Here is a 272,008-nt window from a genome sequence, read left to right on the forward strand (position 1 = left end):
CTTGGGACGTAATTGGAGCCGTTTTTCATTGAATCCAATGAAGAACAGCTAGCTCCAATTTACGTCCGTAATGGACGCCCCGCAAAACGCGAGTACGAGAAATTACGTCTGAAATTCAGGAGCTGTTTTCTCCTGAAAACAGCTCCGTAATTTCAGACGTAAATGCAGTTATCGTGTGCACATACCCTTATTCTGTATATATGGACACTGCACAGTACCACTCCTCTTGGCCTGTATGCTGGGAGTAATTCTCAGGTTTCTGATCTATTGCTTTATAAATTGATATTACGCACCAGTGTTGCCAACTGTCTGTAATCTCCTGAACTATTTAGAAATAAAAAATTTGCACTGTAAGGGGAGATTCACACGAACGTTGCGTTTTTGCGCGCGCAAACAACGCAGCGTTTTGCGAGCGCAAAAACCATTTGACAGCTGCGTGTGTCATGCGTGTCTGATGCGCGGCTGCGTGATTTTCGCGCAGCCGGCATCCTAGAGATGAGGCTTGTCAACGCCCGTCACTGTCCAAGGTGCTGAAAGAGCTAAATCTTTCAGCACCCTCGACAGTGAATGCCGAACACAACAGCGAAAAACCTGTAAAAAAAAAGATAAAGTTCCTACTTACCGAGAACTTCCCGGCCGTTGCCTTGGTGACGCGTCCTTGGTGACGCGTCCTTGGTGACGCGCCTCTCTTGACATCGGGCCCCACCTCCCTGGATGACGCAGCAGTCCAAGTGACCGCTGCAGCCTGTGATTGGCTGCAGCCTGTGCTTGGCCTGTGATTGGCTGGAGCTGTCACTTGAACTGAAGTGTCATCCCGGGAGGTCGGACTGCAGGAAGGAGACAGGAGTAATCGGTAAGTTAGAACTTCGGTTTTTTTTACAGGTTAATGTATTTTGGGATCGCAAGTCACTGTCCATGGTGCTGAAACAGTTTAACTCTTTCAGCACCATGGACAGTGACTATCTCCTGACGTCGCGTACCGATAATTTTTTTGCCGGGATCGGCCAAAACGACTTTGGCCGAACCCGGTGAAGTTCGGTACGCTTGTCCGGCTTCGCTAATCGCAAAGACACTCCGTTTGGATGTTCGGAAACAGAAAAGCACGTGGTGCTTTTCGGTTTTCATTCATCCTTTTCACTGCTGTTGCGCGAATCACGCTCGTCCCTCGGAAGTGCTTCCGTGTGGTGCGCGTGATTTTCACGCACCCATTGACTTCAATGGGTGCGTGATGCGCGAAATACGCAGAGTTATTGAACCTGTCGCGCTTTTTGCGCAGCAGACAAACGCTGCGCAAAAAGCACGGACTGTCTGTACTGCCCCATAGACTTGTATTGGTCCATGCGTGCCGCGTGAAAACCACGCGGCCCGCACGGACCGAATACACGCTCGTGTGAATCCCCCCTAAGGGTATGTTCACACGCTTAGCAAAAATCGTCTGAAAATACAGAGCTGTTTTCAAGGGAAAACAGCTCCTGATTTTAAGGGTATGTGCACACGATATCGACCATTACGCCTGAAATTTTCAGGAAAAAACAGCTCCGTAATTGCAGACGTAGTTGCTTGTCCTCGCATTTTGCGAGGCGTCATTGATGGCCCTAATTTAGAGCTGTTCATTGAATTCAATGAAAAACTGCTCAAATTACGTCCAAAGAAGTCTCCTGCACTTCTTTGACGAGGCAGTCATTTTACGCGTCGTCGTTTGACAGCTGTCAAACGACGACGCGTAAATTACAGGTCGTCGGCACAGTACGTCGGCAAACCCATTCAAATGAATGGGCAGATGTTTGCCGACGTATTGGAGCCGTATTTTCAGGCGTAAGTCGAGGCATAATACGCCTCGTTTACGCCTGAAAATAGGCCGTGTGAACCCAGCCTTAGACTTTTTTTTAAGCTACTTTTTCGTGCCGTTTTTTACGGCCGTTTTTGGAGCTGTTTCCTATAGAGTCAATGAAAAACGGCTCCAAAAACGTCCCATGAAGTGACCAGCCGCGTCATTCTGGAAGGTTGGACTGGAGGAAGAAGAGGGACTCGTCACCAAGACAACGACCGGGTAAGTATGAACTGATTTTTATTTTATTTTTAATTAGCAGCCTCTTTTCTTTATCAATGATTGATAGAGACAAGTGGCTGTCGATTAGTGTAATATTTCTGTTATGTTTTACTGCCCGCCCGGCGGTTACTAGGCAACGGCTCCATCACACACGGACGGCACACGGATGCCTTCCGTGTGCCTTCAGTTTTTTTGACGGCCCCATTGACTTGCATGTGCCTCACGGTCACGGAATCCCGGACCAAAGTAGGATATGCTCTACTTTGGATCGGAACGGAGCAACGGACCGTCAAAAAAACTGAAGTGTGCATGGCCCCATTGAAATGAATGGGTTCAGGGTGCTATCAGTGACAAAAACGGATAGCACCCTGAAGGAAATAACTGAAGTGGGCATGGGGCCTTAAGCAAATGCAAAAACCGCGTCAAATGAATGGCATATTTTATTCTGCCTCCCATTGATTTCAATGGAGGTTTACAGGCGCAGACCACTCCCAAGACAGGGCATGACATTTTTTTTCTTGCGGTCAAAAAATCAATGGAGGGAGATTTGGGCAGTTTTTTGGCGCTGATTCTGATGCGGCTTCGCATCAAAATCAGACCCAAAAACCGTGTTGTAAACTGGGCCTTAGAGCACCCAACATGCTACTACTTGCGATACTCTGAGGGATCTATTATAAAAATCTACTTTTAAAGGCAACATATACACTACCGTTCAAAAGTTTGGGGTCACGCAGACAATTTTGTGTTTTCCATGAAAACTCGCACTTATATTTATCAAATGAGTTGCAAAATGACTAGAAAATATAGTCAAGACATTGACAAGGTTAGAAATAATGATTTTTATTTGAAATAATAATTTTCTCCTTGAAAGTGGCTTGATGGGCACTTCTTGCGTACCATACGGTCCAGCTGCTCCCACAACAGCTCTATGGGGTTGAGATCTGGTGACTGCGCTGGCCACTCCATTACAGATAGAATACCAGCTGCCTGCTTCTTCCCTAAATAGTTCTTGCATAATTTGGAGGTGTGCTTTGGGTCATTGTCCTGTTTTAGGATGAAATTGGCTCCAATCAAGCGCTGTCCACAGGGTATGGCATGGCATTGCAAAATGAAGTGATAGCCTTCCTTATTCAAAATCCCTTTTACCTTGTACAAATCTCCCACTTTACCAGCACCAAAGCAAGCCCAGACCATCACATTACCTCCACCGTGCTTGACAGATGGCGTCAGGCACTCTTCCAGCATCTTTTCAGTTGTTCTGCGTCTCACAAATGTTCTTCAGTGTGATCCAAACACCTCAAACTTCGATTCGTCTGTCCATAACACTTTTTTCCAATCTTCCTCTGTCCAATGTCTGTGTGCTTTTGCCCATATTAATCTTTTCCTTTTATTAGCCAGTCTCAGATATGGCTTTTTCTTTGCCACTCTGCCCTGAAGGCCAGCATCCTGGAGTCGCCTCTTTACTGTAGACGTTGACACTGGCGTTTTGCGGGTACTATTTAATGAAGCTGCCAGTTGAGGACCTGTGAGGCGTCTATTTCTCAAACTAGAGACTCTAATGTACTTGTCTTGTTGCTCAGTTGTGCAGCGGGGCCTCCCACTTCTCTTTCTACTCTGGTTAGAGCCTGTTTGTGCTGTCCTCTGAAGGGAGTAGTACACACCGTTGTAGGAAATCTTCAGTTTCTTGGCAATTTCTCGCATGGAATAGCCTTCATTTCTAAGAACAAGAATAGACTGTCGAGTTTCACATGAAAGCTCTCTTTTTCTAGCCATTTGGAGAGTTTAATCGAACCCACAAATGTAATGCTCGAGATTCTCAACTAGCTCAAGGGAAGGTCAGTTTTATAGCTCCTCTAAGCAGCAAAACTGTTTATAGCAGTGCTAACATAATTGCACAAGGGTTTTCAAGTGTTTTCTAATCATCCATTAGCCTTCTAACACAGTTAGCAAACACAATGTACCATTAGAACACTGGAGTGATGGTTGCTGGAAATGGGCCTCTATACACCTATGTAGATATTGCATTAAAAACCAGACATTTGCAGCTAGATTAGTCATTTAGCACATTAACAATGTAAATTTAATGTTATCTTCATTGAAAAAACGGTGCTTTTCTTTCAAAAATAAGGACATTTCTAAGTGACCCTAAACTTTTGAACGATAGTGTATCTACTCTTTAAATTAGGGCACGTGTACAATTATCTGTCAGAACAGAACTAGCAGGTACAAATTCACCAACTAAATAGCCCTGTCAGCTGCCAACCAAGGCAGTCATTAGGTTTAGAAGTATTCCTGCTCTTCATGTGCAAAGACGAATGTCATGTCAGCTCTGCAGAATGGCCGAGGCACGGGGAGTAGCATATTTGAAAAAATTCAGTCTATCTAGTAAATATCTGTAACAGGTGGTTACATAGTCCATAAGGGGAGTGTGGAGCGGGCTTGCGGGCTAAGCCTGCTCCGCACTCAGTGAGTATGTTACGGCCAACACTTCACTGAAACGGTCCTTTAGCCAGTTAGATACCACGGTCAATAGTAACCTCTAAGCCATTAGAAAGAGAAGGGAATCGACCGCGATAGCCGGATTCCGATAGTTCTCATGACAGCTTAATAAAGGCCTCGAGGTGTGCCATCTTTCTGCTCCTATTAAGCCCTGCCAGAGGCATAAAGGGGGGAATTTATCAGCATTTTATCCCACCCTCGCCACTTTTGGAAAAAGATGGTGTGGCTTGACAAATTTATTATAATTTAAGCCAGACAACTGTTGTGAATTATAGCAGAAGTCTACGCCAGCACTTAGTTGAGTGCTGCGTCGCATATAAGGCCCTGACGCTGTAATTCCACAATTGTCCACGGCCACGTACAAGACGCGACACATTTATAACAATAATAACAAAGTTCACAGACACAAGAGGGAGAGAAGAGAGCATGGACTAAGCAATTATGGGGGAACATACAGAGGCAGATAGACCGGGAAATGGGGACAACTTAAGATGCTTAGGCTATGTTCACACGGGGTATTTTGCCGAGTTTTTTGACGCGGAAACCGCGTCGCAAAACTCGGCAGAAACGGCCCGAGAACGCCTCCCATTGATTTCAATGGGAGGCGTCGGCGTCTTTTTCCCGCGAGCAGTAGAAACTGCCTCGCGGGAAAAAGAAGCGACATGCCCTATCTTCGGGCGCTTCCGCCTCCGACCTCCCATTGACTTCAATGGGAGGCAGGAGAAAGCGTATATCTCGCTGTTTTATGCCCGCGGCGCTCAATGGCCGCGGGCGAAAAACGGCGCGATAATTGCCGCGAAAATCGGCGTGCAGGGAGAGGAATATCTGCCTCAAAGTTCCTCGGAATTTTGAGGCAGATATTCCTCCCCCAAAATACTCCGTGTGAACATAGCCTTACTCTGACCACACACAAGTTGAAACATAACAATGCATGTATGTAGAATTTATAGGGGCTGTACCACCCCATTACATACTATTTAGTGTTAGCATCAGGATGACCCTATTCTAATGGGTCCTTCTTACAGTTCTTATCGGGAACATTGAGTCATTGATTGCTGGGTTAGAACCTGGTCTGTGATAACTGGTTCCTGTGGCAACTATTAGTTTATTTTGCTCAGTTCACACAGATGCACAAATATTTATTGGGAACGTAAGTGAATGTCCTTCGTGAATAGTAAAATCTAAAGTAGTATTGCAAATTGTTTTCAGTAAATATCCATTCCTGATAAAGTGTACTGTATATAGAACAAGAATTAACTGTATAATACCTTTCATTCCAGGTCCTCGAGGCAGTCAGAGTAAGCCGCAGGAAGAGTGCACTGGCACTACGTTGGGAAGCAGGGATATATGCCAACCGTGAAGAGGACGAATAAGAACTTTTTCATGGAAAACATAAGAAACCAAAAATGAATCATTTAACCATATATTTATTGAAAATAAGCAGCCTCTGCAATCCATATAGAGATGATGAAGACCACATTTATAAGAGAGACTAGTAAATGCTTGAACTGATGGGCACTGGCAGCAATGTAAGGTTTGGACTCTCAGGAAATGGAGATGATCAATCACTGGCATTAGGAAAAAGCTGACCCCACACATATGGGCTGAGCAAGGATGATGCGCCAAGCCAGACATACAATGCAATTGCTTCCCTTATACATGCCGCTTTGAATTGCTTTTTCAAATGATATACCCTCCCCCTTACCACAGCATGTCGGGAGCGCAACTACCCTAATAAAGAATTGCCCCTTTTGTGGGTCTGCTCTGCAAATTCATGTACATACAGGGTAGAAGAAACCATTTATGTTCAGCTTAGTCACAATGTATTATTTATCTGTGACTCTTAGGTGAAGTTACTTGGCAAATGAAACAAAAAACCTTAAACAATATAAATATATATATATTTCTGCAGAAATGCTACAATCAAATTACTCCATAATGACGACTTTTGTTTAGTTATTTAATGCCAAGCTAACCTAAAGATATAATGGTGGACAAAATAACTCGCAGGAATATACAAAAGCACAACATTATCACAAACTGTGTGTATGTTCACATTTGTGGCTCTCAGGGAGGAAAGGGTTATTCTTTTTTTATTATTTAAACAAGTATATCTTTTAGCGCAGACACACGTCTTCCCCCTGCCCCCTTCACATATGAATGAATATATATATAGTATTTTTCTCACACTACATTTAATAGACTGGTGTGTCTGCCCTACAACATACACGGGCAGAGTTGCACATTTTCACGTGAAAATTACTAACCCAAAAAGAAGACTACACAATTTTAGCCAAACTTTTTATTGACTTACACAGCAAAGTATTTTTATTTAGTAACACATTTCATTGAGTATTTTTTTCAAACACTTTGTAAAGTTTGCCTACTTGAGCCGGTGATATTGAGGATATTATTTGTGATAAATGTGTTTTATTGAAAAACTACAAAATGGTTCCAGGCACATTTGAAACATTCATGAGCTACAATATTAATTTCATGTATCTATTATTAAAACCAAACAAACAGCTGCTTGAGGATGAACTTTTTCTGGTATCAGTGCAATCCTAATAGTGATCATATATAGACATGTTAAAGGTGGTTACTTTATCAATCTTTCCATTCCAATGTTCATGTCATAACTATGACATCACCGACTGCATTAGTGTGCTTTAGTAAAAGATCTTTGTAGAAAATAAGAAAACATAGAATCCAATCATACCAATTCCTCCTGAATCTTAATATATTTTGAGCAAACAGTGGCATCACAGCAGTGAAGGGGGCCTCATAGTGAAGATCAAAATGGGTACCCCCATTAGGGTGCCAGGATTTCCTATGCAGCACAGAAGGGCCTTGTCCTCTTTGTCCATTCATACACTTTCTATGTCCCTTGAGCCAGTTTCCCACCCCTTTTAACTCAAATTGCATTTCCTTTAAAGAGTAAAGTCTTGCACCGGTTCTCACAACCCAGTAGTAAAGGGAATTAAACCAACCAGAGCTGTTCCTCTTCTACCCAATGACCCTATAGCAGCCACATAGTCTGCCTCTATGATATGTACGCCCTTGTGAGAAAACCACCTAGGGCATAATGTCTGGTTCGTGGCTTCTCGTGCAGTTTCCCAGAGAGATGAAGTAAATGTAATTCCCGTGTTTGATTTTAGACATTTGTATTACACATTTGTGATATCCTTTATTATTGCAGTCTTGTAGCAGTGGTAATTGGGATGGATATAGCAAACTGGTTTTATAGACTATTTTATAGAATTCACAGTTGGGGACATTGATCAATAATAGGTGATGGTGTTAAAGAGGCTCTGTCACCAGATTATAAGTGCTCTGTCTACTACATAATGTGATTGGCGCTGTAATGTAGATGACAACAGTGGTTTTTATTTTGAGAAACAATCATTTTTGAGCAAGTTATGAGCAATTTTAGATTTATGCTAATTAGTTTATTAATAGACAACTTGGCGTGTTTTTACTTTTTACCAACTGGGCGTTGTACAGAGGAGTGTATTGCGCTGACCAATCAGTGACCAATCAGCATCATACACTTCTCATTGTTCCAGCCCAGCTTCTTTCACTGCACAATCACACTGTAACAATAGGCTGGAACAATGAGAAGTGTATGACGCTGATTGGTCACTGATTGGTCAGCGTCATACACTCCTCTGTACAACACCCAGTTGGTAAAAAGTAAAACACGCCCAGTTGTCTAATAAGAAACTAATTAGCATAAATCTAAAATTGTTCATAACTTGCTCAAAAATTATCATTTCTAAAAATAAAAACCACTGTTGTTATCTACATTACAGCGCCGATCACATTATGTAGGATATAGTGCGATCTTCTTAAGTATGTCCAGGGAATGATCAGGGAAATTGTAAGAGAATCTAATTCCATTAATGGGCTATAGACTATATATGGCCTTCATCCCATCTGTGTATTTAGATGGCTTCTGCTTACAGCAGAAACTATTTGTTTTAAATGGGTTCTTCGCTTTGGAATATCACGATTTGTAAGAAGGGTCACTTAAAAGTAAGCAGATCACAGATTGCCCCCCCCCCCCAACTTGTACCCCCAGCGATCAGCTGTAATCTGTGGGGAAACCTGGCAGCAAGTGTTCAATTTCCCTGAAGCACCACCACAGGGGAAACTAAATGGTCGCTAACTTTTCAACTAACTTTCAATAAATGAATAGTATAAGCGAATATAAGAACATTTGTAATATATCTTGTTAGAGAAAAATGCCTCTTTCTTTACCTATCAGGCTGCTTTCCTCTTAACTGTTTACTCACTCCTCAAGATAAGATAGATTATTAGCTCATTAAAGGATCAGGATACAGATGCCCAAAGAAGTCTGTAGAGAGCGAAGGAGGGAGGAGGAGAGCAGGAGTAGAGTGAGAGAAACAGAGAAGCTGCTGCTGCTACTCATAGTGTTTTATCTGACCCCAGTGCTAGATTCACAGCTTCACTGCTCATTACTGTTGCATGATGTCCTCGATGTTGATGCAGCTTTTATATATATATATATATATATATATATATATGTGTGTGTGTGTGATAGAGATAGGAGGGCAGGATTCGCCTCTTCTCTGTGTGCAGCGTATAGAAGACATGATAGCGGTTAAGTTGAACCCACTAGCTCAGAGAAAACTGAGAATTAGAAATAGAGCCTGCAGAGGGGAGATCGGCTTAAAATAATTGCCATATACAAGTCATGTAATGGCCAGAAATACTGTAGCGTTATTCTTTATGTACACACATATGACAGCTTATTCTAAAACGTTACCTGAAACGACAGGTACCCTTTAAGCAATACACAGTGCTCATTCAAACCAATAGGTTCTGTGTCTAATGCAGGACAGCACGCTCTCAACTCTGGTTAAGAGATAAGGATCCAGTACAGGGAACCCCCATCTATTAATTCAGAAGTCCCTAATGGGGTACATAAAAATGCATTTTCTAAAGTAGACAACGCTCTTTAAGATTACGGAATTGCATATAAGTTAAAATTGAAAGCTTTTGTTCACTTTTACAGAGATTTCCTGCATGGCTAAGGATGTCCAGGATTGGAAAAAAGTGTCTTCTTTTTCTCCAGAGACAGCGCCACTCTTGTCTATGGGCGGTGTCGGATATTGTAGCTCTTACCCATTCAAGCCAATCGAGCTTAGCTGCAATACATCACACAGCACTTGGACAAGAGCGGTGCTTTTTCTGAAAAAAAGAGTAAACCTATTTAAGTTATTTTATAACATGAGTGCATTTTATGCAAGAACATTTAACTATTACAAATGTTTAACAAAATTGATCCCCATTAGGAGGCCACAGTAGGCTTGTGTATATAAGGCTTCGTTCACATTTGCATCAGGACTCCGTTCTGGCGTTCCCTCAGAGCTTTCTGTCGGAACTGAGCCCTGACTGAAACAAAAGGAAACCATAGGTTTTCGTTTGCATCACCATTGATTTCAATGGTGACGGATTCGGTGCAGATGATTTCCGTTTGTCTCCATTGTGCAAGGGTTTCGTCGTTTTGACAGAAGCAATACCGTAGTCGACTGCGCTATTCATTAAGTTAAAACTACAGAACCCTTAAACAACGGAGATAAACGGAAACCATTTGATGGAAAGCTCCGAGGGAACTCCAGAACTGAGCCCTGACGCAGATGTGAACGAAGCCTAAGCGGTAGGGTTGAGAGACAGTTGCACATTTTTTTAGCACTATCTAATGGCTATTGGATAGCTAGTTTATGGAATGGACTCAAAGTGGCATATCTATGGGTTAGTGTGAAATTACATTCTGAATGGATGTTATTAGCATTGGGCATCTACTATTCCAAAAAATACCTATCAGACTTAGTTTACCCACAAAAATGTAAAGGAGCACTATCAAATGCTTAATGATGATAGTAGCTTGTTGATCGAATATGAGGAAATGTTTTGATGAAATAAAACCATATGATGTCTTTGCAATGAGAGGGTTATTATGTCCGTGTAAGCTGCGGCAGGGCATTACTACTTGAGTAGGTATTATGATAGTGGTCAGTAGAATTTGGACATGTGATAATTTCCCTATCATGTAGTCAGTAGGAAAGAAATATGCAAGTGCCATGAATTATTATATAGCATCTGTTACCTGCACGGTCTGTGCATATTATTCGAGGAGATGGTTCAGTGTTTATCATATGCTGCCAATCATTTCTTTAGAAACCAGTGACATCACTGGTGCGTTTAGTGACCACACAGGATGGACTATTGCGTATATTTAAAATGTCTGCCTTTGCTGTGTGTAGGGGATATACTTTTGAAAAAAGTTTTCATGTAATTCAGTATTTTGGGATTATCTAACAAATGTATCTGTATTTGCACAAGCCTCACATTCAAAGATATAGTGTTTAGAAATGATCATATTTATCTTGTGTTATATAACATAGCTATTTAGATATTATTTGTTATACCGTTACTTAAAACAATATGGTAGATATTTTTTTGTGTAAAAGCTGTTTCCTCTGCAGCTGCATATGCATATTTATGTATGTAAAAATGAAGTACCAACAATGAATACATTACTATATATATATATATATATATATATATATATATATATATATATATATGTAATGCTCGTATAAGTGGCATTGCTTCATCAATGCCCAAGGCTGAAGTTTTGCTGACTTTGGACTAACTAGGCAGAACCCTTAATAAATGAGTAATCTAACTTCTATGTGCTAAATATTTAAGCCCAGAGAAAATGCATTGTATTTATTTGATCTATCTGCATTACAAGTTCTTAATATGCTATACATATTGGAGTGTTTGTAATGTACCGTAAGCGTGTTCATTGGCCATAGACAGGATGTAAGGTGCTCAGCTTCCCCATAAACATGCATCTTTGACTCCAGTATACGGAGTGTAATTGTTAGGAAGGTCTTACAAGCATTGTTTACCATTTCCTGAATTGTTACATTGCAAGAAATAAAGGATATTTTTACTTTGAACACTATTTTATATTTTTTTGTAAAGATATAATTTACTTAAAAAGTTGAGTAACTTTGTAATTGCATTGCAGTGCTTATCTTCATTGGATGATGATTTATGGTTTGTATTATAGACCAGAGACGTATTGACAATTCTGCTGGTTGTTATTGGAAACAGTCAACAAGCTTGTTGAGAGAGTAATTTCAAACAGCTTAACTGAACTCCAGTAATGAAGTGGACAGTTAGTTTCCTACCTCAGATTATTGTACAGTGCCAATGACATTTCTCAGAATGCAAATCTCTAGAGCAAATTCTGTGCAAACATTAACCAAGCAAGGAATGCTGGCAGATTTCAGTTTGCAGAATTATGAATTCAGCCCTGGGCTATGAATCAGGCGATAACTCAGAATCAGTACAAGACAAGTAATACAATGTATTTCCAATGTTGCTCAAATTTTATTTTTATTATATCGACATACAAAAACGCTAAAATGGTGTTCAAAGGTGTACATGCTTGCTGAATTAAAGCGTATACTAGAATACATGTGCAGTTACACACGCGAACACATACACACACACACACACACACATATATATATATATATAGAAAGTCCACCGTCCAGCAGCACCAGCTTAAAATATGGATGGGTGCGCACCTTGGGAACCCGATCAAAATTCTAAATCTTCCAATATATGTCCAAAAGTAGGCAGCACTCCAAGTCAAAGTGTAAAAATATTGCTTTTAATAACCCTCGTGCATTATTAAAGTATTAAAAGCAATATTTTCTCACTTTGACTTGGAGTGCTGCCTACTTTTGGACATTATATATATATATATATATATATACACACACACATATATCTATATTATAGAAGTATTTATAACAAAGTACAAATGCACAATAACCCAAGCTACAGTATTAAACATCATTTATCACAGGCTTTCTACTGCAAGTGTGAACTTCTTTACTTTGTTAGTAAATGTTTGTTTATTATTCTGATACCTAAGTACTATACTATGTAATGCACAGGAAATATGTACTGTAACCTATATGATCACAATGTATTTCCTGTTACAACTTGGATGCACATATATTAACCACTGTGGGTATATCATTCTTTTAATTTAATAAATTTGAGAAATAGAAACATAGAAAATATAAAATGAACCACTTCTGCAGAATAAATACTTACTGGCCCGGCCACACATTTTGGCTTGCAGCATTATATTTTAGAATAAAAATGGGCATATTTTTTGAAAATTTGCCTTTGGATTGCAAATGATATATATTATAGAACAATTTGCAGCAAGCTGCTGATACTCCTTGTATCTCTATTTTTTTTACAGCGTTATATAAAAATGAAATGGTGGCTGTGTTTTAATGGCAGACATGGCAATCATATTGTATTTGGCTTTCTATATGTATGTTAACCACTTACTCCTTATCCCGCTTATGTTTATAGTGTTTGTGAAGCATATAAGTATATAATTATTTTCTCATTAAAACTCAAACTGGAGTTTTGTTGTTTTACTGAATGTTTCATGTGCATTACTTAAAAAATGCGTGAAAGACCAATTGAAGCAAAATCTAAATAAATAATAATTTTGTTTCAACAGAAAGGTAGATAATATATGTCAATGTAAGGCAGGCAATGAGAATCAGCATGTGTACTAGAGATCACTAAGGCCTCATTCACACGGCAGGGTTTCCCGGCCGGGTGCCGGCCGTTCATAAATCGGCCGGCACCCGGCTGCATTAGGAATGATAGTGTAATGGCAGGAAGGAGGTGAAGGGAAAGTGAGCCCTAATCTACCCACCGCCCTGTCCCTGCCTACTTGCAACGACCCGCCCTAGGCGACGAGGTACAACTGGGCGGCGGTCCCTACGCTGGCTAAGTGCACAGGAAGACAAACAGGGAACACGCAAGGGAAGGGGCAGTAGCCACGGAACGCCACGAGGAAACGGGGCGGCGAACGAACAGTCAGGACCAGGACGAAGTGAGTACACCCGAGCGGGCACGGAGACAGAAGCAAGCCAGGGGCAAAGCAAAGCAGGTCAAGCAGAACTGCAGCAAGGCAGAAGCACGGCAGAAGCAGGCTGGAGCAAGCAGCAGTGGGGCCAGGAATCCAAAAGAAGCACTGAGGGAGAGCACAGGGCAGGTAATAAAGGGCAGGGGGCGGAGCTAACTCCGACAGACCAGGCCGCGATAGGCTCTCCCACTCCTGAGCCTGCCACCCTGGTTGGTGGGAGATGGTGTCAGTCGAACAGGTCTGGCCTCAGGTGTGGATTGATTAATCCCAGGAGTATAGCTAGATGAAGTACCTGGCAGATCCCTAACAGTACTCCCCCTTTTATGAGGGGCCACCGGACCCTTACTAAGGGGACCCGGTTTAGTGGGGAAGAGGAGGTGGAACCTCCTGATCAATACCCCAGCGTGAACATCACGGGCAGGTACCCAAGTCCTCTCCTCCGGCCCGTATCCTCTCCAATGGACCAGGTACTGGAGGGAGCCCTGGACCATCCTACTGTCCATAATCTTGGCCACCTCGAATTCCACCCCCTCAGGGGTGAGAACGGGAACAGGAGGTATCCTCGAGGGGGACCAGGACGGGGAGCAGCGTTTAAGGAGGGAGGCATGGAAGACGTCATGTATGCGAAAGGATGGGGGGAGCTCCAGACGGAAGGATACAGGGTTGAGGACTTCAATGATCTTATAAGGTCCAATAAATCGGGGAGCAAACTTCCTGGACGGGACCTTAAGGCGCAAGTTCCTGGACGACAACCAGACCAAATCCCCGACGACAAACCGGGGGTTAGCAGAACGTCTACTATCCGCCTGAATCTTTTGTGCGCTCTGGGATGCCTCTAGGTTCTTCTGAACCTGGGCCCAGACAGTGCACAGTTTCCGATGAGCCCTAATCTACCCACCGCCCTGTCCCTGCCTACTTGCAACGACCCGCCCTAGGCGACGAGGTACAACTGGGCGGCGGTCCCTACGCTGGCTAAGTGCACAGGAAGACAAACAGGGAACACGCAAGGGAAGGGGCAGTAGCCACGGAACGCCACGAGGAAACGGGGCGGCGAACGAACAGTCAGGACCAGGACGAAGTGAGTACACCCGAGCGGGCACGGAGACAGAAGCAAGCCAGGGGCAAAGCAAAGCAGGTCAAGCAGAACTGCAGCAAGGCAGAAGCACGGCAGAAGCAGGCTGGAGCAAGCAGCAGTGGGGCCAGGAATCCAAAAGAAGCACTGAGGGAGAGCACAGGGCAGGTAATAAAGGGCAGGGGGCGGAGCTAACTCCGACAGACCAGGCCGCGATAGGCTCTCCCACTCCTGAGCCTGCCACCCTGGTTGGTGGGAGATGGTGTCAGTCGATATGTAATGGCAGGAAGGAGGTGAAGGGAAAGTGAGCCCTAATCTACCCACCGCCCTGTCCCTGCCTACTTGCAACGACCCGCCCTAGGCGACGAGGTACAACTGGGCGGCGGTCCCTACGCTGGCTAAGTGCACAGGAAGACAAACAGGGAACACGCAAGGGAAGGGGCAGTAGCCACGGAACGCCACGAGGAAACGGGGCGGCGAACGAACAGTCAGGACCAGGACGAAGTGAGTACACCCGAGCGGGCACGGAGACAGAAGCAAGCCAGGGGCAAAGCAAAGCAGGTCAAGCAGAACTGCAGCAAGGCAGAAGCACGGCAGAAGCAGGCTGGAGCAAGCAGCAGTGGGGCCAGGAATCCAAAAGAAGCACTGAGGGAGAGCACAGGGCAGGTAATAAAGGGCAGGGGGCGGAGCTAACTCCGACAGACCAGGCCGCGATAGGCTCTCCCACTCCTGAGCCTGCCACCCTGGTTGGTGGGAGATGGTGTCAGTCGAACAGGTCTGGCCTCAGGTGTGGATTGATTAATCCCAGGAGTATAGCTAGATGAAGTACCTGGCAGATCCCTAACAGTACTCCCCCTTTTATGAGGGGCCACCGGACCCTTACTAAGGGGACCCGGTTTAGTGGGGAAGAGGAGGTGGAACCTCCTGATCAATACCCCAGCGTGAACATCACGGGCAGGTACCCAAGTCCTCTCCTCCGGCCCGTATCCTCTCCAATGGACCAGGTACTGGAGGGAGCCCTGGACCATCCTACTGTCCATAATCTTGGCCACCTCGAATTCCACCCCCTCAGGGGTGAGAACGGGAACAGGAGGTATCCTCGAGGGGGACCAGGACGGGGAGCAGCGTTTAAGGAGGGAGGCATGGAAGACGTCATGTATGCGAAAGGATGGGGGGAGCTCCAGACGGAAGGATACAGGGTTGAGGACTTCAATGATCTTATAAGGTCCAATAAATCGGGGAGCAAACTTCCTGGACGGGACCTTAAGGCGCAAGTTCCTGGACGACAACCAGACCAAATCCCCGACGACAAACCGGGGGTTAGCAGAACGTCTACTATCCGCCTGAATCTTTTGTGCGCTCTGGGATGCCTCTAGGTTCTTCTGAACCTGGGCCCAGACAGTGCACAGTTTCCGATGAGCCCTAATCTACCCACCGCCCTGTCCCTGCCTACTTGCAACGACCCGCCCTAGGCGACGAGGTACAACTGGGCGGCGGTCCCTACGCTGGCTAAGTGCACAGGAAGACAAACAGGGAACACGCAAGGGAAGGGGCAGTAGCCACGGAACGCCACGAGGAAACGGGGCGGCGAACGAACAGTCAGGACCAGGACGAAGTGAGTACACCCGAGCGGGCACGGAGACAGAAGCAAGCCAGGGGCAAAGCAAAGCAGGTCAAGCAGAACTGCAGCAAGGCAGAAGCACGGCAGAAGCAGGCTGGAGCAAGCAGCAGTGGGGCCAGGAATCCAAAAGAAGCACTGAGGGAGAGCACAGGGCAGGTAATAAAGGGCAGGGGGCGGAGCTAACTCCGACAGACCAGGCCGCGATAGGCTCTCCCACTCCTGAGCCTGCCACCCTGGTTGGTGGGAGATGGTGTCAGTCGATATGTAATGGCAGGAAGGAGGTGAAGGGAAAGTGAGCCCTAATCTACCCACCGCCCTGTCCCTGCCTACTTGCAACGACCCGCCCTAGGCGACGAGGTACAACTGGGCGGCGGTCCCTACGCTGGCTAAGTGCACAGGAAGACAAACAGGGAACACGCAAGGGAAGGGGCAGTAGCCACGGAACGCCACGAGGAAACGGGGCGGCGAACGAACAGTCAGGACCAGGACGAAGTGAGTACACCCGAGCGGGCACGGAGACAGAAGCAAGCCAGGGGCAAAGCAAAGCAGGTCAAGCAGAACTGCAGCAAGGCAGAAGCACGGCAGAAGCAGGCTGGAGCAAGCAGCAGTGGGGCCAGGAATCCAAAAGAAGCACTGAGGGAGAGCACAGGGCAGGTAATAAAGGGCAGGGGGCGGAGCTAACTCCGACAGACCAGGCCGCGATAGGCTCTCCCACTCCTGAGCCTGCCACCCTGGTTGGTGGGAGATGGTGTCAGTCGAACAGGTCTGGCCTCAGGTGTGGATTGATTAATCCCAGGAGTATAGCTAGATGAAGTACCTGGCAGATCCCTAACAGATAGACCCCTAATGGGGCTATTCACACGACCGATTTTTTGACGGCCGGAAAATCCGGCCGTCAAAAAATAGGACATGCTCTATCTTTGCCCGGGCACCCGGCCGCCCGGCTCCCATACAAGTCTATGGGGACGGGTATTACACGGCCATCACCGGAATGTGTTCCGAGTGATGGCCGGGTTTCCCGGCGCTTGCGCTCTATCTCCTCCTCCTCACAGCGCAGAGTGCATGTGAGGAGGAGGAGTTGATGCCATTCTGACGAATGGCATCGCTGTACACTGTGTTGCAGGGCCGGGGTGTACAGCAGGTGGAAGGGAGCGCTGCGCTGGCTCCCTTCCCCTGCTTGTTAAAAGCGCCCTGGCCCGGCGACACCTTCGATGGCGCCGCTAGTAGCAGCAGCTGCTGCGGCTGCTACTACTGTAGCGACGCCACTATAGCAGAGCAGGGAGGTATCTCCCCGCTCTGCTATGTGCTAGCCGCACTTTAGCTCCTTGAAGGAGCGGAATCCCCGTGTTTTCGGGGATTCCGCTCCTGGACAGAGCGCTTGATGTCTCTGTCCATATCTGGGCAGTGACATCAGGGGAAACTCCTGAAGCGGAATCCCCGAACACATGGGGATTCCCCTTCAGGAGCTGCCGCTGATGTCACTGTCCGGATCTGCCCGGCCCGGCACGGATGCATAACTTTATGCAAACCGGCCGGGCAAAATGGCCGATTTTACCGGCCGACACTCGGGCTCGGGAACGACCCGGTCGTGTGAATCCCGCCTAACAGTCGTCGGTTTACTAAATAGGTTTTATTTGCATTTAAACAAATGTCAATATTGTTGTATGTAGGGTGGAACAAAAATTTGTAGGGACTCACAGTAATGCGTAGAATGGGTCCCTGTAATATTTAGAGTTGTCATTGGATTGGACTGTACCTATATAAGCATCGACATGACTTGAGTTCAATGGTAAGTGGTACATTCAACATCTAATCTGTCAACAGTACAATCATCAGCTGGTCCATGGTGATCAGTCAACATCTAATCTGTCAACAATACAGTCATTAACTGGTCCATGGTGATCAGTCAACATCAATCTGTCAACAGTACAGCCATCAAATGGTTCAGTCAACATCTCAATCTGTCAACAGTAGTCATCAACCGGTCCTAGGTGATTAGAGATTATCTAATCTGTCAACAGTACAGTTATTAACTAGTCCATGGAGTTTAGTCAGCATCTAATCTGTCAACAGTACAGTCATCAACTGGTCCATGGTGATCAGTCAACATCTAATCTGTCAACAGTTCAGTCATCAACTGGTCCTTGGTGATCAGCCAACATCTAATCTGTCAACAATATAGTCATCAATTGGTGCATGGTAATCAGTCAACATCTAATCTGTCAACAGTACAGTCACCAATTGGCTCATGCTGATCTAATCTGTCAACAGTACAGTCATCAACTGGTCCATGGTGATCAGTCAACATCTAATCTGTCAACAGTTCAGTCATCAACTGGTCCATAGTGATCAGTCAGCATCTAATCTGTCAACAGTACAGCCATCAACTGGTCCTTGATGCTCAGTCAACATCTAATCTGTCAAAAGTACAGTGATCAACTGGTCCACGGTGATCAGTCAACATCTAATCCGTCAACAGCACAGTTATCAACTGGTCCATGTTGATCTGTCAACGTGTAATATGTCAACAATACAGTCATCAACTGGTCCATGGTGATCAGTCAACATCTAATCTGTCAACAGTACAGTCATCAACTCGCCCATGGTGATCAGTTAACATCTAATCTGTCAACAGTACAGTCATCAACTGAACATTGGTGATCAGTAAACATCTAATCTGTCAACAGAACAGTCGTCAACTGGTCATTGGTAATTAGTCATCCCTGGTGATCTTGTGCCCCTTTAATTCCTGGTGGTCTAATATTAAATTGTCAGCATGCTTACTGACCATGCTTTCTGTGAAATGCTTATGACATAATGACTCGGTCATAATACGGCATTGTATGGCATAATCCATTGTATGGATCTGTAATACAGCACCCATAGAAATCTATAGAATATTCATATGGAATCCTTGAGAAATAAAAATCGTAGCATGTTCCATCTCATGCTGCATTGTGGAGGTATCCTCCCCTAGAATCATTGCTACAGATGAACCATACAGAAGCACTTGGAGTACCTACAGCAGCCTTTAGAGGTCTTCTCAGTGTATACTTCTATACAGCGAGTCTCATTAGCAAGTATCGATAGCTATCACCGGGGCTGAATTTTTTTTATCTATCACATTGTCATAGAGTAACTGACAGGTACTGGAATCCAATCATCTTATTTACAGACACCTTTATCAGAGTAAAAAGATAAACCACACATATACATTTACTAGTATATGTAAAATATCATGGGATTAAAACAAATGGACCAGTCTTGAGGCCACTGGAGTAACAGCTCCCCAGACCTGCAATATACATATGGTAACGTAAAAAAAACTTTTTGCCCCTCCTAGATTTCTCCTATAATTGCTTGTGTATTACAACTATGGTTTCTGATTCTTAGAGAAAACATTACATATAAAAAAAAGGCACCTTGGTAAACCCATAACAGTATTTTAAATTGTTACATACAGTTACTGCATCCACCTACCTATAATTCCAGGTTGTTTTTTCAATTTATTTTTTATTATACTACATAACAGAAAAAAATTGTATAAAAATTAACATTATATTCCAACAAAGTGTTATATAGTACAAACATTATCCCCATAGGGATTTATTGACATTCAATACCCGAGATCCCAGTGAAACAACTCAGAATAGCCGGTTCATGGGGCAAACTGTCATGTGAACTCAGTATTCCGAGATCACACCAATGACAACACTAAACTGGCCAATTACTTAATATGAAAGATAGTTTATTTAATAATTGTAAGTAAAGAGCCTCCTGAGCAATGCCATTCTGCCGTCCACAGGCCCTCTCAGGGATAATAGACTCAACTGGAGAGACTGTAATAGATCAACAACAACGATCCCAATAAAACCCTAAAAACTATCCCTTGGGAAGGGGGAGAGAGAAGAGAGAAAAACAAAAAACACCTTACTTAATCAGCTACTCACACAAATTATCCAGCCCTAGGGTCTTTTTCTGTTCGGGGGATAATTCCACTATCCATCCATCCCATAGTTTATAGAAAAAGTTTTCCCCTTCCTCCTTATTTGATGTTAGATAATATGTTCTTTCAAAGAGAATAACTATTCACATTATGGTGCCAATTCTACTTCCCGTGTGAAATCATTTGAAATCCATTTATAAATGACAACCAACCTTGCCAGAAACAAAATCTTTCTAATTTATTTAATACAACCACAATCTTTCAGGAGGTCAGAAATGCCAAAAATAAATAACTTCGGCTCCTCCGATCAGTTTGGAAATAGGTACTGCCACCCCACTCCAATATCCATGTAATTTGGGACATCGCCAGAACAAGTGGATGAGATCCACTTGTTGTATTCTGAATTTCTGACAGTAAGGGTATGTTCACACGAGGTCATTACGTCCGTAATTGACGGACGTATTTCGGCCGCAAGTACCGGACCGAACACAGTGCAGGGAGCCGGGCTCCTAGCATCATAGTTATGTACGACGCTAGGAGTCCCTGCCTCTCCGTGGAACTACTGTCCCGTACTGAAAACATGATTACAGTACGGGACCGTTGTCCGGCAGCGAGGCAGGGACTCCTAGCGTCGTACATAACTATGATGCTAGGAGCCCGGCTCCCTGCACTGTGTTCGGTCCGGTACTTGCGGCCGAAATACGTCCGTCAATTACGGACGTCATGACCTCGTGTGAACATACCCTTATCGTTATTCCTTAATCCCATGACCTTTAAAAGTTTCAGTGGATAATAAAGTCCATGATTAATCATAAAACAAATAAATCGGTGATCATGCTTTAGTGAAACTTCCCCAATATGTTTATAAACTGACTCCCAGTCAATTCCAAGATCCTTCCCCCATTTTCTTGTCATTTTTTAATATTATTTCCTTCATCCACTAGTAGGAATTTTTTATATAGTGAGGACAAAGTCCTTTCTTATTTTTTAACCACTCTAAAGAAAGAAAAGGTGTAAGAACAAAACTTGATTTATATTTAATAGCCAAAAAGGCATGTTTTATTTGAAAATATCTAAACAGGCCGTGATAGAGGTCCTTATACAGTCTCTGCCGTTCAGTAAAAGTTTTTAATTGTGCATTATTAAGTAAATGTGATATCCTTGTAATGTGGTGCTTTTTCCAAAACAGGGAGCCTGGGAGGCTGTAAAATTCACCAATATTCAGTAAAGTATTTATCTTTTCAATGCGCTTAACAGCATCCGAGACCCGCTGCTGGTTTTCATAGATCGGGCCCAGTCCCAAATCAGGAGATGTCAAAACCCCAGCTTCTAAAATTTCAAATACATTAGACCATTTATCCCCTAGTGTTTTTAACAAAAGTCTATTAGCACCAAGGCACTCCCAGTCCCGAAACTGTTGGAACTGAGAAGCCAAGAAGTACTTCCTCCAGTCAGGAAGGGCACAGCCCCTTTTATTTACAGGGTAGGTAAGGCCAGAGTTTTTAATGGAATTTTTTTTTCCGTTCCAAATTAAATAATTAGAAATGGCTTCAAGAGTTATAAAACAAAAATTCCGGCAACCAAATCTGACAATTGGAGAAAAAATTGAAAACCTATAATTCCAGGTTTTCAGAATAAGCCGTCCTATTTTACTTTGCATACACTTTTGATTTATCCTAACTGGTTGCACGACCTTTAGCAACAATAAGTGTAACCAATCCTTCTTATAATTTATAATCAGTCTTGTTTCGGCTCCTGCCACAGAATCTCTATTGGTTTCAAATCAAGAATATTACTAGGCCAATCCAAAACTTTAATTTGAAAATTATAATTTGACCTCTGTTTACGGGAAGATGAGCATACATGCTCCTTAGAATTTTCTTGTACAGTGAAAAATTAATTATTCCCTTGTAAGGCAGGGGTGTGAGTCGTGAAATAAAATAGTCTCAGACAAGCCCAGATAGATGCAACTAAATAAGTCATTTCTACAGTACCAACCTGTGTAGGAGGTACATAATGGAGTCAAATAACTTCTCACACAGGGGAGAGGTACAGTTCTTGAACGTTACATAAACCGGCACAATTTATGGACAACTATTATACAAGGGTAGTAGATGTAAATTATCTTCCCTGTAATACAGGGGTATATTAAACTATGGGAATTTTAGATGAAGCCGTTTATCAGGCTGAAGGGATCTTTCCAGTCCCAGTCTTTTCACAGCCTGTCTCTGTAGCCTTAACTCCGCTTGCAGCACCACCAGCCTCCTGCGTCACTTCTTTAGATGCCATACTACTGTCTACAGGCACCAACTACTCCGTAATACCAATTTTTCCCCCTTGGTGGGAAAAGATTAAATATTTATTTCCCCACCTAGCTCTGTCCTGTGTGAGCAACATGACATCCCTACGCCTGTTCCGTTTTCACGTTGCTTGTAGCCTAGTACATTTGTTACTCCCCATTCTAGGAATGTCACCCGGGGTTATATCTACCTGTTATCATCCCTGACCGGCACGTGGCTAAATAATAGTCAATTAAAAAAGAGCCATCGTATCTTACAATCATCATTCACACATAATACAGCAGTTCAATAGTTAACTCAGTGGTTCACTATATACATACAATATAACACATTAGGGCTCAGTCTCTGGTGGTTAAGTACAAGGTGGCCACACAAGATTCAGCAATCTCAGTGTCAGTGTCCACTTGCTCGTAGTTTTCCACTAATCCATATTGTGACAACATATTGTCGAACGCTGACTTGCATGGTCCTCAATAACATAGGCCTCCTGCACCACTGCAGTCTCTTTGAAGTCTCAGGGTGAGTTTTCTGATATTCGATCATTATGGCTATAACCCATTAGGTATAGCGGCATCATGGGTGGACACTACAAGGGGCATTGTATAATGTTTTATTGGTTAGAGTTACTTTTTTGTATTTATCTTTCTGCCATAAATTCATGAGTCTACTCTTATTATCACATACCTTGGGTACATTACTTATATGCCATACACTCTTGGAAAAAAGAGTGTTCTTATATGGTCACATCTGGGCATCTTGTAGGTCTTTATAGAATACATTGATTCTCTGACATTGACTTAGTATGTATATTATGCATGGTTGTCATTATACACTTTTCATGCAATGTTTTTGACCTATATAATGTATTTGATGGTCTCTTGGAGCTGTGATATGTGATTTTCAGTACAAAGGGCTTTGTCATCCTATGCCTATTTCTCCCCTCTTTTTACTGACTGTATGTCATGCCCATGGCTGCGGGCCGTCAGACTCACTCACCTCCTGACGGCCGCAGCCATGGGTCTGTGAGTGCTGGCCGCCATTTCCTCCTCAGGAGACGTCAGCGCTCACTTCCGCTTCTCTTGGCCGTGTCCCGTAGGGTACCTGAGTTAAAGTGCCAAATTAACCCATGAGCACCCTGGACTATAAGAGGGGCCCAGCCCCTTCCTGCCTTGCCTGAGCTTTGTTGTCGTTACCCTAATCTGTCTATGCAAATGGTCTCCTAAGTGTTTTCCAGTTCCAAGTGTTTCCCGTTCCTGTAACCTGTGCTATCCTGGTCAAGTACCGTATTGAGTTGGAGTGGTGCTGCGCTGAGTACCACGCCTGTCCTGCTTCACCTCGCCTGGTGCCTAAGTCCCAGCCGAGCCTGTCTTGCTACTGTCTGAACTACCACAGGTACACATATACGAACGATAGACTGTGACCTGTTTCCTGTTGGCCAGCTGCCATACCATCAAGGCGGTACGGCCCAGTGGGTCCACGTACACCAACGTGACAGTAAGTTCAGGCCATGGACCCCGCTGGTTGATCCAAGACCAGATAACGTCACAAGAGATGCGGGCGGATATGCTAGACCTCTGGTCTCGATAGGACCAACTCCTCTAGGCATTGAACATTATTGCACATCAGCTGGAGGTGCAAATTGCCGTTCCTCCTACTACACCTGGCAGTAGAGATCCTCCGGCTACACCTCCTAGCAGTGCTGATCTCTGATTTTCTTTGCCGCTACCTCACCGCTATGATGGAGACGCGAAGACCTGCCGTGGATTTTTGAACCAGTGCCAGATCCACTTTAGCCTGTATGCAAGGGCATTTTCGACTGATGGTGCAAGGATCCCTTTCATCGTCTCTCTACTCACTGGCAGGGCCCTAGCATGGGCAAACCCTATCTGTGAGAGACAAGGACCTGAGACCCGTGACTTCCAGGGGTTCCTACGGACATTTTGCACGGTGTTTGAGCAGCCTGGATGATTCTCGTCTGCAGCTGCCTCCTTGCTGAAGCTACGCCAGGGAGACACTTCCGTGGGCGAATACGTCATCCCTTCCGCACCCTGGTGGGAGAATTGTTGTGGCCTTGGTGGCTACATACTGGCAGGGACTTTCTCCTGAGATTAAGGACGAGCTTGCCGCCTGAGATCTACCGTCTACCCTGGATGACCTCATCCTTCTGGCCGCCCGGATTGATATAAGGATCCGAGAATGGTTCCAAGAAGCTCGTCGGGAGGCAAGACTCCCTAGCCCCGTTCCTACTTTGCAACAACCTGCTGTCCAGTTTAAGTTGTCTACCCAGGAGAGACTACGCAGACGCACCTCGGGACTCTGTCTATATTGCGGCCTCGGAGGCGATCTTGTGCGTCTGTGCCCCCAAAAGCCCCACAGCCTAGGGTTGGTGGGAGAGACAACCCTGGGTGAAGAAGGACTGTTGTCTAAATTGTCCATTCCCGTGACCATAGTGTCCGGCGAAAAAACGCAACGGGTCTCTGCTTATCTGGACTCTGGATCCGCTGCTAATTTCATTCGAAGAGACCTGGTTGATCTTCTCCAATTGCCCACAACTCCTCTGGATAGGCCTTTGATGGTTGCATCTGTGAATGGACTACCTCTGCCAGACCTGGTTGTAGTTGTGTCCAAGCCGCTGAGGCTCCAAGTGCGAGCCCTCCATTCCGAGCTCATCTCATTCTTTGTCCTGGCTAAAGCCGTCAACCCTGTGCTGCTGTGCCTGCCCTGGCTCCGACTACATGCCCCAGTCCTGGACTGGAATTCTGGAGAGGTTCTCCAGTGGGGTTCCGAGTGTCTCAACCGCTGCCTGGTACAGATTCGTTCGGCTCAGCCTCCTCTGCCTCAGTCCTTGGCAGGATTGCCTTGTCATTATTCCACGTTCTCAGATGTCTTCAGCAAGAAGGAGGCGTAGACGCTGCCCCCACACTGGGCATATGACTGTCCTATCGAGCTGATTCCTGGTGCATCCATTCCCCGTGGTAGGGTATATCCTCTCTCCTTGCCAGAGACTCAATCCATGTCCACCTATGTTAAGGAGAACTTAGAGAGGGGCTTCATACGGAAGTCTTCTTCCCCAGCAGGAGCCGGGTTTTTCTTTGTCAAGAAAAAGGATGGTTCTCTGCGTCCTTGCATCGACTACCGGGGGTCTCAACCAGATCACGGTAAAAAATCGATATCCGTTGCCATTGATTTCTGAACTGTATACGAGGAGCCAAGAATTTTTCAAGCTAGACCTACGTGGGGCTTACAACCTAATCCGGATTCGCCGGGGTGCTGAATGGAAGACGGCATTTAACACCCGTGACGGACACTATGAATATCTAGTAATGCCCTTCGGCCTGTGTAATGCTCCCGTGGTCTTCCAAGAGTTCGTTAATGACATCTTCCGTGACCTCCTCTATGTTTGTGTTGTGGTCTATCTTGATGACATCTTGATTTTTTTCTCCAGATCCTATGACTCATCAGAGACATGTCCGTCAAGTTTTGCTGCGGTTAAGGGAGAATCGCCTGTACGCCAAGTTGGAGAAGTTCGTGTTTGAAAAAATGCTCTACCCTTCCTGGGCTACATAATCTCAGATCAGGGCCTCAAGATGGATCCTGAGAAGGTAAAGGCTGTCTTGGAATGGCCACGCCCTCAAGGCTTGAGGCCCATGGGATTCGCTAATTTCTACAGACAGTTAATTCCAAACTTCTCCTCACTGACATCTCCTATCTCTACCCTCACCAATAAGGGTATGAATGCCAAGGTGTGGACTCCTTAAATCCGCATTTAATAGCCTGAAGAGTGCCTTCACGTCAGCCTCTATCCTCCATCATCCAGATGTGTCTCGACAGTTCTCGTTGGAGTTGGACGCCTCCTCTGTCGGTGCTGGCCCACTCATTTTCTAGAGAGGTTCTAAGGGAAAGACTATGGTATGTGGCTATTACTCTAGACTCTTCTCTTCCGCAGAACGCAACTACTCGATTGGGAATCGGGAGTTACTGGCCATCAAATTGGCTCTGGAGGAGTGGAGACATCTACTAGAGGGCTCAGTTCATCCCATCTTGATATTCACAAACCACAAGAACATCACCTATCTCCAAACGGCCCAACGACTGAATTACCCGACAAGCGAGGTGGTCGCTGTTCTTTGCCCGGTTCCCGTTTGAGCTCCACTACCGTCCGGCCGACAAGAATGTGAGGGCCGATGCCTTGTCCAGGTCGTTCAAGACAGAAGACACCATGGAGTCTCCACAAAATATCATTGATCCATGCTGCATCCTCCCTGTCAACCCTCTGAAAGTTAGAACCATATTCCCTGGGGAGGAATTTTGTGCGTCTGGCAGACAGAAAAAGAATCCTCCGCTGGGGATACAGTTCCAAACTGGCAGGTAGGTAATGCGGGTGCCCGTAAGACCCAAGACCTGATTGCTCGTCAGTTCTGGTGGCCCATGCTGCCCAAAGACATCACAGACTTTGTCTCCTCCTGCACGGTGTGCGCAGCAAATAAAGTTGCCCACTCCAAACCGGCTGGCCTGCTCCAGCCGCTGCCTGTGCCCGATGCCCCCTGGCAACATATTGCTATGGACTTTGTCACGGACCTGCCTCCCTCTGCTGGATGCAGTACAGTCTGGGTGGTGGTTGACCGAATCTTCCGTCTGCACGGCTTGCCTCTGCATATTGTGTCGGATCGGGCGGTTCAGTTCACATTAAAGTTCTGGAGAGCCCTCTGCGGACTCCTCGGTGTTTAGTTGGACTTTTCCTCAGCCTACCATCCCCAGTCCAATGGTCAAGTCGAGACAATAAATCAGATTATGGAGAACTATCTGTGACACTTTATCTCCAGGCAGCATGATGACTGGGTGCAGCTGCTTCCTTGGGCTGAGTTCTCCTACAACAACCACACTAGCAAGTCCACCGCCTCCAGACAATTCTTCATTGTCTACGGACAACACCCACAAATACCTCTCCCTGTTTCCACTATGTCCCAGGTGCCTGCAGCTGACTCTGTATTCAGGGACTTTCTACAAATCTGGCAGCAGACCCGATCTTCTATTCTGCTGGCGGTCGACCGCATTAAAAGAAAGGCAGACACAAGAAGACTAGAGCCTCCCCTGTTTCTTCCAGGCACTAAGTTCTGGCTGTCCTCTAAGAATATCCGGCTGAGGGTGCCATCGTACAAGTTTGCTCCCAGGTTCCTCGGACCTTTCCAGATATTGCAACAAATCAACCCTGTCTCCTACAAACTTCGGCTGCCTCCTACCTTCAAGATCCCCAACTCTTTCCATGTCTCCCTTCTGAAACCTGTGGTCTTGAACCGCTACTCCAAGATTCCTAGTCCTGCAGTGGCTCCCAGCGGTTCATCAGATATTTTTGGGGTTAAGGAGATCCTGGACACTAAGAGAGTGGGTGGAGGAACCTTTTATTTGGTAGATTGGAGGGGGTTTGGTCCTGAAGAGAGGTCCTGGGAGCCAGAGGAGAACCTCAGTGCTCCTACCCTTCTGAAGAAGTTTCTCTCTCGCTCTGGTCCCAAGAGGGGGGATACTGTCATGCCCATGGCCGCGGGCCATCAGGCTCACTCACTTCCTGACGGCCGCAGCCATGGGTCTGTGAGCGCTGGCCCCCATCTCCTCCTCAGGAAACGCCCGCTCTTAAAGGGTCAGCGCACGCACCTGAGTTAAAGTTACAAATTAGCACATGAGCACCCTGGACTATAAGAGGGGCCCAGCCCCTTCCTGCCTTGCCTGAGCTTTGTTGTCGTTACCCTAGTCTGTCTATGCAAATGGTCTCCTAAGTGTTTTCCAGTTCCTAGTGTTTCCTGTTCCTGCTACCTGTAACCTGTATCCCGTGTTATCCTCGTCAAGTGCTGTATTGAGTTGGAGTCGTGCTGCGCTGAGTATCACGCCTGTCCTGCTTCACCACGCCTGGTGCGTGCCTGCTGCCTATGTCCCAGCCGAGCAAGTCTTGCTACTATCTGAGCTACCACAGGTACACCTTTACGAACTATAGACTGTGACCTGTGTCCTGTTGGCCAGCTGCCATACTGTCAAGGTGGTACGGCCCCGTGGGTCCACGTACCCAATGTGACACTGTACTACACCGCGTTCCAAATTATTATGCAAATGTTATTTTTTGCTGATTTTCCTAAATAGTCGATGCAAATGACAGTCAGTATAATCTTCAAGCCATCAACCGTTGGAGTATAATGCAAATTTTATTGAACAAATCTAATGATAACAGATTTTTTTTTAGAAGTAAAAAAACTCAAAATGCACTGTTTCAAATTATTATGCACAACAGAAATAAAAACATTTTAAAGGTTGTAAAGAGAACTAAAATGGTAATTTGTTGAATTTGCAGCATCAGGAGGTCATATTTACAGAAATCACAAGCTCTTTCAATCAAAAAAGGCCAAGGGACATGTTAACATAGGACCCCTTCATTGATATCACCTTCACAATTCTTGCATCCATTGAATTTGTGAGTATTTGGACAGTTTCTGCTTGAATATCTTTGCAGGATGTCAGAATAACCTCCCAGAGCTTCTGTTTTGATGTGAACTGCCTCCCACCCTCATAGATATTTTGCTTTAGGATGCTCCAAAGGTTCTCAGTAGGGTTGAGGTCAGGGGAACATGGGGGCCACACCATGAGTTTCTCTCCTTTTATGCCCATAGCAGCCAATGACACAGAGGTATTCTTTGCAGCATGAGATGGTGCATTGTCATGCATGAAGATAATTTTGCTACGGAAGGCACGGTTCTTCTTTTTGTACCACGGAAGAAAGTGGTCAGTCATAAACTCTACGTACTTTGCAGAGGTCATTTTCACACCGTCAGGGACCCTAAAGGGGCCTACCAGCTCTCTCCCCATGATTCCAGCCCAAAATATGACTCTTCCACCTCCTTGCTGACGTCGCAGCCTTGTTGGGACATGGTGGCCATTCACCAACCATCCACTGCTCAATCCATCTGGACCATCCAGGGTTGCCCGGCACTGATCAGTAAACAACACGGTTTGAAAATTAGTCTTCATGTATTTCTGAGCCCACTGCAACCATTTCTGCTTGTGAGCATTGTTTAGGGGTGGCCGAATAATAGCTTTATGCACACTTGCAAACCTCTGGAGGATCCTACACCTTGAGGTTCGCGGGACTCCAGAGGCACCAGCGGCTTCAAATACCTGTTTGCTGCTTTGCAATGGCATTCTCTCTCCTAATCCTATTAATTTGTCTGGCAGAAACCTTTCTCATTATGCCTTTATCTGAACGAACCCATCTGTGCTCTGAATCAGCCACAAATCTTTTCAAAGTACGATGATCACGCCTAAGTTTTCTTGAAATATCCAATGTTTTCATACCTTGTCCAAGGTATTGCACTATTTCACGCTTTTCGGCAGCAGAGAGATCCTTTTTCTTTCCCATATTGCTTGAAACCTGTGGCCTGCTTAATAATGTGGAACGTCCTTCTTAAGTAGTTTTCCTTTAATTGGGCACACCTGGCAAACTAATTATCACAGGTGTCTGAGATTGATTACAATGATCCAAAGAGCCCTAAGACACAATACCATCCATGAGTTTAATTGAAAAACTAATGATTAAATGTTTATGACACTTAAATCCAATGTGCATAATAATTTGGAACACGGTGTATTGTAACTAATTGTTTGACATTTGATGGGTTAATAAATTGTAGATTTACAACAATATGATTTGGGCATAAGTATTCTTTTGTAGGTTACATAGTATGTGAAAGAGTCCATTAACCCTTTTGATGAGGTTAGTTTTTTAGGTTTGTATACCATACTCCTGTCTATAGACAGCACCACAGCTACCTAGTAGTACCCACCCTTTCACCTTGGTGTGAAAAGAATAAATATATTCTTCCCCACTAAGCTCTGCCCTGCATGAGCAACATGGCGTCTCTACACCTGTTGCGTTCTCAGACAGCTTGTGGCCCCCCTACACGTGTAACTGCCCATTCATAGGCATGGTACTTGGGGCTATATGTACCTGTCACTATCCAAGACTGGCACGTGGCTAAATACTAATTAATTTTAAAAAAACGGAACATTGTATCTTACATTCACCTTAGTAATGTCTAAGTCTTAGTCATGTGTATTATTTTTGTCATTCGAGCAAAAATACGATTTGTCACCACTGAGCCCTCTGATTGGCTGTAGAGGTCAGATGCTGCCTTTATATAAATAATCACCGGGAAGGCCACTGAAACGTCAGCGCTGGATTGCCGAAGAAAAGGATAGGTGAGGACTTCATTTTTTTTTTTCATTTAGTTCAGGACCAGGAAAATTGTAATTATGGAGCATGTGTCAAGAAACATTCCTGCTGAAGCAAATATCTATCTTTGTAACCTACTCAAACAAGTAAAGAGATAAAATCAATAACCATTGTTACTGCTATCTGGCAGTATGTTTATGGTATGACATTATGGAAAGCAAACAAAAAAAAAATCCCTAAAATCTGAGATATACGTCTTTATGTCCTGAAGAAATCTTCATTGAATGAGCATCTAAATTCCAAAAGACATTTTAGCAAATAGATATGAAAATCTAGCTGATAGATGAAAATACAATTTTATATAACTAAGAATGCCTCCAAACTTTGCCTAATGAGAGGATTCTTTTTGATGTTTGCTCTCACTGCTATAAAATAAAGTTCCACTAGTAGTGTAATAAAATCGTCTTTATTTAACATTGCTCGTTTTCTCATATAGCCAAATCTTCATGGAGCACGGGGCACAGTATAATGCCCCCATAGCTGCCCGACATACAGAATAATGCCCATATAGTGCCCCCACACAATATAATGCCCCTATAGTTCCCCCCACAGTATAATGCCCCTATAGCTGCCCCCACACAGTATAATGCCCCTATATGCCACCACACAGGATAATGCCCCTAAAGCTGCCCCCCCCATAGTATAATGCCCCTATAGTTCCCCACACACAGTATAATGGCTCTATAGCTGCCCCAACACAGGATAATGCCCTCATAGCTGCCCACCATATCCAGTACAAAGACCCCACAGTCAGTATAATGTGCCCACAGCCAGTACAATCCTCCAACAGCCAGTATAATGCCCCCATAGTGCCTAATAAAAAAAATACTCACCTAACCCCATTCCCACGATGAGTGGAGGAGAACCCTCTGCTCCTCTGGTCTGTGCAGTTTGATGACGTCACAGGCGTGATGACGTCACTGCATTGCGCCTGTCCCAGATTAATTTGAATTCGGGAAAAAGTCAGCCGACCCGGGTCCCCACTATCTCAGTGGGCCCGGAGCCACTGCGCCCCCCCCCCCCACGCTAGCTACGCCTCTGATTTCTCCTAATCGGCACCAGAGGCTACAATTGATTCTGCAGCAGCATCGGCGTTTGCAGGTAAGTCGATGTAGCTACTTACCTGCAAACGCTGATGCTGCTGCAGAATCAACTGTAGCCTCTGGTGCCGATGTGTCCTCGCTCGTTCGACACGATGCAGGACCTGGGGCAGGAAGTGAGTGACGTCACAGCGTGATCTCTCGAGAACACGCTGTGTCTGTGCACTGCCAGAAGCTGGGTGTTAACGAAGCGAAGTGGATAATGCTGATTCGTCAGCATCATACACTCCCATTCACAACGCCCAGCTAGTAAAAGAAGTAAAAACGCCCCGATGTATGCACATAATACACGCCCAGTTGTACTTTTACTTTAAACACGCCCAGTTGTACTTTAGAAAGCCTCATTTGCTTAAATATAAAAATGGTCATAACTTGGCCAAAAATGCTCGTTTTAAAAAAAACAAAAAACGTTACTCTTATCTACATTGCAGCGCCGATCTGCTGCAATAGGAGATAGGGGTTGCAAAATCTGGTGACAGAGCCTCTTTAAGCAAAAATACCCTGTGAAACATTTAGGAATTGCAACCATTTTTCTACACAGCCTCCTCATTTCAGGGGCTCAAAAGTAATTGGACAAATTAACATTACCATAAATAAAATGTTTTTTTTAAATACTTTGTAGAGAATCCTTTGCAGGCAATGACTGCCTGAAGTTTGGAACGATGGACATCAACAAACGCTGGGCTTCCACCTTTGTAATGCTTTGCCAGGCCTTTACTGCAGCGGTCTTCAGTTGTTGCTTGTTTGTGGGTCTTTCTGCCTTAAGTTTTGTCTTAAGCAAGTGAAATGTATGCTTGATCGGGTTAAGATCTGGTGATTGAATTGGCCATTGCAGAATATCCCACTTCATTACCTTAAAAAACGCCTGGGTTGCTTTCACAGTATGTTTTGGGTCATTGTCCATCTGTAATGTGAAGCGACGTCCAATCAACCTTGCTTCATTTGGTTGAACCTGAGCAGAAAGTATATCCCTGAACACTTCAGAATTCATCTGGCTGCTTCATTCTTCAGTCACATCATTAATAAACACTAGTGACCCAGTGCCTTTGCCAGCCATGCATGCCCATGCCATCACACTGCCTCTACTATGTTTTACAGAGGATGTGGTGATCATGAGCCATTCCAAGCCTTTTCCATACTTTCTTCTGCCCATCATTCTGGTACAAGTTGATCTTAGTTTCATCTGTCCAAAAAATGTTGTTCCAGAAGTGGGCTGGCTTCTTTACATGTTGTTTGGCAAAGTCTTATCTGGCCTTTCTATTTTTGAGGCTGATTAATGGTTTGTACCTTGTGGTGAACCCTCTGTATTTGCTCTCATGAAGTCTTCTCTTTATGGTAGACTTAGATACTGATACACCTACTTCCAGGAGAGTGTTTTTCACTTGGGTAGATGTTGTGAAGAAGTTTTTCTTCACCATGGAAAGAATTCAGCGATCACCAGTGCGCTCTTTTTTTTTCAAGAATGTACCAAACTGTTGATTTGGCCACTCCTAACATTTCTGCTATCTCTATGATGGATTTCTTCATTTTTTTTCATCCTAACAATGGTCTGTTTCACTTGCATTGAGAGCTCCTTTGACCTCATGTTGTGGGTTCACAGCAACAGGTTCCAAATGGAAATGCCACACCTGGAATCAACTCCAGACCTTTTACCTGCTTAATTGATGATGGATTAACTAGGGAATAGCCCATGCAGCCCAATAAATAGCTTTTGAGATAATTGTCCAATTACCTTTGGTCCCTTGAAAAAGAGGCAAAATGGTGTAATTCCTAAACCCTTCCTCAAATTAGGATGTGAATACCCTCAAACTAAAGCTGAGAGTCTGCACTTTAATCCCATATTGATTATATAACTGTATATTCAATATGGTTTGGTAAACAGCTAAAATGCCAAAACTTGTGTCACTGTCCAAATAATTCTGGACCTAACTGTATATCAAGAACAGGGGTCCGCCAAACTCTGTCCCATGTGGTGAGACTGCCTCTGGCCAATGCATCCAGGCAGGGAGTTAATGAAAAGTTGGCCATGCGCACATAGCTGGTACCCACATCTATCAGACATTTATGGCATATCACTTGGATATGTCATATATGTCTAAGATGGAAATAACCTTTTGGGTAAGTTCACACGTAGCGTAAATACTGCGGATTTTCCGCAACGGATTTAGTTGTGGAACATCCACAGCATAATACAGTAGCAGCAAAGTGGATGAGATTTAAACAAATCTCATCTTTTTTTTTTTATTTACAAAAACTGCTACCAGCAGACAAATTCCTCTTGCTCCAACTGACATAAATAACTAAATAAATGGACTAACTTTATTGTGCTTATATTTAAGCAAAAGGACTAACTACACTTATAGGTTAAAAATAGTAACATCTCCTCCGTTAGAAAGGTATCAATAGGCAGTGCAGACGAGACCATGTGTGTATTGTAGTCAGTGTTGCTCGGCGGCTGCAGAACGCCGAGTCAAAACGAACAATATAAGCATAGGCCAACGGAGGTACAGAAACATGTCGGGGGGGCTCTGACACTTACAATTTTAATCTAATATGTACCTCCGTCGGCCTCTGCTTATATTGTTTGTTTGACTCGGCGTTCTGCAGCCGCCGAGCAACACTGACTACAATACACACATGGTCTTGTCTGCACTGCCTATTGATACCTTTCTAACGGAGGAGATGTTACTATTTTTAACCTATAAGTGTAGTTAGTCCTTTTGCTTAAATATAAGCACAATAAAGTTAGTCCATTTATTTAGTTATTTATGTCAGTTGGAGCAAGAGGAATTTGTCTGCTGGTAGCAGTTTTTGTAAATATATTGTTCCTAATTCCAACCAACTGTCAGGGTCGTTTTCCTTTCTATATGAAACAAATCTCATCCACACACTGCACAGATGATGAGTCAGAAATTGACCTACGGTGCGTTTTTTTTATTCGCATCATTTAAATAGTATTTGCGGAATTGCTGTTTTTTGTTGTTGCGGGTTTTGGCCATTGAATTCAATAGGGGGGTAAAACCCGCGACAAATAGCAGATGTTGCAATTTTTGCGGCAGAAAAGCGTATACTTACCCAGAATTCTGTGCCCTGGCCGAAATTCTGGGATGACGTTTCATCCCATCTTATCACTGCAGCCAATCACAGGCTGCAGCGGTCACATGGGATAAAATGTCATCCCAGGAGGCCGGCGCCTGCAGGACGGCAGAGGGACGCGTTGCCAAGTATGAAACTTTTTTTTTATGTGCAGTTTTCCGCAGTGGACATTCTGGCTGAAAAACTGCACCACAATTTGGTGCGGTTTTTCGGGTGGAATCCCTGCAGTGCCTAGGACAGATATGCTGTGTGCTTTTACACAGCGTATCCGCTCTGTTTGAACATAGCCTTTAAAGAGGCTCTGTCACCAGATTTTGCAGCCCCTATCTGCTATTGCAGCAGATAGGCGCTGCAATGTAGATTACAGTAACGTTTTTATTTTTAAAAAACGAGCATTTTTGGCCAAGTTATGACCATTTTTGTAGTTATGCAAATGAGGCTTGCAAAAGTACAACTGGGCGTGTTGAAAAGTAAAAGTCCAACTGGGCGTGTATTATGTGCGTACATCGGGGCGTTTTTAATACTTTTACTAGCTGGCCGTTCTAATGAGAAGTATCATCCACTTCTCTTCACAACGCCCAGCTTCTGGCAGTGCAGACACAGCCGTGTTCTCGAGAGATCACGCTGTGTCGTCACTCACAGGTCCTGCATCGTGTCAGACGAGCGGGGACACATCGGCACCAGAGGCTACAGATGATTCTGCAGCAGCATCGGCGTTTGCAGGTAAGTAGCTACATCGACTTATGAAGAGAAGTGGATGATACTTCTCGTCAGAACGGCCAGCTAGTAAAAGTATTAAAAACGCCCCGATGTACACACACAATACACGCCCACTTGGACTTTTACTTTTAAACACACCCACTTGGACTTTTGCAAGCCTCATTTGCATAACTACAAAAATGGTCATAACTTGGCCAAAAATGCTCGTTTTTTAAAAATAAAAACGTTACTGTAATCTACATTGCAGCGCCTATCTGCTGCAATAGCAGATAGGGGCTGCAAAATCTGGTGACAGAGCCTCTTTAAGTCAATCATTAACAAATAGCAAATCTGTAAATCTGCATAGAGTAGACCATGAGTATGATGCATCACATGAATGTATTATATCGATATATACCAGACCATAACAAACATTTCTTCCTCTGCAGTCATAGTCCCCTAGACCAGTGCTGACAGTAAAGTTATATTCTTGTCAGTATGCCTATTAGGCTAGGTTCACCCTGCGTATAGGAATGACAATCTAAGGAAATGTTTTGTGTACAGCTGTATTAAAAAGCGCAGTCATATGCGCTTTTTCCCCCTTTTGCAACACAGTTGAGGCACCAACGTATACCAGCCAGACATATGCCAAAAGGACACCCTTTTGGCATACATCTGACTAATAGAAGTCTATAGGCAAATAAGATTTCCCTACATATACAACATTTTAAAATTCCTCTACATGTACACCAAGCGTAATGCCCAAACGCTGTGTAAACCTAGCCTTTATCCTCCTATCTTATTACTATTTGCATGTCATATTTATTTCCAGAACTCCTTGTACACTTTACAAACTGTGGCCATAGTGGACATATGTATACAATAATATATAATGTAATTTAACACTGTTGTATTATGAGTGAAGAATGAGGGTTAATCTGTTATTTTGTTCCGTGAACAGTTTCCTCAATTTCGAAGCCTGTCGTTCCTGTATTGCTTAAACTGCCTTCATCTGAACAGCGCAAACAAAGCTCAGTTCCGCCTACATTACATGAAGAGTTCAGGGGATATGAGGAAGTATGTGCTGTTCGCTTGTCACTGTTATTCTGTGCCACACACTTGGAATATTCATGTTTTACGAAACTATCTACAAGTTTGTTTTTACTTAGTAACTGAGATTACAACCTACTCTAGAAAATATCTTCTGAGACATCAGCATAGCACCTATTCAGGATTTGGATTTGTGAGAAGTTTTCCACACTGATCATCCAGGAAGTCACTTAAAGACTATTTTTGTGCATTGCCTAAAAGGCTGATACTATTGCGTCCAACTATGGCACAGGTGAGGACCTGGATTGAGCCAGTAGTAGCTGCGGCTCAGGTAGCCAGCTCCTTCTATGATACGGCACTGCTTTTTGTGGTAAAAAATTACTATAACCAATCGACTGCATCTCTAAATACCTCTGATACCGACATACTACAGAAATCCTTGTCAAACTTCTACATCATTCACAACCTTATCTTGGGATTAGCACCTTTGTTCTCTGCATATATTTTGGCTAAAATTGGTGACAGGCAGAGAAGGAAGGTCACTATATGTGTGCCATTATTTGGGTACTTGATATCCCGCAGCCTTTTGTTGCCTGTCATCTTTTTGGACTGGCCGATTGAAGTGATGTTTGGATCTGCTGCTTTGAATGGTTTAACAGGATGGTTCACAACCTACTGGGCTGGTGTTATGGCCCTGGCTTCTGAAGGTTCGTCTGAGAAGGCACGCTCTCTCAAGCTCATCGTCATTGAGTTGGTGTATGGAATAGCTGGTTTTATTGGTAGTTTGTCTTCTGGACATATTTTTGTGAGCGTACACATTACAAGCCACCAAGGTACAACCCTAGTTATTTGCAGCATTTTGCTTTATGTCTTCTGTTTAGTGTATGCTATTTTTGTATTAAAAGTGCCCCAGCATGAAAACTCAGAACTTGTAGATCATGGACATGGAGCTGTCTCAAACCATGCATCCACTGCAGAAGCTACTGAAAGTTCAAAACTTCTGGGAGAAAGAGATGAAGAATCACCATTGAGTTCCACATCTGGGATACCATCACGAGGCTTTATCGCTCTTCTTTTTGCTAGTGCCATATTGTACAATATTGCTGTTGACGGATCTGTCGATGTGCTTTCTTTATTTTTGCTAAACAAACCACTTAACTTCAGCCCTGAGTACATTGGTTATGGTAATGCGGCTGGCTACATGGTATTTATCACCAGCTTTTTAGCAGTGTTCATTTTATCCAGGTGGTTTAATGATGTCACTCTGATTCTTATTGGCATAGTATCCTTCTCTACTGGAATATTCATCATGGCATTTGTGCGATGGGCATTCTTGTATTTTATAGGTAAGTAAAAGATGTAATAGTAGTTAGCCCCACTTTTGGGGCTCTACAATTATTATATGAGGGGATTGCATAAACGTTAACTTATACAGTATAATACTGTTATCAGAAATGTTCCCTCTAAAAATAGGAGTGATAGAAAAATAATAATAATAAAACAGAGTGTGTTGGCATGGTAATTCAAATATATCACAACCGGTAAGTAATTCTACATATCAATGTACCTTCTCTGGGTATATAATATAAATCCTGGTTGTAGGTGCTACCTGTTTAAGCTTCAGGGTAGCCTTCATCTCAGAGGCCAAATAACTATTTACCACAGATTGGTAATAAGGGCCATACTGTTGGGATAGGAATTACTAATTAAAGGTTCTGAATGCCAGTCTCTGATAAACAACATTTGAACAGGGCTGGCATTATGTTGGATGGTACCGTGCCGTACTTTTTATCGACACCCCTTCTTATGGTGTACCATAAATTGCCCAAATAACATTAAATAATACTGCCCAATCAACATAACAAAGGGAATGAAGCTGTATCATGAGCAGCTGTCTTTCCATAATTTTGGGCAACAAGTATTGGATCAGTAGTGCAAGTTCTGTTTGCCCGGGACATCAGGGCTAATGGTATTTCCCTTCAGTAATCACAAGTCCGAAAAGGCCCTGCCTTTGTCCATAGTGGATGATTTGTAATTCAATCTAATTTTGAGGAGAAAGTCCTGAGTTCGACCCAGTAATTTATGTGAAAGGTGATGTAACTATGAAGTTATCACTTAAATGCAAGCATGGAAAACAGAAGTTTGTTCTGCATGATCCAGTTATGATACCCTATGTAAAAATATGTAAAAATAGTAATAATAATTAATACGTCAATAGAGTAGTTCATAGGTTTAGTAGAAAATAAAGAGTAAAATGATAACGCACATCAGGAGTGTACCTAGAGGGGGCATGTGCCTCAAGTGCTGAGTGCCAGGGGCACCAACAAGCATTTACCTTCGCATTGAGTGTATGGTGCCAAGAAGCGGCAGCCACATGCAACTGAAACCACGCCATCGTGCGGTAGCCAACGGCTGCACTATTGTGCCAGTAACACCCAGCAAAATCCTTTGCCCATTGGCCACTGCAAGGGATCTGGGCTTCGGCCACGTGTGGCCGCCGCTATGTGGGAACGTACAATTAGATTAGGGCTTTGGAAACAAACCAAATCTTTTCCCTAGGTGAAGGGAAACCTAGTTACTACTCCAAGGCACATTATTATACAGTGAAGGAAATAAGTATTTGATCCCTTGCTGATTTTGTAAGTTTGCCCACTGTCAAAGACATGAACAGTCTAGAATTTTTAGGCTAGGTTAACTTTACCAGTGAGAGATAGATTATATATTAAAAAAATAAAAATAAAATCACATAGTCAAAATTATATATATTTATTTGCATTGTGCAGAGAGAAATAAGTATTTGATCCCTTTGGCAAACAAGACTTAATACTTGGTGGCAAAACCCTTGTTGGCAAGCACAGCAGTCAGACGTTTTTTGTAGTTTATGATGAGGTTTGCACACATGTTAGATGGAATTTTGGCCAACTCCTCTTTGCAGATCATCTGTAAATCATTAAGATTTCGAGGCTGTCGCTTGGCAACTCGGATCTTCAGCTCCCTCCATAAGTTTTCGATGGGATTAAGGTCTGGAGACCGGCTAGGCCACTCCATAACCTTAATGTGGTTCTTTTTGAGCCACTCCTTTGTTGCCTTGGCTGTATGTTTCGGGTCATTGTCGTGCTGGAAGACCCAGCCACGAGCCATTTTTAATGTCCTGGTGGAGGGAAGGAGGTTGTCACTTAGGATTTGACGGTACATGGCTCCATCCATTCTCCCATTGATGCGGTGAAGTAGTCCTGTGCCCTTAGCAGAGAAACACCCCCAAAACATAATGTTTCCACCTCCATGCTTGACAGTGGGGATGGTGTTCTTTGGGTCATAGGCAGCATTTCTCTTCCTCCAAACACGGCGAGTTGAGTTAATGCCAAAGAGCTCCATTTTAGTCTCATCTGACCACAGCACGTTCTCCCAATCACTCTCAGAATCATCCAGATGTTAATTTGCAAACTTCAGACGGGCCTGTGCATGTGCCTTCTTGAGCAGGGGGACCTTGCGGGCACTGCAGGGTTTTAATCCATTACGGCATAATGTGTTACCAATGGTTTTCTTGGTGACTGTGGTCCCAGCTGCCTTGAGATCATTAACAAGTTCCCCCCGTGTAGTTTTCGGCTGAGCTCTCACCTTCCTCAGGATCAAGGATACCCCACGAGGTGAGATTTTGCATGAAGCCCCAGATCGATGTCGATTGACAGTCATTTTGTATGTCTTCCATTTTCTTACTATTGCACCAACAGTTGTCTCCTTCTCACCCAGCGTCTTACTTATGGTTTTGTAGCCCATTCCAGCCTTGTGCAGGTCTATGATCTTGTCCCTGACATCCTTAGAAAGTTCTTTGGTCTTGCCCATGTTGTAGAGGTTAGAGTCAGACTGATTAATTGAGTCTGTGGACAGGAGTCTTTTATACAGGTGACCATTTAAGACAGCTGTCTTTAATGCAGGCACCAAGTTGATTTGGAGCGTGTAACTGGTCTGGAGGAGGCTGAACTCTTAATGGTTGGTAGGGGATCAAATACTTATTTCTCTGTGCACAATGCAAATAAATATATATAATTTTGACTATGTGATTTTCTGTTTTTTTTAAATATAATCTATCTCTCACTGGTAAATTTAACCTAGCCTAAAAATTCTGGACTGTTCATGACTTTGACAGTGGGCAAACTTACAAAATCAGCAAGGGATCAAATACTTATTTCCTTCACTGTATCTATGAACCAGTTCAGAGCCCTTGTCTTCTGGTTAAGTGCTTTCCAAATATAAAAAAGTGAATTATATTGACCATTTTTATTTTTAATTGTTTTGTAGCTCGTGGAGTAATGATGTTTTCTCTAATACCACTTCCAACTATAAGATCTGTCTTGTCCAAACATATACCAGGGTCATCTTATGGTAAGTGGAAAATTCACAAGGCTTCTAGAAAACGAAAAAAAAAAAAAGGACAAACCTGAAATGTAGTCTAATCACAATCATATTGCTTTGTATGTCCATCTGCTTGCCTAATTTAATGTCCACATTTCTATGCAACTATATGGCAAGGTTATTCTGGATTGAAGATACTTCTTATAAAAGTTGTCATTCTTGGCACTGAATATTAGAGTCATCACCTTTTCTTTGAATACAGAACCTAAGTTCTATTCCGCTAATTGTTATCTGATATGTGATTTTGTGGAGATCTACCATAAGAAATGTATACCGGCCCTTTAAAGTACATAGATCATAAAACATCAATAAGTTAGCTTACTGTGATATATTTGCTCTAGAGCATTATTTCAGGTCCACTGAACTATTAGCCTAAAAGGAGCAAACAAATATTGTGCTATTTGAATAATAGAACCTAACACATAATACAGTTATGTGTCTGCTATCAATAAGAAGAGGGCTGCATCTGCCTCATCCCACCACCCCCACCAATAATTCTAATGACGTAATTTTCTTATTTCTGTCATGGACACCATGTCAGGGGCGTAGCTAGGGGGGGGCAGGCGGGGCACGTGCCCCGGGCGCAGTTCAGAGGGGGGCGCCAGCGCCCCCTCCTCCTGCACTATAATTGTACCTGTGTCGCAAGGACACAGGTACAATTAGAAGCAATGAATGACCGGGTACGTTCCGTGCCCGGCCATTCAGCGCCTTTCCATGAATTAAGCGACTGGTACCTTTTGTACCAGTGACGCTTCCGTCCATGAAAGGCGCTGACTGACTGACAGGGAAAGTCATCCTGCCCAGCCAATCAGCGCCTTTCATAGACGCTGTGTTCAACCCCCTGGAGACCTGCGCAGAAGAGCGCAGGGTCTCCATGGCTGCCGGACGGCGTGGGAGTGGGAATAAGGTGAGTTTGACATTTTTTATTTTTTTTTTTAAATTGTAATAGAAGTGTGTGGCTGTATCTGCGGGGGGACTATATCTACGGGGGGGAGCTTTATCTACAGGGGGACTATATCTACAGGGGGACTATATCTACAGGGCTGGGCTATATGCAGGGGGACTATATCTACAGGGGGGCTATATACTGGAGTGGGCTGTCTATAGAGAACCATATACAGGGGTGGGCTATATAGTATATAGCCCCCTGTAGATATAGCCCACCCCTGTATATGGTGCTCTATAGATAGCCCACACCAGGATATAGTCCACCCCTGTAGATATAGCCCACACCAGGAGATAGTCCACCCCTGTAGATATAGCCCCCCTGTAGATATAGCCGCCCTGTATATAGCCCACCCCTGTATATAGCCCCCCTCTGTAGATATAGCCCCACTGTGTATAGCCCACCCCTGTAGATATAGCCCCCCTGTATATAGCCCCCCTCTGTAGATATAGCCCCCCTGTGTATAGCCCAGCCCTGTGTATAGCCCAGCCCTGTGTATAGCCCAGCCCTGTGTATAGCCCAGCCCTGTAGATATGGTCCCCCTGTAAATATGGTCCCCCTGTAGATATGGTCCCCCTGTAGATATGGTCCCCCTGTAGATATGGTCCCCCTGTAGATATGGCCCACCCCTGTATATAGTCCCCCTGTAGATATAGCCCACCCCTGTATATAGTATCCCATAAATAGCTCCCCTATAGTGCTCCACAGAAAGCCCACCCCTGTATATAGCCCCCTTGTACATCTAGTCCACCCCTGTATATAGTGCTCCACAGATAGCCCACCCTTGTATATAGTATATACAGGGGTGGGCTATCTGTGGAGCACTATATACAGGGGTGGACTATCTAGTGGAGCACTATATACAGGGGGGCTATATACAGGGGTAGGCTATCTGTGGAGCACTATATACAGGGGTGGACTATCTAGTGGAGCACTATATACAGGGGTGGACTATCTAGTGGAGCACTATATACAGGGGTGGACTATCTAGTGGAGCACTATATACAGGCGTGGACTATATGTACAAGGGGGGGCTATATACAGGGGTGGGCTATCTGTGAAACACTATATACAGGGGTGGACTATATGTGGAGCACTATATACAGGGGTGGGCTATATCTACAGGGGGCTACATACATGGTTGGGCTATCTGTAGAGCTCTATATACAGGGGTGGGCTATATCTACAGGGGGCTATATACAGGGGTGGGCTATCTGTAGAGCACTATAGGGGGTTATTTGTGGGACACTATATACAGGGGTGGTCTATATGGGGGCACTATCTACAGGGGGCTCTATGGCAGACACTATGTACAGGGGGCACAGTGTGTGTGTGGGTGTGTGACACGGTGTATGGTGCTATTATAATTAGAGGTGCAGTGTATGGCGCTATTATATTTAGGGGCGTAGTGTGTGGTATAATGATAACTTTATATTTATTTATAGGTGCAGAAATGTTGGTAAAGTGAGAAGCTGAAGACATCTGAGCGGCAAACTGCAGAAATGGGCTGTGACCGGGTGAAGTCGTCATAGAGGTCTGGACCGGATGGAGAGAAAGAACTAGAATCTGAGACGTCACCGGTGAGTCACTTAATGTAAATGTTCACTCTGCCTCTAATCAGTAATGTAGTCATTGTATGATCTGCAGCGAGATGATTATGATAGGATTTATTTTTTGTGAAAATACATCTCCCAGCATATCCTTATCATTGTTCGGGCCATGCTGGGAGCTGTAGTTTTACGCCGTACACACCTATACGGCAGGGGTTGCACTAAATTGAGCTGTATTTGTGCTGGTGTTGTATATATGTAGTGAGCTTGCTTCTGGGGCTGTATATACATGTACTGAGCTTGGTTCTGGTGTTGTGTATAGAACCATATTGCTTGTGAAATGTACAAATAATTTTATGCTCGCGTTACATAAAAAGAAATGACACGTCGATTGGTAGAGAAAACAAACACGGCGAGGGGGAAGGAGATGTCGGGAAAGAGGTTGGGGGGGGGTGCCAAACTGAATCTTTGCCCCGGGTGCTGGAGAACCTAGCTACGCCTCTGACCATGTGTTGATTCAAATCACCATCCACATCAATGCTCACAGTCACACACATGCACATATTTGCTACTATTCAAGGCGGGTAGGGAGTACACATTGATGTAGATGGTAATATGAATCCACATTAGGTTTCCAGAATCTCTAGTAATTTTTGTAATGTATTATGCCACTTTTTTTTTTTCTATGTTATATCTACTGCTGTGTTTTATTTCAGGTAAAGTATTTGTTGTTCTCCAGTTATCATTAGCCATTTCAGGGGTGTTGACATCAGTTATATTCAATAAGATTTACCAAGCCACTCTGGAAACATTCAACGGAACCTGTTTTATTCTATCCGGGATCATAGCAATTGTCAGTCTCATTCCTATCAGGTATGTGATGTATGGTTAAAAATAGTTCCCCCACACAAAATACTCTTATCTCCAGTATATAGCTGGTTCTGGTAAGCCCCTAATATTTTTCCATGCACATTTGTCAAATTATCTTTAGTGATATCTTAAGATGAAGTTGTAAATGTTGTGTTCCTGAACTGGTACTGTATGTGTGTACATTGCAGGTTTATACAATCAGGAGCATAAGGCCGGGTTCACATGTAGCGTAAATACTGTGGATTTTCCGCTACGGATTTCATTGTGGGAAATCCGCAGCGTGTTACAATAGAAGCAAAGTGGATGAGATTTGAACAATTCTCATCCACACTCTGCGTAAAAGAAACAGCCGAAAAAACTTTCATAAATTGACGTGCAGTACGTTTTTTTTAATCCGCAGCATGTAATTTTATGTTGCGGAATCACTGGTTTTCTGTTGTGGGTTTTCCCCATTAAATTTAATGGGAAGGTAAATCTCGCAACAAATAGCAGATGTTGCGATTTTCGTGGCAGAAAAGCTGCGATTCCACCGCAAATATTGCAACTCAGAAAAAAAAGTCATCCTAATCACAAGCTGCAGCGGTCACATGGGATGAAATGTCATCCCAGGAGGTTAGGCTGCAGGACGTCAGAAGGATGCGTCTCCATGGCTACGGGTAAATATATGTATATATTTTTTTTATGTGCTGTTTTCCGCAGCGGACATTTCAGCCGAAAAACTGCACCACAATTTGGTGCGGTTTTACGGCCGGAATTCCCTGAGGTTGGATACGCTGTGTACTTTTACGCAGCGTATCCACCCTGTGTGAACATACCCTAATAAGTTCCTGTAATTTTAATAAACTTAGGCTAGAAAGTACCTGTCTCCCAAATACCTATAATCCTAAATGCAATATAACATGTAATGAAGTTATAAAAAAAATACCTTCCTCTGTCGATGGTCTGTGATACTTGAAACTGATCAATCATTTACAGCCAGAAAGAAGTGGACTTCGAAGATAAAGGCTGAGTGCACGCATAGGGGACATCGCGTCCTGGCTGGAGGTGATGTCTATTCACTCTCAAGACACTTCAGTAAAGTTAATGTGCGTGTATGTGACAGCACAGCATGATCTCATGACATCACGCTGTGCTGAGTACAAATGCACATGAATGGAGAGAAGTGTATGACGCTGATTGGTCAGCGTCGTACACTTCACTTTACAACTCCCACTTGGTCAAAAGTTAAAAAACGCCCAGTAGGGCATTAAGAAGCTAATAAGCATAAATCTGTTATTGCTCATAACTTGCTCAAAAATTGTAATTTTTCAAAATAAAAACCACTGTTGTTACCTACATTACAGTGCCGATCAGATTATGTAGGAGATAGGGCACTTATAATGTGGTGACAGACCCTCTTTAAGTGGTTAGACAGAAGATGTGGGCTCTCTCTTTCCTCCAATAGAGCCCCCACGCGACAAAATCGCAGGGTGCCGACCGGTTGCAATGGCAACCGGAGGACTATTGAAGTCCTCCAGGTCTACCTTCTGTGCTCTACTATTAATCCTTGCATAAGTATTGTAGTGTATTGCATTGGCAAACTAAAGATCACATGGTAAAGTCTCATAGAGGGACTAAGAAAAGAGTAAAAATAATGTTTCTGAAAATATATTTTACGCAGCCAATTGTCTGCTAGTTTAAGCAGAAATACTGCAGAAATTTCCTGCAGCAATTCCGTTATGTGTGGACAAGCCCTTTATTGGAACATTCTGGCAGTTCTCTGGGCTCTGTGAGTATTTGAAGGTATTGCTTTTGTGAAAACAAAAATGACAATTTATACCACGTTTCAAATTCTTCCCTGAAAGCATGTCTTGAAAGTTAACAATTATGCATTTTCACAGCAAAAGCACACAAGGAGGACTTGTTTAGATGGAATACTTCTTTAGGCGAGACATAAACGTAGAAAACAAGGAAAACTACTTTGTTATTACTGTGCCCCATGTACGACAATTAGTTTAAATGAAAATGAAGTTGCCACAATCAAATCACTGCTTTCATTTTCTAATCTAAAGTAGATTAATGACACCTGGATGCTACCCATTTGCCACCTGTTCAGAAATGCCTACAAGGAAATTTATCACATTTGCATATTTTTGGACATAAGCCCCAACCCAGTTGCAGACCATGCCTCCATAATGACAGCCGAAATATATCCATTAGGGTCAGTTCACAGGTTGCATAAATACTGCAACAGAATTTGTTGTGGCAAATACCGTAGCAGCAAAGTGGATAAGATAAAACAAAACTCATCCACACACTGCAAAAATGCTGTGCGGAAAAAACGCTCAGAAATTTACTTGCAGTGCAGAATTTTATTCCTCAGCATGTCAATTGTATTTGGGTAAACGCTGCTTATTTGTTGTGGGTTTAAAATGGTGATTATGCCGCAAAAAACGCAACTCAGAAAAAAATATATCTAATACTTACCAAGAAGTCTGTGCTTCTTCCGCCAGGCCGGCCTCCTGGGATGACGTTTAATCCCTTGTGACCGCTGCAGCCAATCACAAGCTGTAGCGGCAGTCACAAGGGATGCAACGTCATCCCAAGAGGCCGGCCTGGATGACGTCAGAGGGCCGGCCTCCCTGGGATGACACGTAATCCCATCTGACCGCCACTGCGGCCAATGACTGGCTGCAGGGGTCTCCCGGGATAAAATATCATCCCAGGAGATCGGCCTGCTAGCAGGCCGGCTAAGTGCTGCAGTTTTCCACAGCGTTTTTTTTCCCGGAATTCCCTGCGGCGCATAGGACGGATACGCTGCATGCTATTACGCAGCATATCAGCCCCATGTGAACTCAGCCTTATGGCTTATTCAGAAAACCATTTTTTCACATCCACGTTGCCCCCATGCGGGTCCCGATGTCACGGATCCCCAAATCGAGGGATCCGTGAAAACCGAAGAAAATAGGACATTTTTTTATTTTTCAACGGGCCCTTCACACGGTCCGGTGAAACAGCCATGTAAACGGCCCCATTGAAATACATGCGTCCGTGTGACGCCCATTGTTTTAATGGCCGTCACACGGATGTATTCAACGTTCATCTGAATAAGCCCTTAGTGTTGCAGAAAATCTGCAGTGTATTCTGTGTGTGGGAAACACACAGAATACACTGCAGATTTTCTGCAACACTAAGGGGAGATTCACACGAACGTTGCGTTTTTGCGCGCGCAAACAACGCAGCGTTTTGCGAGCGCAAAAACCATTTGACAGCTGTGTGTGTCATGCGTGTCTGATGCGCGGCTGCGTGATTTTCGCGCAGCCGGCATCATAGAGATGAGGCTTGTCAACGCCCGTCACTGTCCAAGGTGCTGAAAGAGCTAAATCTTTCAGCACCCTCGACAGTGAATGCCGAACACAACAGCGAAAAACCTGTAAAAAAAAAAGATAAAGTTCCTACTTACCGAGAACTTCCCGGCCGTTGCCTTGGTGACGCGTCCTTGGTGACGCGTCCTTGGTGACGCGCCTCTCTTGACATCGGGCCCCACCTCCCTGGATGACGCAGCAGTCCAAGTGACCGCTGCAGCCTGTGATTGGCTGCAGCCTGTGCTTGGCCTGTGATTGGCTGGAGCTGTCACTTGAACTGAAGTGTCATCCCGGGAGGTCGGACTGCAGGAAGGAGACAGGAGTAATCGGTAAGTTAGAACTTCGTTTTTTTTTTACAGGTTAATGTATTTTGGGATCGCAAGTCACTGTCCATGGTGCTGAAACAGTTTAACTCTTTCAGCACCATGGACAGTGACTATCTCCTGACGTCGCGTACCGATAATTTTTTTGCCGGGATCGGCCAAAACGAGTTTGGCCGAACCCGGTGAAGTTCGGTACGCTTGTCCGGCTTCGCTCATCGCAAAGACACTCCGTTTGGATGTTCGGAAACAGAAAAGCACGTGGTGCTTTTCGGTTTTCATTCATCCTTTTCACTGCTGTTGCGCGAATCACGCTCGTCCCACGGAAGTGCTTCCGTGTGGTGCGCGTGATTTTCACGCACCCATTGACTTCAATGGGTGCGTGATGCGCGAAATACGCAGAGTTATTGAACCTGTCGCGCTTTTTGCGCAGCAGACAAACGCTGCGCAAAAAGCACGGACTGTCTGTACTGCCCCATAGACTTGTATTGGTCCATGCGTGCCGCGTGAAAACCACGCGGCCCGCACGGACCGAATACACGCTCGTGTGAATCCCCCCTAAGGGTATGTTCACATGGCAGCCTCCGTTACGGCTGAAATTACAGAGCTGTTTTCAGGAGAAAACAGCTCCGGAATTTCAGACGTAATGGCACGTGCAGGCGTTTTTCGCTGCGTCCATTACGGACGTAATTGGAGCTGTTTTTCCATGGAGTCAATGGAAAACGGCTCCAATTACGTCTCAAGAAGTGACAGGCACTTCTTTGACGCGGGCGTCTTTTTTACACGCCGTCTTTTGACAGCGGCGCATAAAAAAAATGACCGTCGGCACAGAGCATCGTAAAACCCATTCAAATGAATGGGCAGATGTGTGCCGACGCTTTGGAGCCATATTTTCGGACGTAATTCGAGGTTAAAACGCCCGAATTACGTCCGTAAATAGGGTGTGTGAACCCAACCTAAATCTGTAGCGGAATATAAAAATAAATGCTGGTAAATCCATCACAGAAATCCGAACCAAATAGTGCGTTTTTGCTGAGCATATTGCTGCGGAAACGGTTGCGGTTTTTCCACAGCGGTTTTATCTGCGCATTTAGTGTTAACCATTGATTATAGCAAAGTATATGTGCACCTGTGGATTTCCAGCGGTTTTTACGGCATTTCCGCTAAATGCTGTACAAACCGCAACAACACAAATCTGTTGTGGAATTTCTGCTCCCCATTCAAGTTTATGGGTCAAACACGCAGCATCTCCGCACAGAACACGCAGCAGAAATTGCATGCTGCTGAATTGAAAGTCGCACCGCAGGACACTTTCCCCGCTACTTTTCTGTGGGTTTTTTTTCCGCAGCGTAGGCATGAGATTTTATAAATCTCATTCACTTTGCTGCTATTGTAAAGACTGCACAATTTCCGCACAGAATTCCGTTGCGGAAATACCGCAGTGTTTACTTTAAGTGGGAACCTGGCCTTAGAGTCCCTAAATGCCCTCATACAGTAAATGGTTAATGTCAAAGTGCCCTCTTCTACAGTGTCAGCCAGCATGATTATATAAAAAAACATACATACACGCTTTGCTCCAGTGTCTTTGCTCTCCATCAACAATACACCCACGCCTCACTTTTTTTCTTTGTCTCCTGCCGCGTATTTCTATTACCAGAGATCAGCGATGGACAGGTTTTTTTAATCCAGTAGACTTGTCAGTAACTGACTGTTCCTATCAATCAAACATCTGCCTTTTTGGAAGACTTAGGCTCTGTTCACATTTGCGCTAGGTTTTCAGTTATTCTGTTCCGTCATAAAAACAGAATAACAAGTAAACTGGAAGACCCGGATCCATAACATGACGGACACCCACGGTGCATGTCAGCAAACATTGAGTTCAATGGGTTCTATTGGTTTTCTGCCATGGGGATCCTCATTTTTCCAGACAAAATGCTGCATCAAAAACGACGGAATCTGCTACAGGCGCTCCTAACTGAGCCTCTTAAACAGATGTGAACAGAGCCTTAGTTGCCCTGCCTGGAGTCCTATAGGCCTACCCTTTTTTGGCATACTCCTGGACAATCCAGTAAGAAAGGTTGGTAAATATACATCTGATACTTTTCCTGTGAACATAAAATATGCTTTTCTATTTAAATCTGTTTCCTATTCAGAGGTCTATTGTGATATGTACATGACATTTTTTCCCCTCTTTACATTGTTGTAAAGTGAAAATGTAATGTCAAATGTCTATATTCTTACAACATGTATGTAATTATGTCTTCCCTTTTCTTTTAGTGTCTCTGCATATAAATATTCAATGCTCCATGCCACCAGGAGAGAGTGACCAGTGACCAGGATACAGTACTTAGAAATGTATAAATAATATAAACTTTTATATACATAAATTTGGACATGAAGCATAATGTGTTAAATTAAACTTGGAAATGGAGACATAAAAGGAATATTTGTATGTTTTTATGCAAGCCGAATTATTTATCAACAGGATAAAAGAATATTTTAACCCCTTAGTGACCAGCCTATTTTAGTCCTAAGGGTATGTTCACACGCAGTGTTTTCAGACGTAATTCAGGCGTTTTACGCCTCAAATTACGCCTGAAAAAACGGCTGCATTGCGCCTACAAACATCTGCCCATTGCTTTCAATGGGTTTTACGATGTTCTGTTCCCACGAGGTGTTATTTTATGCATCGCTGTCAAAATACAGCGCGTAAAAAGACGCCCGCGTCAAATAAGTGCATGTCACTTCTTGGGACGTGTTTGGAGCCATTTTTCATTGACTCCGTTGAAAAACAGCTCCAATAACGTCCATAAAATACGCCGCGAAAAACGCGAGTAGTTGCAAAAACGTCTGAATATCAAGAGCTGTTTAAGCCTGAAAACAGCTCTGTATTTTCAGACTTATTTTGATAAGCCGTGTGAACATACCGTTAATGACGAAGCTATTTTTTACGGTTTTCCATCGTCTCATTCAAATAACTTTTTTATTTTTGCGTCGACATAGCTGTATGAGGTCTTGTTTGCGGGACAAGTTGTATGTTTTAACAGCACAATTTTGGGGTACATAGAATTTATTGATTAACTTTTATTAACTTTTTTGGGGGGGGAATAGAAAAAAACAGCAATTTCGCCACACTTTTTTTGCGTCCTAAACTTACGCCGTTTACTGTGTGGTATAAATAACACAATAAATGTATTCAGCGGGTTGTTATGATTGCAACGATACCACATTTATATAAATTTTGTATATTTTACTACTTTAAGGCCTCATTGTAATCACGGCCCGCGGTTGCGGGCACGGCCGGCTGCCGACGGCCACGGGCCGGGGGCCACATTTTCGGGCCGTGCTCTCATACAAAGTAAGTAGGACATGCTCCCGGCACCGTTCTACGGAAAGGTGTCCACGGCCAATAGAAGCGGTCGGGTCCGTAATTGCGGACCGTATTACAGTCCGCAATTACGGAGATTTTTTACGGTCATGTACATGGGGCCTTACACAGTAAAAACTTTTTTTTCAAAATTATTTGTTTTTGTGTCTCCATATTTCAAGAGCCATAACTTTTTAATTTTTCTGCCGATGCGGTTGTATGAGGGCTTTTTGTTTAACGGGAAGACTTGTAGTTTTTATTGGTACCATTTTGGAGTAGATGCGACTTTTTGATCACTTTTTATCAAATTTTTTTAAGGCAGGATTCACAGAAAACAGCAATTTTTGCATTGTTTTTTTTTTTATTTTATATGGCGTTCACTGTGCGGGTTAAATAATGTAATAACTTTATAGTTGGGGTCGTTACGGATGTGGCGATACCAAATATGTGTACTTTTTTGTTTTTTTAACAATAAAGCATTTTGTAAGGGGAAAAAGTGGGTTTTCCATTTTTTTCTGACTTTAACTTTTTTACTAGTCCCACTAGGGGACTTCACCATGCATTCGTCCAATCGCTTTGTCGTGGAAATCCATCGCTCAAAATATATTAGACTGAAATTTATACGAGTCCAAACAGACTCTCAAGGCCAGACCCCATTAGTCAGTATCCTAATTAGGATATTTCACCGATATATATATCGAGAGAGGAGAAGAAAACACACAGACACTGCTGATATGTTCAAAAATACTCCTCTGAAGGATTTATTACCAGACTCAAACTGTTAAACTGAAATTCAGAAGGGGTGTAGGCTTGAGGGTAACCAATCAGAGACAATGTGACAATATTTGCTATTCAGTAAAAAGCATACAATAAAATACATCCCAGATACATCATTATAATTCTTCACACATCAGGTTTGCAGGTGTCTTATCTCTCTTGGACAGAATATTCTCGTGGAGATGGGGGAGACCTTCCCTCACGCATATTTGCCACCCTCCCATCTCCCTCCCTGTTCTTTCTCTACAAACTTCGCATGGGAACCAAGGTCAAAGATAAAACATACGAAATCAACATTACTTGTATTAAAGGAACAATTACTTTCCTATTCACTACAAAAGAACCAAGATGGGAACTCCAGACAAAATGGCTGCTGCACTAAACTAAATCATTTAAACATTATTATAATCACTTTCACATAATACATATCTTAGTAATTCGGCATCCTGCTTGATAATTCACAATGTAATTTCATACAGAGAATATAAGCAAATAAACCATCCTTCACAGCTTTTATAATACACTGCAATACTTCTGTTTTGCAGTGTATTAGTGCCTGTTCGTGTAAAACGGACAGCCATCTGCTAGGCAATGCATCTGGCATGGCCTAGCAGGCATAACTAGTGGAAGACCTGGGGGTCTTTATTAGGCCCCTCAGCTACCATAGAAGACACTGACACCATGCGATCTTACTCAGTGTGACGGTGGGGTGAGAGAGGGAGCTCCCTCTCTCCAAAACCACTTAGATGCGGCGCTCACTATTGAGCGACGCATCTGAGGGGTTAGAAGAGCGAGATCGATACTGATATCGATCTCGCCCGTTGGAGGAAGGCTGCTCCCTGCTCTCAGCTACCTCTGGTAGCTGAGAACAGGGTGATTAAATGACTCCATGCTCTATTTATTTATCCCGGTACAGCGCCATAAAAAGGCTATTGCATCGGAATAAAACCCGTTAGTGGCAGCTGTAAAACCACTAATGGGTGGTCACTAATGGGTTCAACTACAGATATGCAGGTCTCATAGCATTACCCAGGGTTTCTAAGGAAAATGTTTCCTCCTAAAAGAACAATTAATTTTTGAATATTTTGTGTCATAAAAAAGCCCATTTGATAAAAAATTAAGTCATTCATTAAACATTAACATAATTATACCAGATTTATAAGTACTAATATAATACCTGTCAGAGAGCGCTTCCAATTCTCATCCAGTGTCATCAAAGTTCATACAATAATGCCAGTGCATTTGCAAAAATCTCAGCCTTACAGTATCTATAATAGTAACAGCCATAGTTTATATGCAATAATGACAAAAGTAATACATGTACAATTGCAGAAAATCATAGTACATATATAACATTACAGTTATACAGTTGTATAGCATATATAATAACCAGGGGCGTAACTAGAAAAGGCAGGGCCCTAGAGCAAACTTTTAATGGGCCCTTTCTCGAGCATGAACATTAACCAGTTCCATGTAAAAGTTAAAGAGGACTTGTCACTAGGTCATATAAGTTGAACTGGCTCCCTCTATGGTCATTTGCTGTAGTTAGCGAACAGGGCCTGAACTACCCTCAAGCTGCCTCGTGCTGATTGGTCAGCATCAGAGGCAGGGAAGCTAACTCCACCGCGTTGGCAAACTACAGCAAATTATCATAGAGGGAGCCAACATAACAGTGGGCCATATCTCTGGAACAGCGGGTCCAGGAAAAAAAACAACAAAAAATGCTATAATCAATCAGACAGCGCTAATTAGGTCATTTAACCATTTCAAATTATATGACCTAGTGCAGGTCCTCTTTAAGACTTTCTTTGCATTTAATTATCATACCTCAGACCACACAGAAAAAATAAGACCCAGAAGATCAAGGGCACAAGCATAGTATGCCCTTTACAGTGATAATGCCCCCTTAATGCCCACTAACAGTAATAATGCCCCCTTAGTGTCCCACACAGTAGGTGTTGCCCACTTACTGCCCCCTTCACAGTAATGATACCCCGTTAGTTTCTATTTGCACCCTTGGTGCCAACACATAGAAATGATGCCCCCTTACTGCTTATTCACAATAATGGCGCCCCCTTAGTGCCTTCTCACACAGAAAAAGTGTCCCTTAAAATAATAAAAGTATTACTCACATAGCGCCATTGCCATGACAAACTGAGCAGCTCATTTTCAGGCCTCTTCCGGCCTATTAAGTTGATGGCTCAGTGCGGGTAGGCGCAACGATGTCACTGCATCGCACCAGCCTGTAAAGATGTAAGGGATCATCGACTGCTTCACCATTGTATTCAATTGCATCTGCGTACTGAGTACGCGCCTACAACTGAAAGTAGTGACGGGCACGGCACCACGGCTGCTACAATGGTATGCCATTGGTAGAAACCTACTAAATTTTCCCATTATAATACCATGTGCCATATAAGTGCCATAGTGCCATTAAAATTGTACTAGACATAGTGACAACATAATACCAGTCAAACTGCCCATGCAGTAGTATCAGCTACGTTGTCCATACAATAATACTAGCTGTAATATATATATATATATATATATATATATATATATATATACTGTACAATAGTGCCAGCCATCGTGATTATAAAGTTGTAATAGTAATAATGTCCAGTGACAACCTAGGAACAAAGATTTCAAATTATTTACTCACAGTTGACATCTTCTCACCTTCACCTGCCAGGATTGTAGATTTCCTCCAATTCAACAAACCTTTCAGTTTGCATTACAGAATACACCCTGTTGCTCCCCTTCACGTTCCTGTGCCCCAGTTATTGTACACAGCAAGGCTAAGGCTGGATTCACACGAGCGTGGCGTTTTTGCGCACGCAAAAACCACTTACCAGCTCCGTGTGGCAGCAGCAAATGATGCGCGGCTGCGTGCTTTTCGTGCAGCCGCCATCATTATGACACTCCATTTGGATGTTTGTAAACAGAAAAGCACGTGGTGCTTTTCTGTTTACATTCATCCTTTTGACAACTGTTGCGCGAATCACGCAGTTTGCACGGAAGTGCTTCCGTGCGGCATGCATGGTTTTCACGCACCCATAGACTTCAATGGGTGCGTGATTCACGCAAAACGCCGTAAGAACGGACATGTCGTGACTTTTTTTCAGCGGACTCACGCTTAGTAAAAATCATGTACATGTCCGCACGGCCCCATAGACTAATATAGGCCCGTGCGACGCGCGTGAAAATCACGCGCGTTGCACGGACGTAATTCCTGTTTGTCTGAATGAAGCCTTAGACTCGTACCAACCACTAGCATTTTTTCTACTTTAATATGTCTTAACCATATGTCATAATTCCCTCAAGCGGGAAAACCCTTATAAGGTATAATCATGTTTAAATATTTTATTTTTAAATTAATATCTGATTTAGGATCGGTTAGCACTAACAAGATGTATGGTATTTAATGTGAGTAAAGACTACACACATTTTGTATTAGTTATAAATTCTGCTTTCCATAAAAGACCATATGGAATTGATTTCCCCATAAAATATTTTTTCATATTTTTCATATTGATTAAATTTGTGCCTATTAAGCCACATGTGCAACAGTGAGGTTGATCACTGATAATAAGGGCATTAACCCCTTAACTACCAGGCCTATTGTGGCATTAGGACCTGCAGGAATTTTTTCGTTATTGAGTCACCACATTCTGAGAACCATAACTGTTTTATTTTTCCATCGACATAGCCAATGAGGACTTGTTTTTGGCTAGATGAGTTGATTATTCAATGTCACCATATTGGGGTACATATAGCTTATTGATAAACGTAAATTAACTCTGTTATCTCCAATCCATTGCAGCGGAAGCCAACTGTCATTTAATGTCGGGTTCCCGCTGTGATCGCTCGTCGACACCTTCTGTGCCTGCGCATTCACCATGACATAACTGTACATCCTGGTGGCCTACTATAAGTTCCGTTTCTGACTACATACATACAGAGCCAGCAGCAGCAGTGTAGTAATATCCAGTATTAAAGAGGCTCTGTCACCAGATTTTGCAACCCCTATCTGCTATTGCAGCAGATAGGCGCTGCAATGTAGATTACAGTAAAGTTTGTATTTTTAAAAAACGAGCATTTTTGGCCAAGTTATGACCATTTTTGTAGTTATGCAAATGAGGCTTGCAAAAGTCCAAGTGGGTGTGTTTAAAAGTAAAAGTCCAAGTGGGCGTGTATTATGTGCATACATCGGGGCGTTTTTAATACTTTCACTAGCTGGGCGCTCTGAAGAGAAGTAACATCCTCTTCTCTTCAGAACGCCCAGCTTCTGACAGTGCAGATCTGTGACGTCACTCACAGGTCCTGCATCGTGACGGCCACATCGGCACCAGAGGCTACAGTTGATTCTGCAGCAGCATCAGCGTTTGCAGGTAAGTCGATCTAAAAACGTTACTGTAATCTACATTGCAGCGCCGATCTGCTGCAATAGCAGATAGGGGTTGCAAAATCTGATGACAGAGCCTCTTTAAGTACGATAGTAGCACAAATATCCTCTGTGTTATCTGAGAAAGGAGGATACAGATGCTTGTAAAGGGTTAGTCTGAGCCTCTCACTACATCCACACAGCGCCAGCAGCAGTCAGACACTGAAGAGAAAACTCTGACAGGATTTACCTCTACTGTTTCTTCTAGCTGCCTCCTCCATAATACACAGGAATCCATCTTACATTCCCAAAAAATTCCCAAAAAATCTTAATTTGTGCACAAAAAATTGAGACTTTTGATCCATTGCCACTCACTTTAGCAAAAAGTGAAAGGGGGGGCTTGGTAAAAGAGGCCAACAGCCGCCCGTTAAATTTACAGTACTGTGATTTACACCAGAAATTGGCATAAATTATAGCGCACATTAACTTCCTGCATGGACTATCCTAAAGGGAAGCTGTCATCTGCATTTTCACCACTAAACCCATAGCAGACTCAGGTAGGGTATGAAATATGCTTCTTAGCTTTTCCTCTTTTATGTTAAAAATCACCCTTTTACCTAGAAAAAAATCTTTAAAACGTCATTAGAACCATGGTTCAAGGTGCTAAAGAGCCAAAGACAGGGCCATCTCAAGACACCCCCCTCCAGCCTCTCAGCCTGATTCCTCCTCAGATAACAGGCAGTGTGTGACTCTTCTCATCTAATTTGCATATGACTTTGAAGAAGAATTTTTTTATAGGTAAAAGAGCGATTTTATAACATAAAAGAGGAAAAGCTAAGAAGGATATTTCATACCCTACCTGATGGTGCTGTGGGTTTAGTGGTGAAAATGCTGCTGACAGGTTCCCTTAATAAATGTGTTGTTTCAGTAAGCAGATTTATCCAAACTGTAAGGCTGACGGCCGCCTGCATTTTCGAGCCATACAGTATCATATTTAACCCCTCAGATGCGGCGCTCAATAGCGCCGCATCTAAATGGTTTTAGAAGGAGGGAGCTCCCTCTCTCACCCCCCTCACTGGCACCCTGCGTGCATCGCGGGGTGCCGTTGGTTTCTATGGAAGCCTGGGGGCCTAACAAAGGCCCCAGGTCTGCCTTTAGTGTTTGCCTGTTAGGCCATGCCAGAGGCATGGCCTAACAGATGCCTGTCAGTTTTTGCACTGACAGGCAACAATACACTGCAATACAGAAGTATTGCAGTGTATTATAAAAGTGAAAAAAACTGTGAAGTCCTCTAGTGGGACTAAAAAAAAAAGTTAAATAAAGTTTGAAATAAATAAAAGTTCCAAGTAAAATAAAATTAAAAATCCACGTTTTCCCCTTGCAAAATACTCTATTATGAAAAAAAGTAAAAAGTTACACATATTTGGTATCGCGCGTCCGTAACGAACTCAACTATAAAATGATTACATTATTTAACCCGCACGGTGAACACCGCAAAAAAAACTAAAATAGAAAACAATGCCAGAATTGCGTTTTTCTGTTCATCCTACCTTCAAGAAAATTTGATATAAAGTGATCAAAAAGTCGCATCTACTCCAATATGGTTCCAATAAAAACTACAAGTCATCCCGCAAAAAAAAAGCCCTCATACAACTGCATCGGTGGAAAAATAAAAAAGTTATGGCTCTTAAAATAAGATGACACAAAAACAAATAGTTTTGAAATAAAAGTGTTTTACTGTAAAAGTAGGAAAACATAAAAAAAACTATATAAATTTGATAACGCTGCAATCGTAACGACCCACCGAATAAATTTATTATGTTATTTATACCAAATGGTAAACGGCGTAAAATTAAGACACAAAAAAGAATGGCAAAATTTCTGGGTTTTTTCTAGTACCCCAATAAAAGAGTTAATTAAAAGCTAATCCATATATTTTATATACTCCAAAAAGGTGCTATTAAAAAATACAACTTCTCCCGCAAAAAAAAGTCCTTATACAGCTGTGTCGATGGAAAAATAAAAAAGTTATAGCTCTTTGAATGCGACAATATAAAAACTTTGGTTGGTCATTAAGGTTTAAGGGTATGTTCACACGCTAGCTTCCTTTTACGTCTGAAAAGACAGACTGTTTTCAGGAGAAAACAGCTGCGTCGTTTGAGACGTAAAAGCTCCTCCTCGCATTTTGCGAGGCGTCTTTGACGCCCGTAATCTTGAGCTGTTCTTCATTGACTTCAATGAAAAACGGCTCAAATTACGTTTCAAAGAAGTGTCCTGCACTTCTTTGACGAGGCAGTCATTTTACGCGTCGTCGTTTGACAGCTGTCAAACGACGACGCGTAAATTACTGGTCATCGGCACAGTACGTCGGCAAACCCATTCAAATGAATGGGCAGATGTTTGCCGACGTATTGTAGCCGTATTTTCAGGCATAAATCGAGGCATAATACGCCTCGTTTACGCCTGAAAATAGGTAGTGTGAACCCAGCCTAACTGGTTCCCGACCGCTGGCTGTATTTCTACGGCCAGCGGTCAGGGTCCTTAAAACACGAGCCATAGACTTTTTACGACTCGGGTTTTAACTTGCTGCCCGCGCGATCGGGCAGCTGAATGTCGGGTCTCCGGCTGTCAGTGACTGCCGAGGACCCTGAGGAGAGGATAGAAGCAGCTTTCGCTGCTTCAGTCTTCTCCAATGTCTTTTTACACAGCGCTCAATGAGCGCTGTGTATAGGAATAGAGGCACTCGTTTTCCCCCCTGTAATGCACAATAGCCTGGAACAAAAATGACTTTCTCCTGACAAAACTACATTTTAACTTTTAACCCCTTGACGCACTTCATGATTGCACTGCATTAAGGCACCATAAAGTACATTTACGTCATGGTGCTTTTCTGTCACCATGTCAAAAGACATGGTGACAGAACATTGACATCGGCTGTCACAGACAGCCTATAGCCACTGTGACTCGTCGGGGGAACAATCACGGCACGGCGACGCCAGTGATCACTGTGATTGGTCAGTCAGTAGTGACTGTAACGTCTATAGCCGCGGACCGTCGTCCCGACTTACCCACTGACGGTTGCGGCCATGGACGAGAGAGTTCCCAGCGGCATATTCCTCCTGGGAGACGCTGGCACTCACTTCCTGGTTTGGACACTGTCTCCCGCAGGGTGCGCGCACCCGCACGTGCTCGGCCTTAAAGGGACAGTATGCGCAAATTTGCAGAATAGCTGCAATTAGCCCACAATGCCTTTGGACTATAAAAGGGGCTGTGCCCTCTCAATCATTGTCTGAGCGTTGTTGTGTTACCCTAGTTTGTCCTTGCAAATGGTCTCCTAGTGTTTTCCAGTTCCCAGTATTTCCCGTTCCTGCCGCCTGTACCCTGTATCCCGTGCTACCGTGCCTCTGTGCCTTCTAGAGTTGGAGTCGTGTTGTGTTCTCCCCTGCATCTACGTGTTGCACCCCGCCGGGTGTCTGTCTACTGCCGGAGCCTTATCTTAGCCTGAAACCACCACTACTGTCTACATTGCCTCAGGTACCCTTTCAGAACTATAGACATTGCATATATACCTGTTTGGCCAGCTGCTATCCCACTATGCAGTACTTCCCAGTCAGGGGCGTAACTAGGAAAGACTGGGCCTCATAGCAAACTTTTGACTGGGGCCCCGCTCCCCTGGGTGTCACACAACACCCCCCCCCTTGTAGATAGTGCATTTTTTACAGCCCCCCCTGTAGATAACGGCATACAGCGCCCCCCATGTAGATAACGCCATACAGCCCCCCCTGTAGATAACGCCATACAGCCCCCCCTGTAGACTGTATGGCGTTATCTACAGGGGGGACTGTATGGCGTTATCTACAGGGGGGACTGTGTGGCGTTATCTACAGGGGGACTGTGTGGCGTTATCTACAGGGGGGACTGTGTGGCGTTATCTACAGGGGGGACTGTGTGGCGTTATCTACAGGGGGGACTGTGTGGCGTTATCTACGCCATACAGCCCCCACTGTAGAGAACACCATACAGCCCCCCCTGTAGGGAACGCCATACAGCCCCCCTGCAGGGAACGCCATACAGCGCCCCCCCCTGCAAGGAACGCCATACAGCGCCCCCCCTGTAGGGAACGCCATACAGCGCCCCCCCCCCTGTAGGGAACGCCATACAGCGCCGCCCCCCTGTAGGGAACGCCATACAGCGCCCCCCCAGTAGGGAACGCCATACAGCGCCCCCACTGTAGGGAACGCCATCCGGCCCCCCCCCCCCGACCTATAGTGTGTCCTACAAATAACATGCATCCCCTATCCACAGGATAGGGGATACATGTGTGATCGCTGGCATTGATAGGGAGAACGGGGGACTGAAAGTCCCCTGAAGTTCTCCATGACTAACCTCTGACTTCCGGCGTCTGTGTCGGCAGCTCAATAAAAATGAAAGGAGCGCTGGTCACGCATGCGCACAAGCGCGACCGGCGCTCCATTCATTTCTACGGAGCTGCAGACACAGACCCCGGAAGTCCAAGGTTTGTGATGGAGAACTTCAGGGGACTTTCAGTCCCCCGTTCTCCCTATCGCTGCCAGCGATCACACATGTATCCCCTGTCCTGTGGATAGGGGATACATGTCTTTTGTTTAATAGCAGAGCGTGGAGATACCTCCCTGCTCTGCCGTAGTATTCAGTGGCGTCCCGCTGTAGCAGCCATGGCGGCTGCTAGCGGAGCCTCCGGCCATGAAGGGGGCCGTGCCGGCGGGCGACACGGGCCCCCTCATGCCGCGGGCCCCGTAGCAGTCGCTACGGCTGCTACGGCAGTAGTTACGCCACTGGTCCCAGTGGGTCCACACCCCACGCCGTGACAGTGACTGACCAATCACAGTATTGCAGCATGGTTACCGGGCTAAAAGAGCCGGTTATGGCTTCCGGCCGCAGATGAAAGATGGCGGCGGGCTCAGAAGCTGAGCCTGCGCCATCTGCCGAAGGGTGTCAGCTGTATGTTACAGCTGACATCCTGCTGTAATGGCAGGGAATGGAGCTAGCTCCGCTTCCTGCCATTAACACCTTAGATGCCGCGATCAAAAGCGATCACGGCATCTTAGTGGTTTCCAGGAGATCAGCATCGATGCGATATGGTCGCACGGATGCCGATCGTTGCTATGGGAACCGGAAGCCAACAGTGGCTTCCAGGTCTGCCACGTACGGAAGCCTATTAGGCCCCGCCTGGAGGCGGAGCCTAATTGGCTTGCTGTCCGTGAATAGCTGACAGCTCTAATGCATTGCATTACGTCGGTAGTGCAATGTATTAGAAAAAGATGAGAGGTGCAAGTCTTCAAGTTCCCTAGTAGGACAAAAAAAAAGTTTTAAAAAAAGTTCAGCTACAGTGTAAAAATGTAAGTTCTAATTTCTAAAGTTAAAAGCTGCCTTTTTTCCTATAATAAGTCTTTTTTATTATAGGAAAAAAAATTAAACCGTTAAAAAAGTACACATATTTGGTATCACCGCGTTCATAACAACCCAAACTATAAAACTATAATGTTATTTTTCCAGCACATTGAACACCGCAAAAAATAAAAAACAATGCCAGAATCGCTATTTTTTTGGTCACCATCCCTTCTAAAGCATAGAATAAAAAGTCATAAGAAAGTGGCATGTACCCCAAAATAGTACCAATAAAAAATACAACTCATCTTGCAAAAAACAAGTCCTGACACAGCCTTGTCAACGCAAAAATAAAAAAGTTATGGCTTTCAGAATATGGTGACACAAAAAAGAAATTATTTTTCAAAGAAGGGATTTTTTGTGCAAACACTGTAAAACATAAAAAAAAATTTATACATATGGTATCGCCGTAATCATACCGACCCACAGAGTAAAGTAAAATGGTCATTTATAGCCCACGGTGAAGACTGTAAAAAAAAAAAAAAAAACATTGTCAGAATTGATGGTCACCTTGCTTGCCAAAAAATGGAATAAGATAAATAAAAATTCGAAATCGTACTAATGAAAACTACAGATTGTCCCGCAACAAATAAGCCCTCACACAGCTCAGGTGAGGAAAAAATAAAAAAGTTCTGGCTCTCAGAATATAGCAATGCAAAATGTGCAGAGTGTTCCAAAAGCAGGTAAGATTGGGCGCCATTTATCGGTGCGACACTGGCCACACATCTATGAATTATTTATTTATCGCATTATTATACCCTCTTATTATGCCCTGATGTACTCCGCACAGATTACATATGCCCCCACAGTATAAACTGAAATACCAGCAAAACCCCAAACAGAACAACTGCCAAGCAAAATCTGTGCTCCAAAAGCCTTAACACCAGTTTACATCCACATATATGGCATCGCCATACCCAGGAGAACTGGATTAACAGTTTATGAGATATTTGTCTTCAGTGGCACAAACTGGGCACTAAAATGGCATATCAGCGGAAAATTGCAATTTTCACTTTGCACCATCCGCTGGGTACTAATTTCTAATGTAGAATAACCCGTGGGGTCAAAATGCTCACTACACCCCTTAAAATGCCCTAAGGGTGTAGTTTCCAATATGGGGGTCACTACTTGGAGGTTTGTTTTACTATTTGACTTCAGGGCCCTGCAATTGTGGGCCAATGCTGTGAAAATCACCAAAATAGACCTCAAATGCGAATGGTGGTCTTCACTTCTGAGCCCTGTCATATGTCCAGGCAAATGACAAATGCCTTGAGGGGTGCCGTTTCCAAAATGCAGGTGCGTAACTAGGGGGGGGGGGTAGACGGGGCATGTGCCCTGGGCGCAACTAAGAGAGAAGGTAGGAGGTGCGCCGGGCCGGGCGCAAAGGGCCGCACATACCATGTGTCAGGTTGAGCTGCTGACTTCAGGCGGCAGCTTTCAGCATTGTGTGGGGGCAGCAAACGAGAGGCCACCATACAGACGCTGGAAATATTAGATCAGTGTTCATCACCAGTGGCGGATTAAGTAGACCATGGGCCCTGGGCTGTTACCCAAACTTGGGCCCCCCTTCCTCACCGCCGCCCTGCCGCACCATAACTATTTTTAACACTACTTTTTTGGGCAAGCATTAACAGTGTTACGATTCCCCTTGTCACAGGGCTGTGTCCCTACATACTGACAGTATCAAACTGTGCAGGGACACATCCTCCTGACAAGGGGAATTGTCTATCAGTCCTGGACTGCAGAAAGACTTTTTGTGAAATACAAGGATTTCCTATAATAAACATGTCAGGAGAGGTGACAGATTCTCTATAAATCTAGTGACTCACAGGTGATGACGTAGTTTTTTTCCTCTTCTCCATCCAGTCCAGACTTCATGACGACTTTTCCCGGCCATGACCCATTTCTGCAGAATTTGCCACTCGGATGTCTTTGGCTCCTCACTTTTCCAACATTTCCACACCTATAAACAAAGATAATATTATCATGGTGCCACACACTGTGCCCCTAAATATAATAGCACCAAACACTGCGCCCCTGAATAAAATAGTACAAACACTGTGCCCCTAAATATTATAGCACCATAGACTGCGCCCCTGAATATAATTGTGTCAAACACTGTAGATAGCACCACACACAGCCCCCTGTAAATAGCGCTACACAGTCCTCCCCCTCTGTAAATAGCGTCACATAGCCCTCCCCCTCTTGTATATAGTGCTACACAGCAATCCCCCTTAGATATAGTGATACACAGCGCTCCCTTCTATATAGTGCTATACAACAATCCCTCCTTGTATATTGTGCTACACAGCGTCTCCCCCCTTGGACCTGCAGCTCTTGTAATTGCTATGTATAATGTCCCCCGTAGCTGCCCCCACAGTATATTGCCACCCATAGCTGCCCCCACAGTATAATGCCCTTCATAGCTGCCTCTACACAGTATAATGCCCCATAGATGTGACACAGTATAATGCCCCCATAGCTGCGACACAGTATAATGCCCCCATAGCTGCGACACAGTATAATGCCTCCATAGCTGCGACACAGTATAATGCCTCCATAGCTGCGACACAGTATATTGCCTCCATAGCTGCGACACAGTATAATGCCTCCATAGCTGCGACACAGTATAATGCCCCATAGCTGCGACACAGTATAATGCCTCCATAGCTGCGACACAGTATAATGCCTCCATAGCTGCGACACAGTATAATGCCCCTATAGCTGTGACACAGTATAATGCCCCTATAGCTGTGACACAGTATAATGCCCCTATAGCTGCGACACAGTATAATGCCCCATAGCTGACACAGTATAATGCCCCATAGCTGACACAGCATAATGCCCCATAGCTGACACAGTATAATGCCCCATAGAGGTGACACAGTATAATGCCCCATAGCTGACACAGTATAATGCCCCATAGCTGACACAGTATAATGCCCCATAGCTGACACAGTATAATGCCCCATAGCTGACACAGCATAATGCCCCATAGCTGACACAGCATAATGCCCCATAGCTGACACAGCATAATGCCCCATAGCTGACACAGTATAATGCCCCATAGCTGACACAGTATAATGCCCCATAGCTGACACAGTATAATGCCCCATAGCTGACACAGCATAATGACCCATAGCTGACACAGCATAATGCCCCATAGCTGACACAGCATAATGCCCCATAGCTGACATAGTATAATGCCCCATAGCTGACATAGTATAATGCCCCATAGCTGACATAGTATAATGCCCCATAGCTGACACAGTATAATGCCCCCATAGCTGACACAGTATAATACCCCCATAGCTGACACAGTATAATGCCCCCGTAGCTGACACAGTATAATGCCCCCATAGCTGACACAGTATAATGCCCCATAGCTGACACAGTATAATGCCTCCATAGCTGACACAGTATAATACCCCCATAGCTGACACAGTATAATGCCCCATAGCTGACACAGTATAATGCCCCATAGAGGTGACACAGTATAATGCCCCATAGCTGACACAGCATAATGCCCCATAGATGACACAGCATAATGCCCCATATGTGCGTACCTAATAAAAAAGAAAACATAATTACTTACCTATCCCAGTTCCCACGACGGTGGGGGATGCGATGCTTCTCCTCCTCTACACTGTGCTGTGAGTGACTCCGTGCAGACATGACGTCACTACATCGCGCCTGCCTGCACCGAGCCGCTCACGACAGAGTGAATGCTGGAGCGAGGCTCCAGCATTCAACCCAACTGAATCTGCGTCCTGCGGATGCAGATTCAGTTGGAAGCGGGCAGCGATGGGCCCCCTGGCAGCCTCGGGCCCCGATGGGCCCCCTGGCAGCCTCGGGCCCCGGGCGACCGCCCGAAACGCCCATATTATAATCCGCCATTGTTCATCACGCAGGACTTGTTTCTCCACCCTGCATGTCCCTTCTCTGCTCCAGCTGTTCTATCATTAGCTGTCAGCAGTCAGGGACAAGCAGAGGGAGGGGGAGGAAGTCTGCAGAGACAGGACAGGCAGAAAGCAGGTCAGGGAAGTTTACATTAGGCTCTCCTCCTGTCAAATCGGACCTAAGCAGTGATAACAGCTAGAAGCTAATAACAGAGCCTGGTGTGCACTCTTCCTGACCTCCTCTAGGGGCAGTACTGTATCTGCGGGCTCTCTTCCCCTCCTCCTCCTGACTACTGAACTCCAGGCAACCATCACTGCTGACCTATCACTGCTGACCTATGAAGAGGCTCCAAGTTCTTGACCAGACTGTCTGCATGTGAAAAGTCCAGCTACCTACAAAAGGTAAGTGTATATGTGTGTGTATTCTGTCTGTATATATGTGTATGTCTGTATCTATCTATCTATCTATCTATCTATCTATCTATCTATCTATCTATCGCATGTCTATCTATCTCATGTCTATCTTCTAAATCTGCAACAAATGTCAAGTCCCCAAAAAATAACCCAGTATTTTTTCATAGTTTAAAAGACTTTAAATAAAAAAGACTATACTCACCTCCCGTGACGCTCTTGTGGCAACACATCCCTGGTCCCCTGATGGTCTCTGTTCAGCAGCCAATCACAGAATGACAGCTGTACAGAGACCATCCAGAGGACCAGGGAGGCGAGTATAGTCTTTTTTCTTTTTTTATCTTAGCTGGTTTCCACAGCACGATTTGGTGCAGATTTTCTGGCAGATTTCCCTGCGAATTCTGAGTTGCATTTGCTGCAGAATTTTCTGCAGCAAATATTATCCACGTGTACACAATGGACACAAAAGTTACAAATCCTCCACTAGTATACAGGTTTATGCCACCCAAAAACAGATGTAAACCCCCCCCCCCAAAAAAAAAACAACCCAACAACAAACCATATACCTCAGCACAGTGTGAAACTGCAAAGGAGTCTTTGCCTATATTATACTGCATGGAGGCATCTGTGTGGGCATTACACTGTATGGGGGCATCTATGTGGGCTTTATACTGTATGGGTGCATCTATGGGGGCATTATACTGTATGGTGACAGCTATGGGGGCATTATACTTTGTGGTGGCAGCTATGGGGGTATTCTACTGTGTGGGGTTAGCTAGAGGGCATTATACGGTGTTGCTATGCGCACCGCATCAGTTTTCCCTCTTTGTGATACTTGAAAGTTGGGAGGTATGGTGGAATCCCCAGTCAAACCATTGCCGACGCTCTTCCTGGGGATTCCGCTCCTGGAGTAGCCACTGGTGCCGCTATCCAAATATATCGACAGTGACGTCAGTGGCTCCCCTAGGAAGCCCCAATGGTGCAATGTACAGGGAGGGGGGAGTAGCGCTATATAGAGGAGGGTGGGTGTGGCACTATCTACAAGGGGTGGGTGTGGCACTATCTACAAGAAGGGGAGTGTGGCACTATCTACAGGGGGGCTGCGTGGCACTATCTACAGGGGTGTGTATGGTGCTATTTATAAGGGGCTGTATGTGGCACTATCTACAGGGGCTGTGTGTGGCACTATCTACAGGGGGGTGTGACACTATCTACAAAGGGGGTGTTTCGCACTATCTACAAGGGGGAGGTGTGGCACTATCTACAGGGGGCTGTGTAGCACTATCTACAAGGGGAGGTGTGGCACTATCTACAGGGGTCTGTGTGGCACTATCTATAAGGGGGGTGTATGGCACTATCTACAAGAGGAGACTGTTCATTATTTCACCATATATATTCTCATTAGCCTGTTATACAATCTGTATAGTCCGGCAATGACATCTTTATGTATTTTCTTTTAATTTATTGTTATGTTAACATTTTTATATAACTATATCGCTTATAAAATGTACAAATGGTTATTATGCTCGAGTTACATTTAAAAAAAATATGAAAAAAAAAATTACATGTCATTGATTGGCAGAGAAAGCAAACCTGGCGAGGGGGAAGGTAATGTCGGGAAAGTGGTTTGGGGAGGGGGCAAACTGAATCTTTGCCCCGAGTGGAGGAGAACCTAGCAACGCCTCTGCAAAATGGGGTCACTTCTTGGGGCTTCCGATGTACTCTGGTACCTCAGGGGTTTTGCATATGCGACATGGTGGCCAAAAACCAATACAGCAAAATCTGCATGCCAAATAGCGCTTCTGCCATTCTGAGCCCTGTCGTGTGTCCAAACAGCAGTTTATGACCACATGTGGAGTATTGCCGTAATCGGGAGAAATTGCTTTAGAAATGTTGGGGTGCTTTTTCTCCAGTATTCCTTGTGAAAATGAAGACATTCTACAATTTAGTGGAACAAAATGTAGATTTTCATTTTCAAGGCCTAATTCCAATAAATTCTGCAAAAGACCTGTGGGTCTAAATGCTCACTATACCCCTAGATAGATTCCTTGAGGAGTGTAGTTTTCCAAATGGGGTCACTTTTGGCGGTACTCATTCACTGAATACAGGATGTTATTTTACAATGGTATTCAAGCCGGTGGTCTAATGTTATATTAATACAGACTGACTGACTTTGGACGTTATACTACATAAAAAGTCCACGCCGGATTATCAAATGCGTGCTAGAAATAAGTCTGTACTGATTCCCACCTTATGTCAGTCTGACAATGCATACAACTGGTGTTTATTTTTTGTTTTTTTAACCCCTTAATGACCAGCCTATTTTAGACCTTAATGACCAAGCCATTTTTTACGTTTTTCCATCGTCGCATTCCAAGAGCTATAACCTTTTTATTTTTGCGTCGACATAGCTGTATAAGGTCTTGTTTTTTGCGGGACAAGTTGTACTTTTTAATAGCACCATTTTGGGGGACATATTATTTATTGATTAACTTTTATAAACTTTTTTTTTGGGGGGAATAGAAAAAAAGCTGAAATTTTGCCACTCTTTTTCGCGTCTTAAATCAACGGTGTTTACCGTGTGATATAAATAACACAATAACTTTATTCAGCGGGTTGTTACGATTGCAATGATACCAAATTTGTATAGTTTTTGTATGTTTTACTACTTTTACACAGTAAAAACGCTTTTTTTTCAAAATTATTTGTTTTTGTGTCTCCATATTTGAAGAGCCGTAACGTTTTTATTTTTTCGCCGATGCGGTTGTATGAGGACTTTTTTTTTGCGGGAAGACTTGTAGTTTTTATTGGTACCATTTTTGAGTAGATGCGACTTTTTGATCACTTTTTATCACATTTTTTTAAAGTCAGGATTCACAGAAAACAGCAATTTTTCCATAGTATTTTATTACATTTTTTACGGCGTTCAACGTGCGGGTTAAATAATGTAATACATTTATAGTCGGGGTCGTTACGGACGCGGCGATACCAAATATGTGTAACTTTTTTACTTTATTTAGTTTTTTTAATAGTAAAGCATTTTGTAAGGGGAAAAGCTGGGTTTTTCATTTTTTTTCAAATTTTTTTTAAATTAACTTTATGAAACTTTTTTTTTACTTTTAAACTAGTCCCATTAGGGGACTTTAATATGCGATTCTCTGATCGCTATTGTAATACACTGCAATACTTTTGTATTGCAGTGTATTACTGCCTGTCCGTTTAAAACGGACAGGCATCTGCTAGGTCATGACTCCGGCATGATCTAGCAGGCATTCGCTCCAGGCAGACCTGGGGGCCTTTATTAGGCCCCCGGCTGCCATTAGAGACACAGACACTCGGCGATCGTATCGCCGGCTGTCGGTGGGAGAGAGAGGTAGCTCACTCTCTCTCTCCAAAACCACTCAGATGCGGTGCTCGCTATTGCGCACCGCATCTGAAGGGTTAAACGGGTGAGATCGATACTAATATCGATCTCACCCGGCAGAGCAGGGACGCTCCCAGCCCTCAGCTGCCTCTAGCAGCTCCCTGCTCTGTTTACTTTATCCTGATGCAGTGCTGTAAAAAGGCATATGCATCAGAATAAAGCCCGTTAGTGGCCGCCGTTAAAAGTCGTATTGGCGGTCACTAACGGGTTAAGGACCCTTACACATAATATTACAAGCTGGCAATGTGTGCTAAAAGTGTATCAATGATTATTCGAAACAACATTCAAAGTTTTCCCTATTGCACTGGATTCTCCATTATCAGTACACAACCATTGAAGCCCTTGTGGTACTACAGGATATTACTCACAAAAATCCATTTTTTCTGTCACCTACAGACAGTCAGTACCTCGCAGCCATTAGCCATCTCAGAGCAAATGGGTAACAGGATAACTATTAATCCTTAACGATGTTACACAACAACTAAATAACAAATAACACACTACAACAGAGGAGAACAAGTTTTTTTTTCTCACTGTCCAAACTACAATCCTTTAATTTCAAAAACTCCACATGTGAGTTACAACTTCTCTCAACCATGCGCTACGTCACCGCATTCCAAAGGGGGAGGTCATCGCTTCTCACAACTTTTTCTGGTTAACAATGTAATTGGCGGCAAAAATTCTCTCATGTCTTTCATATCAACAGTTCAAGATTACGTACACACCTGCAATCTTTCATCACACAAAAAGTTTCAACATACCTTTTTGGATCCATCCTTTCATGCCATTACTGGATAAAGTGCCCCGTCCAGAAGATGTGACATCATGACAGCTAAATTCCGAGACTTACGCAATACATGTGTGAATGGTGTAAGAATAAGCTCCTTACCTACCGCGTTTTTTTGTAATTCAAAGATGTAAAGCCAGACCTCTCTAGCGACAGCTACCAGACGAGCAATCTCCCGGGTTGTTTCGGCACCGTTACGGTCGTGAAAGTCAATGGCTCAAAATATATTAGACTAAAATTTAGACAAGTGTTCCAACAGACACTCACACCAGGAACTTTATCTAGCATCCTAATCAGGAGATTTCATACCGATATATATCGAGAGGAGAAAAAAAAAAAACACACAGACGCTGCTGGTATGCTCAAAATATTCCTCTGGGGGTTTATTGCCAAACTCAATTACAATTATATCATTCAAAAGGGGTGTATGCTTGAGGTTAACCAATCAGAGGCCATGTGACAATATTTCTTATTCAGCCAATAGCAGACCATAAGAATATTTCAAGTACATAATTATAATTCTTCATTAAAATGCTGACCTCGGGTAACACCTGGAGACATTACGTGGTGCTTTTCTGTTCTCAATCATAGTTTTTACTGCTGTTGCGCGAATCACGAGCGTTACACGGAAGCACTTCAATGGGTGCGTGATGCGCGAGAAACTCACAAATATAGGACATGTCGTGAGTTTTACGCAGCGGACACATGCTGCGTAAAAATCACTGACTGTCTGCACAGCCCCATTGACTAACATAGGTCCGTGCAAGGCGCGTGAAAATCACGTGCATTGCACGGACGTATATCACGTTAGTCTGAATAAGCCCTTATGCTGTGATCAATGCGTTTAAGGATAAGGCGGCATCTACGGATGCCATCATTGCCAAGTTGAATGATGAGCTTGCTGCTAGGTCACAATTGGTTGCCAGTATGCAAAATCTCATAAAAGATTTCTGAAAAATGTTACCGGCCTTGTCTTTTTCAAGGCCTGATTCTGCTGTAAGTTTGCCCTCTACAGGGCAAAAAGGGGGGAGTAGAAAGAGTGATGGATCAGATGTCCCAAATCGTGATCACATCGAGAAACCTGAAGGTAACACGGTTACTAAAGTGTTACGCAAATGTAAGCGTACAATAATCAGAAGTGCGTCCCTAGCCATGCAGAACTTTAAGAGATCATGCACTGTTGACTGCCTTAAGTCCAGCAGAGCATGTACTGTTAAATATTTTGCATGTGCCGGCTCAGGCCATATTGCTAGGTACTGCAAGGCTTTGGGTACTAAGCAATGTGGTCCTGTTAAATGTTTTAAATGTGGTGAGATGGGACATATTGCTATAAACTGCCATGGTATAAGCAACCGTGGAAAGCCTAGTAATGAAACAATAGAAAATGGCCACATTACATCAAATGGTGGATTTAGGAAAGGACAAAATGGCTACATGAGAATCTCCTCCACACATTTGCTAAACCATGTGTTCAAAGATCTGAATAACGAACCACAACTGGTTTGGAATTCAGCTGTGAATTTTAAGTAGGCCATAATTTACATGTTCAAAGTTAGGTGTTATCTCTCTGATGTCTGTATTGTGTGTTTATGGTCTGTTGTGTTTGTTCCCTGTTCTTTTGTTGTCGTGTTTTCTTTTGTGGTTCCTTCACATATTCTATTGTGGTGTATTCCTGGTTATCAGTACTTTTGTAGTTATACTATATGGGTGTTGCCCGTATGCATAATACATAAGAAAGTCACTCCAGGAAAACAACTGGAGAATCAGCCAATGAATAGTGATGTATTTGCTTGTTCTGTGAACTAATATTAGATATAGAGGTGCGGACAGGTAACATAAGTTCACTTGTAGTGTTATGTTATACTGCGCACCTAGACCTTGACATTCAGGATGGTAACGCATTTACATCTATAATCGTAAAATGTTTTAATTGCTCTCTATTTGGAATAATAACGTTGGAATTGTTATTTAACACAATTTCATCTGAGGCCTTCTGCGAGTGCAATTAAAAACAGCGAATAAAAGTATGGCTGATTCTTTTGTGTTTAACTGGAGTGGTCCTTTAGGAAAGGTTGACAGGGGGAGGGAACCCTGGCATTACACCCATATCTTGATTTTAAGATAATGGGTTTGGTAAGATGGGAATATAGTTCCACAAACGTGAGAATTGTGAAGATCCACAAAATGGTACTTCATCTACAGCTCTCCTCAGATATCCTAACCTATAAGGGCATCCATCCATATCTGTCTGTACAGATGGATGTTGAAAGGAGGAGGATGCGATCTTTTGCCAAGGTAGTTAGGACCGGGTGCTTAGACACCAGTGTTGAGATACCAATAGGAACTGTGAGATGAAGGTCAACCCAATACCCTCTTCAAGCTTAAGATACATGGGTGAAGGGTATTGGAGTTGGTACCGAGTGCAATATGTTTACCACACCATCTGTGCGTCTAATTGCACCGGAAGAGGAATACTCCAAGGAGCATTGTACTTTTTTGTATTATTACAGGTATCGATGTAGCAGAACAGAAGAACTCCAGTCACCCCTGAGTAGAGGCTCGATATCCGCCCTGATGCTCCTATAAGACTGCAGATGATCCTAAGTTCAGTGAGGAAGAGGATATCGTGGAGAAGCTTAAAGAGTCTGAGAATCGAGCCTCCATCCCATTCTGTTTGGGTACAACACCAAAGCAATTTTGTACTTCAACCTGCTCATCCACCCTGTGATAGTACCGATGGGTGAAAGGACTTGCCGACCAAGTAAACTAGGTCAGGCGTAAAAGAATGAACTTGGACTAAGGACATAATACCACTACTGTCCTGCAACCCGTAATTGTCGAGTTTATTATATATATATATATATATATATATATTTGTGTAATGTAATATGAATCAATGTGTCGTATAAAAACTAGATATGTGTCCGTAACATAGGCATGCTCAGTGAGAACGTGCCCGTCCCACAGCGAGTGAGTGTGTACGTGTAGGCGGGCATATAGTTACAGCCTGTAGTCACCCCATTTACATGTGTACCTTGCACGTGTTTATGGAGGAGTAGTTATAGATGCTGTTTGAGCATGAATCTCTATATGTACATATACCTATGGCTTGGGGGGAATATTTTTGTATGTTTGATTATTTTACATTTTGTGTGTATGATTGGGTAGTGTGTAGGAACCCTTAGGGACAGGTAAGGTACACACACACCCTTGTAGGTAATTGCTACCTCAACCTTAGAACTGGTATGGTCCATACGATGATGGATTGAATGTTAGAGGGGAAATGGAAGGCGATGTTCCGTCCCACAATTCCGTCCCACAATTAGATTCCTAGGTACCAAGACATCACCTCCTCCTCAGGGATGTTAACCTGCCATGATAGAGACATGGCTATCGTCCCACAAAGATTGTTTTGTCTTCAATCAAGATACTGAAAAGATTTGGAAAGATAACTGATTGCGTACAAAGGTTGTCGAAAAGTGGACTAAGCCATTCCAAGGCTGACCGTGTAAGGGCACAAGTACCCTTACACGGGTTGGCATGCTAAAATGGGATCGGCCGCTAAAAAGACCTGCTGACGCCTCTAAAGTGGAAAAGATTCATAAGAAAGATCAAGATCCAAGAAAGAAGAAGATCAAGGACTTTGAGTTTGGTTATAGACTTTGCGTTTATATGGACCTTTGAGTTTGAGGACTGGCAGGAAGGTGTCCTTGAGGCGATAAGTGATGTCCGGAGTACCTTTATCCAAAATTACACTTCATTCCATCTACGACCATTACCAGTAACAGGGTTGAGGGGGTAGTATATAACAAACACTTCCACAAATGTCATTGTTGTGTTCCCGACAACAGGGGGAATGTAAAGGGAAGTGTCCCCTTTCAATGGAGATGGAAGGGGGGGGTATGTGTACTGTATTATATATATACACTACCGTTCAAAAGTTTGGGGTCACCCAGACAATGTTGTGTTTTCCATGAAAACTCACACTTATATTTATCAAATGTGTTGCAAAATGACTAGAAAATATAGTCAAGACATTGACAAGGTTAGAAATAATGATTTTTATTTGAAATAATAATTTTCTCCTTCAAACTTTGCTTTAGTCAAAGAATGCTCCATTTGCAGCAATTACAGCATTGCAGACCTTTGGCATTCTAGCTGTTAATTTGCTGAGGTAATCGGGAGAAATTTCACCCCATGCTTCCAGAAGCCCCTCCCACAAGTTGGATTGGCTTGATGGGCAGTTCTTGCGTACCATAAGGTCAAGCTGCTCCCACAACAGCTCTATGGGGTGGAGATCTGGTGACTGCGCTGACCACTCCATTACAGATAGAATACCAGCTGCCTGCTTCTTCGCTAAATAGTTCTTGCATAATTTGGAGGTGTGCTTTGGGTCATTGTCCTGTTGTAGGATGAAATTGGCTCCAATCAAGCGCTGTCCACAGGGTATGGCATGGCGTTGCAAAATGCAGTGATAGCCTTCCTTATTCAAAATCCCTTTTACCTTGTACAAATCTCCCACTTTACCAGCACCAAAGCAACCGCAGACCATCACATTACCTCCACCATGCTTGACAGATGGCGTCAGGCACTCTTCCAGCATCTTTTCAGTTGTTCTGCGTCTCATAAATGTTCTTCTGTGTGATCCAAACACCTCAAACTTCGATTCGTCTGTCCATAACACTTTTTTCCAATCTTCCGCTGTCCAATGTCTGTGTGCTTTTGCCCATATTAATATTTTCCTTTTATTAGCCAGTCTTAGATATGGCTTTTTCTTTGCCACTCTGCCCTGAAGGCCAGCATCCCGGAGTCGCCTCTTCACTGTAGACGTTGACACTGGCGTTTTGCGGGTACTATTTAATGAAGCTGCCAGTTGAGGACCTGTGAGGCGTCTATGTCTCAAACTAGAGACTCTAATGTATTTGTCTTGTTGCTCAGTTGTGGAGCGGGGCCTCCCACTTCTCTTTCTACTCTGGTTAGAGCCTGTTTGTGCTGTTTGTGCTGTCCTCTGAAGGGATTAGTACACACAGTTGTAGGAAATCTTCAGTTTCTTGGCAATTTCTCGCATGGCATAGCCTTCATTTCTAAGAACAAGAATAGACTGTCGAGTTTCACATGAAAGCTCTCTTTTTCTAGCCATTTGGAGAGTTTCATCGAACTCACAAATGTAATGCTCCAGATTCTCAACTAGCTCAAAGGAAGGTCAGATTTATAGCTCCTCTAAACAGCACAACTGTTTACAGCGGTGCTAACATAATTGCACAAGGGTTTTCAAGTGTTTTCTAATCATCCATTAGCCTTCTAACACAGTTAGCAAACACAATGTACCATTAGAACACTGGAGTGATGGTTGCTGGGAATGGGCCTCTATACACCTATGTAGATATTGCATTAAAAACCAGACGTTTGCAGCTAGAATAGTCATTTACCACATTAACAATGTATAGAGTGTATTTCTTATTCATTTAATGTTATCTTCATTGAAAAAAACTGTGCTTTTCTTTCAAAAATAATGAAATTTCTAAGTGACCCTAAACTTTTGAACGGTAGTGTATATTATATATATATATATAAATATATGTGTGTGTATACATAATATGTATATCTTGATGTCCCAGAAGCCAGGTCTGTAGAATCACAGACTTGGTCGTATTAGCAGAGGGTGAGATGCAAAATAAGCCTGTCTCATTAATATGCATGGGGCCAGAGAGGTAATTGGGGATGTATCTTGTGATATACTCATGTACCACAGGACATCCCCACTGATTAACTTACCTCCCTTCCCCCTCGAGATTCTAGGGAGGAAGCAGGAAGTACCAACTGCTTCCATCCCCCTCACCAGGTAATGAGATTCCATGAGGTAGCCATAAGCCCATGCCCTCCCCCCCTTGCATGAGCATGTGATGTCACACAGATGTGCACAGGAGAGTTTAAAAGGACAAATGGTCCCACACTTTGCTCTCTTGTTTCCTGCTCCACTAACGGACTCCCCTTCCCTCCTGGTCTCCTCTTCCCTCGTGGTATCCTGCTCATCGCTCCACCGACGTCCTCCACTCCACGATCCCCTGGACAACGAGCTCTAAGTATCTGCTCACCCTATACAACGAGCTAATACCTCCCCAGTAACCCTTGCACATTCCCATACCCCTGGCTCCCTAAGTTACCTACACATTCCCATACCCCTGGTTCCCTAAGTTTCATGCTACCCCCTCATTCACATACCCATACCCCAGTTAGCCCTTGCAGTCCGTTAGCCCTTGCAGTCCCTGTTAGCCCTTGCAGTCCCTGTTAGCCCTTACAGTTCCTGTTAGCCCTTGCAGCCCTAAGTCAGTAACCTTTGTTTACCTGCATATCCCCTGCTATCCCTTTTACCCTTAGTGTACAGGGATAGTTATTGCTAGGAAGGAGTGGGACAGAAATAGTGAGCATGTATTGCATTATAACCGTATTCTATGTATGTTTAGGTAAGTGGGTGGCGGTATAGATTAGGATTGTGATACCGTGTTTATACTGTACTACGTATAGTGTGAGTATACTCAGTATATATTAACTTGTTATGTGTATTGGGGTATACTGATACTATACTGTGATCACAAAAATTCCTCTTGAGGACCCTTTATTGCTTCCAATTTAGCCCTGATGTACACCACCAAATTTAATTAAACAAATGGAAAGGGAAGGGAAAGAAATGGGAACAAGAAGGGCAAGAAGATCAACTGATCTATTATATTGAATTATTAAAATTCAGTAAAATTACCGGCTTAGGTATAATATTCCAAAAAGGGATGGGGTGAACGGTCCCTCATTAAAGTACACCCCATATAATAGATAAACCCATTCAACCTATATATGATAAGATGGTAGAATGGGGATGAAGGGAAAATGATGCATGCATCAGTATCAGATAGCTAGAGTGGAGTGCACAGAGGGGCACAGAGTAATTTTACTTAATTTTAACCCCTTCAGGATCCAGCCTGTTTTGGCCTTCAGGACCCAGCCAATTTTTTCAAATCTGACATGTGTTACTTTATGTTGTAATAACGTTGGAATGCTTTTACCTATCCAAGCGATTCTGAGATTGTTTTCTCGTGACATGTTGTACTTTATGTTAGTGAAAAAATTTTGTCGATAATTTTGGTATTTATTTCTGAAAAACACCACAATTTAGAAAAAATTTGCAAAAATTAAAATTTTTCTAAATTTAAACGTATCTGCTTGTAAAACAGATAGTAATACCACACAAAATAGTTACTAGTTAACATTTCCCATATGTCTACTTTATGTTTGCATCGTTTTTTGAACGTCCTTTTATTTTTCTAGGACGTTACAAGGCTTAGAACTTTAGCAGCAATTTCTCATATTTTAAAGAAAATTTCAAAAGGCTATTTTTTCAGGGACCAGTTCAGTTCTGAGGTGGCTTTGAGGGCCTTATATATTAGAAAATCCCCAGAAGTCACCCCATTTTGAAAACTGCACCCCTCAAGGTATTCGAATCAGCATTCACAAAGTGTTTTAACCCTTTAGGCGTTTCACAGGAATTAAAGCAAAGTAGAGGTGAAATTTACAATTTTTTTTATTTTTTGCCGAAATTCATTTCTAATACATTTTATTTTGTAACACAGAAAGTTTTACCAGAGAAATGCAACTCAATATTTATTGCCCATATTCTGCAGTTTTTAGAAATATCCCACATGTGGCCCTAGTGTGATAATGGACTGTAGCACTGGCCTCAGAAGCAAAGAAGAACCCAGTGGATTTTGGGCCTCCTTTTTTTTAGAATATATTTTAGGCACCTTGTCAGGTTTGAAGAGGTCTTGTGCTGCCAAAACAGTGGAAACACCCCGAAAGTTACCCCATTTTGGAAACTACACCCCTCAAGGAATTTATCTAGGTGTATAGTTAGCATTTTGACCACACAGGTTTTTTGCTAAATATATTGGAATTAGTCTGTAAAAATGAAAATCTACTTTTTCTCTGAAAAAACATAGAAATTTGTAATATTTACGAGGAATAATGAAGAAAAATACCCCAACATTTGTAAACCAATGTCTTCTGATTACGGCAATATCCAATATGTGGTAATAAACTGCTGATTGGACCCATAGCAAGGCTCAGAAGGGAAGGAGCGCCATTTGGATTTTGGAGCACGGATTTTGCTGGATTCGTTTTCGGTGCCATGTCGCGTTTGCAACGCCCTGGAGAGACCAAAACAGGGGAAACCCCCCAAAAGTGACCCCATTTTTGAAACAACACCTCTCAAGGAATTTATCTAGGGGTATAATTAGCATTTTGACCACACAGGTTTTTTGCAGAATTTAGTGGAATTAGGCAGTGAAAATGAAAATCAACTTTTTTTCTGAAAAAGCATAGAAATGTAAAATTTTTACAAGGAATAAAGGAAAAAAGAACCACAACATTTGTAAAGCATTTTCTCCTGATTACAGCAATACCCCATATGTGGTAATAAACTGCTGATTGGACCCATGGCAGCACTCAGAAAGGAAGTAGTGCCATTTGGATTTTGGAGCACGGATTTTGCTGGATTGTTTTTCGGTGCCGCCTTTGCAACGCCCTGGAGGGACCAAAACAGTGGAAGCCCCCCAAGTTACCCCATTTTGGAAACACCCCTCAAGGAATTTTTCTAGGGGTATAGTGAGCATTTAGACTCCACGGGTCTTTTGCAGAATTTATTAGAATTAGGCGGAGAAAATGAATATCACAATTTTTTTCCACTAAAATGTTGAATTTTCTCATTTTCACAAGGGATAAAGGAGAAATAAACAACCAATTTTTGTAAAGCTATTTCTCCCGAGTACGGAAATACCCCACATGTGGTCATACATTTTTTTTCATCGGAAATGAATTAACCCTTTCAGGACTGATACATTTTTTGCTTTCTTATTTTCGTTTTTCACTACCCGCCTTCCAAGAGGCATAACTTTTTTCTTTTTCCGTCAGTAGAGTGATGTGCGAGCTTATTTCTTGCGGGACCAATTGTAGTTTCTATTGACACCATTTAAAGTGCCATAAAAAGTACTGGGAAACTGAAAAAAAATAGGAAAATATAGGAATATAGGAAAAAAATCTGATTCCATTTTTTGGGTTTTTTTTTTTTACAGCTTTCGCCGTGCGGTAAAAACGAAAACGACAGTGATTTTGGCGGTTTCAATTATTTAAGTCTTTTACGGTGTTCACCGTGCGAGTTAAATAATGGTATATTGTAATAGTTCGGCTTTTTACGGACGTAGCGATATCAATTCTGTTTATTTTTTTACATTACTTTTGAAGAAAAATGGGAAAAGGTTTTTTTTTTAACTTTAAACTTTTTTCTTTCTCACTACTAATAACTTAAATTCTTCTACACATTTTATTAGTCCCCTTAGGGGACTTGTACCAGTGATCATTGGATCCGCGGGTACAATATGCTGCGATACTAATGTATTGCAGTATATTGTTATTTTTACAGACTCTTGTAACAGCGCGATCTCTGTTCCTGTCCGTTAGTCCCGGGTGTCAGCTGTAATACACAGCTGACACCCGCAGCGTATGGAGTGGGCTCAGCACGTGAGCCCGCTCCATACATCACCCCCGCACTATGACGTGCTATTAAGTCATAGTGCTCAAAGGGGTTAATGCACAGCGGGTGGTGTGAATATTGCAATTTTACACTGATATGCCATTTTAGTGCATAATATGTCGTGCCCAGTTTGTGCCCCTGAAGACAAATACCTCATAAAGCGTTAAGCGGGTTCTCCCGGGTATGGCGATGCCCTATATGTGGGCACAAACTGCATTTTGGGCACGCTGCAGGGCTCAGAAGGGAGGGACGCCATTTTGCTTTTGGAGCGCAGATTTTGCTTGGTAGTTTTACTGTTTTGGGTTTCGCTGGTATTTCAGTTTATAATGTGGGGGCATATGTAATCTGTGCTGGGTACATCTGGGCATAATAAGAGGGTATAATAATGCGGTAAATAAATAATAATTCATAGATGTGTGGTCAGTGTCGCACTGATAAATGGTGTCTGATGTTACCCGCTTTTAGAAAACACATTTTGCATCGCCATATTCCTGGGAGCCAGAACGTCTTTATTTTTTCACCACCGGAGCAGCTTGAGGGCTTATTTGTTGCGGGACAATCTGTACTTTTCATTGGTACCATTTTTGGGTACATGCGATTTTTTTTGATCACTTTTTATTACATTTTTTTGCAAGCCGGGTGACCAAAAACAAGCAATTCTGACAATGTTTTTTAGTTTATTTTTTGCGGCGTTCACCGTGCACTATAAATGACCATTATATTTTATTCTGCGGGCCGGTACGATTACGGCAATACCATATGTATATAGGGTTTTTTTATGTTTTGCAGCGTTTGCACAATAAAATCACTTTTTATAAAATAAATTATTTTTTGTCGCCATATTCTGAGAGCCGTAACTTTTTTATTTTTCAGTCAAAAAAGCTGTGTAAGAGCTTGTTTTTTGCGGGACGGGTTGTAGTTTTTATCGGTATTATTTTCGGGTACATGCGAGTTTTTTGTTCACTTTTTATTCTCTATTTTGGGAGGGGTGGTGACCAAAAAATAGCGATTCTGGTGTCGTTTTTTTATTGATTTTTTTTGGGTTGTTCATCGTGCGGGAAAAATAACATTATAGTTTTATAGGTGGGGTCATTACGAACGCGGTGATACCAGATATGTGTACTTTTTTTAACGTGTTCATTTTTTTCCTATAATGAAAGACTTATTATAGGAAAAAAATGTTTGTTTATATAACTTATAACTTTTATTTTGACACTTTTTTTAAAACACTTTTATTACTTTTTTTTACTTTTTTCACTTGTCCCACTAGGGGACACTTAGACTTGCAGCTTTGTTCGCTGCTGGAGTACATTACACTACACACGTAGTGTAATGTACTCTAACTGTCATTGTGACGTGACAGTCACAATACAGGAAGCCTCGGAGGACCGGCAGGAGGCTGCTCCTCCGAGGCTTCCATACATGGCAACCCGGAGGTCATTGTCTGACCTCCGATTGCCGTGACAAGCATCGGTAGCCCCCACAATCACTTCGTGGGGGCTGCCAATGTGCTTCAGACCACTTAAATGCGGCGACGGCAATCCGTCGCCGCATTTATGGGGTTAATTGCCGAAATCAGCGGCGATGGTCCGCTAACCGGCAAGGCTGGAGTGTCAGCTGTCGGGGACAGCTGACCTCCCGGTTCCATTAGGACAGTGTGCGCCGGGAACTACTCCGCAATAGTACGTCTGGATGCGGGAGCTAACCCCTCTGCAGGACGTACTATTGCGGAGCAGCGCGTGAAGAGGTTAATAATTCAATATAATAGATCAGTTGATCTTCTTGCTTCTTGCTTGTTTTATACTGTGATCAGTTACTGTGTTCTGTGCTTGGTGTATTTTATTTGTAAGTGTGATTATTGTTAGTAATAAATATAACCCTTTATTTACTACACAATTGTATTTACTGAGTCTTATTCCCATGAGTAGCAGCAAAGCAAATAGATTAACGTTAATATAAGGAAAAGGTAGGGGAACTAGGCATAACCCTAGTGACCCTGTTTCTAAAAGGAGGTAGTAATAGTGGGCGACACAAGAAAGTGAAACCCGCTAGTACACCAGCCCTTTAACAATACATAATTTAGTAATCCGGCCTGCTTGATAATTCATAATGTAATTTAATACAGAGAATATAAGCAAATAGACCATCCTTCACAGAGGACATGTTTCAGTAGAGTAGTGTGCGAGTTTACTTGTAGTCTATCTTTATTTTTAAGCCAGGGTCACCAGTTTTATAGTTTTGTTGTGGCACTCCAGTCCAGTTAGAGAATTAGAACTGAGGCAGTGGGAGAGTTTAAAGTCTAGGCCTAATTCACATGACCGTGTGTGCCGTCCTGTCCGCTATCTATGGAAAGATAAGACATGTCCTATCTTTCCACGGATTGGGGAGTCGGGTCCGGCGCTGTATCCTATCTTAATTCACTGTATCCGGATGAAAGACGGGTGCGGCCGCATCCAGCTTCCGGCATCACCCGGCATGGGAATCCCCGGCTAGAGCATTGCCGACACTCTGGCCGGGGAGCAGGAACGGAATGTAGTGCCACTCTTGCACCCCTGTAAATAGCGCCACCCCCCTGTATATAGCGCTACCTCCCCCTGTAGATAACGCCACTGTAGCTCCCACTAGGAGCGGAATCCCCGGCCAGAGCTTTGACGACAATGTGGCAGGGGATTCCGCTTCAGGAGGAGCCCCTGACGTCACTGTCCATAAATATCAGGGACTATTTCTCGAGCAGAATCCCCTGTCAGAGCGTCGGCAAAACTATAGCCAGAGATTCCGCTCCTAGTGGGAGCTACAGTGGCACTATCTACAGGCGGTGGCGCTATCTACAGGGGGGTTATGGGTGGTACTATATTCCGTTCCTGCTCCCTGGACAGAGCGTCGGCAATGCTCTGGCCGGGGATTCCCATGCCAGGTGATGCCGGAAGGTGGATACGGCACCACCCGGCGTTCATCCGGCTACAGTGAATTAAGATAGGATACAGGGCCGGACCTCCCTGGTAGCCGGACCCAAAAATGCTGCAGGTAACATTTTTGGATCTGGCTCCTGCACAGGTCCACCACCGTATGGCGCCACAACTTGTGCCAGAACAGATCCCATAGAAAGTTATCTACAGGGGGCATGGGCGACACTACCTACAGGGGGCTGTGCGGCATTATCTACAAGGGGCACCGTGGCATTATCTACAGATGCCACTGAGGCATTATCTACATGCCGGTGTGTGGCACTATATACAGATAGCAGGGTGGCACTATCTACAGAGGGTACAGTGGCTTTATCTACAGGGGGAACCATAGCATTATCTACAGAAAGCACTGCTGCATTATCTACAGTGTGTGTGGCATTATCTACAGAGGGCACTATGGTATTATCTGCACATGAAATTCATACATTTTTAAAATGGACAGTGAAAAACAGATACAAAAAAGGTCATAATCGGTAGTCAAAAACAGAAAAACATGAACATGGAATGGATACAAAACAGATGCAAAACGGCTGTCAAAAATGGACCGAGATGGATGTTTTTAACGGCCAACGCCGGGACCCTGTTGTGTGAATAGAAACAACAGCAATCCCAGTGCAGTGTGGGGTGGGTAGAACATGCGGGTGGGATTAGGTAGCTGTAAAGGCGCCAAAAACTGGCACCTATCTGAAGTTAGGGCTAGTGTTTGGCATCTTTGCAGGTTCACAAGGCTGCTTCAAAGATCTGAGCTGAGGTGAGTGGACAGCCTTCTGGGCTCTCCCTCTTGGCCCCGGCCTCAGCGCTGCACTGAATATGTCACATGTGACAGTACAATCTTTTTCCTTTCCACGGCACCGCTCTACAATGGAGTGCTGACCATTTCTTGGATTACAGTAATTACAATGTGTGTGTCAGACTTGAGTGTAGCGCCAAGGCCGGAGCAGAGAAGAAGAGCCCTGACATGCCAGGATCATGTCAGAATTTTTATGAAATGACAAGTACGCAACATGTATCTAATCTATCATGTATCTAATCTATCACAAACTATGCACCACTTTGATAAAATTGGCACATTTTCAGACCCTAGACCACCTTTTTGGTGGACCATTGTGGTAAAAACTGATGGTAAAAACTGATGACAACTAATGACAACCAATAACAACTGATGGTTTTGTAGTTAAAAATTGTGAAAAAGCCTCATGACAACTGATACATTTTTGTATCAGATTTGTATCAGTTTTAGTCACAGACAAAAAAACTGATGCTGATGCAACTGATATATGTGAACGCAGGCGTACATCTCTGAACAGGTGGAAAAATGAGCTGAAATAACTGCTTTTGTTGCTGTGCACTTTTCATTGGTGACACAGCCTCAGAACTGGAAACTGGGGAAAGAGACCGTGGTATTGTTTGGGGTCTGGATTGCCAACTGATGCAAGGATGGTGACTATGCTTTGATTTCCTTTTTCTACGTCACGGGAGGTCTGATGCAACACATCTAAGGGACTACTTGTGGTAAGGAGAAAATCTGCATCCTGGCACAATACACTACCAGGACCTGTAACAGTGGCATTCCCCATTTGTCGGCTAACAGCTAAGTACGAAAATAAAGGTGGCTGATGAAAGCTGTCATGCCTAGCTACAAGGAATTCTCTACCAAAGTGTCCTGGTTGATCACATTTCCAGCTTCGCTGGGAACTATCCTTCAGGTTCCTTGCTACTCAGGGTCGTGACATCCTCGGATGATGACTTACCTGCCATTTTGTCATCTCTACCCGCAGCTCCCTCAAGGATTGCCTAAAACATTTGATTAAATACTTGAAGGCAGTTCTGTTTGTGTCAGTTACAACATGGGGAGTGTTATTGTGACTGCTCGCCAACTGGACAGATACATATATTTTATTTTTCCCTTTGCAATTCCAAAGCTTCCTCAACTATGTCTATTAGGGTAGCTGATAGAGGCTACACGAAAGTAGAACCAAGTGCCTGTTTGATGAATGATTATGGAACCCGGCTACAAAATTATCCTAAAGCAGCCTGTTAGCAGCACAACCCTTCTGGTCTTTCTGGTCTAGTTCCGTAGACTCTGTAATCCAGATGAGAACGGCTGGAGACTCTCACCCTCCTTCTGAGCACGAGTATAAAACATTTTGCACAGGTCAGTTGCTGTGGCAATGTCCCCATACAAGGCCTCTAGTCTGTGTATGATGACTACTAGGGTTGACTGTTTCTTGGTGAACATCCCCTTCTACGGAGTTCAAGGCCAGGTCTGCCTTATATGCCTTTGGGACCTGACACAACAATGCCACACTTTGTAGATTTACAACCCATTCTGTGAGCAGCATATTTTTACCGTCAAACTTGTGAACATTGGCCATTGCTGCCCCATAAGCATGATATAGGTGTGTTGAGTACTAATTTGGTTGTCCATGTTTGTGCCTGTGTCTTATCCTGACAACTACTCTAAATGTAACTCTCCTTCTGCTTGTGCCTCTGCGAGTCACTGTGGGGCCACCCACTATCATGGTAGAATATGTCGTGATGGGTCCTTGCAATGGCTAGCCACTACCTTTTTCCCAGATCCACTCAGAGGACACTGGTGGCAAGATAAGTGACCTACTTGTAGGTCCCACAAAAAATCTGACTGAGACCCTACAGTATACCGCCCCTTAATTCCAAGTTTGACTAAGACTCTACAGTATACTGCCCCTTAATACCAACCGGAAGGACACTTTTCCTATGCAGGCGCAGAACAATCTGTCCCTATATCTTAGGCCTCATTTATACGAGCGTGTGCGTTTTGCGCATGCAAAAAAATGCAGCATTTTGCGTGCGCAAAAGGCACTTGACAGCTCCGTGTGTCTTCAGTGTATGATGCGCGGCTGCGTGATTTTCGCGCAGCCGCCATCATAGAGATGAGGCTAGTCGACGTCAGTCACTGTCCAGGGTGCTGAAAGAGTTAACTGATTGGCAGTAACTCTTTCAGCACCCTCGACAGTGAATTCCGATCACAATATACAGCAACCTGTGAATAAAAAAAAGACGTTCATACTTACCAAAAACTTCCTGCTTCCTCCAGTCCGGTCTCCCGGCCGTTGCCTTGGTGACGCGTCCCTCTCTTGACATCCGGCCCCACCTCCCTGGATGACGCGGCAGTCCATGTGACCGCTGCAGCCTGTGATTGGCTGCAGCCTGTGCTTGGCCTGTGATTGGCTGCAGCTGTGGCTTGGACTGAATTGTCATCCCGGGAGGTCAGACTGAGGGAAGAAGCCGGGAGTTATCGGTAAGTCAGAACTTCTTTTTTTTTTTTACACGTTCATGTATATTGTGATCGGAAGTCACTGTCCAGGGTGCTGAACCAGTTTAACTCTTTCAGCACCCTGGACAGTGACTGTCTCCTGATGTCGCGTACCGGAAAATGTTTTGCCGGGTTCGGTCAAAACTAGTTCGGCCGAACCCGGTGAAGTTCGGTTCGCTCATCTCTAAGACACTCCGTTTGGATGTTTGTAAACAGAAAAGCACGTGGTGCTTTTCTGTTTACATTCAGACTTTGACAGCTCTTGCGCGAATCACGCAGTTCGCACGGAAGTGCTTCCGTGCGACCTTCGTGGTTTTCACGCACCCTTTGACTTCAATGGGTGCGTGATGCGCGAAAAACGCAGAAATTTAGAACATGCCGTGAGTTTTTTTCAGCGCACTCACGCTGAGCAAAACTCACGGACTGTCTGCATGCCCCCATAGACTTGTATAGGTCTGTGCGACCCGCGTGAAAAGCACGCGCGTTGCACGGACGTATATCACGTTCGTGTAAATGAGGCCTTATAGTCAAGAACTTAGGGATTCCCACACACTATAGTAAGCCACAAATCAATAATACTTCCAGGGAGAAGCCAATTTTCTCACTGTGTTACCAGGTGCACCTTATCATTAAAAATGACGCTTCACCAACTGCAACTGGCTCCAGAGGCACCGCATTCCTATAATTCCTCCCCTTTCAGTCCACCAGCACCACTAATGTTAAATGCAGACAAGACACACACAGAGGGGACAGACAGGGGAAACAGATGAGGGGCATACAAACCATATTACTATAGGCAGCAGGCCCACAAGGGAACATTTATATTCATATACGGCATATCCCCTTACAAAGGGCCTGAAAGAGACAGTGACCTGCGAAAGGAAATAGTTTGCCAAAAGTGTTTGTTTAACTTTTTTTATCTAACATTTAAGAGAGTTTCACTTTTAGTCTTGTTTCCATTATGCTTGTCCTTCCTTATATATACCACTGTTTGAACAGTTGTGTTCAGTAAAATATCTTATTCAACAGTTATTTGGTCTGTGATTGTGTTTCTTTTAAAGGGGAAACCGCTCAAGAAATCCCACCTTACAGACTGTAACCAGTTAATTATATGCACCGGAGAGAAAGACAGACAGATGTGCTAAAGTTGTCTTTTTATATTTCAATATATGACTGCCTGATCATAATAACTTTGATCTCTGTGAATATATAACTTCTTTACATGAGTCTCTGCAAATGCTCGGAAAAAAAAATCTTCCGTGTGCATACCAGAAGGGGAAGGGATTTTCCTTTGCTGTGTTTTGTTTTTTTATGAAACCAGAAGTGGGAAAGAAAAACAGAGTAATTTCCGTCAGTTCCAAACAACATTTGCAAACCATGAGAAGAACATCTCTGAGCTGCATATTCTTTGCTATATCCAGTGGCCTAAGTAGATGGAGTAAGTACCCGGATTTATTGCTCATATCCTGATAATTGTCTCTGATGATTATGTGAGACGTGGCAGATATATAAATGTGTGTATAGACCACAACCATAAATTTCTTTGAAGCGATGTTACGTTAAGTTAAGTTCAGTAAATTAACTCTTTCCTGACTGGTTTCGTATAGCCAATATAACTTTGTACCAAAATATTCTTGAAAATTTTATGGATTAAAAGGGTATTACAGTTTCAGGAAATAAAGTTTACGGCTTGTATGATAAAAAGGTATACAACTTCACAATATACTTTCTTAATACATTTTTTACTCTTTTTAACGATTTCTGCTTGTAGTCACTTAATGAGAACCTTTATTGTTTACTTCCAAGGGATAAATATCTGGTTACAGTACAATTAGCAGAACTTTGTCTTGGAACAAGTCGTGCACTTGTGATCATCACATGACCAGGTAAGATTCTCATCCTCGGGAAGTAAACAATGAAGGTTTCTATTGGATGACTGCAAGCACAGACCTTGAACACTGTGAGGTATGGATGAAGAAAGTATATTGGAAAATTGTATAACTTTTCATTATGCAAAGAATAACCTTAATTTGCTGAAACTGGACAACCCTTTTAATAGCAGACTTTATGTTCACCAATCTTGAATGTTTCTTAGTTACAATATTTGTTTTCTTCAAGGATTTAACGCTCTTCTAAAACTACAGAGATGTCTAGGATGTGGATTGAGCCAGTAGTTGCAGGAGCTCAGATCGCCACCTCATTCTATGACACCGCACTACTTATGGTGGTAAGAAATCATTACAACTCATCAATCAACAGCCAAGAGTCTCCCACCAATTCTAGTAAGGAAGACATGTTACAGAAAGCCATCTCAAACTTCTACATCATTTACAATGTCATCATGGGATTAACACCTCTATTGTCTGCATATGTCCTAGCAAAAATTGGAGACAAGACAAGCAGAAAGGTCACAATATGTGTGCCATTGCTCGGCTACCTCATATCAAGAATGTTTTTGTTATTTGTCATCATCTGGGAATGGCCAGTCGAAGTGATGTTTGGCTCCGCAGCACTGAATGGTTTAACTGGCTGGTTCACAACCTATTGGGCTGGTGTTATGGCTTGGGCTTCCTTATGCTCTTCTGAAAGAAGACGATCTCGTCAACTTATTATTATTGAAATGGTGTATGGGTTAGCGGGATTTGCAGGCAGTTTGGTATCAGGACATTTATTTGTGTTTTTACATATAACAAGCCGTCAAGGAGTGATCCTTATGTGTTGTAGCATCGGTTGCTATGCATTTTGTGTCATATACTGCATTTTTGTTTTGAAGACACCAGAAGAACATTATAATTCAGAGATCGCCAGTCTTTTAAAAGAATCTAGAAACACGACAATACAAGCACATGCAACAGAAAATTCAGTACTTGGAGTGCCATCTAAACTCATCCTTATTACAATGTTTGTCAGTGCTATCCTGTTCAATGTTGCTTACACAGCAAGTGACGATGTAGTCAATGTGTTTGTACTAAAGAAGCCACTGAATTGGGGTCCTGTAGATATTGGCTATGGTAATGCTGCAGCCTACATGACCTTCATCACCAGCTTCCTAGGAGTTTTAATTTTTTCCAGATTTACAGGTGATCTGGGATTGATTGTCATTGGAATAATTTCATTTGGTTCTGGACTTCTGATAATGGCTTTTGTGCGCTCAACAAATATGTATTACATTGGTAAGTATATGTTTTATATAATTAGTAGTGCATGAATTTACAAAACGCAGCTAGATTTCCATACCTTTTTAGTTTTCATTTTTTTAAGCCACAGTAATAACACATATAGACTGAACTGTATACTGGGTAATGTAATAATCACATTTCACCTGCTATTTTGTAAGTAAAAGTATTTCTAGATAGCAAGACCTTAATAATGTACCGTGGACAATTCTTGCTCTATATATACTAACACACTGATTAATAGGGTATATGGAATGGGGTTGTCCTCAGAGACAAATTATAGGAAGGGCACATGGAGCATGTGCCATGGGTTCTCCACCATTTCAGGGATCAAGGGAACCCCCAACATCTACTCTCTCATATGGTCGTTCTGTGATCCTATCCAGCAAAGAGACACCCACGCTGGATCAGCATTATTTAAAACTCCCATAGGCTTAAGTAGAGAGGTTCCCATCCATTCACGGGCAGCTCAGGAGGGGATCGGAGTCCCAGAGGAAGAATGGGGGAACCCATTAACCTTAACTTTGGACACTTGGACATTTTTAAACACCAGATGGGTTTTGACTCATTGCTTGTTAAAGCATTATGAATTTATATGCTACACTATTCTTCTAAAATATTTTTGGTATAACGATCATTTCAAACATATTTTTCAGCTCGAACAGTGATGATCTTCTCAGTAATCCCTACACCAACCATCAGATCAATGATATCTAAGCAAATTCAAGGATCCTCATATGGTGAGATTTTACACATTTTCAATGAATGCTAAACAAAAGGAAAAATTATGGTTACAATGGAGCAAATAGGTATGGTATAATGAAAAAAGGAAACATCGTGTGCTGTGCAATAATTTTTTTCCCTGTGAATTGTTTTTATTTTTATTTAGCTCCTATGCTATTAGGGTATGTTCACACGCACTAATTACGGACGTAATTCGGGCGTTTTTGCCCCGAATTACGTCCGAAAATAGCGCCTCAATAGCGCTGACAAACATCTGCCCATTGAAAGCAATGGGCAGACGTTTGTCTGTTCACACGAGGCGTAATTTACGCGCCGCTGTCAAATGACGGCGCGTAAATAGACGCCCGCGTCAAAGAAGTGGCCTGTCACTTCTTTGGCCGTAATTGGAGCCGTTATTCATTGACTCCAATGAATAGCAGCGCCAATTACGTCCGTAATGGACGCGGCGTTCAAGCGTCTGCACATGCCGTTACGGCTGAAATTACGGGGATGTTTTCAGGCTGAAACATCCCCGTAATTTCAGCCGTTACGGAAGCCCTCGTGTGAACATACCCTTATTATGTAGAGCTGTTCATAGATTATTTGATAATAGTTAGCTGAGAATTGATACGGTTCAAAAATGACAGTTTCATTAAGTCTATTCTATTTATGTACTACAGTTTACACTTAGCTACAAATAGACATTGGGGCCATACTACTTGTTCTCAACTTTACGTCTTGTCATAGGTTAAAGACCCTTTTACATAGGCCATTGATTGGGTGATTGAGTGTTAGTACGAATTGTCGTTCCCAATCATTGCCCTGTGTATAGGGCAGCGATCTGCCGACAAATTAGCAAATGCTTGTTTGTCGGTTGATTGGATATTTTATGCAGACTAATAAATGGTTGCAAAAATCTTTTGCTATCTCTTTTTAGGTACAGTGTTTGTTGCACTACAGTTGGCGATAGAAATTGTAGCAGTGAGCTCTTCTGCAGGATTCAACAAGCTGTATCAAGCCACATTAGATTGGTACAGTGGATTCTGTTTTCTTGTGTTTAGTGCCCTGGCATTCATCAGCATTATTCCCGTTGGGTACGTAGATTACATTAAATCATACATAACTATGTATAACTATAAACATAACTATAGAGCCATTATACCTGAATGACATCTGATTATTTAATACATCTTATATTTAAAAATGTAAGGGTACAGGGTACATAGGCAATTATATTTATGACTACAACAGAAATATGAAATATAGTTTTATATATATATATATATATATATATATATATATATATATATATATATATATGTGAGCAAGCTTTAAAGGAAACCTGGCAGCTCTTCTGCCATGGTTTTTCTTTTTTAGCACATACTTGCATTCCCCTTCATGTAATACTTCTGGAGCATGTTTTTATAGAAATCTTTTCTGGTCATTTGATGGACACTCTTTACCAGACAGAGCTGTGATAACTCTACTGTAACCTGTGTGTCCGCCACATGACCAGGATAGATTTTTCTATTAAATGACGACAAGCATAGATCTTGAAAACCATGAGCATTTGTTACAAAACGTGATTTATTTATAGTTTTTAATTGCCATACATTTGCTTTTTTAGTATTGCGGCATGCCATGATTGGTCCAGAAGAGATCAACAGAATGTTGCAGCGATTTCAGACCCACAATAAGGTTTTTGATAAATACTGAAACATCCCTCATCTTTATCTATACCAACAGCCTAAAGACTACGCACAACTAGAGAAATGCTGTCATCCACTATGTACAACTAGAGAAATGCTGTCATCCACTATGAACAACTAAAGCAATGTTGTCACCCACTAGACATTAGAGTCAGTAAAGGTTCTGTGTGCACAGGCATTGTAGTCTCCCATGGTCTTAGGCCTCATTCACATTTGTGTGTGTTGGCCTCATATGCTTTCCATATGGATTATGTGTAGAATAGAGAACCAAGGTTAAACGGTGTTCACATCTCTGATATTCTGCATGGACATTTCCTGAATGCATTGCTTATTTTTTTAATACACTGCATATTCTATCGAATGCCAGTTAATGTTTTGTATTTTCTTACAGAAGCATGTTTTCAGTGCCTCTAGAAGGCAATAAGTTGCGTTATGCGACACCCGTAAAGAACAGTACTCACTGCAATATGGTGAGAAATACAATTCCGTATTGCACACCGAAATTGATGCTGGTGTAAATGAGGCTGATACTGTAGCAATATGCTCCATTATTTGAGGGTTTAAGCTTTAGTGGCTCTAAGAAGAAAAAAAAAAGACAGAATTAAAATTTCTATACCTCCGTATGACAATAGAAGCAGACGGAGGCACAATGACACCCCAAAGACACAAATGGCTATGTACAACTTGAAGATTTTATGGAGCCGTAATATAGTCATGTGCATAAGTCAGAGATGTAGATACAGGGAGTGCAGAGGTAGCAGTTGTCCCTGGCGCCTGACGAGGCCCAAAAGCCATTCTGCCACATGAGAAGACACCAATATCATAAATGGCACATGGTAAGTGAGAGGGCTCTATTAGATTTTGTATTGGTACCCAGAAGCATCAAGTTACACCTCGTCCCTACATAAGAAGTAGGTAATCTGACAATAGTTCAGCTCATAGATTGCTTTGTCGAGTTTTCCATCTGTTAGGCCGGATTCACACGAGCGTGTTTGGTCCGTGATACACGGACCGTATGCTGGCAGTATTTCCTGGACCGAACACACTGCAGGGAGCCGGGCTCGTAGCGTCATAGTTATCTATGACGCTAGGTGTCACTGCCTCGCTGCAGGAAAACTGTCCCGTACTGAAAACATGATTACAGTACGGGATAGTTTTTCCACAGCGAGGCAGGGACTCCTAGCGTCATAGATAACTATGATGCTAGGGGCCCAGCTACCTGAAGTGCGTACGGTCCGGGAAATACTGCCAGTATACGGTCTGTATGTCACGAACCAAACACGCTCGTGTGAATCCGGCCTTAGTTTCGGGAAGAATATTAAAAATAAATTGTATAAATTCTTTTCTTTTTCTTGCTGTGGTCCTGGTATTAATATCTTGAGACTATATGAAAGGTCCAGATTAATTGGCAATGCCTTTGAATTTTCAATTTTTTCTTGTATTTCACTGAGGTACTGTACATGATGGATACTTTTGTATTATTCAAAAAAATTACAAACAACACAAAATTTTACTTATTTTCTTTATTCAAAAGTATAAACCTTTTTTTATTCGGTCCTTGAGATGCTTGACTGTATGTATAGTGCATTTAGAAAGTATTCAGACACCGTCACTTTTCCCACATTTTCTTAGATTGCAGCCTTATTCTAAAATATATAATACTCATCAATCTACTTACAATATCCCATAAAGACAGAAAAATCAGGTTTGTAGAATTTTTTACAATAATTGAAAATAAACGAATGAAAAAATGTATTTACATTTACATAAGTATTTAGACTCTGCTATGAATCTCAAAATTAAGCTCAGCTGCATCTTGTTTCTGTTGATCATGCTTGAGATGACCACTTGTGGTAAATTCAATTAATGGGACATGATTTAGAAAGGCACACACCGGTCCATATAATGTCCCACAGTTTACAGTGCAATTCAGATCAAAAACAAAGCCAGAAAGTCAATGAAATTTTCTGTGTCACGGCACAGATCTCGGGAGGGGTGTAAAAAAAATTGCTGTAGCATTGAATGTCCCGCCATCATTCATAAAGGAAGAAGTTCAGAACCACCAAGACTCTTTATAGAACGGACTGGCCAGCCAAAATGAGCAATCGAGGGAGGAAGTGCCTTGGTCACTCTGACAGAGCTCCAGAGTTTCAATGTGGAGAAAGGATAACCTTCGAGAAGGAAAACCATCTATGCAGCAAACAGGCCTATATGAAAGAGTCCAGACAGAAGACATTCCTTAGTGAAAGACACATGACAGCCATCAAGAAACTATAAAGTTGAGGGTCTGAATGCTTGTAAATGTAAGGTTGTTTCGTTAGTATGGGGTAAAATATTATCCATTTTAGAATAAGGTTGTATTGTAACAAAGTGTGGAAAAAGTGTAGGGGTCTGAATACTTTCTGAATGCACTGTATAATTCATGATAGAGACACACTCTAAACACAAAGTAGGTAAGGAATTTAAAGTTGTTCTACTTCAATGCAACGTTCAACTGAAAAATCCTTCTCTTCAGAGAAAAAGTTTATCTTCAATGACTTTGTTGAAAAAGCAAACATTACGATACAATCTTGTATGTGAATTCTGTATAAAGCTGGGTTCTGACATTGTATATTTGTTGTGGAATTTCGGATCCGGAATCTACACCAAAATTCTGTAACAAAAGTACATTGCAATGTAACTGAACAAGATCTTAACAAATCCAATTTACATACAGCATAAAAAATCTTTAGCATATTTTAGGCATGATGTAAAATTTGAAAATCCACAGCATGCCCCATCTGTTGGGGATTTTTAAAGGTATACCAAGGTACAGTATGGCCCCATAGACTTAAATGAGTGCCTTATTACGGCTCTGTACATTTCAGAGCTTGTACAAAACCATAATACAGCTGTGTGCATGTGGCCTTATAGGTGTTGTAGCTAATTCTTTTTTATACACAGCTTCAGATCACCTGCATAGGCAGAATTAAATGATATGATATTTGATACCTGCATCCACCACTAGGGGACCTTATAATATTCATATTTAGCATTGAGTATAATTGGAGCTGTATTCGTAATGAGTACAAATCCACATTCGTGAAACCGATTTATACAGCGAATAAAATAACGCAATAATTTGTATCCAGTAAGCTCCCACTAGAGGCAGCTGCACACAGACAGAATTGTATCATTTAACTCTATGGTGGTTTGAAAGTATGCATGGGATAAGGAGCTCAATAACATGTAAATGGTACCGAGCTACTGTGCAATGCATAGACACACATATACACAAGCCGCTGTGCCAGTGTAAACGATGAAGGGACGGTTCGTACCGCTGTTCGGTGAAGTCACAGGGGTCAGACCCTCACCCTCAAATATTGATGGCCGGTCCTAGCAGTAGGCCATCAAAATTAAGTTCTTGGAAGACGCCATTAATATACTAAGAAGGGAAACTGTATAATTCCTTATTATATTAATGATCGTCTTACTAAATTGAGGGTGTAGTGGATTACTATTTGGATATTTTGACAGAGAGATCCCATATGACTTGTAGTTCAAGATTTGATATTATCTATGTAAATGCGAGTGCAATAACCAAAATATATTTTTTACAGACTTCTAATTAAAATACTACATCATATAGTGGGGCCTGCTTTCATTGTTCTAAACGCTTTAACCCCTTTTCAACATTTGGCATAACTATACGTTATGGCCGGGATGGGGGGAGTATGGAACGTGCTCAAGGGCTGAGTCTGCTCCATACTCAGCGGATGAAGGCTGTTTATTACAGCCAATACTTCACTTTAGTGGCCGGGATGGCAGATAAGTCCAATCTTGGCTGTTTAACCACTTAGATGCCGCAGTCCCTATTGACCGTGGCATCTAAGCCATTAGAAAGAGGGGGGCTTTCTTTGTGCCCCCAGGTCTACCATATATTTGGTCCTAGTAAGCCCTGCCATCGCTTCCAGCGACTCTTTAACTCCGTCTTTAGGGTACCACCAGAAACCTCTTTAGAATTGAACCAAGCACATCGGTCTCTGGGACCCAAATCTACTGACCCTAACCGTCCACATGGTATTATCTGTAGGGTCCACCGGTACCAGATAAAAGTAGTGATAATAAATAAAGCCTGCAAAAGGTGGACTTTCATGGCAAAACATTGCAATTATTGCCTGATCTCTCTCGTTCCAGATTACAAAAATGTTTACTGCGACCCCTACTGGAGAGACTCCGACAATGCAACTTAGCAAATACCTGGGGGTTCCCCTTTCGCTTGGAAGTGCGCCATGCTTGGAGACTGCATGTGATCAGACATGAGTCTGGCGCATACATGCGCGGTGTCTAACTCTGCCCACTCAGTTTTGATTAACGGATAGCTCTCTTTTACTGTGCATAGGGAGACTTCTGTCAAGCAGCATAGCGTGGGAGGAGCTCACAGAAAGTGGGCAGAGCTCATGACAGTTTTTGAATACTCCGCACTCATCTCTGGCAGAGCTGCCTTGGCTCTAAACGTAAGTTCTCATAAAAGGTTTCATATCAGCACATAAGTTACAGACCCCTGAAATCAGCATGTCTGCCACTACATGTTGCTGCCCTCAATGACTATCCACACCCAGGCAGAATTACTGCCAGACCTGTTGAACCTAAACATCACTAAAATAGAACCTGTCTGACAATGTGAAGCAGGCTAGAAGGAATCAAAAAGCAACACATGATGCCAGGTTCTAAAGAGATTGAAATATATGCAGATGCCAAACAAAGTAATTGAAATCTACCAGTCTGGAAAGGGTTACAAAGTCATTGTTAAAACTCTGGGACTTCAACAAACCACAAATGGAGAAAACTTGGAACAATGGTAAACATTCCCAGGAGAATTAAAGAATTGCAAGCATCACTTGCCTCAGTTAACCTCTTCACACACCATGACGACACTGTATGCCATGGTGCGGTGGTTGAAGTATGGAGTGGGCTCATGGGCTGAGCCCGCGCCATATGCTGCGGGTGTCAGCTGTGTATTACGGCTAAAGCCTCACACTAATGGCCAGGATCAGCAAGAATGATGATCCTGGCCGTTTAACCACTTAGATCCCACGGTCAATAGCCCCCAGGTCTGCCATCTTTCTGCTCCTATTTAGCCCTGCCTAATAGGAGTCGGTTAAAATGCCAATACACTGAAATACGTAAAATCATAAAAAGTGATCAAAAAGTTCTACGCACCAAAAAATGGTACCGATAACTACAGCTCATCCCGCAAAAAATAAGCCCTCACACGGCTCAATCGGTGAAAAAATAAAAAAGTTACGGCTCTCAGAATGTGGCGACAAAACATTTTTTAACAAAAAGTTTATTAATAATAAAAGTAGTCTATTGAGGGAGAAAAAAAAAAAAAAGCTATGGCTCTTGGAATGCAGGGAGTGAAAAACAAGAATGAAAAATCAAAAAAATGACTCAGTCCCGAAGGGGTTAAGGGACAAATTGCAGGCATCCCCCAGTCCCTTTCTGAACACATTGAAGACTACATAAGGGAAACAGCCCTCCCTCCTTTGGATAAATGCAAGGAGACTCAGAGGAAGACTTTATTGGCCTTCTTTGTCTGTGCTGCGATTAGAACCACCTCATCCGGAAAAAGCCCAGGGTCACACAACTTTATCCCAGAAAATGTGAAATTATTTCAGAACAACTTACCCCATTTTTCACAAAAATCTTTAACCTGGTCTAGGGACTCACCCTGTCCCCCAATCACAGCAAGGACCCATTACAGACCAATTTCGCTACTTAATGTAGACATAAAACTGTTCTCTAAACCACTTGCTAATTGACTGTGTGAAGGATGATTTATTTGCTTATATTCTCTGTATGAAATTACATTGTGAATTATCAAGCAGGATGCCGAATTACTAAGATATGTAATATGTGAAAGTGATGATAATGTTTAAATGATTTCGTTTCGTGCAGCAGCCATCTTGTCTGGAGTTCCCATCTTGGTTCTTTTGTAGTGAATAGGAAAGTCATTGTTCCTTTAATACAAGTAATGTTGATTTCGTATGTTTTATCTTTGACCTTGGTTCCCATGTGAAGTTGGATAGGGAGTGAGATGGGGGGATGGCAAGTATGCATGAGGGAAGGTCTCCCCCATCTCCACGAGGACATTCTGTCCTAAAGAGATTAGACACCTGTAAACATAATGTGTGAAGAATTATAATGATGTATCTGGGATGTACGTTATGATATGCTTTTTACTGAATAACAAATATTGTTACATTGTCTCTGATTGGTTTACCTCAAGCCTACACCCCTTCTGAATTTCAGTTTAACAGTTTGAGTTTGGTAATAAATCCTTCAGATGAGAATTTTGAACATTTCAGCGTGTCTGTGTGTTTTCTTCTCCTCTCTCGATATATATCAGTGAAATATCCTAATTAGGATACTGACTAATGGAGTCTGGCCTTGAGAGTCTGTTGGGACTCGTATAAATTTCAGTCTAATATATTTTGAGCGATGGATTTCCACGACAACTGGCATCTCTTCACCCCTCCATCATACACACAGACTAGGTGAGGTTTGTTAGGCCCTATTCACATGGAGTATTTTGCAGGCAGAAAAAAATCTGAATCAAAAGCCCTTCAGGAATTTTGAGGGAGATTTTCACTTGCCTACACCTTCTTGCTGTGTTTTTTGGCCGCGGCCATTGATTTCAATGGGAGGTCAGAGACGGAACCGCGAGAAGAGCATGTTGCATTTTTTTTCCCCGCGAGCAGCTAAAACTGAAGGCGGGCAAAAACCACCTCAGTCTACCATTGAGATCAATGGGAAGCGGTTTTGGGCATTTTTTTGGCGCAGATTCCAACAGGGTTTCCATGTCAAAATCAGCGCCTAGAAACGGTGTGAACAGGGCCTTAGGATGCAGTCACACAGCAGATTTTATTGCAGAAATTTCTGAAACTGAACATCAGTTCCATTCCTCTGAAGGTGATCGTTTCTGCAGCAGGTGTATCGATTTCTGCAAGCTCCCTACAGATGAATGGAACGGATTTTCAGTCTCAGGAATTTCTGCAACAAAAAAGCAAGTAATCCTTCTTCTGGATTATTCTGGCACAGTGAAGATCCTTTAATAATTCTCATGGGAGGTCGTGTTCGTTCCATTCCACCCATATGCACTTTGAGAGGCTCTTGTTGAAATCCCCCACCAGCGTATTTCTTTTGATTTTGATGTCTTTCAAATGCTCTACAGAGTTACAGTCTCCGTTCTCTTAAATTTTCTTTTCGGCATTCATCGTTGAATAGAGTCCATAAACCTGTAATACTCACATTTCACCACTTCCCTTTTTCTTCCCCCTTTCTCTTAATTGCAACATGAGCCCCTTCTTTGGGGCTTGATGTTCATGGTAACAATAAAATAAAAAAACCTTTATTAAATGGACTAATGAACTATTAAATTGTCAAATGTTAGTGCAGATGACCCCTAATTCTGCAATGGAGAGATGGACAAAAGCCAGTCCATATATCGTGTAAACGCTCTGCTTAGAGATTAAATGGAAATTGTCCCTGGATCAAGTTGCTAAGCCAAAAACCCACCTGAGGTGCAAGAAAGCAACTTGTAGAATTGGAGGTTGGAAAAAGCGATACAATAATGAGTATGGAGACAACGGTGGAGGTTCCTTGCAAGTTCGGGGTTGCATTTCAGCAAATGTAGTTGGGGATTTGGTCAGGATTAATGGTGTCCTCAATGCTAAGAAATCCATGTAGATACTTATCTATCATGCAATATCATTAGGGAGGCATCAGATTGGCTCAACATTTATTCTGCAGCAGGACATCGACCCTAAACATACAGCCAATATCATTAAGAACTACCTTCAATATAAAGAACAAGGAGCCCTGGAAGTGATGATATGGCCCCCAACAAGCCTTGATCTCAACATCATCGAGTCTGTCTGCGATTACATAAAAAGACATAAGGATTTGAGGAAGCCCACATCCACAGAAGATCTGTGGTTAGTTCTCAAAGATGTTTGGAACAACCTCCCTGTCCAGTTCTTTCAAAAACTGTGCGCAAGTGTACCTAGAAGAATTGATGTTGTTTTGAAAGCAAAGGGTGATCACACCAAACATTGATTTGATTTAGATTTCTCTTCTGTTCATTCACTTTGCATTTTATTTGATAAATAAAAAACTACTAACACTTCTATTTTTTTTTTTTTAAAGCCTTCTCACTTTGCAGCATTTTTCTAATTGTAGGGTGTAGAGGATACAATGGGAACACATTTTCATGCTCCCATTTTAGCAACATATCTTAATGCGACAATGGTATGTATTTACATCAATTATATAGTAGATGCCTTTAACCCCTTCAGGACCCAGCCACTTTTGGACCAAATGACAGCCTCATTTTTTAAATCTGACGTGTGTTACTTTATGTGGTAATAACTCGGGAATGCTTTTACCTATCCAAGCGATTCGGAGATTGTTTTCTCGTGACATATTGTACTTTAAGTTAGTGAAAAAATTTGGTCGATATATTCAATATTTTTGTGTGAAAAACACCAAAATTTAGAGAAAATTTGCAAAAAATTAGCATTTTCTAAATTCAAATGTATCTGCTTGTAAGACAGATGGTTATACCACACAAAATAGTTACTAGTTAACATTTCCCATATGTCTACTTTAGATTGGCATCATTTATTGAACATCCTTTTATTTTTCTAGGACGTTACAAGGCTTATAAGTTTAGCAGCAATTTCTCAAATTTTCAAGAAAATTTCCAAAGCCTATTTTTTTAGGGACCAGTTCAGTTCTGAAGTGGCTTTGAGGGCCTTATATATTAGGAACCCCACAAATCACCCCATTTTAAAAACTGCACCCCTTAATGTATTCAAAACAGCATTTAGAAAGTTTCTTAACCCTTTATGCGTTTCACAGGAATTAAAGCAAAGTGGAGGGAAATTTGCAAATTTCATTTTTTTTTTGCAGAAATTCCATTTTAATCAATTTTTCCTGTAATACTGAAGGTTTTTTTTTACCAGAGAAACACAACTGAATATTTATTGCCCTGATTCTGAAGTTTTTAGAAATATCCCACATGTGGCCCTAGTGCGCTACGGGCCTGAAACAAAAGCCCCAGAAGCAAAGGAGCACCTAGAGGATTTTTTGGCGTTCCTTTTATTAAATTATATTTCAGGCACCATGTCAGGTTAGAAGAGGTCTTGTGGTGCAAAAATAAAGGAAACACCCCAAAAAAGACCCCATTTTGGAAACTACACCGCTTGAGGAATTCATCTAGGGGTGTAGTGGGCATTTTGACCCCACAGGTGTTTCATAGATTTCATTAGAATTGGGCAGTGAAAATGAAAAATTACATTATTTTCCAATAAGATGTAGCTTTAACGCAAAATGTTTCATATTTTTCAACAAATAAATGAGGAAAAGCACCCCAACATTTGTAAAGCAACTTCTCCAGAGTACGGAAATACCAAACATGTGGTCATAAACTGCTGTTTTGGCAAGCGGCAGAACTCGGAAGGGAAGGCACGCCATTTAGCTTTTGGAGAACTGATTTTGCTGGATTGGTTTCTCTGCACCATGTCGCATTTGTAAAGCTCCTAAGGTACCCGTACAGTGGAAATCCCCCAAAAGTGACTCCATTTAGGAAACTACACCCCTTGAGGAATTCATCTAGGGGTGCAGTGAGCATTTTGACCCCACAGGTGTTTCATAGATTTCATTAGAATTGGGCAGTGAAAATTAAAAATGACATTATTTTCCAATAAGATGTAGCTTTACCTCAAAATTTTTATTTTTTTTCAACAAATAAATGATGAAAAGCACCCCAACATTTGTAAAGCAACTTCTGCAGAGTATGGAAATACCAAACACGTGGTCATAAACGGCTGTTTGGGGAAGCGGCAGGACTCAGAAGCGAATGCACCCAATTTAGCTTTTGGAGTACAGATTTTGCTGGTTTGATTTCTCGGCACCATGTCACATTTGTAAAGCTCCTAAGGTACCAGTACAGTGCAAAAAAAGTGTCTCCATTTGGCAAACTACACCCATTGAGGACTTCATCTAGGGGGGTAGTGAGCATTTTGACCCCACAGGTGTCTCATATTTTATTAGAAATGGGCAGTGAAAATGAAAAACTACATTATTTTCCAATAAGACGCAGCATTAGTTCAAAATTTTTCATTTTCTCATCAAATAAAGGAGAAAAATCACCGTAACATTTGTAAAGCAACTTCTTTAGAGTACGGAAATACTCCACATGTGGTCATAAACTGCTATTTGGACACACAGCAAGGCTCTAAAGGGAAGGAGCGCCATTTAGTATTTGGAGTGGAGATTTTACAAGATTCGTTTTTTGACCCCATGTTGCATTGAGCTATAGTACCAGTACAGTGGTACCCCCGAAAAATTACCCCATTTTGGAAACTAGATCCCTCAAAGAATTGATCTAGGGGTGTAGTGAGCATTTTGACTGCACAAGTGTTTTGCAAAAATGAGTAAACAATAGATGTTGCAGATTGAAAATTGCTGTTTTCCACAGATATGCAATTTCAGTGCCCAATCTGTTTTGCCCAGCTTGTACCACCGTAGACACACATCCCATAAATTGTTAAGCGGGTTCTCTAGAATACAGTAATACCCCATATGTGGTCATAAATTGCCGTTTGGGTACACGGCCAGGCTCAGTTGGACCACCATTTGGCTTTTGAAGCGCAGATTTTGCTTGGTGTTTTAGTGGTATTTTATCTTATAATGTGGGGGCATATGTAAGCTGGGCGGAGTACATCAGGGCATATGTAAGCTGGGCGGAGTACATCAGGGTATATGTAAGCTGGGCAGAGTACATCAGGGTATATGTAAGCTGTGCGGAGTACATCAGGATATGTGTAATCTGTGCGGAGGACATCAGGGTATATGTAATATGTGCGGGTACATCAGGGTATATGTAAGCTGTGCGGGTACATCAGGGTATATGTAATATGCGCGGGTACATCAGGGTATATGTAAGATGTGCGGAGTACATCAGGGTATATGTAATATGCGCGGAGTACATCAGGGTATATGTAAGATGTGCGGAGTACATCAGGGTATATGTAAGCTGGGCGGAGTACATCAGGGTATATGTGAGCTGGGCGGAGTACATCAGGTCATAATAGGATGATGTAATAATGGGGAGAATGAATAATCCATGGATTGGTGTGGTCGCTTTGAACCAATCCTTTATGCACAGGCCGGGTTTATGGGGTATTATACAAAATATCTGCGCTCCAGTGTTGCCTTATATTTGACTTCTTCACCAGCCCTATAAGCCGCACAAGGCCCTAAAGTTTCCTCATCACTGCTGCGTCCATGGGGTCCAGCTGGAGGGTCCAGCAAATGACGATGTGGGGTATTTAGTGAAATTCTACTGGACCTAAAAATGAGTCTGGGCCGTCATTTAGAATCATTTTGCATCATTGCGTTTTGAGAGTCATAACGTGTTATTTTTCCGTTAGGGCGTGTGTGAGGGTGCGTTTTTTGTGGAACGAGCTGTAATTTTTATTGGTTCCATTTTGGGGGACATGCAATTTTTTTATCACTATTTATTCCATTTTTTGGGAGATGAGGAAACCAAAAAACAGCCATTCCAGCACGTTTTTTTTTTTTTTTTTTTTTTTTAGTGTTCACCGTGCAGTATAAACAACATGCTAACTTTATTCTGCGGGCGATACGATTACAGTGACACCAAATTTATATAGTTTTTTACGTTTCACTACGTTCCCACAATAAAAATACTCTTTTCTAAAAAAAATCATGTTTTAGTGTCGCCATTTTCTGACAGCCATAACTTTTTTATTTTTTAGTTGATATCGCTGCGGGACGGCTTGTTTTATGCGTGACGAACTGTCGTTTCTATTGGTACCATTTTGCGTTACTTGCAATTTTTTGATCACATTTTATTAAAAAAAATTTGAGACAAGATGACCAAAAAATAAAATACTGTCATTGTTTTTTATTAAAAATTTTTACGGTGTTCACCGTGCGGTAAAAATAATGTCATTTTTTTATACATCAGGCCGTCCTGAACGCGGCGATACCTATTATGTATATTTTTATTTCAAGTTTTCATTTTTTTCCTAATAATAAAGGAGTTGATCAGGGAAACAGGGCAAGTGTTGTTTTTATTATTTATTTATTAACTTTTATTTATTTATTTTTCTTTCAAATTTTTTACTTTTTCTTTTACACTGACCTGGGGACTTGAAGATCTGGTCTTCTGATCCCCGGTACGATGCACTGCACTACTTATGTAGTGCAGTGCATCGTAACTGTCATTTTTCATTTGACAGTTAGCCGATTAGGTCCTGCCTCGGGCAGGACCTAATAGGCTTCCGTACCTTGGCAACCAGGAAGCCTAGTAACGGCTTCCTGGTTGCCATAGCAAGAATCGCCACCCGTGATCCATCGCGGGGAGGCCCGGGGGGTACAGAGGGAGCTCCCTCCCTCTGTAAACCACTTCAATGCGGCGGACGTCATTGACAGCCGCATTGAAGGGGTTAAATGGCTGCGATCGGCGGTAACAGCCATCGCAGCGGCATGTCAGCTGTGTATAACAGCTGACAGCCGCTGAAGATAAAGCGCGCACAGCTCCTGTGCTCGCTTTATCTGCCGGGCGTAACTGTACGCCCGAATGCGGGAACTAACTTGGAATTTGGACGTACAGTCACGCCCAATCGTGGGAAGGGGTTAACAGTTCATATTGCTGGTTCCTCTGACAACATTGGTTTTCTTTATCTATTATACAATTCAAGTCAAATGCCGATATCAAAATCAAATAAAAGAGAACCTAATATAAAAAAAAAAAAGAAAACTTTCAAAGATATTTTATTATTTAAAAAAGTCAAACATATTTCATTTTTTTGTTTACTTTTTTTGCACAGACTTCAAAAACATTAACAAAAAGACCCAATCAGTTGTTCCCTTTGATGCACTTCAATTAAGGCCCCATTGTAAACTTAATTTTCCCTCTGTAACCTGGCTCCAAGTGCAGAGATAAAACACTTAGTTTTTATAGCTTCGATCTCTGGGGAAATAAAAAAAACATTGAAGAGGAACTACTTCATGCCACCAATACAGTTCATGCGAACATTAGGACTCCTTGTTGGAGGAAGAAGAAAAAAAATAAAAGTGGACTGTACACAAAATTTTCAGTTCGAAAAAAAAACAAAAATAGAGGGAGGTGGTAAATCATAGAATCCAATTCATTTTCCGGAAACACTGGAAAAAAAGTAAGCGGCTGTGTCATGGTGAATACAGTCAGCAGGTTCTCTCAACTGTTGATATAGTTTTAGCTTAGTGTTAAGAAAATGGAAAGCTACTTCAGAATGAAGATGTGGACACTTTTCTGAAGACTGATTTAGGCCTTTTTTCGGCTCAGTTCAAACAGCTGTTAATGACATATTCCACGAGATCTCTCTATAATACATTTTAAATGGTAGAATTAGAGGGCGGGCATGAAAATGAGGGGGAGCAAGTCAGTGTTTTTGCATTGTAACATAAGTTTAAGTGAACGTCTTTAACTTGTTAGTCACACGACAGATTTGGACAGTGTGAGAATTAGTAGATTCAATATTAGTGCAAGACGGTCCTCAGTTTCTTTCAGCTTTTTCACTTGGGCTCTGGTTTGTCTTGCAGCAGTGGTATAATGGACTCCCACGCAGTAAGGCACTATTGGAGAGAATGAACATAAAAGTGTAAAATAAAAAGGACAAGAGTAACATATTGTGACTTGTAAATGCAGCTTAACCCCTCAAGGACGCAGCCTAGTTTTGGCCTTAAAAAAAAAAAAAATCATGACACCTTCCCTTTATTATATTGCTTTTAATATATTAACAAAAATTGTATTTATTTGTGATCTCATTTTTTACTTTTTACTGTATTCATACTTTTACTTCTCTATGGGGGCTGCCATTTTTTTTCATCTCTGTATGTGGCGATTAACGCTCAGAGCCCATTTTTCAAATCTGACATATTTCCCTTTATGTGGTAACAACGTCGGAATGCTTAAACCTATCCAAGCGATTCAGAGAATGTTTTCTCGTGAGATATTGGGCTTTATGTTAGTGGTAAAATTTGGTCGATATATTCAGTGTTTATTAGTGAAAAATAGCAAAATTTAGAGAAAATTTGAAGAAAATATAATTTTTCTGAATTTAAATGCATCTGCTTGTAAGACAGAGGGTTATACCACCCAAAATAGTTGCCAGTTCACATTTCCCATATGTCTACTATATGTTGGCATAATTCTTTGAACATTTTTTTTTCTAGGACTTTACAAGGCTTAGAACATAAGCAACAATTTCTCATATTTTGAATAAAATTTCAAAAGCCTTTTTTTTTTTAGGTACCAGTTCAGTTCAGAAGTGGCCTTGAGGGGCCTGTATATTAGAACCCCATTTTAGAAACTAGACCCCCCTAAAAGTATTCAAAACAGCATTTAGAAAGTTTATTAACCCTTTAGGTGTTTCACATGAATTTAAAGCAAAGAGGTGAAAATCTTTTATTCCATTTTTTTTCTGTAAAACAGAAGGTTTTACCAGAGAAACGCAACTCAATACTTATTTCCCAGATTCCTCAGTTTTGATAAATATCCCACACGTGGCCCTAGTGTGCGAAAGGACTGAAGCACAGGCCTCAGACACAAAAGAGCACCTAGTGGATTTTGAGGCCTCCTTTTTTTTAGGCACCATGTCCGGTTTGAAGAGGTCTTGTGGTGCCAAAACAGTGGAAACCCCCCAAAAGTGACCCTATTTGGCAAACAACACCCCTCAAGCAACTTATCGAGGGGTATAGGGGGGGGGGGGATTTAGATCCCACAGGTTTTTTGCTGCATTTTGTGGAATTAGGCTGGGCAATTGAAAGTCAAATTTTTCCGATTAAAGGTAGGAATTTTTCATTTCGACAAGGAATAAAAGAGAAAAAGCAACATTTGTAAAGCAATTTCTCCCGATTACGGCAATACCCCATATGTGGTCAAACTGCTGGTTGGACAAACGGCAGGGCTCAGAAAGGCAGGAGCGCTATTTGGCATCTAGATAGTGTTGGATTGGTTTCTGGGCGCCATGTCGCATTTGCAGAGCTGAGATACCAGTACAAGGGAAACCCCTTAAAAGTGACCCCATTTTAGAAAGCAGACCCCTTGAGGAATTCATTGCAGTTTTCATGGGGTGCATGCGACTTTTTGATCCGTTTTTATTCAATTTTTAAGAGGCGTGGCGACTAAAAAACGGCAATTCTACTAGTGTTTTTTTTACAGCGTTCACCGTGCGCGATACTTTATGTTTATAGTATTTTTTTTATGTTTTATGGCGTTTGCACAATAAAAAACTTGGAAAAATAGAGTAAAATTATTATTTTTTTAAATCAAGAAAGTCGTGTGAGGACTTGTTTTTTGAGTAACGAACTGTCGTTTCTATCAGTATTTTTAGGTACATGCGACTTTTTGATCTCTTTTTATTCCATTTTTTGGGAGGTGACGTAACCAAAAAAAAAAATTGTGATTCTGGTATGGTTTATTATTTTCTCTTATGGTGTTCACCGCGCGGAATAAATGATGAAATACTTTTGTAGATCAGGCCGTTACGTACGCGGCGATACCAATTCTGTATAGTTTATTTTTTTATTAGTAATAAAGGACTGATAAGGGAAAAAGGGGGATTTTTACTTTTTATTACGTTTAAAACTTTATTTTTTATTTTTACACAACTTTTTTTTTTTACTTTGTACCACTAGGGGACTTGAAAGCAGGAGGCCCTGATCGCAATTCTAACACATTGCACTACATGCATAGTGCAGCATATTAGAGCTGTCAGCTACTCACGGACAACAAGCATAGTGGGTCCTTACTTTGACAGGACCCACTAGGCTTCCGAAGATGGCATAGCCGGAGGCCATTATTAGGCCGCTATCATGTAGCGGGGCGTCGATGGTGGTTTAACCTCTAAGAAGCGACGTACTATTCCATCATGGAGCGCGAACGATGTGCTTACCATGACGGAATAGTTGGTTCAGGAGCGTGAAGGGGTTAAAAGTGATTATTTATATCACGGACAATTGATTGTTGGTTTGAAATTAAATTTTTTAGTTTTTTTAAATCGATACAACAATAGGATAGACGTTTACATGATTAAAATTCTTGTACAAATGTATAAATAAGCTTTTATGCACCAAAAGGCTTTTATCCAAACAGCTGCTGGTCATTATTATGTCCAAAATCTTGGATATTGTTGAACTAATCTCCATTTAAAAGATTATATATAAAATATGTGTGCTAACAGAGACTTAAAATGCTGAACTGCAAAAATAAGATCAGGTGGTACAATGGATGAATGATCTCATAGAATGTTAGAAATTTAGATATGTAGTTTTCTTTTACCTTCTCATAGTACTGCATGTTCTTGTCCGCCATTCCCATGAGCAGCTGGCGAAAATCTTGTCTTTTGTTATTTTGCCACCTCTCCATGTCTGCCTTCAAATCAGCATTGAAGCATTCTACCTTGTCCTGGCACTTCTCTACCTCAGTTGGCACCTAAAACCATTAATGTGGAAAGAAAACAAATATCAAATAACCAAAAATATAACGGATGGACTAAAAGACTTTTTTATAAAATTAGTATATACATTCTGTGCAATAGTTTTAGGCAGTTGTGGAACAATGCTTTCAAAAATGCAAAAGGGTGGTCACTGTCACAGTAGTGTATGTTAATTTACTTTACTCACTAAAAATAAACATATTTAGACCAGTGGTGAACAAACAGTAGATTGCACACTACCGGTAGAACTAAAGCATCATGCACACGACATGTCCTATCTCTCCATGGCTCTGAAAGTCTGTCCGTTTCCACGGGCCTGATTCGCCTGCTAAAGTGAATGGGTCTGTGAAAACTATCGGGTGCCACTCGGATTACATGAAAAATGGCCCGTGTCGAACTTGGTCGTGTACAACACGCATAAGGCCACGTTCACACGTGGCAGAATTTTACTTCTGCAAATGTTGGTGCAGATTTGGGGCAATTACGCAACGAATCTGCAGCAACATTTGCATATTTGACAGGTAATTCAGACGTTGCAGATATCACAGCGGACTTGCCACAGATTTCAGTTTTTGCATTGCAAAGGCTGAAATCCGCAGTGAAATTCCGCTGCTTCTCCGTAACATAATGTGCATTCTGCGGAGGGGAGATTCTGCACCGCGTCCTAATTTCCGCACAGTTATATTCCGCAATGTCTGAGCTAAGTTTCCTAAAAATGTATAGAAACAAATGTAAAAAACGGCTGATGCAGAATTCTAATGCGGACTGTCCTCAGCAGAATTCTACAGCATTTCCGCCACGTGTGAACGTGACCTAAGAGTGGCGACCAGTAGATCTTGCTTGATGTTAAGCCACCACACTGTTCTCTTGCTCGCTTCAACAAATGAGGAAACCTGCCTCGCTAGGGTTTTGTTTTAGTATACCGGTTTTCTGCCTTTTTTAATAAATGGCTCATTGGCAAAACCTGGAATTTTGAGTCAGAACCAGTGTGGGCCTCAAACTCTGACAGCTATTATACATACCAAGGCTGGATTCACACACGACGCAAAAAATAAAAGTGCCACTGCACAATTTTTAAAACACATGCAGATTTTGTGGCGTGTTTTGCTGTGGAGCTTACGGATTATGCTGCGGATTTGTGTTGCGGATTTAAGTGCAAAAATGTTAAAAGAACTTCAAAATCTATGAGGAAACTCTGCATCTAAAATCCGCAACGCATATAGGGGTAAGCTGCGTAAAAAAGGACTATGTATGACTGGCTGATCCCCCCCCCCCCCCCTCATAGGATTACATGGTGTAAATTTTTGAAGCTGATTTTTCAACATCAAAATTATGCTGCTTTTATGCCATGTGTGAATCCAGCCTAACACAGAGCAGGGCAGAGTTGAGCTTCAGCAGTCATGTATGAAGAAGGCAAGTGCAATAAATAACTAACTGCCCCTGCTATCACTATTATGGGGGCACTTGGGCTTCTGAGAAAGGGGCATGCAAAATTTCTGCATGCACCTTTCCCTGGTTGCCTGGTAGATCAGCTAACACATCTATCACATTTCTTACAAATTCCCAGAATTACCAGGCATTTGAATAAGGAGAATTGGAATCTTATTGTAGGTTATGGGCAATTTCTCAACCTTTCACTTGCACAAGTTTTGCTAGATCTCTGCTCCCACAGATGTTTTATAACAGTATCCACTGCTCCAAAGACAGGACACAGGCTACCATAGACGGAAAAATGGATTCTGAGGGGAGTAGCACTGACAGTTTATCATTAGAATGCTTTTGCTTTAAAAAAATAAATAAATATGGCAATCCTACGAATAAGCATAAATAAATTCCCTAAATTAGAAATTTCCTAACAGAATAATAATACAGACAGATACCAATAATTTATTTTTGGCAAAAAATATGGCCCAAAGAAAAAAAAAACTAAAATCACTGCAGAAATTCAAGTAGTAGGCCTTGTTCCCACAATGCAGATTTGATATAGATCTTGCATGTATTTTTTAAGCCAAACCCAGGATCGGAACCTAAACAGAAGAAATATATAAGGGAAGGCCTTATAGGTCTGATCTCCTGGTTCTAATTTTGGTTTTAGCTTAAAAAAAACACATGCAAAATCTGCTGTAAAGTGACATTCAAGAGCTAGTGAAAAATACAGAAACTCACTCCTGTTTTCTCTTCTCTTTTCAAAGCTGTGGCTTCCAGTTTGGCTTCATATTCTGCTTGTACTTGATCCCTTTTCTTCAGTACACTCTACAAATACATGTATTGAATTATTGGACAACTCAGTTTTCCCAAAGATGAAAATAGGTAAAATTTGTGTGTGTTGGCTAAGAATATCATTCGTGCCTGGACAATTTCTATAACAGAGTACCTTTACTCAAAGTTCTTGCATCCAGATCCACAACAGCCTATGGCACCATTAGGAAAAATCAGAAATGCCTCCCCAAAACTCTGCTGGGACAGACACAGGGTAGGAGAGAGCATGACTGTCTACAGCGAAGATCCGCTGCTTGTAAAATATAGGGATACAAGGGACGTCCTTATACCGACCACCATCCACGATAGCAGCCTCGTCCCTGTGCAGGGATCCACCACCCAAGTTTCCAAACTCTGTGCATACAGGAATATAATTATTATATGGGGGGCATTGATCTTTCAGATCAAGTAATCAAGCTATACAGCACCATGCACAAAACAAAGGTATGATAGAAGAAGCTGTTGGTCCATCTCATCCATATAGCCTTATACAATGCCTTTGTCCTGTACAGATACGCTGGATGTAGCAATGCTTTCCTCCAATTCCAGGAGAAAGTTATTAAAACTATGTTATTGTTGAGCAGGAAGGACACAACACACCAGTGTGAAACATGCCCCATAAAACCTGGCCTGTGCATTAAAGAATGCTTCCAAAATTTACCACACCTCTATGGAGTTTTAACCCCTTCCCACCGCAGACATTTTTCAGATTTTCATTTTTTTCTCCCCACATTCCTAAAGTTATAACTTTTTTATTTTCCCGTTGATAAAGCCGTACGAGGGCTAGATAATTGCAGGACGAGTTGTAGTTTTTCATGGCACCATTTATTGTACCATATAACGTACTAGGAAACTGGAAAATTCTGTGTGGGTGGAATGGGAAGAAAACAGCGATTCCTCCATTGTTTTTTTGCGCTTCGTTTTTATGGCCTTTATGGTGGATCGCTTGCACTATATAATGCAATTCTAATGTATTGCAGTATAGTGTGTTCCTGAAAGTCTTCTATTAAGCCCTGCCGGAGGAGTATTAAGTTGATAGACCTGGGGTACTTCCACGCCGCTCCTCTATCAGACGCTTTAAATGCCGCAGTCGCTATTGACCGTGGCATCTAAGGGGTTGAACAAGCGGGATTGAGCCCAAGCAGGATCCCGCTCATAGTGAAGTGTCTTCTGTAACATACAGCAGACAACCGCGTTGTACGCCCATACTTCCCCTACCTCGCTATGACATAAGTATACATCACACATCAGGAAGGGGGTAAATGTATTTATTCTTAATCCACACCTTCTGCCTCACATTATGGCCATACTAAAACTATTTTATTTTTATTTTTTTTAACAGACCCCATTGCTGTTAAACTTTGATATTAGTAAAACCCCCAAAATAAAAACAAAAAAAATAATTTCTCACTAGTCCTAGATGAATATTATGAAGCCATACTATGATGGACTAGTACTGGAGGGAGTGTCTCTCTCACCCTGGTTGCAAAGCTGGTGAAAGAAGAAGGAATATAAGTCTTCTCAGCGAATCTGCTTTTGCTGAGACTTTTCCTGTGGGCCTGGATCTTATGAAATGGTGGATAGGTAGGTCGGTAGTGGGATGTGCCATTCTCTCTCCCTCCAATGCAGAATTTCCAGGTTTCCCTCAGTCCTGACACAAACTAAAAATTCTCACTGTAGCCCTAGATGAATACTACGAGGGCTGTCACTTCACAAGGGGTTAATTTCTGCAGGGATTTTTCTTAAGTTCTGAAAAATCAGATCCTATTCAAACACAAAATGGTGCCTGAAAATCATTCAAAGCAAAAACTGTGCCTTTAAAGCCACAGTGTGTTCCTTCCCCTATGAGCCCTGTAGGCAAAATAAAAAAGCAAAAAAAAAAACCTACCGGGTAATACTAATTCTAAAAGAAACTAGAGTAAAAATATAAAGGGAATTTCTCCAGTTGTGCCTACTTACAACACCCCTAGCTGAATGCCTTGAAGGGTAGATTCCCAAATGGGGCCACTTCTATGGGGAGCCCTGCTGTGTGCCCAGACACCAAATTACAACCGAATGTTGGGTAATCCCATACCTGGGAAAACCAACACAACAAATTGTGGAGTAGGTGTCTCCTGTTGCACAAGCTGCGCACATATTGGGCACCAAAATGGCGTATCTGTGGATTTTTTTTTTACATTTTCACTCTTCACAAACAGCACTGCATTTATTTTTGAAGACCACTTGTAGTGTCAAAATGCTCACTACACCCCCCCCCCCAAGGCATTAATCTAGGGGTTCAGTTTCCCACTTCTCTGTTACATAGTTTGTACGGTTGAAAAAAGACACATGTCCATCAAGTTCAACCAAGGGATGGGAAAGGGGAAGTGGGATGGGAAAGGGGAAGTAAAAAATTTCTACACATAGGAGCTAATATTTTTTTGTTCTAGGAAATTATCTAAGCCTTTTTTAAAGCCATCTACTGTCCCTGCTGCGACCAGCTCCTGCGGTGACTATTCCATAGATTCACAGTTCTCACGGTAAAGAAGGCTTGTCGCCTCTGCAGGTTGAACCTTTCTTTTTCCAGACGGGGGAAGCGCCCCCTTGTTTTTTGAGGGGGTTTTACATGGAACAGGATTTCACCATATTTTTTGTATGTGCCATTCATACATTTATATAAGTTAATCATGTCCCCCCTTAGTCGTCTTTTCTCAAGGCTAAATAGGTTTAGTTCTTTTAATAACTTAGATTCTCCATGCCCCTTATTAGCTTCATTGCTCTTCTTTGTATTTTTTCCAACTCCAGGGCATCCTTTCTATGAACTGGAGCCCAGAACTGGACTGCATATTCTAGATGAGCCATACCGAAGAAAGAATAGAGCATATAGTCGGAGTATATAAGAATATATCAATTTTATTATTACAAAATAACATACATTTAAAAACACATTATTCGAAGACTCTAGTACTAGTACTATGGTACGTCATTCAGCACAGGAAGATATTATGTAACACAGACGAAATGGTGTATGCCGCAAAATTGTATATACTACCCACAGAAGTGATTATACTATATTAGATCCATGTGGATTGTATACTGATCATCCGCAGTGTCCTCTCAGTTATATAAGCATGAAGGATACTATTAAGTCAGGAGAGAGTCACACCGGGAGGATCAGTAATGAAAATAGTGAGCAGTTATAACAGTGCAGTCTTACCCATTTCAAAGGAAAGTAAGGGGTATCGATACACGTCCGTGCTGAGTCGTCCGTGGGTGACTCAGCACGGACGTGTATCGATACCCCTTACTTTCCTTTGAAATGGGTAAGACTGCACTGTTATAACTGCTCACTATTTTCATTACTGATCCGCCCGGTGTGACTCTCTCCTGACTTAATAGTATCCTTCATGCTTATATAACTGAGAGGACACTGCGGATGATCAGTATACAATCCACATGGATGTAATGTAGTATAATCACTTCTGTGGGTAGTATATACAATTTTGCGGCATACACCATTTCGTCTGTGTTACATAATATCTTCCTGTGCTGAATGACGTACCATAGTACTAGTACTAAAGTCTTCGAATAATGTGTTTTTAAATGTATGTTATTTTGTAATAATAAAATTGATATATTCTTATATACTCCGACTATATGCTCTATTCTTTCTTCGGTATGGTTCTATATTACGGAGCAGTCTATCCGATACATTATGGGGGAAGTTGGCCTTTTAAACTTTACCTAGCCTGTAACCAATATATGCTTGGAGTCTATTTATCTATATTCTAGATGAGGCCTCACTAATGCTTTGTAAAGTGGTAATATTACATCCCTGTCCCGCGAGTCCATGCCTCTTTTGATACACGACAATATTTTGCTGGCCTTTGAAGCAGCTGATTGACACTGCATGCTGTTATTTAGTTTATGATTTACAAGTACACCCAGATCCTTCTCAACAAGTGAATCCGCCAGTGTAGCTCCCCCTAGGACATATGATCCATGCATGTGGTTTCTAATATTTTGATACTGGTGATATTTACTGCATTGTGCCATGATCACAAAGGAGGCCTCAATGTTACATGGTGCTCTTTCCCTTCTGAGCCCCCATCTCTTCTGGGAAGGTTTTTTACTGTACTAGAAGCACAGGGGCTCTTCAAATGAGACATGGCACCAGAAACCAATTCAGCAAGATCTGCACTCCAAAAGCCAAAAAGGCGATCCTTCTCTTCTGAGCCCTGCCATGCACTCATACACCAGTGCAAAACCTGGTCTTCTGTTGTAAAATTCTTACAGATTTCATGTAACAAAGTGTAAAATCTACATGTGATCAAGCTACTTAAAAAGAATTTATGAGTTTACACTAGGGTTGCACGATGCATTGAAATATCAATACAATTTCGATTCCGTACACCAACAAACTGTTCAATACCATTAATTCATGTATTTCGATACTAAGCTGTGCTGCCACCATGCTTAGTATTGTAACACATGAATGTAGCCAGAGAAGGGCTGCGGGTGTGTAATATAGCCATTGCCCCGCTCCTGAAAAGTGCGCGTGCGCGGTCAGCATGATTTGATGCGGCCGGCGCTGCATTAATGAGCGCTGGCACGGCAGACAGAAAACATGGAGGGTGCATTGCAAGACACCCCCATGTTCTGTCTGCAGTTTTGCCGTCACCGCTCATCAGTGCAGCACCTCATGCTGACCGTGCGTGGACACTTGTCAGGAGCAGGGCAATGGCTATATTGCACAGCCGCAGCCCTGCTCTAATGGTGGAGATCAGAGAAACCTCTGATATCTGGCGCTATTCCCTTGAATGCTGCGATCAAAGCGGACTGCAGCACTCAAGGGGAAAATGAGAAGGGGAATGCCCCTTGGATCGCGTCACAGGGAATCCCTGTGACGCATACCATATATGGGCAGACAGCCCAGGGTCCATTGAAGGACCGCAGGGCTGTCTAACCAGATTTCCTGTTAGGGCATACGGATGTCCTAACTGCCTGTGTACTATCCATACACAGGCTAACGTACTGGCATATAGACATATGCCAGTACATTTTAAAGTTAAAAAAAAAAAAAAAATGAATATTAAAATTAAAAATGTCAAAAAACACACATTTACAATAAACATTAAAACAAAAGTCTCAATACAAGTCTCAATACATAAAATATACAACCATTCGGTAGTCGTGACCGTAATAACCTGCACAACAAATTTAAGCGTAATTTATTAAGTGCATGCTGTAAAAAAAAAACACAAAAAACGTCTCACTTATTAATGTGAGGCACGTGGTGTTATGAATTTTAAACCTCCATGTGCCTCACATTAATACTAATTAACCCCATCATGTACCTGCTGATTATTGCCGAGAAATATGATGGGGTTAATTACTTTTAATGTGAGGCACTTGGAGGTTCAAAATTCATCACACCACGTGTCTCACATCAGAAAATGGATGAATTTTTTTTTATTATTGTTGGAAAAGTATCGTTTTTCGTATCGAGAATCGCAATAATACACAAAGTATCGGTATCGAAGTCCAAACTCCGGCATCGTGACAACCCTAGTTTAGACTACATTTAAAGAAGCACACCAACAAATAATTTTTTTCCTATATAATGCCCAATGTTTTTGGACGGTAGTGAAGGTCCCTGATCTACAGCGATGTCTTTTGGCATCGCTGTAGTAGAGGCTTCTGAACACTCATCCTCTAAGCAGGAGCTGTAACTAACAGCTCTTGAACTTAGAGTATTATTCGATCCCAGTTGTATTCAGGAGGCTTCTGAACCAGAAATGCGGTAATGCGATCGGAGACGGGAGGAACCATTTGAGACCTAGAAAGGACCCCAGGGCTGTTTGTTGCCCTAACAACAGCCTGTGTCATAGTGACACCCTGTAATGTATTAGCATACAGGAGTATGCGAATACATTGTTATTTAGCATGAAACGTGAATGGCAAAAATTATATTATATAAACACACAGCACATTTTTTCTACCCCCAAGTCACGCAGGAAAATTTTTTACAATTTCACTGCATAAAAGAAGACCTCATAGAGCCACGTCAATGAAAAAATAAAATCGTTATGGCTGCAGAAAGGCAAAAACGAAGACATTTTTAAGGCCTTTTCAGGCCAGGTCATTAAGGGGTTAAAGAATAAAGTAGAGGCTCTGTGTATACCTGTTTTAATGTGTCATTTATGGGTGGTCTGTCATCTTAGTTACTTCTTCAGCTCTGATATGGTTCCCCTAATGCAGCCTACATTTCCCATGATGCTTCTTACTTTGCAGAGGGGGCGAAGTCTCATCACACTGCACTTGCTCTGCGGCCTAAGTGCAGCAAGTGATATATCAGTGACATAGAACTGCTTTCCGCACACTGCAGTCTCCAGTGTATTTCTATGTAGGGTTGTCCCGATACCAGAATTTGGACTTCGATACCGATACTTTGTGCAGTATTGCGATTTGATACAAAAACGCTACTTTGCCAACAGTAATTAAAAAAAAAAAAAAAAAAAAGTTATTCCACTTTCTGATGTGAGGCACGTGGTGTGATGAATTATGAATATGACTCACATTAATAGTAATTAACCCCATCATGTTTCTCATAATGGACAACAATGGGTTAATGTGTAAGGTACATGATGGGGTTAATTACTATTAGGCATCATTTACACGAGCGTAATATACGCACGTGCTTTTCACACGTGTCGTACGCACCTATATTAGTCTATGGGGCAGTTCAGACAGTGCGTGAATTTTGCGCAGCGCGTTGCGTAAAACGCACAACATGACCTTTCTTTGTGCGCTGTTCGCGCATCACGCACCCATTGAAGTCAATGGGTGCGTGAAAACCACGCATGCCGCACGGAAGCACTTCCGTGCGAACTGCGTGATTCGCGCAACAGCTGTCAAACTCTGAATGTAAACAGAAAAGCACCACGTGCTTTTCGGTTTACAAACATCCAAACGGAGTGTCATAATGATGGCGGCTACGCGAAAATCACGAAGCCGCGCATGATACACACGCAGCGGTTTAGTGCCTTTTGCGCACGCAAAACGCAGCGTTTTTTGCGTGCGCAAAACGCACACGCTCGTGTAAATCAGGCCTTAATATGAGGCACATAGAGGTTAAATTCACACACCTCGCTCCTTACGTTAATAAGTGAAAAGTTTATTTTCGTTTCAATGATTTATTGAATTTTTTGTAAAGAAATGTACAGATTTTGAACATTACATTTTCTTAGCTCAAATTACATTTAGACAGGTTGATAATACGTTTATCATATGTATAAAACATCCGCATATATAATATCAACTCTCGTTTATATTTCAGAAAATGCAGATAAATCACATGAGTTCCAGTATGAAAAGTTTATTTTAATATTTTTATAGCGTACACCTCATAAAGGACGCAAAAAAATTTGTTGTGCAGGTTATTACGGCTGCGCCAATGCAGAATGCGTGTATTGAGCTTTTTTTTTTTCATTATCAGATTTTTATTTGCAAGTTTTCAAATATAAAAGATAAAAACAAAATGTGCACAAATCAAGATATATAAAGCAATGACAATAGCAAAACAAGTACAAGTATTAAAAAAAAATAAAAAAATTAGCAGATACAATGCAGCCCTCGAAATCCGCACACATAAATGGCACATTATAAATTCAGCACGGGGCAAAAATGCGTAAAGTATCAAAAAATATGTACAAAGAAAAAGAATGGAATAGGAATGTAAGAGAAAGAAAAATATGATAAAATAGAAGGAAATTAAAATGAAAGAGAAGGAAAAAAAAAAAACACATGTGAGGGGGTATGGCAGAATGAAAGTATACAGGAAATGAGAAAGGAGAAAAGCCAACCCGATTCCAGATGGAAGTCTCAACCCAAAGAACAGTGCGCATGTCAGAAAACCGACATGATTAATTTCAGCCCAATTGGGTAGCAAAGTGTGGAACCAATTTAAAGGAGGACCATGCTTGCCAAAGAAGCATAGTTTGAGCGGAGTGTTCTCTTATCTTCCATCAAAGATTCCAGTCTATGAAGAAGGTCCATCTCAACCACCCATTCTTTGATCGTGGGGGCCTCAGTAGACTTCCAATGTCTGGGGATGACCGTTCAAGCCACAGTCAGGAAGTGTCGAAGTCGTCCCCTTTTTATCACAGGTAAGGGGCCAGGGATCAGAGATAAAAGAGCAATCTATGGAGTGGGTACCATGGGAGATCTCTCAACCAAGGCATAAATATCAAATATAGCCTTCCAGAAGGACTGTAAAACTGGACATGACCACCAAATATACAGCATCGTTCCGGACTCCATGCCGTTGACAGACTAACCCCAAGTTCACTTTCCCAGGTGCCAACGTATGCAGGAGGCTGCTCTGCCGAGACTTCCAATAGGAGGGAATACATTGTGGATATGACTCGGCTAGGTACGGACGATTGGAGTAATATGAATTCAAACGTGGTATTTGTGAGCAATTGAAGCCCTCCAGGTAAGGCAGAGCGGAAAAATGTGGAAAGTTGAGCATATTCAAACCAAGAAAAAGAGAGAGTCTTCCCAGGACAGGTCCCACGCAGCTCAGAAAAAGAGGGTAGCCGTTCATTATCTGACAGAACCTGGCATAACAGAGTGTCAGCCGATTATTCTGGATTATTAAAGAGGGGACTTAAAAGTCTGGGTCTATGCGATAGACGTTTAGTCTGAAAGGGCCTATCCCAGAGAGTGAGGAAACGTTGGGTAAGTACTGGGAAAGTAGAAAGGGCCGGTCTATAAATCAGGCAGAATCCATGGCAAAGACATGAGGAAAATTGCAGCAATGGTCCGTTCAATCAAAACCCATTGTTTGTTAGAACTACCATTAAACTAGTCCACAACTCGCATGAGAATAGTGGCTTGGTGGTATAAGAAGAGATCAGGAACTCCAGCACCCCCTTTTAACTTTAGGCGAGACAAAGCTTTCCTATTTAGGCGTGGCCTCAGAGTGCCCCAAACAAATCTATTAAAGGCACCTTGAATACGCTTATTGAACGTCCCCAGAACAAGAATAGGGTCCGTCTGAAATAAAAATAGGAAGCGTGATACAATATCAATTTTGATGACGTTCATACAGCCAAACCAGGCGAGGAATTTGGTCATAGGATTGTCTTTGAGAGTAGGTTGGAGAAGTGGAGAAAAATTAAGAGAATCTAAAACCCCCGGAATCTGGACCCCTAAATATTTAATCGAGCGCGACTGCCATTTAAATGAGGACGTTTTTAGGCAATTCAGCAGAGAAATAGGTGGAGAGATGTTTAGGGCTTCCGTTTTCATATAATTCACTTTAAAATTGCTTACTTGGCCAAACCTCTCGAACCCACGTATGAGGACTGGAAAATAAATAGTAGGGTTTGTAACAAACAGTAAGAGGTCGTCATCGTACAGAGACAGTTTATGGTGAGCCTATCCCATCCTAATCCCAGAGATATCTGGAGAATTACGTGTAGCGGACTCTAAATGTTTCATTGTAATGACCTAAAGCAACGGGGATATGGGACAACCCTGTCTAGCACCATTCAGTATCGGTAAGGAGGGCGAGAGCACACCATTAACCCTTCCCGTAGGCTTCTGATAAAGAGAAAGGATCCGTTCTAGCATTATGGGGCCAATTCCCAACTGATGGACAGACCGCAAGAACGTCCAATGTACACGATCAAAAGCCTTCTCTGCATCTATGGACACTAAATACGTAGGGAACAACATTTTGCTTACACAGGACATCAATAAGATGGTCTTATTAGTGTGGTCTCGAGCCGCTCTACGAAGAACAAATCCTGCCTTATGAGAACGTATAACCCGTGGAAGGAGTGGGGCTAACATATTAGCAATAGCTTTTGAACAATGTTTAACATCTACATTTATCAATGAAACTGGGCGAAAATTCTAACAAATAGAGGGATCCTTTCCTGGCTTTGGGATGACTAATAGTTGCCAGAGTTTGTGGGGTGAACAGGGTCGAGGTAGAAACTGAATTAAAGACCCTGGTCATAAACGGATGGAGCTGTGGAAGAAATGCTTTGTAGAAAGAGGTCGGGAATCCATTCGGACCTGGCTTTTACCAGCTGGAGAAGACTTAACAACAACAACATCTACTTCCGATTCGGAGAAATCCCCACTCAAGGAATAGGTCTCCGTAGCATCTAGGTAAGGCTGTATCAGAAACATACGAATCTACATTGCGCTAAAGGTCAGAAGGCGACATGTCCGCCAGGGGACCCCTAAGGTCATATAGGGAGTGATAATACTCTCTAAAGACACACACAATCTCCTCTGGTTTATGCCTTGGTTTCCCAGATATGGTTTTGATCATGGGAATAAATGATTGAGGGGCTCGTGGATGGAGCGATCTAGCTAAAGCTCTACCACATTTATTTGAATATTCGTAGAAGTAGCGGCAACAACGATCTCCATAAGAGGCGTGAGCCTGGTCGAGTAGGTCCCGCAAGGAGTTTCGAGCTTCCATCAACTCAGCCAAAGTCAGGGAGAGTCGAGTCTGCTTATGTTTCGATTCGAAGTCATGTATTTGAGACAGTAGACGTTTGATTGCAGAGGCTTTTTCTTTGTTCAATCGGGCTCCCTGTTGTATAAACGTGCCATGCAAAACGTTCTTTAATGCTTCCCATTGAACTGGGAGAGAATTAGAGTCTGAAGCATGGTGATCGAGAAAGTCAGCAATGGATTGCTTGATAGCAACCTGACAAACTGAATCCCTTAAGAGATTCGGATTTAGCCTCCAGTACCACACTAGTGTCTGGAAGAGTAAGGGAAAGAAAGACAGGCGCGTTATCTTCCCAGATCATTAAGCTAATCAGAGATTCAGGGGTCCACGAGAGTAAATGATGGCTAATGAGGAACAAATCAATCCTACTGTACATTTCAAGGACCGGAGAATAAGAGGTACAGTCTCTCACCTGAAGATTAAAGGAACAGTGTCACGAAAAAAAAATTTTTTACATCAGTTTGATTTTAGTGTTTTATTAAAAACTTTTATATTATGTGTGTGTTTGTGTTTTACTTTTTTTTATTTTTTCACTTTTTCTTCCCTATGGGGGCTGCCATCTTTTTTTCCATTTCTGTATGTGTCGATTAACGACACATACAGACATGGAATACGGCAGCTACAGTCCCATAGTGAATGCGAACGGGGCCCGTTCCATCCACTATGCTGTACGCCGTCTACACTATGCTCCCACACAGTCCAGGTTGAACTGTGCGCCGTCCGGCGCCATTTTCCTGTAGACCGGAAGTCGCGGCCGGACAGTAAGATTACTACTTCTGGTTGCGGCTTCCGTACTTGTGCACTTGGAGCGGCGGTAGCAGACGGAGCGGACGGACCGGAGGGAGCGGCGGCGGCGACTGGAGCAGGTAAGTTATTTCTATGTATGTAAGTGTTTTACTGTGTGTTTACTAGTGTATGTAAACCTACTACACTGTGTGTTAGCTCAAAAAATGGCGACACACAGTGTAGGAGGTTTGACCGTTCAATCCCCTCGTTTCTCCCGGCACTAGCCAGGATAAAGGAGGGGGGGGGATTCTGAGAGCTCACTAGAGCGAGTGAGTATTCTCAAATTTTGCAGGATAAAGCAATGTGGTTGCTTTACCACATGCAATGCTGCAATTTTGGGAATTGCTCCATCTAGTGACCAGCACTGGGAAATATTATAAATTAGAATCTAATTTATAGTATTTCCTGACTCGTGAAAAAAAATAAAATAAAAATTAGAACAATGTTTATTCACCTATACACTAATTGTTTAACTAAAAAAAAAAAAAACATTTTTTTCTAGCGTCACATTCCCTTTAAGGATTCACCAAACATCCACCAACTGTAGAGAAAGAGCTTAGATTTCAGAGCACACAATTGAGAAACAGACGGGGGACCTGCCCGAGGATGAGTCAAGCACACGATCCTTGGCAAAATTAAAATCCCCTGCAGTAATCAAAAAGCCTTCAGCAAATCCAGATAACTCCTGCATACGCACGCGACTGGTACGGATTAGGTAAATATAAATTAGCAACAGTAAACAGCTTCCCAGAGATAGAGTTTCAGAAACAAGAAACCCCCCTGAGGATCTCAATGTGTTGCTACAATAGAGATCGGAAGGGATTTATGGATAGCAATACTCACTCCTCTAGATATTGCATCAGGGTTAGTACTAGGAGACCAGTGTGTGAAGTATCTATGCTTCATGGCCGGAACAGGAGCAGTCCTAACATGGGTCTCTTGTAGGAGTAGAATCTGAACAAGTTGTTTGTGCATATGATACAGAACCGGAGAGCGTTTCTCTGGTGTATTAAAGCCACGTATGTTCAATGAGCAAAGCGTCGAGAGAGACTAGAAAGAGAATAGAATCACAACAGATGGCGTTCCAGCCCCAGAACTACTAAGTTCAGGGGGAAGAGAAAAAAAAAAAAAAGTATCAAGTGTTTGAATGAACACGTCCTAATGTGGGGTCGACTGGACAATAGAAGAAGGATAATCTCAACCAACTTCCATATGCCCAATAGCAAAATAAATGTAACACAAAATCGCATAAAAGTCAGAGTGTATCAGAAGGAGGAACAAAAAGGTCTCACCCCAAAGATAATTAGGGACCCCAACAAGCATTAACTTACGAGGAAATGAAATGTATTAAACAGTAAAGAAAATAATAAATCCATAGCTAACAGAGTAGAAAGAACATATACAGTCCATGACACCCACCTCAGGAGGCTATCAAACCGCGCAAAACAATGCAATAGGAGTTAAGGGACGGGGAGCAAAGCAGAAACAGTATTCCTATAAACCTCAGAGCAAATGTAAACTATTCAGTAATTCCTCACCAAAGAGGAGTTAACCATGGGTCGCATGTATCCATTCAGATGTAGATATGATTTTGTGATGTACAAATACATACTCCCCTATGGGGGGGGGGCTGGGGGGGGAATGGCAAGGACCGACACGGTAGCATAGTAACGACAGTAAGAGCACACTAGAAATATACATAATGTGTCAGGGAGAAACCAAGTATACTTGGTCGGCGCTATAAGGGGGAAGAGGCACAGGAATCTACAATCTCACGAAATTAGAGGACTAAACTACATCCACACACTAACAAATGTTGAAGAGGCTCTGTCACCACATTATAAGTGCCCTATCTTGTACATAATGTAATCGGCGCTGTAATGTAGATTACAGCAGTGTTTTTTTATTTAGAAAAACAATCATTTTTGACAGAGTTATGACCTATTTTAGTGGGTGTTGTGGAGAGAAGTGTATGACGCTGACCAATCAGCATCAAACTTCTCTCCAGTCATTTACACAGCACATAGTGATCTAGCTAGATCACTATGTGCAGCCCCATACACAAACATTAATGTTACTCAAGTGTCCTGACCGTGAATAGACATCACTACCAGCCAGGACATGTCTATTCAGAATCCTGACACTTCGGTAACGTTTGTGTGAGACTTACAGCACAGCAAGCGTAATCTCGTTTTAAATTACAGTTTACAGCGTAATCTCACGAGATTACGCTCGTCTTGGTGTAAATCTCACACAAACGTTACCGAAGTGTCAGGATTCTGAATAGACATCACGTCCTGGCTGGTAGTGATGTCTATTCACTGTCAGGACAATTGAGTAACGTTAATGTGTGTGTATGTGGCTGCACATAGTGATCTAGCTAGATCACTATGTGCTGTGTAAATGACTGGAGAGAAGTGTAGGACGCTGATTGGTCAGCGTCATACACTTCTCTCCACAACGCCCACTTGGTCAAAAAGTAAAAAAGACGCCCAGTTGTCCATTAAGAAAATCATTAGCATAAAGCTAAAATAGGTCATAACTCCGTCAAAAATTATTGTTTTTCTAAATAAAATAAAAAAACACTGCTGTAATCTACATTACAGTGGCAATTACATTATGTACAAGATAGGCCACTTATAATGTGGTGACAGAGCCTCTTTAAGTTACGGTAGATACAAGTCTCATAGTAATTAAAGCCACCAAGTTAGCTGTTATATAGAACACTCCTGAGGGAAACTGCGTATACCGAACAGATTAAGAGCAATTCACATATCCTAGAAAAAGGAAAATGCATAAATATAAAACATGTAAATTACACCTACAAAACCCAGCAGAAGCCCTATTGTGTATGTGAAAGGGGGCAAATAGGATTACCCCCTCACACATACACACAACGTCCCACATACACATCTCCACACTTCCGCTCTCTTATCGATTGAAAGAACGTTAGCCAGTAAAATTAAATAAAGTCACAATATTATTCAGGAGCATCAGTACACCAGCCTAAGTCTGTGGAGGGCAGCTCCATATATAGCACAGGAAAATACATCAGTTCTGTGCAGGTCTGTCGTCCAAAATAAATGAGAATTCCCCATCTATGATTACCCAGTCTCCTTCTGCAAAGAGAAGATAGGATTAAAGGGGGGGTGGACCCCACTTTAAAGCTAGGTATCGCCAGAGACAAAAGAAGCAGTGCCCAAGATACATTATAAACAATACACACACAAACCTTATCCGGTCAAACTTGAGACCAATATATGAAACAGGCTAACTGGAAGAAGGATTCATACAGAGTTAAACAATATAAACATTCAGCAATACTACTGAAGAGTTAGGAAGAGTATCCTACCAGGAGACAAAGGCGGGTGGTAAGTTGAAGGTCAACTCATGCATGGCCAGCCAATACGAGTCGACTGGAACAGCCCACTTAATAGTAGGCAAAAAAAAGACTAACTCAAGTAATGCGGTTAGTGCTGTTCATTCACAGGCAAGGAGAGAAAGTCTTCCAGGTAAGTGGAGCAGCTAAACTCAGGTATCAGGACGAAGCACACATGCAAAGTCATGGTTCCATAGAGGCAGGATCAGAAACGGTTGGGACCGGAGATCTCCTACGTCTAGGGAGATTCGAAGGAGCACCATTCCACTGGTTCCTTAGAGACATCCTCTGCAGTAATGGCGGGAAAAACTGCCCTCCGGGATGGAGATAGGTGGTAAATCCAGGGCAGCAGAGAAATCCAGGATATCTTCTGGAAAGTAGATGGAATAGGTGGTGGAGCCCTGTCGGACTTGCAAATGAAATGGATACCCCCATGAGTAAGGAATATCTTTTTCTCGGAGAGCTAGAATAATGGGTCTCAATGCCGTCCGTTTAGCCAATGAAGTACGTGATCTGCCAAAAGCTGTACAGGCGCTCCATCAAAGTCCAGATCCCCTTTATTGCGGGCTTGGCGCATAATACTTACTAGGACTTGAAAAAAAATTGACTCTGCAAACCACATCATGTGATCTGGCGAGGTCTGTGCTCCGTGGACCAAGGGTGCGGTGGGCTCTGTCAATCTCCAACGGGGAATCAGCAGCCTTATCCAGCAGTATATTAAATATGCCCGTTAATGTGGGTATAAGATCTTGGGGTCCGGTGGCTTCTGGAATGCCCCTGACTGATATTATTCCTCCTATTTCTGTTTTCTGCATCGTCAGCCATATCAAACAGCAATTGAATATGTGAAGAGTGCTGCTCTAATAAGAGTTGCTGCGAGTCCTGCTGTTGCCAGAGCTCTTGCATTTTAGTGTCTATAACCCCCACTAGCCTGTAAATGAGAGAGGTCTTCCTTCAGGGAACGAATGGGTTTTGCATACTGCCTCAAGGCCGGAAATGTAGCCCCCATGTCTGTTTTAGTGGGAATAGCCGCCATTTGCGTTTTAAGCGCCACCAGCTCTGGTCGCAACTTCACAGCTGGGGAGAGGGCAGGAGGAAACTCACCCCGTAGAAGTAGAGGAGGAAAGTCCTGAGACCGTGTTGCTGAAATCAGCAGCAGGATGTATATTAGCCATCGAGACACTCTGGTCCGCCATGTTGGATTGTCAGGTCTGAGAGTGGGTCGGTAAAATAGTGCGAAATACCGCTCCTCGTCCTGCTGTTGTCACTTCTCGCAGGTGTCCCGGGTTTGATACGCATTCTTCTTCGAATTAGAGCGACGTGAAGGCAAATTAGATGCTATTAAATCGGGCTGGAAGTCAGTTAGGAAGCAGGAGCTCTCACAACACGCGTCTCACCAGTGCCATAGCCAGGCCACGCCCCCTATTGAGACTTCTTTTAATGTTTATTGTAAAAAATGTGTATGTGTATTTATTTTTATTGAACATTACTTTGTTTTTACTTTATTTTTAAACTTTAATGTACTGGCATACATCTATATGCCAGTACTTTAGCCTGTGCACGGATAGTACACAGGCAGTTAGGACATACTTAAGTATGCCCTATCAGGAAATATGCTGAGAGCCATAGGGTCCTTCAATTGACCCGGGGCTGTCTGCCTATATAGGGTATGTCCCTCAATCGCGTCACGGGGAAGCGTCACATGAATCCCCTGTGACGCGATCCAAGGGGCACCCCCCCTTCTTTTTCCCCTAGAATGCTGCTGTCAGCCCCTATACATTCATGTGTTACAATGCTAAGCTGTGCAACGGCACAGCTTAGTATCGAAATACATGAAATAACGGTATCTAACCGTTTGAGTGTGCACGGCATCTAAATAGAAATAGGGATGCATGATGCATCAAAATATCGATACTATGTGTGATGCAACTCAGCCGGTCTCCTGCTTGCGTCAGTTTTTACACAGCAGGTAGTAAGGAGCAGTATCTTATAGAAATACACTGGACTCTCTGCACACAGCACTCAGATAGTAAAGACAGTCAGTGTGAGTCACGGGAGTTTTATAACTCTGAAGCTAATCATTGTATGGACTCGCCCATCATATCCCCGCAGTCCTGCTTGGTTAGGGAAGAAATTATCCCTTCAGCAGCACTATGCATATATAGAGGAACAAGGAGGGTGGAACTGGGTGGGGAGGTGTCTCAGAGCAGCCAGGAGGGATTTAAATGGTGGGGATGCAATCCTGTAGTTCAAAGGAAGTCAGACACTAAGGAGAAAATGACCTCCTGTCTACTCGTGACAGCATTGGCTATTGTGGTGGTCAGACTGAGATCACGACACAGTTGCCCATAATGAAAGGGTTCAAAATATCACTGAGCTGGGACGAAACAAATGATACCACTAGAATATTGCTGGGAAGTTAGAATATGTGTAAAAAAAAAATTGCCGGAGTGATTTTTTGAGCCAATACGGTAATACAGTAAATTTTCTCACCTTCATAGATTCAGAGTAGAGAATATACTCTCTCAGCACTGGCAGGAAATCATCGGTCATATCTTCTGTGAGCTCCTCCAGTGCTGTACTGCAGTTTCCGATGCAGGCGGACACTCCCTCCAGGGGCTCACGCAGCTCTCCTTCTACAGCACTCCAAGTAGAATAGACTGGGCCGTACTCTCGAAGTTCCACCAGGTATTCTAATATAGGACGTTAAGTCAATTAGAGACTTCTACAATTATTATTGTAATCCAAGCACCCTTAATACAACATTGAGGTATGAGAGGATAGAAAAGAACACAAGTTTGAGGGTATGTTCACACGTGTGGTATCTGTCATAGGTCTTTTTCAGAGGATTTCTACCACAAATTAGCCACATTGTAATTCAATGGGGCTAATCTGAGGCTTTTGAGTGCAGAATCCATGCCAACAGTGACCATGCTTCTGATGTTAATATCTGCAAACTTATTTTTCTACATGTCAGCAGATTTGATCCTCAAAGTGTGAACATGGCCTTAGAACAATAACAATACAAAATATAATACTTTTCTGGGCATTAACAAACATTTAGTGAAGTCACTCTTCTTGCAAAGCTGAGCATAGACACAGTGGTTACATGTTACAACCAATATAAACATTAGCTTGTCCCATTCAAGCGAATATGCTCTACAGTGTACAGGCACACCCAGGATTTCATTACACTAGAACACATAGGGGAGAATTTATTAACCTTTCTACTGCAGGTTTCTGGCGTAAAAAAGTTGCATAAAGGCCAAAAAGTCACAATCTGCATTGAAAATTGCAACTTTTGAGTATTTCACGTCGACCTAGTTACTTCTAGTAAAAGGGATGTGGCTTACCAAACGGGGGTCAGGCCACCACGGCCCGACACATTTATTATAATTTATGCCCGAAAAGCATAGTAAATGATAGCGGAAATCTACGGTCATAGCTGGCGTAGATTTCACTCTGAGAGGACTAGCAAATTAGAGGTCCATGCCAAGCCCCCCTACCTTGCCCCATCGGACAATAATCATTTTTTATATAAAAAAATGTTATGTATGCTCCCCTCACTTCTCCTTGCCAGCTCCATCAGCCTGCGCCAAGCTCATACGGACTGACACCTGGCAGCATCAGGACTGACACAGCATTTAGGACATTGAGTTCCTCGTTTCATATAAGGCCATGACCCTGCTCGGTGTCAGGACCTCTCATGCAGTATGCTGAGGAAGCCTAAGGAGACCCGAAAGGGAAAAGCAAAAGAAGAGATGAGCAAAATTTTTTCTTCATTTAATGTCCGATTAGGGCCACCTTTTTAGCAAATCTGTCGCATTTTACTCCAGCAAAGCACTTAGACTGGCACTGATACTAAGACTGGCGTATGAGACACCAGCCTTAGTAAATCTGGCTCCATAGGTTCTGCTGAAATCCAATATAGTCTACAAAAAGACCAAAGAACAGTAAAGCTGTGTTCATAGTGGGCAGATCTACTGTGCCGATTCCACACTGAAGACCTGCAGGAAACTACATAGCAATGCAAGTGTATCGGATTTTAAAAACTTGTTGCAGAATTTGATGTGGGAAATTCACATCAAAACCACAGATAAATGCAAGTAATTATGTTCGTAAAAATCCACCCTTATTATATTATATTTATGCAGATTCTACATTTTAAATGTAAAGATAGGTGTGGATTATATGTTGCAATTATGAAACAATTCTGAGATGGAAGCACAAGATAAATTGACATGTTGAAGATTTAAAAATTTGCACCGCAGGTTAATTTACGTGCGGAAAGATTCTGCAATGTGTAGAGGAGATCACTTGAATTATGTTTTTTTTTTTTCTAGTAATGTATTACGCTTCGGATTTTCTGTATTCAAATAATATGCATTGTGTGCATGGGGCCTAAGAAATAGGTTTCTAAAAAAAATAAAAAAGGAAATGCAGTTAATACTATCTTATCCTGGTTAAATGGAGTATTCCACTTTTAAAAAATTAACGTTATAAGATCTGAGTATGTTATGCAGTACAACAATTCATTGTTTACTCCCAATGGATAAAATCCTGTCCATGGTCCTGCGATGGACACATGGCCTCCATCAGGGCGCCATCACCGCTGGTACTCTTGTCAAGGACCTGGCCAAATAAGAAAGCAGGGGCCCGGAGACCACCCTATCCACCGCCGCAGCTCAAAGTTAATTTGGAGAAAAGGACAGGCCCCATTATATTGCAGGGCCTGTTCCCTTCTCCTAACTATGGGCTCTTCTTCACAGGACTGATGCCAGATCGCGTCATGAAGTTATATGCACCGTTGCACATAACAGTGACGCTACCCAGCGTCAGTCCTGTAAATAGAAAACAAAACCAAAAAATATATATATACCAGCGTTAGACAGAAACGGGCCCAGCAATATAATGAGGCCCGTACCGTTCTCCAAATTAAAGGGGTTTTACCATCAGGGACGTTTATGACATATCCACAGGATATGTCATAAATGTCAGATAGATGCGGTTCCCACCTCTGTGACCTGCACCTATCTCTAGAACGGGGCCCCCTAAACCCCTGTTCTAGATTTGTGTTCCCGCTGACGCATGTGAATTCCGACCATGTAAGAAGAAAACAACGTAGCTCGCTGAGCTATGCTAATTCTGTAAGTCCCATAGAAGTGAGTGTCAGTTACGGATACAGCGTAGCGGTTTCTGTAACTGCCATTCACTACTATGGGAGTTACGGAAACAGCGTAGATCAGCGAGCTACGCGGTTTTCGTCTTCCATGTTGCATGTCAGTGGGAACACAGCGGTAGAACAGGGTTTAGGGGGCCCCGTTCTAGAGATAGGTGCCAGAGGTGGGACCCGCATCTATCTGACATATCCTGTTGATATGTCAAATGTCTCTGATGGGAAAACCCCTTTAACTTTGGGCCACGACTTTGGGCTACTCTCTAACAAGTGATGATCTTGATTATTGGAGAATGGCCAAAGTTGTACCCATCCATAAGAAGTGTAGTAAAGAACAAGCAAGTTACAGGCCAGAGAGATTTAACATCTGTAGTAGTAAAAACAATGGAAACTTTCCTGAAAAAGAGGATAATTGACCACCTAAAAACCAACAAAGCGTTTGACCCAAAACAGAATGATTGTACAAAGAGCAGTTAATATGAAACTAATCTCATTGACTAGGTCACAAAAGTGTTAGATGAATGTGGTGCCTTTGATATATCGCTCCTTGGATTTCAGCAAAGCTTTTGATACAGTTCCACATAAAGCGTTCATAAACAAGTTATTAATATTAGCACTTCGAATCCACTGAACTATCCAGGGATGCAGTTGACTAAAAGATGGATATCAAAGTGTCGTTGTTAAAAAGAGTAACCGTCATGGCTCCCGTCATGTGTTGACAGTGTCAGACTGTAGGAACACACCCCTTTGGGAAGGGGCATGGTAACACCCAATTGGCATAACGCAGAGTTCTTAGAAAATAGGTTGTAGACTTGTTTCACAGGGAATACAAGTATGAGAGGTCACAGGCGCTCTTTAATGGTATGCATTCTAAAGAGAATAGTTGCAAGTGGCGGACCCTTAACTTTTTAGTACGTTTGTAAGTGACATAGGTGGTTTGCTAGGTAAGGTATGCCTGTTTGCCAAGGACACAAATGTGTGTAATAGAATTGATATTCCTGGAGGTGTCTGTACCATGAAAAAAAGATTTAGCTTTACTGGAAAAATTGTAAAAACAATGGAAATGGCAGTTCAATGTTGTGAAACGTAAAGTAATGCACTTGGGAAGAAAGAATTCCCAGAGTCTCGTATTGGCAGTTCTGTGTTAGAAATCAGTACACCTCTTCTGAAGTCCTGGCTGACAGCCTCAAAATAATTAGACTTGTTATTTTATGAGGAACACAAGTATTTACTAAAACCGACATGTCAGGAGAGGTGATAGATCTTCTTTAAAACTGATCAGCAGGGACTTAAAGAACATAATTTTTATAGCATTGAGAATAGAAGGGAAAGGGAGGGACATGATAGAAACCTATAAATATGTTAAAAGTTGAAATAAGGTTCAGGAGAGAAGTGTTTTAATGAGACTAAACACCAGAACAAGGAGGCACAAATCTGGAATTAGTTGGTAGAAGGATATGAAGCAAATGTCGGAAAGTATTATTTAACTTAAAAAGTAGTAGATGCTTGGGAAAAACGTCCAGCAGATGTGGTTAGAAAATCAACAGTAAGTGTTTTTCAACATGCCTGGTATCCTAGGATAAAAATAAAATACAAGGGCAGACTAGGTGGGCCATGTGGGCTTTTTCTCCCATAAATTTTCTAGGTTTCTAACATACCTACTTCCTCCTTGATAATGCGTTGTGCTATCCGGTCAATGGTTCCAAGCTTCAGTGCAAACGTGTCCAAGTACTCTGTAATTGCTGAAAATTCCGGCGGTCGATTTCTCAGTTTGTAACCACTTGTTACGTATCTTACAGACTCTCCCATCTTGGAAAGCAAAGTGACACCCTGCTTTTTGTGGCTGTTCAGATCCTAGAAGACCCAAAAATAAAATTGGATTTATTATTTAAAGAGATACTTTCAAGCTTTTAGCACGTGATCGGTACATCGGTCTCAGCTGGTCAAGTAGTGCAAATGATCATTTCACAGGCTATCCCTGAATGTGTGTCCTTTTAACTTAGCCCAGGATTGGGATCCCTGTCTTGACAAAGAAGCCAATTTTAGCCCTAGTTTTCTGACAGATGGTCTGACGGATTATTTAACACAATGTGCAATTCATGCTCAACTAAAATAGATTCAAAAATACATAATGTATTGACAAGAGTAGCTTCCTTTATGATCTCTCGTATTGGAATAAGCTTTTGCATTTTTCAATATAAGTCAATCGAACACAGCACAGTATCAGCAGGTACCTGTATACCCTTTGAATGTGTCCAAAAGTTTATTTTAGGCTTTCATTATAGCCTATATATTTATTTTTACTAATTAAAACCAGAAAGTGAAACATTCTTTTTTTGTAATCTTTTTTTATTTTAGGTCTATTTTCTGCACATGATTATGGGGGCAGTCATCTTGCCTGAGCTTGTTCTGAACAACATTTAGGGTATGTTCACATGCAAAGTAAAAATGGCTGAAAATTACAGAGCTGTTTTCAGGGGAGAACAGCCTCTGATTTTCAGCCGTTTTTGAGCAGAAAACCAAAATGGCTCAAGAGGTGACATGCTCGTTTTTACGCACCGATTTTTAAAACAGCGTCGTCAGAAAACACCCCATCTGAACTAAACGCCGTTTTTTCCCATTGATTTCAATGGGGAGGTGTTGGTCGGCGTTTCAGTAGCGTTTTTCAAGGCGTATATACGCCTCAAAACACTGCGTGTGAACATACTTTTAGAAATAAGCTTTGTAGCAGCCACATGGACTGTAGGAAGCAATAGCCTGAAGCGAACCCATTCACTTCTGTAAGTTTTTTCGGACATGCTCTTTTATTGTGCAGGTAGGGATAGGAGTGGAGATGTGACCATCACCGATTGTCAATGGTGGATCCTGTGTTATCTTTCATTGTAATCCTGCCTGTGATGATAATGAGAACTGCTGAGAAATGATCTCTACAGAGCAGGAAGGGTCAGGTGTGTGTGTGTGTGTGCGTGTGTGTGTGCATGTGTGTATGTATGTATATATATATATATATACACACACACACACACACACACACACACACATTATACACACACACACACACACACACACACACACACACACACACACACACACACACACACACACACACACACACACACACACACACACACACACACACACACGTGCTACCTTTCAGTGTTATCCAGCCTTTGAATATGAGATGACTGCTGATACGTGATCTCTACAGAAAAACACGAACATACATAGAAATCACTTACCTGCTCCAGTCGCCGCCGCTCCCTCCGGTCCGTCCGCTCCGTCTGCTGCCCCATGTGCACAAGTCCGGTAGCCGCGACCGGAAGTAGTAATCTTACTGCCCGGCCGCGACTTCCGGTCCACAGGAAAATGGCGCCGGACGGCGCGCATTTCAAATCGGACTGTGTGGGAGCGGCGCATGCACCGTTCCCACACACACGGCGTACACCATAGTGGATGGAACGGGCCCCGTTCGCATTCCCTATGGGACTGGAGCTGCCGTATTCCATGTCTGTATGTGTCGTTAATCGACACATACAGAAATGGAAAATAAAATGGCAGCCCCCATAGGGAAGAAAAAGTGTAAAAAATAGAAAAAAGTAACACACAAATAAATATAAACGTTTTTAATAAAACCCTAACATAAAACTGATATAAAAAAAAAATTTTTGGTGACACTGTTCCTTTAATGACCAAGCCATTTTTTACGTTTTTCCATCGTCGCATTCCAAGAGCTATAACTCTTTTTTTTGCGTCGACATAGCTGTATAAGGTCTTGTTTTTTGCGGGACAAGTTGTATTTTTTAATAGCACCATTTTGAGGTACATATTATTTATTGATTAACTTTTATTAACTTTTTTTTGGGGGGGAATAGAAAAAAGCCTGAAATTTTGCCACGCTTTTTCGCGTCTTAAATCTACGCCGTTTACCGTGTGATACAAATAACACAATAACTTTATTCAGCGGGTTGTTACGATTGCAACGATACCAAATTTGTATAGTTTTTGTATGTTTTACTACTTTTACACAGTAAAAACGCTTTTTTTTCAAAATTATTTGTTTTTGTGTCTCCATGTTTGAAGAGCCGTAACGTTTTTATTTTTTCGCCGATGCAGTTGTATGAGGGCTTTTTTTTTTGCGGGAAGACTTGTCGTTTTTATTGGTACCATTTTGGAGTAGATGTGAATTTTTGATCACTTTTTATAACATTTTATTTAAGTCAGGATTCACAGAAAACAGCAATTTTTCCATAGTTTTTTATTACATTTTTTACGGCGTTCACCATACAGGTTAAATAATGTAATAGATTTATAGTGGGGGTCGTTACGGACGTGGCGATACCAAATATGCGTAACTTTTTAAATTTATTTTGGATTTTTAATAGTAAAGCATTTTGTAAGGGGAAAAGCTGGGTTTTTCATTTTTTTTCACATTTTTTTTAAAATTAACTTTATTAAACTTTTTTACTAGTCCCACTAGGGGACTTCACTATGCGATTCTCCGATCGCTATTATAATACACTGCAATACTTCTGTATTGCAGTGTATTACTGCCTGTCCGTTTAAAACGGACAGGCATCTGCTAGGTCATGCCAGAGGCATGATCTAGTAGGCATTCATGACAGGCAGACCTGGGGGCCTTTATTAGGCCCCCGGCTGCCATAGAAGACACTGACACTCGGCGATCGTATCGCCGGGTGTCGGTGGGAGAGAGAGGGAGCTCCGTCCCTCTCTTCAAAACCACTCCGATGCGGTGCTCGCTGTAGCGCACCGCATCTGAGGGGTTAAACATGCGAGATTGAAATTAATATCGATCTCACACGGCAGAGCAGGGACGCTCCCAGCCCTCAGCTGCCTCTAGCAGCCGAGAGCAGGGAGATTTGACGGCTCCCTGCTCTGTTTACTCATCCTAATGCAGTGCCGTAAAAAGGCATATGCATCAGAATAAAGCCCGTTAGTGGCCTCCGTTAAAAGGCGTATTGGCGGTCACTAACGGGTTAAAGAGACTCTGTCACCACATTATAAGTGCCTTATCTCCTACATAATGTGATCGGCGCTGTAATGTAGAGAACAGTGGTTTTTATTTTGAAAAATTAAAATTTTTGAGCAAGTTATGAACAATTTTAGATGTATGCTAATTAGTTTCTTATTAGACAACTGGGCGTTTTTTTACCTTTTGACCAAGTGGGCGTTGTAAAGAGAAGTGTATGACGCTGACCAATCAGCGTCATACACTTCTCTCCATCCATGTACTCAGGACATAGTGATCTTGCGAGATCATGCTGTGCTGTCACATACTCACACATTAACTTTACTGAAGTGCCTTGAGAGTGAATATACATTACCTCCAGCCAGGACGCGATGTCTATTCACAATCCCGACACTTTGGTAACGTTAAAAATTTTATCCAGTCTCTGCTATGTTCTGTGAGCTGAACAGCCTTTATTTCAGACAGATATATTCGGCAAACCAATTGTAATATAATTATAGAATTCCAGTTTGCTAACATACCTAGTCCTATATGCCACCAAAAAGAAAGTACTGTGCGTTGTCGATCACATCAAATACTTTATCGGTGATCAGTTATGTTACAAGTGCTTTTTCCATTTTCATACATTGATATTTTTGCCTCAGATGGTTGGGCACATAGCACATTTAGGAGTCTCTACTTGCCAGCCCACCCAAGCCCTAAGAACCCTCTCAATAAAACTATTAAATGCCTGCTTACATTTTATAAATTTGGAGTAATTGCCATGGTTTTGCAAAAACTTTGCAGAATAACTGCAATAAAACAGTGATTCATCTGCAATGTGTGAATATAATCTTGGAGGATTTTCAAGACTAGATATAAGATAGTTCTTTTGAGAAGGCTAACCTTAGCAGTAAGAAAAACATTGAAGTGTTCATTGAAGGACAGTACTGGATGGTCTGCAATCCTCTTGAGAAACTTGTCCAAAGCTCTTCTCCTGGTTTCCACAAACTCTTCTGAAAACCGATCTACTACGCCTTTGACAACAAATTTCTCTGGAAGAGGCTGAAATTGAAACACAAATCACATTTGTGTACATTAAAGTGATTTATATACCATGTAGTTGATAATCAAGGGCCTGTTCACATCAGTGTTTGGGTTCCATTCAATCTTTCTATCAGAGGAACTGATGAACGCAAAGCCGAACGGAAACTTTCGCTTTGGTTTGCATTACCATTGATTTCAATGGTAATGCTTCAGTTTCAGTATGTTTCCGTTCTGTAGTTTCCATTTTTTTCATGGAAAAACGATAGGGCCGTAGACTGCGCTATTGTTTCCGTGAAAAATGTTAACTTTACGTAACGGAAACATACTGAAACAGAAGCATTACCATTGAAATCCTTGGTAATGCAAACAGAAGCGATAATTTCCATTCATTGGTTCCTCTGACGGAAAGTGTGAACAGAACCATGGGTGTTCTATCACATCAAATACTTTATAGGTTATCAGTGATGTTACACATGCATTCTCCGTTTTCATCCATTGCTATATTTACTTTTGCTGTTTGGGCACACCCAAGTCCTAAAGACCATCTTATTTAAACTACTGAATGAATACCTGCTGTAAATTAAATTTGTGCTTACTTATCGTCTGTATGTCATCTACAGACTTAAAATACTTCATGCTCCCACCATGTCCTCGGAGCGATATTGAATTTTAAATAATTGGCCTGAAAAGCAGCATTATTCACTTAGTACAAAAAAAACAAACAAAAAAAAAAAAACCTGAGAATTTCAATGCAACATAAATATATAGTAATAGTATAAAGTATAGTCATCTGTAACTTCCATGCATAAAATATCCATGAAGAAAGAAAATGCATGTTTAAATGGATATTTCATCGCTCTGACTTCAGACTTCTACCAGCCTGGATGAGTCTTCTGCACAGACCTGAGAACCCTTTAGCTTTGACTGGGGTGTGGGGGAAGTGTTAGGCCCAGTTCACAAGTCAGAATTAAATCTGACATGTATTTCTGCAGCAGAAATCAGAGGCATACACTTAAATGGAATGTGTTGCCAGCAAAACATGTTTTTTTTTTTTTAATTAAACATTTAGTGTGTTGGTGATTAAACATTGTTCACATTTTTTTTATTTTTTTCACGAGTCAGGATATATTATAAATTTGATTCTTATTTATAATATTTCCCATTGCTGGTCACTAGATGGAGCTATTCCCAAAATTGCAGCATTGCATGTGGTAAAGCAACCACATTGCTTTTTGCTGCAAAATTGGGAAAAAAGCACTCGCTCTAGTGAGCTCTGAGAATCCCCCCCTCCTTTATCCTGGCTAGTGCCGGGATAAACGAGGGGATTGAACGGTCAAACCTCCTACACTGTGTGTCGCCATTTTTTGAGCTAACACAGTGTAGTAGGTTTACATACAGTAGTAAACACACACAAACACGAACATACATAGAAATCTCTTACCTGCTCCTGCCGCCGCGGCTCCCTCCGGCCCGTCCGCTCCGTCTGCTGCCGCTGGTCCAAGTGCACAAGTCCGGATGCCGCGACCGGAAGTAGTAATCTTACTGTCCGGCCGCGACTTCCGGTCCACAGGAAAATGGCGCCGGACGGCGCGCATTTCAAATTGGACTGTGTGGGAGCGGCGCATGCACAGTTCCCACACAGACGGCGTACACAGAAGTGGATGGGACGGGCCCCGTTCGCAGTCCCTATGGGACTGTGGCTGCCGTATTCCATGTCTGTATGTGTCGTTAATCGACACATACAGAAATGGAAAAAAAAATGGCAGCCCCCATAGGGAAGAAAAAGTGAAAAAATAGAAAAAAGTAACACAAATAAATAAAAACGTTTTTAATAAAACACTAACATTAAACGGACATGGAAAAAAAATTTGTGGTGACACTTCCTTTAAAGAGGCTCTGTCACCAGATTATCAAATCCCTATCTCCTATTGCATGTGATCGGCTCTTCAATGTAGAGAACAGTAACGTTTTTTTTTTTTTAAACGATCATTTTTGACCAAGTTATGAGCTATTTTATATTTATGCAAATGAGCCTTTCTAATGGACAACTGGGCGTGTATTGTGTTTGTAACATCTGGGCGTGTATTGTGTTTGTAACATCTGGGCATGTTTACTTGTTTTACTGGCTGGGCGTTGTGAATAGAAGTGTTTGTCAGAATCATATGTCAGCATCATACACTTCTATTCACAACGCCCAGCTAGTAAAACAAGTAAACACGCCCAGATGTTACAAACACAATACACGCCCAGTTGTTACAAACACAATACACGCCCAGTTGTTACAAACACAATACACGCCCAGTTGTTACAAACACAATACACGCCCAGTTGGAAATCAGAGAAAACACGCCCAGTTGTCCATTAGAAAGGCTCATTTGCATATATATAAAATTGCTCATAACTTGGCCAAAAATGATAGTTTTAAAAAAAAACAAAAAAACGTTACTGTTATCTACATTGCAGCGCCGATCACCTGCAATAGGAGATAGGGCTTTGATAATCTGGTGACAGAGCCGCTTTAACGCCCTTTTACACAGGTGTTCACAGAACACTCGCTCCTGATCAATACCCTGTGTAAACAGGACAACAATAAGTCGATGAATAAGCAAACGCTCGTTTATCCGCCGATTGTAAAAATGTATGCAGCCTAAAATATTATCGTTGTCGGCAGAACATCTCCCTGCATAAACAGGGAGACATGCTGCCGACATGATACAAATGTATGGGGACGAGCGACCGTAGTAGCAAGCGCTCTTCCCCATACATTACTAATAATAGATCCATGTGAAAGAAGTGCCGATTAGCGAGCTGTCTCATTGATCTGCGCTAGTTTACATGGCCCACATCGGGCCATGTAAGAGGACCCTTAGATTTCTGCCAGAGTGGTGCAGCAGATCTGCAAGAGGATTAGCAACATTGTCACTTAATGGGGCTAATCCCAGGGTTTAGCAGGTGGAATTCACAGAAATAAGTAACACGCTACAACTTTCCGCCGTTTTTTTCCACGATGCACACAAAAATCTGCATGGAAATCTTCCGTAGCACGTGAAGTCTTCAGACCCTCTAAATTTTTTCACATTTTGTTATGTTGAGGCCTGGTGCTAAAATAAAAAAAAATGCACATTTTTCCCCATTATTCTGCACTCAATACTCCATAGTGACAAAGTGAAAACAGAATGTTAGTAATTTTTGCTAATTTATTGAAAACGAAAATATAGCATTGACATAAGTATTCAGACCCTTTACTCCGTACTTAGTTGAAGCACCTTTGGCAGTAGACTTCGCTATTGATTCCGTCAAAACAACGAAACCCTTTCACAACGGTGATAAACGGAAACCATTAGAAAAGCTTCCGCCCCCATTGAGATCAATGGTGATGCAAACGGAAGCGAAGGTTTCAGTTTGCCTTTCGATTGAAGGGTTCCCCCGACTGAAAGCTCCGACGGAACGACAACGCGGATGTGAACACAGCCAAAGACTTGAAAAGACAAAATATCTCATCCAGATAGCATTAGAATACTACCTACGGGAATGAAGTGAGTGGGCTGAGTATCTTCTAGTTTAAGCCGTAACCAATCAAAATCCTGATATCTTCGACGTATGGAATACTCAGGGAGGTCAAATTCGGATCTTGTGGTCTGGAAAAAAGAAGTTAAAAAAAAATATGAATTGGACTATAAAATCTTTTGAGTGGCATGCGTTTCAATAAATTAGCAGATAAATGAGTATTCCTATTTTATGTGAATACAACTAATTTGTACAATTAGATTCTGCAAAATGATATACTCTGTTCTAATGCCTCACCAATTGCTGCATCGGTCTGTTCTCCGTGTTTGAAAACATTTTATTTTACATGCAGAGGTTGAAAATACTTAGGCCTAATATTTCTTACAGCTTAGGCTACATTCACATCTGCGTTTTCTTTACGTTATTTTGCTCTGTCATAAGAGTAGAACAAGAAGAGCAGAAGCGCCGGATTCGTAGTATGTTAGAAACTAATGGCGCATGACGGAACCCATTAACAAGTACCTTCGGGTTTAAAAGCAACAGTCACACTTCAGTTTTGCAAGCTTCGGAGTAGGTATACACAGGAATTTCAGTCATGGGTCATTCCGTTAAAAACAAAAATTTTAATGTAATATAAATGCACTTCACCGCTCAAACAATGTTTCTACTAGGGAGTCCTTAGAAAACAAATGGTATCCTCTTATCAAGACGCCACTGTATACACCATGAGGTAAGACTTAGAGTTTCTTCTCACAACACTCTTGCGCTTCCTCTGCCTGCTGGTTTCTCTAGTCCTCCAAGTTGAAGGTACCAGAATAGAACCAAGGACCTTCCTTTTCACGGATACTAGAGAAGCAAAAGCGACTGCACATCGTGGAGTACTGGAACCACTTAAAAAGGAAATCCAGCTTTGTTGTTTGGGTTTTGTCTTCCCAGCTTCTTCCGGGACAGACACGAGGAGGGAGGCTATAGGCCAGGGGTCTCAAACTCAGCCAGGGAAGTGGGCCACATATAGAAAAAAAATGTGAAGTTGACAGGCCACATTACTTTCAAATGTGATACAATACAAAATTAATGTTTATCAATTAGTTATTTGAACTACTATAACAATACTACGTTACTATAATACGACATTACCAAAATAATGCTGCATTACTATAACACTGCTGCGTTACTATAACACCACACTACTACATTACTAGAACACTACTACATTACATTACTATAATACCGAAAGGTGTAAACTTAACGGAAATTTGCGAGTTTATTCCACGTGCTTATTTCAACACTCTAGATTTCCAGTTTAAGAGTCGCTAAATGCAGTCCTGCGGCTCAGTTGGCAGCGTTTGACAGACACGAATGTCAAGATTGGGCAGCCTCACACACACACCCCTTGCAGATGCTGCCATACACCCACCTTGTAAATAGTGCCAGCCCCCCCCCCCCCAGTAGACCGCTCCATTGGGGCTCCCTCTAGGAGAGGAATCCCCAGCCAGAGCGTTGCCGACGCTTTGGCCGGGGATTCCTCTGCTGGAGGAGCCCCTGAAGTCATTGTCCATACACAGTGACGTCAAGGGAACCTCCTGGACCGGAATGTGATGTCAGGGGCAACCCCAGAGCCGGTGTCCCAGAGCAGAGCACTAGTATAGGCTCCGCTTTAGAACTCTGACACAGACTTCAGTGTCCATATGTGGACTGAGATGTCAGGGGCAACCCCAAGAAGGAGGGCAGAGAAAAATGAAAAAAAAAAAAAAAAAGAAACACATGAAAAGGAAAGAAAAATGGGAAAAAGTGGGGTGGGGGAAACAGGAATTAATTTGCACCAGGTGGTAGTCGGATTAGCTTGATGCTTACAGGGTTCCTTTTTATTTATTTTTTGCACATTGCTGCTGCTGTTTTTCCTCCTTCTCCCCTTCTAAAATGCCTAAGAGTAAAAACTTGAGGCAGTACAGAATCACAAAGCCAACTCCAATAGACGCACACCGGAGAAAGCGGGGGGTGAGAGTGACAAACATGACATCTACAGGCTGACAATCAATGGGAGGAACTGCGGTGGAGAACCTACAAAATATAAAAGAAATAGAACAAGAGGTGGTAAAAGAAATATCGAAACAATTAAAGACAAAGTCAATGACCTAGAAAATCGATCCAGACAAAATAATATTCAGATAGTTGGTATCCCAGAGAGGGTCTCCAACACAGACTTGAGAGATATGATCTCTAAAGAGATAGCCACGTTATTAGGGCTTCATAAATAAATTAAAAAGTTGAAAGAGCCCACAGAATTGGCCCAACAAAACCAGAGGAGGAGGGCAAGAGATCAAGAGTGGAGAGTGCAAAAATCATGGACTTTCAGGATAAATGTGAGATTATAAAACAATAGCGAGAGACAAAAGAGAGCTTATCTGGGAAGATAAAAAGCTATTTCCAGACTATCCCGCGGAAACAAGAATGAAAAGTAGGGGATTTTCAGCTATATGTTCAGAATTGTATAAAAAAAATAAAAATAAAAAATTCAGTCTACAATACCCTGCAATCTTGAAGATATTTTCACAAGATGATACAGTGAAATCATATGACCAACCAAAGCAGGCAATCAAATATCGCAGAGACAAATTTTAAATCACTTTGGATGAATAGATAGTAGTGGGGGGGGGGGGGGTCTATTGGGAAAAAGTATAAACAAGAAAAAAGGTCTAGCTACTATAGGTATACCGGAGAGCAATTGGTATGGAAAGCTTATATATTAGTAATTGCTGTCGGAGAAGAAAGGAAGTCAATATGCGAGGAAAAAGGGGGTAATGGGGGGGGGGGTAAAGGGGATCCATGGTCCATGCAGAATCTTCATGATAAATCTCTCTCTCTGGGAGAAATAGTAGCTAAGCAAAATATAGTCTCATGGAACGTAAGAGGAGCGGTTACCCCGATAAAAAGGGAAAAAATTGTGAAACACCTGAAGAGGCTTAATACAGACATCGCATTGCTTCAGAAGACATATCTTTCAGAGAAAGATTTTAAAAAAAAAGCAAAGTTTGGGTTGGACAGGTTAGGGGCAAAGGGACAACACAGCGCAAAACTGGTGTAGTGGTGTTATTTAATAAAAATCTAAAATGTTGAGATAATTTCAACTGAGTATAAGGAAGAGGGGAGAACAATGCGCACCCTAATTAGGCATCAGAATAAGGAAATGATTATTTATAATATAGATGCCCCAAATGCCCCTAGTATAAATCAAAGTTTTTTTCAGAAACTGGCAGATTGGATAAATACAGATAATATATAAAATAGTATGAGGAGATTTCACAAAGTCATAAGTCTGGTCTTCGATAAATCGGGTTCTGGGAGATTTATTGAGTCAACTAATATGATAGATATGTGGAGAGTACATAATCCGGCAGAGAGAGACTATACTTATTTGTCTAAAGTACATGATACTTGGTCTAGGATTGACCTCCTCCTTGCATCTCCCTCCCTGGTGTCAATGATACCCAGCAAGATTTTAGAGGTGATTATATCAGATCATGCTCCTATACCTATCGGCATAGAGGGTTTTGGTAAACAACCACAATCTGGTATATGGAGGTACCCAAGAGGGTTAGAACATGATAAAACATTTCAGGAACTAATGTTCAGTGAATGGGAGAAATTTTCAATGGACAATATAGAGCATGAAGAACAGCCAATCCTTCTATGGTAAACTGCAAAGGCAGTACTTAGAGGTAAAATTATAGCATACACAATAAGAACTAAAAAAAAAAAAAAGCCCAAAGAGCTAAATATAGGAACCTGAGAAGTTTATACAAACAAAAGATTGTGGAATATAAAATAAACCCAACTACACAGAATAAGAGCAGGATGTTGGAATATAAGACCATGTTCTATCATTTAGAAGTGATAGAAAGAAATGACATATCAAAAAGAGAAAAAAGGCTCTTCCTTTGGGGTAATAAATCAGGGAAAATACTTTCAAATTTGGTAAAAACAAGGGATGGTACAGGTCATATAGGGATTTTAAAAAAAATGAAAAAAAGGAGAGAAAAGTAACATATGAAAGGAATAAATCAACTCATCGCAGATTATAAAGAAACGATATGAAGGCAAAGGGGTGTTCATGGATAATATAAATCAATATCTCGAGAACATAGAGATGCCTCTAATAAAACAAGCTCAATTTGACAAATTACAAGCCCCAATAAAAAAAGGAGGTATACGAGAATCAGAAAGTCACCAAAACAAAAGGCTCCGGGACCAGATGGGTACACTTCAGAGTTCTTAAAATTAATGCTTTGTAAAGGTGGGAGATATTTTGATGGAAGTATACAATAAACTTTTTAAAGATGCAGATATAATGGAAACCAGAAATACAGCCTATATAAAGGTGATCCCCAAAAGGAAAGGTGACTCATTAGATCCGGCCTCATACAGGCCAATATGACTAATTAATGTGGCTGCCAAGATGTATTCAAGAATATTAGCAGATAGACTGGCAGCGGTCCTTCCTAGTATCATCCATGACTCGCAAAATGGATTTATAAAAGAAAGACACGGGGTGAGAAATATAAGAAAGGTACTTGGGGTTCTTGACCGGGCCAGGGCCAATCCATCTTCAATGAAAAATGCGGCAATAATAGATTTTGACGCGGAGAAAGAATTTGACAGTGTGGCCTGGCCCTGGCTCAACAAAGTGATAGAAAGGATAGGGATAAAGGGTTCTTTTTTAGCAGCATTTAATGCTATGTATCATCACCCATATGCACAAGTAGTTACACAAGGAGATATATCAGAAAAGATTAGATTGTATCGTGGCACAAGGCAGGGATGCCCTTTACCACCATTATTATTCAATATAGCTATTGAACCTCTAGCGAGATATGTATCTCAGACTCCACAGATAGAAGGTATAAGTGTTGGGGGAAGAGGAAGTTAAAATAGCTGTATTTGCGGATGATTTGATTTTATTTGTACACAATATAAAAGAGCAGATAGGGAAAATATTAGAAACACTGCACGAGTTTGAAAATTTGGCGGTTTATAAAATTAATTGCACAAAAACTGAGGTTATATTGCTGGATTAACATATGGAATGGAGAGATTGGTATGAACATTGTAAAAGACCAGATCAAATATTTGGAGATCTATATTGGGAGAGACATACATGATATTTACAGGATGAATTTTGTGCCGGTACTGGATGATGCCAAAAGGGAACTCATTTTTTGGAAGGATTTGCCATCATTATATGGTAGGAAGAACTTAATAAAAATGGTGATCTTCCCTAGATTATTGTATAAGCTCCAAATGATTCCACTCCTATTGAAACATAATGACATATATAATATCAATAAAAAGCCTTTCAGAAATTTATGTGGAGACAAAAAATCCTGTATGTCTATGAAGAATCTACAAAAAGATATTAGAGTAGGAGGGATATCCTTCCCGGACATAAGGGCATATAATATTGCTTGTATTGCAAGATATGTTATAGAGTGGATAAATGATAATAAATTAGTTCATTCTAAAATCGAAAAACAATTAACAGTATCAAACTCCTTGCGGACATATGTCCATCACCGGGTGGGGGTCCCTTGAGCACAGGATCTTCGGTTTTGTTGAGAGACTCTAAAATAGTATGGAGATTGCTGAGAAAAAGCTTTGATTTATCCTACAGCTTGTCAGGGTTTTTGACCGTTAGGGAATATTTACAATCTAAGGCGAAATTCACACGAACGTGTGTGCGTTTTGCTGTGTTTGCGCGTGTGGCAGTTCCGTGTGGCATCAGTGTTTCGCGCGTGGCTGGGTGTTTTTCACGGATATGCCATTGTTATGACACGCGGTTTCAATGCTTAGAAACTGCAATGAAGGAGGTGGTTTGTTTTTCCTTCATTTATTTAACTTAAGCGCGAATCAGGCGCGACACACGGAAGTGCTTCCGTGTGCGGTGCACGATTTTCATGCACCCATTGACCTTAATGGGCGCGTGATGCGCAAAACACGCTCAAGTATAGGACATGTCGTGAGTTTTACGCAGCGGACACACGCTGCGTGAAAATCACGGACCGTCTGAACGGCCCCATTGAGTTACATAGGTCCGTGCGACGCGCGTGATTTTCACGTGCGTATCATGGACGTGAAACACGTTCGTGTAAATAAGGCCTAAAGGCTACCAGAATAATATAGAACGGAAAAAAGATGGGCTCAAAAAGGTATATGCAGAATCTCGGATTTGATGGATGAACAAAATGGAAAACTTAAAACCTTTGGCCAAATAAAAGAACAATTTGGTCTTGAGCAAGGGTTTTTCTTGCAACACATTCAAAAATGCCACCAAATAAAAAAACAAGGGGATTTAAAAAGATTACTAGGTATGAAACAAAAAGAATTTGGAGATACAATGAGAGATATGCAGGGGAGTCCATCGATTGCATTTATTAGAAAGAAAATCCCGATTAAGGATAGGAAAGGTATAAAAAAATATAATAAAAAAACTGGAAGAGAGATCTGGATACACATATCTCGGAGGAAGAAGTAGAAGAACGTCTGGTAAAAGGATGGGCCTGGGTTAGGAGGGCAATATCATCTGAAAATTTAAGAGATGCAGTGGAAGGTAGGGGCTAGGCTTTATAATGCATTTAACCTGCCTTATGAAAAATTATATACCCAATTCTACACGACAATGCCCAAAACGCGGGGAGATTAATGCAGGATTGATCGATTGTTTCTGGCTATGCCCGGCAATCAGAAGGTTGTGGGTTTCGGCAGAAAAATATATTAGCTATGTACTAAATAAAGACACAAAACTAGATGAATGGATGTGTTTGGTACAGTTTAACCCGGTTGAAAAAAAGATAGTCATCTTTCCGATGTAATTCATTTAATGACTTTCAGTGAAAAATTTTATTCTATCAGAGAGTGGGTATCAATGCACATTCCGTCATTTCTGCAGGTTAAGAGATTACGGAAGAAAATAAATTAAAAAGAGAGAACAATCCAGCTGGATGGCAAACAAAATGGGAGCCAATTGTTAATAGATTATCTAGAGCAGAGTTTAAAGAGATGTACATAAATTAAAAAGGAAGGAAAGAGGATGAGCGTGTTTAAAGATGAATTGTAAAGTCCAGTGTAACATGCCCTAGACCTCCTGCAGATCATGCTTAGTGTTTTGCTTATTAAAGGCTCCATTAAGTATATGGATTTGAATATGACCGATCCATTGTTTAGTCAGGGAGCCGATGATTAGAACAATGCAGTCAGGAGTGCAGCCAGCTCTTATATAAGGGCGAAGGATGCCTTCAATATGAGGTAGTAATAGAACTCGGCTGGAGGAGCTTTCAGTTTCTATGAAAAATGTAAATAAATCTCCCAATGATGGCACAGGATGGAGACGCACAATAATAATATACTTTTTCACTGGTTTACCTTGGTCATCACCCGGTAAGTTATATAGGTTTCCATAGTGCACACATGTTTCTTTGGGTCATCAACTGTAACAAACAGGTCTCTTGTCTCGCCATCTATGTCGTCATCTAGCTGCAGCCTGTTAAGAAGGGAGGATGATGAGGCTGGGCTTGAGGTGTCTGCAGGGGTACCATTTGGCAAACTAAGTTCCTATAGTACAAATACAAGAATGAAGAATAAGGATACATTAAATTACAGTAAAATAGGTTCATAGGAATAACATGACTCAGGCTCTGTTCACAGCTTTTTAAACTACATTAGATGTACGCTGAAAGCTCCCGGCACATATGCCCCGCGTATCCTACGGATGTCAAAAGAATGCAGCCGGGCAGTTATAAAAGTCGGTAGATCGCGTTTTGTTTTTATTTTTTTTAATCATGGAAGCCTATTGGTGACATATGCCACTGTATACCTCCGATGGAAGCCTCAAACATGACGTGAAGTGAAGCTTTAAAACGTGATGTGAACAGGCTGTCCATACACTTTAGATGTCGGCTGAATGATCATTTGGCTGACAGATATTCCTCCCAAGTCCCCCATACCCACGAATGCTCGGTCGAGTGTTTTCAATGGGGAGAAGGCCGATACCAGACTCGTCTGGTAGCATCTTATCTACTAATGAACAAAAGGGACTTGCTGTCGAGGGGGGGGGGGGGAAATCGGGATGCCACTATACACATGCGATGGAGGACCACCTAATGTGGATGGCCAGCCTTAGGATTTGTTCACATCTGCATCAGGGTCCCATTCAGAAGTTCCATCGGAGCTTCCCGTCTGACCGGGACCCTGATTGAAACAAACTGAAACCTATGGTTCCCGTAGGTTTCCGTGCGGACGGGAAGCTCCGACGGAACATCTGAACGGGACCTTGACGCAGATGTGAACAAAGCCTTAAACTTCAAAGGTTTTTAGTCTGTAACCATGCAGACACAAAGATCTGCATAGGAGCAGTATACACAAAATAAAATATTTTCTCAAATATTTTTTTATTTATTTTTAGATGCATTGGAGCAATAACAACAACAGTTTCCAAAGTGCACATAACTCCCTAAGAACAAATCAAAATGTCACAAGAGAACAAACAAACATGGCAAAGGTTTTACAGTCCATGGGATAAGAAAAAAAAATGTTATGAAAAATACTGCACAAGGAAACCATTACAGGCTAGAATAAAAGTTGGCCTGTATATGTTCTCTAACTATATATAATAAAGGTTTAGTCCTCAATGTATGCGGTTACATTACGGCTTCTACATTGTAGCAATTAGCGTCTTATGCCCATCATACATTTCACCCTCACCATGAAAAATGTATGCCAATTACAAAACATGACCGGAATATATTTTTGAATGGGAAAACTCTGCTACATCATTTCTGTGTAACAAATGGCGCAGTCCTAGCTACATAAATGTGGTAATTGATATGTATACTTTAGAGCAAAAAGATATCGGCGTACTAATAATAAAATTCTTTGCAAGCTGAAATAGGAAACTGTTGCGATTCCTCCATTTTTCTGGGTTTCGTTTTTACAGATTTCACCGTGCGGAAAAGACAATTTAACTTCATTCTGTGGCTTATTACGATTATGGGGATACCAAATTTATATAGTTTTATTTATATTTTACTACATCTTAAAAACAACTTTCTTATTTTTTGCGGGACGAGCTGTAGTTTGAATTTAGTACCATTTTTTGGTACATACAACTTTTTGATCAGTACATTTTTTATTACAGCTAAATTGACCAAAAAAACAGCGATTTGGCGGTTTAAATTTTTTACAGCGTTCACTGTACGCATTAAATAACGCTATATTGTAATAGTTCAGACTTTTACAGATGTAGCAATACCAATTGTTAACTTTTTTTATTTTTTACATTACTTTAGAGTGAAGGCTGGCCTTCGTTAGACCCCAGGGCTGCCATGACAGCCATCAGCACTCCACGATGGCGTTGTGGGGGCGCTGATGAGCTGTCAGGGTGGGCAGCCCCCTCTTTTTAATGTCTCAGATGCTGGGGTTGCGATTGACAGCATTTGAGGGGTTAATCGGCCAGGAACAGCACGATCGCTGTTCCTTGCCGTTAGTGTTGGGTGTTAGCTGTAAAACACCCGCTGCACACGGAACACGCTCAGCGCGTGAGCGCGCTCCATACATCGCCCACGCACCAGGACGTAATGCACGCCGTGGTGCACAAAGGTGTTAAGCAGCGCCTTGGAAATTCAAAGGAGAAAAAAAACTTATTTTTTTGACTGTGCACACTATGCTACGGCAATCAGGCTTCTTATAATAGAGAGCACTGACTTCCTGAACTTATTGGCACATTTATTTATAGCTGTGCTGCGCTCAAGTGGGTGACATATTGTTTAGTTCCCAGCAGCTTTTATGTTTGCATACAAGAGAAAAAGCATAGTAATAAATATACGACCGAGAAAGCAGCGATTTATCATAACCCCCTACAGATAATAAAAAGGATCCACAAAAGTGTTGCACGGTCAGTGCTGGATTTATTTAGCCATATACTGCATTAGTCTGCATTGGTCACATCTCTTCAGTGTCAAGTCTGAAGCAAGTTTATTCTAAAAATATAAAAAAGGACCAGCATATATTCAGACCTAAACCCTTTAAGAGACAACACAATCACTTTCCACCATTCCCCAAAGGTCACTGTGGGCAGGTCGGAAGGTAAAGAAACGAAAAACCGCTTGTACCGGACAGTGTAATAAGGATATGGTGCCACGTAGCAGCTGCCTTACACGGCCAAAGCCCGGCTCACTTGCAGAGGCCATTGGCCTCATGATTTTGCCAGATATTACCAGCACAATTTTGCAGCCACAGTGTGGTTTCAGCCGCCACTAAGCGGGACCGTACCCTAAGGCTGGGTTCACACGACCTATTTTCAGACGAAAACGAGGCGTATTATGCCTCGTTTTACGTTTGAAAATAGGGCTACAATACGTCGGCAAACATCTGCCCATTCATTTGAATGGGTTTGCCAACGTACTGTGCAGACGACCTGTCATTTACGCGTCGTCGTTTGACAGCTGTCAAACGACGACACGTAAAAATACAGCCTCGTCAAAGAAGTGCAGGACACTTCTTTGCAACGTAATTTGAGCCGTTCTTCATTAAAGAGCAGCTCAAGATTACAGGCGTCAAAGACGCCTCGCATATTACGAGGAGCAGCATTTACGTCTGAAACGACGCAGCTGTTTTCTCCTGAAAACAGTCTGTCTTTTCAGACGTAAAAGCCTCTCATCGTGTGCACATACCATAAGGGTATGTTCACACGAGGGCGTCCGTAACGGCTGAAATTACGGGGATGTTTCAGCCTGAAAACATCCCCGTAATTTCAGCCGTAACGGCATGTGCAGGCGCTTGAACGCCGCGTCCATTACGGGCGTAATTAGCGCTGCTATTCATTGTAGTCAATGAATAACGGCTCCAATTACGGCCAAAGAAGTGACAGGTCACTTCTTTGACGCGGGCGTCTATTTACGCGCCGTCTTTTGACAGCGGCGCGTAAATTACGCCTCGTGTGAACAGACAAACGTCTGCCCATTGCTTTCAATGGGCAGCTGTTTGCCAGCGCTATTGAGGCGCTATTTTCAGACGTAATTCGGGGCAAAAACGCCCGAATTACGTCCGTAAATAGGCCGTGTGAACATACCCTAATAGTTTATAGCCAGGGACAGTAATTTAAGCCACATGCGCAACAGTCGCTCCATTCAAAATCCTCAATTGCGTTCTAGATATTGGTAGGTTTCCAAGTGGTGGGGCCCCCATCGATCATTTATCACCTATTCTGTGGATAGAAGATAAATGTTAATTGTGGGAAAATCCCTTTAAGCACAGCAGATGCACATTAGGCTGGGGCCTAATGGACAGTATTTTCCCAAAAATTTAAATTGGACAACGCTAAAGAATCCTTCCGTACAGCCTGCAGTTTTATTCTTGACACATCAGCAATTTGTGCTCCAGACAGAGCCTGGCTCCAGTTTGTGAGACAGGATGTAGCTGTCTGACAGCGGTCATGGATTGTCATTAGCTCTTATGGGGCAAATTTTTCTGTTATCTACCCATCTAAGTCAAAGAAGTCATGTACCAGCCCATCTTACGGTTTTAAGATATGCTTGTAGAGTAAAACACAATCAGGTATCACTGACCAAATGTTTCATCAAGAGGGGTGTGTTAGACAGACCAGAGCCCTCACCCCAATACATAGCCTATAAAGTCAACTTGCTTTTTTGAAAAGCCGAGATCAATTGTGACATCAGTGAGGAAGTAACTAGCTTAACCACTTGCCTACTGCAGAACTGCCTGGATGACTCAGTCAATAACGACTGACGCATCTAGTTGGCTAGACAGAGAAGTTTCCCCCTCAGCACAGCGGCACCCCGCTAAGCGATCACTGGGTGTGAAGGGTTGCAATGGCAGCCAGGGGCCTAACAGAGGACCGCCATAGCTATATGCCTTGAGTTTACCAAAGCATTATGAAAGTGATCAGTAGATCACATTTAGTAGATGTACAGTTCTAAAGTTTAGATCTAGAGTTTTATAAGAAGTTTGACCACTTCCGGACCACCCATAGATTATAAACGTCCGGGCGGCCCGCAATTAACTCCGCAGGGCCGTTCCAGAACGTCATGCAGAGTTAGTATGTTTGCCGCTCCCCGGCAGCCTTTAGCTCCGTGATACAGCTGTATCATGGAACTTTAACCAGAGACCACTCAGCGTGGTCTCCGGTCATGTGATCGCTGTGACAACCTGTTACAACAATCACACTGCTCCGAACAGGAGCTTACGTGCCGACTGTGAGGAGCTCCGTGATACAGCTGTCGAGACAGCGGATATCACGGAGCTTTCACCTGCAGACCACTCAGTGTGGTCTCCGGTCATGTGATCGCTGTGACAGCATGTCACAGCGATCACATTGCTCCTCCCAGCAGCGCTTGTGCACCGACGGTAAGGCGCTCAGCTACGTGAACGCTGTGACAGCTTGTCACAGCGATCACATCCATGCCGACGGTAAGGAGTTCCATGATACAGCTGTCCGAGCTTCGGAGTGGTCTCTGGTCAGGTGATCGCTGTGACAGCCTGTCACAGCTATCACCAGGTGCATCTTCTCCCTCTCTGGCAGACTGCAAAAAAACAAAAAAAAATGTTTTTTTCCAATAACATTTCTCCCTAGAAATAAATTTGTCTATCTGCTATACGGCGACTTTGGCCACGCACGACACAAGTCGACCAGCCAAAGATCGCTATGTCCCGTAGCCTACATTTCATGTAATAGAAGTCAACGTGGTTGTGTCACAACGCGCAAGTTGCCACGGCATGACAGTTGCAAGAAATCCAAACGGTTGTGTCGCAGTTACTTGTAGACCACACAGACTTTCATTACTTGTGGTGTAGGCTATGGGACTTAGCAATCTTTGGTCGGACAACCTGTACACAGCACACTTTGCAGGCAGATTTTGACCTGCCTGCACTTTTTTTGCAGTGTTCTTCGCCTGAGGCCATTGAGGAACGCGGGCGTAAAACGCTTTTTCTGCCTCCCAGCCGCCCGAGAAAAAACAACGATTTCGACTGTATATTGGTGCCGATTCCGATGCAGTTTCCATGTCAAAATCAGCACCAAAAAACTGTGTGTGAATTGGGCCTCAGGGTGACGTTAGAAGTGGTGGATTCACTGCAAATTTTACCTGCAAAGTCTGCAGCGGATTACAGTACAAGGCAAGTAGATGAGATTTTACAAAACTCATCTGCATGCTGCAGACATTTTACACGGCAGATTTTCAAATCTTTGTTAAAATTAATACCTTTGGGTCTGCTTTCCATAAAATAATCATTTTTAGGGCATCAAAGGGGTTTACCAGTCCACAAAAATCGATGGCCTATCCTCAGGATAAGGCCCTATTCACACGACAGGGTTTCCCGGCCGTGTGATAGCCGTTCACAAAACCTCCGTCACATAGCCGCAGTAGGAACAATAGACCCCACATGGTAAACCGGGCCGTCAAAAAATGGGACATGCCCTATTTTCGGGCCGTTCTCCCGGCCCCCATAGAAGTCTATGGGGTCAGGTAATGCACGGCCATCATTTGAATGAGTTCCGAGTGACGGAAATGTCTTCCGTCGCTCGCTCTCTTGCCTCCTCACACTGCGAAGTGCATGTGAGGAGGAGGGTATTTTGATGCTCCCTGTTGGAGCGGAATCCCCAATCCCCGGCCACAGCATCGGCAACACTGTGGCCGGGAATTAGGGATTCTGCTCCAGGAGAAGTCCCTGACTTCACTGTCCATATATGGACACTGACGTCAAGGACTTCTGAAGCGTAACCCCCAGCGCTGGGGCCGGGGATTACGCTCCAGGAGAAGTCTCTGCCTTCACTGTCCATTTCCTTTACAGCTCACACTGTGAATCGCGGAAACACTTATAGCGGCGGTTCACAGTATTACACTATACACTTGAATGGTAGAAGGCTGTAATACTGTGAACCGCCGCTACAAGTGTGTCTGCAGAGGAAGCGTGATCTCGCTGAAATGACAGGTTACAACGAGATCACGCTTCCTCTGCTGTAACTACCATAGAAACAGTAACGAAGTGCAGAGCTTGTGAATAGACATCCCGTGGAATGTCTATTCACTGTCTAAACACTTCAGTATTGTTAATGTGTTTGTATAAGACAACACATAAGGATCTAAAAGGATCCCTATGCGCTGACTAAATGAATGGAGAGAAGTGCATAATGTTGATTGGTCAGCGTCATACACTCCCCTGTACAACGCCCACTTGGTCTAAAGTAAAAATACGCCCACTTGGGCATTAAGAAACTCATTAGCATAAATCTAAAATCGCTAATAAAGTGGTGAAAATAGATTGGTTTTTTTAAATAAAAAGCATTACTGTCACCTACATTATAGCACCGATCTCCTTATGTAGGAGACAGGACACTTATAATGTGGTGACAGAGCCTCTTTAAAAGCAAATTCTTCTTCTATTACTCTTCCAACCTACATGTATTTGGTCTGGTTTTTCTCATATTGTGTCAATAAGTGAGATATATTTTCCTTTTTTTTATTTATTTTTTTAAATATGGAAGAAAAGATGGAAAAAAAATTTTGAATATTTGAATTTAGGAGAGGTTTTTTGGAATCTAGTGCATGCCACCAGATAACCACTCCTGAATACTTAGTTGGCAACTTCTGCCGAGTTCAGCAATACCAAGTTAGAGAGTGTAATTTTTTACACTCTGGGCACAAGGTGGAGCTTACAATGAATGGTGTCCAAAGCTGGTTTGCGAACACCATACGTCCATTACACGTGTTGTAAGTGTCATAAAACCGATAACACCCCCAAAATGACTCTTCTTAGGAAATTAGTACCCCCAAGCTTTTCATTTAACTACATAAAGATTTGAAAATCTGCAGTGTAAAGTGTCTTCCGCATGTGGATGAGATTTGTAAAATCTCATCTACTTGCCTTGTACTGTAAACCGCTGCAGACTTTACCTGTGGATTTGCGCAGGTAAATTCTGTAGCGACTCCGACACATGTAAAATGACCCTACATGGTGACTTTGGCCGCAACACAGTGCCAAAGATCGCTATGTCCCATAGCCTACACCGCAAGTAATGAAAGTCAATGTTGTCTCATTGCGACCTGCAAGTAACTAACAGAACAGTCTAAAATCTCTGGCAACTGTCCTGCCGCGGCAAGACCACATTGACTTTCACTACTTACAATGTAGGATACGGGACATAGCGATCTTTGGCCAGACGACCTGTGTCGCGGCCAAAGTCGCCATGTAGAAGGTAGATTTTTCCATCTATTTATTGAAAAAAAATGTATGTATGTGTGTGTGTGTGTGTGTGTGTGTGTGTGTTTTTTACATGACATTCTTCTCCCTCTCTAGCAGCCAAGAAGAGAGGGAAAGTTACAACCAATGCAAAAGTTTGTTATTCAAGAACAAACTTTTCTGTGATCGCTGTGGCAGGCTGTCACAGCAGTCACATGACCAGAGACCACAAGTTTTTTTTTTTTGTTTTTTTTTTTGTGTGAAGCTCCGTGATACATCTGTCCAGACATAGCTGTATCACAGAGCTAAATGCAACCCTGGAACGGAAAACAGCTTAAATCTGGAGGACGTTCTGTAACGTGCTTGTAGAGTTAAGTGCAGACCGCCTGGACGTTTATAGTCTACGGACAGTCCGCAATGCGTTAAAGAAAGTTTTTATTTTCCACAAGTGTTAAGAAAAATGAAAATATAAATATACGGTACTGCCGCAACCATAACGACCCGTATAATAAATGTTAACACTGTGTTTAAACCGCATAGTAAACAACGAGAAAATAATTTCAAAATTGCTTTTTTTCCCCCATTTGCACTCCCCAAAAAACAATAAAAGTTAACTCAATAATTCGTATGTTCCCCAAAAATAGTTCTGTTAAAAAAATGCCGACATACAGCTTTATCGATAGAAAAATAAAAAGTTATGGCTGTCCGGCAAAAAAAGCTTGGGAGTTAACCCATGCCATAATGAACAGGGCTGTGGTGTCAAAAAGTTGAGTCCGTAGGAATGTGCCAACTCAAACGCTGGATTAAAATTAAAATATTGAATATAATTATTATATTAATTTATTAAATGTTTAGTTTGTTGCACATTTACCTTCATAGGAATTTACAAAAGTATAGGACTTGTAATCTTATAAATATGTTAGCTCAAATTAAGATTTATAAAAAAAAAAACAAAAAAAAAAACCGTGATAACTAGGATGTTCTAGCAGGGATAGAAAGTCTGATCACTTCTCTTAGGTCTTCTCCCGAAGACCAAGTATCTTCGCGCTGCTGCTCCAAGTAGTGAAATTCCACCACTAAAGACCCACGTAGGAAGTTTACTGAAGGGCGCAGGGCCTTTTCAGCACTGTAAAAGAAATTAAAGAGGCTCTGTCACCAGATTTTGCAACCCCTATCTGCTATTGCAGCAGATAGGCGCTGCAATGTAGATTACAGTAACATTTTTATTTTTAAAAAACGAGCATTTTTGGCCAAGTTATGACCATTTTTGTAGTTATGCAAATGAGGCTTGCAAAAGTCCAAGTGGGTGTGTTTAAAAGTAAAAGTCCAAGTGGGCGTGTATTATGTGCGTACATCGGGGCGTTTTTAATACTTGTACTAGGCTGGGCGCTGTGAAGAGAAGTAACATCCTCTTCTCTTCAGAACGCCCAGCTTGTGACAGTGCAGACCTGTGACGTCACTCACAGGTCCTGCATCGTGACGGCCACATCGGCACCAGAGGCTACAGTTGATTCTGCAGCAGCATCAGCGTTTGCAGGTAAGATCGACTTACCTGCAAACGCTGATGCTGCTGCAGAATCAACTGTAGCCTCTGGTGCCGATGTGGCCGTCACGATGCAGGACCTGTGAGTGACGTCACAGGTCTGCACTGTCAGAAGCTGGGCGTTCTGAAGAGAAGAGGATGTTACTTCTCTTCACAGCGCCCAGCCTAGTACAAGTATTAAAAACGCCCCGATGTACGCACATAATACACGCCCACTTGGACTTTTACTTTTAAACACACCCACTTGGACTTTTGCAAGCCTCATTTGCATAACTACAAAAATGGTCATAACTTGGCCAAAAATGCTCGTTTTTTAAAAATAAAAATGTTACTGTAATCTACATTGCAGCGCCTATCTGCTGCAATAGCAGATAGGGGTTGCAAAATCTGGTGACAGAGCCTCTTTAACTCCACCATTTTGTCTGATTGTTTTATACTCCATTTTAACTTCAATATAAAATCTATGCTTATTGTGTGTAGGAAAATTCTGGGGAAAACACAAAAATGATTCGTGAACAAGAAGAAAAAGGACGCCGTCCCGGAGAAGAGAAGATGAGGAGGAGATGACTATGTGTAATGAATGTCATTCTTGGTTTTTGCAAACAAGAGAAAATAGTGTTAAGTGCAGTCTAAATGCTATATAAAAACCCTCCTATTCTTTGTAGTGGAGCATTGCCATTTTACTTACATACAAAGTGACATCCATATATCACTTCCCTGTCAAATAGAAAAACGATCATGCAAAATCCTGCACGATAATCATTGTATGTAATCGGAGGTACACTTTACCAAACATCGTATTGTACACCGAGACACATGTCCTGAACAGTATTGGTTCAAAACCCCGGAAATCAGTTTTAAGATTAGAAAAAGATACATAAAGCAACATATCTACAAAATGACCCAACATTAAATGTAATGTAATATATGTAAAGAAACTCTTTATGTGCGATCATTGCCATGTTCCAAAACAAAAGTAGACACTTTGAAACAATAGTGGACAGTAATGGAGAAAAGTAGCACTACAAAAATAGAACAGAAATCCAACTACACACTCTTCTGTTAACAAAGGGAAATTTTCAGCTAAAAAGTGAACTAGTTTCAGGCAGACTTGTCATATGATTGAATCTTTTTTTGTTAAAGTGCAGCTCAGAGGAAGTTGAAAATACATGGAAAGAAACAAAATTCAAGCAGAAAATTGCAACTTTTTGCTTATCGTGACGGAAGGATGATACTACTGACAAAACAGACAGATGGAAAGATACAATGTACAGTTTTGTAAAACTAGGAATGCCAAAGAAAGGAGTTTTTAAACTTTGTAAAGAGCTTTTGCCTTTGTGGTATATTATAAATAAAAGTCAGTGTGTTGTGCTTTGATCAGAGGCGTAGCTAGGTTCTCCAGCACCCAAGGCAAAGATTCAGTTTGACACACACACACACACACACACACACACACACACACACACACACACACACCTAGAACCGAGCTCAGTACATTTATACAGCACCAGAACAAAGCTCAGTAGATCTATACAGCACCAGCACAAATACAGCTCAATTTAGTGAGACCCCTGCCGTATAAGTTTGCACTAAATTGCATACAGCTCCCAGCATGGCCCGAACAATAGAAGGATATGCTGGTAGATGTTTCACCAATAAAAAAAACTCAAAAAACCAGTTACACCACCCATCATCTAGCGGCAGATAATACAGTGCTGATTAGAGGCAGAATAAACATTTACATTAAGTGACTCACAGGTGACGCCAGATTCAAGTTATTATTTTTCTCTTTTCTTCTCCATCCAGTCCAGACCTCTATGACGACTTCTCTCGGCCACAGCCCATTTTTGCAGTTTGCAACTCAGATATCCTCAGCTTCTAACTTTTCAAAACATTTCTGCACCTATAAAGAAAGATAAAGTTCTCATGGTGCCAGACACTGTGCCCCTAAATAGCGCCATACACTGCACCTCTAATTATAATAGCATCATGCACTGTGTCCCACACACACAAAGTTCCCACTGTAGATAGTGCCCTACATAGATCTCCCTGTAGATAGTGCCCACATTTAGCCCCCTCTGAAAATAGTGCCCCACATATAGCTCCCCCTGTAGATGGTGCTCCATATATAGCCCACCCCTGTATAGTGTCCTTCATATATCTCCCCCTATAAATATTGCACCAAATATAGTCCGCCCCTGTATATGGATCCTCAAATATAGCTGCCCCTGTAGTGCTCCATATATAGCCCCCCTGTAGATATAGCCCACCCCTGTATATAGTGTCCAAGATATAGCACACCCCTGTAGAGCCCTGCATATATCTCCCCCTATAAATAGTGCTCCACATATAGCCCACCGCTGTATGTAGTTCCTCACATATAGCTCCCCCTATAGTGCTCCACATATAGCCCACCCCTGTATATTGTATATAGTCCCCCATGTAGAAGTCACTCATTTTTATTAGGATTTAAAAAAAACAAAAAAAAAACAACACTTCACATACTCACCTTAATCCCGTTCCCGCACCGTCCGGAGGCAATGCAGACCTGTTCTCTTCTGAGCAGGTCTGCTGGGGTTGAACGACGCAGCATCGTTGAAAGTTGCTGATTGACAGGGCAAGTCATTCTGCTCTGCCAATCAGCGCCTTTTAACGACGCAAGCGGCGCTTTGACATCAACGAGCCGCTTGCTCCAGTGAAAGGCGCGTATTGGCAGAGCACTATGACTTGCCCTGTCAATCAGCGCCTTTCAGCGACGCAAGCGGCGCCGCTTGAGTCGTTGAAATGCACTGAATAGCCGGGCACAGCCGAGATCACGCTGTGCGGAGTACAAATGGACATGAATGAAGCGGAGTGTATGACGCTGATTGGTCAGTGTCATACACTTTACAACACCCACTAGGTAAAAAACACCCAGTTGTCGATTAAGAAACTAATTAGCATAAATCTAAAATTGCTCATAACTTGCTCAAAAATGATCGTTTTAAAAACCCCGGTTATCTACATTACAGCGCCGAGCAGATTATGTAGGATATAGGGCATGTATAATGTGGTGACAGAGGCTTTTTAAAGCCACTTCTGAACTGGTCCACAACATAATAGGTTTTGGAAATTTTCTTGAAAATGTGAGAAACTGCTGCTTAAAGGGAAGGCGTCATGAAAAAATTTTTTATTTTTTTTTATTATACTGCTTTTAGTATGAGATAAACATACATTTTAATTATTTGTGTTCTTGTGTTGTGCTTTTTACTTTGTTCTTACTTTGACTTCTCTATGGGGGCTGCCATTTTTTTTTCATCTCTGTACGTGTCGATTAACGACACATACAGAGATGGAATACGGCACATACATCCCCATAGAGAATGCGAACGGGAGCCGTTCCATTCTCTGCAGTGTACGCCGTCTGTGTGGGAACGGCGCATGCGCTGCTTCCACACAGACCAAAACTAAGCTCGTTAGCAGAGCGAAATCCGGCACCATTTTTATGTGGACCGGAAGCCGCTGCCGGACAGTAAGATGACTACTTTCGGCCGCGGCTTCCGGCCATATGTTCAAGGAAGCGAAGACGCATGGAATAGGAGCGGAGGCGGCAGGAGCAGGTAATTTATGTTCGTGTATGTGATGTGTGTATTATGTTCGTGTATGTTAGTGTTATACTGTCTGCTTAGCACTGTATCTAATCCTCCTACACTGTGCTGTCCTCAGAAAATGGCGGCACACAGTGTAGGAGGTTTGAAGATTCAAACCCCTCCTTCACCTGGAACTAGCCAGAATAAGGGAGGCGGGGGGATTGTGTGAGGACACTAGATCGAGTGTGTCTACCCCAAAATTGCAGCATAAAGCAATGAGGTTGCTTTACCACATTGACCATGCTGCAATTTTGTGAACTGCTCCCTCTAGTGACCAGCACATGGAAACACTATAAATTAGAATTTATAATATTTCCTGACTTGTTAAAAAATTAAGACCATGTGTAATCACTTCAATAATAATTTTTTAACTAAAAAAAAAAAAAAATAATTATTTCTAGCGACACATTCCCTTTAAGTTCTAAGCCTTGTAACGTCCTGGAAAAATAAAAGGAAATTCAAAAGATGATGCCAACATAAAGTAAGCATATGGGAAATTTTAACAAGTAACTATTTTGTGTGGTAGAACGATCTGTTTTACAAGCAGACATTTAAATTAAGAAAAAAAAATTCTCGTAATTTTGGGGTTTTTCACAAGTAAATACTGAATTTAATCGACCAAATTTTTCCACTATCATAAAGTACAATATGTCACTAGAAAACAATCTCAGAATCGCTTGGATAGGTAAAAGCATTCCCAAGTTATTACCTCAAAGTAACACTTCATATTTGAAGAAAAAAAAAATCGGCTGCGTCCCCAAGGCCAAAACAGGCTGTGCCCTCAAAGGGTTAAAGAGGACCGGTCAGAAATCTTGACGGGTCACATTTAGTAAATTCTTGTATTCCCATTAAATAATAATTCTTGACCATCATTACTCTATGTTGAGCAGTTCCTCTGCTATTCCTCCTATAAATTAATAAATTGACAACTGGGCGTTACCAGTCCCCTTGTCAAAAGGGTGTTTCCCTACAGTCTAGCATCGTCAAAACTGGTTTGACACGGTTAGTCTATTTAGGGACATGCCCCAACAGGTAAAACTTAGTTGTCTAGTTGTCCATTTATTCATAAACCTCTAGGAGGAGTAACAGAGGAACAGAACATCGTATATTTCTAAAAAAAAAAGCTACTCCAGATTAAACGGGGAACACAAGTATGAGATGACAGGTCCACTTTAAGTTTAGCATGAGTCACTGTTCACTTACTGCACTAAAAGGGAAGGTCTTATGATACCCCAGTACCAACAGAATTATCAGCAGCTCAGACACAGCATCCAATAGATTGTATAAAGAAATGTAAAGGCATTTTTTTTTTTTTTTGTAATCCATATATTACACCCTAGGCAGCTTCCTACTTTGCCAAGCCATTGTCCTGGCTTGGTCACAACACCGTTGCCCTTCCGTTGAGGGTTTCCGTCGGGTTAACCCCTCAACAGAAAGGCAAACAGAAACCTAAACTTCCGTTTCCCTCACCATTGATATCAATGGTGACGGAAATGTTGCTAAAGGTTTCCGTTTGTCACAATTGTGACAGGTTTGCATTGTTTTGACGGAATCAATAGCGGTCGACCGCGCTATTGATTCTGTGAAAAAACGACGGAACCCTGTCACAATGCTGACAAACGGAAACCTTTAGCAACGGAACCCCTCAGCGGAAAGGAATGGTTATGTGAACACAGCCTAAAGAGGCTCGGTCACCAGTTTAATACTTCCCCATCTCCTACCTAATCTAATAAATGCTTTGATGTAGTGTTTTTTTTTAAAAAAACATTTATTATTGACAAAGTTCTGATCATTTTTACATGTATGAAAATTTTCTCTACAAGCCCAACTGGGGTTTTTTTTTTTCACCAAGCCGGCATTGTAAAGAAAAGTGTATGACACTGACCAATCAGAGTCATACACTTCCCTTCATTCATGCCCAGCTTTATTTACAGCACAGCATGATCTCGCGAGATCACACTGTGACGTCACTTATTCCTGCAGTTCCTTCACTGGAGCGACGGGAGAATGACCAGACATCGGCTCCATCTGTGCCAGGACAATTATCCTTCTCAGAGGCAGTCCTGGCATGGCTGGAGCCGACGTTTGGTCATTCTCCCATCGCTCCGTTGAAGGAGCGGTGGGAGTAAGTGACGTCACAGCGTCATCTCGCGAGATCACGCTGTGCTGTGAATAAAGCTGGGTATGAATGGAGAGAAGCGTATGACGCTGATTGGTCAGCGTCGTACACTTTTCTTTACAACGCCCACTTGGGGAAGCTAAAAATAACGCCCAGTTGGCCTTTTAGAAAGAATTAGCATAGATGTAAAAATGATCAGAACTTTCTCACTAATAAAAGTTTAAAAAAAAACAAAAAAAACACAACACTAGTTACCTATATCAAAAGGGTTTATTAGATTAGGTAGGAGATAAAGTATTAAACTGGTGACAGATCCTCTTTAAGCCATTTTACTGAGGGTTTCTGAATAAGTCTATGTAGCATGTAGAGGGTAGGACAAGGATGGAATCCCTAATATTCGTGAAGCAGCTATTGGACTTGGACACAAAGTTGAAACTCAGGACATCCGCAATCTTCACATGTACTGCAGAATCTATTTAATCATTCACTCTAAAATGATTGGTCCAAAAATAGAGAAAAAGAGCATTCAAGTGATACAAACCTATAGAATAAAGACATACCATATGCAGCTTTCAAATATAAACTATTAGCAGCTTCTTTCTACATAAGGCGAGGACTACAGATTTGTCACGCATCAACTTCAATAGCAACGGTCAAGCAACATGTGTGGCTTTTTTTAGTCTGTAACTACTTGATTTTTTTTTTTATGTGAGAGTTGCTTGAAAAGCACATGTACAATCTATTGCTATGAATTAGGACTCACCACACTTGCTATGGCGCTATGAAAAAAGTGTGATCAACTTACTCAGATGCTTTGTGTTTGTTGAGACAATTATCAAGCAATTGAGAAATTCAGCAGCACTTACTAAAGAACCATTCATTCATGAAAGCTCCATTACACAGAGTCCACATCATTCTTACTTTCCACAGAAAAGTTACAAACTGTCAAAATAACTATTTCCTACATATAGCATAGCGATGCCAAATGCACGGTCAGCACTCTTACAACAGACTTTAAAACAACCACCAGACATCTGCAGACGTTGACCCATTAACATACCAAACACTGTCTATTTTAATCTAAGGATTTCTTCATGACCCCATGCTGCAGGACTATAAGGGTACGTGCACACGGCTTATTTACGGCCGTTTTTCGGGCCGTAAACTGACGAAAAATCTAAAGCAGAATACCTCCAAACATCTGCCCATTGATTTCAATGGGAAATACGGCGTGCTGTTCTGACTGGGCGTTATTTTTTACGGGAGCGTAAAAAAATAAAATTAAAAAAAAGGGCCGGAAAAAAGAAGCGCATGTTACTTCTTGAGCAGTTTTTCATTGACTATAGAAAAACAGCTCCAAAAATGCCATAAAAAAAAACGCAAGATGCTTAATAAACGTCTGAAAGTCAGGAGCTATTTTCCCTTGAAAACAGCTCCACATTTTCAGACTTTTTTGCTAAGCGTGTGAACATAGCCTAATGCGGATGCTACATTTTACATAACCGTTTCATCGCTCAACCGACAGCTCTCTCTCCTGACTCCAACATACGTATGCACGCAGCCAAGTGTTCAAGTTTATATCAATGGGGAGAGGCAAATAAGCCACTGCCAAGTACCTCTGGCAGGAGATTATCACCTGCGGAAAAAAAGGATCAGGCATGTTGAAATTAAATAAAATAGATGTTATTTTCCCTCGCAACATCTGCCTTTGGGGGACAGTCAGACAGCCACTATACATATTAGATAGTCAGCTGATCCCACAGAAATTGGCAGTTTTAGCTGACTAGTCGGTTTAGCTTTTAGTTGTTTATAGCTGCAGATACTTTATGGTGGCCAAGCACTACATATTTAAATAGGGTTCTATGGTGATCCAAATATGGCTCAGTCAAAAAACCCAGAGGACAGTTGCTGCAGCCGTAATACAGACTCTAAAACACGGCTGTATTGTTAAGGCTACATTCACACGACCGTGAAAAACTGACCAGCTGCCCGTTTTTCATGCCCATTTTGCATCAGTGTCTCTCCAAAATTTCATCCATTTCTAGTCCGTTTTTAATGGCAGTTTGTCATCCGTTTTTCATGACCGTTAGAGAGAGGAAAAAAAAAAAAAGGTTGTTTTTTTTGTCCCAACCACCTGAAAACACCAGTGCCATGTAGATAGTGATGCAATGTCCCTGTAGATAGTGTTACAGTGCCCACTGTAGATAATGCCCACATCCCCTCTGGCCGGGGATTCCGCTCATACACTGAGCACCTGACATTTCTGTCTATATAAGGACAGTGACATCAGGTGCTTACTCTAAGAGCAGAATCCCCTGCCAGAGATTCGGCAGTGCTCTGACTGGGGATTCCGCTCCTATAGGGAGCTACAGTTACACTATCTACGGGAGGGGGGAAGGGGGGGGTCAGAGGTATATGGACAGTGACGTCGAAGGCTTTCCCAAGACAGGACACCCAAGACAGACATCTTGTGATGCTCTGGCCAGGGACTCCATAGTTGAAAGCCCTGACATCACTTGTCCATATATGGACAGTGCTGTCAGGGGCTTGCCCGAGCACAGCGCTCAAAGTAGCGTGCGGGGAGTCCTCTCCCAGGATCAGTTTTTACAAGGATTGATTCCTGAAAAACGGCCAGTAAAAACTGATCCACTATCCTGTCCTATTTTTTGACGGCTGGTATTCACGGGCCGTTAATAAAGTTCTATGGGTGTATTCACACAGCCGTTTTTTTGACACGTGAATGTAGCCGTAAATGATTTATTTCCCCGAAAATTAAGAAATACCTATGTGCAGCGAAAATGAGAAACCTAAACTGGAACATATCAAGTTAATTATAAATAAGGAGTCTGTAAACCAGGTAATAGATGTGCCAAGAACTGCATGCTTTTTATTTGCAATGTCTGTTTTTAGTTAGATAGTGGGAAGTTTATTTCTTTAACGTAGTTTAGAGCAAAAATATTTTTCAATCGGTTTGCCATACAGTCCTGGCCAAAATGAATTATATAATTATATAAACAAACCTTAAAACCAGAAAATCACTTTAGTACATAGCAGAGTTATACATAGGAGAGAATACATTATTACTAGTATTCTTTCAGTTAAATGCAATATGGTTTTTCTAAATGCATGAACTTTTTTATAAGCAAGTGGTAATGTCCTGAAATTTAGTACTACACAACATGTATCAAGGCGTTGCTTAAAGTGGTTGTCCGGGCACGTGACCGGTTTTCATACTGATCACAGAATCGCTCATCAGTATATAAAATCGGTGGGGGTCCGACACCCGCACCGATCAGCTGCTCCGGCCACAGTATAGCGGCCGAGCTGCAGTACTGCTCCCATTCAAGTGAATAGGAGCAGAGGTGCAGTACTGTAGCAGAGCCGCTATGCAGTGTGCGCAGCCATCTGATTCTGGCACTGAACACTGCATACAGTGCCTAACATCCGGTGCCCGGAGGCAGCTGATCGGTGCAAGATCTGGGTTTCGGACCTCGACCGATCATGTATTGATGACCTATACTGTGAATGCAAAACTTGTGTGCCCGGACAACCCCTTGAAATCTTGAGGACTTCTGTATGGATGTGGCTGTGTTGGTTTATACACCCACATCTATGCGGTTATTCTATGGATGAGATGCATATATAGGATTCTATTGATTAATGGAGGGCGCCCTTGTGATGCATTGTCTGCTGCTGAGAACATGAGCATTGCAGCTCCACCACCGCAATGTAAAAGTAAAATGAAAAAAAAATCTAGTTCTCCTGCCTTACAGGTTTATTTTCAATCACCAATAATTCTGGTTAGGTGACCTAAATAGATGTAATCAGAAGACAAGGAAAGGTTTTGTCTCCTGAATGTCAGACCAAGCAGAACCTCCTACTTGCTTTGAAAAAGATCTGTAAAATCAAAATCCATAATCACAATCAAGTGGCTAAAAAAAAAAAAAAAAGTTAATTTCCTGACTGTCCAATGTTAATATACGCATGTAAGTGTATGTATACTTACATCAGCAGTTTAATGACAGATCACACATACTTGTAGCTGCCTTTACCAGGCTGGGGATGTTACTAATGTGAAAGGGAAATGAAAAGCCTTCTCAGAGCACTGCGTTCTTGAATTCAGAAACTGTTGCTCTTTTAACCTATTTTCTACTGGGACACAAGAAAGCAGGAAAATCATGATCTATGTGATCTAATAAAAGTTGCTATTAGGTCTCCTCAGCTTTGCTGCACATACAGACAAGGCTACACGGCAACTTTCAGTCACCTGGGAGCCACGGTAAAATTGTTGTATTAACAAGGCCCAACCTCAATGTTTCTCTATGGGATACAAGGTATTGGGCGACCACCTGACATTGAGGTTGTATCGCTCTAACAACTTCTTGACTGCTACGCATTCTAATCTTTGGTGCAAATATTTAAACAGCCAATCACAAGGCATAAAAAAAAATAAAAAAAATAAAAAGGAGCGCAGACATGGTGAAGAAGTTCAGAGGGAGATAGAGTCGGGTCCTGAAGTATTTGGACAATGACAATTTTCAGAACTGTACACCACCACAATGGATTTTAAACCAAGCAATAAAGATGTGAGTAAAGTGTAGACTTTCAGCTTTGATTCAAGGGGTTAAACAAAAATATTACGTTAAAAGGGGTATTCCCAAATAAAACATTTATAGCATATTCACGGGACTTGTGAGGCGGTGTCTGAAATTGTAGTTCTCTGCAGTCCAGCCTCCTTCAAGTGAACGGGACGGAGCTGAATTCCCAGGCACAGCCGCTACGGATTTTGTAAGGCGCTGTGTCTGGTAAACTATGAAGAGGCTGCGGCGTTAGTCAATGCGACACCTTCAGTCGGCTGATCGGTGGGGGTGTCGCGAGTTAGACCCACACCGATCTGACATTAATGACCTATTCTAAAAGGTGCTTAGGATAGGTCTGGCTGAAAAACACAAGCACCGATCAACGATATGAATGTTATAATTAATCAAGCAATGAATGACGTATAATTTATTGGAAAAGGTCCATCAAGTCCAACCTGTGTCTTTTTTCAACCTAAATAAGAAAAAAAAAAAATTTTTTTCTCTACTATTTTTGGGAAAAAAAAAAAACTTGCCATCCTCTGATCACTTCTATAAACACGTTGCAATACTTCTGTATTGTAATGTAAATCCCCGTCAGTGTTACACGGACCAGCAACTTATTAGGTAATAATGAAAGTAGAAAAACGTTTTGCAGCGATCTGGTCACAGCGCCTGGCTTGTGAGTAAAGAAGTGACGTTCTTTTTCCTCTCTTTGTTGGGGCTTCCCTGTGTCATGGTGATGCTCCAAGGAGATCTTTTTTCACCAGAACCTATGCAGAAGACTTTTTTTGCAGACTACTATTGTAAAAAAAAAATATCTGGGTTCCCTCACTTATGGAAGTGAAAATTGCTATTTACGCTGTTGAAACAGTTTTCGAAATTTTTGAAACAATTTTTAAAGTTTGTTTCTGTTTGGATAGGTCTTGATAAACATTGTGCTGCATTCAAGTCGTTGTGCATAGGATACGTTTCATTAATATATAAATATCACAGTTATGATAAAAGATTACATCTAATGCATTTTCATTAAAATGTATAAAAAAATATAATTTTTTTTAGAAATTTTAATGAAAATGCATTAGTGTTTTTCACTTTCATAAGTGAGAACACCATATTTTTTACAATAGTAGTCTACGGAAAAAAAAGTCTTCTGCATAGGTTCAGACTTTATTCTGGTGAAAAAGATCTTCTTGGAGTATCACCATGACACAGGGAAGCCACAACAAAGAGGAACCCTGCCAGCGATCCTGCCAGTATATTAAGGCGTCCACTGCACACAACAATATTACGTTAGATCACCCGCTAACAATCAGTTACATGAAAATGTCCAGTTGTATCATTACATAGAAATGTTTTTTATTATTGAGGTGTGACATCAGAAACAGTTACCTCCTTTGTTACTTTTTTTAAAAACGCACCCGGTTTTTCTGTATATAAGGCCTCATGCACACGAACGTAAAAACGCCCGTAATTACGGCACGTTTTTACGGGCCCTTGGACTTCTATTGGCCACGGGTACCTCCCCGTATGCTTACGGGAAGGTGCCTGTGCCGTTGAAAAATATAGAACATGTCCTATTTCAGGCCGTAATTACGGCACGGGCAGCCCATAGAAGTCTATGGGGCTCCCGTAATTACGGGAGCGTTGCTAGGCGACGTCCGTAAATGGTCACTGTCCAGGGTGCTGAAAGAGTTAAACGATCGGCAGTAACTGTTTCAGCACCCTGGACAGTGACTTCCGATCACAATACAGATCAACCTGTAAAAAAAAAAAAAAGTTCATACTTACCCAGAATTCCCTGCTTCTTCCTCCAGTCCAGCCTCCTGGGATAACGTTTCAGCCCATGTGACCGCTGCAGCCAATCACAGGCTGCAGCGGTCACATGGACTACCACATCATCCAGGGAGGTCGGACTGGATGTCAAGAGAGGGACGCGTCACCAAGACAACGGCCGGGTAAGTATGATTTTCTTTTACTTTTTCTGCGGAAAGGGCTGTCCCTTCTCTCTATCCTGCACGGATAGAGAGAAGGGGCTGCCGATTAGTGAAGTGTAATTTTGCAGCGAAAACGTGCCCGTAAATGCGGGTGACACCGGACCCGTATTTACGGGCACGGGTCCGTAAATACTGGTGCAATACGTGTGACCAAGGACCCGTATTTATGCCAGTATTTATGGGAGGACAAAAATACATTCGTGTGCATGAGGCCTAATGGAGCACCTTTTACATGTATCTTCACATTGACCTGATGAAGGGACCAGTTTGGTCCTGAAACACGTTTTCCCAGTAAATGAATAACTAAACCAAAAGAAAAAAAACTTCACTTCTTTACTCACAAGCCAGGCGCCGTGACCAGATCGCTGCAAAACGTTTTTCTACTTTCCTTATTGCCTAAATCTTCCTCACTAGTGCAAGGATTCACTCTCCGAGGGACAGCAGTGGGTGGCAGCTGGCAGTAAAACAGATAGGCACGCCAAGAAGTGGTGTTGTGCCTATGTTTGCACAACCGCAGTAGGTGAGTCTATGACCAACAGCTTCTTTTAAATGCATGACAAATGTTAAAAACAGTATTACCTTAGAGGAGCGCCACTTCCGCCTTCCCTTTTTTTCACTCTACATTTCTTCGGCAGCTTATCAGGCTAGGATGGTCTTAGAAAAAAGCCTCCCCTCTGTCAAGCTCCTTAGATGCCGTGGTCGCCATTGACATCTAAAGGGTAAAATGTCTGGAAATGGACTTCTCTCTGATGCCGGCTATTGCAACAGTATGACGTGGGAAGGGAATAATACATGCATGTTTTCCCTAGGTAAATCTATAAACAAATAACTTTATTTTTGCATTTGGGGTGGGAGAAGGCGTCTAAATATACAGTTTGCGTCTCAAAAAACTCATTATGTAAAAACATATTTAGAGAAGTTTACGCCGTGCGCAAATATTCTTATCTTGTATCCGGCCCGAGATTACCAGAAACTATAGTGCAGCCTGGTGCGCTATAATGTCAATGGGTTCCGTCGGCTGACGGTGGTGCCTGTGGTCCAACGAAACCGTTGCTCCCGGTATTCTCTTCTAACGGAGAATAACGGAATGACCGGGCGCAGTTATGAACGCAGCTTTACACTGCCCAAATAAAGCCAAACAGTACTCTAGTAATATGGCCATACATTGAATCCTGTAGAACAGTATTATTTTGGGTGGATATTGCAATATTATGATCTGTATTGTGGTTTTACTTGAGCACTGCAAGACGGTATTATTTGGACACTGTAAACCGGATGTATTATGGCCACACAGGCACAAAAAACAAACAAACATGTAAAAGTGGCCCAAGAAGAAAAACTAAAATACTTGTGAAGCCTAAGCATTACTTTCCAGCCACGTGTGATAGATGGAGTACTTGTAGATGTTTTATAATGCACCGTTTCTTTAAAATCAGATTTTTTTTAGAGCAACCATTCAGATTACAGACGCAACGAAATGATGTCAATAACACGTATAAACGACGTCAGGAAATCCTACAGGTAGAGGACCCCTTAAAACCCCAGGAGAGGTAACTACAAGAACCAGTCATTCACATTACACAAGTGTAACCGGTGGATTTACAGCAGTTTTGTGTTTTATTTCCTGCCAGTAGTAACAGAAATGAAACATAGCAGAAGCCAGACACCAGCATTACACATACTGTCCCTAAAAGAACTGTTGCCACGTTATCCATACATTCCCTCCTTCTCTTACCTTGTCCCCTATGCTGCTTGGCTCAGTATGGATTAAATCTGGGCTAGGGGTGTCACTGACCACCAGTCCATCACAAGCTGCATCGTCTTCAGCCCCAGGAGAGCAACTCAGAGGGTGCTTGATGTCATGTAGGGACTTCTGGCCAGAAGACAGCAAGGACTTGGGAGTACTTGACCCTGACATGATGGGTAGAGTGTAACCTTAGCACCAGGTAACCATTGCCACCTAGACTGCCGGCTAATAACAGGGTGTTGACTAGAGGCGGAGAACGACGCGGAGGTTACACAATATTACATAAGGTGGAGTAGAACTAACATCTTGCATGCAGCCCACGGTGCCGCTTATTCGTGAGGTGCAGGCTGCCCCCGCATCTTTCCCACTCCTGCAGCTTCCTGCCTGCCTCAGGGCTGAGGGTCCACAACGTAAACACTGCGCGTGCTTCCAGCTGTCTGCCCCTCTCTTCCGGTATAGTAATAATGGGCGCAGTCCTAGTGTGAGCTCGGCCACTTCCAGCTTCTCACAGACTCCTCCTTTTTCGCTTTCTCTCTCTTCTTTTCCTCCATCCCGGTTTTATCACCCTCCCACTCTCCGTGACTAGGAGGAAGTTAACCCTTAACAATGTCTCCAGGAAGTGCTCAGCTACAGGAAGCCAGTCCACTAATGCACCGCACACTGGTTACACAGGGAATTTAGAATGGCGTCAATGCACACGGTTTTGGAATAGGACAACATATTCTTTGCTGTACTACGTTTTTTAAATTCTGTTCAGCCCTTTCTTAGTTATATCTGTTTCCATTGTTGCTGTTTACCCAAAAGTAACAACCAAGATGGCTTCCCTCACAGGAGTTGTCACTCAGCTTCCTGTTCCTGTGTTTGGCCCCATGCACACGAATGTACTTTTGCGGCCGCAATTCCCACGAAAATCCACAGGAGAATTGTGGCCCCATTCATTCCTATGGGGCCATGCACACGACCATGGTTTCCACGGTCCGTGCATGGCCCAGGAGCCCGGACCACAGAAAGAACGGGCATGTCTCATTCCAGGCTCGTAGGAAATAATGTGCCATGTGCACGGCCCGCGATTTGCGAGCGGCTCGCGGATGACACTCCGTGGCCGGCTGACCCGAAAATCACGGCCGTGCACATGGCAACGGTCGTGTGCATGAGGCCTTTGGCTCAAAAACCGAGCTAAATACTGCAACAAAACTGTCGTGTGATGTTGGCCTAAAAGGTTTTTTTCCTGGTTTTAGGTTATTTTAACCCCTCTCTAGTTTTTTTCTCCTTAGGCTGGGTTCACACGAGCATGTTACGTCCATATTGGACGGAACGTATTTCGGCCGCAAGTCCCGGACCGAACACACTGCAGGGAGCAGGGTTCCTAGCATTATAGTTATGTACGACGCTAGGAGTCCCTGCCTCGCTGCCGGACAACTGTCCCGTACTGTAATAATGTTTTCAGTACGGGACAGTAGCTCCACGGAGAGGCAGGGACTCCTAGCGTCGTACATAACTATGATGCTAGGAGCCCGGCTCCCTGCAGTGTGTTCGGTCCGGTACTTGCGGCCGAAATACGTTCCGACCATTACAGACGTAACATGCTCGTGTGAACCCAGCCTTACATTCCAAAAGCCATAACTGTTTGTTTTTCAGTCAACATAGGGCTTGTTTTGTGTGGGATGAGTTGTTTTTCACGACACCATTTATTGTACCATACAATGTACTGAGAAATTAGAAAAAAAAATGTGGGGTGGAATGAGAAAAAAATAGCAATTCCTCCATTGATTTTTGGGTTTCTTATTTAGGGCGTTCACCGTGCAGTAAAAAAAAACTTGTCAACTTTATTCTGCGTCACAACAATTATGACGATACCAAATGTATATTTTTTTTATGATGTACTACTATTACAATGAAAAAACAAAAAATATTTTTTTGTGTTATATTCTGAGACTCATTACTTTTTTATTTTTTAGTCAGTGTGAGGGCTTGTTTTTTGTGGGGCTGGCTGTAGTTTTTATTGGTTCCATTGTGGGGTCCATATGACTTTTTGATCACTTTTAATAAAATGATTTTGGGTAGCTGAGTAAACAATTTCATGGTGATTTTTTTTTCTCCTATGGCGTTCACCTGGCGGCTTTAATAACGTGATATTTTAATAGTTCAGACTTACAGGCACGGCGATACTAATTAGGTTTACTTTAATTATTGCTTACATAATTTTTTGTAAAAAGATGTAAAAGGTTTTTTTTACATTTTTACTCATTTAATTTTTTATATTTTTAAACATTTTATTAAACTTTTTTTTACTTTATTCGTATACTTGCAATCAATTAATCGCTTATGCAATACACCGCAATACTTATGTAGTGCAGTGTATTGACTTTATCTGTGCTCAACTATAAGGCCTTATTCACACGAACATGTGCGTTTTGCGAGGTGGTTTTCTTTTTGCCTTCATTTCTTAACCCTTTGGTGACATCCGACGTACAGTTATTTATACAATATGATGTGGGCTCAGCAGCTGAGCCTACACAATATGCGGCGGGTACCGGCTGTTTCAATCATGACTGTGGATAGGTGATAATTTATGATTTTGGGAATACACCTTTTAGCCTTGTCCGAGGCAAGACTTCGGCTATGTTCACACGCACAAGTAAAAACGACTGAAAATTACAGAGCTATTTTCAAGAGAAAACAGCCTCCGATTTTCAGCCGTTTTTGAAGCAGAAAATTATTTTTGAGGCTTTTTTTGAGCTGCATTTCAATTGACCCTATGAAAAACAGCTCCAAATAAGTCTCAAGAAGTGACATGCTCCTTCTTTTTACGTGCTGTTTTTTAAAACGGCGGCATAAAAAAATGCCCCGTCTGAACTAAGCAGTTTTTTCCATTGATTTGAACGGGAAGGTTTTTGTTGGCGTATAGGTAGCGTTTTTCAAGGCGTATTTCGAGGCATTTATGCCCTGAAATACGCCTGAAAACACTGCGTGTGAACATACCCTTAAGGCCTTATTCACACGAGCGTAGTTCACGTCCGTGATCCGTCGCACAGACCTATGTAACTCAATGGGGCCGTTCAGACAGTCCGTGCTGCGTAAAACTCACGACATGTCCTATAGTTGAGCGTTTTTTGCGCATCACGCACCCATTGAATCATTGCGTGATTCGCGCAATAGTTGTTTAAGGCACATGCGATAGTCTGCTTAACAGTCAAAATATAAATAAGAGTGTAAATTGGGCTATTTTAAAATGAAAGAGGGTTCCCATTGATTTTTCGGAAGCTGGATGTGGAATAGGGAAAAAAAATAAGTCCATACTCTCGAGACCAGAACCGGACCAACTTTGGGCACATCCACCAGGTGTGGAGAATATCATCCTGCTGACCTCTATTTCAAGGGCACAGGGTGAAATACCCTGCAAAAGGTAGGCTGGATTCACATGAGCATGTTCGGTCCGTAAAGGACGGAACGTATTTCGGCCGCAAGTCCCGGACCGAACACATTGCAGGGGGCCGGGCTCCTAGCATCATAGTTATGTACGACGCTAGGAGTCCCTGCCTCTCCGTGGAACTACTGTCCCGTACTGAAAACATGATTACAGTACGGGACAGTAGTTCCACGGAGAGGCAGGGGCTCCTAGCATCGTACATAACTATGATGCTAGGAGCCCGGCTCCATGCTGTGTGTTCGGTCCGGGACTTGTGGCCGAAATACGTTCCGTCCTTTACGGACCGAACATGCTCGTGTGAATCCAGTCTTAGGCTTTATTCAGACGAACGGGAATCACGCGCGTTGCACGGACCTATATTAGTCTATGGGGCCATGCGGACATGTGCGTGATTTTTACTCAGATTGAGTCCGCTGAAAAAAAGTCACGACATGTCCGTTCTTTCGGCGTTTTTCGCGCATCACGTACCCATTGAAGTCAAAGGGTGCGTGAAAACCACGCATGCCGCACGGAAGCATTTCCGTGCGAACTGCGTGATTCGCGCAAGAGCTGTCAAAAGAATGAATGTAAACAGAAAAGCTCCACGTGCTTTTCTGTTTACAAACATCCAAACGGAGTGTCTTTGAGATGAGCGAACCCGGACAACCGAACCGAACTTCACCGGGTTCGGCCGAACTCGTTGACCGAACCCGGCAAAAACATTTCCGGTACGCGACGTCAGGAGATAGTCACTGTCCAGGGTGCTGAAAGAGTTATACTGTTTCAGCACCCTGGACAGTGACTTCCGATCACAATATACATGAACCTGTAAAAAAAAAAGAAGTTCTGACTTACCGATAACTCCCTGCTTCTTCCTCCAGTCTGACCTCCCGGGATGACGATTCAGTCCAAGTGACAGCTCCAGCCAATCACAGGCCAAGCACAGGCTGCAGCGGTCACATGGACTGCCGCATAATCCAGGGAGGTGGGGCCGGATGTCAAGACAGGGACGCGTCACCAAGGCAACGGCCGGGAGGGAAGTTATCGGTAAGTACGAACGTCTTTTTTTTTTTTAACAGGTTGCTCAATATTGTCATCGGAATTCACTGTCGAGGGTGCTGAAAGAGTTACTGCCGATCAGTTAACTCTTTCAGCACCCTGGACAGTGACTATTTACGTCGACTAGCCTCATCTCTATGATGGCGGCTGCGCGAAAATCACGCAGCCGCGCATCATACACTGATGACACACGGAGTTGTCAAGTGGTTTTTGCGCGTGCAAAACGCCGCGTTTTTGCGTCCGCAAAAACGCCACGCTCGTGTGAATCCAGCCTTAGGTTATTGATGGAACAGAAAGAGATATAAGACGAGGCCGAATACCAATAGGCCTCATCTCTGGACAAGTTCAAGTCATATTCCCGCCTGTTGATATATTTATGTGAGGTGTAAGAAACATTATTGGTGAGAGAGGATGAAAGGAGGCTAATTGTCCCCTTTAGCCCCTTAAGGACATGGCCAATTTTGGCCTTGAGGACAGAGCAATTTTTTTTACATTTCCCTATTTGCATCCCGACGCTCATAACTCTTTTATTTTTTGTACGACGTAGTTGTATGAGACTTTGTTTTTTACGGGACGAGTTGTACTTTATGTAGGTACCATTTTTTGGTACAAATACATTATCGTTTAATTTCTATACATTTTTATTTGGGCGAAATTGCAGAAAAAAAGCAATTCTGCAGCAGTTTTAATATTTTTTTTTTTACACCATACACCGATCATCATAAATAATGTTATACATTTGTTGTACAGGTTGTTACGGTCGTGGCGATACCAAATATGTCTATATTATTTCATGTTTTGGGAGTTATATTTTAAAAAGTTTATTTATTATAAAAAAATGTGTGTTTCTGTGTATTTTTTACTTTTTATTTATTTATTGATCATTAATTTTTTTTTACATTCATTTAACTTTTTTTTTTAATCCCATAAAGGGATTTATTATTTTTATTTTGTAACTGTAATGTACTGGCATATATCTATATGCCAGTACATTAGCCTGTGTACTGATTGTACCTCAGTATGTCCTAACAACAGGAAATATGTTCAGACAGCCCTGGGGTCCTTCAATGGCCATATGAGTTGTGGGCTTTGATCGCGTCACAGTTATTTTCTGTGACGCGATCAATGTTCAGTCCCCCCTCTTTGAACGCCGCGATCAGCTTTCATCGCGGCGTTCAAAGGGTTAACGGCGGAGAGAAGATGTTTCTCTCCTCTCCGCTGTCAGAGCGGGGCCGTGGCTGTGTATTACAGCCGTTGCCCCGCTCTCGATCGCGCGCACAGACGTGCACAGACGGCTGTCACACAGGACGAGTATGCTCGTCCTAATGCGCTAAGTGCTCGCCGCTCAGGACGAGCATACTCGTCCTGTGTCGGCAACAAGTTAAGAGTGGGGATTTGATGCAAATGTATTCGAAGCTAGTTAATTTTTGGAGCGGATCGTAGTTGGTGACAAGGCCTCCAATCCAGTCCTTCAACTGCAGGTATCGAAGCAACTCTACACTATAGGCCCCCATTCACATCACGTTTTGGCCTTCCATCGGAGGTATATGTTGGGAAGACTCCTGACGTGTACCTCTGCCAAAACGTATCCCACTGTATGGCATACGGTGGGATACATCGCCTGGGGACTGACCCTGGGAATACTCTTGAAGTCACGGTCCATATATAAACAGTGATGTCAGGAGCTTTCCCAGTGCCAGAGTCCCAGGGCAGGGCATCTGCCGGGGACTCCGGCGCTGTGGAAGCTCCTGACGCCACTGTCCAGATATGGAAAGTGACTTTAGGTGCTTTCCTAGCACCGGAGTCTTCAGGCAGAGCATCGGTTAGCGCTCTGCCCAGGGACTTAGTCACTGCTTCTGACTTCACTGTCAATATATGGAAAGTGATATCTGGAGCTTTGTAAAACCAGAGTCCAGGCCAGAGAAATTACTGTTCACATATGGACAGTGATGTCGGGATCTCTACGAGGTATACGTTTAACGTGTACCTGTGACAGATGTCATACAGTGGCATCTGTCAACCATAGGATCCCATGTTAAAAAAAAATTATACTGTGTGGTTTAAGTTTTTTTTGTGGAATCCCTCAGGATGGAATAATGTAGTCTACTACAAAAAAAGTGTACCAACGTATACCAGCCCGACACATACCAAAAGGACTCTGTTTTGGTCTCCATGGGGACAATGGAATCCTATGAACATGTTTAACTATCCCGACGTACACGATATATGTAGAGCAATAGGGATCATATTTAGCAACAATATATGCAAAGGCTATTACACCAGTTGAAAACAGAAGTCTTTAGAGATACCCTTAGATCTCCACCAATAGAATGCTAAGACATTTGAGGAAACTGGTGTGAAATCTGGATTAAACCAGACATTGGAGAATGGAATGTGAAGAGAAATTAATTTACTGGAGTATTTAACCCAATCCCAAATTGATAAAGTGTGTTTCAATAAGGGGCTTAGGGAACAGGGACGATGGCCTGGTGCAACGCACAGGAGGGGAGCTATTGGAAGAGGAGTGACAATTGTGTTATTACAGCCTCATAGAAATTTTTTTGTTAAATACCTTACTGCCATCTATGGATAAACATAGTGTTCAAAGCATTACAAGGTCTAGTGGAGTGCCAAATAAAAGTAAAAATGAGGGAATAGCAACCGGCAGGGCTCTGAAAAGATACAATATTTTTGGAAGAAATTTCATTTTTATGGGCGCTATTCTTCCTATCCATAATAGGGGGCATCTCTCCACTTGGTCAAGAGGAAGGTGAGTTCCCTAAACATGGGAGGGTTGTTGGCCTGGAACAGTCAATAATAAAGAGAGGTGGTATGAACACCGAGGTAAGCCAGCCCAGTGGGGAACCAGCGAATGGGGCAATTGTGCGAAGAGCAGCCACGTCAGAAAATAAAAAAAGATACATTTTTATAGCAGCTGATTTATCATCATTAATTTTGAGGACAGGGGGATTCCCAAATTTATCGAGCACGGTCAGAAGATTAGGAAGGGTTATGTGAAGAGATGTAGGGGTCTGTAAGATATCAGCAAAGAGACATTGTTTATGGAGTAAACCTGTTGAATTCCTTTGATGTTCGGATCAGCCCTAATGAGGATCACCAGTAATTCTATTTAAATGAAAAGAACAAGTGGGAGGGAACAACTTTGATCGATACCGAATGAAAGTGTTTTGTAATGGCTAGAGAAAGGAAGATACAAGGGATATTCTTAGAATTAACAAGATAGGCTAAACAAACTGCCTTCCTGATATTATCACTCAACACTTGGTGGTAAAGCCTGATTGATCTTTATGGATTCATTCAGAAGGGAGACCAGGCTAGATTTGCGAATATCAAGGGAATCCTTGCTGGATTTAGGGATAAATATTTTGGCTATTTGGGAAGAGGGAAGTGATTGAATACCTGATTTCATGGCATTAAACCTAGTGGCCAAGTGGAGAGCCAGTATATCTGGAAAGTTTTTACAGTAATAGGCCAAGAATCCATCTGGGCCCAGAGTTTTAGATGTTTTGATGGTCATAATGGCCTGGATCACTTCTGGGGAAGAAATTTCTTGTTTCATAAGGGAATTTTGATCTGCTGAAATCTCGTGGAGAAAGAGACACCATAGCAGTGAGCTGGCTAAGTCGGAAGGAAAACTATTTGAGTTAGTGTAGAGAGATACCAAATGCAGATTGTTGGTACCCAGATGCATAACTTTACATTTATCTACATTAAACCTCATTTGCCATGTGGATGCCCAAACACTCAGTGTGTCCAAATTGGCTTTCTAATTTATGAACATCTTCCATAGACTGAACATTACTATATAGCTTGGTGTCATCTGCAAAAAAAGGAATAGTGCTATTAATCCCATCCTCTATATCATTAATAAATAAGTTGAATAATAGTGGTCCCAGCACGGAACCCTGGGGTACACCACTCATAACCGGGGACCATTCAGAGTAGGAATCATTGACCATAACTCTCTGGATACGGTCCTTGAGCCATTTCTCAATCCAATTACAAACGATACTTTCTAAACCTATAGTGCTTAAAGGGAACCTGTCACCAGCATTTCACCTATTAAGCCAGCAATACCAGGTGGTAGTGGGTGAAAAATAATTTCTATATAACCTATAATTGTCTTCTTAGTTGGCTCTGTAGCTTTAGTATTCAGCTTTTTAGTGGTCCCACACCGTATGCTAATGAGCATAAAAGAGTCATATCTTCATTCCTCAGGTCTTTCCGAGTTTACCCCGCCTCTTTACTTTTGATTGACAGCTCCTCGCCTTCCCCCAGCACATAAAATCCCGCACCTGTGCATTGATGTCCTCTTCTGGTGTTTGCGCACAAAGGGACACCGGATTATTACGATAAAAGGCCCAAAATGTTTGCAGACCGTTATTTACAGTCGGAGGAGGAGTTTAGGAGAGGGGATAACGGCAATGAACTTTTTATAGCAGCGGCCAGTGAGGGATAAGTAAAGTTCAATAGGTGAAATGCTGGTGACAGGTTCCCTTTAATTTACCCATAAGACGTCTATGAGGGACAGTGTCAAATGTCTTTGCAAAGTCCAAAAACACTATGTCTATGTCTCTGTCTAGGCTTCTGCTCACCTCTTCATAAAAACAAATCAGGTTGGTTTGACAGCTTCTGTCCTTAGTAAAACCATTCTGGCTGTCACCTATAATACTATTTTTTTGTCACATAATCCTGTATATAGTCCCTCAATAGCCCCTCAAACATTTTCCCCACAATGGATGTTAAGCTTACTGGTCTATAATTACCCGGGTAAGACCTAGAGCCCTTTTTGAAAATAGGCACCACATTTGCCCTGCACCAATCCCTTGGCACTATTCCAGTCACTAGAGAATCTCTAAATATTATGAAGAGGGGGACAGAAATAACTGAACTAAGCTCTTTAAAAGCTCTAGGGTGTAACCCATCTCGTCCCGGGGCCTTGTGTACATTTATTTTGTTTAATTTAGCTTGGACCATCTCTACATTCATCCAATTCAGTATATCAACTGATATATTAACAGTGCTGGCACAGGCTACATCAGCTGCTCTTTCTTCTGTTGTATATACAGAGCTAAAGAACCCATTTAGTAACTCTGCCTTATCTTGATCCCCTGTGACCAACTCCCCATTACCACTATCTAGGGGTCCTACATGTTCAGACCTTGGCTTTTTTGCATTTATATACTTGAAGAATTTTTGGGGATTTGTTTTACTTTCCTTGGCCACCAGCCTTTCATTTTGTATTTCTGCTGAGATTAAGCTCTTTATAATTTACAAAGGCTACAGCTGTACCCTCAGATATGTATTTTTCAAATGCCCTTTTTTTGTCATGTATTTCCCTTTTTACAGAAGGTGTAAACCATGTGGGGTTTAATTTTAGTTGTTTATACTTGTTACCTATAGGAATAAAGTTTGCACTATAATTACCCAAAGTAGATTTGAAAATCTCCCATTTATCATTTGTACCATTATTTAACATTAGTTCTTCCCAGTCTATATCCTGAATTGCAGCCCTCATCCTGGAGAAATTGGCCTTCTTAAAATTAAGTGTTTTTGCCCTCCCAGCCTGTTTGTTTTTTACAGTATAGGTAAAATGTAACTATATTGTGATCACGGTTACCGAGGTTTTCACGAACTTTGACGTTCCCAACAAGCTCTGCATTATTAGAAATGACCAGATCCAACAGAGCTTCACCTCGAGTCGGGTCTTCTACAAACTGGCCCATAAAATTTTCCTCCAACAGGTTGAGGAAATGTCTCCCCTTTGCAGTTGAAGCCAAACCATGACACCAATTAATATCCTGGTAATTAAAACCTCCCATTGTCACTACTGTACCCGCCTGTGCAGCCCGCTCCATCTCTTTATATAGCTGAACTTCCATCTCCTCAGTTATATTGGGGGGGTCTACAGATTACACCAAAAGTAATTTTTTCAGTGTTTACCTCCCTTTGTAATTCCACCCACAAGGTTTCAACCTCCTCACAATATTCACCCTCTAATGTCTCTTTCACACTGACCTTCATATCACTTCTCACATACAGACATACACCACCACCTTTCCTATTTGTCCTGTCTTTCCAAACAGTGTAAAACCCTGTAGATTTACAGCCCAGTCATGAGAAGAGTCTAGCCATGTTTCAGCAACACCAACTATATCTATATTTTCTTCCAGTACCAAGGCCTCCAGCTCCCCCATTTTGCTTGCTAGACTTCTGGCATTTGTGAACATACACATTAACTTTCCTTTAAATGTTTCACTTTCAGTATCAGAAATGTGATTATTTGACATTATTTGGGCATTTTTATTTTCATTGCTGTTTTTCAATGAAAGGATCTCCTTATCTTGTTGCCTAGTCCTCTCCCCACAGTCTGTTTCTCCCCCCCCCCCCCCACCAATATAGTCTGATCCCTCTCTAACCGAACTACCCTTTTTTTTCTACATTGGCCTCCCTCCTCAGTCCTAGTTTAAATATTCTGCCGCCCCAGCTAGAATTCTCTTCCCCCAGCACAGCAGACCCCCTTCCATTTAGGTGCAAATCATCTGCAGAATACAGTTTGTACCCCAATGAAAAGTCAGCCCACTGCTCTAGGAACCCAAAGCCTTCTCCTCTACACCAAGACTTAAGCCATGCATTTAACTCCCTGAGCTCCCGCTGTCTTTCCTGTGATGCGCATGGCACAGGCAGTATTCCTGAGAATACTACTTTGGAGGTCCTTCCCTTTAGCTTGTAGCCTAGTTCTTTAAAATTATTCTTAAGGCTCCTCCACCTACCATTTATTCTGTCGTTGGTACCTACATGGACAACAGCTGGATCATCACCAGCCCCTCCCAGCAATTTGTCCACCCGTTCCAATTTTATTATTAATTCACCCCATTATTACATAATCCTATTATGCCCTGATGTACATCACTCAGCTTACATATACCCTGATGTACTCTGCACAGATTACATATGCCCCACATTATAAGCTGAAATACTGGTAAAACGCCAAACAAAACTACTACCAAGCAAAATCTGCGCTCCAAAAGCAAAAAGGACGGTCCATCTGAGCCGGGCAGTGTGCCCAAACAGCAGTTTATGACCACATATTGGGTATTACTGTACTCTAGAGAACCCGCCTAACAATTTATGGGGTGTGTGTCTCCAGTGGTACAAGCTGGGCACAACACATTGGGCACTGAAATGGCCATTTTCAATCTGCAATATCTATTGTGTACTAATTTTTGCAAAATACTTGTGGGGTCAAAATGCTCACTACACTTCTAGATGAATTCCTTGAGGGATGTAGTTTCCAAAATGGGGTAATTTTTGGGGGCTTTCTACTGTACTGGTACCTTAGCTCAATGCAACATGGTGTCAGAAAACTAATCTTGTAAAATCTCCACACCAAAAAACAAATGGCGCTCCTTCCATTTAGAGCTTTGCTGTGTGTCCAAATAGCAGTTTACGACCACATATGGGGTATTGCCTTACTCTGGAGAAATTGCATGACAAATTTTGGGGTGTCTTTTCTCCTGTATTCCTTGTATAAATGAAAAATGTTGAGCTAAAATGACATATTATTGGAAAAAATTTAGATTTAAATTTTCATGGCCCAATTCTAATAAAATCTATAAAACACCTGTTGGTTCAATATATTCACTACAAACCTAATTTAATTCCTTGAGGGGTAAAGTCTCAAATATGGGATCACATTGGGGAATTTCTACTGTACTAGTACCTCAGGAAGCTTTGCACATGCGACATGGTGGCCAGAAACCAATTCGGCAAAATATGCTTCTGAGTCCTGCCATGTGTCCAAACAGCAGTTTGCGATCAAATATGGTGTATTGCTGTACTCAAGAGAAAATGCTTTACAAAGGTTGAGGTGTTTTTCTCCCATAGTCCTTGTGAAAATGCAAAATTTTGAGTTAGAACTACATCTTATTTTTTTTATTTTCACGTCCCAATTCTAATAAATTCAGCAAACACCTGTGCGCTCAAAATGCTCACTACACCCCTAGGTTAACTCCTCAAGGGGTGTAGTTTACCAAATGGAGTCACCTTTCAGGGGTTTTTACTGTACTGGTGTCTTAGGGGCTCTGTAAATACAACTTGGTGCCCAGGAATCAATCCACCAAAATCTGCGCTCCAAATGCTAAATCGTGCTCCTTCCTTTCTGAGCTCTGTCATGTATCCAAACAGCAGTTTATGACCACATATGGGGTATTTTCCTACTCTGAAGAAGTTACTTTACAAATGTTGGGGTGCTTTTTCTCCTTTATTTCTTGAGAAAATGAAAAAATTTTAACTACAGCTACGTCTTATTGGAAAAAATTGAATTTTTCATTTTCACTGCCCATTTGTAATAAAATCTATGAGACACCTGTGGGTCAAAAAGCTCACTACATCCCTAGATGATTTCCTCAATGGGTGTAGTTTGCCAAATGGAGTCACTTTTGGGGAGTTTCTACTGTACTGGTACCTTAGGGGCTTTGCAAAAGAGACATGGTACCGAGAAACCAATCCAGCAAAATCTGTGCTCCAAAAGCCAAATGGCACGCCTTCCCTTCTGAGCCCGGCTGTGTGCCCAAACAGCAGTTTTTAACCACATATGAGGTATTTCGCTACTCTGGGGAAGTTGCTTTACAAATGTTGGGTTGCCTTTTCTCTTTTATTTGATGAGAAAATTAAGAATTTTGAGGTAAAGCTACGTCTTAGTAGAAAAACAATTTAATTTTTCATTTTCACTGCCCAATTCTAATAAAATTGACAGAACAACTGTGGGGTCAAAATGCTCACTACACTCCTAGATAAATTCCTTGTGGATGTAGTTTCCAAAATGGGGTATTTTTTGAGGGGTTTCCTTTGTTTAGGCAGTACAAGACCTCTTCTAACCTGACATGATGCCTAAAATATATTCTAATAATAAGAAGGCCCCAAAATCCACTAGGTGCTCATTTGCTCCTGAGGCTGTGTTTCAGCCCAGTAGCACACTAGGGCCACATGTGGGATATTTCTAAAAACGTCAGAATCTGGGCAATAAATATTGAGTTGCGTAATTTATCCACCTGTTCTACAACATGCCGAACCCTGGTACCAGGGAGACCGCAAACCATTCGGTTGAGATGGTCTTGGCAACAAATTAGTCTGTCTTTCCGATTAAAGCAACCCCTATAACTAATAATTGTCTTGCCCTACGTGCATTACCATCCCCTCGACTACTAGCTGTTAGGGAGAACAGTATACACTAAGGCTGCCATTTCTGAGACTGACACCCTCGCATCATCACCCAACTTGGCAATTTTGCTTGGAATAACAGAAACAGGAGGCCTTCCTTTACTTGGACCCCTTTCTACTGCCGATAACTACATTAACCCAGCTACTTGCCTGTTCCTCCTGACCCATATCTTCACCCTCCAGACTACCCCACTAACTGCTTGCTCAGTGAGCATTATGCTCCTCTCAAGATAGTGAATCGCCCTCAGTGTTGCATTTTGCTCCTACCGATCTTTAATGCAAGCCTTCAGGTGAACAAGGACCAGTTCACATCAGCATTGCTTTTCTGTTCATGGGTTCCTCTGACAGTTTTTCATTCATGGGTTCCATTGCAGCTTTCCAACGCTGATGTGAACATAGCTCAATATGCTCACATCTGCCCCAGTGTCACAGTCTGTGGGTATGTGGACCCACTAGCGGGGAGGCAGCTGGCCAAACAACAGAGTACCCCAACAATACAAAGTCCCATACTAGGGTACCTGAATAGTCCAGACAGTAGCCGAGGCTTTGGAACGGATGGATGTGGGTGCAGCAGGTTACGCCAGATGTGGCGGATGACAGCAGGTGCCGCACGTTGCGCCAGACGTGGCAGATCACACTGGATGTGGCAGATGACACAGGACGTGGCAGATGACACAGGACGTGGCAGATGACAGCAGATGCAGAGAAACACGACTCCAACACTACAGGCTCAGGAACAAAAACACAGCACGGGATACAGGTAACAGGGCATGGGTAACAACAGGAACGGGATAACACTAAGGGACCATTTGCAAGACTGACATGGGATAAACTAACAACGCTCAGGCAAGGATCAGAAGGGCAGGGCCCTTTTTATAGTCCAGGGAATCATGGCAGTTGATGATGATGACTCCCATTTGTGCACACGCTGGCCCTTTAAGAGCAGGCACGAGCGTGCGTGCGCGCACCCTATGGGACACAGCGGACCAGAGCGTAAGAGAGCGCTGGCGTCTCCTAGGAAAGAGATGCGAGCCAGCACTCACAGATCCATGGCTGGGGCCGCCAGGGGGGGGTGAGTAAAACCGACGGTCCGTGGCCAAGGACGCTACACCCAGAGGTAGTCAGTCTGGAACGCCTGCTCCAGTCGTGCATACATATGGCAAACTGTGCACTGAATAAAAACTTCAGTCTTGCGATCCATTATGCCAGTTACAAAGAACAGTGAACAAGTTATAAAGTACGTTTATTAACTCAACTTATTACACAAGCCACTTAGTCCAGCAAGCTCAGTGAGAGGTATGGATTGATATCTATAGTATAGAACTTTTGTTTCGACCAACGATTTTTCAGCCTTGTTTGTTAATAAAATATTCAAATTCAGTCTGAACCGCCATAACCTGAGATTTGTTCGCACCCGATGGGTCTCCTCTCCATGGTGTCTTGTTTTGTAGTTAATTGTTGAATTTTGTCAAGTCTTAGTTTCTTCTGATGAGAAATTATGTGAATTAATTTGCCACATATAGTCATTTTGTGCACTTGCCAAAGAGTGATCGAAGAGGAGACATTCCAACCAAAATAGGATTGCACAGCAGATTGAATTTGGGTGAATGAGTCTGAGGAAGTAAGCAAAGAGTCGTTTAGCCGCCAGGAGTGGTTGGTTTGGCTGGGACTAAAGATTGACAGATGAGTGTAACTGGGCTATAGTCAGACCAAGATCTAGAGGCAATCTTGGCTGAAGTCATCAAGGGAATAATAGGTTGGGTGGTAAAAATGTAATCTATCCTGTATAAGAAGTTATGAGGGTGAGAGTAAAATTCCCTCCAAATGTCTTCATGGCCATAGTCTGAAAAGGAGAAGTTGAGTGTTGGGAATAGCTTGGTGAAGAGAGAGACCTATCTGCAGAAGGTTGAAGCACTAGATCACCTGCCACAAGTAAAAGGCCCTTTGTATAATTGCCTAAATAACTTTGAACTAACAGAAAATAAATTAAGTTGATAAGTATAAGGGGCGTAATATGCCACCAGGGTTCGGTCTACATCATTGATAGTACCCTAAAGGAGCAGCTATCGATAGGGTCTGCTATTTTTTAAAGTGCAAAAGTTTGAGAGAAAAGTTTGAGAAAATCATGACTTCTGATGGCATATTATATCAGCCTTGCACTATTGTAATATTGGAAGGCTTTCACTCTCTCAGCCAGGAAATTAAATCCCTGAACGTTGTGCGAGATTATTTTTAAGAATAAATTAGCCATGATGTAGGAAGGTGATGAAATAGTGGCCCATAAAAAAGGGAAAAAGAGGGGGGGTAGAACAATTGGGTGTGGAGGGGTCTCGGAGGTGAGACCAGGTGGGGATATGTTTAGATCATCGCATCCCAGGTAAAAGGGTGCAGATTTTTAGGCTATTATAAGTCAGAATGAGCCAACAACTCACCTTGTAATTATAAAGCAGTGATCAAATACTTAAATTGTTCTGCAAAAGGAAAGATGGGGGGAAAGGATAGGCTTTCAGCAGAGTGGAAAAGTCATAAAAACAAAAAGAACGAAGCATTTGCCAGCAAATACAGTCAATTCAACAAGTTAATAATAGTTCACGTTTAATCGAGAGTGTGAGAATTGAACAAGATGCATAAGAGATAAATAAACAAGTAATTGAATCCCAAAGAACATTTACAAAGATATAATAGTATCCTGTTGTATAGTATGGTAGCAAAAGTTTAAGTGGGGGTGTTTAGTCCATGGTAGTCAGGAACTGGAGCGTTCATGTCTCTTAGATGGAGCAAGAAGCTTAATGGGATGTGAACCAAATGTAGGATCAAGTCCTCTACTGTAATGGACAAGTGCAACAAAGGAAATTAAAAAAAGATAATTTAAGACCCTTTGGCCTTAATTTTATGTAGTGACCTGGGGTGTACCAGAGGTCATTGGTAACAAGGAAAAGGATACATTATGCTGTTGTTTCTCTCAAGTAGGGGTGTGATGTTGAGCAATTTGGTCTGTAGGCTGGTGGCTTTTTGCTTTTTCGGGTGGTACTTGGCTCCAGACAGTTTGTAGAGGTTGCGTCGGCGAAGGATGGATGTCTGTCTTGGCTGCTAGAGGAGGAAGAGAACGTCCCCATGCCGCCGTTTTGACATGCAGTTTCTCTGCTGTTGAAAATTTGTAGAAGCGACCCGACTTGTTTGTCTCTGTTTTGTAAGGTTTCCGTTTTTCTTTAGCGGAAACAATAGCGTAGTCGACTACATTTCCGTTTGTCTTTCCATTTATGGGTTCCTCCGACGGAAAGGTCTAACGGAACCCATGAACAGAACCCGACGCTGATGTGAACGAGGCCTTGTAGTTGACTTGTTTGAGATTCATCACACAGGCCCTTTACACTTCAAGTGGTTTAGACTGGTTCGGAGTATATTTTAAAGCATGAGAGAGCAGTAATGTGCTTATGAAGGTATAGGTAGGGCTGTGCCCTAAAATGGTGCCATTAAAGAATACAATTCGTCGCCCAAAAAGCAAGCCTTCAAACTGCTACTTTGATGAAAAAATTAAAAAGTTATGGCTCTCAGAACGCATTGATAAAAAATAGACTACAAAAATCACTGTCCTCAAGAAACAAAATAGCTGTGCCCTTAAGGGGTTAATATTTCCATTTTGATATTAGAATTTGAAGGGGAAAATGTGGAAGGAAAAAAAATTATTTCCTTAATTCTTACCAAAGCCTAGTAATACTAAATTACTACATTGTTTAACCCCTTGGCGCTACAGCCATTTTAATTTTTTTCACCCCCGCCTTCGAAAATACATAACTTTTTTATTTTTACGTCGACATAGACATATGAGAACTTTTGTATTGCGGGCCGAGTTCTATTTTTTAATGGCACCATTTAATGTACCATATAATGTAATAAAAATGTTACGGCAGTCACCATGAAGTAAAAATTACATTCTTTGGGTCATTACGATTACGGTGATACCAAATGTATATATTTTTTTTAACCCCTTAATGCTCAGTGACGTACTATTCCGTCATGCTGACCTCCCCGTTCGCGCTCAGTGACGGAATAGTACGTCACAGGGAAAATGCAGCGCCATTTTCCCCCGGTGCGTGTACGAGCTGTGACAGCTGCTGTTTCGGACAGCAGGCTATCACAGCTCAATACACCGGGACCTGTAGCGATGGTCCCGCCTCCACGATCGCTGCTATTGGACAGTCAGTGAGTAACTGTCCAATAGCGGCGATCGATGTATAAACTTCCTCTCCCTGACTACACTTCCTGCCGCATCCGCCCTGAACGCCTCTGTTGGAGATAGCGAAGCGTTCAGAGTGGTTGTGTGAAGAAGACAGAGAGAGAAGACTTTCAAAAAGTTATAAAAAGTCAAAAAAAGACTCAAAAAAACACTTTTTTCTGTATCCCACCTCTCCCATCCACTACCCACTCCTGTACCCTTCCTCTTTGTGTTCCCCCCACATTTTTGGTCAGTGATCTCCTATCACTGACCACTTCTTAGTCTTCAGGACCACTTTCTTGGTCCCTGGGGATTCTTTTTTTGTTTTTTTTCTTATAAAATATATAAAACCAAAAAAATAAATTTTTTGAAAAAACAATAACCAAAAAACCTGTTAATTTAGACAATTTAACTGGTTAGTTTAGTATTAGGGTTAGTTAGTGTCAGGGAACCGTCAAAAAGCGTAGTTAGGTATAGCGTCAGGGAATTTAGCATCAGGAATCCGTCACCGTAGTTAGATCTAGCGTTAGGGGTCCATCACCGTAGTTAGGTTTAGCGTCAGGGAAGCTCTGAATATTCTAGTTAGGTTTAGTGTCAGGGAAAAGTCGCCGTAGTTAGATTTAGTCTCAGGGAAGTTCAAATAAAATCTAGTTAGGTTTAGTGTTAGGAACCCTCGCCCTAGTTAGGTTTAGTCTCAGGGAAGCCCACTCGTTCTATAAAAACACCAATTTTTTTGGCTGGTTTAGGTAGCAGCCTATCGCTCCTAGTTAGGGAAGCAAACAATCATGTCCCAACGGACATTTAGTGCCGAAGAGGCATATTCATTTCTTGCCTCCGACACAGAGTTGTCGGATGGTGAGACTCTGTTTTACTTATCCACCTCCTCATCCAGTGATGAAGAAGAGTAACCCACTAGGAGACGCTCCAGGACCACTACTACAGCTGAAACCCCCGAGCGAAATGACCCCGCCGCAGTTGAAACCCCAGAGCGAAGTGACCCCATTTGGTCCCCCACACCAGACATTTATGAGACCCAAATCCCAGAGCACACAGGCAGCTCAGGGATAAAATTTAATACGGCAGGGCTCAGTGAAATTTACTTTTTCAAGTTCTTCACTGATGACTTTATAGATCTTATGGTCTCCCAGACTAATTTGTATGCCCAACAGTATATTACTAAGAACCCCACATCATTTTATGCCCAATCTCACAGGTGGACCCCTGTATATGCAACAGAGTTGGGCAAGTTCTGGGGACTTCACTTGAACATGGGGCTTCTGAAAAAGCCGTCCATTAGGACCTACTGGAGCACGGACATCTTATACCACACCCCGATGTACCGTATGGCCATGTTCAGGATGCGTTATGAGGCAATACTTTGCTTCTTACATTATACGGATAATGAGCAGTGCCCACCCCGAAATGACCCCAGTTTTGAACGTTTGTACAAACTGAGACCCCTATTAGACCATTTCAGTGCCCGGTTTGCCCAAGCATACACCACCGAGAAGTGTATTTCTATTGATGGTACATTTTAAAGTGAGGCTTCAATTCCGCCAGTACCTGCCGAGTAAGAGGGCAAGGTATGGCGTGAAACTGTATAAGCTGTGCGAGAGTGCATCAGGGTATACCTACAAATTTAGGCTATATGAAGGGAAGGATAGCAGAATTCAGCCCCCAGAATGCCCCCCCTTACTGGGAATTAATGCAAAAATTGTGTGGGATTTGGTGCACCCACTGCTGGACCAGGGTTACCAACTCTACCTGGATAATTTTTATAACAGCGTCCCACTCTTCAAGTGCCTCGCTTCCAGAAATACTGTGGCATGCGGCACTGCTAGAAAAAATATGAGAGGCCTCCCTAAAACACTGCTGTTGTAATCGGGTTATTTTCATTGAGCATTTACATAATTCTAGTTTATTTTTCTAAGTCAAGGTCTACACACGTTCTTAACGATGTGGCGTGTATGTTATATGCTTATTACACAACACATCTTTTAAAGTCACTTTGTTTAATATAAGATTATTCATATAATTTCTGTCACTCAAATAATTCTTTTCGTTCCCATCCACTTTCATATACAAGTTTTGCTTTTACTTCATTATCCGATTAACTATACCTAGAAGCTGACTGTTCTAATCAAGCAATTTTTTTTTTTTTATATATATATTTAAGATTTCATCAATTCAGATAATTTTTATGCTCGACTAATTTATTTCTGCTGTTAAGTTTCTATCTAAATATATAAGTATAACAGTCAAAAGGACGTCCCTCAGAACAAACTGATAATCCGACTTTTGTATCTGTATGATCATGCCATTTATCCAGGTTTAAACCTAACATAATATATGGTACATATACAGTTTGTTTAAACATATAGGTTTACATCGTATACTCACGATCGGACCACACTGTTCCTCTTGATTCTTCAACGTCAGGGATACCACTTCCGGTAGTGCGGTTCAGCGTTACCATACTCTGTGGAACGCAAGCACAACAACGAATGACCCCTTGAACCGGATGTTTTCTAATATGACAGTTTCAGCAAAGACGATTGTTATAGATTGAATTATTTCCAAACTAACATACCAGCATACAAATACCTAATCCGCTTGTGCTACATCTGAATTCCTCCTATCACACCCTGTCGATAATGTATCCACACCTGATAATAGAGCTAACATACCGACAGTACCACGGAGTGAACACATGTAAATTACAATTAGGGTCAATGATAAGCACATGCGGACAGGAGTATATATGGCAGCCATTTATTTCAGTCAGTTAGCTTCAGCCATGATTAAGGACGCTCGCAGCGTCTGAAACGCGTAGGCTTCTCATTCATCACTATCATTTTTTTCCTTACACTATCAGGATGTCACGCTGTGCACCTTATTCCTGATTTTAATCAGCCAAACGTATTGGCCCATTAAACTTGGAAATATTTTTTCCGATTTATCCAATCTTCTGTGCTGGATCCAATCTTGTTTTTCCTAGTTTAGACCATTTCAGTGCCCGGTTTGCCCAAGCATACACCACCGAGAAGTGTATTTCTATTGATGGTACATTTTAAAGTGAGGCTTCAATTCCGCCAGTACCTGCCGAGTAAGAGGGCAAGGTATGGCGTGAAACTGTATAAGCTGTGCGAGAGTGCATCAGGGTATACCTACAAATTTAGGCTATATGAAGGGAAGGATAGCAGAATTCAGCCCCCAGAATGCCCCCCCTTACTGGGAATTAATGCAAAAATTGTGTGGGATTTGGTGCACCCACTGCTGGACCAGGGTTACCAACTCTACCTGGATAATTTTTATAACAGCGTCCCACTCTTCAAGTGCCTCGCTTCCAGAAATACTGTGGCATGCGGCACTGCTAGAAAAAATATGAGAGGCCTCCCTAAAACACTGCTTGGGCAAACACTCAGAAGGGGTGAGAGCAGGGCACATTCTAGCAGCAACATATTGTGTGTCAAGTACAAGGACAAGAGAGATGTCCTTGTATTGACAACAATACATGACCACACCAGTACCCATGTACCTGTACGAGGTACCAGTACAGAGACCCCCAAACCAGACTGCATCCTGGACTACAATAGGTACATGGGAGGGGTGGACTTGTCAGATCAAGTCCTGAAGCCCTACAATGCCATGCGGAAATCGAGGGTGTGGTATAAGAAGCTGGCCGTGCATATCATACAGATGGCATTGTACAATGCGTACGTGCTACGTCAATGTGCAGGCCTGAGGGGAACTTTCCTGGAATTTCAAGAGGTGGTTATCAAGAACCTAATCTTTAGGGACCAAGAAGGGGGAGCAGCCAGTACTTCTGGAAGCGAGGCAACACGCATTGTACCAGGGCAACACTTTCCAGGAGAAGTTCCCCAAACTGGCAAGAAGGGAAAAAGTCAAAAGAGGTGCAAAGTCTGCTATAAGAGGGGGATCAGGAAGGACACAATATACCAAGGTGACACGTGTCCCGAAAAACCAGGGCTCTGTATGAAAGATTGTTTTAGAATTTATCATACATCCCTTGATTTTTAATTTACCCTGATGCACTCCGCACAGCTTATCCCCCTCATCTTTCCCTTCTGAGCCCTGCCGTGTGCCAAGGCAGCAGATAACAGCCACATGTAGGGTATTGCCGTACCCAGGAGAACCCATATTACAATTTAAGGGGTATATATCTCCGGTGGCACATGCTGGGCACAATATATTGGACACTGAACTGGCATGTATATATAAAATTGCAAATCTCACGCTGCACCATCTGCTGCGCATTATCTTTTACACAGTACCTGTGGGGTCAAAATGCTCACTACACCTCTAGATGAATGTCTTAAGGGGTGTAGTTTTTAACATGGGGTCACTTCTCGGGGGTTTTAACTGTACTGGTACCTCAGGGGCTTCTGCATTCATGACTTAGCACCAGAAAAGCTCCAGTAGGCCAAATGGTGGTCCTTCCCTTCTAAGCCCTGCCGTGTGCCCAGGCAGCTGATAACAGCCACATGTAGGGTATTGCCGTACCCAGGAGAACCCACATTACAATTTAAAGGGCGTATATCTCCGGTGGCGCATGCTGGGCACAATATATTGGACACTGAAATGGCATATATATATATATATATATATATATATATATATAGAAAATTGCAAATCTCACGCTTCACCATCTGCTGCGCAATACCTTTTACACAATACCTGTGGGATCAAAATGCTCACTACACCTCTAGATGAATGCCTTAAAGGGAACCTGTCACCAGTATTTCACCTATTGAACTTTACTTATCCCTCACTGGCTGCTGCTATCAAAAGTTCATTGCCGTTATCCCCTCTCCTAAACTCCTCCTCTGACTGTAAATAACGGTCTGCAAACATTTCGCACCTTTTATCGTAATAATCCGGTGTCCCTTTGTGCGCACACACTAGAAGAGGACATCAATGCACAAGCGTGGGATTTGGTGTGCTGTGGGAAGGCGAGGAGCTGTCAATCAAAAGTAAGGAGGCGGGGTAAACTCAGAAAGACTTGAGGAATGAAGATTTGACTCTTTTCAAACGAAGATTAGACTCTTTTCAAATGAAGATTTGACTCTTTTATGCTCATTAGCATACAGTGTGGGAACACTAAAAAACTGAATACTAAAGCTACAGAGCCGACTACCAATCCAGCAAAATCTGGATTCCAAAGAACACATAGCGCTCCTTTCCTTCTGAGCCCTCCCATGGGCCCAAATGGCAGTTTATCACCACAAATGGGGTATTGCTGCACTCAGGACAAATTGGGCAACAAAATGGGGCAATTTGTTCCCTGTGAAAATAAGAAAATTTGAGCCAAAACTACATATTATTGGAAAAACGTACATTTTTTTTTAATTCACAGCCCAATTCAAATAAATTCTGTGAAAAAACTGTGCGGTCAAAATGGTAACAACAACCATAAATAAATTCCTTGAGGGGTGCAGTTTCCAAAATGGGGTCACTATTGGGTGATTCCTACTGTTTTGGCACCTCAACACCTCTTCAAACCTGGCATGCTGCCTAAAATATATGCTAATAAAAAAGAGGCCTCAAAATGAACTAGGTGCTTCTTTGCTTCTGGGGCTTGTGTTTTAGTGCACGAGCACACTAGAGCCACATGTGGGACATTTCTAAAAACTGCAGAATCTGGACAATACATATTTAGTGTTGTTTCTCTGGTAAAACCTTCTGTGTTACAGGAAAAAATAGAATAAAATTTAAATTCAGCAAGAAAAATTTCAATTTGCAAATTTCACCTCCATTTTGCTTTAATTCCTGTGAAATGCCTAAAGGGTTAAAAAACTTTCTAAATGCTGTTTTTAATACTTTGAGGGATCTAGTTTTTAAAATGGGGTGTTTTATGGGTGTTTATAATATATAGGCCCCTCAAAGCCACTTCAGAACTGAACAGGTACCTTAAAAAAAAGGCTTTTGAAATTTTCTTAAAAATATGAGAAATTGCTGTTCATGTTCTAAGCCTTGTAACGTCCAAGAAAAATAAAATAATGCTCAAAAAACTATGCCAATCTAAAGTAGACATATGGGAAATGTGAACTAGTAACCATTTTTGGTGGTATAACTATCTGTTTTACAAGCAGATGCATTTAAATTCAGAAAAATTCTATTTTTTCAACATTTTCTCTAAAGTTTTAAATTTTTCACAAATAAACACTGAATCTATCGACCAAATTTTACCACTAACCTAAAGCCCAATGTCTCACGAGAAAACAATCTCGGAATTGCTTGGATAGGTTTAAGCATTCCGACGTTATTACCACATAAAGTGAAATATGTCAGATTTGAAAAATGGGCTCTGAGCCTTAAAGAGGCTCTGTCACCAGATTTTGCAACCCCTATCTGCTATTGCAGCAGATAGGCGCTGCAATGTAGATTACAGTAACGTTTTTATTTTTAAAAAACGAGCATTTTTGGCCAAGTTATGACCATTTTTGCATTTATGCAAATGAGGTTTGCAAAAGTACAACTGGGCGTGTTTAAAAGTAAAAGTACAACTGGGCGTGTATTATGTGCGTACATCGGGGCGTTTTTACTACTTTTACTAGCTGGGCGTTCTGACGAGAAGTATCATCCACTTCTCTTCAGAACGCCCAGCTTCTGGCAGATCACGCTGTGACGTCACTTCCCCAGGTCCTGCATCGTGTCAGACGAGCGAGGACACATCGGCACCAGAGGCTACAGTTGATTCTGCAGCAGCATCCGCGTTTGCAGGTAAGTAGCTACATCGACTTACCTGCAAATGCCGATGCTGCTGCAGAATCAAATGTAGCCTCTGGTGCCGATGTGTTCTCGCTCGTCTGACACGATGCAGGACCTGTGAGTGACGACACAGCGTGATCTCTCGAGAACACGGCTGTGTCTGCACTGCCAGAAGCTGGGCGTTCTGAAGAGAAGTGGATGATACTTCTCGTCAGAACGCCCAGCTAGTATAAGTAGTAAAAACGCCCCGATGTACGCACATAATACACGCCCAGTTGGACTTTTACTTTAAACACGCCCACTTGGACTTTTGCAAGCCTCATTTGCATAAATACAAAAATGGTCATAACTTGGCCAAAAATGCTAGTTTTTTTAAAATAAAAACATTACTGTAATCTACATTGCAGCGCCTATCTGCTGCAATAGCAGATAGGGGTTGAAAAATCTGGTGACAGAGCCTCTTTAAGGCCCAAACTAGGCTGCGTCCTTAAGGGGTTAATGTTCTACTACTTTTACAAAAGTAGAGTTTGTTAAAAAAAAAAAAAATAAGTTTTTTGTTGCTATATTTTGGGACCTATAACTTTTTTATTCTTTAGTCGATGTAGCTGTAAGTTCTCGACACAACAGGGGTGGACGAGGCACATCTCAATGATCTATAGGTGCAGATCCTAGGGCTGGGATTATCATCTATCAGATATTTATGGAATATCCAGTGGATATGCATGAATACCTTTCAGTTGGGAATACCCCTTTAACATATACTCTGTAATTTAGTCCTTGTGAATGTGCGCTATCTATGAATGAGTAATAGGAAATCCTGGATAGATTGTACTTGTACTTGCTGTATAGTATCATGGTACCTTGAGTTGAATACAAGATACAACTCAAAAATTCTATCTTTTATTACTTTCGTCACAATTGAGAAACATAATGAAAGACCTGGAAAACCAAATCCTATTGGCGTATATGTCTTCTTGTTAGCATGCATAGGATGTTTTACGAGAGCCTACATCATCTGCACTGTAGGTAGAATATGCTGTTACCTGAGCCTGTATTCTGCTGATGGATCCACTGCTTTGCACCGGTACTGGCATGTTGTCATGTGTTAAGGTTTTATTATTGTGTCTTTCCCTTTATATACAAAAGGAAACTGCACACCTAGAGAATGCTGCAGTAAAAAGCATACAGCATGCTAAGGCTGGCCATACACATAAAATAGTTGATGGCTGAACGCCAGCTTCTCTTTCCCCCAAACACCCCATAAACACACACGCTCTGCTAGGCCGAGAGTGCATATTTATTCAATAGAGGGAGAAAAGAATAAGCCACATACAGCAGTTTACTTCCTGGCAGAGCAAAGGATTGGGCATGTTGAAATCCAACATGCTCAAGCCTTTCCCCGATGTCACCAATCTGATCGCTGTGAAGTCCTCAATTTGAAAAGGGATTCTCTTAATGGGACAACCCCTATAACTCTCCTTCAAAGCGTTGTGGTCAATAATGCAGTATAAGAATTCGGAAACTGAACTGCATATCTGTGTAAGCTAACACTACATATCTCACCAAGCTTTCCACCATATCTTTCAACATTTATTGGTGGCATCAGATGATACCATGCCTAATGCGGAAACCTAACGCAATTGGAAAATTTGCACTTGCAACTTATCCAGTTAGCTGATACAAGGTATAACGCTAGCTGACAAGGTTCCACTTTTGATGGCTATGTCTACGTTCACATCACGTTTTTTGTCTACATTAGTTGTATACATTGGGAAAAGCTCCCGATGTATCCGTTAAATGTAGGCTGTGACGGGTGCCTACAATGTGGCATATATTACATATAGGCTATGATAGTATCCATTTAACGAATACATCATGAAAAGAGGTCATGAAAGTTCATGATGTTTCCGTTAAACAGATACAACTGTAGCCTATGGGTGACGGATGCCACTATTAGGCATTTGTTTTATGCATCCATCACCCATAGGCTATAATGGCATCCGTTCAACAGATACATCATGAAAGCTATTGAGAAAGCTCATGACAAATCTGTCTAGACACATAATATTTAAACGTCTTGAAAGAAACCAGAATAATATTTGGCAATAATAAGCAAAAGGTCTAAACAGCAGTTGTTGCCAATGAAAATAAGGGGTCATTTCAAAAGACCTGTACAGTTATTAACTATACTTAACCCTTTCATGACCAAGGGTCATTGTTACCCCTGTGTCCAGGTCAAATTTTCCATTTCTGATATGCACTTCTTTAAACGATAATATCTTTGCAACCGCTTTGAATATCACAACTATTTGTACTTTGAGGCTTATGAGACTTTCATTTTCTAGATCAGTTTAATTAATTCCATGTTTTAAATTTTTATTATGAGCAGACAAATCACTAAAACTGTGAAGAAAAAAAAACTTTTTGGTCAATTTTTATATATATATTTCTCTATATTATATGTGTATATATATATATATATATATATATATATATATATATATATATATATATATACACACACACACTACCGTTCAAAAGTTTGGGGTCACCCAGACAATTTTGTATTTTCCATGAAAACTCACACTTATATTTATCAAGTGAGTTGCAAAATGACTAGAAAATATAGTCAAGACATTGACAAGGTTAGAAATAATGATTTTTATTTGAAATAATAATTTTCCCCTTCAAACTTTGTTTTCGTCAAAGAATGCTCCATTTGCAGCAATTGCAGACCTTTGGCATTCTAGCTGTTAATTTGCTGAGGTAATCGGGAGAAATTTCACCCCATGCTTCCAGAAGCCCCTCCCACAAGTTGGATTTGCTTGATGGGCACTTTTTGCGTACCATACGGTCAAGCTGCTCCCACAACAGCTCTATGGGGTTGAGATCTGGTGTCTGCGCTGGCCACTCCATTACAGATGGAATACCAGCTGCCTGCTTCTTCCCTAAATAGTTCTTGCATAATTTGGAGGTGTGCTTTGGGTCATTGTCCTGTTGTAGGATGAAATTGGCTCCAATCAAGCGCTGTCCACAGGGTATGGCATGGCGTTGCAAAATGGAGTGATAGCCTTCCTTATTCAAAATCCCTTTTACCTTGTACAAATCTCCCACTTTACCAGCACCAAAGCAACCCCAGGCCATCACATTACCTCCACCATGCTTGACAGATGGCGTCAGGCACTCTTCCAGCATCTTTTCAGTTGTTCTGCGTCTCACAAATGTTCTTCTGTGTGATCCAAACACCTCAAACTTCGATTCGTCTGTCCATAACACTTTTTTCCAATCTTCCTCTGTCCAATGTCTGTGTGCTTTTGACCATATTAATCTTTTCCTTTTATTAGCCAGTCTCAGATATGGCTTTTTCTTTGCCACTCTGCCCTGAAAGCCAGCATCCCGGAGTCGCCTCTTCACTGTAGACGTTGACACTGGCGTTTTGCGGGTACTATTTAATGAAGCTGCCAGTTGAGGACCTGTGAGGCGTCTATTTCTCAAACTAGAGACTCTAATGTACTTGTCTTGTTGCTCAGTTGTGCAGCGGGGCCTCCCACTTCTCTTTCTACTCTGGTTAGAGCCTGTGTGTGCTGTCCTCTGAAGGAAGTAGTACACACCGTTGTAGGAAATCTTCAGTTTCTTGGCAATTTCTCGCATGGAATAGCCTTCATTTCTAAGAACAAGAATAGACTGTCGAGTTTCACATGAAAGCTCTCTTTTTCTAGCCATTTTGAGAGTTTTAGGGCGGGTTCACACATGGCGGAATTTCACTTAAATTCCGCTGCGGACACTCCGCAGCGTTAATCCGCAGCGGAGCCGTTTCTCCATTGACTTTCACTTTAATTTAGCAGTGTTCGTTTACACGATGCGTACAATTCCGCTGCGGAGCATAGGCTGCGGAGCGGAATTTGGTGTCCGCAGCATGCTCTGTCTGTTGCGGAGCAGTGGCGGACTGGTTGCGGACTCATGGCGGAATTTCTCCATTGACTTCAATGGAGAGTCAAAATTCCGCAATGAAGTCCGCAGATCTTATGTGTGCTGCGGAGCGTATTGTTTTTACTACCATGACATTTCTTCATTCTGGCTGGACCTATGTATTTCTAGGTCTACAGCCAGACTGAGGAAGTCAATGGGGCTCCCGTAATGACGGGAGCGTTGCTAGGAGACGTCTGTAAATAGTCACTGTCCAGGGTGCTGAAAGAGTTACGCGATCGGCAGTAACTGTTTCTGCACCCGGGACAGTGACTACCGATCTGAATATACATGTATCTGTAAAAAAAAATATAAGTTCATACTTACCGAGAACTCCCTGCGTCAGTCTCCAGTCCGGCCTCCCAGGATGACGTTTCAGTGTAAGTGACGGCTGCAGCCAATCACAGGCCAAGCACAGGCTGCAGCGGTCACATGGACTGGAGCGTCATCCAGGGAGGTCGGGCTGGATGCCGAAGGAGGGACGCGTCACCAAGACAACGGGCGGTAAGTATGAATTTCTTTGACTTTCACTAGGGAAAGTGCTGTCCCTTCTCTCTATCCTGCACTGAATAGGGAGAAGGGAAGCACTTTTCCTGCAGTCCGCAGCGGCCAGTCCGCATCAATTTTCTGCACATTTTGTGCAGATCCGCAGCCGTAATCCGCAACCCGGATTAGGTGCGGCATTGATGCGGACAGTTGCGGAGGAATTCCGCCATGTGTGGTCATGCCCTAATGCTCCAGATTCTCAACTAGCTCAAAGGAAGGTCAGTTTTATAGCTCCTCTAAACAGCAAAACTGTTTACAGCGGTGCTAACATAATTGCACAAGGGTTTTCAAGTGTTTTCTAATCATCCATTAGCCTTCTAACACAGTTAGCAAACACAATGTACGATTAGAACACTGGAGTGATGGTTGCTGGAAATGGGCCTTTATACACCTATGTAGATATTGGATTAAAAACCAGACGTTTGCAGCTAGAATAGTCATTTAGCACATTAACAATGTATAGAGTGTATTTCTGATTAATTTAATGTTATCTTCATTGAAAAAAAACTGTGCTTTTCTTGCAAAAATAAGGAAATTTCTAAGTGACCCTAAACTTTTGAACGGTAGTGTGTATGTATATATATATATATATATATATATATAATACACACACACAGACACATACACACACACAGTCACCCTGGATCGCTGTGAGCGGATAAGAGGGCTATAAGGCTATATTCACACGACGTGAAAAAAAGGGCAGTTAACGGATCAACTGTCAGTTTTTCATGGCTGTTTTGCATGGCTGTTTTGCATCAATGTGTCTCAAAATTTGAATCCATTTCGCGACCATCTGACCGTTTTTCACCTACATTTGCCATACGTTTTTCATGGGTTTTAGGTTTTTTTTTGTCGCAGCCACCTGAAAACACCACAGTGCCCATGTAGATAGTGACGCAATACCACTATAGATAGTGACACATTGCCCACTGTAGATAGTGCCAGTGCCCACATAGATAGTGCCCACTGTAAATAGTGCCATAGTGCCACAGTTCCTACTGAAGATAGTGCCCACATAGTGCCACACACAGTACCAATGTAGATAGCGCCACAGTGTCCCCTGTAGGTAGTGCCCATATAATGCCACAGTGCTCATGTAAATAGTGCCACACTCCCTGTATTTAGCACCCCATGTAGACAGCGCCACACCCCCTGTAGATAGTGCCACCCCCTGCAAATAGCGCCACACCCTGTAGATAGCACCATCCCCCTGCAGATAGCGCCACCCCCTGCAGATAGCACCTCCCCCTGCAGATTGCACCATCCCCCTGTAGATAGCGCCACACCATGTAGATAGCGCCACTTCCCCTGTAGATAGCGCCACTTCCCCTGTAGATAGCGCCACTTCCCCTGTAGATAGCGCCACTTCCCCTGTAGATAGCGCCACTTCCCCTGTAGATAGCGCCACTTCCCCTGTAGATAGTGCCACTTCCCCTGTAGATAGTGCCACTTCCCCTGTATTTGGCATCCCCCTTCCTGTAAATAGCACCACTGTAGCTCCCTGTAGGAGCGGAATCCATCTGGCGTCAATATCCATATATGGACAGTGACGTTAGGGGCGAACTCTAAAAGCGGAATCCCCTGCCTCAGCGTCGGCAGCGCTGTGGCCGGGGATTCCGCTCCAGGAGTAGCCCCTGACGTCACTGTCCATAAATGGATAGTGATGCCAAGGGCTTCTCCAGTAGCACAGAGCTAGATGACACCGGGGATTCCGCTCCTAGAGAGAGCCTCTGACGTCACTGTCCAAATGGACAGTGACGTCAGGGGCAATCTCTAGAAGCGGAATCCCCGGCACAGAGCTATCTGACATCGGGGATTCCGCTCCTAGAGAGAGCCGCTGACGTCACTGTCCATATATGAATAGTGACACCAGGGGCTTCTCCAGTAGCGCTATCTACAAGGGGGGGTTGCTATCTACAGGGTGGGGGTCACTATTTACAGCGGGGTTGGAGAGACTTCAGAGGCTTCCTCTAGGAGGCGAATCCCCGGCCAGGGAGCTGGGCGGGGATTCCGCTCCAAGAGGGAGCTTAGGTAGCGCTATTTGCAGCGGGTTGTGTGTGGTACTATCTTCAGTGGGGGGTGTAGTCCGGGGCTCTTAAAGCTCCGGCAGACGTGAGAGTGCAGCGCTGCACTAATTAAACCCCTTCAATCCTGTCAACGTTTATACACGTGGCAACTGCACGGGGCATTGGCAGTTGGAATGTATATAGCCTATTGCAGTCGTGAAGGGGTTAAAATAAGCTGCTGTCATATAACCAAATCCTGAAATAAAGATTAAAAAGAGTTTAACAGAGAACAAGAATTTCAGGCAACAGATTGCATATCCCCACTGTCTTGTCATAAATGTCAATGCAAAGATTTCTGGCACATACCTAAAAGAAAACAACATTCTGTCAAATGTTTTATGTCACATTGTGGGAAGCAGCTCTGAGAGTCCAGAACCAAGAAATGTAAATTTATGGTGAGTTTTACACAGTATATATGTGTTGTTTTTACTGTACAGTTGATATTATTTCCACAAACTTCCAGTAACGCTGGTCATAGACATGAAGGGAGGCAAACACAAAAGGATTTGAAACAATGATGATGCAAACATATAGTAATTCATTCAGCTGCCTTTTTACATACGACAGATAATTTATTATTACAGCATATTAAATTATACTCACAAAAGAATATTCAATGCTCTTTTGATTGTAAGTGGTTTGATAATGCAACATAAGCTTTGCTGGCATAAGACATCATTGAAAAATATCTGAAAATACAAAGCATTTATACAGTAGCACACACCAAATGGACTATAAACCCCAAAAAACACAACATGTAGCATACAAGATGTCATTCGATCGCTATGAAGCCTTATGTTTTTTGGGATATGTCTTGGATAGAGATCTGAGTAAATTCATGGATAGTGCACATTCACAAGGACTAAATTACAGAGCATATATTAAAGGGGTATTCCAAACTGACATTTTTATTACGCTTCCTCTGCTGTAACTACCACAGACAGAGTAACGAAGTGCAGAGATTGTGAATAGACATCCCGTGGAATGTCTATTCACTGTCTAAACACTTCAGTATTGTTAATGTGTTAGTATAAGACAGAACATACTGATCTAAAAGGATCCCTATGAACTGAAGAAATGAATGGAGAGGAGTGCATGATGCTGATTGGTCAGAGTCATACACTCCCCTGTACAACGCCCACTTGGTGTAAAGTAAAAACACGCCCACTTGGGTATTAAGAAACTAATTAGCATAAAGCTAAAATCGCTAATAAAGTGGTGAAAATAGATCGTTTTTCTAAATAAAAAGCATTACTGTCACCTACATTATAGCGCCGATCTCCTTATGTAGGAGATAGGGCATTTATAATGTGGTGACAGCCTCTTTAAGGACTGCGGATCTGGTCTTTTGAGATGAGCACTATTAGTTTACAGCTATTGTCCTGGTGCTGCTGATTTCCTTGCTAGTAAACTGGACCTATCTACAGGGGGCTGTGTGTGGAGCTATCTACAGGGGGCTGTGTGTGGAGCTATCTACAGGGGGCTGTGTGTGGAGCTATCTACAGGGGGCTGTGTGTGGAGCTATCTACAGGGGGCTGTGTGTGGAGCTATCTACAGGGGGGCTGTATCTGGAGCTATCTACAGGGGGGGCTGTGTGTGGAGCTATCTACAGGGGGCTGTGTGTGGAGCTATCTACAGGGGGCTGTATCTGGAGCTATCTACAGGGGGCTGTATCTGGAGCTATCTACAGGGGGCTGTGTGTGGAGCTATCTACAGGGGGGGTGTGTGGAGCTATCTACAGGGGGGCTGTGTATGGAGCCATCTCCAGGGGGGCTGTGTGTGGAGCTATCTACAGAAGGGCTGTGTCTGGAGCTATCTACATGGGGCTGTATCTGACGCTATCTACAGTGGGCTGTGTGTGGAGCTACCTACAGGGGGCTGTATCTGGAGCTATCTACAGGGGGGCTGTGTGTGGAGCTATCTACAGGGGGGCTGTGTCTGGAGCTATCTACAGGGGGGCTGTGTGTGGAGCTATCTACAGGGGGCTGTGTGTGGAGCTATCTACAGGGGGCTGTGTGTGGAGCTATCTACAGGGGGCTGTGTGTGGAGCTATCTACAGGGGGCTGTGTGTGGAGCTATCTACAGGGGGCTGTGTGTGGAGCTATCTACAGGGGGCTGTGTGTGGAGCTTTCTACAGGGGGCTGTATCTGGAGCTATCTACAGGGGGGCTGTATCTGGAGCTATCTACAGGGGGGGCTGTGTGTGGAGCTATCTACAGGGGGATGTGTGTGGAGCTATCTACAGGGGGCTGTATCTGGAGCTATCTACAGGGGGCTGTATCTGGAGCTATCTACAGGGGGCTGTGTGTGGAGCTTTCTACAGGGGGCTGTATCTGGAGCTATCTACAGGGGGGCTGTATCTGGAGCTATCTACAGGGGGGGCTGTGTGTGGAGCTATCTACAGGGGGATGTGTGTGGAGCTATCTACAGGGGGCTGTATCTGGAGCTATCTACAGGGGGCTGTATCTGGAGCTATCTACAGGGGGCTGTGTGTGGAGCTATCTACAGGGGGGGTGTGTGGAGCTATCTACAGGGGGCTGTGTATGGAGCCATCTCCAGGGGGGCTGTGTGTGGAGCTATCTACAGAAGGGCTGTGTCTGGAGCTATCTACATGGGGCTGTATCTGACGCTATCTACAGGGGGCTGTGTGTGGAGCTATCTACAGGGGGCTGTATCTGACGCTATCTACAGTGGGCTGTGTGTGGAGCTACCTACAGGGGGCTGTATCTGGAGCTACCTACAGGGGGCTGTATCTGGAGCTATCTACAGGGGGGCTGTGTGTGGAGCTATCTACAGGGGGGCTGTGTCTGGAGCTATCTACAGGGGGGCTGTGTGTGGAGCTATCTACAGGGGGCTGTGTGTGGAGCTATCTACAGGGGGCTGTGTGTGGAGCTATCTACAGGGGGCTGTGTGTGGAGCTATCTACAGGGGGCTGTGTGTGGAGCTATCTACACGGGGCTGTATCTGGGGCTATCTACAGGGGGGCTGCGTGTGGAGCTATCTACAGGGGGGCTGCGTGTGGAGCTATCTACAGGGGGGCTGCGTGTGGAGCTATCTACAGGGGGGCTGCGTGTGGAGCTATCTACAAGGGGGGCTGCGTGTGGAGCTATCTACAAGGGGGGCTGCGTGTGGAGCTATCTACAGTGGGGGCTGTGTCTGGCGCTATGTACAGGGGGGCTGTGTGGCGCTATCTACAGGGGGGCTGTGTGGCGCAATCTACAGGGGGGCTCTGGTGGATGATTTTTCCATTGACCGGTAGCAGAGTTACACAACTGGAAAAAAAAAATCCCCATCATGTAACTCTGCTACCTGTCAATTAAAAAGTCATCCACCACAGGGTCTCCCTCTTGACTTTCATTGTTCTCAGCCTTTTGGTTTGTCCTGCAGCTGCTGCTGTGATGAGCAAATGTTATACCCAAGATAGGAAAAGTAACATAAAGACGACATAACCGGATCCATAATATCTGTGATATCCAGACAGTCTAGAGATCCGCAGTGAGAATGCGCACTTGTTGTTTACAGAAGGATCTGGCCGTGATTTGATGTGTTTATGCCGGATATTGGGCGTGGTCAGGGGGCGTGGCTTAAAATGTCCCTCTTTTCCGAATTCAAAAGTTGGGAGGTATGCCTGTTGCTGTGGTGTAAGGCTGGGTTCACACGACCTATTTTCAGACGTAAACGAGGCGTATTATGCCTCGTTTTCGTCTGAAAAGGCTACAATACGTCGGCAAACATCTGCCCATTCATTTGAATGGGTTTGCCGACGTACTGTGCAGACGATCTGTCATTTACGCGTCGTCGTTTGACAGCTGTCAAACGACGACGCGTAAAAATACAGCCTCGTCAAAAGAAGTGCAGGGCACTTCTTTCAGACGTAATTTGAGCCGTCCTTCATTGAACTCAATGAAGCACAGCTCAAAATTTATGGCTGTCAGAGAAGCCTCGCAAAATGCGAGGAGGAGCATTTACGTGTGAAACGAGGCAGCTGTTTTCTCCTGAAAACAGTCTGTCTTTTCAGACGTAAAAGCCTGCTACCGTGTGCACATACCCTGAGGCCCCATGCACACGACCGTAAAAAACCTCAGTTTTTGCGGTCCGCAAAAACTGAGCCATTCACTTTCATTGAACACTGACACCTTTCCGTAGCACTATGGAAGGGTGTCAGTGCCGTGGAAATGTTCCGGGAATTATGGAACATGTCCGTTCTTTCGCATTTTGCGGGCCGTGCTCCCATACTTTGTATGGGAGCACGGCCCGAAAATGCGGCTGTCAGTCAGCGACCGGCCGTGCCCGCAATCGCGGGCCGTGATTGCGGGCACGGTCGTGTGCATGGGGCCTTAGGCCTCATGCACACTTTTGTTGGCCGTCGTACGGATAGCTTCGGTGTGCAGTCCATTGTTTCAACGGACCAAATGAACGAAAAGGCCGAGACTGTTCCGTGAAAAACGGACAGGAGTAGGACCTGTCCTTTTTTTTTGTCGGAACTGCCACACGCTTCCGTTAAAACAACGTAAGTCTGCATGGCCCCATAGAAATTAATGTGTCAGCGTGCTAGGAGTTAAAAAAAACGGATAGCACACTAAAGAAAATAACTGAAGTGTGCTTGAGGCCTTAAAGGGTGTGTGCAACAAAACACATGTATCCCCTATCCACAGGATAGGGGATACATGTGATCGCTGGGGGTGCGACCGCTGGGAGCCCCAGCATAAGGAGAACGGGGGACCAAAAGTCCCCCATGAGAAGCATGGAACTTCCGGGGTCTGTGCCCAGCTTGTGTGTCCGGAAGCTCCATAAACCGTTACCGACGCTCCATTCATTTCTATGGATCTTCCGGACACAGAACCCCGTAAGTCCCATGCTTCTCATGGGGGACTTTTGGTCCCCAGTTCTCCTTATCACTGGGGCCCCAGCAATCACACATGTATCCCCTATCCTATGGATAGGGGATACATGTGTTTTGTGGCACAACCCCTTTAAATTTATCGTCAAATCTCATTGAACTGCAGTGGAGGATGTGAACACAGCCTTAGTTTATGCAAATATTTTTCTATCCACTTGTACATACTATAATATATATCTGTGTTTTTTAGTTTTGTTTTTCCTGAACAGCTATTCCTTTTGCCACTCACTTTTTATGCGTTCTGTATTCTCAGAACCGGTCATACAGTTCATACGGGTATTTCACCAGTCACATCGCACAATCACTAGCAGTAAATCTTTAGCTACACACTCAGGAACTCTATGGTAGTAAATGACGTAAATGCCGCCATCTTTGTTTAGGGAATGGCACCCGGCGTGAGATACACAAAGTAAAACGTACCAGAATGCACCAATACAAGAGTCTTTGTCATGCCAGAAATATTGTAGACGTTTGTCTCGTTATTTATACTAGAACTTACCGAGAAGAGGGAAAGAATCAAACATGGCGGCCGCCGCCGCAGCATCTTTCGTTGCCTAGCAACGACGTGCACGTCCAATTTTCCTACTAGTGCTGAGCAAGATGGCGGCGGCAGCGCCTCCACCACCACCACCACCACCGGCTGCAGGTAACAGCAGGACGATTATGTGCTGATATTGCCTTCCTGTTCTGTGTCATGGAATAATTGTGCACAACATAATAATAATAATTGTGGATAACATAGCCGCCTGACCTAATCCATAAGGATCTGTAGGAGGATTTTAGCTCCGTAAAAAAAGCCTTTGTGTTTTTGTATATACGTCGCTAGTTGTCACTCTTGGTCCATTGTAAATCTAGTGTTTACCTTTGACCCCTGAATGAGGAGGTACTTTTAGTCATAAAGGGGAAGAACCACCTCCCAATCTCGTGGATTGCCCCCTAATAGTCGTGTAATACTATATTACCTCAGCAGTTTCCCCTAGTGATAACAACTGATGAGGGAGGAGTCGTTGTCCAGTATAAGTCATAATGCCCCCATTTAACTGTATAGAAAGTACACTCATAAGAAGACCTACACATGCAGTAGCTAAGTTTGGGCATTGTGATTTAAACATGGAGGTTTTCTTATAACTTTCTGTATATATTTTACTTCCTGAGGCCACTTTCATGAGCGTAATACAATTTTTTTTTTTTTTTTTATAACCTCCAGCTGTTCGAGAGAAACAGAGTTACAGTATAATTGAAGCCTATAGCGCTCCAACTTCCTGTTCCGATGAACAGGGGGAGGTCCAAGTGTTACGTCCGTAATACGGGCGCTAAAAAGCACCTATATTACGTGCATGTGAAAGCAGCACAGAAGTATTTTAGTCGGTATTTGGAAGCCCAAACCAGGAGTGGGTCCACAACAGGCAAGAGCTACAAACCTTTCCATTATAGCTTTTTTTTTTTTTTCTGTTTTATTTACCACTCCTGGTTTTGGTTTACAAATACTGCCATGTGAAAGTGTCATATAGCTAAGGCCCCGTGCACACGACCGTAGATTTCGTAATTACGGACCCATTAATTCCTATGGCCGACTGGCGCCTTCCCGTATATTTACGAGAAGGTGTCCGTGCCATAGAAAGGCTCCGCAAAAGATAGGGGTGAAATCTGCAAAAATACATCCTATCAATGGAGAGAGGCGAAATCCGCAGGAAAATTCACATTACATATGCAGAAGTATTGCCCAAAGATGGTCATTACCATTTATTGTTATGCTTTTTTAAACTGAATTGATCGAAACCAACATATGAAAATTAGTTCCATCTCTCTTAACCCCTTCCCTCTTTAGCCACTTTTGACCTTCCTGACAGAGCCTCATTTTTCAAATCTGACGTGTCACTTTATGTGGTAATAACTCCGGAATGCTTTCACCTATCCAAGCGATTCTGAGATTGTTTTCTCGTGACACATTGCACTTTAAGTTACTGGCAAAATTTGCTCGATATGTTCAGTACTTAATTGTGAAAAACACCAAAAATTAGCGAAAAATTGCAAAAATTAGCATTTTTCTCAATTTAAATGTATCTGCTTGTAAGACAGGCAGTTATACCACACAAAATTGTTGCTAATTAACATCACCCATATGTCTACTTTAGATTGGCATCGTTTTTTGAACATCCTTTTATTTTTCTATGACATCACAAGGCTTAGAACTTTAGCAGCAATTTCTCACATTTTCAAGAAAATTTCAAAAGGCTATTTTTACAGGGGCCAGTTCAGTTGTGAAGTGGTTTTGAGGGCCTTATATATTAGAAACCCCCAAAAAGTCACCCCATTTTAAAAACTTCACCCCTCAAAGTATTCAAAACAGCATTTAGAAAATGTCTTAACCCTTTACACATTTCACAGGAATTAAAGTTTTCTTCAGAAATAAATTTTTAATACAATTTTTTTTATAACACAGAAGGTTTTACCAGAGAAATGCAACTCAATATTTGTTGCCCAGTTTCTGCAGTTTTAGGAAATATCCCACATGTGGCCGTAGCGTGCTACTGGAATGAAGCACCGGCCTCAGAAGCAAAGGAGCACCTAGTGGATTTTGGGGCCTTATTTTTGTTAGAATATATTTTAGGCACCATGTCAGGTTTGAAGGGTTCTTGCGGTGCCAAAACAGTAAAAATCCCCCAAAAGTGACCCCATCTGGGAAACTAGACACCTCAAGGAAATTATCTAGGGGTGTAGTGAGCATTTTGACCGCACAGGTTTTTTACAGAAATTATTGGAAGTAGGCCGTGAAAATTAAAATCAACATTTCTTCAAAGAAAATGTAGGTTTAGCGATTTTTTTTTTCTCATTTCCACAAGGACTAAAGGAGAAAAAGCACCGCAAAATTTGTAAAGCAATTTCTCCCGAGTAAAACAATACCTCACATGTGGTAATAAACGGTTGTTTGGAGACACGGCGTGGCTGAGAAGGGAAAGAGCGCTATTTGGCTTTTGGAGTTCACATTTAGCAGGAATGGTTTGCGGAGGCCATGTCACATTTACAAAGCCCCTGAGGTGACAAAACAGTGGAAACTCCCAACAAGTGACCCCATTTTGGAAACTATACCCCTTGAGGAAATTATCTAGGGGTATAGTGAGCATTTTGACCCCACAGGTTTTTTGCAGAAATTTTTGCAAGTAGGCCCTGAAAATAATAATCTACATTTTTTCAAAAAAAATCTAGGTTTAGCTAATTTTTTCTCATTTCCAGAAGGACTGAAGGAGAAAAAGCACCACAAAATTTGTAAAGCAATTTCTCCCGAGTAAAACAATACCTCACATGTGGTAATAAACGGTTGTTTGGAGACACGGCGTGGCTGAGAAGGGAAAGAGCGCTATTTGGCTTTTGGAGTTCACATTTAGCAGGAATGGTTTGCGGAGGCCATGTCACATTTACAAAGCCCCTGAGGTGACAAAACAGTGGAAACTCCCAACAAGTGACCCCATTTTGGAAACTATACCCCTTGAGGAAATTATCTAGGGGTATAGTGAGCATTTTGACCCCACAGGTTTTTTGCAGAAATTTTTGCAAGTAGGCCCTGAAAATAATAATCTACATTTTTTCAAAAAAAATCTAGGTTTAGCTAATTTTTTCTCATTTCCAGAAGGACTGAAGGAGAAAAAGCACCACAAAATTTGTAAAGCAATTTCTCCCGAGTAAAACAATACCCCACATGTGGTAATAAACGGCTGTTTGGACACACGGCGTGGCTTAGAAGGAAAAGAGCGCTATTTGGCTTTTTGAGATCACATTTAGCAGGAATGATTTGCGGAGGCCAGGTCACATTTGCAAAGCCCCCGAGGGGACAAAACAATGAAAACGCCCAAAAAGGGACTCCATTTAGGAAACTACACCTCTTGAGGAATTCATCAAGGGGTGTAGTGAGCATTTTGACCCCACAGATGTTTCATAGAATTTATTAGAATTAGGCAGTGAAAATAAAAACAGTCCTTTTTCTTCAATAAGACGTAGCTTTAGCGCAAATTTTTTCATTTTCTCAACAAATAAAGGAAAAAAAGAACCCAACATTTGTAAAGCAATTTCTCCCGAGTACGGCAATACCCCATATGTGGTCATAAACTGCTGTTTGGGCAAACGGCAGGGCTCAGAAGGGAAGGACCGCCATTTGGAGTGCAGATGTTGCTGGATTGGTTTCTGGGCGCCTGTGGGCCCAAAACAGTGGAAACCCCCCAGAAGTGACCCCATTTTGGAAACTACACCCCTCAATGCATTTACCAAGGGGTGTAGTAAGCATTTTAACCCTGCAGGTGTTTTGTAGAAATTAGTGTTCACTCGATGTTGCAGAGTGAAAATGGGATTTTTTTCCATAGATATGCCAATATGTGGTGCCTGGCTTGTGCCACCATAACAAGACAGCTCTCTAATTATTATGCGGTGTTTCCCGGTTTTAGAAACACCCTACATGTGGCCCTAATCTTTTGTCTGGACATATGACAGGGCTCAGAAGTGAAGAGTACCATGCGGAGTGGAGGCCTAATTTGGCGATTTACAAAGTATTCGTTCACAACTGCAGAGGCTCAGATGTGAAATAATAAAAAGAAACCCCTGATAAGTGACTCCCACTATGGAAACTGCACCCCTCAAGGCATTTATTAAGGGGTGTAGTGAGCATTTTCACCCCACAGGTCTTTTCCATAAATGAATGCGCTGCGGATGGTGCAAATTAAAAATTCATATTTTTCCCTAGATATGCCATGCCCAGCTTATGACGCTGGAGACACACACCCCAAAAATTGTTAAAAGGGTTCTCCCGGGTATGACGATGCCATATATGTTGAAGGAAATGGCTGTTTGGGGACGCTGTAGGGTTCAGAGCAGAGGGAGCACCATTTGGCTTTTGGAGAGCGGATTTTGCTTGGTACTATATTTGTTTGAGTATTGCTGGTGTTTTATAATGTGGGGGTACATGTAAGCGGGGCGGAGTATATAAGGGGCATAGTCAGGTGGTATAAAAAAATAAAAATTATCCATAGATGTGTGTTACGCTGTGAAGCAATCCTTTCCGCACAGGCCAGTGTCGCACTGATAAATGGTGTCATTTCTTATCCCCCTTTTGGTCCACACTCCGCACCTTTTGTAGTTTGGGGAATTTTGCTGGGAAAGTGTTGTCCTGGTATAATACGGGCACCGTCGCTTCCAGCGGATATGTTTGGGCTCTCCCCTTCCTGGTTCCCTAATTTTAGGTCCTTGATAGATCGCCTCTTGAAACAGAAGAAATGTTCCCCTCGGGCACAACTGCATATTTTTTTATTTCCTGACTTATTGGAGCCATAACTAATTTTATTTTTCATAGACGTAGCGGTATGAGGGCTGGTTTGTTGCGGGACGAGCTGTAGTTATTATTGGTACCATTTTGGGGTACATGTGACTTTTTGATCACCTTTTATCCTATTTTTTGGGATGCCAGGTAAACAAAAAAACGCAATTCTGGCACAGCTTTTTTCGTTTTTTTTTTATACAGCGTTCACCATGCGTTATAAATTACATGTTAACTTTATTTTGCGGGTCAGTACGATTCCGGCGATACCTAATTTATAGCACTTTTTTATGTTTTACAACTTTTTGCACAATAAAATTACTTTTGTAAAAAGAATGTATTTTTTCTGTCGCCAAGTTGTGAGGACCATAACTTTTTAATTTTTTTGTCGACGGAGGTGTATGAGGGCTTGTTTTTTGCGGGACGAGCTATAGTTTTTATAGGTACCATTTTTGGATACGTGCGACTTTTTGATCACTTTTTATTCTAATATTTGTAGGGAAAGTGACCAAAAAACAGAAACTCTGGTAAAGTTTTTTACGTTTTTTTTTTTACGCTGTTCACCGCGTGCAATAAATAATATAATATTTTGATACCTCAGGTCGTTACGGTCGTGGCGATACCAAATACATATGGTTTATTATTATTTTTCAATAATAAAGGACTTGATAAGAGTAAAAGGGGGATTGTGTTTTATTTGATTACTTGAAACTTTTATTGTTTTCAAACTTTTATTTTTTGCACTTTTTTTTACACTTTTTTATACTTTTTTTACACTTTTCTTCAAGTCCCACTAGGGGACTTGAAGGTCCAACGGTCAGATTATTTTTTTTCTAATACATTGCACTACCTATGTAGTGCAATGTATTAGATCTGTCAGTCATTCACTGACAGCAAGCCGATTAGGCTTCGCCTCCCGGCGGGGCCTAAATCGGCTTCCGTAATGGCAGAGCAGGAGACCATTGTGTCTCCTGTTACCATAAAAGCAGTCGCCAGTCCCGATTGCGATCTGCTAGTAACCGCTACGATGCAGCAATTGCTTTCGATTGCTGCATCGAAGGGGTTAATGGCAGGGATCGGAGCTAGCTCCGGTTCCTGCCGTTACAGGTGGATGTCAGCTGTACAGTACAGCTGACTTCCACCGCTGATGACGCCGGATCAGCTCCTGACCCGGCGCCATCTTGCCGGCAGCTACGGAAGCCGATCAGGCTCCGCCGCCGGGCGGATCTTGACCGGCTTCGGTGCTAGGCAGACCGGGAGGCCAGTATTAGGCCTCCGGTTGCCATTGCAGCCACCGGAACCCCGGCAATTTCATTGCTGGGGCTCCGATGAGCTGCAAACACCTTAAGTGCAGCGATCACGTTTGAGCGCTGCACTTAAGGGGTTAATGGCAGGGATCGAAGCTAATTTCGGTCCCCGCCGTTACAGTCGGATGTCAACTGTAAGATACAGCTGAGATCCGACGATGATGGCACCGACTCAGCTTCTGAGCCGGTGCCAAACATTTGACGTAAATGTACGGCATTTTGCGGGAAGTCAATGCTTTCCATGACGTACATTTACGTCAATTGTCGGGAAGGGGTTAACTGGTTTAAATGTTGTTGTAAATTTTTCTAGGTAATTTCTGATTAACACTTTGCCGCCAGTCCACGTCCCTGTGCTATTAGCTTGTTAATTTATGTTCTGCCTTTCACGGGACTGCGCACACAGCCTGATCCTAAACTGTGAGGCTGAGCTCACATGGGGCGGATTCGCTGAGTAAACGCATGCAGCATATCCGCCCTGTGCGCCGCAGGGAATTCCAGGCTAAAAACTGCACCAAACTGTGGAGTTTTTAACCCGGAATGTCCACTGTGAGAAACTGCAGCACTTAGGCGGCCTGATAGCAGTTTTTAATGTCCATTTTGCATTAGTGTCTCCAAATGGATCTCCTTTGTCAGGGTTTTTTTTTTGTCCCAATCGCCTGAAAACACTACAGTGCCCATGTATCTGGTGCCGCAGCGTCCTTGTAGAACCCCCACATGTAGATCGCACAGTCCCACCCTTCCTTGTAGATAGCTGTACCCCACCCCATCCTTTTTGTACATAGCGTCCACTGTAGCTGCCACTAGGGGCTGAATTCCCAGCCAGAGGTTGCCGACACTTTGACCAGGGATACAGCTCCTAGTGGGTGCTACAGCGGCGCTACCTACAAGAGGGGGTGGTGAACTGTATGGGGGTAGTATCTACAAGGAGGGGTAGTATCTACAGGATGGTGCGGCTATATACTAGGAGTCTCTGCTTCCCTATGGAACTACTGTTCCGCACTGTATCATTTTGTTCACTACAGAACAGCAGTTCCGTAAGGAAGCAGGGACAGAACGGGGCGAAGCTTGTCAGACTGGGCAGATCAGTCAGTGACCAGGCGGCGGGGTCCAGCTTCCTCCTGCAGCACGGCGCCACAAAAAAAAATGGTTTTAACGATTCTGTTAGAAAACAGAATCGGCAGAGGCCTTGAGGGCTAATTAATCAAATGAATTAGATTAATCGCCCAGCCCTACTATGACATGTCAAAAGTTTTTTCAAAGTTTAGTTACCCTTTAACAATACTTTCAAAAAATGTTGACGTGTTTATAGTGACGTCAGAAGTTTTGATTGGTGTGGGTCCGAGCTCTGAGACCCAACCGATTGCTAAAACAAAGTGGTAGAAGCGTCGTGCTGAGCGTTGTGCTCCTTCTTTTCTGAGCGAGCGGTGTATGGGCTCATTGACATGCTATTGACGACTCCGGGATTTTAAATCTCCTGACATCATGGTCCATATTTGGACAGTGACGTCAGGAGCATCACCAGGGTCGCTGTTTCACTAGTCCCTCGCCAGAGTGCTTCCTATGCTCTTGTCGGCGTCTCCAGCGTTGTAAAGCTCCTGAAATAACTTTCCATATATGCATAGTGACGTCAGGAGTTTCCCCAGGTACAGTGCTTCAGGTAGCGCTCTGCCCTGGGGGTTCAGGTGATGCATCCCACTGTTTGCTTATACAGTGGGATACGTTGCAGCCTTCCGTCCCAACGTATACCTCTTACAGAAGTAAAAAAAATTGTGAAGTGAACTAGGGCTAATACTCATGCTGACTCTGACCCACGAAGAAAGTCAGAGGTGAAAGTCAGACATCATTTGAGTTTGTAGCAGCACATACATATATGCACATCTAATACTGCAAATGGCACCCCTTCTAACCTACTTCATGTACAAATAACGAGCTAAATTTTATGATTTCTGTTACACTATATATAATTGCTAGATAGATCTTGGAAGTCATAGCGGTTGTCTCTCTTTAAAAAAAAATAAAAAAATGAAAGCCGGACTGACGTACAACTGATCGCCGCTGAAATGGCGTCCTGAAACCCAGATCAGCTTTTATCGCGGGGGGGGGGGGGGAGTTGCAGCTGGCCATATATTTACATTGTGAGTAGACATATGATGAATTGACATAGTCAATATTGCTTATTTATTTAAATAATCAGGCAACATATATATATATATATATATATAACCTTATAGGAGCATGTAACCTTTTCTGTTAGCCAGGTGTCAGTCAGAGATCGATATCAGTCAGGCCTAATTCACACAAGCGTGTTCGGTCCGTGATATACGGTCACTATGATGACCGCATTTCCCGGACCGAACACACTGCAGGGAGACTGGCTCCTGGCATCATAGTTATCTATGACGCTAGGTGTCACTGCCTCTCCGCAGAATTACTGTCCTGTACTGAAAACATGATTACAGTACAGGACAAATGTCCCAGAACGAGGCAGTGACACCTAGCGTCATAGATAACTATGATTCTAGGAGCCCGGCTCCCTGCAGTGTGTTAGGTATGGGAAATGCGGCCGACATACAGTCCGTATATCACGGACTGAACACGCTCATGTGAATTAGGCCTCCGGCTCGGGTGTCATGTGCTCAGCTGTCAGGACTGAGATCAGAGAGCAAGTTTCAAGAGTCAGATGTCGGGGTAAGAAATTTGTCTCAAACGTACATTAATATGTTGTTTGACTCTGATATCGGAGGATGTCCTAATATGCACACTGTATATTTCCTGTCTTAGAAACTGAAGGCATGAGAAATCTGAAATACAAACAGCGAACGTAAAAAGCTAGCCATAGTGAGGGTAGTTTCACATGCGCCTTTTGATGCAGTTTTTGACGCCAACGGCAGGTGTGTATTTTAAAGGGAGAGAGAGTATATAGGAACGATTCTACTTCTCTTTTTCTTAATCCACCATATATGGGCCAACAGCCAGGATCCATAGAAGGCCCTCAGGGCTGTCTGCCGATACGCCTAGCTAACAAATAACTATTAAACGATTAAATTGTGTGCATGTGCTGAATGGCGTCAGGAGCCAGTGCTGCATCGGAAGGATGTAGAGGACTCCACTCAGCAGCAGTGACTTGGTAAGTATAATATTGTGGATACTGTCTGCTGGGGGCCCTGTATCTAAGCCTGTCACGTGTTCTACAGTCTGCTGGGGCCCTCAGGAGGGAGCAGAACGATCTTACACCCACGCAGATCACACGACATGACGCCGATAGGAAGGGTCATGTGATGTAATCACTGGGCCCGGCTGAGTATTGACACTGTAGAAGTAGCTAACTGTCAGCTGTTATTGTCAGCCATATTAGCTCTTAGGGTCCATTCATACGTTAAGGTGCGGTTAGAACTGCATCGAAAAAAGGCATGCATTTACTATGATCTGGTGCATTTTACAATGCAGCTGCGTTTTTACCGCAACGGAAAACGCTTCAAAACGCGGTTTAAACGCACCTTAACTGAAATATGTGAATGGACCCTTATTGAAGCGGTTTTTCTGTCACCCTAAGGCCTCATGCACACGACCGTAGCTGTTTGCACGGTCCGTGATTGCGTCACAGACGGCCCGAGAAGTATCATCCGCGTCCGCAATCACAGACTGTGCACACACGAGTGCATTGAGTTTAATGAGCCCACAGCTACGGTCGTGTGCATGAGGCCTCAGAGTCCTCTCTCAGGTGTCACTTGCTGACAGTCCAGTAGAGTTCTACCATTCATCATCCAGAGCGACATTGAATCTAAGGGTATGTTCACACGATGAGAGGCATTTACGTGTGAAAAGACAGACTGTTTACAGCTGCCTCGTTTCACACGTAAATGCTCCTCCTCGTAATTTACGAGGCGTCTGAGACGCTCTGAGACGCTCGTAAATCTTGAGCTGTGCTTCATTGAGTTCAATGAAGAACAGCTCAAATTACGTGGCAAAGAAGTGCCCTGCACTTCTTTGCCGAGGCAGTCAATTTACGCGTCGTCGTATGACAGCTGTCAAACGACGACGCGTAAATGACAGGTTGTCTGCACAGTACGTCGGATTGTCTCATTACAACAACCCCTATATATATGTATATGTATATGTGTGTGTATATATATATATATATATATATATCTCTCGTGCCCGATTGGAGAGCTATTTTGTAAGAGCAACGTCTGTTCTGGCGGACCCATCCATGCTTCACATTGACGCATATATGTATTCGAATTGTCTGCATGTAATGCTGCAGGGGAAGAATGGATTCCTTGACGTGGCTCTCCCCAGTAATAAAAGCAAATCGCCAGGGGTTAGAAAAGACGGACCCACAGAAATTGGGCTACTGTTTACAAAAGTATTTACCAACACCTTTAACCCCTTAAGGACACGGCCAATTTTAGCCTTGAGGACAGAGCAATTTTTTGTAAATTTCCCTCTTTGCATCCCGACGCTCATAACGCTTTTATTTTTTGTACGACGTAGTTGTATGAGACTTTGTTTTTTGCGGGACGAGTTGTACTTTATGTACGTACCATTTTTTGGTACAAATACATTATCGTTTAATTTCTATAAATTTTTAATTAGATTAAAATGCAGAAAAAAAGCAGTTGTGCAGCAGTTTTAATATTATTTTTTTTACACCATACACCGATCATAATAAATAATGGTATACATTTGTAGTACAGGTTGTTACGGTCGTGGCGATACCAAATATGTCTATATTATTTTGTGTTTTGGGACTTATATTTTAAAAAGTTGATTTATTATAAAAAATGTGTGTTTCTGTGTATTTTAATTACTTTTTATTTATTTATTTACCATTATTTTTTTTTTACATTCATTTAACTTTTTTTTTTAATCCCATAAAGGGATTTATAATTTTTATTTTGTAACTGTAATGTACTGGCATAGATCTATATGCCAGTACATTAGCCTGTTACTGATCGTACACAGGCAGTTGTTAGGGCATACCTCAGTATGCCCTAACAACAGGAAATATGTTCAGACAGCCCTGGGGTCCTTCACTGGACCCTGGGCTGTCTGGCCATACGAGTTGTTGGCTTTGATCGCGTCACAGTTATATTCTGTGACGCGATCAATGTGCAGTCCCCTCTCCTTGAACGCCGCGATCAGCTGTCATCGCGGCGTTCAAAGGGTTAACAGCGGAGAGAAGATGTTTCTCTCCTCTCCGCTGTCAGAGCGGGGCCGTGGCTGTGTATTACAGCCGTTGCCCCGCTCTCGATCGCACACACACAGACGGCAGAGACGGCTGTCACACAGGACGAGTATGCTCGTCCTAATGCGCGAAGTGCTCGCTGCTCAGGACGAGCATACTCGTCCTGTGTCGGCAACCAGTTAATGGAGAAATCAGAGAGGGAAAAAATAACTATGGCTGTTCACATCATCATTGCCCTTCTGTTGAGGGGTTTCGTCGGGTTAAACCCTCAACGGTGATGTGCACAGGTCCTATCTTCTCCTACATAGAAGTCAATTACCTTGCCTGCCATAATAAATGATATATGTATAGCCTACTCTGTGGACGCACTAAATACATAGACCTACATCGCTCCATGTTCTTCCTTACATGTCATAATTCTCCAGATTATCAGAAATGTAAACCGGTGTGTTGTATCAGATTGATCTTTTCTATGCATGAGTTTAACCACGGTCTTCTGTGACATGTATGTTGTATGGGTAACCCTATAAAAGGCTTATTTTACACGCTAATATTGTAAAACAGCCTAATAAAAGGGCAATAGTATGAGTCACTTGACGCACGCACCGTGTCAGCCTAATGTCATTCAACTATTTCTGTGTCTATTTCCATTATGTTGTGTAGCACTTAGCTGTATATACGCTGTGAAGAGTACACAGGTCTTGCATCTACTTTCCATTAGTACACAAAGGAAAGGGGTAATAGTGGGTGTAAGTAATTGACATTAATGTCTTTGCTTCAGGTTTTGTTTTCTAAAAATATGACCTTTTATGTATCTCCGTCTAAGATGCAAAGGGATACAGCTTTGTTATTCTAGAAAGAAAGGACAGATATCATGTGCGGGATGGCACCTAAACTGACTATTAGATCATTATCATCCAACTCTGTTCACATCTGCGTCAGAGGCTCAGAAAATCTATTATTACTTTGTTTTCGAGTAATTGACTATTTGGTCCTATCCGCTCAGTCTTCTGCTTGTGATCTGGTTAAACGCTACATTATATTGCAGTAGAAAAAAGTGCTGGATTATCAGACTTTCTGGATTATTGGTGTCTGTTTAAAGGAATGTTACTGTATCTTGCATATACATTCCTCAACCTCGAAATGCAACACCAAGATTTAAAATATAAAAGGCAACAGTTATACCGCTCTGACGATTTTTTTTAGAACGACAATCCAATGAAACATCCTTTGAAAATGTGACATTCTGCGGCACGCATGCAGATAGGAAATAAATAAAAAAAGTCCAAATGGTGCAAGTTCGTCCTGACACCTATAGATCTACGAGGACTGCATTGTCAGCATGGATTGTGTTGGTTAATTCTACCCTGCCACTTTTTAAAATGAAGCCCGTGTATGCCCTGATAAGTTTTCTACAGTGTAGAGCACTTGGATAGCCAATCCTCATACTAACTCATAGCTGGTCATTGCTCGAGTTGCTTGGGCCTGATCTTTGCTGATGTCTCTCTGCGGTCCCCCATTCCTCCACTAAACTCCACCAGTAACTCGCCAGATTTTGTTGTACATATTCTCCTGATAAAGAAAGGCTGTTAGTCCAGGTTTTTTTTGTACTCTCATATATATGCATATCGATATATGAAGAAATGTACCCGTAAGTTTTTTTTGTTAATTGACCTTATACACCTGGTAATATTGTTCTTCTTTTATACAACATTATTTTGTACTTTTGTATCTGTACTGCTGTTTGCTATGAGGTCTTAATAAAATTACCTTTAAAAAAAATAGTAATATACAGCTACTTCTTTAGGCTTGAATTCACTGTATTAACCAATGTATATAAATGTGCTCCCACAATATAGGAAAATTAATAAATTCACTGAAGTGACAATTGAGTAAAATATACCTTTTATTTTATAACTCGCTAAAAACAGGGGTACACTCACCACTGTGAAAAAGCCCCACCGTGTGTATTAAAAACGTATTAAACAGTAAATACGGAGTACAGATTCGATTGGTGAACCCTCTATGACTCAGTGTTTGTATAGATATAAATCCGGAATCAGCATTTAAACATGGGCATAACAATAGTTTAGACCCCAAAACACACCAGAGTCCGTGATAACCGCACCGGAAACTCCTAATGCTAGGTATACAACAATGCTACTGTTCCCTATGCTAAAATTCCTCATTACAACCGACCCTACGCGTTTCAATACTTATCCTCAGGGGTCTGTATCTTGGTCACTCTGGCCAGAATGCCAGCGATATTTATTCAGCAGCAGATATTCTGCTGTACATCACGGAAGGATGCTCGCATAGATGTCAGCGGTCGATGTTGGTTCCGGGTTGTCAGCTGACAGCCGGGGGTCACATGGACAGGCGTCACGAATTCGGGTGGTGAGTTTGATTGGCTGGTTCGGTTAGCGCTGCCGAGAACAGGGGGAGGAGTTAGGTGCTTATAGTAACTCATAGTCCCGAAATGAAGCATGCCGCTGACATCTATGCGAGCATCCTTCCGTGATGTACAGCAGAATATCTGCTGCTGAATAAATATCGCTGGCATTCTGGCCAGAGTGACCAAGATACAGACCCCTGAGGATAAGTATTGAAACGCGTAGGGTCGGTTGTAATGAGGAATTTTAGCATAGGGAACAGTAGCATTGTTGTATACCTAGCATTAGGAGTTTCCGGTGCGGTTATCACGGACTCTGGTGTGTTTTGGGGTCTAAACTATTGTTATGCCCATGTTTAAATGCTGATTCCGGATCAATATCTATACAAACACTGAGTCATAGAGGGTTCACCAATTGAATCTGTACTCAGTATTTACTGTTTTATACGTTAATAATACACGGTGGGGCTTTTTCACAGTGGTGAGTGTACCCCTGTTTTTAGCGAGTTATAAAATAAAAGGTATATTTTGCTTCTTTAGGCTATGTTCACATCTGCGTCAGGGCTCCGTTCCGACGTCTTGTTGGAGCTTTCCGTCGGAACAGAGCCCTGACTCACACAAACTAAAACCATAGGTTTCCGTTTCCATCACCAGTGATTTCAATGGTGACGGATCCGGTGCCAATGGTTTCAGTTTGTCTCCGTTTTGCATGGGTTCCGTCGTTTTGAATCTATAGCGTAGTCAACTATGGTATTCATCCCGTCAAAACAACGGAACCCTTTCACAAGGGAGACAAACTGAAACCATTGGCACCGGATCCGTCACCATTGAAATCACTGGTGATGGAAACGGAAACCTATGGTTTTAGTTTGCGTGAGTCAGGGCTCTGTTCCGACATAACATCAGAACGGGACCCTGGCGCAGATGTGACCGAAGCCTTACATGTGAATAAATTTGCCTTCATTATATTATTATCCTTTTAATGGGTTTATTCAGTTTAAACAACCCCCTTCTCAGCATCCACTTTCCCAGATGGGGGCTGCTGGGACCCTTCACTACTATTGGCAAGGGAAGTGTTCGCTAAGTATTCATTCACGTAAGCATAGAAGCAGGAGATGAGTAGCTTTACACTGTACCCATTTAACAAATGGGCCGTCTGTGTATTTCATGGACACCCTGGGTCCTCCAGAACAAGAGCCACTTTTTATAGTGACTCCAGCTCTGGCTAATAGAAGGGGGTCTTAACGAGGTCCCCCCACAATTATCTCTATATCCCCTCACAGGGCAAAGTAAAAGGCTTGTTTAAAATTTATGTCAGTCATTTTGTATTCCTCTGTCCTTTCAAACTGCCTTTGGCTTCAGCTAAGTAAAATTTTTATCCAAAACTAGAGAACTGTGAATATTAAATAGTTTTTTTTTTTTGTCTAACCATGCATGGAAATGAAGTTACTTTTTTAACTTGTAAAAACTAAGATTTCTATGAAGTGTAATTTCCCATCCATTCTTTGAATTTATGCTTGTTCCATAGTCTTTGCGAGCAAGAACAGAGTTGCTATTTTGGCAGAACTCGACAAAGAGAAGAAAAAATTGCTCCTGCAAAATCAGTCTTCAACTAACAATCCAGGGGCGAGGTAAGAAAACATTTTTGGCACATAGCTAGAATGACTACTGTTTGCTGTCGTCTAGAATTTGAATACAAAGGTAGTTCCTTATGTTGATATGATTTGGTATGGCCACCAAATCGCACGAGAGGAAGACAGCGGGACAGGTAGGGGAATTTAATTAGATGGGTTCTAGTAGATAAAGTTTAAAGTACTGTATATCTGCAGTTACTTAGAGAACCTCACGTCTAAAGTTCGTTGATATACTTTTATGGCAGATACATTTCCCATGCCATGAACGAGTGATCAATAGGGGTTCACGAACCCAAGGACAAGGGAGCCCGGTTAGTACAATCGGGAGCTCTTGTATTTCTCATTCATTTCACTGGGACCAGTCCTTCTCAATTAACAAGGCATAAATGAGTTTTGGCTAGAAACTGAAGCTTAGACTAGAAGAGGAGCATTAATGTTGGATCTACATTTTGAGGAAGGGTAGACAGAGCATATCGTATCAATACAGTACATTTTGATTTTGGGGCTTATAATTTCCAGGTTCCATTATAGAGTGAACAATTTATCACTTTTATTTGTATTTCTTGTATCTTCTTACAGTATAGCCCTCGCCAGGCCAAATGTTAACAAGGATTTCCGGGACCATGCAGAGCAGCAACATATAGCTGCACAACAAAAAGCTGCACTACAGGTATGTTGTAAGTTTAAACAAAAGGGATATCAGATGGGAATGTCCACAAAGGTCAACATGAATATTTAAATTCTACATCCAACCTACCTACTGGAGTTGTGGTGATGAGGATGGTACTTTCTTGCATACTGGTCCTGTCCAACGTTATCCTCTTTTTGGGACGTGTGGTTCATGAACTTACTGGCACTACCTTAACCCTGGATCCGGCCCTGTTCATTCTCCATTACTGTGATATCTCGATTGAAGCATATAAGCGCTTATTACTTCGCATTCTTCTAATGGCTGTTCCTTCTCTATCCCTCTGGATTTCCAAGGTCACTGACATAATGCTGATGGAAAACATGACATCCTCTGTTAACTCCTTCCCGCACCTTGACGTTAATGCACGTCAATGTGAGCAGTAACTTTGCGCACCTTGACGTGCGCTAACGTCAGTGCTTTGACAGTTAACCGCCGCGTGGCGCTACACCGCAGCGGCGGTTAACTGTGCAGGGTGTCAGCCCTGCTCTCCCCGTTGCCGATCAGTGGCCTGTCGCCGCTGAAATCGGCAATTAACCCCTTCGATGCCGTGGTCGATTGCGATCACCACATTGAAGAGGTTTACAGCGGATCGGCAGCCCCCCACATGTATTTGCGGGGGCTAGCGATCCTTCTCACGGCAACCAGAGGCCAGACAATGACCTCCGGGTTGCCATGTACGGAAGCCTCGGAGGATCAGCCTCCGGCCGGTCCTCCTATACTTCCTGTCAGTGTGACTGTCACGTCACAATGACAGTTAGAACACATTACACTATGTGTGTAGTGTAATGTGTTCCAGCAGCGATCAAAGCTGCAAGTCTAAGTGTCCCCTAGTGGGACAAGTAAAAAAAAAGATATTAACATTTTTTTTAAAAAGTGTAAAAATAAAAGTTAGAAATGACATAAACAAAGAATGCTTTTTTTCCTATAATAAGTCTTTTATTATAGGAAAAAAAAAAAGTACACATATTTGGTATCACCGCGTTCGTAACGACCCCAACTATAAAACTGTAATATTATTTTTCCCGCATGGTGAACACCGCGAAAAAAATAAACGAAAAACAATGCCCGAATCACAATTTTTTGGTTACCAACCCTCCCAAAATATACAATAAAAAGTGATCAAAAAGTCGCATGTACGCCAAAATGGTACCAATACAAACTACAACCCGTCCCGCAAAAAACAAACCCTTACACCGCGTTTTTGACTGAAAAATAAAAAAGTTATCGCTCTCAGAATATTGTGACACAAAAAATTATTTATTTTATAAATAAGGGATTTTATTGCACAAACGCTGCAAAACATAAAAAAATTATATACGTATGGTATCGCCGTAATCGTACCGACCCGCAGTATAAAATATAATGGTAATTTATAGCCATGGGGGAACGCCATAAAAAAAAAGAATAAAAAACATTGTCAGAATTGATGGTTTTTGGTCACCTTGCTTGCCAAAAAATGGAATAAAACGTGATAAAAATTTTTTCTGGTACCCCAAAATGGTACCAATGAAAACTACAGATTGTCCCGCAAAGAATAAACCCTCACACAGCTCCGGTGGAAAAAAATAAAACAGTTCTGGCTCTCAGAATATTGCGATGCAAAATATGCAGAGTGTTCCAAAAGCAGATAAGATCGGCCGTCATTTATCAGTGCGACACCGGCCACATATCGGCAGATTATTATTTATTTACTGCATCATTATACCCTCTTATTATACCCTGATGTACCCCGCACAGATAACATATGCCCCCACATTATAAACTGAAACACCAGTAAAACCCCAAACAGAACTACTACCAAGCTACATCTGTGCCCCAAAAGCCAAATGCCACTCCCTCCCTTCTGAGCCCTGCAGCGTGCCTAAACACCAGTTTACGTCCATAGATATGGCATCGCCATACCCAGGAGAACCCGGGTTAATATTTTATGTGGTATTTGTCTTCAGTGGCACAAACTGGGCATAACATATAGTGCACTAAAATGGCATATGAGTGGAAAATTTTAATTTTCACTCTGCACCATCCGCTGCACATTAACCCCTGCGCGCACCACGACATAGCATGTTCTAGTGTGGGGGGTGATGTATGGAGCGTCTCACGTGAAAAAAAAAAGCATTTAAAACGGCAAAATCACAGTTTTTTGGTCACCTTGGCTCTACCTAAAAATGTAATAAAAAGTGCTCAAAAAGTTTTATGTACCAAAAAATGGTACCAATAAAAACGACCGCTCGTCCCTCAATAAATAAGCCCTCATACCGCTCTATTGACTGAAAAAGAAAAAAGTTGTGGCTCTTGGAACGCGGGGAGGAAAAAACTAAAAAGGAAAATAAAAAAATGGATCAGTCCAGCAAGGGTTAATTACTTTCTAATGAAAAACCATTTATGACCACACGTGGGGTATTGCCGTACTCGGGAGAAATTGCTTTACAAATGTTGGGCAGCTTTTACCCCCTTTATCCTTTGTGAAATTGAAAAAATGCAACATTTTAGTGGAAGAAATGTCGATATTCATTTTCACGGCCTAATTCTAATCCTGCAAAAGACTTGTGGGGTCTAAATGCCCACTATCTCCCTAGATAGATTCTTTAAGTGGTGTAATTTCCACTTTTGGGGGGTTTCCACTATTTTGGCCTCTCAGGGGCTTTGCAAATGCGACATTGCACCCAAAAACCATTTCAGCTAAATTTGAACTCCAAAAGACAAATAGCGCTCCTTCCCTTCTAAGCCCTGCTGTGGGTCCAAACAGCAGTTTATTACCACATATTGCATATTTCCGTAATCGGGAGAAATTGTTTTACAAATGTTGGGGTGCTTTTTCTCCTTTATTCCTTGTAAAAATTAAAAATGGCTAGCTTTTTTCAGAAAAAAAGTAGATTTTTACCTTTACAGAATAATTCCAATGAATTCAGCAAAACAACTGTGGGGTCAAAATGCTAACTTTACCCCTAGAAAAATTCCTTGATGAGTGTAGTTTCCAAAATGGGGTCACTTTCCGGGGGTTTCCACTATTTTGTTCCCTCCAGTGCATTTCAAACGTGACACGGCACTGAAAACTATTCCAGCAAAATCAGAATTTCAAAATCCAAATGGTGCTCCTTCCCTTCTGAGTCCTGCTGTGGGTCCAAACAGCAGTTTATTACCACATATGGGGTATTGCTATAATCGGGAGAAATTGCTTTACATATGTTGGGGTGTTTTTTCTCTTTTATTCCTTGAAAAAATTAAACATTTCTAAGTTTTTTCAGAAAAAAAGTAGATTTTCATCTTCACATACTAATTCAAATAAATTTAGCAAAAAAACTGTGGGTTCAAAATGCTAACTATACCCCTAGATATATTCCCTGAGGGGTGTCGTTTCCAAAATGGTCACTTTTGTTTATTTTTATTGTTTTGGCCCCACAAGACCTCTTCAAACCTGACATGGTACCTAAAATATATGCTAAAAAAAAAGGAGGCCCCAAAATCCACTAGGTGCTACTTTGATTCTGAGGCCTGTATTTCAGTAAATTAGCGCACTAGGGCCACATGTGGGATGTTTATAAAAACTGCAGAATCTGGGCAATAACTAATAAGTTACATTTCTCAGGTAAAACCTTCTGTGGTATAGAATTTTTTTTATTACAAATGAATTTTGTAAAAAAAAAATGAAATTTGTAACTTTCACCTTTTCTTTGCTTTAATTCCTGTGAAACGCCTAAAGGGTTAAAACACTTTCTGAATGCTGTTTTGAATACTTTGAGGGGTGCAGTTTTCAAAATGGGGTGATTTATGGGGACTTTCTAATATATAAGGCCCTCAAAGCCACTTCAGAACTGAACTGGTCCTTGTAAAAATCGCCTTTTGACATTTTCTTGAAAATATGAGAAATCGCTGCTAAAGTTCTAAGTCTTGTAACGTCCTAGAAATATAAAAGAATGTTCAAAAAACGATGCCAAATTAAAGTAGACATATGGGAAATGTTAACTAGTGACTATTTTGTGTGGTATTACTATCTGTTTTACAAGCAGATACATTTAAATTTAGAAAAATGCTAATTTTTGCAAATTTTCTTCAAATCTTGGGGTTTTTTACAAATAAATATTGAATTTATCGACCAAATTTTTTCCCTAACATAAAGTACAATATGTCACGGGAAAACAATCTCAGAATCACTTTGATAGGCAAAAGCATTCCGTATTATTACCACATAAAGGGACACATGTCAGATTTGAAAAATCGGCTTCGTCCTGAAGGCCAAAACCGGCTCAGTCCTGAAGAGGTTAATGTTTCTGTTGACAAACATTACAAAACATGGTATATGGTACAACTGGATGAATTTTCAGCCCTTAGAGACCTTTTCTGTGAAGCTTGATTTGACCGATCTCCCATCTTGATCCTTTATCTCTGGGATTCGTTCCTCTATGCCATGAGCATATCCTCATACCCTTCCTATCTCTTCACCCCCCCCCCCCCTTTTATTATCTTCTTTTCCTTTTTCTGTTCTCCTTCATTTTCTCATTGTCGTGCAGAAAATGGTTGTACTCGCTGCATACCTGTGCGAGTTTTTTAAGCTACCTGCACTTACCAAGTTTTCTTTTTTATGTATATGTAATATTTGTTCTTTTATAATGTTTATTCAAACAATGTAAAATACAATAATAAAGAGAGAATAATTTTTTTTAAAAATAAATAAATGCACGGGCCGAAAAGGCGGACGGCTGTGCCCGTAATCGCGGCCCGTTATTACGGACACTGCCATGTTCATGGGGCCTTAGACAGCCTTTTTTTAACAGAAAAAAAAGTTCAGTACTCTGCACTTTTATCTCTGTCGTAAAAAACGGATGCACGCTAACGAATGCAATTAATAAACCTATTGATTTCAATGGAATTATTAACGGATGCATTTATATCCGTTATTCTTATCTAAAAACGGATCAGGGTAACGGATTATACAACGCAAGTATGAACTTAGCCTTACATGCTACACGTTTGATAAAGGCCATCCGAAGAAAGAGATTGATTTTTTTTTTTTCCTCTTTTTAATGGTCTGAAAAGTTTTTGGTCTGATGGCTTGCCGTTTGTTTCTGTAGATACTTGGTTTTCTTTATAAATGCTTACTGTTGATTGTATAAGTCAAATTATGTGTGGCTGTTGCAACCTATGTAGTGCAATGTATTAGATCTGTCAGTCATTCACTGACAGCAAACCAATTAGGCTTCGCCTCCCGGCGGGGCCTAATCGGCTTCCGTAATAGCAGAGCAGGAGGTCATTATTAGGTCTCCTGTTGCCATAGCAGCATCGGCAGCCCTGATTGCATGGCAGGGCTGGCGAACTGCTTGCAACCTCTAAGATGCAGCGAGCTCTGTTTCCTGCTGTTACAGGTGGATGACATCCACAGCTGATGACGCCGGCTCAGCTCTTGAGCCGGCGCCATCTTGCTGTCGGCTACGGAAGCCTTTCAGGCCCCGCCGCCAGGCATGGGCTGGAAGTATTCCATGCTAGGCAGACTTTCATTTGCTGGGGTTCCGATGAGCTGCAAACCGCTTTAATGCAGTGATCGCCTTCGAGCGCTGCATTTAAGGGGTTAATGGCGGGGATCGAAGCTAATTTCGGTCCCCGCCATTACAGCCGGATGTCAGCTGTAAGATACCGCTGACATCCGACGATGGTGGCACCGACTCAGCTTCTGAGCCGGTGTCCACCATTTGTCGTATGGATGCGGCAAAATGCGGGAAACTCTAGCTATCCATTACGTATCCATACAGCAAATGTCGGGAAGGGGTTAAACTGATACTCTCTTTTTCATCCTTTGAATTTTGGTCACATTTCCTTACCTTTCTACCAGGACTCTACGATGGACCCATAGCACGGGTGTGTTAGAAAGGGTTCCTCTCTGTTCCAATTCATATTGGTAGAGGCACCAGACAGGATTTCCCTCTTTCGCCGACCTTGTTTGCTTTAGCCATAGAGCCTCCGGCTAACCTCATCAGATCCAATCCGAATATTAAGGGGGTCACGCTCAGCTCGGTTGAACTCAAGTGTGCGATATTTGCGGACAATTTTCTAATGTTTATAACATCCCCTATACAACATTGTCCAAACTTTTCCAAACTCTTAACCACTTTGGGGAATAGCCATAAATCTGTGGCACTAAATTCATCTCCCCCCCCCCCTCCCCCAGACAGACTGCTTAAATTGAACTCTGACTTCCAATGGGCACCTCACTTCCTTACCTACATGGGCATTAAACTCACGCGTTTTATAAATACTGTATACAAGACAAATTGTTTGCCTCTATATAAACAGTTAGATACTGACCTCCATACATAGTCTTAATGTTCATTGCCCTGGTTTGACAGGATTGCCTTTATTAAAATGACTCTAGTGCTGGAGTGCTATACTTGTTTTGCACCGTTCCGATCAGGATACCTCATAAGCTATCCATATTCTACAAACCAAAATTATGACGTTAATATTGGGCAAGAACCGATTCCGTATACTAAAGAAGACTTTAAATTACTTAGAATTACTGGGGGATTGAGGGTGCCCCACGTGCTACACAAATCACAAATCAGCTCGTCTGGCACAAATGACGGATATTTATTTGAGAATATATTACCCTCAGTGGGTGCAGTTGGATACTGTTGCTTGAGGCCCTATACTTCTTGAGACCATACTGTGGCTTCGTCCTCAGGAGAGACCCCCTATAATGGCTCCCGTGTTATCTCAAATGTTAGGCTTATGAGACGCACTTGCTGGTAGGTATTGTCTGAAATCATCCCATGCACCCATAGCATCTATTTGCTGTAATCCAGAGTTCCCTCCGGGGTTACAGAAACTTGCATTTTAACAGTGGATAAATAAAGGTTTTTATAGGATTTACTTTTTTTTGTAGGACGCGATATGAACATTTTAAATTTATTTAGGGATCCACACTACCTACCACACTCCAAATACTTGAGATATAACCAAATCAAACATTTCTTGCTATCATGGAAGAATAGATTTGAAGATATCTCAACGCTGACCATTTTGGAGCGTTTATGCTGGTCCCCTTTTCCTAGGGGTAAGATTTCATATATCTACTCTGAGTTGGTTACCCTACTTCCTTACATGATTAAATGGGAGTCAGAGCTTGGGAGCGAGTTGGACCTGAACCAGTGGAGAGACATGGCATACCAAATCTCCAAGGTATCAACTAACACATCTTTTATAGAAGCAGGATGCAAAGTAATAACGGTGGTACATGGTCCCGTCCCGATTATTCAAAATATATTCAGCTTCTGAGCCAGGTTATTTTCGACAATGTGGTGGAAGGGGTACCTTACTCCATATTTAGTGGGAGTGTCCTATAGTCGCCAAATCTTCGTTAGAGGTGTTTGATTTTATAAGGTTCTTGACGCATACATCTTTACCTGTAGATTTGGTCACTGCTCTTCTTAAAGAACCGTTATACGCGATATCCAAACATACTAAAAGACTTATAAATATATCCTGTTAGCAGGTAAATTTGCAATATCTAGGTCCTGGTGTATGGTAACTATCCTGATGGACCTGGTTAAAAATAAACTATCATGGTCAATGACCAACTCGCCAGTATGGTGGCAGACACGCAGGTTAAGTTTGATAGGTCTTGCCGGGTCCCGAAATCCTATCTTGCCATGTAACTGGAGCGAACGATGTGACGTGGAGGTGGATCGGGGGGAGGGAGAGAAGAGAGATTGTGAGAATAGTTTCTTATGTTCCTCTCTTTTTTAATTTCTAAACAAAAAAAAAAGATGGCCTACCATATACCTTATCTCTTGTTTCTGTGTCTGTTATATCCACACACGTGGACATGTCTACATCCTCAGGATCTATCCCAAGATCCAAGGACTTTTGGTTTCAGTTCTCAGTTATTTATCATCTGATTTCTCCACTATATGAATATTATTAATCTTTAGGACACATGACAATTTTTTTTTATTATTATTTTTTTTAAATCCATTTCCAACAATTTTTGCAGCTAATATTGTATGTTCTCTCTGCAGCATGCGCATGCACACTCATCTGGATACTTCATTACCCAAGACTCTGCATTTGGAAACCTGATTCTCCCCGTAATCCCACGTCTGGAGGCTGAGTAACACCGGACAATGTCTTTCAAATCTCCAAAGGCCATAGCTGAAGCCCATCTTATTTGTACTGTCCCCAAGCTCTGTATAACTCCTGTGTGTGTGTGTGTGTGTGTGTGTGTGTGTGTGTGTGTGTGTGTGTGTGTGTGTGTGTGTGTGTGTGTGTGTGTGTGTGTGTGTGTGTGTGTGTGTGTGTGTGTATGTATATATATAATATATATATATAAACATTCTGATTTTATTATGCTATTTTTCTTTATACAGACCGGTGTTTACTTTCAAGTCATTATTTAAGAATTTGCCACAGACACAAAATAAGCAGAAATATAGACTTCAGGCTAATGTAACACAATGCAATTGATTTGTTTGACCATATCAATAAAATTAAGTTGTTTGTTTACTTTTAACTTTTTTCGTTTTGTGACTTTTATCTATTTCCTCCATAACCGCATGGACACCATCTGTATTTAGATCTTTACGTAATACATTAAACCTGAATTCAGTTAGGCCTAATTCACATCTGCTTTGGAGCTTTGCGTTAGAGGTCTCCATCGTAGATTCCGCTGAAAAAAATGGAAATCATAGCGCAGCATGCTGCACTATTTTTTCTGGTAAAGCCACGGATTCCCTGAAGGAACCCATTAAAGTCAATGGGATCCTTCGGGTGCCGGTTGTTGAACGGAACCTGCACTTCGGTCATTTTCATTCTGCTCCTCTTACGGAGCAAAGCAACGGGATACCGAACGCAGATGTGAACAGGGCCTTACAGACAGTCTCAAAGGGGAACAACGTCATTGCAGCCCCAAACAAACTGGGAGTGTGTTTTCTCTTATTTCCAACTGGGCGTGTATTGTGTTTGTAACATCTGGGCGTGTTTACTTGTTTTACTAGCTGGGCGTTGTGAATAGAAGTGTTTGTCAGCATCATACATAAGAGAAAACACACTCCCAGTTGTCCATTAGAAAGGCTCATTTGCATAAATATAAAATTGCTCATAACTTGGCCAAAAATGATCGTTTTTCCCCCCAAATTTTTTTTTTACTGTTATCTACATTGCAGCGCCGATCACATGCAATAGCAGATAGGGATTTGATAATCTGGTGACAGAGCCTCTTTAAGGCTCAAGATAAACCAATAGGGCAGAAATGCACCAAAAGTCATATGTATACTAGTTTTATTTTTTGTTATTTATTGTAAACTGAACCAGGAGATTGGATTTACCGAACTGTTGGGGAAGCAAAATGTCAATGTTATTTTAATCTTTTTGCAAGTATGTTTCACTGTTAAATCTTGCAAATTTTGTGTGTTTTTTTTATTTAACATTACTTTTATTTTTTTACTTTTTTTAATTTTTCAACTTCCCAACATTTGACGTATCCATACGCCAAAGTCGGGTAGGGGAAGTATGAAGCGGGCTCACGGAGTGAACCCGCTCCATACGATACGGGTGTCGGCTGTTTGTTACAGCCGACACTTCAGAGTAATGAGAGGCATCGCGCTCGAGCGCGATCCCGCTCGTTTAACTCGTTAAATGCTGCAGTCAATAGCGACCGCAGCATTTAAATTCTTTCCTAGTACAATAAATGGTGCTATGAAAAACTACAACTTGTCCCGCAAAAATCAAGCCCTCATAGTACTATATCGACGGAAAAATAAAGACATTATGGCTTTTGGTAGGTGGGGAGGAAAAAACGAAAATGAAAATCTGAAAAAGGGCTGCGGCGGGAAGGGATTAATGTACTGGCATATATCTATATATTGCTCGTACACAGTCAGTTGTTAGGACATACCTCAGTATGCCCTAACAGGAAATATGGTTAGACAGCCCTGGGGTCCTTCAATGGACCCTGGGCTGTCTGCCTATATATGGTATGGCCCTCGATCGTGTCACAGGAATTGCCTGTGAGGTGATCCAAAGGGCACACCCCCTTCTCATTTCCCCGAGTGTTGCGGCGGTGGTCAGCTTTGATCGCAGCATTCAGGGGAATAGCGGCAGAAATGAGAGCTTTCTCTGATCTCCGCCGTTACAGCGGGACTGTGGCTGTGTAATACAGCCATTGCCCCGCTCCTAACAATAAGTGCGCGCGCGGTCAGCATGGGGTGATGCAGCGGCACTGAACTGAAGACAAAACGTGGGGGGTGTTTTGCAGTGTGCCCGCCATGTTCTGATTTCAGTGTCGCCGCTCATTAGTGCAGCGCTGGTCGCATCACCTCCTGCTGACCACCCGTGCACTTCTCAGTAGCGGGGCAATGGCTGCATTACACAGCCGCAGCCCCACTCCTATACATTCATGTGTTACTACACCGCGTTCCAAATTATTATGCAAATGTTATTTTTCGCTGATTCTCCTAAATAGTCGATGCAAATGACAGTCCGTATAATCTTCAAGCCGCCAACCGTTGGAGTATAATGCAAATTTTATTGAACAAATCTAATGATAACAGATTTTTTTTTTTAGAAGTAAAAAACTCAAAATGCACCATCTAAAATTATTATGCACAACAGAGATCAAAACATTTTAAAGGTTGTAAAGATAACTAAAATGGTAATTTGTTGAATTTGCAGCATCAGGAGGTCATATTTACAGAAATCAAAAGCTCTTTCAATCAAAAAAAAACTTAGCAGGCCAAGTTACATGTTAACATAGGACCCCTTCTTTGATATCACCTTCACAATTCTTGCATCCATTGAATTTGTGAGTATTTGGACAGTTTCTGCTTGAATATCTTTGCAGGATGTCAGAATAGCCTCCCAGAGCTTCTGTTTTGATGTGAACTGCCTCCCACCCTCATAGATATTTTGCTTGAGGATGCTCCAAAGGTTCTCAATAGGGTTGAGGTCAGGGGAACATGGGGGCCACACCATGAGTTTCTCTCCTTTTATGCCCATAGCAGCCAATTACACCGAGGTATTCTTTGCAGCATGAGATGGTGCATTGTCATGCATGAAGATAATTTTGCTACAGAAGGCACGGTTCTTCTTTTTGTACCACAGAAGAAAGTGGTCAGTCATAAACTCTACGTACTTTGCAGAGGTCATTTTAACACCGTCAGGGACCCTAAAGCGGCCTACCAGCTCTCTCCCCATGATTCCAGCCCAAAACCAAACGACTCCGTCACCTCCTTGCTGATGTCGCAGCCTTGTTGGGACATGGTGGTCATTCACCAACCATCCACTACTCCATCCATCTGGACCATCCAGGGTTGCACGGAACTCATCAGTAAACACAGTTTGAAAATTAGTCTTCATGTATTTCTGAGCCCACTGCATCAGTTTCTGCTTGTGAGCATTGTTTAGGAGTGGCCGAATAATAGCTTTATGCACACTTGCAAACCTCTGGAGGATCCTACACCTTGAGGTTTGCGGGACTCCAGAGGCACCAGAGGCTTCAAATACCGGTTTGCTGCTTTGCAATGGCATTTTAGCAGCTGCGCTCCCCTTCCTATTAATTTGTCTGGCAGAAACCTTCCTCATTATGCCTTTATCTGAACGAACCCGTCTGTGCTCTGAATCAGCCACAAATCTTTTCACAGTACGATGATCACGCTTAAGTTTTCTTGAAATATCCAATGTTTTCATACCTTGTCCAAGGTATTGCACTATTTCACACTTTTCGGCAGCAGAGAGATCTTTTTTCTTTCCCATATTGCTTGAAACCTGTGGCCTGCTTAATAATGTGGAATGCCCTTCTTAAGTAGTTTTCCTTTGATTGGGCACACCTGGCAAACTAATTATCACAGGTGTCTGAGATTGATTACAATGATCCAAAGAGCCCTAAGACACAATACCATCCATGAGTTTAATTGAAAAACGAATAATTAAATGTTTATGACACTTAAATCCAATGTGCATAATAATTTGGAACACGGTATATACTAAGCTATGCGGCCGCACAGCTTAGTATCGAAATACATGAAATAATGGTATTGAACCGTTTGAGGGTGCACAGTATCGAAACAGTATCGAAGTTTCGATGCATCGTGCATCCCTAGTCTGAAGATTAATTTATAACCATACTAGGACATATATTGCCTACTCATGCAATTTGCACAATTCTCTAGTTCCCTAGGTGATACAGCGTAATAAATAGAACATTGCTCTCATACCTGAGCATCAGTTATACTTTACATATTAGGCTTCGTTCACATCTGCACCAGGGTCCCGTTTCGTCGGAGCTATCCGTCGGAACCGGACCGTGACTTACACAAACGGAAACCAATTGATTTCAATGGTGAGGGATCCGGTGCCAATGGTTTCCATTTGTCTCCGTTGTGCAAGGGTTCCGTCGTTTTGACGGAATCAATAGCGTAGTCGACTACAGTATTGATTCCGTAAAAATGATGGAACCCATGTACAACTGAGACAAACGGAAACCATTGACACCGAATCCGTCACCATTGAAATCAGTCGCGAAGCGGAATGGCAGCAGCTTACGACCACTCGTTTGTTCCCCTGCTACAGCGACACAGCGTTACCCCAAGATCTCTTTACCCCAATTCCAGGTAGAGTGCCTCTGGATATATATAAGATGACTCGCAGGGCAAAAAAAGACCCGTTGAAACGGCTCACAGACTTCTTTCCAGGTCAGTCTCAGCAGAGCAAAGGTGCCGACTCTGAGTCCTCCTCTCCTCCTCCACTGTCTTTAGCACCCATTGATGACGAACTGCTCCCCGGTCACCCTTACCTCTCTGGATCTGGTTCTCCGGCACCGTCTGGGTCACGTTCCAGCAAAGCAGACATCAGGAATGAACTTCCCTCTGCTAACCTGCTTTCGGCCTTCAAAAAGCGGGCTGGGACGCACATGGACGATAGGCGGCCATATTGCTTGCAGGTTAGTGGTGTTGTCCATACTCCATCGACTTCACACATCCAATCGCCCTCTCTTAGTCCTGCTAAATAGCGTTCAAAGTGGGACACATCTCTAGATTACCGCACAGGGACACTAAATGTTTCTGCGCATGAAGGCCCTTTTTTAAATAGGAAAAAAATGTGATGTTTATTTGTTAAAGTAGTGTTTGAAGTATAGAAAAGATTGAAAGAATTCTTCTTACTACCAATCAGTGCAGTGCAAATAGTACAGTCTGCACTGCACTGCCCCATATCTCTCCTCGGCAGCCAGTCTCATTACCGGCGTCACTCTCTACAATTACATTCAGGCCACTCCAGGACGGATCGCGCTTAGCGCTGTTTTGAAGCGGCGCGTCCTGGGCTGGTTTCTTTGCTCTACCTTCTGTATTGTTGTGGTCTGCTTGTGCTGGCTCGATGCCAGTAGTGGATTAATATGATCTTAGGCCCTGGGCTGTGCACAAGTTATGGGCCCACATCCCACACTTGTATCACCCGCATGTCAAAGTACATCACATGCCACTCTGCAGACTGTCTGTTAGCCTGATTATCTGCTGCCACACTTACACTTCCCCACAGCCCCCACCACAGAAATTTACATAGATTGTAAGACCAACATTACCAATAATACCCCATACCGTTACTGAATAATACCTCCATACTGTTACTAAATAATACCCCCACAGCATAATCTCATAGTGGCTTAATAATACTTCCACACCATGACTGCATATTACCACCACATAGTATCTGAATAATACCACCATAGTGTTAATGAATAATGCCTCCACTCCATGAGAACATATTACTACCACATAGTGACTGAATAATACCAGCATACTGTTACTGAGTAATACCGCCACACCATAACCATATAGTGACGGAATAATACCCCCATATTGATACTAAAAAAAAATCAAGATCACATATTACTACGACAATGTGTCAGAAAAAAAACATGATACTCTTAGTGAATAAAACACACTATATATAGACCAATATTACCACCATACAGTGACCATATAAAGGTAGATGCCAGTTATACACAGGAAATCTGCAGACCATATAAGTGATTACAGTATAGTTATATTGAGTGACTCACAGGTGACGTCTTCTCAGATTGAAGTCGCTCACTTTCACTTTTCTTCTTCATCCAGCCAAGACTGCAATGACAACTTCTCCCAGACACAATTTCCTAAGCCCTGCAGAATATGACACAGATATCTTTGGCTCCTTGCTTTTCTAGCGCACGCCCTAATTATTCCCTACCTCTACACAAACTCTGTATACATACTATACTAGGTGCCCCACACAGTAATAGTACACACACCCTTTTGTTCCCCCAAAGGCCCCACACAGTAAGTGCTACTTTTGTTCCCCTACACAGTGTTAGTGTCCCCTTTCTACCTTACTCAGTGATAGAGCCACTTTTAGGGCCCTCACCCAGTAATAGAATTCCCACTCAATACTAATATCCCCTTTATGTCCCCACAGAAATAATGTCTCCACTCCAATGCCTTTTATGCCCCCATTCAGTACTAATGCCACTTTTTCTGTCACACTCAGTAATAATGCCCCCACAGTAATTTTTCCTCTTTATACCCCCACTCAGTAAACATGCCTGCTTTATGCCCCCACAATAAGGATGCCCCCTTTTGTATGCCACTTTTTTGGGCCCCCTTTTTATTACCTAATAGACTTATGAATTTTAACTGAGTTCAGTGGTCCGGCGTGGACGGCATGATGCAGTGACGTCATGGTGCCGGGCAGTTGACGCCATCAGCGTGCTCCCTATCTCTTGTAGACCTCAGGTCTAAACCAGGCTGTGGCCTACAAGAGCAAATGGCGGAGCAGGGAGCCAATTGCCAGGGGTTGGCTGGCAAATTTTAGTCTGCGGGCAAGCACACAGCACTGGCCAAAGAGTAGCGGCCCATTCTGGGGGCACTGGGCGAGTTTGCCCCCCCTAACAAGGCTGCGGAAGAACTCTGCTACCTGTCAACGGAAAAATCATCCGCCAGGAGGAAAAGTGTTTCTTGATGGCGGAGTACAAGAAAGCCTGACCTGGGAATAAGACTTTTTTGTACTCCGCCATGGGGAAACATTTTTCCCTCTGGCAGATGACTTTTCAGTTGACAGGAAGCAGAGTTACATGAAGGGGAAATATTTTTCCTTGACCTCTAGTTTCTATTGTGGCAAATTTCCGTTTTTTAAATTTTTATACTGCTAACTTTTATTTGGTAGGTTCCGCTGGAGCGTTTGGACTATGTCGTAGATTAATTGGACTATTTCGATGATCTACTTTTTAAAAAAAAATAAAATGGTGAAGTGGGGGAGTTTAGATTTCAATAAAAAAATGTTTTTCTTATGTCTGTTTTTTTTAATACTTTATTATGGCCTTAGTAATGGGTGCTGTCTGATTGAGAGCGTCCATTACTAAGAAGGGGCTTAGTGATAGCCAGTAAAAAGGCTATCACTAACCCCTATTATTACCCCGGTTCTCACTGCCGCGACGGGAGTACGATGCAGTACCCGACCATCTGAAGCTACGGTAAGGCAGCAGGGCGGCCGCAGGCCGGTAAGGGACAGAAACCGTGGCCCTTCCCTGCATTATTGTATCTGGCTGGTTATGAAAAATAGCGGGAAACCCATATCATTTAAAAAAAAAAATAATAGAAAAAAAATTACGTGAGATCCCCTCCATTTTTCATAACCAGCCAGATACAATAAAGTAGCAGCAGCCTAGCTTTACCAGGGTGGGAAGGGCCACGGTTTTTGGCCATTCCGAGCCTGATATTACCAGCCTGCAGCCACCCCAGTACGCGCCCTTCACTTCAGACGGTCGGGTGCTGGATCGTACCCAGCTCTTCCCGGTACTCCTGGTGGCGGTGGGTACTGGGGTAATAATAGGGGTTAGTGATAGCCTTATTACTGACTAACACTAAGCCCCTTCTTAGTAATGGACGCTCTCAATCAGACAGCTGCCATTACTAAGGCGGTAATGAAGTATTAAAAATCAGAGACATAAAGAAATTTATTTTATTAAAATAACAACTCTTCCACACAATCCACTTTAACCATTTTATTAAAAAAAAATAAAAAAAGCTTAAATCAGCGAAGTAGTCCAACAAATCTACAACGTAGTCCAAATGGTCCAGCGGGTACTGCAAAACAAAAATTAGTAGTATGAAAAATAAAAATAAAGATGGCTGCCCCCACAGAAGTCGAAACATATGAATAAATAGTTACCTTAGGGAACATATTAAAATAATTTGAAAAATTAGGCCCATAAAATAAAACACATAAAAAAATAAAATAAAATTATAACACCTTTCCTTTAAAGAAAACCTTTAACCTGCCCATACATGTGCAGCTGAGTGCAGCATGTAATGGGGACGGCTGCACAAACTCTGGGGCACTTTACATTTTTTTTCTAGCCTCCTTCGTTATTTAGATATCGGTGCTGTAGTATTTGGAGCCAGATATTTAAATAACCACATGAACTGTCAATGGGGAGGTAATTGGTAAGGGGGCGTGTAACATCGCCGTGACACTGTCCAATGAGCTACGGACAGCGTCCCAACAAGAGCTAGAGAGAGAGAGCGCGTGCGCGCGAGCGCGCAGCTCCGCCACCACTACGGAGCAGAAGAGGAGAAGAGTTTGAATTCTTCTTCTGTTTCATGGCATCGGAGCTGTGCGCGCACGCACGCTCTCACTCTTTAGTTCTCGGCAGACAAGGACGACAAGACTGATCTTTCGCGAGAGATCACACAGTCTTGTACTTGCCTGCCGAGAGCTGAAGAGTGAGAGCATGCGCGTGCACATCTTCTCCTCTCTCCAGCTCTTGTTGTTGACATTGTCCGTAGCTGATTGGACAGTGTCACAGTGATGTTACACGCCCCCTTGCCAATTACCGCCCCATTGGCAGTTCATGGGGTTATTTAAATATCGGGCACCAAATATTATGGCACCGATATCTAAGTAAGGAAAGGAAAAGGGTAGGAAAAAAAATGTAATGTGCCCCAGAGTTTGTGCAGCCCTGACCATTACATGCTGCACTCAAATGCAAATCTATGGGCAGGTGAAAGGTGCACTTTAAAGTGTAACAACTTTTTAAAAAACTTTTGACATGTCAGAAGTTTTGATCAGTGGGGTCCGAACACTGAGACCCCCCCCCCCCCCACTAGTTGCTAAAACTAAGCAGCAGAAGTGCTAGGGTGCGCGGTGTTCCGTTTAAAGGCTATGTACACCTTTAAAAACGTATTTTATATACTATATATATATATATATATATATATATATATATATATAAAAAGATATCTATCGCTGGTTCCGGTTCCGGCGCTGGGATGTGAGGACGGAGCTGCATGAGCTCCTGAAGCCCTGATCCCCTAACCCATCGATGCCACACACCCGCAGGATATAACCACCCCGGCGTTTGGAGGAGAGTTGGGTGACAAGAATCGGGTCGTTTATGGAGAGATATCTCCTCCGGAGCGGCAGCAGAGAGATCTCCTGCCCGGCCGAACACAGCACACGAGGTGAGGCGCCATCCAAGATAGTGGCGCCGCTGCAGCCATCACTTTCACAGAGCCGGTCTCAGAGCCCAGAAATACAGAGGGAAATGTTATCGCCGTCGGTAATGACTGACTCTCAGATTGATTATCGGAAGCTTGTAATTGAGGTGGCTACCCAACTGGCCCCCGACATCAGAGACTCCCTAATAGCCACAGTCACAACAACGCTCCAAAAACTCCAAAATGAGGTGACATCTCATGGCAATCGACTAGATGAATTGGAACAGCGGGTTGGTCTCATGGAAGATGAATCCGCAGGGGCACATACCTGCATTAGAGACCTAATGCGAGATAACACAAAACTCAGGGACCGCCTAGAAGATCTTGAGAATCGTTCCAGAAGGAATAATCTACGGATAGTAGGACTGCCTGAGCATATTAGACCGCAACTTCTCCAGGGCATCTGCGAGACGGAGTTACCAGAAGCGCTAGGCCTGACCAGATCTTGCAGAGTGGAAAGGGCGCACCGAGTGGGCCCCCTGGTCCGAGCGCCAACGCCAAAGGAGAGCCGCAAATCAGACCGCGCCAGGTGATCATGCGTTACTTGGATTACAATGATAAAGAGGAACTTCTGCGCACTTTCCGGAACCGTAATACCCCTTTGCATATAAGGGGTGCAAAAATCATCCTGTTTGCAGATTATTCGGCAGAAGTCACAAGGCGTCGGAGAGCATTTGGAGGGGTCTGCACCTCCCTTTACAAACGCAAAATCAAATTCCAACTACAATATCCGGCTACCTTGAGGATCATGCAGACGGATGGCGCCACCAAGGTATTCCACAATCCTGAGGAGGCGGCATTATATGTAGACAAGATCCCTGGACTTCGGGGCCCTAGAAAATAGGGAGAGGAGACGGCGAGTCAAGGTACAGGAGGGGAAGGACCCCGTGCACCAGTTTCTCCACCGAGGGACTGTACATGGTCAGATATCGCCCGCAATTCCACTTCCTCACCCAAGCAACAACGGGCAGAATCGTCTAAGACGCCACACCGACAACGCTCAGAAAACCGGCTTGCAACCATCCCGGACTGATAAGTATCTCATAGGGGCTCCATGAGCGCATTTGATTGTGCCTTATATATTCATGTAGCAATTGGTTCTGGTGGAATGTTATTTCGACAAAATTCCTGCAATAATAGGCATAAGCACTTGTACCCGTGATGTATAGGAAGTCCAACTTATTTTAATATTTTAAAATTTGAAATATGAAGATCCAGTATGTCACGAAAAGATGGCGGGAAGGGGAGGGGGGGAGGGGTCACAGACCAGAAAAAAGTGAAGTTATGTATGCCAATTTAAAGTTTGTCTCACAGGAAATGCTGGTGACATTCCTGGATGGGCATTTTGTTGTTAAAGGTTGTGCCAATTCTCTGGCACCAAATGTAAATGTTGTTATTGTAATGTTGGGAGCAATCTGGAGCAGACGCCGCCGAGCGGCTACCAAGGCAGCAAAGCACTCTTGCCTAGAAATAGATATATATGACCAGTCAATAGTGAACCTTTTCGGAACGCCCAATTTATGCAGCTGACCTCATGGAATGTAAAGGGGCTCAGGTCCCCTAACAAGAGAATGATGGTACTCCGTCACTTAAAAAAACTCCATACAGACATCGCTCTTCTTCAGGAGAGACATTTGGAGGAGAGCGACTTCCACCGCATGAAAAAATTGTGGGTGGGCCAAGTATACGGCTCTTCAGCTTGTGGCCGTAAAGCGGGGGTACTTATTTTAATAAATAGAAACCTGGTACATGAGGTAATTCATACTGATGCAGATAAGGAAGGGCGACTGCTCCATATTACTCTAAGCACACCATGCGGGGTATTAAGCATTTATAACGTGTATGGACCTAACAGTGATAATATTTCGTTCTTCAATGGCTTGGAGAGGGACCTTCTGTCAGATAATGTCCAGCACAAAATAGTGGGAGGTGATTTTAATTCAGTTTCTGATCACAAGGAGGATAGACGCACACACAATTCACAAAGCACGGAATCCATTCCTACAAGGGCCCCCAGAAAACAGGACCGAGTGTTAGGACCCCTGATGGAAAGAACACACTTAATAGATCCCTGGAGAAGGGTTAACCCGGATGCCCGGGAATTTACGCATTACTCCCGCGCTCAACAGTCCTGGTCCAGGATAGACTACCTTTTAATATCTCCAACATTACAACCGAGGCTGGGGGTCGCCGAGATAGGGGACCTAGTGATCTCAGATCACGCCCCGGTACGGGTAGATTTCCAGGAAATATATCCCAGAGGATCAGACTTCATATGGAGATTCCCGGCTCATTTAGCAACTGATGACACCTTTGTGAGACAGCTAAGAGGGTGGTGGTTAGAATACACGTCGACGAATTCAGGACACAGAGATGACCCCTCACTGTTCTGGGATACGGCCAAGGCAGTGCTGAGGGGGAGGATAATGGCATATACCGTCAGCATAAAACGGGAAATAACGCAAAAATTTAATGCCTCTAGTGCTACACTGAGGGCAACTTATACAGCATACTTGGCACACCCTACATTGGATGCTAGACAGGCCTGGATTCAGGCAAAACAATCTTTTGACGAGTGGGCAGCTCAGAAAGAAACACTGCATACTCGAGACTTTGAAGCTACTTTACATAAGTTTGGAAATAAGGCGGGTAAACTTTTGGCCAATATGGCTCGAGGAAAACGCTCAGTGCAACACATAGCGAAATTGAGGGATCATAATGGGCGAGAAACATGCGATCCATCTAGTATTAACACCATCCTGGCCAAATTCTATGAGGAGCTGTACTCTGATACATCTTCCCTTCCGCTGACAGACACACTGTTAGACAAGGTCACTTTACCGGTCATTTCCGCGGAACAGTTGCAACTTCTAAATGCCAGGGTCACAAGGGAGGAGGTAGATGAGGTAATAAGAAACCTAAAAAATAGTAAGGCACCTGGCCCAGATGGGCTGACCGGCGAATTTTTTAAAGTAATGCGGGAACAGATTACGGAGACTTTGGTCTCCTTGTTTAACAATGCTCTGGGAGAGGAGGGACTACCACCATCAGCAGACACATCTTATGTGAAATTATTGCTAAAACCTGGAAAGGATCCCCTACTACCAGGGTCATACAGGCCCATATCGCTCATAAACGTGGACGCCAAACTCCTTTCCAAAATCATAGCTGATAGGTTAGCGAATATACCGCCGTTCCTCATAGCCCCAGAACAAGTAGGTTTTCTTAAAGGTAGGTCGGCGGTCACTAACATTAGGACGGTTCTGGCAGTGTTAGATAGAGTACAGCATAACCCATTTCCGGAGGAACATTCGGCTTTACTTCTACTAGACGCGGAGAAAGCTTTTGACAATGTCCGATGGAAATGGTTGGATGCAGTCCTGGATAGGATGGAAATAACGGGGGCATTCAGGATCTTATTACACCACATTTACAAAGACCCTAAGGCTAGAATCTCCACACCGGGCTTTCTATCTAAACCATTCCGTCTGTGTAAAGGTACAAGGCAGGGGTGTCCGCTATCGCCACTATTGTTCAATCTGGCTTTGGAGCCGCTGGCACGTTATTTGGCGTCATCCAATCTATATACGGGCATAAGGGTGGGGGAGATGGAGGTCAAGGAAACGTTGTTTGCAGATGACATCCTGTTATTTCTCGCAAACCCCCTTAAAGATGTTCCGCGTATCTTCCAGGCATTGAACGACTTTGGGAGCTATTCAGGGTACAAAGTTAACACATTAAAATGCCAGCTATTAGATTTGGGAACACAGGACCCAGCATATAGGCGGTCCCTAGCCACCCTGGATGTTGAGATCGCAAAGCCAAACATTACTTATCTGGGTATTAAGGTGGGTCGAGCACCCAACTCCCTATATGATCTAAATTATCCTCCCCTTATACAGGATATCCAAGCAGATCTTCTGAGATGGCACAGTCTACCTCTATCACTTATGGGAAGGAGCTGTTTGGTCAAAATGTCAGGATTTGCAAAATTACTCTACCCGCTCCAGACTATTCCTCTTCTGGTCAAGCACTCAGATATCAATATACTCAACTCATCATTTACCAAATTCATATGGGGGGGAAAGAAACCGAGAATAGCGCTCACGAAACTCATGATGCGGAAGGCGGAAGGCGGAAGGAGGGGTCAATTTCCCTAACATCCGGGGCTATAACCTGGCCTGTCTGAGTAGACACCTGCTAGACTGGAAACACAACACAGAGTTCCACTCCAACACTAGATTGGAGAGACAGCTAGCAAAACCTTGGGATCTCATGGCTCTGGTACACACAACGTTCACTTGTCTCCCAAAGATCGTCAAGAAATCATCTCTGTTACGAGATACCATCATTGCCTGGAAGGTACTGCGCAAACGTTATAATCTTTCTTATCGCATTTCAAAACATATGCCCTTATGGCAGCACCCAGAGTTTGCAGCAGGAAGATCTAACAAACTAATGTCAGAATGGAGGGAGAAAGGGGTAGAGACACTGGGGGATATGTTTCACGCACAGGATAAGAGGTGGTTAACCTTGCAAGAGCTCCAGAATAAATACGTTTTTGCACGGCATCAGCACTTACAGTACATGCAAATAGTTAATCACTGTAAAACTAAACTTGCGGATGTAGCGGATGAGGTCCTCCCCAACCTGTTTGACTCATGGTTCACGGACAATCACAGACACTCCATTTCCCAGTTATATAGTACACTCAGACCATTACTACTGAAGATGTCCCCGGGGCAGGCCTTTGGGAGATGGGAAAAACTGTTTAATTTAGCAGGCATTGAAAGGCATATTGAAAAAGGCTGGTGGATTTCAGGGCGCACGTACACAACGAAAACTGGAGGGAGACTCAATTGAAGATTATACACCAAGCAATATATGCATTTACCCTGGCCCCCTCCGCCTCACAACCAGATAGGAAAACGTCATGCCCTAGATGTAATATCTCAAAGACGGACATGTATCATGGCCTTTGGACGTGTGCACATATTCAGCCATTCTGGGGGGAGATAACATCCTTAATGCAGCAGGTGGGCAGGTTCCACGGGACTGTAGGGCCAATGGAGGTCTTATTCCATATACAACATGATGGAGAATTAGAAGAGGCAGAAGTGACACATTTATCCCCCATGGCTCATGCCACGCTGATAGTGGCAAAGAGATGCATACTCCAAAACTGGCTGATAGCTGAAGTACTGACTCAGAATATGGTGGTCCAGGGGTAGAGGAAACTGTTTTATCTAGACCGCATTGGTATATTACAGAATAAAGACACGCAGAGTAAAAAATTCTTTGAGAAATGGAAGCTTTTCCTCACAAAATATTTCACCAGTACAGAACGAAGGGACATTATAGGCCCATTCACAGGAACGCCATGGTACTTGATTGAGGATCTCAAGGGCACTTTAGGGGCACTGAAAATACCATGGGATTAAAGCGTATATCTCCTCTTGGATTTCTTCCTTCTTGCGGACTAGCTGCTTCAGTGGGTGAACTGCTTCACGAAGCTCCAGATGTTATGTATGCTCTCATTACTTACTTGTTTTTTGTATTGTTTTGATGTGTTAGTTAGGCAGTTACGCGAGTTTATGTAACTATGTTTACAGGACTACCCGACATGTGGGGTTAAAGGATGGGAAGGTCAGAGGAGATGAAGGAGGGTTGATAGCCTCTGGGGAATACCATCCACGATTAAACCTATTTTGTTAGGAAGCATTTACTATCTCATGTTCATTTGTACATTTTTTTTGTAATGTTTATTATTATGGCAATGCATTACTGTATGATTTGTGTTTTTTTGGGAAAAATTTAATAAAAACATGTTATAAAAAAAAAAAAAGATATCTATCAATGCAATTGGTGCAAGTTTTAATTACTTTTTATTGAAAATTACTGTTACTTTTTGAGATACAGCTGCTTTGTATCCTGTATATAGCGCTGAGACCTGAATCCATTAGGTCGCCTATTATCGATCACATCTAAGTTATGAACTTAGATGTGATCGGTTACAGCTCGATCCTGCAGAACCTGCTGACACTGAATCCGTCAGTCCCGCTGACCTGACGGATACAGGATTCAGCGCTATATATATATATATATATATATATATATATATATGTATATTTGAATTAGCGGGGGCAGGTTTATGAGGAAGGATTAGCGGGGCAGGTTTATGATTATACTGCGCTCAGCTTCCTGCCCCTACTAATTTAAAAGGGGTCGGCCAACGCTTGGGGGCCGGGAGTATACTGCAAGGGTGGGTCTGGGCGTTTTACTGACAGCAGAGGGCTCTATAGGGGGACTAGTTACTATACTGCAAGGTTAGGGGGGTCTGAGCATCTGACTGACTGCTCTAAAGGGAGGCAGAATCCCCCCTATAGAGCCCTCTGCAGTAAGTCAGACGCTCAGACGCCCCTCCCTATCCTTCCATTATAGTGATGTGATGGCTCGGGTGAATTATTCCAGCCCCATAGAGCCCTTTGCTGTCGGTAAAATGGCCAGACCCCCCCCTTGCAGTATACACTTGGGTCCCGGTCCCAGCAGCTTTGGCCGACCGAGTTAAGGCAGGAACGTACCTCGTGCGTCTCGTCACTCGACCACTCCTCCTGCAGACCTGCTCCTCTCTGGAGGCGCATGCTGCGTACGGCGAGGAGGAGGAGTGTTACACGCGTGCCTATCACGCGGCACGTTTGCTATCTCTGCATGGCCCCTCCCCCTGGTCCAGTCCATCCCTGGCTGAAAATGCCACCCCCCGTTTTCGGGTAGGTGGCGCCGCCTGAGGCTGTCGGCTCACCTCGCCTGATGGCAGGTGCGGCACTGAGCACATCTGAAAAATCCATCCACTGGGGAGAAGATAGTGAACCCTCAAATGATAGCAGACGAATTTAGTGACTGTTATGGAAAATTGTATAACCTACATTCTGACCCTTCCACCCCCCAACCCCCAACGACACATATTAGACACTTCTTGAATTCAGTAAACTTTCCTCGCCTATCTACCGATCAACTAGAAACCCTTAATACTTCCTTCACTTAGCCCGCGATAATCAAGGCAATCCGTTCATTGAAACTGAGTAAATCTCCTGGACCAGAAGGCTTTTCTAACGAATACCTCAGGTTGTTTGCCCCTACTCTTGCCCCCTACTTATGCTCCTTATTAAACTTAGCAAGGGAACAAGGTTCATTCCCCAAGGAAATGCTACAAGCCACCATTATAACCCTCCCAAAACCTGGAAAAGACCCCTCGACCACAGCTAATTTCCGCCCAATATCCATCCTAAATTCTGACATCAAGCTTTACGCAAAAATTCTAGCCACAAGACTTTTGCCCATTCTTTCTTCCATTCTCAACCCCGATTAAGTAGGTTTCACTAAAGGTAGACAGGCACCGGACGGACAGGACCCGTCGGTTGATAGACCTCACTCCTAGAGCCAACTACTGTCGTATGCCTTCTCTGCTCCTGTCCCGGAGAAGGCATTCGATAGGGTTCACTGGAATTATATTGACGAGACTGTGTAAGTTTGGTTTCACTGGAGCCTCTCTTTCTGCTATAATGGCCTTCTATTCTAATCCTTCATGTATTAGTTAATAGTATTCTTTCTAAACCCTTTTTAATATGAAATGGAACGCTCCAAGGTTGTCCACTATCTCCCCTTATATTCTCATTAATAATGGAACCCATAGCAAAGCATATTATGTCAAATCTGCATATTAAGGGTATACCGGATGGTTCATCCCACAAAATCAACTTATTCGCAGACGATGTTATACTTACTTTCATTGATCCTCAGAATTCCCTCCCAATGGTTATGAGAGTGTTAGATGGTTTCAGCCAAATTTCATACTATAAAGTAAACGCAACAAAATTACAAATGTTGGGTATCAATATACAGTGAAGGAAATAAGTATTTGATCCCTTGCTGATTTTGTAAGTTTGCCCACTGTCAGACATGAACAGTCTAGAATTTTTAGGCTAGGTTAATTTTACCAGTGAGAGATAGATTATATAAAAAAAAAAAAAATGAAAATCACATTGTCAAAATTATATATATTTATTTGCATTGTGCACAGAGAAATAAGTATTTGATCCCCTACCAACCATTAAGAGTTCAGCCTCCTCCAGACCAGTTACATGCTCCAAATCAACTTGGTGCCTGCATTAAAGACAGCTGTCATACATGGTCACCTGTATAAAAGACTCCTGTCCACAGACTCAATTAATCAGTCTGACTCTAAGCTCTACAACATGGGCAAGACCAAAGAGCTTTCTAAGGATGTCAGGGACAAGATCATAGACCTGCACAAGGCTGGAATGGGCTACAAAACCATAAGTAAGACGCTGGGTGAGAAGGAGACATCTGTTGGTGCAATAGTAAGAAAATGGAAGACATACAAAATGACTGTCAATCGACATCGATCTGGGGCTCCATGCAAAATCTCACCTCGTGGGGTATCCTTGATCCTGAGGAAGGTGAAAGCTCAGCCGAAAACTACACGGGGGGGAACTTGTTAATGATCTCAAGGCAGCTGGGACCACAGTCACCAAGAAAACCATTGGTAACACATTACGCCGTAATGGATTAAAATCCTGCAGTGCCCACAAGGTCCCCCTGCTCAAGAAGGCACATGTACAGGCCCGTCTGAACATTGCAAATGAACATCTGGATGATTCTGAGAGTGATTGGGAGAAGGTGCTGTGGTCAGATGAGACTAAAATTGAGCTCTTTGGCATTAACTCAACTCGCCGTGTTTGGAGGAAGAGAAATGCTGCCTATGACCCAAAGAACACCGTCCCCACTGTCAAGCATGGAGGTGGAAACATTATGTTTTGGGGGTGTTTCTCTGCTAAGGGCACAGGACTACTTCACCGCATCAGTGGGAGAATGGATGGAGCCATGTACCCTCAAATCCTGAGTGACAACCTCCTTCCCTCCACCAGAACATTAAAAATGGCTCGTGGCTGGGTCTTCCAGCATGACAATGACCCGAAACATACAGCCAAGGCAACAAAGGAGTGGCTCAAAAAGAAGCACATTAAGGTCATGGAGTGGCCTAGCCAGTCTCCAGACCTTACTCCCATCGAAAACTTTATGGAGGGAGCTGAAGATCCGAGTTGCCAAGCGACAGCCTCGAAATCTTAATGATTTACAGATGATCTGCAAAGAGGAGTGGGCCAAAATTCCATCTAACATGTGTGCAAACCTCATCATCAACTACAAAAAAACGTCTGACTGCTGTGCTTGCCAACAAGGGTTTTGCCACCAAGTTTTAAGTCTTGTTTGCCAAAGGGATCAAATACTTATTTCTCTGTGCACAATGCAAATAAATATATATAATTCTGACAATGTGATTTTCTTTTTTTTTTTTTTATATATATATAATCTATCTCTCACTGGTAAAATTAATCTAGCCTAAAAATTCTAGACTGTTCATGTCTTTGACAGTGGGCAAACTTACAAAATCAGCAAGGGATGAAATACTTATTTCCTTCACTGTATCTGCTGCCCTTGAGAAGAATTTGAAAGATAACTTTCCTTTTCAATGGAATCCTAAAGCAATCCCCTACTTATGTATCTCTCTTTCTAAATCTACCTCCAAAGTAGTTGAATTAAACTTCCCTTCCTTGCTCTTATCCCTTCAAAAAGAATTAGATAGACTAGCTACCTTTGAGTCTATTTGGATGGGCAACGTTAATAAAACCTATCTCGCTTTCTACATTCGCCTCATTTCATAAGCAGATAACTCCTTTGTTTGGCAGAAAGCTAGGCCTAGAATTTCTTTCTACATAATGTCTAAACAAATGAAATATGGTGGTATGGGCTTACTCAATCTCCAACATTATCATACGGCTTCCAAATTAAGCACTGGTGTACATCTGCTTCTGCCAAAACTTGGCCCTCACTTGAGGCCCAAATGTCACAAATTTACCCTCCTCCGTCCCACTCTTTCCCTAGCGCAGCCCCCCCCCGGCAGTAAAAGTATCCCTGACCTCTTGGATAAAGTGTTGTCAAGTCAGTGATTCATCTATCCCTAGGACTACCCTTAATATCCCCCTTTCAGCCCTTACCTTTCATATTTCTAATTTCTCTGTCATCTCTTGGGTAAACCAGGGTATCCACAACATCTCAGACCTATTTGATGGCTCTTCTCTCCAATCCTTTCCCAATATCCAAGAAAAATTAAATCTCCCAGACTCTGATCAATTTAAATACATCCAAATTCGTAATTTTCGAAATTCTCATCCCCTCACTCAAGTATCTATTCCCTCTCCTTTAGGCAGTCTACTACAACCCTCTACTTTCCCTGCAAGGGGGATTAAACCCATATATAATCTATTAACTGATAATGTGAAGTTTACGTAACTATCTAATTTTCTCAAATGGGAATCGGATCTTAACAAATCCTTTGGTTCTCATTTGTGCGAAACTGCCCTAGCGTGGGCACACAAATCGACTAGATGTGCTTCTCTTTGGGAACAATACCACAAACTTTTATTAACATGGTACTATACTCCATTAAGACTGTCCCGTGTATATGCCAATTTTCGTCAGCTTGCTAGAGGGGATGTGGCGAAGTAGGTTCTTTGTACCATGTGTCTTGGAGCTGCCCGAACATATCTCATTATTGGTGGTCCGTTTCCTCATTAATAAGATTTTCCCTAAGTTTTGCTCTCTACAACTTGCCTTAGCGTTACTACTCCTTGTGATTGAATCCATTCCATATTCCTTTAGAACAGTCATTTGTCATATTTTACATTTAGCTCGTCTGCTTCTGGCAAGATTCTGGAAATCTACTTCTATTCCTTCTATATCTGAATTAACTTCTATTGTGTCCACGAACTGCATGTATGAGAAAATGCTCGCTAGTCACTCAGGTACATTCACTTCATTCTTGAGACTGCAAGGACCCATTGTCCACCTTACCTGCCCAGGACCTTATACCATCCTTCATTAAATAACACACCAACACCTTCTTTATGGAAATGTGGAAGTGGCCACAGCTTTATTATTATATTTACAACCATCGGCATGAAGACATATATATATATTTCTTTCTCTCCTTCTCCTGAAATGCCGATGCTCCATGTCTCCATCAGGCATGTAGGGTGCTAACTCTGTCTTCTTCTGCCGTACTTTCCGCCAGCTGTGACATCTACGAAAAAAACAGAAAAACGCCAGAACAAGAATATAACCGTAGAATTTTTTTTTCAAAAAACAAAACCAACACCACCAGGGGAGGGAGGGCGGGTGTTTCTTCCACTGCAGCTTGAAGGTAAGAGGGCTTTCTGCCCCAAACCCCTGCCTTATATCTTCTTAACCACGCCCCTCTCACCCCTTGTTCACCAATCCTGGTCCTGGGCATTATTTAAAACGTTCCATCCTTCCTTAACCCCTTGCAGTCCCTGACACTCTCCCTAGGCGCTTCAGTGTCTGCAAGACTGCAAGGACCCATTGTCCACCTTACCTGCCCAGGACCTTATACCATCCTTCATTAAATAACACACCAACACCTTCTTTATGGAAATGTGGAAGTGGCCACAGCTTTATTATTATATTTACAACCATCGGCATGAAGACATATATATATATTTCTTTCTCTCCTTCTCCTGAAATGCCGATGCTCCATGTCTCCATCAGGCATGTAGGGTGCTAACTCTGTCTTCTTCTGCCGTACTTTCCGCCAAGAAGGGGAACTGAGAAACCTACTCAGTCCCCCGACCACCCCCACCAAGCAACGCCAGCCCTCTCTCGGCACCATCCAACAGATCCAATAAAAAGATATCGAGCCCGATATCATTGAGGTGCACTCCATCCGGCGCCAGCAAATCCGCATTATCCCCCTCCAGGGATTGGTGCCGCAACCCAATTCCACCTATTGAGCGAATGAACCGCGACACCCGTACATTAATCAACCTGCGCACTCTCTCCAACGCAGCCATGTTCCTCGCTCCCCGCCACACCGTGCGCGCCACTATCTCAGACCAAACCACAACACATCGAGCGAACAGGTCCTGAAAGCGCGCCAAATCAGCCCGTATAAACGATAATAACTCGGCCATTTTAACTTGGCCGATATCATTCCCTCCGGCGTGGATGATCAGGACAACAGGTCCTTCCGTGTGCCTCGTAACTGCCACTACCTCTGGCAGTAACTGCACCCACCGTAGTCCCCGGACACCTCTCCAGTGGACGTCGGCTTGTGAGAGGCCCAAATTCGGACCCAACGGCCTCCGTACTGCTCGGACCGCCGCCCAATGCACATATGAGTGCCCCAGGATCCACACCTGGGGGCGCCGAAACCCTAACAAAAGAAAAGTCAAGCTAAATTCCCGGTCAAAACGAAAAAGGAATACAGACAGGAATAGCATAACACGATACCCTAAAGAAACGAGGAAGGAGGGGAGGGGGAAGAGAGGGATGGGTGGGGGGCGGCAAACATCAGGGGGAGGAGGAGGAGAAAAAGGAAACTAACAGGGGAACCACCATGATTAATCACACTTTAAAACCAAATCCGGTCGCACATACGACTTATAGCTATTAGAACACCATCTACCCAAACGCATGATAGCCACTGAATCCAAGCCCAAGGCATCTGCTTCCGTGGCAGCGCCAATCCTAAACTAATGCGTGCCAAACTCGCCCTGCGGCAGCCCCAGGTACTTTAGCCCGGCCTTAAAAACCGCCTCAAATTGAAAGCGCGACATCGCTGAACCATTTTGATGTACCAAGAATTGAGCCCCGGGCGCCCGGACAGACACAAATTCTTGAACCAACCTTACCGGACAAGCTCCCCTCCCTGCCGTATCTGTCTTTGACCTCCGAACGCAGACCCGGAGGGAATCCTCCAACACCACCACATCAGATCCGAGGAGCCCCCTGCTTGTGTTCACGCTGGGTGGAACCAGCTCACTAACCCGCAATGCGGCGAAGAAAGCCAAAGAAAAAGCCGCGCCAAACAACGAAACCTCATATTCATCCCGGCACACAAAACACAACACAGATAAAAGCCGACCCAGGAGCGCAAAAGATACTGGACGCCTCGTGTCCCTGGAAAACGCCTCTTTTCTCCACCCTTTCAAAGACTGCCTAACAACAAATTCTTTTGTAACATCTCTACATCCCCACAATTTTAACATAAAGGCTACACCTGCTAAATGTTTTCCTGCAGTGGCCGCACTGCAACCCTCCTGACGTAACTGCACCAAGCTTGCAAGGGTGATATCAAGGTGACAACCATCCTGTGATGGGAAATTACCCCCCACAATCTCCAACCACCGATCCCACGCTCTGCAATGACTCTTCCAAGTCGCCGGCACCACAGAACCCCTCAACAGCCTCATAAGTTGTCCTCGACCAGGGCCCATAAGTGAAGGGGGGGGGACTCCCCTTCTGCCAAAGCTGCCGGGTGCAATTCCCGAAACCAGGACATCTGTGAACGAGACAAAGCATCGGCCATCACATTATGGACTCCCGGAACATGTTTTGCACGAAACCACACATTCAACTCCAAACATTTCAAAACCAACCATCGTAATAACGCTAATACCGGCAATGAACTAGACGACAAACTGTTCACCGCGTGCACCACCGCCATGTTGTCTGTCCAAAATACAATCCGCTTATTCACCATCACGCTACCCCACAACTCTATAGCAACTATAATCGGAAACAACTCCAATAACGTCAAATTACGTACCAAACCTAACTCCCCCCAATGCGAGGGCCAAGGGGATCTACACAACTTCGGCCCAAAATTGCTCCAAAACTATCACTCCCAGCTGCATCCGTGAACAATTCCAAATCTATATTAGACAACTCAGCATCCTGACACACCGACCTACCATTAAATGAACTCAAAAAGGAATGCCAGACAAACAAATCCTTTTTCATCCAGGAAGTTACCCGGATGAAATGATTCGGTTTCAATATACCCCTAGTGGCTAAGGACGAACGCCTAGAAAAAACACGACCCATTGGAATTATCCGACAGGCAAACACCAGCAGTCCCAATAACGACTGTGACTGTTTTAACGTCACTTTTTTAGACCCCATGACCTGGTCAACTTGCGACACCAGACTTGCCAATTTGTCATCAGGCAAGCGAAAAATCATTTGCACGGTATCAATCTCGATGCCCAAAAATGACAAAACAGTTACCGGGCCTTCAGTTTTGTCTTCCGAAATAGGTACACCAAAACGCGACATTACCTGTCGAAACACCCGTAGCAACGTGCTGCACAACCCAGAGCCCCCAGGGCCCACAAAAAGAAAATCATCCAAATAATGAATGACCAAAGCAAAACCAGACTCCAAACGAACTACCCATTCTAGAAAGAACGCAAACATTTCAAAGTAACTACACGATATGGAACAACCCATGGGAAGGCACATATCAACATAAAAAGCATTATCTAAACAACAACCCAGCAGGTGAAAACACTCCGGATGAACCGGCAGTAAACGAAAAGCCGCTTCAATATCTGACTTAGCTAACAACGTGCCCTGTCCTGCCGCCTGTACCAGCCTCACTGCAACATCGAAAGATGTATACGAAACCGCCGCATCCGCCCTGGGAATCCCATCGTTAACAGAACCGCCACGAGTAAAGGAAAAGTGATGAATCAGCCTAAACTTCCCCCGCTCCTTCTTTGGAACTAAGCCAAGGGGGGAAACTCGCAGATTCGGATACGGCGGCTCGCAGAATGGACCTGCCATTCTCCCTAATTCCACTTCTTTCGCCAATTTTAGACGCGCAATGCCAACATTCTCATTGATTGACTTCAAATTGTCAGCCAATGACAATGTTGCAGAATATTCAAAAGGAATCTCAAAACCAAACGAAAACCCGCTAGTGAGCACCTCTGCTTCCCGCCTCCTGTGGTATCGCTCTAACCATGGGACCATCTCGAGAACGTTCACCGGTGTTCTCCGCTGCGCCGGAAGGAGGTGCCTTGACCGGCTGCTTGCCTCTCCGGAAACACCGGAGCGCCGAATGAGCGCCCCCACAGATGGAGCATTCATGTCGGAATTTGCACGTGGCAAAGAACCGACAGTGGCCCTCGTTGTAGAGCCAAGAGGCCCCCGTGGGCCTAGCGGCCGCAGCTCCAGGGGCGGGGCCTGGCGCTGCGGCCGCACCGGGAAAGGGTCGTTGCTGTCTGCTCGCTTGCGCTAAAATGAGCTGCAACCACACGTCCGTTGCCTTTGTCGCCCAACTAATATCGGGCGACAAAGCCAAACAACGCCGAAATTCTTCATCATAACGCCACCAGGCCGCACCACCGTGCAGCCTGTGGGCGCTGAAAATTGTGTCAAAATAAACAAACAACTCAGCCCCTTTCCCGGGATACCGCTGGCAAATCACGTGAGCCAGTGTAGCATAACACTGTACCCAGTTGCCAAACGTTTTCGCGACTTTGGCTTTCCTATCAGAACCTCTCTCAAAAACCCGCTCCTTATCGACAGTCACCTGCTCCACCGAGACCAAGGACCAAATATCCACAAATTCATTCCTCCAAATCTTGTCCTTAGTCTCAGCTGACAAATGAGTCCCGAGAGGAGCGACCCCACAAAACAAAGAATCTCGAAACGTCAAACTAGCTAAAGAATTTTCTCTCTCAGACGGGAGCTTAGCCCCCCCTGGTGGCACAGAGGGAACCGACGTTCCCTCGTTCACATTCAAACCAGCCACCACGGCTTTTAAAACGGACATCAAATCAGCACCCGAGGCATTAGATTTATTAAGCCATGCGTCACCGCAGGCCGACTCACCGCTCCCAGAGGTCCCACCGACTCCAGAGGGTCCTTCAGCACTGGAACCACGGCCTGAACCTCCTCCACCGGCCCGGCGGGAGGGACAACCTGGGACAGCTGCTCACGATCCACCGACAAGCGCCGCACCTCCCGGCGTCGACTGTGTCTCTGCGGCCGTGACGATCTCCGCGACAACCTCCTCCACGACCCTGACGAGGCAGATGCCGATGTCGCTGACGAGGAGGAGAATCCTTCACTGGAAGACGAGGAAGACCGCCGACCATGCCTCTTCACGCCACCTGATCTGCGACGTCTGTGATGGCCGTGACGGCGATGTCTTCCAGCTCGGCGTTTCCTCCCTCGCCTGGAACGCTCCCCCACCGGACCTGCAGGAGAAAAATGAGACAAGGCAGGAGAAGGGCAAAACGGGTCCACCGCTCCCCTGACCCTATCCTCACTAGCATGCTCCCCTCCCGCCCTCGACCCCTGCTGACAGGGGACCGGGGGAGACCGGAGTTGAGAAGCAGCAGGCGCAGCAGAAGCCCCCGCCCCAGGTCTAGGCCGCGTATCCACCGCTCGCTTCCTTGTACTGGCCGCCATCTTCTTTTCATGGGCGCCACCATCTTGTTTCCTGGCCGACCTGCGCCGGCCAGGAAGTCCCGCCTCTGTTCTCCCCACAGCCATTTCCGGCTGCACAGAGAACAGAATGGGGAGCGATGGCGTCGGCCCCGGTGGCTCACGGGAACCGGAAGTAAGTCCCAGCTCTCGCGAACTTGCCTCGTGGTACACAACCATGGCGGACCAGTTACCTGGGCCCGCCATACTCACCCCACTGTCCCGGAAATCGGCCGCCGCATCCGTGCCCGCAACTGCAGCTCGAGGTGGGTTGTACCGTGCCTGCGCCGGTTTAACAGCAGCCCTCTTACCGCCATGGGGAGGGACGCCAGCGCGACGAGTGGACGGGGGGGGGAGGGCGGCACTATGTCGACCGACGAAGCGCCAGGCGAAATAGGCCTAGGGGACATGCTGGGACCAGCGCACAACGGTGCAGCAGTCACAGCGCCCCGAACAGAAACGGGGCTAGGGCTTAAACGAACTGGGGGGCGGATAACGCGTTGCGGCCTACCTCGGGTAGCCGCTCCCGGCTGTTCCATGACACGCTCTGATCCACTTCGTCCTCCATCAGCTAGCAGGGATTCCAGCCAGGCAGGCCCTTCCAACGCCACCCGCTGTGCAACCTGCCGCAAGAGATCTTCCGCCATCAGTCCTGAAGGATCACGCTCCGAATCTTCCAGCAGCAACGAAGGTGTTTCTTCCACTGCAGCTTGAAGGTAAGAGGGCTTTCTGCCCCAAACCCCTGCCTTATATCTTCTTAACCACGCCCCTCTGACCCCTTGTTCACCAATCCTGGTCCTGGGCATTATTTAAAACGTTCCATCCTTCCTTAACCCCTTGCAGTCCCTGACACTCTCCTTAGGCGCTTCAGTGTCTGCATGGAATTGGAATGCTTGATTGGCAGTTTATCCTTCTAGCTGGTAATTCCTTACTGATATATGGGGGTTTTCTTTGGGCCTTTCTGGAATACTGTATATTGTCTACAATCCTACTAGTTCTATCATGCAGCTGAAATCTGTAACTCATTGCTTATAGGTACTTTGGTGCAGATCTGGTGTTCCCCTGTTCCCCTTTCCCTTACTTATCCTCATTCTGTCCTTTTGCGTTTAACATCTTTCCCTTTCAATGTGTTTCTATTATTTGTTTACTTGTTTCATTTTTAACCCCTTCCCTCTTTGGCCGCTTTTGACCTTCCTGACAGAGCCTCATTTTTCAAATCTGACATGTTTCACTTTACGTGGTAATAACTCCGGAATGCTTTTACCTATCCAAGCGATTCTGAGATTGTTTTCTCGTGACACATTGGACTTTATGTTACTAGCAAAATTTGCCCGATACATTCAGTATTTAATTGTGAAAAACACCAAAATTTAGCGAAAAATTGCAAAAATTAGCATTTTTCTCAATTTAAATGTATCTGCTTGTAAGACAGGCAGTTATACCACACAAAAATTTTGCTAACTAACATCCCCCATATGTGTACTTTAGATTGGCATCGTTTTTTGATCATCATTTTATTTTTCTAGGACGTTACAAGGCTTAGAACTTTAGCAGCAATTTCTCACATTTTCAAGAAAATTTCAAAATGCTATTTTTACAGGGGCCAGTTCAGTTGTGAAGTGGCTTTGAGGTCCTTAGATATTAGAAACCCCCAATAAGTCACCCCATTTTAAAAACTGCACCCCTCAAAGTATTCAAAACAGCATTTAGAAAGTTTCTTAACCTTTTAGACATTGCGCAGGAATTAAGGCAAAGTAGAGGTGAAATTTACAAAGTTCATTATTTTTTTCCAGAAATTCATTTTGAATCCATTTTTTTTGTACCACAGAATGTTTTACCCAAGAAATGCAACTCAATATTTATTGCCCAGGTTCTGCAGTTTTAGGAAATATCCCACATGTGGCTCTAGCGTGCTACTGGACTGAAGCACCGGCCTCAGAAGCAAAGGAGCACCTGGTGGATTTTGGGCCTCCTTTTTATTAGAATATATTTTAGGCACCATGTCAGCTTTGAACAGGTCTAGTGGAACTAAAACAGTGGAAATCCCCCAAAAGTGACCCCATTTGGGAAACTACACCCCTCGAGGAATTTATCTAGGGGTGTAGCAAGCATTTTGACCGGCCAGTTTTTTTGCAAAACTTTTTGGAACTAGGCCATGAAAATGAAAATCTAAATTTTTTCAAATAAAATGTAGGTTTAGCAAATTTTTTTTCATTTCCAAAAGAACTAAAGTAGAAAAAGTACCACAACATTTGTAGAGCAATTTCTCCCGAGTAAAACAATACCCCACATGTGGTAATAAACGGTTCTTTGGACACACGGCAGGGCTTAGAATGGAAAGTGCGCCATTTGGCTCTTGGAGCTCAAATTTAGCAGGAATGGTTTGCGGAGGCCATGTCGTATTTGCAAAGCCCCTGAGGTGACAAAACAGTGGAAACCCCCAACAAGTGACCCCATTTTGGAAACTATACCCCTCGAGGAATTTATCTAGGGGTGTAGCAAGCATTTTGACAGGCCAGTTTTTTTGCAAAAATTTTTGGAACTAGGTCATGAAAATGAAAATCTACATTTTTTCAAATAAAATGTAGGCTTAGCTAATTTTTTTTCATTTCCACAAGGACTAAAGGAGAAAAAGCACCATAAAATTTGTAAAGAAATTTCTCCCGAGTAAAACAATACCCCACATGTGGTAATAAACGGCTGTTTGGACACACGGCGAGGCTGAGAAGGGAAAGAGCGCCATTTGGCTTTTGGAACTCAAATTTAGCAGGAATGGTTTGCGGAGGCCATGTCGCATTTGCAAAGCTCCTGAGGGGACAAAACAGTGGAAACCCCCAACAAGTGACCCCATTTTGGAAACTACACCCCATGAGGAAATGATCTAGGGGTACAGTGAGCAGTTTGACTCCACAGGTGTTTTACAGAACTTATTGTAAGTAGGCCGTAAAAATGAAAATCTAAATTTTTTCAAAGAAAATGTAGGTTTAGGTATTTTTTTTTCATTTCCACAAGGACTGAAGGAGAAAAAGCACCACAACATTTGTAAAGCAACTTCTCCCGAGTAAAACAATACCCCACATGTGGTCACAAACATCTGTTTGGACACACGGTAGGGCTCAGAATGGAAGGAGCACCATTTGGATTTTGGAATGGTTTCTGGGTGTCATGTCATATTTGCTGAGCCCCTGTAGTACTAGTACAGTGGAAACACCCCAAAAGTGACTCCATTTGGGAAACTGCACCCCCTGAGGAATCATCTAAGGGTATAGTGAAAATTTTGATCCCAAAGGTTTTTTGCTGAATTAATTAGAATTAAGCCATGAAAATGAAAACTAATATTTTTTTCCAACAAGATGTAGTTTTAGATACACATTTTTCATTTTTACAAGGAATAGAGAAGAAAAAGCCCCCCAACATTTGTAAAGTAATTTCTCCCGAGTACGGTAACACCCCATATGTGGTTATAATCAGCTGTTTACATATATGGGAGCATTCAGAAGAAAAGGAGCGGTATTTATCTTTTGGAGCGTAGATTTTGCTGGAATGGTTTGCGGACGCCATGTTGCATTTGCAAAACCCCTGATGTACCAAACAAAAGTGACCCCGTTTTAGAAACTACACCCCTAAAGGCATTTATCAAGGGATGTAGTGAGAATTGAGACTCCACAGGTGTTTTTCAGAAATGAATACGCAGTGGATGGTGCAAAGTGAAAATTTCAATTTCTCCACTGATCTGCCCATTCACCGCACAAGATGTTGTGCCCCTAGAGAATTTTACCCCATAAATTGTTAAGCGGGTTCTCCCGGGTATGGTAATGCCTTACTTGTGGCCATAAATTGCTGTTTGGGCACGCTGTAGGGCTAAGAAGGAATAGACCGCCATTTTGAGCATGGATTTTGATTGGTAATAGTTCTGTTTGGGGTTTTGCTGGTATTTCCGTTTATAATGTGGTGGCATATGTAATCTGTGCGGAGTATATCAGGGTACATGTAATCTGTGCGGAGTACATCAGGGCATAATAAGAGGGTATAATAATGGGGTAAATAATACAATTATCCATAGATGTGTGGTACGATGTGAAGCGATCCGTTATGCGCAGGCCGGTGTCACACTGATAAACGGTTTTCTTTCTCACTCCCCTTCTGTAACGCTCTGCAGCTTTTGGGGACTTTTTCTCCTTCGTAGTTTGGGAAATATTGCTGGGAAAGTTTTGCGCTGGTATAATACGGGCACCTTCGCTTCCAGCGGATGTGCGATGTCCCTTCCCTTTCCTAGTTCCTAAATACTAGGGCCCTGAAACTGAAGGAATGTTCCCCTCCGGCCTGCGCATTGAGAGGTTTCATCACCGCATTACTAGTGCCATAACTTTTTTATTTTTCGGCATCCACAGTGCGCCCCAAATTACATGTTAGCTTTATTCTGTGGGTCGATACGATTACGGCGATACCAAATTTATATAGTTTTTTTTATGTATTGCAGCTTTTGCACAAAGCGGTGTCAGGGATTATTTTTTGCGGGACGGATTGTCGTTTTTTATTAGTACTCTTTTGGAGTAAATGTGACTTTTTGATCACTTTTTATAGCATTTTTTGAAAGGAGATGTGACCTAAAAACAAAGATTCTGGCGTTGGTTTTTCATGGTTTTTTTTTACGGCGTTCACCGTGCGGGATAAATGACATAATAGTTTTCTAGTTTGGGTCGTTACGGACGCAGCGATACCAATTATGTATAGTTTTTTTTTATTTTTACGGTTTTTCCCATAATAAAAGACTTACTATGGGAAAAAAGTCAGTTTAGCTTTAGTTTTATTTGAAACGTGTGTGTTTTCATTGTTTTACCACATTGTTATTAACTTTTTTTTACTTTTCTGACTTGTCCCACTAGGGGACATGAGGGCCTGATGCCCCGATCGCTACTCTAATACACTGCACTACATACGTAGTGCAGTGTATCAGCGCTGTCAGTTATTCACTGACAACAAGCCTATGAGGCTATTGAGCGCAGCATCTAAGGGGTTAATCTGCCGGATCGGAGAATAGCTCCGGTCCTGGCAGTTACAGGAGGGTGCCAGCTGTATAATACAGCTGTCACCCCGCGGTGATGGTGCCGGCTCTGCTTCTGAGCCCGCACCATCACTGCGCCGTACATATACGGCGCTTTGCAGGAAGCACCTCCCGACAGCGCCGTATATATACGGCGGATGTCGGGAAGGGGTTAAAAGATAAAACAAACAAATGTACATCGCAGAATCTTTCTTTGTCTTTGTTTGACTATTAACAATATGCCATGATGTTATAATTCTGCAATGCTTAACCCCTTAAGGTCAGAGACATTTTTTGATTTTCGTTTTTCACTCCCTGCCTTTCAAGAGCCATAACGTCTTTATTTTTACGTCAATAGAGCGGTGTGAGGGTTTATTTTTTGCGGGAGAAGTTGTAGTTTCTGTTGGTAGCATTTAAAGTACCATGTAATGTATTTGGAAGCTGAAAAAAAACTATTTGCGGGCTGAAATTGGAAAGAACTGTGATTCCTCCATTATTTTTTGGGTTCCGTTCTTAAATTTTTCACCGTGTGGTAAAAACAACAACTTAACTTTATTCTGTGACTCAATACGATTATGGTGATCTATATAGATTTTTTTATATTTTACTACTTTTTTTTCACCACATTCTGAGAGCCATAACTTTTTTATTTTCCGTGCATTGAGCGGTCTGAGGGCCACCATTTGTTGGTACATATGACTTTTTGATCACTTTCTATTAAAATTTTGGGGGGCTAAGGTGACCAAAAAACTGCGATTTTGGTGGTTTACAATTTTTATTTTTTACGCCGTTCACCGTACGCGTTACATAACACTATATTGTAATAGTTCAGACTTTTACAGACGCAGCAATACCAATTTTGTTTACTTATTTAAACTTTTGAAATTACTTTAGAGGAAAAGGTTGTTTTTTTTAAACTTTTAATTCGTTTTTATTTTTTTTGCACTACTTAAAACTTTATATCACTTTTTTTTACACATTTTATTAGCTCCCCTAGGGGACTTGAACCACCCATACTAATGTATTGCAGTATATCGTCATTTTTACAGCCATTTGTTAAGCCCTTCATTAGGCCCCCGGGCTGCCATAACAACCATGGTCACACCCGATCTTGTTGCGGGGGGGGGCGATGAGCTGTCGGAGGTGGCCGCCCCCCTCTTTTCATCGCGATTGACGGCAGCATTTGAGGGGTTAAACAGCCAGGAACAGTGTGATCGCAGCATATGTATCGCACTCCAAACATTACCCCCCCCGCACCATGACGTACCGGTGCGTCATGGTGCGTCAAGGGGTTAAACCAATTGTATATCTATTCCTGGTGTTTCCATATCTTGGAAAGTTTTCTATGTGATGCATTGATTTTTTTCTTTGTTTGACGTGTACATTTTTCAATAAAAATTATTTAAAAGAAATCAGTCATGGTCCCGTTGCGATGGCAAGCTCCGTCTGAACTGGACCCTGGCGCAGATGTGAACGAAGCCTTAGATTCTAAGCCAATTTAATACCGTCATGCACGGTTCTATTTATACCTACATTTCTGAGTAGCGAGCAGACCTAAACTTGCTCTATAATGTATAATGCACAAAATCCCTTAATGAATAGGCCACCCTCTTCTGAGACTCTTCATACTACGTTAGCATCATTTCCTTGCCAGTGTTGGGATCTTATATACTTAAGAGCCATTAAAACCAAATGGCATATCGCAGGAGGCCCTTACCTTATAAATAGCATTATCCCTCTAAAAGCTAGAAAGCCCTGCTGAGCCTGGCACAAGGAAGAGAACATCTACACGAAGATGAGAACTCTATTCATTATGACAGTCCTTCTCATTTTAGTTTGGCTAACAGGTAAGCTTATATATTATACATTATGTTTGGGTTTTTTCTCCATATTGATTTAAGATAATTTTGGCAAACTGATATTAATAACGTGTCATATTTATTTTTCTATATTGATTGCATCTGATCCTACATTACAAATTTATTTACAGTACTTAAAAAAAAAAGTATACTTAGATTTATACTATAAAATTGGCTTCTACATAAGATATTCATGTTACTGATATATAAGTATTTCCATATAAACTGTTTATAAATGTAAGACTGGGTTTACATGGAGTGATTTTGATTCCAATGAGACATAGTACTGATCACTATGATCGGTCATTCATTTACAGCCTTTGTGAAGATGTGAAGTCTATAGCTAATGTCATTAATATGATAATTAAATCAAATCTGACTAAGACACTAATGACTCCACATCCATATGATAAAATAATATATTTACAGTATCAGAAGCTGCATTGTGCAAGATGAAGGAGCAATTTATAGTTAGGTAATTCACTGAGTAAGTAACACATGAGTGTCTAGAACATGCCAATGGAGCTGTCATTTAACACTTTATGGCCACAATGTTTGTATAATATGATAACTATGACTTATGGGAACCCATTAAACGGTCATTCCCATCTTAGACATTTATGATATTTCGACAGCTCTGGGACCCGCACCTATACCGAGAACCAGGGTCACCTGAACGCTGTTCCGCCTGGGGTGGCTGCTGCTGGCCACAGATACCACCGTGGGCTAGTGGAGAGACTGCCGCGAGTTATAGCAACAGACGAGCAGCGCTTGCTTGGCTGTTTCTGTAACTACCATTGAACAGAATGGAGAGAGCTGCACTAGTCTCCACCTGGAATTGTAGACAGCGGTCGTTGTATCGGATGAAGTGGTGGTCGGGTGACCCCCTGTGCTGGGGAATAAACCTTTAAATTTAATTGCAGTCCTATGTAAAATCACAGAGGATACATTGTTATATCACAAGTTGTGCCAGATTTCTCAGACTTGCTGTATCTTTTAAAAATAAACTATTTTAGAATGTTATAAAGCTGAGCTGAATGTGTCATTTAACAGTGACAACTCACTAAGTTAAAGAGGTTGTCTCACATGCAGTGCTATGTAAAAGCACAGATAACACAACTATTTCACCATAAATTGTCCCTAATAACTCAATTTTACTATGTTTGTGTGTTATGAAAGTAACCAATGTGTTAGCTTCTGAATATATGATAAACTGACGAAGCAGGGCTGAATTTGTCATTTCTTCTATAATAAACTGGAATACGTTAAACAAAATGGCATGCTCAGATTTTCTGTATATACATTCATACAGTGTAGGGGGTTCTGCTTCATTCAGAGCACTTTTGAGGATTTCATTATAATGTTTGGCAGCCAGATTGGGACAAGATAGGGGGCAATGAGGATTGTAGACTGTCTATGAGTTGCTCAGGCATTGTTAATGGCATGAAGATTTCTGTATGTCTGATGGGTAGGGTAATCCTGAAGAGAGAAACAAGAGTTAAACAGCGTGGACAAGAGGAACTGCCAACAGATAGGTGAGATCTAACCTTATATGTGTGTATTCAAACAGTTTATTTCTGACACTGGGATAATTAATTTAGTTGCTGGATTGTACAAGGCGTATTTTGGTAAAGGACCTTTATATGTGTTACTGTTAACCCCCAAGGTCTATGCTGGATGAATGATATGGAGGTGGTATAAGGGTATGTTCACACGAGGGCGTCCGTAACGGCTGAAATTACGGGGATATTTCAGCCTGAAAACATCCCCGTAATTTCAGCCGTAACGGCATGTGCAGGCGCTAGAGCGCCGCGTCAATTACGGACGTAATTGCCGCTGCTATTCATTGGAGTCAATGAATAACGGCTCCAATTACGGCCAAAGAAGTGACAGGTCACTTCTTTGACGCGGGCGTCTATTTACGCGCCGTCATTTGACAGCGGCGCGTAAATTACGCCGCGTGTGAACAGACAAACGTCTGCCCATTGCTTTCAATGGGCAGATGTTTGTCAGCGCTATTGAGGCGCTATTTTCGGACGTAATTCGGGGCAAAAACGCCCGAATTACGTCCGTAAATAGGCCATGTGAACATACCCTAAGGGGCAGGTAGTAAGTTAGCCATAGAGCTGGAGGCTAAAAATGACCAGTTAAGGAAGCGGAGAGCAGAATAAGTGGTGTGGAGGAGGGGAATAGTAGACTTGTTAAAGATCTAAAGTAGGCACAAAAAGAATTACGTTTTTAACTGATAAAGTGCTGGATTGAGAGAGTAGATTGAGAAGTAGTTACCAAAGAATTGTCGGTTTTCCAGAAATATTGCGTTTATCCTATTGATCCATGTTTTTGGTGAAAAGAGCCCACAGTGTGCACCTTCACGCACTATGTTGGTGAAACTGATTTCAGCCAAGACTAGAGATACCATTCTATAAAAAGAAAGCAAGGAAGAAATTATCTTTATTGTAAAATGGCTCAAGAGTGATGATTTTTTCTGACTATGTCGTAGAAATACAAAAGAAAAGGGACAGTTTTTCAGCAGTCAAGAGAAGATTAAGAGTTAAAGGAGTCTCTTACTTGCCACGCTAATGGAAGCTTCAAATTGAATGGAACTCAATGTCAAAATTGAACTAAGGGGAAAAAATAATATTCGTAGATTGAGACAACAGCTGCCTATAGGCTGTGATAAAAGTGGGATACATGGAGTCTTGCATCCGTTCATGGCTTCCCCTGATGGAAAGGTCTGACGGAATCCTGATGCAGATGTGAATGAAACCTAACACAAAACACACTAATACAGCTTTTTATTAAAAAAAAAATTGCCTTTCAAAAGTTTACATAGCCTTTAACTACATGCGGCCCCATTTAGGCATTATTATTGTGTGTGTGTGGGGGGGGGGGGGGGCATGCATGAGACCTTTGCACTGGGCCCACCAATGTGTTAAAATCGCCCTGCTTCCACAATTCCTATTCTAGGGGGTTACAATTCTTATACACAAAAAATTTCACTTGAAGTTATTGAGAGTAACACATTAGGGAGGTATGTTTTTTTCTTAGTGTAAGGTAGAAAATAGAAAGTGCATAATAGCATCAATCTATATACCACCCCTTTTCTTCGTAGGTTCTATATAGACTATTTGGTTTCTTGGTGGATAAAGAAGATGCGGTATTGCTACTTATTGGCGATTTCAATAATATTATAAATATTGAGTTAAATAGAATTGTCATTAATAGGGATACACAAGGAAGAGGTAGTGAGAAATTTCAAGCACTGATTTAGGAATTTGGGTGGTGTGATATATGAAGAGAGAGGAGTCTTACTGGGGTAGCATTGCATATCCAAAACATACTCAATGGGGGTAAAATATTAGTAGATTTACGCCAGTTTTCTTACGTACAAAGTTGCACAATTTGGCTCACTCCATAGTTTTGCTAAAATTTGTGAAAGTATCGAGAAATGGGGGAGGTTTTAGCCAAAGGGGGCCGGGCCTCCACCGGAACAACCGATTTATCCTAATTTATGCCAAAAATTAGCATAAGTTATGGGGCAAAACTATACTTGCTTATAGCAGGCGTAGATTTGAATTTCTGCCGCATGGACAGCCAAAGATGCAGCAAATATATTAAGAGGTGTGCCCCTTTAAAACACCAGATTTTATATATTTCCCCCCTGTGTTTTCATGGATCGACTTGTTTGGTAATAAAAACACAATAAAATGTCTAAATAGTATTAGTAAATCTAGGGAACTAACGGACCATGCTCCGTTGTTGGTTGAATGCACTTCAAAGATCACAGTATAAAATACTATTTAGAATAAATCCCTTTTGGATTTAGTTAATTGGTTTGCTTAAAAATATACAAGGTAATATAATGGCATTCTTGGTAGTAAATAAAGGTCTGACCTCATTGTTAGTAGTCTGGGCATCCCTCAAGGCATATCTAAGAGGGTTGTTGATTAAAGAGATTAATTATTATAAATTGAAATTGAAAAGGCAAGAGGAATTGTTGAGGGAAATTATACTTCACAGAGAAAAGACATTGGCATAGCAGTTAGCTATATCGGTATATGAAATTATATATTGGTAAAAGCACAGATTATTCATTGACTTACAAATTATGAATAGACTGTTGAGCTTCGTATGCCAGGAAAGATTTTAGCAAATATTGTTAGGAACCAAAAACCATCTCACTAATAAACTTAAATGTTAAACTGTTAAATAATAAGCTATCAAATTCAATGAGTATTGGGAGACCTAATTAATGCTGATGAAGCAAGTCTTATGAGTTAAAGATCCTCAGATACAGTAATATAATTAGATTATTTAGGAATATGCATTTCGTACCAGACAATAATGGGGAAAGGCTGGCTCTCTTAAGTCCCTGTTGCACCGGCCAATTATCGGGCAAACGAGCGTTCACAGAACGCTCATTCCCGATCATTGCCTTGTGTAAACAGTGCAACGATCAGCCGATGAACGAGCAAACGCTCGTTCGTCGGCTGATTGTATAGTTTTAAATGCCTTAAATATTATCGTTGTTGGCAGCGCATCTCCCTGTGTAAACAGGGAGACGTGCTGCTGAAATGATAGAAATGTATGGGGGCAAACGATCAGAGTAACAAGCACTCGTCCCCATATTAGCTCCTTTTAAAAGGAGCAAACGAGCGCCGATCAACGTGCTGTGTTGTTGATGGCGCTCATTTACACGGCCCACGTCGGACCGTGTAATATCACCTTTACTTAATGCAGCCAAGGCCTTCAAATATCTAATGGAGATTTTTATCGGAAGTCCTATGCTTTATAGGGTTTGGGACGAAATATTTTAGTTGGGTCAGGCTACTCTGTAGTAACCCTAGGGCGAGATCGGTTGGGGAGATTGAAAGGGGTAGAAGTCAAGGCTGCACCTGGTCTCCATTGATGTTTGGACTAGTAATGGAACCAATGACAAACTTTATAACTTTTAGGAAGCAGCCCGGAAACAGAGGGTTACCCAGGGGTATGGGAATGTGCAGGTAGGCTGATTCTCATTGGCTGATTCTCCAGTTGTTTTCCTGGAGTGGCTTTCTTATGTATTATAAATACAGGCAACACCCATATAGTATAACTACATATTACTGATAACCAGGGATACACCACAATAGAATCTGTGAAGAAACCACAAAAGAAAACACAAATGACAACAAAAGAACTGTGTACAAAACACAAGACCATAAACACACAGTACAGACATCAAAGAGATAACACCTAACTGTGCATATGTAAATTATGGCCTACTTAAAATATCTCTTAAAGTTCTGCATGGCTAGGGACGCACTTCTGATTATCATATGCTTACATTTGCATAACACTTTAGTAACCTTATTACCTTCAGTTTTCTCGATGTGATCACGATTTGGGACATCTGATCCATCACTCCTTCTATTCCCCCCTTTTTGCCCTGTAGAGGGCAAATTTACATCAGAATCAGGCCTTGAAAAAGAAAAGGCCGGTAACATTTTTAAGAAATCTTTCATGATGTTTTGCATACTGGCAACCAATTGTGACCTAGTAGCAAGTTTCAGAAAAAGCGTGGTGAACAGCAGCACACGTCTCCCAAGTTTCATTCAATATGTTCTTTTATTGGTCAAACATCCAGTAAATAAATGGCAACGTTTCGACCCGTGACAAGTGGAGGGTCTTTCTCAAGCCTCGTTAGGCTTGAGAAAGACCCTCCACTTGTCACGGGTCGAAATATTGCCATTTATTTACTGGATGTTTGACCAATAAAAGAACATATTGATTGAAACTTGGGAGACGTGTGCTGCTATTAACCACGCTTTTTCTGAAGATTACATTACGTCAGTCTGGGTTTGTCTGATTTTACAGCGTGACACCGCTCCTGATAACGGGATTTGTGCTGCTTCAAATATTGTATTTTCTAGTAGCAAGTTTATCATTCAACTTGGCAATGATCGCATCCGTAGATGCCGCCTTATCCTTAAACGCATTGATCACAGCATAAGACCCAGTCAACTGTGCATCAATATCATCACCATCATTTTTCAAAACTATCACCTGCGATTCCAGCATGCAAAATTTGCTTATCTCTATCAATTTTACATTGGGCATTCTCTGCCAGTTGTGTCTGCAAAGCACAAAGCTTCTTCACATTGTTGACACAACACTGGCAGTGAATATTTGGGGAGTCACTCTTCATTTCTGAGTTCTCAGGCTTCCACGTCTCCTCATACACACATATCAGTTTAGTGAGCATGTGGAAACTTTTGGAGGCTTTGTTAAAAACACTCCTCTTGCTGATGCACATCTTATCATGTGCATAAGCCTCGTCCAGCAGAGTGGACCACGGCATATGTACTGGGTGTTACTGGGTTGACTGAACTATGTTTAGCAAGGTGTTTGAGTGTGGAGAGGTCCACACTCACTCTATCAGAAGTCATCTTGGTTAGGGCTGTCCTCCTTGTTTCTTGCTGCATGATAAAGGTCCTTTTACGCTGGAATGCTTCTTCCTGACCAGCTGGATTTCACACGAAGGACACCAACGTCGATACTTCTGCAAACTCTTCTGTAGGTGTTGCTCGCTCGCCCGACGATTCGTCGCCATAGAGCTGGATGATGCAAAGCAAAATAAAAACATTAATACCTTAGAAAAACAAGCAAAAAATAACTAGGTTCGCTGTTCTTAATTGTATCCTGTATTAAGCCTTAAATAAAGCTGTGTTACTCGTCTAAACTTGAAGGTCTAGGCGCACAATATAACACAACACTTCACTGTGTACGTATGTTATCTGTCCACACCCCTCCGCCTATTTTAGTTCACGCTTTAACACAATTTTATTGTACAAAACACAGAAATAAATTGAAAACACTTTGGGCCTCGGCTCGCCATATGTTAAAGGGCTGGTATAATGGTGTGGTTCACTTACTTGTGTCCCCCACTATTACTACCTCCTTTATAATCAGGGTCACTACGGTTATGCCTAGTTCCCTACCTTTCTCTTGTACTAACATTTGTCTACGTATTTTGTTGCTACTCAAGGGAATAAGACCGTACAGTAAATACAATTGTATAGTGAATAAAAGGTCATATTTATTACTAACAGTAATCACACTTACAAAAATACACCAAACACAGAACACAGTAACTGATCACCGTGTAGTATCAGTATACCCCAATACATATAACAAGTTAAAATATACTGAGTATACTCACACTATACGTAGTACAGTATAAACACGGTATCACAATCCTACGTTATACTACCACCCACTTATCTAAACATACATATGAATACGGTTACAATACAATACACGCTCACTATTTCTGTCACACTTCCACCTAGCAATAACTATCCCTGTACACTAAGGGTTAATCAGGTAAAAGGGTTACCAGGGGATATGCAGGTAAGCAAGGGTTAACTCAGGGACAGCAAGGGTTACTGCAAGGGCT

The 272,008-nt window shown here is 42.7% G+C and overlaps 5 protein-coding genes and 1 long non-coding RNA gene across 15 annotated transcripts in view; 4 read left to right on the forward strand and 2 right to left on the reverse strand.

Annotated features, from left to right (window-relative positions):
- Positions 1 to 7,942, forward strand: part of PALM2AKAP2 (PALM2 and AKAP2 fusion) — a 399,528-nt gene extending 391,586 nt beyond the window's left edge. For 7 of the 8 annotated variants that reach the window (XM_075825567.1, XM_075825570.1, XM_075825572.1 and 4 more), the window contains one exon: positions 5,830 to 7,942. In XM_075825567.1, the coding sequence (XP_075681682.1) occupies positions 5,830 to 5,922 (93 nt within the window). In that variant the 3' untranslated portion in view covers positions 5,923 to 7,942. The remainder of the gene's footprint in view (positions 1 to 5,829) is intronic. The other variant, XM_075825571.1, reaches the window with a different exon arrangement.
- Positions 7,943 to 36,881: 28,939 nt separating this feature from the next.
- LOC142742062 (solute carrier family 46 member 2-like) lies at positions 36,882 to 50,884 on the forward strand. Its single transcript, XM_075851481.1, has 4 exons — positions 36,882 to 38,058; positions 41,012 to 41,095; positions 44,338 to 44,494; positions 50,433 to 50,884. The coding sequence occupies exons 1-4, from the start codon at positions 36,996 to 36,998 to the stop codon at positions 50,479 to 50,481; spliced, it is 1,353 nt and encodes a 450-aa protein (XP_075707596.1). The 5' UTR covers positions 36,882 to 36,995; the 3' UTR covers positions 50,482 to 50,884.
- Positions 50,885 to 88,593: 37,709 nt separating this feature from the next.
- Positions 88,594 to 93,093, forward strand: LOC142742071 (solute carrier family 46 member 2-like). The gene is made up of 4 exons (XM_075851490.1): positions 88,594 to 89,642; positions 90,302 to 90,385; positions 91,306 to 91,462; positions 91,996 to 93,093. Exons 1-4 carry the CDS (start codon positions 88,616 to 88,618, stop codon positions 92,063 to 92,065), a joined length of 1,338 nt encoding a protein of 445 aa, XP_075707605.1. The 5' UTR covers positions 88,594 to 88,615; the 3' UTR covers positions 92,066 to 93,093.
- Positions 93,094 to 104,910: 11,817 nt separating this feature from the next.
- On the reverse strand, positions 104,911 to 171,761 carry SNX30 (sorting nexin family member 30). Of its 3 annotated transcripts, none has more exons than XM_075825576.1 (9): positions 171,119 to 171,755; positions 147,689 to 147,877; positions 140,293 to 140,403; positions 136,625 to 136,783; positions 132,411 to 132,606; positions 128,070 to 128,269; positions 110,800 to 110,886; positions 108,477 to 108,629; positions 104,911 to 105,769 (listed from the first exon to the last, which is right to left on the reverse strand). In XM_075825576.1, the coding sequence occupies exons 1-9, from the start codon at positions 171,299 to 171,301 to the stop codon at positions 105,710 to 105,712; spliced, it is 1,338 nt and encodes a 445-aa protein (XP_075681691.1). In that variant the 5' UTR covers positions 171,302 to 171,755; the 3' UTR covers positions 104,911 to 105,709. The 3 variants fall into 3 exon arrangements, with proteins under 3 accessions (XP_075681691.1, XP_075681695.1, XP_075681692.1); XM_075825580.1 differs by having other exon boundaries at positions 171,434 to 171,753; XM_075825577.1 differs by lacking the exon at positions 110,800 to 110,886 and having other exon boundaries at positions 171,119 to 171,761.
- Positions 171,762 to 186,067: 14,306 nt separating this feature from the next.
- On the reverse strand, positions 186,068 to 207,642 carry LOC142650099 (uncharacterized). The gene is made up of 4 exons (XR_012847587.1): positions 207,499 to 207,642; positions 202,974 to 203,059; positions 191,458 to 191,536; positions 186,068 to 186,454 (listed from the first exon to the last, which is right to left on the reverse strand). It is a non-coding gene; the product is annotated as an uncharacterized LOC142650099 (long non-coding RNA).
- A 6-nt stretch (positions 207,643 to 207,648) lies between these two features.
- On the forward strand, positions 207,649 to 232,283 carry INIP (INTS3 and NABP interacting protein). The gene is made up of 4 exons (XM_075825581.1): positions 207,649 to 207,915; positions 222,987 to 223,089; positions 223,672 to 223,762; positions 231,793 to 232,283. The coding sequence occupies exons 1-4, from the start codon at positions 207,870 to 207,872 to the stop codon at positions 231,886 to 231,888; spliced, it is 336 nt and encodes a 111-aa protein (XP_075681696.1). The 5' UTR covers positions 207,649 to 207,869; the 3' UTR covers positions 231,889 to 232,283.
- The last annotated feature ends 39,725 nt before the right edge of the window (positions 232,284 to 272,008 follow it).

Source organism: Rhinoderma darwinii, chromosome 1, assembly GCF_050947455.1.
Source record: "Rhinoderma darwinii isolate aRhiDar2 chromosome 1, aRhiDar2.hap1, whole genome shotgun sequence".
In the NCBI taxonomy this organism is placed as follows: Eukaryota; Metazoa; Chordata; class Amphibia; order Anura; family Rhinodermatidae; genus Rhinoderma; species Rhinoderma darwinii.

Coding starts and splice junctions, on each gene's coding strand:
- LOC142742071 (XM_075851490.1), top strand. CDS start 88,616: ATGTCTAGGATGTGGATTGAGCCAGTAGTTGCAGGAGCTCAGATCGCC. Junction 89,643..90,301: donor AACAAATATGTATTACATTG/GTAAGTATATGT, acceptor CATATTTTTCAG/CTCGAACAGTGATGATCTTC. Junction 90,386..91,305: donor AATTCAAGGATCCTCATATG/GTGAGATTTTAC, acceptor ATCTCTTTTTAG/GTACAGTGTTTGTTGCACTA.
- SNX30 (XM_075825576.1), bottom strand. CDS start 171,301: ATGTCAGGGTCAAGTACTCCCAAGTCCTTGCTGTCTTCTGGCCAGAAG. Junction 108,630..110,799: donor AAAGAGAAGAGAAAACAGGA/GTGAGTTTCTGT, acceptor TAATGGTTTTAG/GTGCCAACTGAGGTAGAGAA. Junction 105,770..108,476: donor ACATGCAGTACTATGAGAAG/GTAAAAGAAAAC, acceptor TCTCTCCAATAG/TGCCTTACTGCGTGGGAGTC.
- INIP (XM_075825581.1), top strand. CDS start 207,870: ATGGCGGCGGCAGCGCCTCCACCACCACCACCACCACCGGCTGCAG. Junction 207,916..222,986: donor ACCACCACCACCGGCTGCAG/GTAACAGCAGGA, acceptor CTTGTTCCATAG/TCTTTGCGAGCAAGAACAGA. Junction 223,090..223,671: donor ACTAACAATCCAGGGGCGAG/GTAAGAAAACAT, acceptor ATCTTCTTACAG/TATAGCCCTCGCCAGGCCAA.
- LOC142742062 (XM_075851481.1), top strand. CDS start 36,996: ATGGCACAGGTGAGGACCTGGATTGAGCCAGTAGTAGCTGCGGCTCAG. Junction 38,059..41,011: donor GGCATTCTTGTATTTTATAG/GTAAGTAAAAGA, acceptor ATTGTTTTGTAG/CTCGTGGAGTAATGATGTTT. Junction 44,495..50,432: donor GTCAGTCTCATTCCTATCAG/GTATGTGATGTA, acceptor CTTTTCTTTTAG/TGTCTCTGCATATAAATATT.